The sequence below is a fragment of the Lycorma delicatula genome, chromosome 7, assembly GCF_047948215.1.
Source record: "Lycorma delicatula isolate Av1 chromosome 7, ASM4794821v1, whole genome shotgun sequence".
In the NCBI taxonomy this organism is placed as follows: domain Eukaryota; kingdom Metazoa; phylum Arthropoda; class Insecta; order Hemiptera; family Fulgoridae; genus Lycorma; species Lycorma delicatula.
Window position 1 is genome coordinate 144988596 of NC_134461.1, and position 246436 is coordinate 145235031.

The window sequence follows — 246436 nt, forward strand, 5'->3', positions numbered from 1 at the left end:
AAATAATTTCTAAATTAAAACTACATCAAAAATGAAAATTCAAATAAAACATAAAATAAAGTAGGTGAATGAATACTAATGAAACTGCTTATACACAGATACAAATTAAATAAATTTACCATGGTTTCTGAAAAGTCTAACACAATGGAATTTTTTAAATCAGCTTATAATCATCTGAGATGTTTTTAGAATAATTATGACATTTGGAAGCATGGTTGCCAATTCATGTACTTTGGAAGAGATGAACTACGATACATGAACCACTATACTGTACAAAACAGCAAGCAATAGTGTAGTGTAGTCATTGTTTACTGTAATAAAATTTGAGTCATGTCATACATTATTAATCATACACAGATTTATATTACAATATGTATATGATTATATATATACATCTGTAATATCATCACAGATTTATTTAGCAACACAAGAGACGATATAATATCTTTTTGTATTTCTTGCATCCTAAATAATCATACATCTCTGATCCCTTAGTAATATGATTAAAAGGACTCTATTTATGGTTTATTTATAATAAAGAAAAGATGTCAAGAAATTAAGAATACAGTACAACACAAATTATATATGCTGATTTATTCGTGTTATAGGTAACACTGCCAAGATTTTTATGAAAATGTCTACAAAATAATCATTGCTGATTGGCTGGTAGTTGATGTTTATTGATTTCTAAATGATTTGTTCAAAAAACAGGAAGGAGTTGTCCCAAAATGTTCTCAAATACAACTATAAAATTTAGCATCCACTTGGTAATTAGGGAAATTCTGTTATACCTCATAAAATGTATGTTATGACATCAGTTAACTGTAATTCTCTGTAGATTAGCATTTGCATAGAATTTTATTTATGGATACACAAAACTTAATTGAGACACAGATAAAGAAATAAGCGTGCATTGAAAATTTCCCTACATTAGATAAGACCTCAAGAATTATAGTGAAATTATTATATATGGATGGTTGGATAAACTGATAGATTCTATAGTGTACTCACTTTTTGGTTATATTATTATTTCTCTTTATTTGTGTGTTTATACTATTGAAATCAATTTTCATGATGTTTTTTATTATCCAGTCCTCTTGATTCTACTAAGAATATGAGATTATAAAGATAATCATCGAATCTGTATACGTTCATATAAAAAAACAGAGAAGTACATCTATGATCCTTCACATGGCATGTTGCAAAGTTAGACACATACGCTTAGTTGGTTGTTAGTTACAATCAAGAAAAACAAACAAGTTTTAACATTAGCTGAAAAATGGATAAAATTGAAGTTCGAACAGTTATAAAGTACTTTGTTTTGAAAGGTTTAACCCAGACAGACATACAAAAAGAGATAGATTCCACTCTAAAGGATTCTCCCCCTTGATTCTGATGGTAAAAATGATATCTGTAAATTTAAACATGGCTTTACATCCATTCAAGATGATGAAAGCTTGGGACACCCAAAAGCTGCTGACTGATGAAATCATCACATCCATATTACATGATCGTTGTCTGAAGGTATGCGATCTTGTTGACATTACAAGTATCTCAAGAGACCAGATCACATCCACTGTACTTTACACAACATTTTGGGTATGAAAAAGCTTTTCACTAGATGGGTGGATGTTTGTTTACAGTTGACAAAAAATGCATTTGACTTAATAATTCTCAATAGACTTATTTAAATGCAATTCCGCTGAATTTATTCAATGTTTTTTTAACATTAGATGAAACAGGAATTCATCATTATACCCCGAAGACCAAACAATGGGTGGGAGGAAGCAAGTAAAAGTGAACCAAAGAAGGCAAAATAGTTCTATCTGCAGGGAAAGTCATGGCTACAGTTTTTTTTTGAAATTCTTGTAGCGTAGTGTCCACAGATTACCACCTGGTACTTTTGCCAGGTAAAAAAAAGCAAACTTTAGTTATGATCCCACCTTTGCAGGACCATCACCAGATATTATTAAGCTTCACTACTGGACTAATTGAAGGGTTGTTCATGATAAACATTCACATCTGGTCAAAAATAAAGTGTTATTTACCACAATAATGCACATGCACACAGGTCTCGGAGTCATTGCTGCAAAACTTCATTACCTGCACTTTAAAGTGCTTTCACATGTGCCAGATTTGGCTCCCAATGATTACTTCCTCTTTCCAAACTCGAAGAAATGGCTTGCTGGATAAAGATTTACTTCAAATGATAAAGTCAAAGCTTAGACAGCCACTTTTTTCCTAGTGAACAAATTGCAAGGTGACTGCATTGAAAAATAAAAATTTTTGCAAATTCTTGTTTTCTTAATCAGGCCAAAAACTTTCCAAACTGCCCTCATCTCTTATAGTATATCTTAAAATAAAGAGCACTCTAGTAAATTAAAAATCACTCAATGTTTATAAACATGGAATGTGATGAATATCTAATTAAATTTTTTATAATGTGTATAAAATTTTACTTTACTTTTTGAGACATTCTTCTATTACCTCATAAGACCCAATAATTTATCTTCTATTCTTACAAGTACTATTCAGATATTTGATATAACAATGTTAGCCACAATAAGTCTAATATAGATGGTGCTTTAATGTAGAAAAGCCATAATTAATCACTCAATTTAGAGAAAATAAAATAAAATTAACAATATGAAAAAAAGCTTTTTCTTCAAATATACAAAATAGAAAAAAAATCATTCAAAATTGCTCTAAAAAGAAATACGTCTTTCATTTAATCTCAAATAAAAAATTATGTTACTCTACATCTACATAAAACACATTAACTATGCTATTATATGTTACACACAAATGCTTACGCATTTAATTAAAAGTAGATGGTTAAAATTGGGGTAAGTATTAAACATTCTGGTCCCCCGATAAATACCACCATAATTAGCTGTACTTTATTTCCATTCTAAAATAAATTATTACAATCTAAAAGTATCTCTCATACGTTTCTAATATATTAATTATTTGCAATACACATGGCTTTCAAGCACTAATAAATTCAGTTATGCAAATTATTTAAATAAAATGATTCAAATATATTATATATATATTTTAATATATATATATTTTCTTTTTAATTTTTAATTACAAAAACTTGATTACAAATAAAGCACAACAGACATTCTTTGAAAACATAGACTGATATAAAAGATGAACTAAGTACCCCAGTTGAGAGCTTAGGTACTTCCAATTTTATATCATAAAATAAATAGTGATATATTTTATTTTTATACAACATTTTTGTGTAATAGTTTTTTAAATTCTAGCCAACCTGTTAACAAATAACCTGGCAATCTCAACAAGAAATTCACCAAGAATTTCATCTCGGCAAGAAGCACTTCATAGAATAATTATGTTCAAGTCAAATAACAATCATAAATAATTTTCTATAAAAACAACTTTACCAATATAATATTTATTATTTTTTAATTAATTAAATTAAACAATTAAATCTGAAGGATCTGGACATGGTAACGGCAAAGGTGATCGTTGACGAACATCACATCCACCAGGCCAAGCACGAACAGGACTAGGTATATCCAAAACACTACGAGGTAATGCTTCAACAGAAAGACTTACTGGATCATTTAAACCATTGGCTTTTAATCTTCTTTGAGCTGCAATTGTTGCACGTAGTGTTTTGCGCTTCTGAAACAATTTGATAATACCAGTATATGTTTGTATAAAAAAAATTATCTAGTTGACAATCATTTTTCAAAACAATAGATTCATATATAATCTTTTATAATTTTTCCTTTTATTGCTACATAAAACAAAGAACAGTGAATTTTCATATAGAGTTTACCATTTCATTGAAATGATATTTATATTTATAAACATCTAGTGAAATTATTAAAAAATAATATTACTTGTACTTTTAAATAATGAACAGGTACATTTGAACAGATAACACTACTTGATTATGGATGGAATGTGATACAAGTTGCATAATTACTTTATATTTGAAATTTTCTTCATATTCTTTTGTATCTTTTAAGTACGCAGATCTACATTTATTAAAATATGTTGAATACACCCTGAAAATTGTATGCAATTAGAAAGTGATGTGATGATTATTAATAATTATTTTATAAACTACATAGTGCCTAGTACTGATGTTAAGCCAAGTAAATATTATATATGTAAATAATTTTAATACACGTAAATGTAAATGTAAATGCATTTATATAATTGTTATTTTATACATATGAGTAAGAATTTAATCTCAATATTAAACAATCTTTTCTTTTATTTATTAAAACAAACTATAAAACCTTTTAATTCAAATTTATACATTGCAGAAAACCAAGGATTAAGGCAACACCAATAAAGAAATTATTAATAATAAATTAATGCTCAAAAAATTACTACATATGTTGATGCCAATTACAATCATACAAAAAAGTTACTAATTAATAAAACATTTTTAATTTATTACTTTTTTTAGTTTTAGTAATTGATCAATATAAAACTAAATTCTCAGAATAAAAAATCAACATATTACACAAAAAAGAAACTACAAATGTTAAAAGTTAACCTCTACTTTAATTTTAATGACAGCAATAAATTTTGCAATGATCATAAATCTATTTTATAGACATACAATAAGCAGTGAATTCTCAAGAGATAATTTGAAACAAAGATCACTGAACTTTAAATGTAAGAAAAAATTTACATCAATATCTTTTTTTTCAATAATTATGCTAATATAACGAACAATAAATACATTTTTTTTAAACACAAGATTTAAAAAAATGACATTAAAATTTAATTATTAAGTTATCTCATTCACATAGTGCATTTCCTTTTAAATGCATTATGTAATGGTACTTTAACATATAACATACGTTTAAAATATTCACTAGATAACTTATATGGTTTTTATTTATTTATTATTCATATGTATGCACCAGCAATAAAACATAGCAAATATGCATAAGTATATAGATAGAAATATTATTAAATGAATTGCTTGGTGCTGTAATCAAACAGGTGTGTTTAGTTTCTAATTAAATTTGAACATCTCAAATTTGCGTTTAATATTAATATATGTTATTTACATAAATTTTCTCAACATTAAATTCTCTTTAAAGTTTACTAGAAATTTTTGTTTGTTTGTTGGTAAATTAACAAAGTTATTTTATTCCAAACTTAAACAAGTGTATTTCCTGACAAAATTTTTTCGTGTTTTACCCCGTTTCTCTTAAAACTTAAGTGAGATAGAAGTTTGGGACAACTTTTAATCAATTTCTTAGATCCAAAACCATAATGAAGCACCAGATTTACCCCTCGATTAGAACCCCAAGACTTTTAGTACATTCTAATTTCACAGAGGTACCTGAAAGCAGAGCTAAATGTTTTGCAAGCCAAAACTTGCTAATGAACCATTTTTTCTGACTTAGGTTTGTATGAATATTCTTTTCTTACTTTTGGCTATAGGATCATCTTCTGAGAGATTGTCGTGCAATTTGTAATCACTCTGTACACACGTGCGTGCGCGCATACACACACATATGAGTGGTATGATTACACATTGAGATTTTAAAACAGGATCTTTGAAACCCAAGCATCACTAATTTTAATAATACATACATAGAGTCATGTTCTTGGTTTAAATTTTGTGGTCTTAAAAAGCCACTTCTTTTAGGCAGTAAGCATCATATTCATATGAAACTTTCCACTGTATGTACAGTTATACTTTAAACATAATTAAACATTAGTAATTAGTAGAGCCTTAAAAGGAGAGAGATATTATTGCAGAACATGTTTAATAGAATTAATTAGTTCATGTGCTAATGCAAGGGCATTTACAATATTGTATTGTGATAGATCAGTTCACCTCACTTGAACTGATGTAAATTATTAAAATACACACACACACACACACACACACACACACACACACACACACACACACACACACACACACACACACACACACACACACACACACACAAACACAAACACAAACAAACAAACAAACAAACAAACCCCAAACACTTACTGGTTAATATGATCTTAATTAAAATTAATATATAATTATTATTAATAATGATAAATAAATACATTGTTTATACTGTTATTGTTAATAATAATCTAAAAGAAGAATAAAAAAAAAATTTAAATAAATTTTCTGTATACAAATAAAAAACAACAAATATAATAGCCAATAAAGATTACTTTCTCTATTAGCATAGTTGTTATCATTGTGGATTTAATTGCATAGATATAATAATTGCTATTTTTATCTAAACTTTTTTTACAATAAATTCAAACAAAACTATTTTAAAAGGAGACATTTAACTAAATGTATTAAACAATCAAAATACAAATGATAGTATTGAATATTTTTTCTCTAATTTTGTTTACCTGTTTTAAACTCTCTAGCATGAGTTTTTGTGATCTCACAGCACATAGAGTAACTCAGTGAATAAATACCTTTTTTTCCTACTCAAACTTACATTTTTCTTTTAGATAACATGAAAACTATCTGCATTCAAATACATTAATATAAAAAGTAGTAAAAATCCAATTATATAACAAAATCAAGAATTAAAACAAAAATAGTGGGATATTAAAAAGGTTTTTTTTTTGATAAAGCTTTTTTTATCTGAGTTGTATTATTGAAAATGAATACTATAACTATGAGTAAACAGATGAATGACAGACTTTTACTTACAATTATGACTATTTAAATTTTTATCATATTCTTCCAGATACTGGATAACAATTAATGACTGTAATATTATTTGTTATCATTAATTTTACAGTTCATTCTTATTTAACCTTTCAATAATCACAAAAACTCTTAGTCCAGACAAGCAGTAATGATTTGATAATTTTTTTTTATCCTTTAGGTAAGTTATTTACTGCCAATGCAGAAATTATATGCACTCAAGTTTGAAGCCTTATAAAACACAGATTATTCATTTAATTTCAAAATAATTGAAATTAAAACTCATCTTTCTAAAAAAAATGGTAATAACCATTTATTTTTAAGAAAGAACAATATCCACCACTGACAAACTAGTCAATAAATTGTTTTCTTGTATTTCAAGACAATACTTCAGTATATGAGAAAGGGTCTTATTATGCTACTGTTGCAGTTTTTAATCAATTACTAACTAATTTTTTTTTTACAGAAATAATATTTCACTGTTGGTGAGGTTTTAAATTATAGTAAACATAAATAAATAAAAGATTTTTTAAATATTTATATTTAAGATTCTTTAATATTCATAATTAATACATGTTCAAATAATTTTCATTAATGCCTTCTAAATTGTGAATTACATTATACTTATTATGTACAGGTGAGCTACTTAAAAGCTCACCAAACAAGCTCAAACTGCAATTTTTTTAGCATCAACTTTAACACTAATACCTTTGCTGCTATTACCACCACCACTATTTGTTGTGTATGTACTAATCTTGTTTGTTTTGCATTTGTATTTATTGAAATAACTTATTTAATCAAGGAAAGGATCCTAAAGTGGAAGTTTAATTGCATTCTGAAAACTTTCAAGAAAAGCGTTGAATAAAAGCAGAAAAATTCCATAGAACCACTAACCCAGCAAAGAATAGCATGCAAGATTTAGTTAAAAAAAAAATGGTGTACGATGGGGGATCAGTGTAAAATGAAAATAGGCAACCTTCCATTAAGACTCCAGAAATGATATCCATTCAAAGAAGAATTTTTCCCAGTCCAAAAAAAAATTTATATGTAAGTTATCACAACGAAGTAGTGTAAAAATGCACATTTTGCTGTAAGATTCTTCAATTTAAATTTTCTGATCGTATCATGTAAAAACTGAAATATCTTAATTATTGCAACTGGCTTTGTTGATGAGCAGATCTGCGTGTAGTTGCAATTCTTTCCTTTGGGGTTACTTGAAGCATAGTTTATGAATCAAATCCTCAAACTAATGATGAACTGAAGGTTATCGTTCAACAAAAAATCGACAACATTTTGCTTCAAATACTTCTAATACAAATAATTTCTAACAATTAATATTATTTCATGTTTATTAATTTTAAATATTAATGCGATCTACAATAACTTGTGTATTTTGAGAAGCTGCTTCTATTAAGGTTTTAATACAGTTTCCCTTGATTCATACAAGCAAGTGCTAGGATGTTCCTTTTTTCATCCTTAGACATGTCTATTTATTTCTGATATGATTTATATAATATATAGATCTAATTTCATATGATCTATATAATTATAAGCCAACCAGAATAAAATATCTGTTTATGAAATAAATAAAAAGTAAAATAAAACTGTTAAAATTACATCTTCATGTACTCCCATGAAAATTACATCCTAAGTAATATTAATGCATGTAAAAAAAAAATCTTTTTTAATTAAAAAGGCGTGTTACTGAACTGCAAGTGATGCATCTGGTATAACTACTGATGTACAAAACTTAACCAAGACTATTAAAGCCCTATACAAAAAAAGCTTATACAATACATCTTTCACAAATTACCCTACCTAAAGGTGAAATTAGCAGTATTCTACTATTTGGATTGTAACAACTAATACTTATAAAAGCTAAAATCATTATATAGAATGTTAATAAATTACCCTAATTTTGGTAAGGGTGTAAATCTCACATTTCACCAAAAAGAATACAGCGGTGAAAAATAGGAACAGCTGTGATTTAAATTAAAATAAATAATATTAATAAGAAAAGAGGTAATTAAAAACCATAAATTGATTAATACAAACCTCAACAGCACCTCTCCACTTATCAGCAGCATGGCGAGCTAATTCCATTCTTTTTTGTTTACGAACTTGATGCTTTTTATAAACCATTTCGATAACAATAAGACCAGCACCACCTACAATACCTGCAGCCACTAATATAAATACACCAGCCATATTTTTCAGTCCTAATGTGTTAGGTGTTTTTTCATATTGTTCACATTTTGATAATACATTTCCTAATAATATCCATCTATTATCTAACTCTTCCATAAATCCACCTAAAAGAAATTTAATACAAAATAATTACACAGAGAATTCATTTTTTAACAGTTATATATATATATATAACAGTTATAATAGTTTCAACAGTTTTGTTATTCTTGGGAGTTAATGGGAATAATTACAAAGTCAGTATTTTTTTAAGTTGAAAAATATAAATAACTGTTACACATATAAACAACTCAAAAATATATAAATCTTCATTAAAAATGTATAACTATTGTTAGTTTATGAATTTTTAACTTAAGCTTCTGGTTCAAATTCCAGTCAGGGTTCGTATTTTTCATATGCTAAAATATTAATTTCTTATCAGTAAAAAAACATCCAAAAAAGTTACAATTAAATTGTAAACCGTACAGCAAGAGTCTTGCAGACATCATTTCTTCCACTCAAAAAACAAAAATTTCTGTAATATAAATAAAACTGTTTTTAGCAAAATCAAATAAGGTTAAGACACTACATTTCTATTATTAAAATTTGTTATTAATTTAGAATTATGTATAAAAAAATACATGTTAAATATACATAGTAAACAATAAATATACAATAATAGATAATAAACATTGTTTACGCGTTCATGTGATAAGCAAAAATAGAAAAAGTTTTTACAAAACTCTTATCGGCTCAATTTCATTTATTTAACAACAAATAATTATAAGAATTATTTTATTTCTGTAAATAATGTGGTATGTATTACATATAAATGAAATTGGGCCAGTAAGAATTTTGTAACAAATTTTTCTAATTTTTACTTATTATGTGGAACACTTAAACACTGTTTATTTTCTATTACTGTAATCTATTGTCTATTACATATATTTAACATGCTTTTTTTTTTAAACAAAATTCTAAATTAATAACAGATTTTGATAATAAAAATGTAGTATCTTACCGTTTTTGATATCAGTATCATTTTGTTAAAAGCATTTTTATTTATATTACAGAAATTTTTGTTTTTTGAGCGGAAGAAATGATATCTGTGAGAATCTTACCGGATGGTTTACAATTTAATTGTAATTTTTTTGGATAACACTGCATTTTATTAAATTATTCTTTTAGTTTTTTTTATGAATTTAATATTCATAAGATTGTTATCTTATGGATTTATTATTAAAATTTATTCCCTTTCTAGAACAAACAAATATATATTTTTTGAATTTATCAGCCAATTTTTTTTGTTGATAGTCATATCACTTCATACCATATTTTTCCTTTTTTAATATAACTAGTATAAATGACCTTCACGAATCGAAGATCTGTGATGTAATATTGCACTTATTACTTTGTAAGTGTAACCCTCGATTTTTAACGTATCTGTGGACATGCTTTTTATATTATTATTAAATGAACTTTTTTTTTATTTCTCCTTCAATTAGTTCAAATAGCTCTAATTGTAGAATAAAAATTTCACCAATCGAATTTATTTGTGTTTTATGTAACAAATCTTTGTTGCCATATTTGCAACACTTTCTTACTGTTTGTGTTTTTTGTGTTCTATTACCAGCTATAATCTCTTGTAAACTAATACTTTTATTTTTTTTAATGAAATGATGGGATTAAAAAAATTGTTTCATCTTCAGTACTTTCATTTGCATAACCCTTTCACCCCCTGGTGTCATAATTGTAACAGTATTTTTATTCAGTGATAATTTGTCTAAACAACTTTCAAGTGGTTCCCTTCCTGCTCCTATGACTGTGATTGAATTGTATTTTTATGTTGGTACTTCAAAACAGTGATATTTTGTTTTCCCTTTTAGCAAATCAACTTCTGACTTGAACAAGTGTTGTGTTTCGTGTTTCATTCTTGCTTAATTAAAATGGTAACTAAAGGATTGTATTTCTTAGTGATATGTATAAAATGTCTTTACTTTTAAATTTGAGGGAAAAAACTTACTTAATATTTAAAGTATCACAATTGTGAGCTCTAGGAGTATGATGTATGTAACAATTTTGGCAGCATTCACTGAAATATCATCCTACTAAAAAAATACTCATTTAATTGTTTACAGAGTAATATGAAATGAAGGAAATAGATGTAATATTTTCTTAAGCAACTCTGCAACAGAAAAGATTTATATGCTAAATACAATTAAATTGGAAATGTGTTTGTTTGAAATTCAATTAAATATTTTGACACAATAGTGTTTGTTCATTATTTAGATTTATTTGAATTTTATAATGCCTGTTATTTCCAAATTATCTTGTACTACATAACTTTTTCGATGCAAATTAATATTTCCCATAGTACTTAACAGTTTATTTCTGTATATTTTCTTTTATTTTCCAGAATAGCAGCAAAATCTTTATAATGATGAAGATGCAATTATCTCCATTCTGGATGACCCTAATTCAGATTTGGAAGGCAGTGATTCCGATGATGAATATGTACCAGATCCAATCTTTCTCCAGGAAGCAGCAACAGCTGAGTTGGATTTAGAAGATGAGGAAGAGGAACAATATCAACTATATGGAACAGGCTATATGTTTACCAAAGATAATAAAATGAAGAGAGGGGAGTATGAAGAATTGTACGAGATTATGGAAAAATCTGTTTAAACAAGTGGAAAGATAGTCAAGCTGTACTAATGTCTTCAACTGCCTATGGTTCACAACCGCAGCAAGTCCAGAGGTGAAATAATATCACTAAAGAACACATACATTACTGTTCCATGCCTTAATATAATTAATAAGTGTAATGAAAATATGGGGGTTGTAAATGTGTTTGATCAGCTCATGGAATATTATCGATCGGTCTTTTATAAAAACTAGAAAATAGTTTTCTAAAAAAACTAGAAAACTTGGGCTTCACCTTTTTGATATAACTATTGTTAATAGTAAGTTAGTTTAGTAGTTAGTTTGTTGGATGGAGTACCACCTTTGAATGTAAAAAAAATTCACTTCCTAAAAAACAGGTTCTAGATCTCTTGCTTTTCTGTTCAGCAATATCTGAATACTTAATTCATGGGCTGAGGAAAAGGCAATTTCAAGAAACTTTAGACAATGATGATTTAAATAACATTCCCAGAACTGGGAGTAGCAGTAACGTTTACATACCTTCACCAATGCCATTTGCAGACAAACATTACGATGGGTTTGATCACCGGCCTGTGAACAACGATCTAAAGGCTCCACATACCTGTCAGCTAACAGTGTATGAGCCTAAGCCGCAACCATTGTGAAAAATGTGATTTATATTATATTTAAACAAAGAATCAAACTGTTTCAAAAAGTCTCATGTCAAAGTTTAACATAATAGTAAGTTACCTTGCATGTGAAAAATTAATATTTAAGCAGTAAGGTATCTCATATTAGTTTTAATTTTTTTTAAAACTTATCTAGACTACATTTTTACTAGCAAATTACATTATAGTGAAAAATGTGAGAATTCTCATTCAACAGAAACACATTTTTTAAAGCTTCATTCTATTAATGTTGTATTATTATTTTTAATTGTAATTTGATACTATGTACTTTACTATTATTTTATTTGTTTATTATTTTTTTATTGTGTAATATGTTGAATTAAACTAATATTACATTGTGAAATGGATTTCTAATTATAATAATTTAAAAACATAAAATATTTGTTATTATTTGTATTTACAAACAAATAATACCCAAGAGCTTTGATGTGTGATAGGTTGTAAGAAAACTCCCAAATGTCACAATGTGCTACACTCACAATTGTACCAGGTGTGTGTTTACTCCCACATGTCACAGTTGTGATAGGACCTAAATATTGATGTCTTAAAGAATCTTTTTAAAAACAACCATGCATACCATGTTACTGCATCGTACTTAAACAAACTGCAAAAGGAAACCAAAAACCAAATTCTATTTGATCAACAGGAGTGAAAGGGAGCAATTACTATTAAAATAAGCTGTAGTATATATTTTCTTTTAAATTTTATTATTTCAAGTACATTATCAAGTTTTTGTACACTACCTAGTACCATCAAATACCTAGTGGTGTGATTTGTAAACCCACCTTTTTTTGAGGAAAAAGTGATGTATTCAATTCCCGTGGTTCAACAAATGGATGAAAAAACACTGTCTAACAAAATTCGAGGAATATTTGAAACTATTCTATATTACAAATCTAACTGAACTGAAATACATTGTTTTCACGCTTATTTTTTAATTTTCTCCCCATTTTCATTTCACTTTTAGGTTAGGTCATATTTAGAACTGTAAACATAGTTCACAGACTTTGCCGTGCCGTCCAGTTCTGCAGACTCTTACCAGCGAAGTTCTAATGAATTTCTTGATAGTAGTTAGAGTAGCTGTAACTGGGTATATGCTTATAATTACCTAAGGGAGAATAAATAAACTTAATCATTACCCACAAAAATAAAACTGATTTCGTTTCATATCAGTCAATAAGAAAAAAACAATTTTAAAAACATCTATTTAGTCTATTTTTAGCTTATTAACTTTGGAAATAAATTTTATAAAGTATGTTACATTTCTGTCCATAATAATTGGCAATGAAAATTATTTTATACTATCTACTTTTTAAACCACAAACCACCTAGATTTAATAAATAAAACACATAACAAAACTTATACATAACGTATAAAAAATATATATATAAATCTGATTAAAGTTTCTATGCAGAATTTAAGAAGGGAGTGGTAAGAATTGGCAATGAACTAACCGAAGATTTTTCTGGGTGTAATAAATTCAGTTATAATCAACCCCTAATTTTGGTATGAGGGTAAATCACACATTTCACAATTTCACTGAAGTTGGCGATAATGAAGTTACTGAAGTATTACATATCCATGACATGACAGTGAATGGGGTTAAAATTAAAAAATATATACACCAAGAAGTATGATATTACTTGATGAAAATTATTCTTCCAAATTTTAGTACTTGAATTCACCATCAATTTTAAAATGATACATTTTGGTCATAAACCAAAAACAAAATATTTATATAATTTTATGTTATTAGAAATAACTAATTAAATAACTGCTATATTATAATTCTACTTACTTATGATGATCAAACTCATGAAAGAAGAATTTTGGCCTCTCACACTAATCTATTTTTTCTATTATTTTCAACCTCATCCGTTGGTCTTTCTCTCCAAACCCTTTTAAATCCCTCTTGAAGTTGTCCAGTAACAATTGTCATAGGCTTTTGGTTGTTCTCTTTCCAACTGGATGCGACTGAGTCACATTAATTTCATGACTTCCTCCATCTCTAACAATATAACCTATTCATGTCAATCAATGGATTCTTATAATACTCATAATTAATAGTTGGCATGTTAATGAGAAGAGTTCTTCAATGGATCTTTCACATCAATTCCTGTATAATGCTATAAAAGTGGACTGTTATAATACAATGGGAAGTATGATGTTATTGTACATATGCAGCATTTGACTCATTGACAAACACTTTGATCATTACAAGCTTTTCAGAACTCTGTACGCCTTAATCCAAAATTAATTTCTACTCCAATCTCAGGTCTCATACTACTTATATCTGTCAAAAAATGACATTTAATATTATTAACATTTCAAAAACCAATTGTGTGAAAGAAGCAGGGTTGAATTTCATGTACCACATTTCTTGGTGTCACTTCTACAAACATTCCCTTATCTAAATTTACTATTAATTCTCCAGACCTAGCTGCTTCCTTAATAACAGCATACAATTCCTTACTCACCCCTTTTAATAAACATGAGTTCACGTCACCCATGCAAAAATCTTAAAAGTGTTGCCTAATAAGACTCCTGAAAATGAAGTATTACTCATTACAAAATTAGATTAATAAAAAACAATCACAAGTCATTTTATCATAAATCATTGCTAAAAAAAATATTTTCTGTTAGTTCATTCCTAATTCTTTAAATCCCCCCTCACGTTAAATTCTCCTTTAATACTCCCTTTAAATTTTGCATAGAAACTTTAATCAGATCCTTAGGAAAACAGTACTGAAGCATTATTTTCCAAAAATAGATACTTACTATTATATGCTTGTTATCTACAGATAATTTGTGTTTATCTCTACTTTTAATCTAACACATTTTATAACAATATGTAAATATATATATAAAATACTTACTTTCATGAAAATCTAAGATAGCAAGAGTAACTTTATCAGCCCATGGTGATCCTTTTTTAAGTCCAATCCCATATCCAGACCTCCCAAACAATTCACCAGCTGTCACTAATTCACAATCTTGAGCCGCCTCAAAATCAAGTCGAGAGCTATCCCATATAAAGGCCATTAATTTTCTACAAAAATGAAATGTACAAAAATTAAACCAATACTAAAGTAAATTATGTAATATATTTTATTAACATGATGATTGTATCCTTAAATTTGTAAAAGTTTAAACATATATGCAGCCAAGATTTTAGTTGACTGTAGATTTTAGTTATAATCATTTTACAAGCCAATTTTTTCCATAATCATTGAATAACTTGATTTATTTCCTTTTTTTTTTTACAAAAACATAGAAAAGTACGGCAATCTTGAGCTAGATATAATTCCTATTCATCTCGGCCAAACTTTGTCTAACTAAATACATAAAATAAGGCACATACAAAATAATTAACAAACAGTAACGATAATTTTGTTTTAAGTATATAAGATAATAAATACTAAATTAATGGACTCCAGTTTAACAGTTAACTTAGTTGATAAATTAACTGAGTTAACCGTTTCCAGTAAAACTAGAAAAGGTATAAAAAAGTGAGTAGCTTTCTGCAGTACCCATTTATTGATAACAGACACAACTTGACTGATGATCAGTTTATTTATTTTTCTGTCATTATTGCCAATTCATTAAACTAAGTTCATTAAATTTATTTACTTACGTAAGTAAAAATGTTGATGGCTTACGCATTGTTACCCAAAGTAGTCAAGCCATTATCTATAATTAACTTAACTCAACCATTAATGACTGTTTGCTAATTATTACTACTGTAATTAATCTTTAATCATTAATTTAGAAGAAATTAAATCAAGATATCACATAACATTCCATCTCAAAGATAAAAATATAATCCTAATTAAATATATGTTTTAAAAATTACGTGATACTGTAAAATAAAACCAGGACCTTATCTTATTATACAGAATTCATTTAAACAGCTACATTCATAAGGTAAATTATTAAAATATTTTTGGCCTCAGTATTTTAAAGAAAGCTTGAAAGCTATCGTATTAACTTTAGGAGTTTTGAAAAAATTTGAGATGTGTACTTCAGGCGTTGTGATAAGGACTGCCTCTGGCTCTGTTAATACAAATGTTTCTCATTAAAACATTTGTATTACTTCATAAAAAAATAAATTCTGAGTAACTATATATGCCATTAAGTAAATAAAGATTTGAGCTTTCTCTCCTAATTTTTCTAAGAAATGATTTTGAGTAATAAATTAAAGCAAAAGATAGTGTGCAGCAGAGACGAGTCACAAAGTTTTTCAGGGAAGTAAAATTTTCAAATAGAAAATTAAATTTTTTTTGAGCTATTATGTTAGCTTTCCAGCTGTGTTTTTCTTCTACAACTTCTAAATATGTAAAATTGCTTCCCCTTTTTATAAATTCACACTTACATTTTTCTTCTCTAGAGTTAGTTTTAAGACATATTATTGAATTTTCCAAATTCAATAATAACCCTGTTTTCTCAATATTTACTTGTTACTTTCACACCAAATTCTTAGAGTATGTAGATCTTCAGAACATGGTTTTATTTCTCTTTATCTCCATCATATATATACATTTTTTTTTACTTTCCCATCTATTAAATAAATTCTAATATTGTGAAATTTTTTGAATAGAATAACACTGTATCATCTACAGTATTTGTATGTGCCTGTGTAATTTTCACTCTACTAAGTCTTGTCATTAATGATTAAAAATAAAGTTACTGATAGTATCAACCGCTGAGGTATCCCAACTGTGCATACAGTATGGGGAACTGTTCTCCAATGCAGCCTTGTTGATTTCAACCAATGATGAAAGTAAAAAAGCAATTAGTATTATTCCTCTAATGCCAGCAGCTGTCAGTTTTATGAAGACGACTAGGTGATTATCTGAATCGAAAATGCTTTTAAAGATAATTAGAAGTACCAGTTACTTTAATATTTTCTTTATAAATGTTTTCAGAAATATTAATGATTACATAATTAATTTTCATTTTGTAAAATTGAATTGCTTAGTACCATAAATGTTAGTATTATTAAAGTAAATTAGTGGTGAAAATTTTTCCAATGATTTAAAAAAAAAATTGGGCAGATAAGGGCAGATTGCTTATCAAAATAAGCAATCTGCACTTAGATAAACTTAATATGATTGTGTTTTTTTTTTAAACTGGTATGACAGTAGCTAATTTTAATTTATCTAAAAATAATCCATTACTAAGGATTAAATTTGCAATATGAAACAATACTGGTGCAATTAATTTAGCAATATCCTTTTTATTATGAAAACATTAAATTTATCATATCTTGAGCATTTTTTATTTTTTTAATCGTGACTCTAAGTACTTCATCATAGTAGCTGGAGTAATGAAAAAAGGATTTAAGTTAAATTACAAACTTAGCAAAAAAATTACAAAGTCAGCAAATTGGTTGGTGCCTATGGAGACAAAACCTAAACATTGACAAGGTAGTGTTAGTGATTTCAGTAGAGATAATTTTAAATAATGAATTTGTAAATTATTACAAATCCAGCTGATGTTATGCAATACTATTTTGTCAATGATTTTATTTAAGTTTGTCCCAGTTAATAATTAATAATTTACGACTATTACATATATTCATTATTTTTAATTATTAATATGGACTTAAACAAATTCTACTTTTATTTAAAATTAATTGTGTATTTTGTGGTACTGCTCTGATCAAAGTTTTACCACAGTTTCTCTCAATCCATCAAGGTAAATGCTGAGGCAGGTCTTTTTTATCAAAGGAGTAGCACACTAATCCTTTTCTTATGTGATTCACTTAAAGTATTATTACTAGAGACCGGATTATATGCATATTTACATATGCATTTGCATATTAAGGCCATTCTCACCGGTTATTGCATATTTTCCTTAAAATCTGGTGATGATGCAAATTTTTGCTATATTTACAATATTTTTCGATAGGGTACCTAGTTATGAAGGTAAGTCAATTATTATCCACAATTATTATTATTATCCGCAATGACGCATGCGTGGTTTAATTGTTGTTATGTCTGTGCAGATTTGATGCTGCTAGGTTAGTTCCATTATCGCTGCCCTGCCATTAACCATGGCTGCCCCACTTTCTGTTTGCACCAAAGAAGAGCAATGTTCAGTGATCCGTTTTTTGTGGTCGGAAGGTGTATCAGGGGCTGAAATTCATCGAAGACTTTCGGTACAGTACGGGAACAGTGTATTGCTGCAACAGAGTGTCTATGAAGGGATTGAAAAATTCAAAAATGGTCGCACAAATGTTACGCACGATGAAGGAGCCAGACGGCCATTTACCGCCACAAATGAGGAAAACATTGAGCGTGAACGGTTTCCTTAGGCAGACGAGTAACCATTGATGAAGTGGCACATCATCTGCAAATTAGTCACGGTTCTGCCTACGAAATCATCCACAACAGATTTGGGTTTCATAAAGTCTGTGCAGGATGGGTCCCAAAACAACTCACACAGTTGCATAAACAAACGTGCTTGGGCATCTGCCAGAAACATTTGGATCGCTATGGTAACAAACGGGACATCTTCTTAGACAGAATCATTACTGTTGACGAAACATGGATCCATCATTACAAGCCGGAGAGTAAACGGCAGAGTATGGAATGGAAACATCCAAATTTGCCCTGCAAAAAAAGTTCAAGACCCAACCATCCGCAAGAAAACTAATGTTTTTGATTTTGTGGGACTCACAAGGCCCAGTACTGGAACATTATGAGGAAAGGGGCATGACAATAAACAGTCCGCATTACAGTGAGATGCTTACTGCCAAGCTGAAGCCTGCAATTCGAAGCAAACGCGAGGACTGCTGTCGAAAGGCGTTGTGTTGTTGCACGACAATGCCTGTACACACATACTGCTGCCCACACTGCTGAAACGCTCCAGAAACTCAACTTTGAAGTACTGGTTCATCCTCTGTATAGTCCTGATCTTGCCTCTTCTGACTACCACTTGTTTGGTCCACTCAAAGAAGCATTAAGAGGTCGTCGATTTACCTTAGATGAAACAGTGAAAGAAGCGGTGCACCCCTGGCTCGCAGCTCAATTGAAAACCTTCTTTTATGAGGGCATCAGGAAGCTTGTACAATGATGGACCAAGTGCGTTGAAATGCAAGGGGACTATGTTGAAAAATGATGTACATATAAGTTTCCTATTTGTATTGCAATAAAATTTATAATTACATTGCGGGTAATAATTGTCTTACCCTCATAATAAATGAAATCTTACGTTGTAGCCAGCCAAACCTATTGGCCGCACAGTTCTTAGAGCACAATTAGCAGCCACGTGTCTATTGTTTAGGTAGGATAATATTATTATGAGGCCAAGTAAAACACAGACTCATGTGAGACATGAATGGACGATACCGTTCTCTGTTGTGCATGCCTACTGCAGCACTCCTCCCACTAGACAATTAAATTACATATGTTATTGTCGACGACCTCATTGCATCAGTTTAGTTTTTTATTTATTTGCGCAAAGTTTAATGTGTACCATCCCTCCTGAAAAAAAAAGTGTCTCTTTGTGTAGCTGACTAGCCTGGAACATTTACATACGACGGAAATGTTTTATATTGTTGAGTTTGCGAGAAAAATATCTCATACACAAAAAGCTTCATATAGATCAGCATGTCAAGACAAGTCTTCATATACCAGGATTGCAAAAGAAAGGCCCACAACAACTTATAACAAAGGCAAGTAGCAGTGATTTCACTTCCAAAGGTAATGAAAAAGGTAAAGGGAATGAGGGTATTAAAAAATATTTTCTGAATCTTCTGCCGATGAAAAAGTGTTTATATTTCTCTCAGATGCTGCTCCATATATGATCAAGGCAACCAAACCCCTCCAAGTATTTTATCCTAATTTGATTCATGTGATGTGCTTTACTCATAGAGTACATTGACTTGCTGAATAAGTACCTGCTCGCCATAAGGCCTATAAAGAAAAACTACCAAATGTGCCTTTACCTCCTGAACCAGTGGTAACTCAATGGGGAATGTGGATTGAAGCTGTGCTGTTTTACAATAAACACTTCGAGATCAGAGGTGTAGTAAATGACTTCGATAGTGCACAGCCTATACAGTTTGTCAGTCCAAGGAAGCAGTTAATGATTCTAGTATAAAAAAACAAGTATGAACGATTCTAGTATAAAAAAAAATATCTTGAAATTCAAGGTTTGGTGTTGACTGAATCTATTCAGTTAATGAATAAAATCCACCAAATGAATCCGCATTGCCACAGGTATTCCCATGCAAACTTAGAAAAATTTGGGGGCATTTTGAACAACAACCCAGGCTTTAAAAATTTGTGTCAAATTGATAGTTTTATTAATGGGATGGGTGAACCTTTGCCAGAAACAATAAGTGCTAACATAGCACCCAAATTCAAATACTGCCCAGTTACCTCGGGGGATATGGAACAATCCTTTTCCACGTATAAAAATATTTTGAGTGATTGAAGACACAATCTTACTACTGAAATTTGGAACAGTATCTGACTGTTTATGTTTACAAAAGTAACAAAATGTTAAATAATTGCTAATTATTGAATTTATCGATATGTTATTCAACTACTTACTAACTGTATGCTGATTTTGAAATAAAAAACTAAAGATTACTTTTTTTAAATTTAAAGTTGCATATTTTGACACTTTCATGCATATTTTAAGCATTTTCATGCATATTTCAAGCTTTTTATATTGCATATAATCCAGTCTCTAATTATTATATTTAATCTGAATAAAATACTTTTTTTTATTTATTAAATAACATTAGGATTTCAGTTGACTAGTTTTGGATTTAATTCCTGTTATACTGGCTCGCCATTACTTATTCTTCAGGCTCAAATCTCTCGAGAAGACTTTCTCAATAAGTAAAAAAATATGAAAGGACATTAGTAAAGTTTAAAGATTTTCTAAATCAAACTCAACATAAAACTCTTATTACAATCAAGTCAATATGTACCTGAGCTGTTGTCTGTATCTATATTCTATAGCAATTTTAGAAATAAGAAATAATTTTAATAAAATTCATTTGTATTAAATATTTCATTATTTATTATATGTAATAAACAATACCTCTATTTTCATATGTTTTTCTGTGCGTAAAGGGAATTTCTTTTAAAATTCAAATCACAAAAAAACAATAAAAGTTAATATACTATTAATTAAAAATCAACCTAATTAGACAAGCAAAAAAAAATTGGAATAGTTGAGAATAAATGATTTGATATTTAAAAATCATAAATTAAACTATAGAACTGGATAAAAAAAATAATAAATCTTCATATTTTACTGAAAGAGGAGTGATTAATCCATATTTCATCCAAATATACATGTTTTTAATTAACTACACAAAATACAGCATAAACACATGTAATTAAACTTAAATAAAATAAAAATATAATTAATTATTAGAAATGTGAATTAATAATATATGTGGTTTTTTACATATAATTAAACTACATTATCTTTTTAATAAACTTTAAATGCCTTTAACTACAGTACTGTCATTATGAATGCCCACTAGATGATCTACAGAAACCAATTTATTAAATATTCTTTCAGTTATTGAAATTTCTCCTTACCTTACACCCTTCAATGCTACTCTCTGAAATGTTTTAATTGTTTCAGAATGTTCAGATTGTATGTGGCCCAGTTTAAATTCTTCTTAGAAACTGCATTCCTTTTTGTTACCTTTGCTGTCATTCTCTTCTTTATCATCATTACCTGTATATCGATCGTAATTCTTTTCTTACATCATTAATAATCATTTTGATATCTGATTTACATTTCAAACTGCATTTTTTTTTATTGATAATGTAATTTAATTAACTACTGTCATAAATACCAAGCACTGAATAGTTTTTTTTTAGTTAATTGCATTACCACTTGAATTGAAATTTGTGTAAAAATTATAATACTTTAACATGTTGACCACAAAATGAACACACACCATGTGGATAATTACTTAGTTCTACAGTAAGGCAGATTTATGAAGATTTTGAGTAGTATGTTTCAATACCACTTGTAAAAACAATCACATATCCATTTGCACCCATTCTTCTTGTTAGTATACTTCAACATGTGCAAGAATATACAAAAATATATATATATATATATATATATATATATATATATATACATTTTTATACAAGTTATTCAATAATTAAACAGACATATTTAGTGAAGGAGACACTTAATGCAGGCAATTGAAATGTTTGTAAGTGTTAGTTGTCAACCTTATGAAGAGTATTAGTCAGTTGTTCAATTAATATTTAGTAAACATAACTTCTGAAGTCTTAGTTACAATGGCGTGTCTGCTCAAAGAAAGTACTTTTGAAGAACAGCGTTCTGTGATTCAATTTTCACTTTCAGAAAGTGTACAACCATCAGAAATATTCGCTTGGATAAATAAACAATAAGACAGTAGTTGCATGAATCATTCAAGCTTTTAAACGCGGGTATAAAAGTTTAAAAGTGGCTGCAAAAGCGTAATCGAAGAGCACCATTCCGGGCATCCGGTAATAGTGTCGACCTCAGCATTAGATTCTTGTACTGATCCATTTATCCATGAAGACCAATGACTTACAGTTGAACAAATTGCTGAAAAATGTCAAGTAAGTGTTGGCACAACTCATTCCATCATTCAAAAAAAAATTGAACTACCATAAGACTTGCGCATGGTGGGTTCCCAGAGAGCTTTCTGTTCATCAAAAAGCCAAGAGATTTCACATTTGCACCAAACTCAAAAATTGTTTCAATAACAAAGGTGATGTATTTTTGGGCAGGATTTTAACCTATGATGAAAATTGTATACATCATTTTGAGCCAGAGTCCAAACATCAAAGCATGCAGTGGAAATATCCTGAATCACCTGTCCATAAGAAATCCAAAACGCATACCATGGTTGGTAAGGTCATGTTAACCATCTTTTGGAGTGGCCATAGTCAAATTTTCTGCGATTATTTGGAGGATCAATGTATTATCAACAGCCTATATACTCAGTCATGACTGAGAACAAAGTCAAACTCATATTGAAGAAGATATGTCTGGGATGGCAGATGAAAGGCACGCTTCTTCTTCAAAACAAGACTCAACCTCATATGGTACAACTGACGCTGTAAACTATTGGCAAAAGGGTTGGAAGCTCCTACCTCATTCTCCTTACAGATCTGACCTTGCCCCTTCAGATTTTTATCTGTCCAATGAAAGAAGCTTTGCATGGCATCAAGTTCAATGACAATGAACAGGTAAAGAAAAAAGTACAAAACTGGCTTTGAGATCAGGGTAAAGAATTCTTTGCTGTGGGGATAAGAAGATTCAAAAAAAGATGGAACACGTCAGAGAAGTTGGTGGGAATTACATGGAAAAGTAGACAAAAAATTTTATTTACTTAAACCTTTTTGCTGTACAGCTATGTGTCTAATTATTGAATGACCCTCATACATACAGTATATATATTTTATTTATAACAAATTATATATCAACTTATACATAAACTATGCGTTATGAGATGCACTATTTCTTAATAAATTTTTATTAAATAATTATAAAAATGACTCAGCAACATCTGAAGATCAATTGTTAATTAAGCATTATTATAAAGTAAAATAAATTTAATTGCAAAATAATTCCAAATAAATAAATATTTATTAAATTAAAAATAGTATAGGATAATTTTTTATTTACCCTGTTTTAACATCTTGAATTGCAGCCTCCGCAGTATCATAATTATTAGCTTCCATTGTTCTATACATATTTGATAATTCTACTTGTCGCCGAAAATACATATCAACAGCTGATCCCTTTACAGTAGCACAAGTTAGATTTTCCATTGTATTTCTTAACTGAAAAAAAGTATATATATTTATATGTATTTTTAAATTAATAATACTCTTTTTTTTGTTATCTTTTTTGTTAATATTTTTAAATACTTATAATTAAAAAATAATTCAAACTAGACAATGTCTAAAATAAACAGTATGATATTTAAAAAATGAAATGTAACCCGTGTGGTAGTAAACAAATAGAAAAACTAATAAATCATTCACAAAGAATTACAGTGGACTTAGGAAGAATTCAAAGAAGATAACACTAAAATATCTAACAATGTGTAACATTCAATGTAAAATAAGCACACTGTTACTAACATGGGAATAACACAAATAAATAACAATAAAAATGAAATATAATAACTAAAGACTATGCTTATAAATGGAAAGAGAAACATAAAATGATGAATGGACAGGTGACATACTAAGAAGTTGCATTACAAAAATTATTAGAAAATAGATAAGTAAAATATTCTGTTGACAACGTATTATAATAATAGTATGGTGCAGTTCAAGTTAAAAATTTATTTTCTGAACAAAATACAAATGAGTGTAGTCTAATTCAATTTTTGTTACATTCAAATGGCTTTTATAAGAATGTAATGGCTATATATAATTTCATTTATGTACGGTACATATTTATTAAACAAAATTGATGGAGGTAAGAACTTTGCAACTGCATTACCTAATGTGTAAAAAGAAGGTAAACTTTATATATATATATATATAATGCATAGGTGTGCATCAGTTTATATGTAATATAGGTAAAAATAATACAAGAAATTTATTTTAAGCATGTGTCTGTAAACTGTATTTTAAAGCTAAAATTATGATTTTAGATAATTTAAAAAAAATAAATTTTTTTAAAAATCTGTCCAAATATCAAGCACTTAATAATATTTAAAAGTACCACTGAAATATTGTAGAATCAATACCCAAAATACTTCACATTTTTTTGTGAAAAAATAATTTTCTTTATTTCCATATTTTTTTCACAGAAAAAATATTTTATGTTACTCTTGTAAAATATTTAATTCTAAACAACTTATTTAAAAAAATTACACTGAAATAGTGTCTGCAATAATTAATTTTATTATTAAATTTGTAATCCATTATTTTCCTGTTATGGGAAATACAGTGCTAGATAGTGCATAGACAACTGTCTACATTCTTCAGTATCTTACTATGATATACTATTTTTACTCACTGTCAGGACAATGACTGATAAGGCCATGATACTGAATAATCTTCTGCATAAGAACACTTTCAATTAATAAGAAATAATTAAATAAATATATATTATAGTGATTTTGTTTAGGGTAATTCTTTGTTTTTTTAAAACTATTGACAATTACAGGTAAGATAAAGTTATAGAGCAATGCCATAGCAATTTACAATTAAAGGATATACAGATATTAATTTCATTTACTGTAATGGTTATGCTATTGAAGAATGTCATCAGCTGCTTTCTAATCAAAAGTTTCCTAATGGACAGATGTTTATAAATACTCATAGGCGACAACAGGAAAGATCATTTACAGTAATATCAAAATGGGATATAAACAGGTTTTGACTTTGATACAAAAAAATCCAACTACCAGAAATCAAAAATTATCCACATTTGCAAATTCCATAAATTAGTAAACGGTGAGCACTTGAAGATGAGTTCATGTTGGTGAGCATGTTGAAGATGATAGGAGTATAGACTTCTATCATCTTCAACATCTTGAAGAATGTGATTATAATCAGAAACCAAACTATTATCACATTTTTGTTTCCCTTCAACAATAGCAACAGTTGAATGTGCAATAAGAATTTGACAACACTGAAGTTTAAAATGCTGTTCATTGAATAGTATACAAATAACAAAATTAGTGTTTTGCTTAAAAAATTGAAATCAGTAACACCAGCATTGTTTGAAAAAGCATATGATGAAATGGCAATTGGAATGAAATGGCAACGTAGATTTAAGAGTAAAATACAAGCATTTCCATTTATTAATGTTAATAATGTACTTATTATAACTAATAATATACTTATTAGTGTTAACGAAGTACACATAATGATGGATGCTTATCAACCACAATAGGAACAAAAATATTGTTCATGTTAAAGAAATTCTATGAGGAAATAGCATCAGAAACTTGAATGGCAATGGGAAATTAGCAGAGAATTCTTTATAATTATTTGAAAATGGATCACTTTTGTCAACATACTGACCTAAAGATGTTACCAGTATATCAATCAATGCTTATTAAAAAGTACCTTGCACTAAATAAATGTAATCTTCCTGTAAAATTCACTCCACTCTCAAGACTTAGTACCAGTTCATATTTAATTGTTTCCTCACTTGAAAAATTAGCTCTTGAGATGTCTCAGTGATGTCATTACTATAGTAAAAGAACAATCTTGTTTTGCTGAAGAATGAAATATCCAAAAATTTTGTGATTATTAGTAAAGGTTTGTAGCTACCAAAGAAAAGAATTATGTAGGTTCTTTTTAAAGGACATAACATAAAACCTTTAAATAAACAAGATTATTGTAAAATAGTCATACATGTGTGTATATATATATATATATATATATATATATATTCACAGTATTAACAATAATTAAAAAATATATTTTTCAACAAAATATGTGGGAAGATAGCTGTGAAAGAATGCTGATAATTATAAAAAGTATATTCATTCATTAAAAGTATACCAACTGTCATGTATGTTAATTTAATAAAACAACAAATATAACAAAATAAACGTGCAGTACAGATGTTATAATATTATTATTGTCTTTCTTTTAAACATTTACTTACTCTTGCATCATTAATGCCAGTTAATTTAGTTTTTGGTCTTTCAAGCACAAGGAAAGCAGCTAGATTAGCTGTATATGATGCAACAATTATCATAGCAAAACCAGCCCATACCATTCCAAGGACTCGAGCAGAGAAACTACGTGGAGTACCTAAAAAATAAAAAATTAAACAACATGTAATTCATTATCATATAAAACTGTTATGTAATGGAGCAATTATTATTAACTTATAATACAGGTCATAATACTGGAACAGTAGTCCATTAAACAATACATGAGTGACATTAAACAAAAAAGTAAAGTTAATATGGACTTTCTAGAAGTTGAAACGATAAAGTCCATTATAATATTAGCCTTTAACACTTTAACTGTTCTTGTTCATATCATGAAAATAGTAATTAAGATGAGATTTAAAAAAGCATCCTAACATTTTCAATACATGCTGGGTTGGTTTAATTAACACCTGCCAACATCTTTGTTTTACAATTAAGTGCTTTTGAACACAAAATCTAAAAAAGAATAGATAAATTTTACAAAAGATTGATAACCTATAACCCCAATAAGTAATGTAGAAAATATTTTTGCTTTTTTATCTTAGTTATAACTTAACTATAAATTTTGCATAAAAAATGAGGTGAAACAAGATACTACATAATCAAAATTAATTATATCAGTTATGATACACAAATTCACCAAAATTTGTTTGTTAAGCATTATTACGTAATGGTATATGATATTTTTTTTAGCTTGATTTCATTAAAACTGGAACACTGAATCACATAGATTTATTTAAAATGTTGTTTTTAAAGTATAGATTACATAGCTATCACAGTAAAATTAGCATAAAATAGTGGAGTGATAAAGAACTAACTAGAACAAAATGAAACTATGAAAAAATTTTGTTTTGGCATGTAATTAAGAAACTGAAGAGTCTCAAATGGCAGGTGGGAGTAGTAATGTTTTTAAGGAAACTTTTTTATATAAAAAATGGATTTTTTGAATGTTTTTTTTTCTGAAAACCAGAAAAAATTCCTGACAAAACATTTTGATAGAGTTATAGCCCTTTGAAGTATCATCTTCTTTTTAAACCTTTGAAAAGGTCACATTTTGTACCCATTTTACACAAATAACTTTTTAACAAAGCCTCTGATCAAAAAATATTTCAAGTAAAAGTTGCATATATTTTATAACAAATTAATATTGAAAAAATACAATTTTTCAATAGTTATTTATACATGAATGAAGCTAACTATATATATCCTTTAAAAATCTACAAATAAGATCATATCCATTTTATATAAAACTTATTAAAAGTTATTTAAACCCAAAAAAGAACACTTTTTGGGGAGGGGATTTTTCATATTTTTGTTATTTCTTAGTGATACAGTGTAACAAAAAATCAAATTTTCAAGAAATAAAAGCCCTACAACTTTCATTTAAAATATCTTTTGATCATTTTTGGCCATTGAAAGTAACTCCAAAAAAGGTTTTGTTGGGAAATAGAGAAAAACGTACACGGCTCATTTGGGTTTTTATTCTTTGAATCTTAAAATTTTTATAACTCACAGCTATAATATATAGGTCTAGGAAATTGGCCTCTGCCATCAAAAACACTAGAAATAAAAAGTAAACTGTTAAAAGGGCGGCAATTTATAAATTAGGATTTGTGAGGCAAATGAAAAAACACAAGGCAAACATGAAAGAAAGATTAAAACTGGAATAAAGGAGAATTTGGCCCGTTATAAATAAAGAAGACCAGAGAAAACAGCTGTAACCAAAATTGCCTGGAAGGCTGGTCACAAAATTAGTTATTAGAAACAAAAGTATAAAACAATCAATATGTGATAGAACATGAATTAAAATAATTACAAAATTTACTTTATCAATAATGAGGCTGAAACTTCACTGCTGAATTATGATAGGAAACCAATAATTAATCAACTTTTTATAACTAATAAGACTTATTACATTATGTACATAAAATTTTGAAGTTGTAGCTGATGCTTTGTATGGGTATCCTGAGTTTATGAAGTGATTTGCAAAATTTCATCCTGTTTTAATGTGTATTGGTTGTATCTATGTGTGAATGTGTATCCAGTTTGTCTGATATAGCAGTTAGTGTAATTGTTGCAGTTTATAAAATCCTTGATTGTTGTTTTTGTTTGATTGTATTTTATTATTACTTTGAATGATCATAAGATCAAGTACTGTATCTGTTTTTTTTTTTTTAAGAAACACAGTACACTTACATTTAGAAAATGGTGGCAGTTCTATAACTCCTGGTTATTGTTGTATATTTTCTACTACAAGGAGTTTTTGATTTATTTTATGGATGTTTGTAAGTAAGGGTGTTATTTGGTAGGTGAGTTAATTACTATTCCAGTAATTAACCTGACCAGATGTTTAATTACTATAAAGAGTAGAATTACTCATCTATGAGTAGATCACCAGATGAGTTAATTACTATACCAGTAATTAATCTGACTAGATGTTTTACTACACTGAGTTCTCACAGTGTAGTTGTCAGCTGATAAATACATGTGTATTAGGTGATGCAAAGTGTATAAAAAGGCTGCATTTGTATAAAAAAACTGCGTTAGTGTATAAGCTGTAATACTACATAGTGCTAATGCTAAGTAGTCACATGCACTGATAAGTGTTTCAGATGTACTGTGTTTTCTATGTATTTTAAAGGTGTGTTTGTTATCCTTTTTTGGAAATAGTAAGATCAAGAAAGTTAAATGATTTGTTGCATTCATGTTCTAAAGTGAAATATGGTTCTTACTCATTAAAGGAACTAACGTTGGAGGTACTCTCAAGAGTATATTTCTCTTAAAAATAAGATGAGAATATCTGCTTTATATTTTACTGCTTAAGATGAATCTAATTAAATTAAACAAAAAAGCTGAAGTGTTCATAACAATTAACATGTGTAGTGTTATTACAGGTTTTAAAAAACTAATATGACAATTTCTAGATAAGAGTATTATGTGAACTATGAGGGCTATCCAAATGTAACTTATGTTTCATTATAGTTTGCAAAAGAGTATGAATAATGACACCATCTTGGTGGTTACTGCTAGCCTGATTCAGTAAGTATCGAGTTGTGCAATGTGAAAGACTGTGCTGTTGATTTTTTACAAGTGTTAAAATATGTAGCGCTACAGAAAATCCTACCATAAGTGAACTGAGATCGGTTATTAGATCTCTTATGGCAAAAAACTTTGCCAAAGATTTCACTTAGCCTTTGCATGAAGTTGTGATGAAAAAGTTGGGTTCCAAAACTTCTTTTAAAACATGAATTGCAGAGTACAGCATCTGCTCTGATTTTTCTTGAGGCCTGTGATATGGAAGGTGAGGCACTACTTCATCAGATAGCGGCAGTTGACGAAACTTGGGTTTTGTCAAAAGAACTATGTAAATATCAAGAAACACTGTCAGAAAGAAAGGTGATGGCTACAGTTTTCTAGGTTAGAAAAGGGATTACTTTTATAGAATTCATTAAGTGTGTCACTGCAATAAATGCAGAAGTGTATAGTTAGACTCTAAAAAATTATGTAAAACAATGTGGTATGTTGACTTCTGGGATTTTCTTCATCCATGACAATGCTCCTCCACACAAGGCTCATTGTTATCAAGAGCTTTTGATGAGAAATTTGGATGATCCTGTGTACAGGCCAGATCTGGCATCAATCATTTACCATTTCTTTCCTCACATGAAAAAATTGCTGGCAACTAAGCACTTTGATGATAATGATGTGGGGCTTCAAGAAGGTATCACTGAATGGCTAAAAAAACCAGGCAGCAGAATTTTTTCAAGGATACAGAAACTCATCCATAAATATGACAAGTGTTTCAATTTATTTGGCAAACTATGTAGTAAAGTAGTTTAAGGATTTATTTTCAAATTCTTTTAAAATGTTTTCATCAGCTGTTGATTTTTTTAATAATAAAATGCAGTTTACTTTCTGGACAGCCCTGATAGTTACAGAAAGATCTTTCTGTATTTTCCAGTCCTTTATAGTCATATTATAGATGGTAGTTGTGTTAAAGTAGTGAAATACTGCTAATGTTGTGGACAATAGTTCTAAAAGATCTTATTAGTTAATTATCAATTACAAAAAAAATCAGAATATAACATCATAATGCAACATATATTTTACCTTCTCCAATACCACTATTTAAAAGGACTCCCCAAGCAAACCAAATAGCGCTTGAAAGGTTAAGAGCATCTTCTTCTGTACCATCAGTATTAGCCAATTTAAATCTACCAAAAGGTGAAAATCTATCTAGTAAGTATAAAACTAATGCAACTACATGAACAGATACCATCACAAGTATCCATAATGTGTTACTGAATGGTTGCAAGAATGATACAAGAGTTGATGACCTGGATGGCTAAAAAAACAAAACAGAAATAGTATTATCATTAATATTATATTATTAGAATTTTAAATATTTAAAAACTTTTATTGTTGAAATAAAATTAACATTAGACCATACATGATGAATTTTTTTCAACTTATATAAATTACTTAAAAATAAATTATACTACATTATTTTTAAATGTTAGAAATTCCCTGTAAAAAAAGAAACAAAACCACTTGACACACACACATCATTCGCAAAGGAATTGAAAAGTCATGATTTCTTACATATGGTCATGCTTCACTCATTCCACTAATATGGAATATCATCCTTGCTCATTATTATTATTTTTTTTTTCTTCCTATGTAATAAAGTTATCTCTATGTCTATTAAAATAATATACATCAGGCCTACATATGCTTATAAATTTTCATTCATTGTGTTCTGCCAATGGGGCAGGTCTTGCCATGGCTGCTCTCCACTTGTTCCTGTCCTGTGCAAGTGTTTTTGTTTCCATATATTTTCTTCTTTCCACAACTCCATCAATCAACTGAAATCTTCTTATTCCCCTTCCTTTCTTTCTATTTACCAATCCTTCAACTGCTTCTATTAGTAAGCACTTTCTTCTCATACAGTGTCCTAGCAAACTCCTTTTCAGCTTAGAATGATGGTATTTAACATATTCCTTTCCTCTTCTACTCTTCTCAACACCTCCTCATTTGTTACTCTATCCTGCCAACAGACATTTAACATTTTACGCCTCACCCACATCTCAAACACCTCAATTCGTCGTTTGTCTTCCTTTCTTAAAGTCCACGTTCCTGCAACATAAAGCGTAACCTTACAAATAAAACACCTTGCCAATCTCATCCTTAAATCTAAATTTAATTTCCCACATAGTGAACTCCTTTTCCTACTAAATACCTCCTTACCCATTTTTATACTCCTTTTCATTCTGTGGTACTGTTAAGATCTTCCATTATGAGGCTACCCAAGTACTTAAATTTCTCCATCTGCTCTAGTACCTCATTCCAATTCTTACATTAATATTTTCATCTTTGCCAGCTAATAGCATACTTTTGTTTTCTTTTTATTAATTTTCATCCCTAGATTTACAAGCCTTATTTAGGTCAAGCATTTCATTTAACTTTGTTACACTTTCTGCCAGCACCATCATGTCATCAGCATATCATATACATTCTATTCTTCTACCATCTACTGCCACCCCCAAACCATTGTTGATGATTTCTTCTAGATAAATATGAAATAGTGCAGGTGACATGCAGCATCTTTGCTGCACTCCCCTTCCTATTTCTACCTCTTGCTTTGTCTCACTTCCTATTCTTACTTTTACTTTCTGGTTCATATACAACTCTTAAGTCTCCTACCTTTCCAATCAATTCCTTTCTTTTTCAAAATAATCATTAATTTATACCATCTTACTCCATCAAAAGTTTTCTCAATGTCTACAAATGCAACATATACTCTTCCTCTTTTCTATATATCTTTCACCAATAATTTGAAGCAGTCCTATGGCATCCCTAGCTCCAACTCCCCTTCTAAAGCCATATTGTTCTTCAGCAATATTTTCATCCAATTTATTGTACATCCTTCTGTTCAGAATTCTTAATAAGACTTTAACTGTATGCGAAATTAGACTAATAGTCCAGTATTCTTCACACTTTCTAGCATTAAATTTCTTTGGTAATGACACCATTATTGTATCCAGAAAGTCTTTAGGCTATCTACCCTCATATATTTTATTGCACAGATCCAATAGTAGAATTTCTCCATTTTCTCCAAGAGCTTTAAACAACTCAATCAGTTCTCTGTTCTTAATTCCTATAGTTCCTCAGCTGCTTCATTTATACTGTTTTTAATATTTAACCAATGATCATTCACAATATTTGGTTCACTCCTGTTCTTGTTTTTTCCAGTACGCTATTCTGCATATCTTTGACTCTCTTTGTTTTTTAATTTTTCCAAATAATAGGTACTTCATTTCTGACCAACTTTTAGTTTCTTGAGCTTTTAAGTTGATTTCTATTACTACTAAGTTGTGATCAGAGTTTACATCTGAACCTGGGTAAGCTTTTACATTTTTCAAACAGTTCTTAAATCTTTTTTGTATGAGCATGTAATCAATTTTTTACTTCTCTCCATCCAATTTCAATCTTGACACCCATGTATATCCCTGTTTTATCATTTTCCATGCAGAACTCAACTAATCTCTCTCCTCTTTTGTTTCTGTTACCAAAACCGTATTTCCCAATTATCTTGCCTTCCCTAACCAAACAGCAGTAAAAGTCATAAATTTATTTAAAAAATGAAATTTTGATTTTACATAAGCTTTCTAGAAAGAATCTAAAAAGGAGATTGAAATATAATTTATGTTAGGTGTTAAAAACATTTGTTACAAATGAATCAACATTTTTATACTTGAAAGTAGTTTACAATTATATATAAAATTTAATTATACGAATAAAAACTGAAGCTAAGAAAGACTGATTAATCAATAAAAAATATTTCTTACTCTTTGAAAACAAGAAAAATTATCATAGATTGATTGATAATTCCACAAAAATAACTGGTCCGATAATTGGAAATTATAATTTTATGAAGACATCATAAACTTGTGTAAAGACACATAATAGATAACAACAATGTGCTGACCCTCAACAAAAAAAAAAAAACAACAGGCAACCACATGTCTGAAAATGGTGAGCATTATGCATATCAATACTAACACATTCTACACATTTGTATATGGTTAGCAGTGAAAGTGTGAATTAAGTTTAGAGGAAATTTTATTAATGACTAACTTTATGGTTTTGCTGTAAAAAAATTCAGATTAACAGACTGTTGACAAACTGATCAGCATGGAAATGAATCATATATAAACCAAGCCATGAAAAGAGATATGGAACATTATGTTACATTAGTTGAGCTAATAATAATAATAATAGTAGTAACGATAGAACTGTATAAAATGCTATGCAGCTCCTAAGTGTGAATAAAACAAATTGGATGTACAATTAATATGATTTATAAAGAGATTAGTAACAATTACAATTTAAGAGGTTTCTTTTAGAAAAACAATCTAAAGAAAGGTTATTGTTGCACAAAAACAAAAATAAGGTAAAAAAATTATGTATTGCTGTAGTATAAATTACTAAATTAGGTATCTGTTCAAAAAAACCATATCAAAAAGTTAGCAACCAGAGAAAATATAAAATTTACAAAATATTATACATACTATAATATTCAATGGGTAATCAATGAAAAAAACATGACACAAAGGGACCCCAGTTAAAACAGAAAAATAAATGTAAAGATTTGTGTAAAGAATCCATCAAACTTTTTTTATAAGATGTTTGAGGTATTACAGATGCAAAATAGAGAAGCCTCCCAGTAAAAAAAGAAAAAAACTCTGACAAACAATAGTAAAAGTGACAGTGTATGACTGAAATTCTCTTTGGAAAATGGCTTACTCTCTAAAATACTTCATATATAACATCCTTCTTTCAAAATTTCTTGATAAAGAAACTAATTTGATTTTCATTAATAAAGATTAATAAGCTATAAATTTTTATTCTTATAAAATAAATACAGAACTTTCTGGAGTTCCTAGGACCCTGGGGTTTGCAGAAGTTCTGGTCTACTTTGAGGTCTCAGGACATAATGAAGTTGGCATTTAAGAAAAGAAGGGATAAATAGATGGATTATAAACTGCACATTATATGTCTTAAGTTACTTAATTTTTTGTTTTACGTACATAATGCCATTACTGGATTGATAAGTGAAATAATAATATTAAGAGGTTTGAAAGCTTGAAATATGATGTTTAAAAAGAAAAGAATAAATAACCACTTTCACATTTAATTTTCTTCACTAATATTTAAATATCTTTCTATCTCTTTTAGAATTACAACATAGATAAATGAACATTTTTATTAATGTCAAAAAGAAAATTATTTTGCCAGTATGGTTGGTTGTTTGACAAGGCAGATACATTCTTAAATTTAGTATAATGTACACATTTACATGATACCTTTTTTTCCAAGATAGTAATTCCTTGGTATTTAAATGGTTTACTAAATTCAATAAATTCAGCTCTTTCTGGATTAATTGTAAGTGGTGCTACAATCATATCAGCCCTATCACCTACAAGCTCACCAATTAAACCTGTCCACTCTTTTTTGCCACCGACTGTAAAATATAAAAAAGTAATTCAGTAAATATAAAACAATGAAATACTCATATATTTAAAATAATATTTAATTTTCATTTTTCAATTGATATGTACACATTAAAACTAATTGCATAGTGTCCAATAAAAGCCAATGTATCTATCAAATGAAAGTTGTTTAAAATCTCCAATCTCTAAACAAAGATAATGATTCTCAGAAAAGGTGCATTAAAAACAAAAATGTTAACAAGAGAACAGTTTTAAATCATTCTAAAGAAGAATTTCAGCAGATAATTTATATATAACTATCAAAAAAAGTACTTACTGTAATACTTATTTGAGAAAGATTTTATTTTTCAACATAATCTCCAAAAATCAAAGTTGATATACTTATCTCTTCATTTTATGTAACCAAAAACTAATGTATAAAAGTATTTAGGCTGTTGTTTCATGCCAACCACCTCCTCATGTTCAACATCCTCATCATTAATGAGTCATCATATTGAGACACTAACAAGTGTACTGATAGCGAAGTTCAGCCATAGATTCTTTTTGATTCATTCTGACTTCAGACATTTAATACTGACAGAACTTTCTGCTGAAGGCATGAAGTTTAAGCACTTTGCCTGCAGCTTGAACAATTTTTTTTTTTTTGTTATTGATAAATCAAAGGAATACCATTTACAGTTCTGCAAGTTGTGTATGTGCACCTGCACCCTACTGATTAAACCTTCTTTCTCACCAATCCTCCCCACCCAGGGCTGGTCCCCACAGTTAAGCATTGTGAGATCCTGAGAGGTGCCTTTGGGCAAGGAGGGATCCGGATTTTCCGTGCATAATCACCGCCACTCATCCGCGCAAGTGCGGACGAACTGAAATTTCAAATTGAAATTTGAAATTTCAGACTCCCCTACTGTGTATCCACCGTAACCCATCTAAATCTGAGATTCTCACACCGACTTTTGGAGATAACCACTAATGCCTTTTTGTCTGAGGCTGCCGTGATCATGTTCCAGGGCAAAGGCTTGAAGGCACTGCATACATCTAAGAGGATAAGTAGAGCCATGCCTCTAGTCCTCCAAGTCCACTCTTGACCCTTGAGGCTAATCACCTTCAACACTGCCTGAACTGTAGAATGGTCCCTCCAGAACCCAAACTGATCTTTGCTAATTTGAGCGCCCGCATTCAGCTCTTCCACTGTCCGGGATGCCAACATCCTTTCCATTGCCTTCCCCAGGTTGTTCAGTAGACTGAGTGGACAATACTCAACTGCCAAATCATCTCTTGCAGTTTTTGGAAGGAGGATCAGATGGGATTCCTTCCAAATGCCAGGGAACTCACCATTCTCCAGACATTGGTTTATCATCTCCCAAGGAATGTGTCACATTAGGCCTTTTAATATGAAGGCCAGTACCCCGTCTGGACTGGGGCTCCTAGTTCCCCAACATGAGAACAGCTGATGTCAGCTCAGCCAGGGTAAACCTTATTCTTTCAAATTTGATGATGTCTGTAATTCTCTGCTCAGGACATGGAAACAGCCTGGATGCCTCTCCAGCCACCTGCTCCTCACGAGAATGGGCAGGCATCTCCCAAATCATTTCACAACAATCTGGTACACCTGCCCTCATGGATCACTATCCAGGTAATTACAGAGTTCACCCCATTGCTGCCATTTTGTAATTTTAATCACATATTTAACAGCGTGCCTACAGTCACTGTATTGACGTGTAGCCACCTCATATACTTCACCACCTCTTCGCCTAAGCCTCTGCTTTATCCTTCTAGATCTCTGCAGGTCCCAATGCATCTGGGCAATGCGTCCGCCAATATACAGGCCTAAGCCTGCGGCTACAGTCGGGATAAGTGCGATTTCTTGTTTAATAATGTCTTGAAGGGTCTGCGGTGTGAGGTAAATCCCTTCTCTAATCCTATTTGTCATGTTTCTGACTACCTCATCAACCTGTTGATTTGTTAACCTCAGAGGAGGCCCCACGGTCTGCCAACCTGAAGACGGATCACAGATCTCTAGAAGTGTGGCATAGTGGTCACTGGCCACACCATCAGGTAACACCTGTAGTCGCAAAGGACGTGATCCCATCTCCCATGCAGGATCGCAAGATCCAAGAATGAGGTGTGCTCTCTGGCCTCAAAGGTCAGCATATTATCATTAAGACAATGGAGGCCTGCTGATTGCATCATCTTTGTCAGTACTTCCCCCTGCAATTGATATACAAACTGATTGCCTAGAAGAATCACTTTTTTAACTGAACTATCAATCACCTCCTTGAGGAAATTTATTAACCCAGTTTTGTGCTGCTTAATATGACAAACACTTATTGTAAGCAAGAAAAATTTCCTCATGAATAACTTTGCAGGAAGGCCTTTTTCGCAAAAAAATAAACAACACCTACTCAATGTATATTCCTGAAGCACAGCTGCCATTTTAAAATCAAACTGCAGATGCATGCATCTGCTACCAAACAACTTCAAACTGATTTTAATCAGTTTAAAGTTTGGATTGAGCTATCACGTAATGACACATTTATAACTATGACTTTCAATTACGCTACATCACTTGGTCTTCTACTTACAAAATTTCCCTCATATTAATTTCTGTTCAAAATCAGAATAAACTCTTGATTAAAACATTTGAAAACTGATTTCTAGATTAGAAAAAAAATTATCCATAACATTCTGAGTGTAAGTTAAAAATGAGCTAATATCAAGTAAATAAAACAATAAACTCACAACTGCTTCACACATTCTGTGAATGTATAACATACTTCATCTTATTTTTTAATAATTTCTGATATTTAGGTTTAAACTTATAAATAATTCCAATTAAAAAAAAAAGACCCGATGAAACAAAGGCATGAGCAACTATAAAAGATAATGAATCAACAAGTCCAGATTTATTAAATAATGTGTAAAATGTGGTTAATAATGAGTTAAAACTAGGTCTTTATAATAAATAAATATTAAATGTAATAAATATATATTATATAAATACAATTTTTTTATTAGCTGAACAGTTACGAATCAAAAAACTTACATTTGAAAAAATATGTTTAGTAATTGCTAAAATTTATGACAGTGAGAAAACAACATACCAGAAGCAGAATTATCTTTAATAACGTAACTGCCAAATTGTCCATCAGGCGATAAAGAAACATTGTAAGTAAAGTTAATTGTTCTAGCCAATTCTCTTAACAAATCCATACAATATCCTTTACAACAGAACAACCTTATATCTGAAAGAAAATAATTAATATTTTACACAGAAGGCTGAAAAATTATTTTAAAAGATACAAAAAATTTTTATAATTTATAATAAATGTATATTTAAAACCATAACCTAATTGTGGTAAATGACCTGATATAAAGCATATTGTTATAGTTTCTCATGAAACCAACAGCCAAATAATAACAAGCATCCTATGCTATTTCTACTACGATAGTGAGAAGTAAAATAATTTTCTTCACTATGCTGAACATGCATAAATATTTTGGTGTGCCAAGCTACCAAAATTCAGCCCAAGAAGTAAGAGGTATAATTTATCTGTTTACTGCAGGGATTATCTACTTAATAAGCATCACTACATTCAGAGAAAGCAATGATGACTAGTGCCAATTGTATCTCATATATGTAATTAGGCATAATAAAGACTGAAACTGAAATCATAGTGTAAAGCAACAAATTATTTATTTACAAGACAATTAGTTATTTATTTTGACAGTGTAAAGCAGCAACCCCTTTCAATGAGATATACTCTATATACTCTACTATCTCTTATATACTCTCTGCTCAATAGAGAGAAAATTTATTATAAAAAAAAAAAAAAATCTAATAAGTTGGAAGATTATGACAGAATTCATATGTCAATATAATGAAAAAAATCATAAATAAAATTAGTAATTTATGGATGAAAACACAATGAAAAATTAATTATCAAGTTAATCTCTCACCCAATTACCTATTTTACATATTTCTTATATTTATCATATTAACTTCCTTCCTATCTAATAAATTGAAATTTCAAATTCAAACTATTTAATATTTACTGATTAAATTTCTAAAACAAAATGCCATTACATTTCCAAAAAATAAAATAAAACAATTAAACAAGTTTAATAGTCTTTAAAATCTTATCTTTTAAAAATGTTAAAGTTGATTGTATTGAAAAAGAAAGGGAGAATTATTTGATTTAACAAAGACAATGTATTTTTACCTCTGGTAGCCTTTAAATGAAAATAACAATAAAAGAGTGGTACATTCATAATATGCATGCTACCAAAGCTGAAAAAATATTTTTTAATAAATAAATATAATACTTCCAAAAAGAAAGTTTTAAATTTTTTTAAATTGTTTATTTAAAGAAAATACTTTTTTAAACTGAATATTGTTTTGAATAAAAACTAAATAGTAACATTTGATTGCCCAATTTCAAGATTAAGCAATTCACCTAAATCTTAAGAATATAGACAGACAAACAAATTGAGTGTCACAATAAGGATTTTACAAATCATTATACATATAATAATAATATTTAAATTAGTTTCAAGAACAAAAAAAAAAAAAAAAATAGTGTAACAAGGAAATTTTATACAACCATGAAATAAATCATATATTAACTACATATATATATTTATATTTTTACCTTCTTTGGGTGTAGTATTAAAATGCGGACAAGGAATTTCATCTGGCATACATTCTTCATCTTCATCACGTAATTCTCTAACATAAACAAAAGGTTTCTCTTCAATTGTTAATACTTTTATATGTTTTGGAATTTCAATACCTGGTGGCATTTTTTCTGGCCTTCCAGGCCAAACAATATTCTCTTTTTCTAAATGTAGTTTCATTTTATTTAATTCCTATACATAAAAAAAAAAATTAATTTACATTCACAGAAATATAATACATATATTTTGGTTAAATATACAAGATAACTTCAACATTTTCCTGGAATTAGTTAATTCTATTTGAAATAAAAACTATGAGGAAATTATTTTTTCATAGGTTGTCACATTTTTGTTTCCTCTCCAACAACAGCAACAGCTGTAAAAATCCATTGAACAAAATATAAATGAAAAATTCTATGTTTTGCTTAAATAAATTACCCAAGAGATATTACTGTTACTTTGAAAAGTGCACGGTCAAATAGATATTAACAGTGGGCACCTGGTCTATGTAACAAAGTGACAAAAATATTGACCTGTTAAGAATTATTAAAAAAAAGTCTGTTAAAACAGCACAAAAAGTTGTAATATCAATAAGAATTTATAGCATTCTCCACAAATATCTGAAAATGCAATTTAATGCATTATTCCAAAATGTTAAGAATATCTTTTAAGGCAGATGCAATTTAACAACTCTGAAGCATTCCTTGTACTCTCCTAATTTGAGACCAGTTCATTTTTACTGACATCTTCACCTGAAATCAACTCTAAAAGGAAAGTGATAGAAGAACACTGATAATAGTTATCATCATTACAACGAAGCAACTGAAGAGCACTTCAAATTATGTGTTCTAAAAAATCTTCCAAAACCTTTATGAACACTGGAAAAAATGTGAAAATGCCAAAGAAAACAATATAAAACTTAATGTATACAGTTAATGCATGCAGATAAATTGTATGTAATAAATTAAGGACTAAAAATCTAATAAATAAGAAAAAACAAACGACATGAATACATGATAACAACCTAATTATGAATAAAATGTAACTCACAGAGTTGTAAAGATACTGTCCAACTACTGATAGTTTCCCTGGATCTTGCACATTAATAACATCATATTCAGCGTAAATTCTGTCACCGTTATCATCAAATGCAACTTTTCCAGTATCTCCTTTTATTAGTACTTGCTTCCGTATATATCTAAAATAGTAAATATAAAATTATTAGATTAATTAAGTTGCTGTCATCCAGAACTTACATTTTTTCTTAAAAGGATTTATTTAATTACATACAAAAATAGAGAAATAAATAAAACTTACAAACTAAAAGGCAATGTAAATTCATAATACTGCAAAATATCCAGCATTCTATTGTACAGAATTAGGATGGAAAACAGAATTAGATGGAAAGACTATCCAGACACCAGTATGAAGAGCTTAAGATAAATATAAAATTAAAAGAATTTACAAAGCCATATAACTACCACTTGGAAGGACAAAACACTTATAAATTCCACAAGCATTGTCATCTTCAGTTCAGAACTACTACATTTTTGATACCTAATTGGTATCTCAACCACTAATTTTTCTGTTTTAGGTGAGGAAATAAAGTCTCGGGTGACTTCCAAAAACAGGATCTTCCCCTACTTGTACTTGTACTGGTTCGATAATCAACCAGAGTGACTGCTAAGGATCAATTCAGCACTTTAATTTAATGATTAATTCATACTTAAACATTTATACAATTATTTAAAACAGAAGTTATTATGTACTTTATAGTCAATAAACTTTATAATGCACTTAATTGTTTAAATTATAGTATCATCATCAGTGTAATAAAACTGAAATTAAAATATACCAGATTGATATAACAATTGATATAATCTGTGTTAATTCTTATAAATGATGGTCAGCAATGAAAATTACTGTAAGACTACCAGATTTTAATTACAAACTGAAACTAACCTTATTAAATATAATGTTTTTAAAACTAACATCATAGCATTTTATCACTTTTGTAGGCATCCTAAGTGACTAGTGCTGAACAGCTGTTAATACTACATTAATTTTTGTTAATTTTTGAGTCAAAAAGTAATATATTTTTAGAATATGGTGAAAAAAGTGCATAAGATTTGAACAGTGATTTTTATACTACGTGGTATTATTAAAATGAGGACTATTTATAACAGCAGTATCAGTCATTGATGATTGAAAAACTGGTACAGAAAGTATTATGAGATGACTTTTTTGAAATATTATATTAAATAAATTTAGTTTAGACTGTTACAATAAAATTTCATAGTTTATAATTTTACTAATAATTCACATTACCAATACTTCACTCTAATTCCTTTGTAAAAATATTTATTTACTTCAATGTCACATCCAAGTAATTCAATTTGTTACTGCATAAACATCTACAAAACAAAAAATATCGTTAAGTGTGAAATAATAGTAGAAATAATACATAAGAACATTTTACATACTGAAAGAGTAGTTTGCCAGTATCCCAAACAGATCCAGAGTTATCACAATCTTTTGGAGCTTCAGTAATAGTTTCGGTTTGATTCATATCTCTCAAAGCTGATGCAAGAACATATCTGAAAACATACAACAAGAACATACCAGCATTTAGGTAATTAGAACAAAGATGATTAAATGGTGACTTTGCAAACAGTAAGTAAACTAAACTTAAATAGGTTATTACGTGTGAATGTTAAGAACGTATCATAAGTTGATCTAAAAAAAAAAAAAAAAAACAATAATATTTATAAGAAATAATTTTTTATCGATACAAATATACAAAAGTTTAAATATTGTTTCCCAAATTTACTTGAATACAAATAAACTGAATAGAGTGGAATATTTGTGCAATGTTACCAAAAATTTCCTTATCTAATTTTAAAATGACAGTTCATTAAAATTTATTTATCAAGTTCTATTGCAGTACTTAATCTGCATAACAACAAATTTCGCTTAAAAATATAATGTAGCAAATAATGAGTTTTGAAATTAGCACCAAACTTTATTAGTGTTAGCCTACACCTAATTGTGCTTTAATTTTGTTTTTAAATTGTATATTTTTCAAAGTTCTGTGTTAAATTTTAAATCTCCATAGGTATTATCTGTATCTCAACAATAAACCACAATTAATATTTGTCACACTTAGAAGTTTTTGTAAGTTTGCTACTTACTTGTTTGTAGTTTTTGTGCATGCTACTCTCAATGTGAGAGAATGAAAGAGTAAAAGAGATAATATGTATTTGTAGTCTGGTGACTATGTTTCAGGCAAACCCAACCCAACCCTAATTTCCAATTTTCAACTTTGAAAAATACAGTAGTAATATTACATCATACTCTTCTACAAAACATGTTCAAAATATCTTTAATATTTATGAAATGTGTCCAAGACCACAGCATTCACACATACTCATACATAATCTTTGAATTTTCATGAGGGATTAAAGAATAAACTTATTAAAAATAATTCCAACATACAATGAGCACAGCAATATATAATGAAGATATATTTTAGCATACTCACCTAACTTAAAAAAAAAAAACAGATTCTATGATTAATTTTTATGTTTGTATATAACAACTTCCAATAGATATATTAATAAATTATATAAAATGTAAAACAGCTACAGAAACATTTTGTAATTGTTTATTTACTACAGAAAGAGGAAGACTTAGTTATTACGATTTTTTTTTAATTTTACATTATTTGGTATGGATTACATTTTTGCTTGTTTAATCAGTAATTTAAGTAAGTTAATCAATTATTTAAGTAGAATGACTAAAATTGTGAAAAACTCAATTAACATAGCTAATAGAATACACTTTAAAGTAGGTTACAAAGTGAATTTATTATGTTAGGATATTATGTTTAGTTTATTTGGTGAAGCAACAACAATCCAAAAAAAAAAAATAGTAATCCATATAAAATAGCTTAACGACATAATGTTATTAAAAATTCCAAGTTGAATTTAAATAAAGTAATAGTAAAAAAAAAAAAAAAAACAACTAAAGATAAAAATTATAACAAACATAAAAAAAAATTGCATAATTCCCTTAAAAGAACAAGTTCCAAAACATTTTTTTAATATTCATTTGAGGATTTCACCCATTTCTGGTAAAGCATGTTTTTCTGATTTACTGGATAGTGAAAATGTGTTCTGTTGGTAAGTTAGCAGTAAACTGGACAAAATAAGAATACAGTAGCTAGAAGGTTATGTGATTATAAAACTGATATCTGATTAAAGAACATAATATAAAAGAACACCAAAATTAAATAATAAATTTAAAACAAAATACTATTAATTACTTTCTTTTTTTAAATTTACGTTATTATTACTACAGATCTGTAATCATTACAAATACAAATAAAACAGTTGATATGAAATACTAACATGCTGTCTTTGATATGTGCTTTTTCATTAGTGGCATGAACAAGTTTCAATCCTAGCACACCAACAGGAACATTTTCAGCTTCAAGAGCCTGTTCAGTAACAATCCATATATATCCTTCATCAGTCATATTTAATAAACTTGCATCGCGGAATATTACTTCTGCATCTGCCTTACTAAAATAATGTATAAAAATTATTATTTTCAATTAACTAATATAATATAATAAAACTAAGTAAAACATTCATTAATAAAAGTAATGAATTTAGTTATCTTGGCAGTCACACTGAATCTGAGTAGATATTTTTTATCGGGCAACTTCATTCTGTAATTTTGAACTACAAAATTTCAAAAAGATATATGTTTACAATTTTGATAGAGTACTATTACATATAGGGAAGAAATCTGGATACTCAATAAGAAACTGAAACAGAGAATTGTGGCAACAGACATAATGTTATGGAGAAAGTGCTGCCAGAGAACTCTAATGGCTGCATAAATAACAAAAATATTTAAAAAAATGAGAATACATGCATCATTAGAACAATAACCAGAGAATGGGCACATGTGCAAAATGGGGAAAGAAAGAAAGACTGCACAAGAAATGTTGAAAAATGGAAACCATTACAAAGAAGGAAAAGAGGAAGGTTGTGAAGAAGTGGAATGAGGGAGTAGAAAGTAAAATTCTGAGTTTGAGTATTATATTTTTCTGTAAAACTTCCAGTGAGAATTTTTATTTTGCTAATTAACCCACTATTCAGTTTAACAAAATTGTTAAAAGTGTTTTCAGTATTTATAATTGGACACTAAAAGTTGTTTTGAGAACCAAAAAAGTATAAAAAATTTCAGTTACACTTCTATTTGTAATAGAATCACACTTAGAACTAAACTGACTGCTTTCATGATTTTGTGTGCGTGTATCTGTGTGCGCAAGCATACATGTTAAAAAGAATGTATGTGTCTGTGGACTCATGCATGCATGCGCACATACACACATAAAATAAAGCAATAAGAGGTATTCATGTGCACATACACATTTATGATTGTAAATATAAAGGAGGAGAGATAATTCTTTTATTTCTATTTAATAATATTTTCATTCCAGGAAAATATTTATGAAGCAATAATGTACAGGATTTTGTGTGTGGACAAGTATTTATGTTATCTAATGTTATGAAAAAACTGTAAATTAAATCATTTATGTTATTAAAAAAAAGTTATTAATTACAGAAATTATTGTACACTAGCTTCATAAATGTTTACCATGTCATAATATAATGATTGCATAATTTTGCTGCCTAAAATGAAATTATGTTTAAAAAATAGACCAGCATAAAATTTAATAAATTACACAGGTCAAAAAAAAAATTGCAATTGAGATAAAAGTAGGTGAATTAGAACTTATTTTTTATATTGAATCCTCATTTTCTTAGTTATGATCCTTTAAAATATTGAGAGAATTCTTAAATAATAGAATACAAAAATAATAATTATAACCTTTATTATTACCTTTATTTTGTAGACATTTACGTTTATCTTAATTTCTTTTTTTTCTTATTTTGCTTTTGCATTCAAGTAAGGCTTCTTTTTTTGTCATCCAGCAATGGATACTCATCATAGATACATTCATCTCATCTGCCTCGATAACATTGTTCTGTCTACAAAATATCTTAGTGGAACCTTCTTCCTTGTTCGTAGCTGATGTCAGCCAAGTTTAAAGGGAAAAGTTTCAAATGAGAATGTAAAAAAATGAATTTTCAATAACAGCCTAAATTTTTGTGGTTCACTAAGAGTTCATTTATAAGCCGATCATGGTTTACACTTTTTTTTTTCCAAGAAAACCAGTAATGACATCTTTGAATGACTTCCATGCTGCTAGTTCTTTAGAATCTTTAGGATTAATTTTCTTATTTGCGGCTTGTTGAATATTCCCTCTTAATTTGGCTTCATTTAATTGTAAAAAACCTCACCTAAACATTTAAAGTTATCTCTATCTTTATCTAATGGTTTTACAAAATTCTTCATCAGGCCTAATTTTATGTGTGGAGGTGGTAAAATAATACGATCTGCTTTGACATGGAGAATATTGACAACATTTTCCTTTCCTGGGGTAAACTGATTTCTTTTTGGCCAGTCTTTAACTGCGCAGTGTTCATCTGGAGTCCAGCTATCCCACAAACACAAGAAACACATATATTTTGTAAAGTCACTCTGAAGACCGAGAAGAAGCCCTATCGCTTTCAGGTCAGCAATGATTTGTCATAAGTGGTCATCATACTGAATAGCTTTAAGATTTTTGACAAGCTTTCATATGTTTCTTTCATTCGTACAGCATGTGCTACCAGTATAGAAGAAAACTTATTCGAGTTATGCAACAACACTGCCTTTATTAAGCTTCTTTTTGATGAGTCTATAAATAAACGCCAACCGTAAATAACATATTCAATGTCCAGTTCAGACATTAGTCCCTTAACATCATGGCAGAAACAAATTAAACCAGTTCTTCTAAAGTATTTCAGTAAATTTTTGTTTTGATTTCTATATACTGAAATTTTAATATCCTTGTTTAATAAATTCCATTGTTTAAGACATGAACTAGGAGTTCTGCATGTTTCAACAAATATAAGCCATGAATTAGGTCACTCAGTTCTGCTTGTGTGATGAGGTGAGGTTCAGTGTTTGATTCTTCTGGAATAATATCAATTGAAGTTGAGGATTCATCGGTTGAATCAGTCTTTTGGAGAACCAAAAATTTCTTTTCCAGAAGTTGGAGTAATTGGAATAGGTAGTAGGCTCTTGCCAAATCACAAGTACGCCAAAAGGCAAATACTTTTTTCCTTTTAACTACTGAGTTAGTTTAATGTAGCACTTCATCATATTGAATTACTCATTATTTGACTCACTGACAAGTCTGGTTAGACATAAAATGACATCATTCGACTGTTATGTATCAAATATAGGCTTACAGGATGCACCACAATATAAATCATTTGTGAATAAGCAAACGTACAGATTTACTAACTTATTTGTATTGTTTGTTCCACGATTGATGGAACAAATAAATTTAAGGGGTTTTAGTAACTTAAGAACGTTACGTGATGGGTTGTTTTAGAATACATATTCAGATTCAGCATATAAAATACTATATAGAACACCTACTCACTTTTCAGTTCCAAATTTTATGTTGATCAGTGTCAATTAACAATCTAGTAGTGAATAGTAAATACTTACCTAGCATACATAAGATATACTCTAGCATGAGCACTTTTATATTCTGACAACTGTTCAGTGAAACTCACTAAACCAGGCTCAAATTCTATAACTGAATCAACCTAAAAAAATGTAATAATTTTATTATTCTTTTTTACAAACTAATAAATGTGACACTAAACAACATTGTGTACTAATGTGACAAATAAAAACAATAATTACCAATATAAACATTCAAAGATTTTAAAACTGAAAAAAAGTTAATAAACATTATATTTTAGTTGTATGTTTTAATTTACTGCTAAAGGAATTTAATTTATTAAAAACTATTTGTTAGGTTAAAATATTATATTATTATGAATAATTACATAAATATTTTTTTGATGTGTGTTTAGTATTTAAGTAAAAATTAATAAATAATTTGTTCATAGTAAAATAAAATTATTTATAATTAAATATAATTGCTATTTTCATCAAATATTTTCTTGTCTATCTGCACTGCTAATCAAATAAATAAGTTTACTGTGAAAAATAAACAATAAGTCAAAACGACAACAATACTGGTATCTAAAAGAAAAACTTGTTATATAAAATTGTAAAAACGTTTTTAAAATATGAATCATCACATCAGGGTAGTTTTAAAGTAGATAAAATCAATTTAACACAAACTCCACTGAAAAAATTAGATTATAACAGTTAAGTAATTTTGGCCAGCTTTGGGTGTAAATTACTCCTCTGTACACTGTCTGCAACAGCTTGCTGAGGCTGGAGATGCCAGAAGAGTCAGCCTTGGTTGGGTACACTGATGATGTTGCACAACTTGTTGCAGACCGTGACGTGGAGCATGCCCAACTAAGGCTTAGCTGAGCAATGCACATGTGATCAGCACTTGGCTGGACAAGCTTGGGCTGTCCCTAGCCCTCATCAGGACAGAAAGCAAAGATGGTTCTAATGAAGAAGTGCGTTGATACCTTTCTCTCCTTGCAGGTCGGAGATGAGGCTGTCGAGACCAAGTTCTTTGTGTCAGCCACAAAGAACCTCGGTATGATGACTGACCGGAAACTCAACTTTGCTGAGCAGCTACAGAGAGTGGCCGACAAAGCTACAAGAGCAGTAACTGCTCTCAGCTGGCTCATGGCGAATGTTGACGACCCAAAGCCAGCAGATGGCGACTGTTGATGTCCACAGTGCATTCTTCCTGTTATGTGGAGCAGAAGTGTGGGTCTAGGCATTAAGATTTGAGAGAAACTGGAAGCAGTTCATGCTGGTGCAACACACTGCTGCCTTGCAAGTCACTTCTGTGTATCGGACGATTTCCAAGCCAACCGTTCTGGTGCTTGCCAGCTTTATATGCATTGTGCTTTTGGCGAGTGGCGACAGAGCATCAGGTAGGCTACAGGAGGCAATGGGAAAGCAGAGACTGTCACCAGGGAGGAACAGAATTGCACATTCCTCGCCTGGCAAGACCTGGAACTGTGAGTCCAGAGAACGATGTACCGCAAGGCTTATCCCTCTGTTCAGACTGTGAACAGAGTGACAGCATGGAGAGGTGTACTACATGACCACATGGTCACAGGTACTTCTGTGCTTATCTTCATGCCATAGGGAAATCACTGTCCCCTAACTGCCTCTATTGCCCGGTACGGGACGATGCCGAGTACTCAGGACTTAGTGCTCCTGAGCATGATGCCAAGGACTCAGTACTCCAAGATCTGCTTCTAGTGTCCCTCAATCTGCTGCCCAGTAAGCGGCAGATTGAGGGACACTAGAAGCGGATTTCAGAGCAGTGAGTCCCAACAATGTGGTTGCGATTATGCTCCAGGATCTGAGCAGCTGGGAGAGTGTGGCCGATTGATCAGGGGCATTCCAGAGCCAAGAAGTGCAACCTGGATAGTCCTGAACTAGGGAAAACTAGGTAGTAGCCTTCTCAAGCTAGGATAGCAGGACTCAACTTGAAAGGAAAGGGAGTTGGTTTTAGCCAACAATCTGCTGGTGGTGGTTGTGGTGGACTACCAGTGGAAGCCTGGCACTCTGTGCACAAATGCATTTCCACCTCTTCCCCAAAAATAAAAAAAATTATTATTACTTCTATTGTACTTTAAGAAAATGGTTTTAATTATTTGAAAAGTTAAAAAAATACTTACAACAACTTTAATATCAACATCATCAGCAATATTTTGAGATGTAGTCTGAAAGCGACCTAATAATGCTCTTCCATCTGTATCAGAACTATGAATAAAAATTACTTTTTTATAACCAAAATGTTTTAAAAGATCCACCCAAACATCTGCTTGATGAGAATATGGAGGAACTGTTCGCAAAAATGATACATGAATATTCTGTAACAAAAATATTAACAAAATTAAACTGTACGCCTTCAAAAATAAAAGATAAATACTTATATATTACAAATATATTAAACTGTATCACCAACCAACCATTTTATTCTACTATACTTAAAGAACAATTATAGGTCCTCTGACAATAGGAATTATTAGATTACAGGTATAAAAAGATATTAGGGTAAAATTTTAATAGTAAAAGCAACATTTGATAATAATAAACTAGTTTCCTTAAAAAAGCCTTTTCTGTTTAGGTGATGACAGTAACATATTGAAATATTAAGTAAAAAAATCTTGATATTTTACCCTTAAAATGAAAAAACTATTGAATTTTTTGACAAATTTGGTAATTTAATTAGACCACATAAATTTACAATACAATTTTGTTTTTTCCAACCAGTTTTCCAGTTACTGCCAGGTCTGAGTGTGTGTATAGGCAAATGCAATTACTGCTACCAGCTTGTCAGACCTGACATAGCTGCAATGTAAGTGTAAATGAACCAGTAAACATTAAATCTGGAACAGACTCAGGTCAACCACTCCTGAGACAGATGATTAATTGAAATCCAACTATCAAATCTAAATAAAAGCAACGGCCTTTACAAGGACTTGGTACAAGCCTTGCTACTTCTGACTTCAAAAATCAGCTGATTACAATACTCTCTTCTAGTTAAAAGTTTTAAGAGGAACTTAAAACTCTACAAAAACTCTATAGCTTATACCACCACACATAAACTTACATCTTTAATTTTCAGATTTACTCTCTTATCATAGGTTATAAAATATGTAAATAAAAAAAAAATTTTTAATTCTTACCTTATCTGAAAATGCAGAATCTCTTGATGATATACCGATAACAGGAATGTGATAAAATCCGCTAGTGTATGAAACTGCTGCTGGCGACAGATCACCAGTTAATGGATGTGACACCACTACTGCATAAACCTGTTTTTAACAAATTTTCAGTAATTAGTATACATAAGTTGGTTCAATAAATTATTATCTTACTGCAGAATTATTTTAAAATAATCAGTTTAATATAAAATCGGGTCACTTTTTATAACAGTTTATTGCATGCATATAAATCACATTTGCACCATTGTTGGATATTCTAAAATCAAAATTTTAATAAAATTCTTTCAAAACACTTGAAAAGCATTTATTTTGAATATTTAAAAACACCTGGGTCACAATGGTTTATAAAATATGTTCAAAAAGAACACTGTTTTTTTTGCATCATAGTTTTTTTAAAGTAACAGACTTTTTTTATGTTAAAACATACACTATCTGTAATTTTAGAATTTGAAACAGAGACATAAAGAGAAAAGAGTCAAAATTCATGCTATATATTCAAACATGCTAAATACATGGAATAGACTGGTCATCTTTAAATTTATTTTTCATTATGCTCTTGGTTTTTTTTTTAGTCTCAGAACCACCGGTAGGTATTGTTTCAGAGAATGAAATGAAATGACAATTTCTGTACTATGTGAAAATGCTATGCTTGACTGGGATTCGAACCCGGGAGACCTCTGGATGAAAGACCCAGAAGCTACTACCCACACCACAGAGACCAGCAGTTAAAATTTCAATTTTTTTTTTTCTTAAGTCTAGAAAAGCATGTTCTACGTAGCTATTAAAATATGTTTTATCATGATGTTAACACAAAAATATAGGTAATACAATGTGATAAACAGCTTCCCACTAAATATGTGGTAAATTGTGAGAACTATATTATATTAATATAAAAATCTTAATACTTATAAGATTTTTTGAGTGTTCAATATGTCAGTTAGGCCTACTTGGTCAGATAGTTTAGTAGATTTATTTATATTTATGAATATGCAACTTTCGCTAAACATGATTACTTATTCTAAAAAAATAACAATATCCACCTCCATCAAATCAAACATTTTAACTATTTTTGTGTTATTCAACATAATACTTCAGCTTACATAAACAGCCTTATAATGCTTCTATTACATGTTTTAATAAATTAAAAAAACATTTAAAAAATCTTCCTACCAATTCATTTAAAATAAAATTAAATATTTTCTTTTACAAAAACAATATTACTGCTCAACATTTACATAAAATATACTAAGTAATTTTTATTAACTCCTTCTTAATGTGAATAATATTTTAATTATTTAATATCTTTGTCTTAAACATTATTTCATGTGTTTAAATTTTAAATCATTAAGTTTTTCTAAATAAATAAATACATAATTAAATAATAATAATTATTTATATAAAATTATTAAAGTTTAAATAATTATATAAATTTTAAACACATCTACTTTTTATTTTATGTTAGCGTATTTTTGATGCTACTCTGACCAAGATTTTGTCACAGTTTTTCTTGATCCATTCAGAGAAATTTAGGAGTAATTCCTTTTTTATCGATAGAGTCGTACATCTACCCATTCCTGATATGATCAAAGTATATTATTTATGTTCTAATATGAATAAAAAATTTATTTATATTAGAAATCTTCAAACATTTTTAATAAATTTCCTTGCAATAGTTTTAAAATTACAAAATGTTATATGTTACAGTAATGTGATTAGACAATTATTTAAATAACAAATTCAAACCACTTCCTTAATTATTTTTTTAAAATGAATTTTCTCATTTACTGCTTTTTTTTGTTTTCTTATTGAGTACTTTTACCGAGTTTTGTTATTTCTTCAGAATGTTTTTTATTTTTTTGAAAAACAAACACGAAAATTACAAATATTATGTTTACTGTATTAGTCATTGAAATGTAATAAACTACTATACTCAATTGCAGTCAGTTAAAAGATAATAAAACATTGTTTTAGTACATATTTAATTATATTTTTAAGTATACATTACAAATTTTGATAATTTTTTAATAAATTTTGTTTAATCATTGTGTTCAAATTTGACCTGTTCATTAACTATACTTTCATTGCTGTTTTTTATTACTCATATTTTTTCCAACTTAAGCGATTTAAACTTATTTATTAATACTCTTCTTTGGTTTATTAATATAAACAATTATTTTCATTGAATAGGAATGTAAATGCAGCATAAATGATAATCATGTCCTATCTGATCAACTTAAAAAAAATCTAAAATACTTACTCGATGAGCTATTAGGTATTTACAGACACTTAGTGCTGTACGTATGGGATTAGCATCCATTTGTATAGCTGTGGCATAATAAGTTACGCCTCTTGGTACAATAAGATGATCAAAATTGAGGTGCTGAAACAAATAATATTTAAATAAATACATAATAAACATAAATACACATTAACATAAATACATATTTATATAAACACATAAAATTTTAATTCATACATTTAGTGAAATTACAATTCAAGCAATAAAATAACTTCAATTAAATGGTCAATAAAAAGAATAATACAGCAATAGTGATTTAAAAGACTGGTTTATAGATTGCTTATCATATGTAAATATATGCATGTATATTCAATAACTGCCATTAATATAAATTCTAAGTTCTTTTTTTTAGATTCTCATTAGATTCCAAAGATATTTTATATAATAACAAAAAATAGATAACAAATTAGCAAGAAAACAACCACAACGAAATAAATTATTAAGATTCATAGGGTAACAAGTTTTAATAGAATGCATTTCATTAAGTAACAATCAATCAAAAGGGTTATTTTAATACGTTATTTAATATTTATATTTATAAAAATATGAGTTCTAAACAATGTCTGTATAAATCAGCAAAATGTACAGATTTTTTAGACATTAAAAGTTGTTTATGTGATTTTGGGTTTGAAGGTAATGTAAATTACCTTCATGATTTTAAATCACCTTGTATGATCTTAATATGTGAATCCCAATTCCTTCCTTGAACTGATCTCTGTCAACTTGTTTCGTAACAACAATAATTATAAAAGAAATGAACTGTCTAGTGGCACCTGCTGATTTGTTAATTAATTCAAATATCAAAAGAAAGTCCTCAACATCAACTTATCTTCATTTTCTACAAATAAACTTTTAACGAGTCTGAACTGATAAAAAAATTTATATCCTCATCTTTCTTTTCTTTGTCCTGTTTAGCCTCCGGTTAGAAAAGATTTTTGAAAGTGTATGTTTGGAGTGTCGCTTTATATGGAAGTGAAACTTGGACAATCGGAGTATCTGAGAAGAAAAGATTAGAAGCTTTTGAAATGTGGTGCTATAGGAGAATGTTAAAAATCAGATGGGTGGATAAAGTGACAAATGAAGAGGTATTGCGGCAAATAGATGAAGAAAGGAGCATTTGGAAAAATATAGTTAAGAGAAGAGACAGACTTATAGGCCACATACTAAGGCATCCTGGAATAGTCGCTTTAATATTGGAAGGACAGGTAGAAGGGAAAAATTGTGTAGGCAGGCCACGTTTGGAGTATGTAATACAAATTGTTGGCGATGTAGGATGTAGAGGGTATACTGAAATGAAACGACTAGCACTAGATAGGGAATCTTGGAGAGCTGCATCAAACCAGTCAAATGACTGAAGACAAAAAAAAAAAAAAAAAGCCTCCGGTAATTCCCTTTCAGATAATACTTCAGAGGATGAATGAGAATGATATGTATGAGTGTAAATGAAGTGTCTTGTAAAGTCTCAGTTCAACCATTCCTGAGATGTATGGTTAATTGAAACCCAACCACCAAACAACACCAGCATCCACGATCTAGTATTCAAATCCGTGTAAAAATAACTCACTTTACTAGGACTCTCGACTTCCAAATCAACTGATGGGAAGACGCATTCACCACTAGACCAACCTGGTGGTTTATATCCTAAACTTAATCTTAATTTTCTCACTTGATCTTAAATTTTTTCTCACCGATGTAATGTTTATTTCATGATGCATGAAATAGAAAATTAAATAAAGGGAATAAAACATGAGAACATATTATATAGAACACATGCGCGTGCGTACATACACACACACACACACACACACACATATATATATATATATATATATATATATACACAGACACACACACACACACACAGAGAGAGAGAGAGAGAGAGAGAGTGAGAGAAACTTAACTGCCTCAAATTCTTAGTTACATGTATGAATCTCTTGATTCAGTTTCAGCCCCTTAGAACTTCAACAGTTCCATAGACATAGAGGAATGCTATCCCAGTGAGCCTCAATAAAGTGATTACCAGAAGGCCCTGTCTACTGCTTGAAGTTCTCAGCATGACACCACAGATGGAACCATGACAATTAATGAACCAACTGATGACACAAATCCAAGGAAGAAGGAATAAAACATAGGGAAAACAGTGTTAAGAGATAGGGGATGTTCCATTCACACAGGAATTGCCCATTTTTTCCATGACCTTAAATTTAACTTAAAAGTAGATAAACACTAAATAAATTATTCTTACTGCAATAGTTTCCTGAAAATGGAATTCACTGTCATTATTGCTCAGAACTCCTCCTATGTTGTAATAAGTTGGATTTTTTGAATCTACAGAAAAAGACTGTGACAGTAACACACTCCACAGGCACAAACAAGCCAGTAGAGGAATCAATAAAGATTGCGTCATGATGGTATTTATTTTAAAAACTGAAAATAAAAACAAGCAATAAAAAATTAAAGATGCAGTGTTAAAAATTAAGGAACACAACTAAAAACAAAATATACATTTTACACATATGACATTAGTTAGATAGATATTTCTACATAAACACAAGTAAAATTCCAAAAAAAGTGCCACACTAAATGATTATAAACATAATAAATCACTCAAGAATTCTTTTACATAAACTGAAAATCTATAACTAAATGAGCTTTGCAATTGTTAAAAAGTAGCTTTATGGTAAGCATTAAAAATAATTATAATTATAAAACAATATATAAAATAATAAAACTGATTTAATAAAACTAAAATTTAATAACTTTTTAAATTTCAGTTTTTAGACCTCTAAAATAACTAACAACTTACTAACCTTTAATTTGATGCTAACTTTAGTAAGAACAAATTTAGATGAATTTAAAAATTTTTTTCTAGTTTTGAAGTTAGTTTATTTCTTTAAACTTTATTAACTTTTAAGTTTAATTTTTATTTCATATTTGTACAGACAACAAAAATGCTGGTAATCTTTAAAAAACATTGCAAAAATCAAGAAAACAAGAACCTGCTTCTTGAAAAAATAAGAATATGGAGAAACAACATAAAGAAATTACTAAAATACCTGAGCTAATGTCTTTTGAATCCTGTAAAATATGTATTTATTATTACATCTTGATAAAAATAAGAAATTATGTAAAGAGACTAGTGCAAAGTAAGGCTCTATGGACAGCAGGGATATGGTGATTTTTCTCAAACCTTTTATTTTAAGACGAAAAAACAGAGAGGCTATTATCAATTGAGAAACACAAGCAACAGAATGCTGTTTCAAACTATAAAAGCCTTTAATAAAATTTTACAAAAGTTTGTTACGTACATAAAAAATAAAACATTTTCAAATGCAGGAAATAAATGTAAATCACAGTTTGAAATATAAAAAGGGCATTACAAAAGTTTTGCAATACGATGTTTATTTTTTATAATTTAAAAAAATAATTTTCATTACACATAATACACTTTTCTATCCTTCAAAAAACCCTGTCATGTCATTGTCAGAGATCTAGGCACATTCATCATCCCAAGCCTTTAGGAGGTCATCATCACTCATAAAATGCCCATTTTAGTTTGTTCTTCATGTGGGGGAACAGTATGAAGTTGCACGGAGCAAGGATTATAGGAAGGGTCTCTAACAGTTTAATTCCAATATCAGCCAGATGCTTGGATCAAACTTTGGAGCGTTATAATCATGAAGAAACCATGTGTATATCCTTGTATAAATAAATATATATACATACATAACTAAAAAATGTTATGTTATAACATATGTTCTATAACTAAAAAATTATAATTCAATAAACTATATAAATTAATGTTTTTTTTTTTTTTTGTAAGTTTTGATGGTTGTTTTTGTTTTTAGAATAAAATGATATCACAATTGGGTAGTACTTAGTGGTTCCCTTGTTTTTATTCTTTTAACTGGATTTTTATTTCAGTGTTTTATATATGAATTAATAAAAACCTCTGATGTAAGAATCTATCTGATTTAGTTTGCAAAAAACTGATTAAGTTTATTAAAAATAAATTTTAATTAAAATGAATTCTGGAAATTCTTCAAACAGTAAAAATAATTTTCATAATAATCTTTTAGTAATTTCCAGGAAAGTGGTAAAATTTTTGTAAAAAAGGAAATGACATACTATTTCTGAAAAGAAAGTGATATGTAACTACACAAACAACTATTCTTTAAGAGTTAAAGTGAAAAGGAAAAGATAATCATTACTAATGTAGATTGATAATTATTTATCAATAATAATAAAATAATTTGTTGAAATATAAAATATTATTAAAAATCTTTTTTATTTGTTCAAACCATAAAAATTATTATAACACTTTAACTTTAACAATATTAATCCTCTGCGCTCGAAAGGCCACTGTCAGTGGCCAACCGCCATTCTCGAACAACTTGTAATATGTTCCACATGCATAATTCTTTCAGGTAATATCTTTCAGGTTATGTCTTTCAGGTTATGGCCACTGTCAGTAGCGCAGAATTATTTTCTCGACTATTACCTAAAATGGAGACATTAAAAGAGCATTTACAGAAGAAACACAATGTTTGTTTGAACAGGTTCTTTTTTATTTATAATCTTAAAATAAAAAAACATAGTATTGCATAATATTTTAGGCCTCTCAAAAGCATAATGTTAATATTATAAATAATGTTATGTTAATATTATATTAATGTTAATACAAAAAAATAACTGAAATAATAATAATAGTTTTGGTTTATTGACAAAGTAAAATACACTTAATGAGTTTAGAATTGCTTTCTGTTATGAGGCTTAAGAAAAAAAATGATATTACATGAATAACAATTTGAATAAAAAACAGAAAATTATAAAAATGAATAAAAAACAGAAAATTGATAAAACAAGTGTTCGTTTGGTGCTTTATTTTTTGAGTCTTTTGGCTGTATGGTACTGTTTGAAACATTGTCCAATACACAATCCAGGTTGTGCAGTGCATGTTTACATATATATTTGGTACATTTCCTTGCCCCACCAGCACTTCTGTCACTGCATACTAAAAAACCCTATATTTTTCCAGGTTCTAGTGACTAAGGGATGTGAATAACAATGTAAGACAATATTTACATTGAAGTAGCATACAGATGTCACGGCCACTCCCAGTAGCCATACAAGCTGGGAGGTACTGTGAAAAAAATCCAAGCCGGTAGAGAAAATTCCGGGACTACTCACACTGGCCATACAACTCCTAAGACACTTTGCTAAAGGGACTAAACGAGCGCAAAGGGTTAAAAGTGAAGATATGGTTAAGATTGACAAACACTTTAAATTTCTGAAATCTGTTAGATTTTTGACTGAAATTTAATACACTGTGAATAGTTTACTTTTAGGTAGGAACTGCATAGATATTACTTACAGTGCATGTGCATTATTGTTAATTTATTTAAATTTTTGCTTGTTTTTATTATTTTATGTGTTTTGTTAATTTTCCAAGTGATAAATTTTTACATCCAGTTTAGTTGACGATTCATACCATGTATCGATTCTTTTACAATCAATCGGTTCTTAATTTATTCATAACACTGCTTGTGAACATTTATGGACTTTTTTTTATAACTATTTGATAACTTTAAAGTTACATATAGGTAACAAAGTACTACATTTGTTGGTAGTGGTGTTTTTCATGTGATATCTGCCTTGGTTGTTTGCATATATTGATTAGAAGGTTACGGATAACCCTTAAAATACATGACTTTGTCTTTGTTCATTAATATAGTGTTTACCAGCAAACAACTTATTTCAACTTTGGAAGAATAGCTGCATTATTCTTTTTTTTTTTTTTTAACATTTATTGAAAAGAGTTAACGAACACTTATGATAAATAATGAAATCACTGAATCTTCTGAAAACAACAATGTTGATGCAGAAAGTAAAGCTTTAAAAACATTTTTGAGGTACTGAAGCAAATAATAGATTCATTTGACTAAGGTACCCCCTCAGTTTCACAGTCAGGAATATAATTAATCATGAAGATCCCTGGTTCAATACAAGCCAGCAAGGTATTGCACTTACTCAATGAAATAGAATTGCTAAAGACTTAATCATAAAAAACTAATGAGTTATTAAAAGAAAAAAGTAGTTGAAATTAAATTGCAAGATAGTAGTACAAGGTTAAAAAAGTAATACTTTAAAATACTTTTTTTTCTATTCCATTTATAATTTTCACATAAGTTTTTCCATAACATGGATTTTAAAATTTTAGGAAATGCCTAAATCAAAGTAAGACAAATTTTCTTATTTTTAAAGTAATTAATATAATAAATATCACAGTAATATATGACTACAAATATCACTTAAAAACAAACTGTTTTATCAGAAAAGATTTTAACTACATAAATTTTATTTTAAAGCAAGGCTAGATTGAGAAAAGTTGACTAATTGCATATGTTATAAAATAAAAATTGTAAAAATTCTACAAATTAAAATAATATTATAATTATACTGTTATGAATTCAACATATGAAAATTTATTTAAAAAAATATATATAATTGTCTTAAAATTATAATAAACACTTTTTGTCAATTATGTAGAGTAATAAATACAAAGTAGAAAATGATTACCATTATAATATACTAGTCACAATGATGCTCCATCTTGGTTGGGTAGGGCAGATTGTTACCATGGTAACAAAAGCTGGACCAATGTATTGATTTCTGTACAAACATCTTAAACACATCAAAAACACTGTCCATTTAAAAAAAATATATATATATAAAAGAACCACATACTTTCATACAACTAAATAACTTTTAAATAAAATGGCAAATAATAAATTTAACTGAATTAAATAAATTAAAAACCTTTCATAACCATAAATTTACTAGTTTAATAAATTTTCATATTCTTTCAAATAAAAAAATACAGATTAAAAAATAAATATATTAACGGAATAGCTGAGCATTTAAAATAAGAAGTTTATAAAAAAATATTACTTTACTGGAAAATTTGCCGATCTGTATAACAGGGTGGTAGTGTCTCGACCTTTCATTCAGGGGTCCCAGGTTTGAATCCTGTCAGGCATGGCATTTTTCATACACTACAAAATTCCATTTGTACAGCTTCAGAGCTTCTGTGGTTAATGAATTCAACAAAAGAAAATTGAAACAATTTTCACCTTTGAGTAATCTCAAGAACTATTGAAGCAATATGAAAGTCTCCTACTCTTTTAAAACTACTTTTTCCAAAGTGTTACCGGCTTCATAGTTACTACGTCACCCATATGTGCTCCCTTTATATTAATATGAACTGGTAAATAATAATACATCATATAGATCATGTCAGGTTTGAGTAGTTATGTTATTCCACAGATAAAAAAGAACCTGTACAAGCATTTATCTGGATAAATCGATGGAAACTATAGTGAAACATTACTCAGCCCATCATCACAAATACATAATAATACACAAAGTATGTTTCTGTCTGTTTCTTTTCCACCATTCCTCTCTATTGTAAGCTTATTTACTTCTTACTTTTTTCTGGTCCTTTGATCCTTATCTTTCCAACTTAATTTGGCTATTTTCTTAACCCCACCGCTTCCAATTTTCAAATTTTGTTTCTATCACACTCTTCTTTCTACATGTTCAAACTATCTCAGCTTAAATTCTTGTAACTTTCTGCCTTAATGATCCACCCTCACAGTTTCTTTAATATATTAATTTTTTATCAAATTACACCAGTCATCCATCTTAGCATTCTCATGTATATTTGCACTTGCATCTTAGTAATTTTTATATCTCTGAGGCATACACTAGTTTTTCCAATTTCCTTATTATCGCTGCTTATCTTTCTCAAATTAATCTATCCACATTGTACTGTATGCTTTATTTCAGCTTCTACCTTTCTCTATATTTGACCCTAGTAGCTACCTGGGTTTATTTGCGGCTGAAAACTTTAACTCATTATTCTATAATATTTTTTCTCTTTCTTTTAGTAATCTAAACTCTGTTTTTTCTTTGCTAATTTTTATACCAGTCTCTTCCAGCAATTTCTTCAAAATTCCATCGGCTGATATTTAACATAATACATATTTGCAATTAAGATTGATTAATCAAATGTGATAAAACAAATATAAATCTTATATATTATATATATATAAAAATGAATATTTGTTTATGCCGCATGCATTCCTATACCATTCATCCAATTGCGATGAAACTTTGGTGAGTTCTGTGCACACCCGTGAAGGATTCTTTATTAGTTTGGACCCACTAGGTGGCGCTGGGGTCGAGATATTTTTCAAAAAATTGTACGATCCGATTTGGCTCATATTAGTTACATAAAAATAAATATTTTTGCAAAAAATGGACCCACTAGGTGGCATTGGAGTTGAGATATTTCGAAAAATTGTATTTATTGTATTTATTTGGCTCATATTCAGAATATATATTAGTTACATGAAAAGAAATATTTCTGCAAAAAAATGGAACTGCTAGGTGGCACTGGGGTTGAAATATTTAAAAAAAATTGTATTTATGGACCGATTTTTCTCATATTTAGAATACATATTAGTTAGTTACGTGAAAAGAAATATTTCTGCAAAAAATGGAAATCAGAGAGAAAGGAAAAATGGAAGATGTGAAAAAGGGAAAGGTTAAATTTTGAGAACTTCTGCAATTTTCAGTTTTTTAATGTTTTATCATACTTTCATTTGTGTTCATATATATATATATATATATATATATATATAAACATACTCAAATCTAGCAATGGTGAAGCATTGCTGAGTCAGCTAGTGTACAATGAAATCTTTGTTTTCCTTCCTATTTTATGACTAACCATCAGGGTACTTTGGGCGTAACTTGAACAGTTTGCAGTCCATGTTAACCACTGTATAACTTTCATGTTTTTTTCTTTCCTCTGAGCTATTCCAGTCAAAAACTTATTCCGTCACTTGAGGTTGACCACCTTCTCTGCTTCCTTCTGCTCATGCCTCTAATGTCCCTTTAGGTATCCTATCCTCCCCCAACCTGAGGACATGGCTACATCATCCTAGTATTATTTTTGCTATCTTGGAAATTACTGGCCCTTGTTTTTATTGTCTTGCACTACATCAATTTATTTTCTTAGCAATTCTCCTTAATCTTATTTCTGCTATGATGTTTATCTAAAACTGTTCCATCTACTTTGCAGAAAGGCTTATTTAACTACTCTCATCTTTGCTTTTTCAGAAAGTTCTCTCTTTCCAATGATAGTGTTGTAGTTGACGATACATCCATATTTCCCTTATACAGACTGCCGTAAAGACATCAAAATGTGACTGCAAAATCCATTTATCATAAATTAACCAAATTTTGGAATCTGATTCTTTGGGCATACCACTGAGTTTCAAAAAAATGCAAACTCCCTAACTCCAACACCTAATTTACAAAGGAAAACTGATCATTGCTATATTGTTTTTATTTTCTAAGTTAAAGAATTTCATTATTATGATCGCTAAAAATTTTGGTTTTCAGATTTCATTGGAAATATCCATTTTGACCATCCCTGAATCCATTTTGAATAGTTTCAGCAAAACATCTGTACGTATGTATGTATGTGTTTCTCACATAATTCAAAAACGATTACCCATAGGATGTTGAAATTTTGGATTTAGAACTGCTGTAACATCTAGTTCTGTACTTCCCCTTTGGATAGCAATCGACTGTACCAAAAGTGTCCAAGAAAGCCCAAAATCCAAAAAATCTGGATTTTGGACTTTTTCTTAACTGCATAAGTCCTCATTGAGAGCTTTTCAACAATATATCACAAGTGATACTTATTTTCATTGGTTCCAGAGTTACAGCCAAATAAAATTTTAATTAATGAAATATTCGGATCATACAAGGGGAAGGCACATTGGTTCAATTCATACTACATCTCCTCTTTTTTTTAACTTTTTTTTTTTAATTTAAATATATTGATTTATTAATAATTAGTAACCTTTGATTGTAAAAATCTTTTTAAGATAAATAATAATTAATAATAACAGAAAAAATATCAGTTGTTAATGAAATAAAATTTTATGTACTTCTCATTTTAAAAAAAATGTGTATATGTAATTTAATAGGTGTACAAGGAAGTCATGTGGTGTCCACATCAGATTTTTAGGCAGATTTCATAAAAAAGCTACCTAATTTTAATGGGTACCATGATTCGACTTCCTGAAAATTTTGACATCTTCGCATTTCACATTCTCCAAACCCCAAAACCACCATAGTTCAAAAACTTATATATTTCACTTTCACATTGACACATAAAACATAATGACCCAAAATCTCAGTGAAGTTCATTAATAGGCAAAATTGGACCATCGGGGGCCTTTTTCGAGAAAACACAATATCACCATAACTAAGTAAAATATCAAATTCATTTAAAGTTCCTACTATTCTTTCAATAAGGGCCTAAAACTTATAAGTAAAGCTTTTTGATATCGCCAACCATAGGCTCAGGGAGTAGAAAAAATGGGGTTTCGAAGACAAAAAAAACATATCTCCCATAATAAGTACAGTATTGAATCGGTTTAAAGTGATCGTTAGTCCTCTAAATATTACTTAAACTATTACCTGAAACAATTTTTGACATTACCAACCCTTACATTGAGAAATTACCAAAATTTTGCCGGAATTATAAGAAGATGGGGCTTGTCATATGCTAAACATGTGAAACATTTTTCACATGCAACCATTGTTGTACTGAGTATATTCTTAACTTTAAGGTGGAAATCTTTTTTATCCAGCTTCTGGCATGCCAAAAGAGATTTTTTAATAAATTTTTTTTAATAAAATTTTTTATGAAAATATTATGGGAATTCTACGACCTAATAATTTTCAAATGTCTCTTCTGATAATAACGTTAATAAAAATCTCATTTTGTGCCAATTTAATTTTATAAATTTTTTCAATAATTTATAATTAGTTCTATATCATGGTTAAGCAAAGATTTAGAAATCAACTCGTGGACTGCAAAACTTACCCTGGAGCAGACATTGATAGCGACCATAATTTGGTGATAATGAAATGTAGATTGGGGTTTAAAAACCTGAAGAAAAGGTGTCAGATGAATCGGTGGAATTTAGAGAAGCTTGAGGAAGAGGAGGTAAAGAAGATTTTTGAGGAGGACATCGCAAGAGGTCTGAGTAAAAAAGATAAGGTAGAAAATGTAGAAGAAGAATGGGGGAATGTTAAACAGGAAATTCTTAAATCAGCAGAAGCAAACTTAGGCGGAATAAAGAAAACTGGTAGAAAACCTTGGGTTTCAGACGATATATTGCAGCTGATGGATGAACATAGAAAATATACGAATGCTAGTGATGAAGAAAGTAAAAGGAACTATCGGCAATTAAGAAATGCTATAAACAGGAAGTGTAAACTGGTGAAAGAAGAGTGGATTAAAGAAAAGTGTTCAGAAGTGGAAAGAGAAATGAACATTGGTAAAATAGACTGAGCATACAGGAAAGTTAAGGAAAATTTTGGGGTACATAAATTAAAATCTAATAGTGTGTTAAACAAAGATGATACACCAATATATAATACGAAAGGTAAAGTCAATGGATGGGTGGAATATATTGAAGAGTTATACGTAGAAAATGGTTTTATAGAGGAAGAAGAGGAGGATGAAATGGGAGAAACAATACTGAGATCTAAATTTAAGAGAGCATTAAAAGATTTAAATGGCAGAAAGGCTCCTGGAATAGACGGAATACCTGTAGAATTACTGCGCAGTGCAGGTGAGGAAGCGATTGATAGATTATACAAACTGGTGTGTAATATTTATGAAAAAGGGAAATTTCCGTCAGACTTCAAAAAAAGTGTTATAGTAATGATACCAAAGAAAGCAGGGGCAGATAAATGTGAAGAATACAGAACAATTAGTTTAACTAGTCATGCATCAAAAATCTTAACTAGAATTCTATACAGAAGAATTGAGAGGAGAGTGGAGGAAGTGTTAGGAGAAGACCAATTTGGTTTCAGGAAAAGTATAGGGACAAGGGAAGCAATTTTAGGCCTCAGATTAATAGTAGAAGGAAGATTAAAGAAAAACAAACCAACATACTTGGCGTTTATAGACCTAGAAAAGGCATTCGATAACGTAGACTGGAATAAAATGTTCAGCATTTTAAAAAACATAGGGTTCAAATACAGAGATAGAAGAACAATTGCTAACATGTACAGGAACCAAACAGCAACAGTAGCAATTGAAGAACATAAGAAAGAAGCCGTAATAAGAAAGGGAGTCCGACAAGGGTGTTCCCTGTCTCCGTTACTTTTTAATCTTTACATGGAACTAGCAGTTAATGATGTTAAAGAACAATTTAGATTCAGAGTAACAGCACAAGGTGAAAAGATAAAGATGCTACGATTTGCTGATGATATAGTAATTCTAGCCGAGAATAAAAAGGATTTAGAAGAAACAATGAACGGCATAGATGAAGTCCTACGCAGGAACTATCGCATGAAAATAAACAAGAACAAAACAAAAGTAATGAAATGTAGTAGAAATAACAAAGATGGACCACTGAATGTGAAAATAGGAGGAGAAAAGATTACGGAGGTAGAAGAATTTTGTTATTTGGGAAGTAGAATTACTAAAGATGGATGAAGCAGGAGCGATATAAAATGCCGAATAGCACAAGCTAAACGAGCCTTCAGTAAGAAATATAAGTTGTTTACATCAAAAATTAATTTAAATGTCGGGAAAAGATTTTTGAAAGTGTATGTTTGGAGTGTCGCTTTATATGGAAGTGAAACTTGGACAATCGGAGTAGCTGAGAAGAAAAGGTTAGAAGCTTTTGAAATGTGGTGCTATAGGAGAATGTTAAAAATCAGATGGGTGGATAAAGTGACAAATGAGGAGGTATTGCGGCAAATAGATGAAGAAAAAAGCATTTGGAAAAATATAGTTAAAAGAAGAGACAGACTTATAGGCCACATACTAAGGCATCCTGGAATAGTCGCTTTAATTTTGGAAGGACAGGTAGAAGGGAAAAATTGTGTAGGCAGGCCACGTTTGGAATATGTAAAACAAATTGTTAGGGATGTAGGATGTAGAGGGTATACTGAAATGAAACGACTAGCACTAGATAGGGAATCTTGGAGAGCTGCATCAAACCAGTCAAATGACTGAAGACAAAAAAAAATAATTAGTTCATTTCTACCTACTGTTTGTGTAAGTTAGAGACAAAAGTATATGACCCCTACCAGAGTGAAATCAAGCATTCCTGTTAAGGTCGTCAAAAAATTAAGATAATGGAACTTATGAAAAAAAATATTTTATCAGATATAATATAACTAGTCAAATATAACTAAATTCTTGTAAACTTATGTTAACTGTGAAAATGATAATGTTACTAACAGACCGCCATTTTGATAGGATTTATTTATAACATATTTCAATGTTAATGTTTTGTATTTAGAATGATAATTATTCACAGTTTTACACAAAACTTAAAAATTGCACAGATTGTGTAAGAGGTTGTACATGATGGAGTCTGTAAACAAATAAAACACAAGTTATCAAAAGGAAATATATACTTTATCTACATATTACATGTTAATAATACATGGCAAATTTTATAAATTTACTTTGTTAATTAAAAACAGAAAAACATGGAATCTATTCTAATCTGTTAATTGTTAACAACATAAAATGACAACAAACAAGTAATGCTTTTTATGTTAATAGCCTTTTTCAGGAGATATGATCAATTAACATAACAAAACGACCAACTGTATACTTAAAACTATACAAAAACAAAGCTATACTTTCTAATCCAATGAAACACATTTTTTGAAGATAACATAATTTATGAAATACATATTACAAATTACATAAATTAATACAAAATTAAAATTATGTATTTACATATTGTAAACACATATTTATCATTCAAAACTGTTAGATGTATACCCATAAAAAATTTATTATAAAAATTCAATGCATATTTTTACTTTGTATTTCAATAATTCTATAAAGAATCTACTGTTGATGCATTGAGAGAAGCAGACATTTCTTGTCTGTTAATTAACTGAAGAGTTATAAAATAAACAAACTTGAAATTTAATAGTTATAATTCATCTTGTTTTTAGATATATGGATTACAACTAATATGAAGAAAAGAAAAAGCAACACTACTGGTAACAAGATCTTTAACAAACAAGTGTTTTGTTCATGATAGATGTCTTAATTTATACTCAAGGCACGAACAGAGCATCAAAATTCTTACTATTATATGAATCTCCCCACATAGAATATTAGTAACCCAACATGCTTAATCATAATAGTAAGAAACAATGTACCACCCCATTGTGGTTGGATCTAAAGCTATATCATGATTAAACATGTTTATAATATTTTGACTTACAGTTTTTAAAAACTTATTTACTGAAACAAAACCTTAATATTAACAATTATTTTCTTTTATTTATTACTAAACAATATAAGGTCACAATATCTGAACCACTTATACTGTACTATAGATGTTTGTTTACAATGTTAACTGCTTATTTACTAAATATAGTGTAATAAAATGATGCACAGAAATTACTACAGACAGATTGAAATGAAGTTTACAAAAAGTAAATGCCTAGCCATAGTGATTTTTAATGTTAAAAAAGACATATTTTGTAATGAGAAATGGCTTATATCCCTTATTACATGATTTTATAGATTTTTTAAAAACAGTACAATATCAGCCATTCTAATCACTAAAAAACACAGCTGATCTATATACTGCATATTAATAGTATATACATCACAAACCTAGCTTGGTTCCATAAAAAAAATATGAACCCCTTGCATTTCCTTTATAAAAAAAATATACATACTTCCTTACCCAAAAAAAGTATTTTTTTTTGACAAATAAAATTTTTAAAAAGATTAAAATATATAATTAACATAATACCAAGAAACCTATGATTTGTGTTTTAAAATCCAATGATTATTTACACAAATGACTGAATGGTGTGTACTCTGTGAATTGAGTTCATAAACATATAAACTGTCAAAGTCAATAATTTCCAAACCACTTTATTCTTAAAAACATAAAAGCATTTCATTAAGTAGCCTTCTTTCCTTGGCGTTTCCAATCAGTTAACTAGTCTGATGGTATTCACCATTCCTTTCTGTTTTGTATTAATTTTCTTTTTGCTACAATATATTTAATACGTCCTTTATTCACAATTATATATTTTATATATTCAAACTTTCTCTTTTGTCTTCCTTTAGTTATCTTTTATCCCTCTATCAGAAAATTGAGTAGTCAAGATATCTCAATACATGGCAACTTATAAACCTTATTTCTTTACAAACTTTTCTCCTACTTGATCGAAGATCTCTTCAATTTCAATTTTATCAACCCATCTAATTTTCAATACCCTTTCTTATACCACACAAAAACCTTTTTTATTTTCCCACTGTCCATGTATCATTATTATTATTATTCAATAAATTGGACTCAAATATTTTCAAGAATTTCTTTCTAATTCTTATCTACATTTTTAAAATGAGTAGACTTTTTTAAATGAAAGCTCTCTTTGCTTGTGGCAAATTTTCTTTCGATGTCCGCATTACTTTGTATTTTATTATCAAAAATAATAAAATTTTCCCACTTCCAACACATTGCTTTCCCCTACCTCAAAATGAACATCCCACTTCTGGTATATTATGTTTACCTACTTTAAATATTCAATTCCTTATTATTTTTTCTGTTTTTATTACCTTTGATTTACTCTTGCTTGTATCAAACTGAATGTTTTTCCTAGCAATAAATCCATCTCATTGAGAAACTCATTTTTGAATTCTGCCAAAAGAACATTATTGGACAGTTTACCAATCTTTAAAATTTTACTCCTTGGTCACCTATGAAAATATTAAAACCATATTTATTTATGGCAAAAATATTAGCCAATATCCACTATTTTTATAATGTCAAAAACATATATTTAAGTTACACATGTTTTTGTTAACACTGATTAATTGCAGTAAATTAACATTAATTATAGCAGCTACTGTAGTTTTAATACAGGACTGTTCATTATTGTATATTTATGTAGACACTAGAACTAATTTATTTAATATAGAAATAAATATTAATTATAACATATTTGTTTATCACTAGATATTTGTTGTGCAGCATTGTCCTTTACATTAATTTTGTTTTGATTCTAATGAGCCTTTGATAAATAAGCAAGCAAAATGATATATGTTATTATAACAAATACCTTCTTTTGACAGCAAGTCTATAAGTACCAAACAGATTAAATTATTGACATTTTTCTGTAGATAAATAATTCATAAATTTCATTTCTAACTACTTTTATTAGTTATCTTTTTAAAATGAACAGTAGTAATCAATGAAGAATATTTACGTAATGCAACAGAGATAAAAGCAAAATTAAGGAAAGAAATAGCAAAGAAGATGGATTGATTAATAGCATACCTTCAACAGCAACAGGCTGAATTAGAAAAGCACATGACAAAAAAAATTAACATTTTTTTTGGAAAAGGTTATTAAATACACAATGTAAAACAATTATAAGAAAAAGTCTACTTGTCAAAACATCTAAAAAAATACATAGATACAACAAAAAATACTAACATTTTTGAAGCCAATGTGATATCATAATGATTTAAATTTATTTAATCAAGAGTAAGACTTCTTGATGCTTTAATAAAATTCTGATCCAAATCTAAAATATTTAAAGCAAGACAGTTTTACAATGACACATGCTGTCCACAAACAAAATATTAACATGAAGTACTCCTTCATGAGAAATACACAGTATAATAATGGATAAAAACAGAAAACACAAGGTGGCATGGACAAAAAGTTAGCATCATTAATATGACTTCTTCTTCTAAAGATCTTTTAAAGCTAACTAATACCAGGACCTTTGTCAGAGGAATATCTGGTAGAATACACCTAAAGAAGGTACTGACAATTATTTTTGGAAGAAAAAAATTACTATTAATTTACAAGCAAGTATTTAATATTTAATCATTTTAAAATAAATAATAAGATTAAAGTTTATACAATTATCATTTTCTAAAACATGAAATACAATTCATAGGCAAGTGTCAATCATCATTATTATTTCATGTATCATCATATAGATCTGTATTTCATCCATAGAACTTTTTGACAAAATACATACACTTTTCATTTAAAAAATACAATTAAACATAAAATGATATTCAAAGCTTAATTTACATAACGCTCAGGAGCAACTATTTTTCCTAATTCAGTTTCTAAAAAACAAACAGAAGTCTGGCCAATACATATGAACAGTAAACGACCACAGAATATAAGCACTGTTGTTATAGCAGAAACACAAACAGCAACTATTCTTGTAAATACAGCAACACTGAAAAATTTATTACAGCAATAAAAGTAGAGAATGGATAACAAAGATATTTTTAAATCTTAGGTAGACAAATTTTTATGTAGAATTTTTTCTTCAGATAATTAATTTTTTAAAGAAATTGGAAACAATGAAAATGTTAGCGTTTCATAATGTTTTCTTGTATAAGAGAAAGCCAATAAATAGGTTATCTACAACTATTAAGAAAATCCTTTAAGATACAAGAAAACAATTTTATTTTTTAATATAATTTCTACAAATACTGATTCACTTATCCCATCCATCACTTTATCAGTGCTCATAGTACTATATAATTATTTACAGGTTGCTGTCTTAACCACATTCAAAAATCATTTCAACATCATGTTAAATATTTTTTACCCAGTTGACTTTTTCAGGAGACCAAACAGAAAGTAGTTAACTCAGGAGAGTAAGATAGGTGTGAGAAAAGTGCCTTCCTTATTCATCAGTTCTCTCTTGGGTTAGTCAAGCTATATAAGCTTTAGCATTGTCATTACTGCTACCACAATTTGAACAAGATGACTTGCTCACCCGTCACCAAGAGTTTCCAAGCATTATTGAGAAAATTTATTAACATTTTTCAATACATAGTTATTAATATCTTTTGCAGTAAGTAATTTTGTCTACAAAAATCACATACCCCATGCTGTACTTTTAACATAAGCTCATTGTCACACTAGATTATTCTACCACCAAATGAATCCTTTAGAAAGTACTCATTATTTTAAGCTATCTTATACATATTACTATATTACTATTTTTCCAAATGTATCTTTTTTTACTGTTTAGCTTCCATAACCACTGAACAGTATTACTTCAGAGGATGATATGTATGAATGTAAATGAAGTGTAGTCTTGTGGTCTCAGGTCGACCATTCCTCAGATGTAAGTTAATTGAAACCCAACCACCAAAGAACATCGGAATCCACGATCTAGTATTCAAATCCGAATAAAAGTAACTGCCTTTTTTGAACTTTAGAACTCTCGAATTTGAAATCAGCTGATTTGCCATGACGAGTTCACCAGAAAAAACTAGTCAACTTTGCAACCAATTCTGACATCCAAATTATTCTTAAAACAACAAAAAGAACAATAACTGCTACACCACACTATCAGTAATAAGAAGTTTCATAATCTGATATCTAATTTCCTTTCTTAGGTAAATTTACTTCAAAAAATGTAATTTTGTACAAAAGTAGACAAATAAATATCGATTAAAGTAATAAGTGAACAAATAACTAATAATATGAACAAGTAAATTATAATTACTTAAATCACCATAACTGACTCCTAATGGGTACATTTAACAACAAATGGAATAATGATAATGGTACATAAATTGGAAAAAATGTTTCATATTAAGTAACAAAAAAAGAATCACAATATAGTTTAAAATTGCATATTATTTTTAATAAGCAAGGGAGACTTTGACTTTTATTATTAAACGTTAAGAGGAAAAATTAAATAAAATCTTTAACAGTTTTTATTTAAACCACGTTTTAACAAATCTAGAGAGTGAGCAAAAAATTATATCACCCTGAATTCATTGATCTACTAAAGTGGGAAATTCACTTTTAGGTTAGCATTAATGGGTGGATTGGTAATGTCTGACCTTACCAACATAACATATACATTATAATCAAGTAATCTCTCCCTGTTTTGTCTGTCAGTGGTAGCTTTTTATGTATAAAAAGACTATCATGTGTATTACACAGTCTCAAAGGGCATTTATTCTTAAGAGTTGTTTTTCAAGTTCAGGAAGATCTTGCTGTAGCTTTTCCTCAAAAAGTGTACCCAATAATCAATTTCATGCTTAGTTTTTTTAATTTTGTGAAACCAGTAATGTAGATGAATGAAAACAGTATAGCAGGCAAACAGTTTCAAGTGATGAATCGTTAGAATATCTCTGTGCATCCTTTGAATGATCACCATGAAAATCAATATAGAAAGGTATCCCAGCAGATGGAAGTGTCTGCAAAGATTCAAATAAATTAAAATTACATTGGTACCATATTCACATAATGTAGGAGTCAAGAGAATCTGATCACCGAAAAAGACTAAATTATGGCAAATGGTTTGTGCATTTTGTTCATGAAATATTTGAAACTTGGAAAATAATTTCTGTAAACAGTCATATCATTAAATTGAGTGCAGAGAACCCATTCTGCACAAGACTACATTACACTCAGAAAAGAAATTACACTATTTATTTCCACTATTACCTCTTATTTTCAAGAAATTGGTCTGGTGAGAAATTTCTTGGAAGAGAATAGCAGGTCCAATATTTCTCATGCGAACAGTAATAACTGAATACTACCAACAGATTATAACCGACTTCATAAATGCTGCTGACAGATGAGTTCTTTGGAAAGTCATTTCCTGTGGTCTATGGCCACTTAAGTCACCAGATTTATCTCCACAAATTTTTTCTAGGATTTATGTGAAAGAAAAAATGTTTAGAAATAATCCTCACATAACTGAAACAGATCACTGAAATTGAAATAATCTATATCAGCGCTAAACACATTAAAAAAGGATTTAGAAGAAATAATGAATAGCATAGATGAAGAACTATCGCAAGAAAATAAACAAGAACAAAACAAAAGTAATGAAATGTAGTAGAAATAACAAAGATGGACCACTGAATGTGAAAATAGGAGGAGAAAAGATTATGGAGGTAGAAGAATTTTGTTATTTGGGAAGTAGAATTACTAAAGATGGACGAAGCAGGAGCGATATAAAATGCTGAATAGCACAAGCTAGAGCCTTCAGTAAGAAATATAATTTGTTTACATCAAATATTAATTTAAATGTCAGGAAAAGATTTTTGAAAGTGTATGTTTGGAGTGTCGCTTTATATGGAAGTGAAACTTGGACAATCGGAGTATCTGAGAAGAAAAGATTAGAAGCTTTTGAAATGTGGTGCTATAGGAGAATGCTATAAATCAGATGGGTGGATAAAGTGACAAATGAAGAGGTATTGCGGCAAATAGATGAAGAAAGAAGCATTTGGAAAAATATAGTTAAAAGAAGAGACAGATTATAGGTCACATACTAAGGCATCCTGGAATAGTCGCTTTAATATTGGAAGGACAAGTAGAAGGGAAAAATTGTGTAGGCAGGCCAAGTTTGGAATATGTAAAACAAATTGTTAGGGATGTAGAATGTAGAAGGTATACTGAAATGAAACGACTAGCACTAGATAGGGAATCTTGGAGAGCTGCATCAAACCAGTCAAATGGATGACATTTCAAACAATTTTTATAACAAAATCACTGTTTATGATAAGATATATAATATTTATTTATAAAAATTTAGTAAAGTTTATTTTTTATATACGAGTATTAGTTTCCATAAGTTTTTTTCCATATGAGGTGTGTAACTTTTCATTTACCTTGCATAATAAAACTTAATGATGTAACAATAATTCACTCATGTTATTTTTAAAAATAATAACACATAATAATACTTAATAATAAAAAGTATAAAACAACAAGTTAAAATACTGATCAACAAACTTTTAATGTAATAACTTCTTGAGGAAATTTTTTTATTAAACTTCTGTCTGTAAAATAACTTATTTCAAATAAATATCCTCATAAAAAATGTGAATGATTTTTAAAAAAATAACAGATATTTCAGGAAGGTAAAATTGTTCAATTTCTCTTGTATGATGTCTTCTATTGGTTGTTTATTTAAAAATCTATGTCATCTAAAGACTTAATACAATCGTTTTCAGCGAAATATTCAGTAATAAACCGGTTAACTGCTCGTAAATCTGGAAAAAGAAAGTTAAGAATATTTATAAATAGAAAGAAAGTTAAGAACAGATTATAAATAGAAAGAGATGTACTAAATAATTAATGAAATAAATTTGCAGAGGCTTTTCAGTTACAAAAAATTAAAAAGGTTAAGTTGTATAGATTATATTGTTAAACTTTTTCTTTCAACTAAGTATAATAAAAAGTTACTGACATAAATCATAAAAAGTTGCTCAAGGTAACATTTGAAAATGTTCTTAAGATTTTCTCATAGCAATTTTAATTCAGTTTTGTTTTTTTGAATGAATAATCACATTGTCTACATATAACATACAATTTAAAGATTTTTTCATTTTATTTTTTATCAGTGATGCTTCCTATTGAATGTTATATATTAAGATGTACATAACCTATTATCATTCAGATAAAATTTAGAAAATAGAAATATATAAATTTAGAAAATTATTTTAAATTATTTAGAAAATAGAAATAGATAGAAAACTTAGGTTAAAAATATAATACAAAAGCTATATGTATTACAACAATAATTTGAGGTATTCCAGAAAATATCCCTAACTTATGGTCAATAGTAGTCTCTTGCAACCTTTTCTTATTTTTATTAAGAAATATGTTTCTTGTCTTAATGATTTACAAACAAATTCTTTGCAAATGGGATAACATTTTTTGTAGCGAAATCAATGTTTAGAACAAATAAGGTGTAAGAGAAAGTTTAAAAAAAGACTAAGACTAAAAAATCCGAAAAAGAAAATAACAATTTACTTTAAAAAAAAATCAGCACCAAAGTAAGAAATATGAAGTTGCCAGATTTTAATTTGTGGTCAAATTTTTAGTATAAATTTACTGAAAAATTGAAAAAGATTATTCTTATTTTATTTCTCTATTTATTTTCATGTTCTGCCTTTGTACTTTTATTTACTTTTAAATTAATCCTTTTAATACACAAATAATTGTTAATAGGCATGGTGTGTATCTACTGTAATTTTCATTTCTTTTTTTAACAGCTGTTGATCAATCTTCTTTGCTACTTTATAATTAAACAAAATGTATAACAACTTCTTATGATTATTATTTTTATTATTACATATTAATATGCTACACATATATAAATACAAATAAATAAATTGATCTACCAGAATAAAATAAAATTAGATAGAATGACACTTACCTTATATCATTGTATATAAAAAGAGAACTTCACGATTTTCTTGCATCTTCAGTTGAGCCAATCTTTTAATTGTTCATGTAAAATTACATACTGTAAATATACAACATTACCAAAATAAAATCTTGATATACAATGAAACAAAATTTGTTAAAACTTTGGATAATATAAACTTTAAAATTAATTCAAATGAAAATGTAATTAAAATTATTTTTTTTTCCTTTTAAATTTAATATTTAATATCAAATTCAGATTCAATTTAAGATTCAAAATCAAAGGACAGTAATATGATATTGGCTAGCCAAACCACACACACACACATATTCATTGTTATCATTCTAACTTTCAATTAATATTTTCATTATTTGACGACATATTTTTATATATGGAATGTTTAATTCTTAATTTGATTTGAAATCTTAAATTTAGAAGAAAAACACATTTTTAAAAAAATTTTAATTCAATTTTGATTTGAATTGACTTTAAAGATAATATCTAGAGTTTTAACATTTTGTTTTATTGTATTTATCAAGATTTTAATTTTTTAACAATTAAAAGATTGGATCAACTGAAGATGCGAGAAAATCGTGAAAGTACTCTACTACTCTACTAGTACTCTACTCTATATATATATATATATACAGATATAAGGTGTCATCCTACCTAATTTAATTTTACTCTGTACTTGATGGATCAAGTTATTTATTTATATTTGTATAATAGTACAGAGGAATATGAGTCTTAAAATTGACTTTAAAAAAATATATACATTCAGCCATATAATAGTACTTTTGAAATAGATTGGCATTTGAAGTTCATGCCTCTTCCTCATCTTGCCAATCAAACTTATAAGCTTGTCTTGCCATGTTTATCCCTACAAATTTTTACTTTTAATTAGTTATTATGTTGAGTTATACCATTAATGAATTATAATCAATTTAAGTAACTGAACTTATAATTAAGCTTTAAAATAATAAAACACTACACATTTTACAAAAATGGAAAGAAATAAAACCACTAAATAAATCTATGATTGCCAAATTTCATTATCCAAGTCGCTAAATTTTGTCCTCACTATTCCCATGTTGAAATCATATGGCAATGCAACAGATTTTTCACAATTTGTATACTTTCTGGGTGTATGAAAGACGAGGAAGCCTAGGATGGCCAGATTTCTGATGTAACCTCTTAAAAAAAAATTTTTTTGTTCCCTTTCTCTCTGAACTTGTGTAAGGATACTTTATATGCAACTGCTGTTCTATCTTCACATTTTTTAACTGAAATAATATGTAAATCATCTTTTCCTGATTTCCAAATTTATATTTTTTTGTGAAATCACACATATTACTCCTGTGAGCTTGCCCATCTAATTTTTTGTTTCAGGAAGAATTTACTTTCATTCATTTTGCATGAAACTAAAATAAAAAGAATACAGGAAAATAAATTCTTACAATAACTTATAGACACAATACACTTTCATAAATTGAAAAAAGCATAGAGAGACTCTAGTAGAATTTCATTCTATGCATAAGCAGTGACTGAATGTTACTTTATGCACTCTTCAACTTATATTTAGTTTAAGATGATTGCTATTTTGTACATGATGTTTGGTACTGATAGATGGCAACTATTATGTCATTTAAAGACAGGCGATTCATTTGTTATGACAAACTTTTCACTTGACAGGAAACATTCACAAATTATACATCATTACTTTTCTGTACGTTGGTTATGTCTTAAAATAAATTTTTTTGTAGCTTAATAGTGTTTGTTACTTTTAAATACTTAAATTTTAAATTTATAAATTTTCACAAAAAAAATTAACTGTAATAATATTATTTTCTAAAAATTAAAATTATTTGTACAAGTGTAATAGTTAGTACAACTGTAATGATAATAATATTACTACTATTTCTGCAAAGCAGAGATTGTTATTATCCATCATGGGATTTTTTTCTATAAATACTGGTAGGACATTTTTAAAATGATTGATATTCAGTGGAACACTTAGAGAACAACAAGCTTCAAATTTTGTGGCAACAACTACACTTTACATTTAAGTCCCGTTTTAAGCAGGCTTGTTTATATTTTCTTTTACGTACAAAAATGAACATTATTTTTTAAGGTAAATACAAACAAAAAATAAGTTTTATTTTGATTGATTTACTTTAAGTTTTATTTTGATTGATTGATTATTTTTATAATTCCACTGTATTAAATTTCACATTTCTGCTATTAAAATAAACACTTTGGCCAGCTGTTTTTAATACAAAATTTATTTTTAATAAAAAAAGGGAAAGATTACTGTGATTGGGTGTCACAGTATGCTGGAGTGAAAGATTAAGAATAAAAATTCATGAACATGTAACCAATGAATATTCTCATTGCAGTGCCAAAAACAATAATTGCAAAATCTACCAAAAAAATTGTATAGTGCAGAATAGTTGATTTTATATTATTTACAAAGTTGATAAACATACCTCTAACTAACTAAACAATGTTTTTAATTAAACCATTAAACAAATTTTGATTAAGTAGAGATTTCTGAAAAAGTACGTGACATAAAAATAAAAAAACAAAAACAGTACGTCAAAAATTTAATTTTATTATAATCATATTTTGCAACATGAATGCAATTTACTGAACTATATAAATAATTACATATACTATAATCACAGTTTCTAACATTTACAATAGGAAATTTAAAGCTTTCATTCATCAGAAAAATTAAATTAAATTTTATTTTAAAGCACGACAGATCTATTTTACAAATTATACACTCATGTATTTAAAAAAAAAAAAAAATATATATTTTTTTTTTTCTAAAATCGATCCTTTCAAGACCCACATCACCTCTGTAGTAATAATTCAAATATGTATGATTCAATGTGATCCACCCAAGAACAGAAAATAAATAAAATAAAATGACACTCATCTTATTTTTTCCTATGATTCCTACAAAAGTACTTTTTTGGTAGCCCACATCTTCAGTTGTAGATTTTTTTTTGTAAAATACTTTGTATAAATTTACATAAACATAAAAATTAAGATTACATATAAAATATGTCATCAATTAAAAATAAAATAAAGTAAAATAAAAAAATACTACATGTATAAGCCCAGCCAATACTATAATACTGTAATTAAATAAAATAAAATGTTATGTAATATCTGTAAAAGTGCTGCTATCTATCGCAACTTTTATGCGAGTACTTCTTAGTAAGTTCATCAAATTGAATCCATTCCTATATTTATATATATAATACATTTCTAAAATATCTAGTTTTTTTATTATTTTTTATATCTCCTTTCTTAATTTCCAATATTTCTAAATTAGTATTAATATCTGAAATAGAATGTTTATTATTAATGAGGTGATCAGCAAAATTATAAAAATCCAATTTTTTTATTTTTCTAATGCTTAAAATGTTTAAAAAAAATCTGCCTTTAAAAGTTCTATCGGTTTTGCCTATATAAATGTCCTCAAAATCATTACAATATAATTTTATTTTATAAAAATAAAAAACTAGATTTCTCTAATTTTGCTGATCACCTCATTAATAAACATTCTACTTCAGATATTAATTCTAATTTAGAAATAGTGGAACTTAAGAAAGGAGATTTATTAAAAAAAATATTAATAATAAAAATCTTGATATTTTGGAAAAGTATTATATGGTACTATAGTACTGGCTGCCCATATACATGTAGTATGTTTTTATTTTACTTTATTTTTAACTGACTTCATATATTTTATGTGTAATTTTAATTTTAATAATTTTTTAATACTTTTAAAGTTTCATTTTAATTTTTCTATTTAATATGTAAATTTATACAAAGTATTTAAAAAAAATTTCTACAACTGAAAATGCGAGTTACCGTAAAAGTACTTTTGTAGGAATCATAACAAAAAATAAGGTGTGTCATTTTTTTAAATTTAATTTCTTTAATTGGGTATATATATATATATATATAAAATGTGTATTTTTAAAAACACACTGTAATTAGTTATGTTAAAACTCACAGAAGTGAATGTCAATAAATAAAGAGTATCAGTTTATGACCTTCACTTGCCAATTGTTTTCAATATATAGTTATGGACTCTTCTTTGATTTTGATGAAATTTGTAATGCATCTTATTTTATTTAGGACCTAAGTTTTTTTTAATAGTGTTATTTTAATGTCTTCACAAACACAATTTCCAAAAAAATAAATGCATCATAATTGCTTAGAGTTATTTTCTAGCAATGTCACTCTAATTTTATAGTTGATGCATTTTGGAGTACCTCCATTCTCAAAACTACTTTTAGCACGAGAATCTTCCTGAGTTGTGATTGTCAAATAAATAATAATGTTAAGCTCCTCCCACTCCCTATCTCTACAGTCATGGCCTCTTTTGCTTTGTCTCTCCTGCTCTAATGATAACACAATTTCTTGAAATTAATCCTTCTGATTTTTTATTTCAACAATTTAAAATTTTCAATTATTACATCAAATTGGGTGTTTATTTGTTCATTAATTATCTCCTGTCCTTTTAATTTTAGCTTGAGTATTTCCATGTTTTGTGATTCCAAGGACAGGAAATAACCGGTGAAAAAATAAACACCAAATCCAAATATTTAAAATTGTAAAAATGAAAATTATTTTCAAAGAACTGTATAACCGTTAGCGCGGGATAGACAAAGTAGAAGAGACCATGACAGTAGGCATGAACCAGTCAAATATGATGAAGTTAAGGTGACAATGCTAAGAAGGGCAGAAAATAACACTCAGATCAAGTATGATAATTTCAGTGGAATATGAAATTTGTGAAAAAAAATGCATCATATTACTTACAAAATAATATAACTAAAAGAAAAGTTCTATCCTTTCCACAATAATAAATAAAACAAAACTTTATGTAAAAATGTTTTTACAAAAGTTATAAATTACTTTTGTTGAGAGAGTTGAGAGAGTCACAGCCAGCTGTTGTAATTTGATTTATGAATTTACTAGTTTCAATTTCATCTGCTCACACTTTTCCCTCAAAATATATTCTACCTTCTAGTTTTCTCAACCAATTAATCTTCCTCTTCTCTTCTTTGTTCACAATTTAGACTTGATTAGCCTGTCCTGGTGCCCATCGACGTCTTGGTCTGCCTACAACTCTTCTTCCATCCAGTTTATAATACCATGCATGGAATGGCAACCTATTTTGAGGTATTCATAACGGGTGACTTGCCCAATCTTTCTCGATATTGTCTGATCATTTCATCGATTGAATGCATCTTATTCTCTTCATGAATGAGTGAGTGAATTGTAAACTAAGGAGTTTATAATTTATTGACCTTGGAACAGAATAGGACTAATTAACCTTCCTCCTTCTGTAAAATCATCCGCTCATCTTTTACATTGTCTGCCCCTCTTGCGCTTGTCTCCTATAGGTGTCCATTCTCTAACGATTCTTGCACAACAGTTCGTATCCATTCTAGCCAAATGACTGGTCCATTTCCAATTTAATCTAAAACAAAAACCAGCAGCGTTCCGTAACTTGGTAAGTTGTCTAATAGTTTGACTATTTCAGGAACTCTGTATCTTTTCTTTATGTTCAACATACTTCTTTCCAAATTCCTTTGTCAAATTTGTATTTTCCTTGTTAATATTTTTGTTATAGACTATGTATGTCAGCCATATGTTAAACCCGGCAATATACTACTATTCCATTTAATGTCTACCTTTGCTTTCATAACCATCTTTAATGACCAGTATTTGCACCATGAAAGGACAATACACCTCTGAATTTATTTTTGCTACCTATCTTGTAAAAATAATGTTTGCCCTAGATAGATCAATTTCTCGACTACAATCAATGTTAGAATGATCCTTCTTGATCTGGTTTGTCATGCAATTTGTACAATCTCAGCCTTTTCATAATTTAACTTCAGACAAACCTCCTATTAACCTGTTCTGAATCATTTAACATCTGAATAAGGCGCTCTTCTGATGTTTCTAACAGAGCAACATCATTGCAAACTTCAGGTTATTTAAATATTTTCTATTAATATTTATGCCCATCCTATAAAAGTTTTAAAAGATCTTTTCAAGACTCATCTTAATTGTATTGTATTTATAGTGGAGTGAGTATATCTTATCTCAATATTGTATTGAAGGTTATTTGCCTGATTATTTTATTTTAAGATAATGCTGTATCTCAAATTAGATAAAATTAGATTACGTAAAGGTCTATATTTATGTAATAGATAGTATAAACTCTGTCAACAGACTTTCTTATAAAGTGGCTATCTATATACAATCGAAGTACATATTCTTCTTTCTAGTAACTGAATTTTATATTTTACAAAAACATAAACTAAAAGATTTCAGTTGACTTAACAAATATAAAAACTTCTATTCACTAAAAAATTAATTTTATTAGATAACAGAAATTTACTACAATTTTTATTAATTGCATATTTATTTATTTAAGTAGAGACTTTAGTATTTTTAGTAAAAAAATGTCTGTGGATGACAATCTGAACACACAATTCTGACAAAATTAGAATTATTAAACACTTTAGAGATAAAACTAAATGACAATGATTCAAAATTTGATAAGAATTGTTTTAAAGAATCAAGTGCCTAAATTGAAGGAAAAAATGACAAAAATAGTATGTGGGTTGATTGAATGAGAAGGAAGCGCAATGTTGTCATATTTGGGATTCAGCATGACTCGTATATGTTGGCCGTACCTAAACTGAATGATATTTTGGAATCTATAGGACTAATGATAAAATTACTACAATATGATGATGTAAGGAGATTAAGTGCAAAAAATGATCACAGTCCAATATTAGTAATGCTAAATTCAATGTATTTATGAGATGATATTTTTCAAAAGTAAACTATCAAAGAGTGAAAAATGGTCAAATGTTAAGAGTAAAAAAACATCTGCCACCTAGAATCAGGCAAATTGGAAACACTTTTTTTCCTTAGTTTACTTGTTACAAGAAAATAGAGAGATCATGATTAATTGCTAGTTAATAGACAGTTATACTCTATACAGGACTTATCATCACACGAGGGTAAAATTAAGTTGAAGAAACAGCAAAGAAGTGAAGAAAATTCCCCAATTAAATTTATGACTGAATGGAAAAATAATAGATAAGGAGCCAGGAGTAAAACAAGCAATTTGAAAAAGAGATCAATGAGTAATAGTTTGGATAAATATTTTCATAAAACCAAGTCAAATAAAACAGCTAAAGGAATCATTACCCAGTGCACTACATCAAAATCAATTAGGACAGAATAGCAGTAAGTGGAACTAGAAGGAAATATAGGGACATGGTGTTCAGGTAATAGATTAAATATGGATACAGAAGACTTATGTAATAAAAATCTAAAATATAGAGTAACTGAATACAGGTTAAGTAAAAATATTATGAATATATGCATGATAAATTTCAGTGCATTTTTAGGGAGGATAGGTAACTAGAATTGGATTTTAATATGGATCTTTAAGAGATATTAACTGGAATACAGTGGAACTTGCAGAAATTAGAAGAAAGTGTACAAAAATTACAGAAAATAAGGCTGGAATTATTTTTATGTATTCAGGATCAGAAAAAGGACAATATGGAGTAGGATTTATTGTGAATAATAAATGGAAAACATATTATTGAATTTTAAAATTTATTTCAAGAATAGTTAAACTAAAGATTCAATTAATGCAAAAAAAAGTTGCTGATAAATAGTTCAGATGCACATTCCTAGAGCATCTATGGATTACTTGGTTAGGGTAGCTTTTTATATTCATATACAGAAGATAATAGAGAAGTATAGGAACAAGAGAAAGTAGAAACTGATTGTGATGGAAGAATGAATAGGATGTGTGGATTAACGACTAAACAGTGAGGAAGTTAAAATGGGAGAGTCCAATTATGGAAGCAGAAGTGAAGGGGTGAAATATTAATAATCTCTATTACAGTAAACAGCAAAAATTGGAGATTCATTCTTTACAGCAAAAAATAAAAACAAAGAGACTTGAAAGGCCTCTGATAAAAGGATGTATGAAATCAACTATATTCTGGTAGATAGTCTCCAATCTGTTCAAAAATAAGGGTAATAACCAGGTTTAATTTTCAGTCAGATCACAGAATGATTCAAATTCCTTTAAATATAAAAAGTGTAAAAAGGGAAAGAATTATGGCTATACCTAGGCTAGGTTACAAACTGACTTGGGAAAGGGATGTAAATATTTTTTTAGGATACATTAAAAGCGCACTTTAGTCAAAGCACACTTCAGGTGTGCTATGACTAGATTGTGTTGACAGTTAAGGGTTGTTAACTAGATGAAGGTTGTAGCAAGAAGTTACATCAAAAAATTATTGGATAAAACCTTATTCTTGTTAAACAAGAGGAAAGGTAAAGGATGGAGAAAGTGATGGGTTGAACCTTTAATCATCATATAAGGAAGGTAATAAAAGAAGACTTAAAAGTATATGAAGAAAACAAGAGTTAAAGAAATGTTGGAGACTTGTGGGTCTATGAAATGATTGAGGAAAGACCTAGCAACGAGGAAAACTGGTTTTTATCTTTTGAAAATAAAAAAACATGCAGTTACAAAAAGGAAGGAAATATTAGAAGTCGCCAAAGATTTTATTTCAAAAATCTATATGATTATAAACAGGAAGAAGAGTGTAAGAAAGCTGAAATTTCTTAAACAGATGAAGTGGATGAAAATGAAGCAGTGTGTGAAAAGCACAATTGAGAATTTGAAAATAAAAAGGCTCCAGGTCAATGAGTTAATTAAGGCAGAAAGTGAAGAAATGGTAGCAGCTTTTGAGGATCTTTTTAACACCAGCTTGGTTAAGAAAGTGATTTCATCTCAATGGAGGCAGTCTAAAATTATATTGCATTTTAAAAGAGGAGGATAGAAATAAAATTGAAAATTACCAGTCTATATCACTTAGTCAAGCATTATGTAAACTATTTGCAAAATACCGAATAACAAAATAATGAGAAAGGTGGAAGAAACTTTAACAGTGGAATAAGCAGATCTTAGGAAAGAGTTTTGGACAGCAGACCGACCACCTGCATATGATAAATCAGTTGATTCAAAAGGTCAAGAAATATAGAATAAAACTTTACTTAGCATTTGTAAGTTTTTGCAAAGCTTTTGATTGACCTACACATAACAGTATCTTTGTCTACCTTTAGCCTCAATAGGTACGGAAAAGAAATGTGTTAATTTAATCGCAGAACTGTATAAGGGAAATACAGCTTTTATTGACGATACAACCGATCTTGGTCAATACATCCTTGATACAACCGATCCGTGTGATGGTATTTGGGGTCTAAGTTATTCGGTACTAAATAGGTACATCTGAAATTATTTGCTGGAAAAGCCTTTCACCAGCATTACATCCATCATAAGTTACAAAGTACCCACATCCAACATTTTATTATTTTGCACTATATACATGTAATATACATTATTTGCTGACTAAGTAATTCAGTTTCAGTTAAACTTAATTAAGAATAGGGTTAGATTTGTTTGAGGTTAAATTAAGCAGAAGTTTTAGATTGTAACTTCATCAGCTAAATGACTGTAAGTTTCTGTCAAATTTATAAATTACTTGTACACCAAGCTAACCTTAACCTAAACTCAATTTAATTTCAGTTAAACAAAGTTATTTACTTCGTAAATAATACATATCGTACATTTACTGAAATCCACACCTTAAGCTTAGCTTAAGTTAATTTAGTCTTAAATGAATCTAATCTCATACTTAACTTAATTTCATTGAAACCAAATTATTTAGTTTGAAAATATTATATATTACACTTGTACAATGCTGAATTATGAAGTTTTTGTGAGGGTACTTTGTAACTTACAAGGAATATAACTATGGCGTAAGGCGTTTCTGACAAATAATTTCAACTGTAAAGAAATAACTTATCCTAAATAAGATGTATTTCAAATTTCATAAAAATCAGAGTAGAAATAATGTAGTAGAAATAACAAAGATGGACCACTGAATGTGAAAATAGGAGGAGAAAAGATTATGGAGGTAGAAGAATTTTGTTATTTGGGAAGTAGAATTACTAAAGATGGACGAAGCAGGAGTGATATAAAATGCCGAACAGCACAAGCGAAACGAGCCTTCAGTAAGAAATATAATTTGTTTACTTTTTCAAAAATTTAAATGTCAGGAAAAGATTTTTGAAAGTATATGTTTGGAGTGTCGCTTTATATGGAAGTGAAACTTGGACAATCGGAGTACCTGAGAAGAAAAGATTAGAAGCTTTTGAAATGTGGTGCTATAGGAGAATGTTAAAAATCAGATGGGTGTCAATAATGACTATCAATAATTAATTTATCTTGTCAAAGACAGCAATTTGCTAAGGTAAACTACTGATGTCGGTTGAACAAAGCAACCGCATCAAGGAACTCTCACTCACTGCCATGCTTCCATCACGAGGCTGTAAAGCCTCCAACGCAGGCGGGAACAATAACATATGTCAAATGGCCTTGAAATTCCTTGGTGCTATAATAAAAAGGCTGACAAATACCCTGACAACATTGTAATATAAATTTAAATACGGGCAGGGTCATGAATGTATAAATCTAGGACAGTCCAAATAATGGATCCACATTTATTCACCCTGAGGAGTCAAAAACTTAAGCTATCACTATAAATAAAATAATGATTGCAGTGTTTTGGGACCACAAGTTATTTATAAGACAGAACTCATGGAATTTAAATCTACAATAATATCAAAAGATTAGTGTTAAATCTTAAAAAGTTTTAGAACTAAGATCAAAACAAACTGTGAAGGAAGCTCACTAGATGATTTTTTTTTTCATAATATTAGCCTCGATCAAGAGGTTGCATAGCTGTACTTATTTGAATTAAGCAGATTTTCAGTCAACCCTTTTACATCACAAACTTAAACACACAGAATAACACACTTGTTATAGTCCATTGTAAATAGTAAAAACATGAAATTAAATAAACTACTAAAACAATTCAATATCTCATGCCTAATATTTAAATTACAATTAATTAAAAGTAAAATTTTAATTAAGGTAGAAAATATAAATACCTGAAGCATAAGTTCTTGACAATATTGAATTTGTGACACGTTTAGCAAACTCTTTAAATAAATCTCTATTTGGAATTTTTTTTGCTTCAAAATACGGAGTCAATTCTGCCACAACCATATTTGCTGTTCTTTTTCTACATATCGATAAATTTCCTTCAGTCAATTCAATATTATCACTCACACTTGTTTCATCATCATCATTATTATCAGAACCAAAAAATTTATTTAATCTTCCTTTCACTTTTATTTTTTTATTATCATTAAGAGATAAAAAAACTTTGGCAAAATTACAATAATAAGCAGTCATTTCGATGAACCACGATCCACGATGACCTCGGATAGAAGAATTAGGCAGAGATGGTCCAGACTGTTTTGTTTTTGCACATGAAGTAGAAGAATTTGATTCTTCATTAATTAGATTGCCAAATTCAGCAATTCGATCATCAAGAGAAGCAAAATTTTCTTGAGCAACTTCATTATTACTTTTGTTAATATTATTTTCAAAAAAAGCACAATCGGTAGCAATATTTGGTGGTGCAAACAAATCTGAACTATCATCTATATTATTTTCATAACTATTAAAATTAATATTATTATTATTAATAGTAGTATTAGTAATAGTTGAAGTTGTGGTAGTAATAATGGTAGAAGTAGTGGTGGTATTAGTACTACAATCATCAGTCAACATGTTAATTAAATCATAATTATCAATCTTTTGTTTTAACTTATTATTTACAAATACATTATTATTATTACTTGTACAATTATTTACATTACTAACAGAACTAGAAACACTATTTATTTTTCTTCTTTTTGATTCAGGAGCAAAGTCTTGTTCATGACCTGATACGTTACTTAAAACTTTACAAAATGGTTTCCTTGGCTGCGGTTGTACTTTAGCAACAGTTTCTTTTGAATGATGAATATTATCATTAAATGATTTTAACGAATTTGTTTTCATGTTAACAGGATTATTTTTTTCTATAAAATCACTACCTAATGACTGAAGTACATCTTTAGGGTCAGGTAATGGTAAATCTAACAACGAAACCGTTTTAAATGGTTTTTTATTTCTATTTAAATTTATCAAATTTGTACTACCAATTGTTTGCGATTCTACATTACATCTTTCAATTATTACTTTATCAGTTTGTATACATTTATCAGATGTAAATATATTTAGTTCACTAATTCTACTTAAATAATCAAATAATTTTGTTTCTTTTGTCTTGAGCTTTACCTCAGATATCTGAAACAGAAATATAAAGTTAACAACTAAACATTATTATACAATAAATAAATATACAGTAATGTAAAAAAAATAAGCAAATCAGCAGGGAGAATAGAAAAAAAATCTCAAAAAATGTTTTACTTGGCATACATAATATTCATTCAAACATAGATATACATTACATTGAACTGTAATAAAAATAAATAATCTTTACTAATTCAGAGAAAACTAATTTTAACCTATCTGTATCTCAATCCTAGGTTTGGAAGTTTGTATCTCCACTTATAGGAACAGTCTCCAAATAGGGTCACCACCACTACAAAATCACACAAATACGAAAGAATTCAAAGAGCCTTCCTACAATCTTAACATGGATCATCTAGCAAAAAATCACCAGGTCATCTAACAAATATCCACCAGATGCAAAATATCAAGGATAATGGAGAAGACATATTTAGTTTGACAGGTAATGTGAATGCCTTTCCAAAGAGTTCTGTGAGTCCAACCTACCTATCCTACAAGAGATCAAAGTAACTTAAAGAAATAGATTGAGACGTTAAACAAGTAATGTTTTTAGAAATCAGTTTAAGTACAGCACAGATTTAATTACCTCAAATACAAAAAATAGAAATAATATTTTATGTAAATATTAGACACAAAGACAAGTACCTTTTATTTAACAAACATCAAAGAAGTTACTTTTCACAACTATTTATATAAATACGGATATAAAGAAAAGACTGCAACAAATGCAGCATACTTAGTCATACAAACTCCTTGTAATGAAATTCAAAAAAATTAATTTACTAATTTTATTTACAATTGTTTTTTGATTAAAAGAAATTTTTTTCTTTTTGCTAAGTTTTCTAGGAAGCAGCCCATCATAAATATAAAATAAATAATTAGATTCATTTTTCTTAAATTTGTGAATTCATTTTTTGTCAATTATTCCCTCAGACCTTTTTGTCAACAATACATCTAATTCAATAAATTATAAATAAAAAAGAAATAATTTATAACTAATGTTTCATTTAATAACTTTTACATTTAATTAACAATTCTTATGATTGGAAAATTTTGTAATGTTCTACTTTAGTAAAAATTAAAAAAAAAAAAAGTTAATAAATGTAATTAATAATCTCAGTTTGTTGATATTCATCTAATAAACTGATTTCTATTAATTTTTAACTAATTCCATCAAGCTTATGCTATAAATATTTTGTTCTTGACCAGTAGCAAAATTAAAGTGACCAAACAATTTAGCAAGTAACCTAGTGCAAAAATAAGTTAAATTCCATTAACTTTGGACAGTTTACTTCAAACAAATTTTTTTTTTTTTAATTTGTAATAATATTTTTATACTTCACACATCTACAAATCAAGACTGGGAAAATAGACAAAAAAAAAACAAACACTTGAATAATTAAGAAAATGAAAACATTAATTACAAGAATATAAAATAATTTACACATACTTTAATTTACTTTATGATAATATGATTGAAAGATTTTCTAAAAGCTTCTTAACTTTAATTAACAATGATTCACCACTCCTATTACAACTAGATATTATATATATACAACTGATATCAGGGTAGATGATCAACAGTTCAACATTAGTGGAAATATACTAAATAGTTTCAAAGACCTTTAACAAAAAAAAAAAAAAAGTAAAAAACTAGAGGTTATAATTTAAACTGCTTTCAAACACATTCCACGAATGTAACAACTTTTTTTGTCAGGAAAAAATACATTAGTGTAAAATATTTAAAAATTAAGCCAATTATTCTAATTTTGTAACTTTTATAATTAATTTTATTACACTCTTAACAGCTGTTATTTTATTTATTTATTTTTATGCTAATCTCAATTATTTTTACATCAATAAATAAAATATTTATATATTATTAAATAGAGTAACTTCTGTTCTGTTAATTTTTATGACAGACTTTTTTAAGTACTTCAATATAAGTAAAATAACAATGTTTCGGACAAACTAATTTGTAATAATTTTACAAAAAGAGTTTCATTAATTTAAAAAAGTTTTTGACCAGCTGAGTTCTTCAGATACAGTAAGTGTAAAAACCAGATATTTTGTCACTCACTCACTTTTACTGATTTTTTTGTTTTTTTTTTTTACCTCCGGGACTACTGTTAGGTATTGCTTCAGAGTTTGAGATGAATGACAATTTTTGTAGCGTGTGAAAATGACATTGCCTGACTGGAATTTGAACCCTTTTACTGATATTAGCCAATAAAAAAAAACTGTCCAAATAAATTATAAGCAAATTATTATTTTTTTAATTTAAATTATTTTCTAATGATTTTGATATTTTTCTGATCAAACAACATGAAAAAAAGCTGGCAAAGTTATTCAACTCTAGCTACCAAGGGCCTCACCCTCAGCAGACTACTACTACTAAAGTGGAAAATTATTAAGCTGTTTATCATTAATAACTTTGTAGATTTGCTACAGCAGAGATCTACTAATTTCATTACATATTCTTACTTAAGTTGATTTTCTTTCAAAGAAGATAACTGATGTTGCTGGATGCACACAAGCAACAACTTTTTTTTAATGGAATCACAAACTTTCTATGAGAATAAGATTAAGGCTTTGTGGATGTCATTCTTTTTATATTGGTAAACACATTAGTTATGAATTGGCTGGAAATGATCACGAATTTAATATTTTTATTCAATTTCTGATCACTGATCAGCCAATTCATGTCTGATATTGTATGCTTCGACAAGTTTCTTGACAAATCAGAGGCAATAAATGTTAGAAAGAGGGCAAAAAAGAGTATACAAAATTAACTTAAAACAGAAGCGTAATTTCTCTTTAACAATGTTTAATCAATATGATATTTTTAAATCACTCCTTTTGGAAATTTCAATAAGAAACCTTTTTCTTTTCAATCTTACTTTTTATTTATAAAAATTCAATCTAACAACAAAACAAAGCTTTTTTAAGATATAAAGTTAAAGAAAGTATTCAAGGGAGCTTAGTAAAACAAAAAAATGTTTTAAGTGGTTGTGAAAATATATGGAGAGTTGTTCTTGAATAAGATCAGGAAGAAACATGGAAAACATTAACTATAAAAACATCAAGAAGGAACTAAAAGAAAAACAAGCAATCAAACTTTACAGAACCACAGAGAACACCTGACAGAAATAAAACATAAAGAGGTATTTATAATTAAAGAAATGTTATAATATAAAGTGAAACAAAAGAAAAACAAAAATGGTACTACTAAACATTATGATTGGGGTGGATTTAAGAGAGGTTTCAATAAAGGGCACCCATCCCCAAAACGATATTTTTACTTTTGGATGTTTATTATTTAAAAATTTTTGTAAAAAGGAAAATAAAATTGAATATACATTTTTAATTTTATACAAAACAATTTGTACTAAAAAAAAATTATATATTTTTTAAAAAATATTCTTTAAAAATCATCGTCTTTTTTACTCATATATAATCTTTTAGTGAAATCCCAATCCTTAACAATATTAATCTATCATTTACATAACATACTTCCTGCACCCATTTTGCTACTTTATTCCTCTAATTATTGTCACTCCATTTTTTAATTTCATTCTTTCACAATAAATATGGTACCTTTGCCACTCTTCAATTCACTCTGTTGTTCCCACCTCACTTCACTCAATCCCAATATATACATTTTATTTAACTTTGTTTCCAAAAGTCATACTGTTTTACACAAAAATATTCTATTTTAACATAGAAATTCAAATTACAGTAAAAGTAATTATAAAAAATGATATTGAAAAAGCAACCAAAGAATTGCATAACTGTTCCACAGTGCCTGTGAAAGATTTTTACTTCAAATATACAATGAGGTTTTCAAATATTAATGTCTTTGTTATTTAATATTTTGAATAAAATTTAAAAAAAAATCAGGACTTTCAGAAAAAAATTTGGATATGATCTGACCTAATGAAATTGTTATCTTGAAATGTATAGAGTATTAAAAGTAAAATGAGAAAAAAAAGTCGAATAGCACAGGTAAAACGAGCCTTCAGTCAGAAATATAATTTGTTTACAACAACAATTAATTTAAACGTCAGGTAAAAATTTTTGAAAGTATATGTTTGAAGCGTAGCTTTATAGGGCAGTGAAACTTGGACGATCGGAGTACCTGAGAAGAAAAGATTAGAAACTTTTGAAATGTGGTGCAATTTTGCTACAGGAGAATGTTAAAAATCAGATGGGTGGATAAAGTGACAAATGAAGAGGTGTTACGGCAAATCGATGAAGAAAAAATCATTTTGAAAAATACAGTCAAAAGAAGAGACAGGCTTATAGGCCAAATATTAAGGCATCCTGGAATATTCGCTTTAATACTGGAGGGACAGGTGAAGGAAAACATTGTGCAGGCAGACAACATTTGGAATATGTTAAATAAATTGTTAGGGATGTAGGATGTAAGGGTATACCGAAATGAAACGACTAGCATTAGATAGGGAATCTTGGGGAGCTGCATCAAACCAGTCAAATGACTGAAGACCAAAAAAAAGAGAAAAAAATCAAAATTCTTTAATTTAAAAACTTTTAGTAAAAAAAATTTGGATCCCATTTATTCCTTGTTTGACAACTTATTTCATATAGAATTTTTAATAACAGCCACAACTTGAAAAACAGATAAAGGATCACAAAAAATTAAAAAAACTTCCTTAGAAGTCAGCTTCCACAAGATTCCCTTTTTTTAAAAAGTTTCCATGACATTTACATTAATAGTAGATGCTATTGATTTTCAATCTTAAACATTAAGGTTTAAAAAATTTGATATTTTAAGTAAGGGTCTCATTCAGCCCGCTTGTTTTTCTAAAGCTTAAAAGTTTATTACAGTTATTATTTACTTTAATACTTCAGCCAATTTGGTGCAATATAATTCAGCAAAGTTAAAAAATGCAAGGTTTAAAAAAAAAACGGTTACTATCGCCCTTTTCTCTGATGAGATTGAAAATCAAGCCAAAACTAGAATATAATAGTCCAATTAATTTTTATTTCAATGGGTTTTTGAGAGATGAGGCAAAAAACTGTTTAAAATAATGTTGGATAAGCCCCACCTCTAAATTCATTTGACTTTAAAATTTTTTTTCTTACTAAAGCTCAATTTTCAATGTCCAAATTACAAAAAATCAAAAATTATTAATGGTAAAAAATACCCCCTCCCTTTTTTCAATTCTGTCCAAAATTGAATGCAATCAATGCCCACACATAGAAATCTTTTAAGTCATTCTCAAAGAATTTATATTGATCCAGTCTAAAACATTAATAAAAATACAGATCAACAAACATACTTACATAAATACATCTGGAAATTTGTATAATTTTTATTTTTGTTTCTTGGTTTAAGGGAATTTTGAAACATCAACATTTGCAAAAACCCAGATACCCAAAATTTTAGCCGATTTCTACTTTCCCTTTATAACTATGCTGCTGTAGCAGCAAGAGATCTGTAGGAAAGTAAAAATTCTGAAATTTATTATAATTTTACACAAGATATCAAATTACTGTTTTTACACATTTTCTCCCACATAATATTATATTATATATGAGTTCTAATAATAAGCTTTCCTACTGTATCTTTTCAGATCTTATTACATTATTAATATTTAAAAAAATCTTATTTTTTATTTTTTTTAATGATATAAATGTAACACTTACATTGCCTATAAGAACATTTCAGTAGAAGTAAAAATGTGAAATATCAATCAATTGTTGGTTTTCCAAAAAAAAAAATATTAAAGATAATACAAGATAACATTTTTTTTCTGTTGTTACCACCATTACAGCTGGCAAGATATTCTTTTTAAGTAAACAATGGCAATATGTGAGTAAAGCATAGATCTCAGGGACATGTAATAAATTATCCTGTTTCCAGATTAATATGGAACACAAGAGACAAATGGCATAGATAGATGGGTACAAAGCCCAAGAGTTACCTTCTACACTACAAAGATCACAAACACAGAATGACAGGGTCTTATACTACACTGTGGTAAATTCAACCAAGATTGTTGCAGTCAACAGATTAAGTAAAATACTGGTTTAAAATTAAAATAAAGCAAAACTATTCTCCTCATATAATGTGAATGTAACTTTTATTAAATTGCTTCCTAATTATCAGTAACTGTCATAATCTGGTTAATAGTTTTCAATCTAAATCATTCGTAAATAAACTTAAAAATATTATTTTTTTAACATTTTAATTACTGTAATTCAAAATAATATAAACTGTAATTGAGTAAATAGTTATCCAACGGTACTGCATACATTTTTATTAATTAGAAGTTCAAGTACAGATAATTGTAATCCTGTGATTAGGCAGTTTTCAGATAATTGCTGATAAAGTGTTAATGTAATTTGAATCTAGTAAAACATTACTTACCAAATGAACCATTGCTTTCTGGTACAAACTTGCTATCATACATGATCGTAAAGCCTTCTGCTCAAGAAATTTTACACACTTCTCAGTATCAATATCAGAAAGATACTTTAATTCTTCCTTTTCAATTGAAACATTACAATTTATGTAGTTTTCATACCACACTTGGTAATTCTGTTTTAAGACTAGCCTTAAATGCTTTAAATAGGATTCTCTTACCTACAAACAAAAGGTTGATACAAAATACATTCATAAATCCATTAACTTAAAAATGTGCAAATTAAATCAAAAGACCATGTATATTAAAAGTTGTAAATAATATGAAGGTAAAGGTTTTTTCATTAATATGAATACCAGGTGTTAATGATCTAATGAACACACTGAACTAATTTTGGCAAACAATATGGTAAACAATCTAACAGTCCTTAAACAGACCATTTTGTTTAAACTTTACGAGCTATAAGGGACTGCTTTCACTAAACTGTAACATTTAAGGCTAAGATTCCAACAATAAAGTCTTATTGTTAAAAAATAACATTCACCTAACTGTCAATAAAATGAATTCATCTTATTGAATTGGTCCATGAATAAGATAAGTCAGCTTAGAGCTAACAATCAAACAGAGTGATGTGATGCAAAGCAGCATTGAAATATATAGATAATGAAATAACAAAACACACAAGTACAACATCTTATTCATGTTATCCATGGTCCAAAGTTGATCACAGTTTCTTTTAATACCAAAATATGTATTATTAAACAAAAGGACAAGATTAAGTGCTTGAAGTATGTGATCAGTGTGACACGACACATGTGGGGAGTACCATAATCTTTTCATGTATTGAATGGACACCATGACAGGCTCTTTAAAAATATAAGGATATCACTGACGATATTCAATTATAAATTAGAGAAAATTAAAGATGACATCAAGAATAAACACAAAAAAAATTGAGAAAGTTTTGTTGCATAACCTCTACAATAAGTTGTTCAATGTTTATATTTTGCTATCTTGATGCTCCTAAAAACCAAATCGGCATGCACTCTGCTCCGTGGCACACCATTTTGTGTACTTCAACCAAAGCTTAAATACATATTTGTTTCAAGCACTACTTCATTTGCTGTGTATTTTAGTATTTACTGTATCAGATCAAACATTATTAAATTTCAATTACTGAAAAGGAGTAAGATGAATAGCAAGATCAATTTCATTCACCCAATAAGATGTCAAGTCATTTACTATCAGTCCAAGGTTACTTCAGTAGAAATAAATACATTTTAAATTAACTCAAGTTTTATTGAATTTCAAGGTACAGATATTAAAAACTTAAAAAATCAAAATTATACATATTTTCATTAGATGGGTATTTTTTCAACATACTAAGTAAAAAAACATGGCTGAAAGGAAAGCAGCAATTCTCTGTAGAATATATCAAATTAACAAATTTAAAAAAAACATTTGTGGCTTACCAAAGAAGTTAACGTTTTTCCATCAGTTATATCTTCTTCAGAATCACTTTGAAATACAACTTCTTTAAACGATTTCAAATCATCATACAATGACATCTGATTATCATCACCCAGTATTGTTGAATCAATCAAATCAGACAACATCTTTTTTCCTTTATCATTAGAGTTAGAAGATGATATGAACATGTTACCTGTATTCATAATATAAATAAATTAATCATTAAAAACCCCTAAAACAAACAAACACACACGCGCGCGCACGCGCAGAGAGAGAGAGAATGAGGGGAGCACATGCCCATTGAAAATAACTCATAATTTTAAAACATCAGTGCTACACAAAATTTTCTGTCATTCACAAATATTAGTTTTTATACCAATATTTTTAAATAGAAGTAATAAAAATTCTTGTAGTCTAACAACTTATAATGAATAAAGCTTTTATTTTATTATCTGAAATAAAAATAATAATTTAATTAATGTAACATAAATACAATGAGGAGACAGAATGACACACTGTAGCACAAATGAATATTCTGATCAGTACATAATAATACATTATATCAATCGATAAAGGGTGTTGATATATCTCAATGATTTTTATTTAATCTTTACTTGGATGGATTAAGGGAAACTGGTAAAACCTTAATCAGAACAATAAAACCTTAAATACATAATTAATTATAAAATTAGTGTGATTAAGGTCTATATTATTTCAAAAATAAGCACATGAAATACCCTTAAAGTAAATACACGAAGGTATAAAATATGTAGTTAAATACAAAAAAATAAAATACAAGTCAATTCATAATTTAGAAGCTGCTAATAAAAATTACTTGATTAAAATCTACATACACGTTGAATGGGATGCAGAAAATAAATGTTTTTTTTTTTTTAATTTTTGAATAGTATTTTTTAAAAATTAATTATCAAAGTAACACTGTATTAAAAAAAATTGTTTTAATTAAATCAATTGATGGAGACATTTCTTAAAAATGGTTCAGTAATTAAAGATTTAAATTTTAGTATAAAAAGGCTCTAAGTCAAAGTATTTTGTTGAGTTACATAAAAAAACGTTCTGTACTCTGATTACACCGAGGTGGATATCTCATTTTTTTTTTTTTAAGTAAGTAACATTTCTTTTTAACATAGATTGCACATTTATAAATAAAAACATATATAATTTTCCTGCAGTTAAGAAATCCTGACTTCATAGGGTAGTAGATTTGGTTTGGCACCATTACACTGCATGACCAGAAGAAAAAACATGAACTTTGATAACACATTGAGACCTTGGATTTTATTAACCAAAGAGCACGGGCCCAAATCACATATTTATTTTGTGTAGAGAATTTATTCAAATTAAGTATTTAGAATTTTAGTTTAGTCAGCATTTAAGAACAAGTTTAGAAACAAACACAACTGTGGACTAGTTCCTATACTAGGTTAACTGATACAAGTGAAGTAATAGTGCTACTGAAAATTTTTAACATGAAAAAACATTCATGGATAAAGATAATAAATAAAATAAATCTTATTTGAGTACATTGAGCAGATATGCTTCATAACCCAAGGTGTTCAGCGCAGTGTCATGATAGAGCATTGCAATTAATTGAAGCTTGCAAATGATTTCAAATAAAGACACATCAACAATAAAGATGTAGATCACATTCATAAAAACAACATTACCAACCAATATACCAAATCAAAACTGAAAACACCATTAAGCAAATCTAAATGCACATGAATGCTTCTTAAAACAAAATATCCTGACTCTACTACTTTTTAATCAATCCAAATAATAAAGCTAATGTTCTCATAAGCCCAGTAATAAATTACCAAGATGTTCTAGCCTAATGATGTGCAGAACGTATGGAAGAGGACATTAGAAATTACATAAACATAAATAATAATAATATATATAATTTGAAGTTGGGGAAAAAGTTTCTTTTTATTCTCCTGGTAGATGGCTTTAGGATCGCATAACTCTGGTACTGGTAATCAAATCTGGCAACACTTGAGTGCTTTTCAAAGTAGACATCACTGAGTATTTTTTGAAAGGTAATAATATTTATTTAAAAGTTATTCCCCCACTAAAATGAGTAAAAATAAGGAAGAAATATGATACATTTTGAATTCTATTACAAAAAAGGAAAGAATGCAACTCAGGCTGCTAAAAAAATTATGATGTTTATGGACATAATTCAGCATCGATACATGTGGTACAAATGTTTTCAATCTGAAAATTTTGATGTCAATGATGCACCTTGCTCTGGTCAGTCATGAATGAAAAAGTCTATGAAATCATGGAAAAAATTGAGCAAGACTGGAAAATTAGAATATATAATACTAATAGCAAAGTAAATAATGACTACAGAACAGTTTTAAACAGTTTGAAGAAGACAAAATTCATTGTTTGGATGCCAAATGATTTAAAATTAAAAATTTAATGGATCAAATTTCCATGTGCGAATTGCTGCTAAAATGGAACAAAATCAAAACAATTTGAAACAGCTCATTACAATCAATGAAAAATGATCTGGACAGAAAATTTGTTCTATAAATTACTGTTGAACATGACAATGTACAGAAAAAAAATCATGATAAAAGTAAGATGAAGCTTTGCAAACAGTGGCAAATTAACACTAAGAAAATTGATTTTGTGTGTGTTTGTGATTGGAAAGGAATTGTTCACAATGAGCTGCCCTGTTAAACAATGATTCTAACCTGTCAACAACTGGAAAGATTATGTGAAGCAATCAAGATAATGTGATGAGTATTGATCAATATGAAAGATATCTTCTTTCACCATGACAATGCCAGACCCATATATTTTTGGTAACCTGTTGGAAATTGAAAGAGCTTGGCAGGGAAGTTTTAATGCATTTACTGTATAGTCCGGTCCTTGCAATATCAGACATCATTTGTTTTGGTCTCTACAGAACACTCTTGAAAGTATAAAGTTGGCTTTAAAAGAGGCCTGTGAAAATCACATCATTTTTTTTGTCCAGAAAACATAAATGCTACAGAAAAAACTTTCTGTAAGTTTCCAATGCCACCAAGTATGCATATAAAATAATGCATAGCCTCAGAAATGATGAAACCATCTTGTCATACCAAGGTAACACAATATAATGTGAATAACTATTACAAGGGTGAATATCAAATTTAAACGGTAATTTTGCTATTCTATGCAGCAAGCGGTTCCAAGCTGGATGACGGAGAGGGGCGTTAATGTTCAGTGTGTTAAAGAGGGGGAACCAGCTTGTTTAACTCCTCCGAACAGAGAAGTAGATCATGCAGAAGACAAGATAAAGATATGATAAAGGTATGAATTGTGTATATTATTAATCAATAAATTTATAAAAAGCATTATCGCATATTTGCGGTACAGGGCGAATCATTTGATTCACCCTCGTATTAATGAACATAAAAATACTCCACAAATTAAACATTTGAGCAAAACTTTATGAAAAATACAAATAAATTTTCTTGCCTTACCATTTCAAACACAACCCAAAATACACATTTTCAAAATACAGAAACCAAACCATGGCACACATTTTCATTTACTGTTAATAAAAATGAGTCATATCCGACTCATATAAATAATTTTACTTAAAAAGCATGATCCACAGAATATTGAACAGATCCTGTCATCTTAAGGCTATATAGAAGAACTGAACACTATAAACTATCCATTTTTCATAATTATTATTTTTTATGGTCAGTCAGATACAGCTTCAAAGAAATATGCAATCACACTTAAATGTCTTCCATACAAATATAGGACTTTCAAATGTCCAAATTGGCCAATATTTTAAAATCGACATTAGCCAACCGCTTCACAAATGCAAATAAAAAAAAATTCATTAAAATGAATAACAATGTTGATATTTTTCCTACAAACACATTAAAAAGGGACCATATCTTAACAGACTAGCATTACACAAATTTTTTTTTATGGTATTGCCACATAAGCTTGAAGCTTGTGCATGGGATATGGAAATGTGTATAAAAAATGCTGTGCCTGACTGGGATTCGAACCCAGGACCTCCAGATTAAAGGCCAAGATGTTACTACTTGTGCCATGGAGGCCAGTGCGAATGGTATTATCATCATAATGAGTGTTGTGTTTCAACAACAATGAAGTAAATAACAGACATAATTAAAATCCAACAAACTTTTCGACCATATTCCAAATACGTGACAGCTTAACTCGCAACAACTGCCAGTAATAACACCAGCTGATGCCAAGGTAAGAAAGAGATCACCAGTCATTGAAAATGCTCATAAAAGCAACTGAAAGTATTATGGTTACATCTAGATTAGCACTCACACTAACACCTTCATTATTCATAAAATAAGAAACAGTTAAATATTTTATTCATGAAGACACAAAGAAAAGTAGACAGGCATCCGTTAAAATAATACTGCTTCACCACCACCACATGGCAATTATCATATACTACTTGCATTAGTTAAGTTGAATTTAATGAATTAATTAATTACCTGCAGTTAGACACATAGAAGTTCAAGTTCCTGCAGATGGATTCAGATCAATCTAAAATGTATACTTAAGAATCTGAAAAATGTAATAAGTTACAATGTAAGAATCCAACTATTAGTTTACAGCCACTATCATGATGTATATTAATGATCCAATAATAATTTTATTATTACAGCAGAGTGTGGATGAAAAAATATTTCTTCCAATATGTTGTCAAAGTGCCACATTTTAATGCCATCAACCAAAATAGTGTCTGTACATAAACTTTTGGTTATGAATCAACAGGGGAACACTTCAGTGTATTTTTTTTATAAATTTTAAAAAAGAGCTCCTGGTTTGAACTCGCAATCTCTACAACTAGAAACCAAATATTTAACTGAGGCTTTTTCTGCATCAACATAAAATCGACTAGTATTTTAAATGATTAATTACAGGGATTGAAGTTTAATGCACATTAAACAATCAATTCATATAATAGGTTTACTTTCATAATTTATTTTTTGATATCAATTTTTCATTATGTACATTAACTGACACAGCTTTTAATTTACAATAAATCTAATACATTTAGCTCTATCTGGTATAAGCTAGCATTACAGCAACATTTAATGTAGTACTGATTAAATATCTTAAAGTGAACTTTTCTAAATTAAAATTTAGAATGTACCATCTACTGAGGATATAATGCCAAATAAACCTGATGAAATTGTTGTAGTGGTAGACAACAAAAATAAATTTACGAAATGGAAAAATAGTGACAGAAATGTGCTTTCACAGCAGTGGATATTTAATGGAACCTGACAACAGACAAAACAGTCCTTCTTGCAAATTATCCTCAACAGTTCTCTTATATAATAACAGTTACTTATATAATAGTTACAGTGAACTGTAACTGTGAATTTGATTCACAATGAACACATTGTATTACCACAATTAAATCAGATGGGTTTCAATATATCAAAGTCAACATGAACATAAACTAACTTTGTGAATAACCTAGTACAGTCAGACACGCAAAAAATTAAAAGGTTATGAGGAAAAATCACACTACTTCACATAAGAAAAAAATAAGCTATCTTAAAATAAAACATCAAAATGAGTTCAATACATAATAAATTCTGAAAGTGCTTCTTTCTGAATATGCATAATAAAATTTATTCTGGAATTTGTGTTTATGTTATGTGCCATAACCATAATGGATGTAGGTAGCATAGCATTTGGTCATTTACTGATATCTCAATATCAGTCACTTCTGAAATTGGCATAGCCTTTCTCAAGATTACTAAGGTAAGTGAGAAGTGAATGGTTTCCCACTAGCTTCTTAACTGACCTAAACATATTGCTACAGATTGGTAAACAAAGCCAATCAAATTCAGCTACACAAGTGATGTGTTTATTTCATTACCAAAGAAACTGACAGTTTAATGAATATCATTAGTCAAGAGAAAAACAAAATTTTAGCCCAGTAGTTCACGAGTTCTGGAGTTACAGAAATTTAAAAAGTAATAATTATTTCTATTCCTGAGAAGTGTCTCAGGATCTGTTTACCAAATTTAACATATTCAAACACTATGAATATAACTTTTTTTTTAAATCTGGAAGGAATTTTTGTAGTTGATTAAATAAACTAAAAAGTGAAGATTCAGTTTTGGTGTATTAGTTTGAGGGAATAACAGACAGCAGTCAAGCTCAAACATTTCATATTCAACAAATAATAGTGAGAATTCTGATTCTACATTTTTTTTTTAAATTTATTTATATATTATTAGCAACAGTAATTGTTTCCCTCATAAAATGAACTTTATAATAATAAGAATAGGAATAAATAACCAAAATAAATTAATACATAATTATAAAAAAAAACTATTTTTAAATAACTAACATTATAAAATAAATTTTATTAGATGACTATAATGAAACCTCATGTTTGCTGTGCAAATTGGTAATACTTCATCTGTCAACAGAAAATTCTAACCTGAATAATAACCACAATATACCTGAATAATTACCATGTTATCTATATTTCACACACGATCATGAGAAACCAGTTATTATAGGTATGTCCATAAAATAATGATGGTGTTTAAAAGAGTCATACTTTTGGAACACAGTAAGAAGTCACAAGAAGTACAAGTCAAAATAATGAGACCCTACAAGAATCTTACTTGTTCAGGAGATTTTGATGTACAAGTTACCCTACAGACAAGAGGATATTCATCCTCTTGCCCACACAACAGAGAACCTACTGGGTGTTAGATGAAACAGCTTCAGTTATCAGTTCTTTTAACAGTGCAACTCTCTTATTTGAACAGATAATACTTGTGTCTTTACACAACCCTGACATTTACAAATTCTAAGGGATAAGATCTGGAAACCATGAATGCCAGGTTCTATATATTTCTGTTCAATCTACTGCTGAAGAAATGTTTCATTTAGTTAACTCCACTGAATGTGATAAAACGTGGAAGAGCTATATCCAACTACAAATGGAGTACTCCAAATTTCAGGCATCACATTCCCTTCAACAAATTGCATAACATACATTAACTTTTGAGCAATCACACTAATGTTCCATAACATTGATGGTTCAGTATCCCACATTTAAACATTATGCCGATGTAATCATCCTGAGATGTGAAACACTGTTTCATCACTGAAAAAAACTAACTAAAAAACTTTCCATTATGCTCTAATCTATCCAGAATGCTGTAATGAATTCTAACCATTTAATTTTGTCCTGAATAAATTTTACATAACTTCTGAATTTTGTAACCAGTAAAGCACGGTTATTTATTTTAAACATGAATTGTTTCTGGAACACTCAAATCTACAGAAAACTTCTGGCACTGACTTTTTTCAGACTATGCAAAAAGCATGTTTTGACAGCTTGATACTGCATTGTCAGACACTAATAGTCATCCTGGATGTGACTGCTTTAATAAGCTGTTCATACTCAGTCATTTATTCCATCAATGAATGTTATTTTCACATGGTGGTTCTTCATTGAACACATTCATGCCTAACAAATGTAGCTTATTCAAACTTAACAAGCTACAAAACATACTGAACCTTCCTCTATATCATAATCATGATGACTAATGAGCTCAAAGTGGCTAATGATCTTAGTAGTTGAACTAGAACTTGTTTACAAATTTAAAAACTGAACAGTTTTTCATTCTGACATATACTTCATTTCTACATCAAGCTTTGTTCCAAAACTATGGCTATTTGAAACTTCAATGTTATTTTATAGAAGAAAGGATATTAATTATATTTCCTACAATGCAGGGCTCTGCTGACTGCAGTGGAATGGTATCATCTTTATCTTTCATCCACTACTAAGTTCTAAGTCAAGCTTGTAATTTATTATGTGCTAAAAAAATTCACCTCCAATCATATAAAAAAAAAGTAGCAGAGTGACTGTGTTTGGGTATTAGCCTCCTGAAACTGATATAATTGAAAAAACTACAATAATTGATGTAAAACAAATTATGAAACACTTTCTAACTGTACAATAATGCCTGTCAGCATCACTGTTTGCACCACAACAGAACATTGTTGATCTTCACATGGGTAGTTCTGAACATCTTTTGCACTGCCGAAACCTTAATAAGTTTTTGATGAAACATCTGGTAAGTAAAAACCTTTCACGATCTGATGGCAGTCCAAAGTGAAGCAATGTAGTTAACAGGGAAGTGGGAGACATTATACCTCAAGGAATAAAATACTTTATTCCAAGCTCCTCAAATATATTGAAGTTTATCATTGCTATGATTAAAATAAAGATATATTCTAAAGGAAATAAAATTAAAGACCAAAAGAAAATGCTTTTAAATACTTTGTAGACTTCATATCCCTATCTACATTCCAAAACCCTTAAAAGTTCAGATTTCTATTGCACGTTATCCATCCCACTTTTACTTATATTTTGTTGAAATAAACAATCTAAACTGATAATTTTCAGTGTTTAGTAAAAAGAGGTAACTTCTTATTCATTAGATGAAACACTCAAACTGCAACTAAAGTAATTTTTTTTAGTATCAAAGTTGCCATGTATTTCCCAGAAGCAAACTGCATCATGACCAAAAAATTGAACATCTGTCACTGACACAAAATATAAAACAGGCACAACTGATAAAGGAATATTATTTAACTTATTTCATTATAAAAATGTTAACTTATTCTTATTCATATTAAACCATTAATATAAACTTCGCAATCATTGAAAAAATATGTCTTGCTGATAGTTAAAACAGAAAACACTTGTTCTTACATAATATTAAATCAATGAATTTTAACCAACTGTAAACATCAAACATTGTGAATAATTATTACACCACCTAAATAAAACAGATATATATTTTAAAATACGTTACTAAAATTTGATTTTAAACACAATGATTATAACCGTAAGATTTATCATGAAATGCAATAAGAAGCGTTACTGTTTACTATGATTTGGTTAAAGAATACCTAACTTACATAGTAATATAAAATGTTACAATCAACAAGTTTATACAGTAAACATAATGCCAATCATTCAAACTGCAGATTAAATCTACAATTTTAAAACAAAAGACCCGCTACAAATTCAACATTAGATAAAACATAACCTTCACTTCCAAATAAAACACAAAACTAAGCGCCTAGATAGATCAAATTAAACAATGTTGCCATTATGACTAGTATTCAAGATAAAAACAAACTACGATTTCAAAAAGTAATTTCCGAAGTATAAACATTTATTTCTAATGAGAAACTGTTTGCGTTATAGATACTAAAAGAACAAATCTAAGTATTACTTTTTTTTGTAAACAGTATATTTTGTAGCTGATAACTACAAAAAATCTACTATTTTTTTAACTTTAAACTGTAACTTCATTTTCCAATAATTTTTGTGTATTATCTCTAGAAAATAAACCACTGTAGAACAAAAAACTCTCAGTTTTTGACTTTAAGTTATTACGCTATCAACTTATTAACTATAACTAAGTAACTCTTACGTGGTAGCCCTGTATGCAATTGTCTAGGCAGTTGCAGGCTTGTATTATTGGCGGTACTCATTTTTGTTTAAATGGGTTTATTTACAGCCTTTTACTTTCTAATTAAACATAAATATATAATTACATCTACAGTATATGACGATATAAAAAAATCATTCACTTAAAATATCATAGTACAAGGCTTTCTATAAACATATATTACAATAACAAAATTATTTTTGGAACAGGAGAGCAAACAAGGTTTAAACCCTTAAATAATAATCAGTTATTAATTTTAAACCTTAAAATACTTTAATGTGCTTCCAGAAAGAATTTCAATAATTAAAACCCAGTTTCAAGATGGTTCTCATTTTAAATGGTTAAGAAATCTCCTAAATAAATTATAAGTTTTATATTTGATCTGAATTGTGTTTATTTAATGTGTTATTGTCAGATTTAGTCTATTTATAAATTTCAAATTATTTAAGTGTGTGTTAGTTAATTACTTTTAAAGAAAATAATTTTAAAAGACACAAAATTTTGATCTGAAGGAATTACTTTTTTGGAGAAAATTCAAAGCAGAAAAGTACACAAGATTGCATTTCATTCTAATAAAACACATATCTATACTCACAACCCATGAGCAAATAAATTAAACTGCAGTTATTGCACTAACTTATATATTGGGAAAAGCAGAAATTTATCAAAATACAAAGAACACAAAACACCAGAATCAATCTGTATAAGTATAAATAAGTCATCTCATAGAATGAGACACATAAAATTAATGATTTAACCGTAACATGCAAAGTTTACACATCACCAAAAACTAATAACTGGACACTTTATTATTAAACAAAATTTACTAACTCATTAAATTCTATAAAAAATTACCTAGTTTATTCTGTGGTAGAAATAAAAGTAAAGTGGTGTAATAAAATTCTATAAATTTCACTTATTCTTCTCTGTGTTTTTAATCTCTTTCCTATATTCGGCCAACCATTTTCTCCACCTTGCCTCTTCAGCAATTATTTTGTCTCTGTCTTACTCTTAGACACAATTCACAAACAATATCAATCTAACACTTTACATATTCTTCTCACTTTGAGTTCACCTCTCTGTGTGCTATTATTATGTCTTACATTTATTTTCTCCAGTAAACATTCATTAATTTGTTTAGCATAATAACCAGCACTTTTTTTAATGACTTTTATATTTTGCTTTTTGCTTTCCTGTTTGTTCCTAACCTCAACACCTATAAGAGCTGTACAAATGGAACACAAGAAATATGAATTCATGATTCATTTTTCTGAAATTTTAAGGTCACCAGTAGTGGTACTTCAAACACTTTTTTTTTTCTTTGTATATTTACAGTGCTGTAATCATACTGTTTATCAGCTCAAAGGCTGGTTTGATCTGTCAGTAGTATCCCCTTAACTTTTAAATAAAGTCTAAGTAATACTGATTGTAGGCAGGTGACTTCGGCATTATTTACTTTTTCCTAATCCTTCAGTAATGATTTGGGAGATACAGTTTTTTAAATTTAATTGTATAAATCCACAATAAAAGCTAGTATTTAACTAATTAAATTTTAATTGTTCTTTATTTATAATTCACATTTTCAATATTGGACTCAAACGTTATATTGTAATATACGAGTAAATTACAAAAAAAATTGTTACAATTGTAAAGCATTTTTACTAACACAAACAAAAGATTTAAAAAAAACATTATCTTACTTTTGTAACATGGAGAAACTTACATGTACTCCAAAAAATTGATTTTGCTTGAAATATTTATATTTTACTTTATAGAAAATTTGAAGCACTGACAAGCAAAGTTGAAAAATCAGTGCTGGGAAGAACTTTTTATGAAACCATAAATCTCTTCCATAATTCCTAAACTTCCATGAGATTGCAGGTAAATTGTTAGTCACAAAAATATGTCTCGAAATTCAGTTCTTGCACTACCACCTGCATTTTTTCCCACATAATTTTGATGATGTCAATGACAAAGGCAGGGAATGTTCCCAATAAGATAGCATTGTCATGAAAAAGAAGTATCAGGAGAATGGTACAAGAATGCTTGTTGTTCTCTTTTAAATAATAAAGAAGGTTGTTTGTTACAGATACTGTATCAGAAGGAAAAAAATATTTTAAATAAGATGATTAGTTTTATATATATATATATATTAATAATTAACCTATATGTTAAAAAAAACAAACTATGGATGTTACAGAAAACTACTTTCATATTTGAATTCAGTACTACTGGGATTGATTAGATATGAGTATTTTTTCGCTTATTAAAAAAAATTTAATTTTGTTCCTCATTGTAATATTACTGAAGTACATACATTTAAAAAAAAAAAAAAAAAAAAAAAAAAAAAAAAATAGCTTTAATGAATCTAAAACTAGAAACTGAAAATTTATTTTTTTAAATATGTATATTTTTTATACTAATAAATATTGACTAATAATCATAAAACAAGTCACTTCAGATTCTTCTTTGAAATTGATTAAAAATACTTCAATTTCAAAACGTGCCATCTTCCATTCTTCTGGAACAAATAACACGAATTAAAATTATACTAACAGTAATTTTCAGAAAAAAATAAATGTGGATAAACTACCAAAAAATTAGTTTTAATTTTCTAAAGTGCAAAAATAAATTAGTAATTATTAATTTAATTAAATTATTAATCCATTAGTAACAAATATTGCCTATTTTAATATGCATAAATATTATATTTTGGAATCTATTTTCTGCAAATTTTATTTTTGGTTTTTGATTGGTATTGAATAAGTAAATTGAAAATCAATAATTTCTAGAACTGGTTTGTTGTATAAAAAAAGTAGTGTATATTTCAATTCCACATTCTAGAAATTTTCAATCTTTTCCTATATTATCAAATTTCAGTTCTGTAAATATCCTACACAAAAGATTGCAGCAGGTTTTCTGTAAATTGTTCATATGCTATCTACTATGGAAATTATGCATAAACTGTTTTGTTTCTTTTATAATTACTATATTTTCAATAGGAAGCTGAATAACCCATTATCACTAAAAAGTGTCATGTGGTTCAAGAAAAATTTTTAATTTATTATTCTTTAACTCTACTCTTGTGTCATCTTTGCTCTTTCAAAACATCTGGTTGCATAAATATGTATATGTGTATGAGAGAAAGAGATTTTGTAATTAGTTCATTTTAACACTTTACCTAGCTCCAATGCTTCACATTTTTTAATTGAATGTGTACATACAAATTAAAAACATATACTATGTTATTTTAGATTTACGAGGTCTCTCATTTCGTAAATTTGACGAAAACCATCTTATAATTTTCAATGTTGAGTCGGAACAATATAATGAAGCTACTCATATATCTTGTTACATTTTATATATAGAAATCCATTTCATCACACAAAATTTTTCAAAACCTTTAAAGTAATGTAAAACCTTTTTTCTTTTATTTATTTAAAAAAAAACTTAAATCTCCTGTTTAAAATAAACACTTTGAAAGTAATTTTAATAAATTTGCAACTTGTCAACCAAACCAGATAACAATGTAGTTTAATATTACTGGAATAAAAGGTCGCAAAAATATTTATACTGGATTTTTGGTAGAACATTATGTACACAAAGTAATGAAAAATGGTTTCTTGTATAATTAAAAAAAAAAAACTTTATTTTAATCTTCTTTATTTAAAAGGGAATAAAATACTTTGGAGAACAGTATGAAACAATTGCAAAAGAAGAGTATTTCATGCTCATTTTTTGGCAGCAACAGTATTGATTATTTAATAACAGTAATTTACTCATTATAATGGGTAAGTCTCTAATTTTAGTCAAGAAAGCTGACTGTAGTTATTTAGATGAAATTATTTTGTATTTTATGTATTTTGTAACTTGAAAGCAAAAGTCTAGATAGTAATCTTTTAGAAATGATGCCTTTAGTTACAACAATAGCCTTATAGTTTATTGCATCTTTATTTATTGTAGACAAATTTTAATTTTGCTGGCGTTTGTTTTATCCCCCTTAAAAATTATTTTTTTCACACTAAATTTAGGACAAATGTTAATTATTTACGGTAGTAATTAATTTAATTAGTCATAAACAGAAAAGCTCACCTTTTATTGATCCAGAATTCTTTAAAATAAATTATTTTTTTCTTTCTCTTCTTGCATTAAGTTTTACTTTAGTTTACTCTAACTTTAGTTTTACTTTTTTTTTCTTGAAAATCTTGACCATATGGGATTTGAATTTTATAACTAATTCATTTGAATTTTATTATCTAATTTTCATACATATTTCAATCAACCATTTACATTTTATAACTGTAATTCAATTAATTTAGTTATTGGCTTGGCATTTAATAGTAAGAGCACAGAAATCTGCTTGAATGCTAATGACATCATAAAATAAATCAAATAGCTTTGGTACTATTTGAAACTAAGCATTCCATTTCATTATTAACATGAGTACCATGGCTGCCAAATGGTGCTACTATGCAGTTATATCAGGGGTCATTGGCACCAAATGGTGCCGATGACCTCTGATTTCCATATGCCATTTCATTATGGCTGATATTGAAATCCCAGCTCCATCTTAGCTGAACAGACGATTTAATATTAAAAAGGAATTATCTGCAGAAGAATTAAAACATAATTTGGAAACTGAGTCAAAGAGTGAATTCTGTGTTGAAAGTGACTCTGCATATTTAGATGACAGCGATGTCGAATCTGGTAGTGTAAGTGATTTGAGTGAAGACAAAAATCTTACTGACATTCAACGGTACAAATTGTACACAGATAAACTAAAACCAATAACGATGATATAATTAGATAGCTGAAAATGTCAATTTTGTAGATAATTGATACAAATATACCAGTACTAAAAACTACTCGACATACAACAAACATGAAAGTGGTGAATAATGTCGTGTAGGTGACCGGGTCTACCAGAATTAAAAAAAATTGATTTTGTTGAAAATCCTGGTCTTCATATTCCGATTCCAATTGATGGTAAGTCAGTTAACTATTTGCTTTTCTTTTCTTTTTTCTGTTAAGCCTCTGGAACCACTGTAAGGTATTTCTTCAGAGGATGAATGAGAATTATATATATATATGAATGTAAATGAAATGCAGTATTGTACAGTCCTCAGGTTGACCATTCCTGAGATAACTTCTAGCTGATGATAAGTTTTTTAACTTGGCTGTGAATGAAACAAGTCTTAGAACAAAAATTAATCACCGTAAATCTCACTTATCATGGAAACCTGTAACAAAAGACAAATTTCCTGGGTTTCTGAGACTTATTTTACGCATAGCAACATTAAATTGAATAGAATAAAAGATTATTGATGTAGCCATCGTTTAATATACCAGCTTTCCATAATTATATGGGCCAGAATAGATTTACGGTAATTATGAGAGCTCTTCATTTTTGTAATAATTAACAAGCAGCAGGTAATCGTATTTAAAAGATACAACCTTTAATTGATTTTTTAAAAGAAAAAATGGCTAATTTGTACTATCCTAAAAAAGAATTATGTATAGATGAGTCTATGATTTTGTAGTGCAGGTGCCTAATTTTTTGACAATATGTTAAGAATAAAAAACACGAATAATAAATCTGGGATTAAAAATGTATTAAATAAGTAAAAATTATGTCAGATCGAGTGGCACTCAAGGTGTTCAACTAAGATTCCTTGTCATTCCACATAAATTTCACCTTAGTGTTACTCTACTTTATAAATTAAAAAAAAAGTTAATTACTTTTTAGACTACTTGCTCATTTAACTGCATAAATTAACGGTAATGAATTATGAATAATAAACCCAAGTGACATCCATTTTGGAAAATGATGTGATCATTTGCTTTTATGAAAACACGATAACACCACACCGCGCGCGCGCGGTGGGGTGCGCGCGCGCAAACACAAACACACACACACACACACAAATTGGGGTCCTCAAGAGTTATTGTCAATTAAAAAAATTATTATATTAAAAGTATTTCTGGACAATTAAGTAAATAAATACAAGCCTGTTACTGTCATTGGCATTCTACAAATCTAAAAAGTGTACATTAAGGTATTTATTTATAAAAATATAATAAGTTTTTAAGAAATTGATACAATTTGTAAATAAATTGATATAGTTTATTTTTTTAAAATTTAATATGTTCAGAAAAATAACTGAAAGCACTAAATGGTTTTTATAAATAAAAAATTGTACAGAAAAAATTACAGTACAATTTGTTTTATTGAAACAATTACTTTAATCAAAATATAATAATAATAATAATTACAATGCATGAATAAAAAGCCTAATATTAATACTACTTTTTTATAATTAAAATTAATTAATTTGTTAATTAATATTAATCACAATCAATTTTATTTTCAAGTCTTTAGAAAGTACAATTCAATTTTAGCATCATATTTAAAAGAAAGTCATACTGATATAAAATTAAAAATATTTTATGGAAAACTTTTATGCAAAATTCATTCCACTAAAAACCATATTAATTATATCAATCTCTGGTTCAATATAACTGATAATTAATAATTAAAAGATAATATACTTTGTTTTTATTAAATTATACTTTATCTGGGAAGTAAAACCTTTAATTTCTTTTTAATGAATCCCAGCCTGATCTTACAATAAGTAATATAGAAATAACTGTAATTTCAAACAAAGTATAAGCTTTTAATTAATATTTTAATTCTGACAATTTCCTCCTTATTAAAAGTGTTGATACAAAATTTATATATATAAAAAATTAATCTTTAATTTATAATTTGTTAAGGTAATGAAATAAAAATATTTTCATAGTAGCTGAATCTTCAACCCCACTGAAATTCTTGAAGAAGAGTAGTTGATCGGTTAACTGGTAATTATCATGATGATTTGTCTTACAGAGTTGAGACAACTCAGGTTCCACTCCCATGACGATCACACACAGTAACATCATCAAACATCACTGACAGTACACAACATTTAAGTACACAAAAGTAGGAAAGACTAAGTAATGATTTTATTGAAACAACGAACTGAGAATGGCTTTACAAGATAAATAATGAACCTATAAATAACTCTCTTCAGCTATTTTTTGGTTTTGTTTCCATTGTTGAATTGGGGAGATTTTTTGTATCATAATTCCCTGTTACTCTCAGTTTGAGTAGTAGAAAGAAATAAAAGATGATATTTTTAACTGTCAGAACAAAATGGAACATTTTATTCTACAAAAAAGGTTTTTGGGGATTGATCCTTGCTTGAGAGCACATTAAAAATTATTTCTGAAAAATTCTTTGTTTGCCCTTTGTGAATTATTCACTGCAATAATAAAAAAAAGTATTTGTGCGACAGAATGATGGTTCCAAAAGCTGAGGGTGAAGCTGTGAATATAAAATTATGTGATAAAAATTACACTAGAAACTGAGTTTAGTACCTCTTAAATTAGAGGTATAACAATTTATACCAATTGTTCAGCCTATTGTGTCTTTCATTCACAGTATGCAATACTATTTGTATATTAAATTACAATTTGAAATGTTTCTATATACTATGAAAAATGCTTAGATTACAGCTTTTTTCCAGCAAAAAATACAGAAAAAAAGAGATAGGCTTAACGATAATTGTTTATTAAAAATGGACACATTAACAAGAACATGCTAATTAAGAAATGATACATGGAAGATAATTAAAAATTTTTCTTAACATTTATTGCTGTTTGGTTGGAAAAAATACCTGTATGGCTTAAACTTATTAATTTATAAAGTGAAGAAGAAGAATCAGTGGCTGCTAAATATCCATTTACTGTAAAGAATGTTTGATGATAGGGGAAGAAGAAATAGCTGCTTTCATGTCAATAAAAAATCCATTAAGGTACTTGTTAAAGTACACTCTTGTTAAATATAAATAGAATCCAGATAGTTTTATCGATCGTTCAATTACTTTGAACAAGTATATAAAAGATTTTTATTTCAAAATTTAAATAACAAATATTTCACAAATGCACATTACACCACAGTCAAAGTGACACAATGATAATAATACTTAAAAATCATCAATAGGTAACATTTTACCTAATTTTAAAAATAAACTTTTGAAAAGTAAATATAGTTTTGTATTAATAATCCAAATTCTGAAATAAATTAGAAATAATTTATTATCAATCCATAAGTAACATGATCATGAAAAAATTAACACACATTAATTTGTATACAAATTATATACATAATTATCTCTCTGTAATGGCTATGAAAGATTAAATAATTAAATATACAAAAATGTCTAGTAATGAACTCCAGTACAATAATTTCTGAGCAATCTGAAATATAATTTTGGTTTTGTTACTGTATAACATAATTTGATATTATACTACATTATTAGTGCTTTATTTTGCTCTTAAACATTTTAAAAAACTAATAATTAAATCATTCCGATTCCTACTTAAATAAGTTCTTAATATTATAAATATTTACAATATTTTATTTGTATTTATAGAAAGATTACTTAACGAGTGCTTGTAGGAGCAGTGAAGGGGAAGTTTGTTTTATAAGAAAACCAAGTCTTTTCCAGGAATTGAACATCTATTTATTATCAGTAATACTATTTGTTTTTACTCAGTGGCTAATGATAAATACCCTCCCATTTCTCTATTCTTAAAGCATATTTTTCTATTACAAATTTGATTCCTTTCTGAACTACAAATACTACTGAATTTCTTAAATAATCTTCTTAAATACTTCTCACACTTTTTATGCAACACCAATCATAGTGATCATTTAGAAAAGAAAAAAGTTATTATAGCGAGACGTTTATCTACTTATAAACAAATGAAATTAAAATACAACATTTTATAATTTATATCGTTTCAAAAAAAAATTGCTAAGCACAAATATTTTAATAACTTTACAATAAAATGTGTATGGAAGAGTTAATAGAATAAGATTATTATATTTTCAGTCGATTCTAATATTAAAAAATTTTCTTTTAGAGTGTATAACAAAAACTTTTTAACAATATTTTATACATCTAAATTAAAAGTACTCATATATATATATATTTATTATTATTACAATTTTTTTTTGCACCATACAACATCACTGTCTTCTCTCTAAGTAAAAATTGTAAAAAAAAAAATACTATTTTACATCACTGTATATCACTGTAACTACTACTTAATTTAGAGTTTATATTTATTAAAGTTTATATTACAATAAATTATTTTCACTATTTTCCATAAATGGCAAGCGAGTGCTAATTATGAATTTGAATTCTATTTTTGCAAACTGGAATAAAAAAAATATATAAAAAATTTGTCTTTTAAAAATAATAATGAATTAATAAGAAAATAAAATAAAAAACTAATATTTATTTGTTATAGTAGACAATTACAATATATATAAATATGATTAAATAAGCATAATATAATTATAAAATACATACACTAGAACAATGACTGTTCTATAAAATTTAAAATTTATGAGTATAAGTAAATAAACAATGTGTTTTTGTAAATCTAACTATATTAATTAACAATAATTCTAGTATGTGTATATTATCTTAAATTGGCCATCTATTTTACATGATGTGTATTTAAATTTAAAAAAATACTGTTAGTAATATATAATTAGAAAAAACTTACGGATGGATGACATACACAGCTCCATTTTATATTCTTATTTTTGGTTATCTATATTTCAAAATAATAATCTGTTCTGTATCCATTAACTAAATTAATTTACATAAATAATTAGTAAAAATAATTAATAGTTTTATTAATTGAATAATTAATATTTGATAAAATTTTATATAATAATAACAACAATGAAAACATTAATTCATTTTCAGAATACAGGAAAATATTTTCAGACAGGAAAATATTTATTCACAACTGTAAAAAAAAACTGACTTTCAGCTACACCTGACGTGTCTGCATATCTGTACAAGGATCACATAACATGAATAATGTAAAATTCTTAGCAAAGATTGTTCAGCCTTTTAGAAGATATTGTGGTGGTGTATTGTTACCAGTCCATTTCATTTTAACCTAACACATTTCATAGTTTACCTACTGTACTGTTCTTAGAAGAATGTTCTAATTTACAAACGATAGATGTGCATTTTTCATCTCTTTATAAAATTTGTATGCTTTTATTCTTTACTGAACACATAATATTATTCAAAAAATACTTGAATAATAAATATCTTCACAAACTAATTTTTAAGAGGCATAGCTAACTGAACAATGTGCCTTGATGTGAAAGTTTAATGCTGTTGGCCACCATTTTATGTACAGATTTACAAACAAATTAAAAATTAAATGCACTGCAATCATACATTATGTTACACTTAATCGATAAAAAAATAATTAATTAATACCATGTCAATAAATAAAATTAACCAATTTTTAGAATGAAATATAAAAAAACATAACAATAATAATATTGGAAAGTCTATTAGTAGATTGAGATTAATACAAACTGAAACTAGCAATAACCCTAAACATTTTATTATGTGACAGCTCAGTTTTATAAACGGAAACCATACTTTTAGAGTGTACATAACATAAGTACTATGCTGTTGAGCATTTTTATGGGTAATTCTTGCAAAAGTTATTCAAAATGAAATGTTTTCTATTTATAGTTTTTTGAGCAAAGTAGTGCTTATAAATTCTCTCACGGATGCTCAAATCTGCTGGTTAAGATTTCCTCCGAATTTGTAATGATAAATAATTTTGCAACTTCAATAATATTCTCATGGTTTAGCAGACAGGATAATGCAACAAGATGTTGAATGTGACTGAGATAATGGTACTAAAGTTTTAGGTAGCATGAAGGGATACATGAATCCAACACTGGTTAAAAATATGAAGAAAAACAAATTATTTTTCAATTATTTCCAAGAGTTTTTTAAATGCATATGTTAATCTACTGAATTTTTCCTCAAAATTATCATTCCTACAATTAATAAAATAATAATTAAATTAGCTTTATTAAAAACACAAGAATAAACAAAGACACTTTTCTAACTACCTAAGGTACAATAACTGATCCTATCTAAAATACAATTTAGACAGAAATAATTAAAATTTGAAAATAACAGTCACATATTAATTTGTTACTAAGTTAATCAATCGATCCAATTTATAATTTTGATTATTAGTAGCTGATCTAAAACCAGTTTTTTTTTCTAGGTTCTTTAACATAAAGTTCAAAAATAAAAAATTACATACTAATATGTAAAAATAGTTTACACATAAAATTACACAACTGATTTTAAGTGTAAAGAATTTCGGTAAATAAATTCTACTACTAAGATGACAATTTATGTTATCTCAGGGACAAAACTTCAACGTAAATCATTTTTCATTGATTTAATGAACATTGATTTAATGAGCACATCAGTAGAAACAGATTACTATTTTTATCATCATAAATAGTATTATAACAGAACTCTTACAAGTTTCAGATTGTGATCTAATAATTTACGAGATCTTACCATTTTGGAATTATATGATCTGGCACACAAAACAAAACAAAATAAATTTTTTTTTCTAAAAAAATATTCAGACAACAGAAGCTAGTACTTCCAAATACTAATTATGAAATCATAAAGCTATAAAGAACTTCCAAGATGAAATAACTTAAATATCTACAAGAATACTGGAGCTCCCCAAAAAAAGTTTTTTATATTAGTTTTTTTTTTGTAAAAAGTGAGTTTGTTATTAAAAACTACTACGATTTCAGAAGACAATTTAAATTTAATCTTTCTAAGGTTATACATTGTAAAATACAGATAATCAGACGAAGAGGAATTGGTAGTATTCTAAATAAAAACAAATCCTTAATTTAATGCTCTGAAACTCTTTACTTAGAAGACTACAAAATTAAGCAGTGACTATTTGTCATACCAAAAGGGTATACTTCCCTCTTTATTTTATCTGTAAAATATAAGTACAGAATAAACTGGTAAAAAAACACACAACAAAATAATACATATGTGCTGTAAAAAAAAATGTTTTCAAAGAACCTTAAACCATGATATGATATACAGTAGACAGTAATTTTAAAAAAATTTCCTTGATTTTGATAATCTCTTTGTGGAATATTTGTCTAGTTACATGTTCTGTATATCACATCCTACATTGGGTAAGGGTTTTTTTTACAAAAAATACCATCTCTAAAAAAATCAAAAGGATCATTTTTGATTTGATGAAGTTCTGAAGCAATTAAATTATTTCTGAATCTGCCTTGATGACATGTTTATGCACAATTTATAACAGAAAAACTTTATAATTTTCTTGATTTATTCATACTTATTTACAATTTTCCTCATCAAGAAAAACTATTTTTCATTACTTATCTTTGACTGTATTGTTCAGCATTCGTTTTAAAACCAGTAAAACCTACAACATAATTATTAAATCAAAAGAGATGATCACGAGGTAATACTCAGTTCTGAATTATATACAGATTGCGAACACGAATAATGACTTTTGCTTTATATATATTTTGTAACCATAAATTTTTATTTATTCAATTTACAAATCACGACAAAATAAATGTTAATACAATATTCCAATCAAAAGTTACTAAAATATACAAACAAATTATTGTTAAGAGCATAAAAAATTCAGCTACATTATATTTTATTACTTTTTACTTATTTTTTTAAAAAATGATTTGATTATTTCTGTTTTGAATTTATGTATTTTTCCTCATATCATTATATGGTAAAAAGTTGTAGATACAAAACTGATCATATATATATACATCAAAGATCATCTTATACAGCAATTGATGCAATCTTATGTAACAGTAAACAGAAAGGTTCAACAATTAATATATAAAATTTATAACAATTTTATGGAATTAAAAGCAATAATAAAAATTCAGTTAATTATTTTATTTAAAGGCCATTTAATACTAATTTTTATACAGTATTACAAAAAAATTATTATTTTACTATAACAATTAAACTGCTGTAATTATTTTCTTTTAATATGAAAAGAACCTTTAAAAAGTATGGCTATATTTCAGCAATGAATAATAATAAAGGTTGTAATTATAATCAAATCATATCTATTTGCTAATAAAATACTCTGCTACTAAACAACAAATAAATCATGTCATAAAAAAATAACACAATTCAAATAAGATCTATAAGAAAAGTCATACATAATTTAGGTAATCTATTAAACATTTACGTCATTAATTCTTCTTAAAATATAATAAATTAAGATTAACACTTTGGAGTAATACAAAAAAAAAAATTCACCATTCTCTTGAAATTAAATAAAAATAAATATTTTGGTTTAAAACAGGTAACAAAAGAAAACACATTCTTTATACCTAACAACATGATGATTTCGCTGGTTCTGCTTCGACAAGATTAAAATCGATACCACTAGGCCTAGCAAAACCAGTTTTAATACCATCCCAACCGTCCTCAACTTTATATTCACCAGACTGTATTCTATTGTAGACTTCTTGTGTAACAGCAGCAAAAGCTTCTTCGACATTATGACCTGTTCTTGCGGATGTTTCAATATGATAGAGATCATGATGCGCAGCAAAAGTTTTTACTTCTTCTTCACTAATTTCCCGTCTCGCTGAGTTTGAAGCGATCAAATCTAATTTACAACCGACGAGGGCAAAAACTGGCCGATGTGGTTCTATATGACGTCTAGCTTCCATCATCCAAGCAGGTATATGTTCAAAGCTTGCTTTATTACAAACATCATAAACAAGTAATGCTCCCACAGAGTTGCGATAATATGACTTGGTGATCGAGCTAAAACAAATTAAAGAGGATAAAAGAACAATTAAAAACAAGAATCAAGATTTAGCATTAAATAATTTTCTATCATTTCTAGCATACTCATGTTATAAAGGGTGTGACTTTCTAATACGAGTAGTATTTTAGTAATTTAAAAATATTAAATTGTCATTGAACATCTAATGTTTATCAATGCAAATGCCTTTTCAAGGAAATTTTTATACTTTTGAAAAAAGCTAACAAATGCTCTTCGACAGTGAACACACTCATATCTGCCATCTTTCCACACTTGACTACAACTAAGGTCATTCCCCCCCTACAAATGAACACATCTCGATCCTCCCCCGAGGGGAGAAGATCCCACCTTGTAGCATGTCCGGTCGCTACACCACCCCCTCCGTTCCTAGCCAGTAGTGGCTTTAACGGAGGACATCTTCTCGCCCTCAAACTGATTGCGCACCACAGCTTTCAGTTCAGGCCCCGCAGAGATGCCACCGATGCAGATGACCCAAGGGACATCTGCATCGGTAAAGTTCACCCCGAGAGAGTTTTGTGTTTATGCCTTCAGAAAGAAGACAACGGACACCTGCAGCTACCACGTCGCCCTCAGGAACTAAGCTAGAAGCCTAACCGTGGAATGAAGACCCCTACAAATGAACACATCAGACGATCCTCATCATGGCTTATTTTCCCCACCTTTTTCAGCAGCAATTAAGAGATATCAGTGGTGAGAAATGGCAGCAGTAGAGGCTGATTAAGCTGAATTTATTACGGTGTAAAAGAACTTCCTACCCACATAGTAAACATACATGTTCTAACAACATACCACTTTTAAGAAAAGTCGAGTTTATTTACAGCTTAGTGGAGTTTATATTTATTTACACCTACCGATTTTCGTTTTTGATGTTCTAGTCCAGTGGTTCCCGACCTGTGTTCCCTGGAATACTAGTGTAAAATAAAAAAAAAATAAATGTACCTGAATATGAGAATTTATCAAAATTACTATGACCCTGGGGTAGTTTTAAATAGTGCAATAAGTTCAAACATATTGGAAAATCAGATGCCAAAGTTTATGAGAACTCTAAGTACAAGTGAAGTACAGAGGTACCCATTCTACAAATCAAGTGGTCAATGTCAATCTCAGTGCGATGCACTATGAGCTAACATGCCTGAGGTCATAGTGTTACTCATACAGATGAAAATTTCATACTTCAATGGATTAAACTATAATTTTGCATTTTATTCATTAAATTAAATTTCTAGAAATATTTCATCATCTTATTCTTTTATATGAGTATTTAATTTTATTATAGTTTATGAATGTTTTATAGATGCTAAAGAACTGTGTATACATAATACTTATTTTCATATGAGTTAATATCAAACCACTTGAACTTGTCATTATGTTGATCTTAAAATTCAAAACAAGATAACAAATTAACTTCGTTATGTAAAGATATAAGAAATTGGTTGTTTAAAAAACATTCATAGAATCTATTTATAAAAATATTTACATATAAAAAAAATAAAGTCTATATTTAAAGACATTTGTCTTCAAAAATATTTTGAATTTGGAAGGTTTGCAAGAATAAAATCAGAATAAGCCATAGATAGGGTAATTTTTCAGGTTATATTTTCTGATAATATAACAGCATCTTAGGAGTGGTCGACCTGAGTCTGTCAGATTACATGTTTACCGGTACATTTACACTTACACTGCAGCTATGTCAGGCCTGGCAAGCTGGTAGTGGTAACTGTATTTGCCTATATGCACACACACCCAGACCTGGTAGTAGCTGGAAAACTGATTAGAGAAAACAATGATTACCAAAATAAGATCTAAGCATTCAAATATACAAATTTCAAATAAAAATATAAAGGCTAAAACAAAATTCTAGAATTTATATAAAAATGTTCAAAGAAACTTTTCCGTGTTTATAAAATCCATGGTTTATAATTTTGGAAAATTTTACATATTTTTTGATATTCCTATATATGATATATAAAATAGCAAAATTTTTTTTTTAAATATTAAAACTTTAGACAGAACAAAAACATATTTCAATTTTAAGAAATGGAGGGTTGAATTTTTGAAAATTTTTTTGGGATTATTTATAAATGCAATATATGAGTAGATAACAAATATGATAGAGTAAAGCTTTATCTAATGTGCCTCTGAAGGAAATCAGTGATTTTGCGATACCCGCACTCCATGAACAAATTTTGAAAAAATTAATGATAATAGAAATATTTAAGCCAAATTTGAAGAAAATTGGTTCAATCAATCCTGAGATGATATAAGGTCACAGCAGTGCAATACACATACATATGTTTTTTTTCTTTGTCTAGAATAACTAGTTGGGCCTATAACATAAAGATCTGCAAAGAAACCAATACTCCATTTTTTAAATCATAGTTTTCCCTTTAATGTAGTTAAAGCTATAAATAATATACAATATATAAACCACCAAAATATAATAATTGGATAAGTTAAACTTACGATGTTAATTTCCAATAATCGATTTTTGGGACCCCTGCATCTTCAGGAACAGAATTTAATTCTACAACTACATTAAAACATATTAATTTTATAATTTGTTGAAATTATTTCCTGTTTTTAAATTAATATAAGTTTAACTTGCCTAATTACTGTATTCTGGTAGTTTATTTCATATAATATTAAATTTTATTAAAACAGTGGTCAATATGTTAATGAATAATTTGAATTTTCATAATGTATATATATATTGAATCATATTTAATACTGCTCTTTTAACTATATTGACAGGGAAAGTAAAATGAAAAATTTCTTCATATCATCAATTTAGGTAACAACATTTTTTATTTAAAAAATATTTATCTTAGGTTAACTGAAAAACTTACCATGTTGACCACAGAGGAGGATTTCCTCATACAAAATAAAAATACATATATAAATATAAATTGGCCATCTGATGAAGAGTAAGGCTTCTTACATATAAACTGAATTGAGAACCTCCTCTTTTTTTTGTCTCTTAAAAAAGATTATAAATACCATTCAAGTTAACTAATACATAGACATTTACTAAGTAATCAAGAGTGCAGGAAAATCATGAGTTTTCTAGCTCACCGAGTTAATTTATCCTTCAAACTACCATTAAAAGCAGTCTGAAAGTAAATAAACAATAATATTGTAATTAATGAGTTATTAAAAGTTTTGAAATATATTCTTCAGTACAAGCTACAATTTAATATTAAATATACAATATCTTCATAAGTTAACCAAGAACTCTAAGTATTTAATTATTTTTTATGTTGAAATTAAAAATTAATTTCAAAAACATAAATTTTTTCTGACAAAAAGTTAGAAAAAGGTCAATTCTTCAAATAATCAAAAGTTTTAAGAAATTACCTAGAGAAGATTAATTTTGTAAGAAAAACCAACTTTTAAAATTAAAAGTGATCGTAAAATTGTAAAATAAAAGAAGCAAGAGTTAAAATTAATGTAATATTATAAAAGATTATCATACTGATGCAAAAGAAATCAACCTGAATGTATTCAATGTAACACAGTATCGTCAATGTTAACATCAAAATTAAAAAAAGTAGTACAAATTCAATTTTTAGCTAAGGTATTTAATCTTAAGAAATCATAAAATTTCAAAAATATCTTGAATGACTGTGTGAGATCATTTGAAAAGATAATTTTTCATTAGAATATATCAACAGAGTACCTCTGTTTGTTATCAGCTATTTAACAAGTATTCATTTTATTTCATATTTTCACTTTCTCCTCATTCATTCCTTTTAATACTTCCTTGATTTAATTTACATTAATTACTTTTTGGCTGTCATCACCTATTTTTAATGTAATCTATGCTAACTCTTATGAAAATTCTCTTTTATCAATAAAAATATTTTTAACAAATGTCTGCTACAAAATTTAAAAAGAAATTATTATCTTTTATTAAGGAATTATGGACTTAACAGCCTATCTTGAATACAAGAATTATGGATAATTAAAATAATACACAAACAGGTAGTAATAATTGAAACCTTCTACTTTAAAAAAACCTTTTTAAACCTTTAAAGATACTGTTCGGAAGCACAGTTGGTATTTAAAATGAGAAAATTATAGTGGTTTTTTTTGGGGTAAAAAACACATGCAAATAATGGTGTTAAGATTTATTAAAGGTAGTGTTTTTTTTTTGCAAATATAAAAAATAAGTCAGAAGAAACACTTAATATCCTAAAAGCAGTCACAAAAACAGTTAATTTCACTTCATGGGTGTAAACTACCATAAACATATAATTTTAGTCACAAGTTGAAATACACTCACCGAAATCTCTCTTGTCCTGCTGTATCCCACAACTGAAGTTTAATTCTCGTTCCATCTTTTACTTCAATCAGTCTTGCAAAGAAATCTACACCAACAGTTGGATCAGAAATCTGAAAAAAAAAAATCCAAATACACATTAATTAATCGAATGAAAAAGACTGCTCAAATAAGATATTTTTAAACCTTTTATGTCTTGAATTTCTATAATGAATTATTGTCAAAAATCACAATGATACTGTAATCTTTGTTAATTAATTATTCAAGATCATTCCATCTCGTATCAGGCAATAATCTTAGTAAAAAGCTGAAATGTACATAAAAATGGGAGAAAAATTTCACACCTATTTTGTAATCTATTCTATTTCTTGGTATAAATTTATTTAAATTTAAGAAACAAGAGCGAGCGTAAAGTATATATAATCTTATTTTTACATTTTGAATCTCCACTATTAACTTGTACAACCCAGTAAACTGACAAAATAATTTCCCTGAACCGCTTCAAGATTATGTTGCATCAGAAATGTGGGTACTTACATATTAACGCCACCGCAGCTACAGCTATATTTAAAAACAAAGTAGTCAATCGGATTTCGGTGGAAAATGGGCTGATATAGAGTTTAACATAGATTCAAAACAGTTTCTTTATTAATTTTAATAAATGGTTATTTATAAATATATAACCAAACTTAACCTACGCTCGCTTACCTTGACTAATTAACAGGAGTGTTTTGATTATTTAAATAATAAATAATTGCAATAATTACTAAATTTATTAAATAAATACTCAAAAAATTACGGTGTTAATTAGTCAAGGTTAGCGAGCGTAGGTTAAGTTTCGTTAAATTATATTTATAAAATATAAATAACCATTTATTAAAATTAATAAAGAGACTGTTTTGAATCTATGTTAAACTCTATATCGGCCCATTATCCATCGAAATCAGATTGACTACTTTGTTTTTAAATAAAGCTGTAGCTGCGGTGGCGTTAATACGTAAGTACCGAAATGAGTAACCCTAGTACATGTTTAGGAAGAAACATTACTTTTTACATTTTTTTATATTCACATAATAAAAATAAAGTAAATATGTATTTAATCTGCACCATTTTAATTTTTATAACTTTTTTTTAAATAATTAATTACAAAAATAAAAAAATATATACAAATCTGTAATTTATTTACTTCCATTTTTTATTTTGGCATCAGTTATTTTTTTACAATTTTCATAATTTTGGTTTTTGAAAAATAAATAAATTTTCTACTGGATTTAAAAAATATACGCCTAGTGAGCAAATATGTTTTTTTTTAATGAAAGATGAATGGTAGAATATCTAGCAGGATTAGACGTTTTGAATGTTGATATTATTTAATGGTCATACAGCAATTTTTAAAATTTGTTCTTTTAATTATATTTTAAAAGAGATGATTAAGGTGATTAAGGTGATTAAGATGATTAAGGTGAGATGATTATCTCACAACATTCCTCTGTAATGAATTTTACCTATGTAACTGGATGCGATTCAAAACTGATATATCTGGATAGTATCAATATTTTATAAATTGTCATTGTTTAAAGATGCTTCCTATGGACCATTCAAGTAAAAAATCAAATTATTTCGCTTATTAGATTGTTTACTATAGACCTCAGTAAACAGACTATACTTTTTTTTTCACTGGTGTAACTCACAGAATCCCCAAATTTTCCCTTGCTCATTGCTGTAGAAATGCTTCTATAGAACCTTTTTTGAATGGACCAGAGATAAAAATCATATGATGACAAATCAAGACTAAGCCGGGTACAGAAACAATTCCATTAACGTTTGCCATTTAATTGAGCAGGGTATAAGTGAGCAATGGCATGCTACAGAATCATTATTTTCCTTTTAATTCCTTGATTTTTGAATCAACTTAGGTTGAATGTCAGGCAGCAAAGCTACATTGGCTTTTGTTATTTTTTACAGTACGTAACCTCACTGGATTGATATAGATCTTAATAGAGCATTCCGACAAATGTGACAGGAACCCAAGTTAGAGGTGATATCAGATATTTATTAATGCAAATTGTATTAAATTGATTTAAAATAAACAAATAATGCCATACAGAGAAAAGATTTAAACTTAAAAAAATGTTATTATATCTGAAATAGAGTCAATTAGCATTACAGTAGAATGGATATTAATGATGGCAACCAGAATCAAAATCATAACTAATATTTCTTTATTGAACGATTCAGCTTTCTTGGAGCCATTTTAGCAACTATCTCTTTTTTGGCTCACATGGCAGCATATCTTATATAATTACAATTATATTTCTGAGCTAGCTGTTAGTAATGACAACAGATAGTCTATATTTTTATACTCTAAGATTTAAAGGAGGCGTAGTAACAGTAAAATATTAATATTAAAATAATACTCCTTATAATCTAAATATAAACATAAATATATATTTATAATATCAAAGTTCTATTGACAAAAAATAATCCATAACAACATTAACAGCAGTACTGCATTATTAAAGTTGCAAGAACTTCATCAATATTTAGTAAATTATCTACACATAAAACTATAAACTGGTTTCACAGAAATAAGTAATGATTATAGTTTTATATATAAAAGATATAAAAAAATTACACAACATAATTTTACAAAAATTATTTTTTAATAATTATAACAAAACTACCATCTCTTTATTGAAAAATTATAGTAAAACCTTATTTAAAAAAATAAAATAAAATAATATATTAAAATATATGCAATTAACAATTGAAAATTGGGACATATTCAAAACCTAACATTTAAATAAAAATTAGTTTAAATAAAAATTAAATGATAGAAATTATTTTGAATATATATATTTTCTCTATACCTAGTTAAAAACTATGCATTACTAAAAGTATGTTTGAGAAAAAAAGTCATATTTCTTGGTAAAAAAATATTTTGGATCCTAGTTGAATCATTGGACCAAATTATGTTTTTATGATAAAATTATACTGTACTTCAGTATAATTAATAAAAAAAATCAAAAATTTTAGTAAACAACTTTTGTCCCATTTGATCCCCCCCCCCCCCCCGCTGTTACACAAGAGCTATCTCATATTACATCTTTAATAACAGCCACAACTTGAACGGATTAAGTATCAGAAATTATAAAAAAATTCTCAAGTCAGGTAGCACGGGAATTCCTTTTTCTTAAAAAAATTCACTTGTTCCCATTAATATTAGATACAGTTAGATATTCTATCTTGAAAACTTTAAGTTACAAAAAATTGTTTAGTAAGTAGAGGTTTTATTCATCCTCTTGTTTTTGTTTTTTGGGGCGGGCTTAAAAGTTCATATATTGGAGTTTTTCTTTACTTCAATAAATTGACCTGATTTGGTGTGAAGTTATTCAAGAAGGCAGAAAAAATAGAGTAAATAAAAATCATCTCTCTGAAGACTGTTACAATGAACAGATCAAGATTTTAAGCTAGGTCATTAATAGATAATAGAAAAGCAAGGAGCCAAAGGACACTAACCCTGAGATACTCCACGTTCTTCATCTTGAAGTGAAGACCTAAATTTTACTTTTATATTTTATCAAAAGGTGAACTTTTAATTATCTATTTACAGTTGGTAAGGTAAGACTTAAACCAGTTTTATGCCGCTCCTCTAGTACTATATATACAAAGTTCTTCTTCAGTAAAAAATGTGATACTAAATAAAATGCTTAATTGAGATTGCAAAAAATTAAATCTTAGTGTTACCTGTACCTACAAAATTTTAAATATTTTCCAAAAACTAGAAAATGGCTGTCAGTAAACATTTTTTTTCCCTAAAATCACGCTGAAATTTTGTAATATAATTTTCAATAGTTTATCTTTCATATTTTTTAAAAATACTTGAAGATATGTACAATAACAAAAATGGGGTGCCTATAAGTTTTTAAACAAAGTGTTGAACCTTTTATGAGGGGAATAACAACAGAAGCATTAAGGCAGCTGGGAGATTACTTTATTGTTGAAATATTTATAATTAATTTTTGTAATAGCATATACAAATTATTTTAAAATACTTACAGGAATATCATCAATAACAGTGACTGAAATGTATCAATCAATATTATTGTTGTTTGAAATATAGGTAAAGAAAATTATTAGGTACCTCTTCTACCTGAATAAGAGATGAGATAACAAAAGTTGGGTCCTTTTGTATTTTGTTATTTTCCCCATCAGTTTCTTGACACTAAGGCTCTTAATGGTCTAATTGAATTGTTTTTAATTGCGCTTTTTAAATAATAAAATTAATTATTACCTTATTGCATGCTTTAATTAATAAATGATGATATTGCAATTTGACAATTGTAATCTGAAGACCATATCTGCACAAAAGAATAAAAAATTATCTTTAGGAAAATTTGTTAAAATATTGTTTATACTGATGGCCAAGGTCCTTTTAATTCTAGATTGTGTGGAGATAAAATCTTGCTAATTCAAACTGTGTTAGTAGTTTATTTCTTACAAGATTAGAACAGTCTAGAGTGTTAAAATTAAAATCACCATACACCATGAGAGAATTTTTACAAATTTTAAAAAGCTTCTGTATATATATATATATATATATATATATATATATATAGTTTCAAAAATCATATTGAGATCTATAAATTACCATCAATATCTATTTTAGACAAGAGAAACAAATTACACAACGCTTGAAATTAATTTCTTCCATAAATACACACTAACTTTAAACTCTATTTAAAAAGAGATCTTTATGATCAATTCTACAAAAAGCTTTAGCAAGCTTGGAATTAACTAGCTCAGAAAACAGCTTCTGTGATGGTCAGCCAATGTTTTAAAAAACCTGGTAACTCATTGGAATGAAATATTTCAACTCCTTTGTTTTATTATTTCTTAAGCGTTGAGTGTTTATAAGAGAAATCTTCTTTTAGTAAAATAAATGTTTTTCAGGGAGGGGGAATTGAGAGTTTAATAATTTAAGAATTTCAAGAACAACTTGACTGCTGATGCTATATGTATTACTATTGTAAGAATTTATTTAGTGAAAGAATTGTTATTGTTAATTATTGTACTACAGGTGGATAGAATTCTGTCACAGAAGGTACATAAAGAGTTTACGAGGAGAATTATTTCAAATACAGAAAAAGATCATCCCCAGTCATTTATAAAAGTGTTGTCATTGAAAATCCTTCGTCAGAATTTCCAATGATAGGGCTTCACCCAAACTTTGCTACCAGAAGCAAAATAAATTTTTTTATTTCAGAGGATATTATGACATAATTAAGATGGTATTCAGTATGTAATCTTGCTTAAGGTTAATACCAATAAGGAAAATCATCAAATTTATTGAGACATTTTTTTTTAGACAACAGTTGTTAAAATTTTATTTAAACTATGCAGTTATTAATTTCTAAGTAAATGATATTCCATCATTTTTACCAAAAGGGAGACCTACAATATAATTATGAAATGTTTTACAAAGTAAATTTGAATTAGGGTCAAGTTTAAAGCACTAAGCAAGTTTTATAAAAAAAATATGAAAAGATGTTCATCCATTTTCAAACGTACAAATATTTTTCTTAATAAATCAGAAAAAGAAGATTTTCAGCAAATAAAAATTAATTATCTTTTAAAAAATCTTGTTATCTCTTTTGATTTTAGTATGTAAAACTATTTTTAATTTAGTTCAAAGTAATCTCAATGTGGCATAAATTGCTTTTTGCACAGATCAAGAAACTTATACTCTGCATGATGTTAGATGAACAATTACTTTACAATATAGAATGTATTATTTTATTTAGTGTAAGTAAATACAGGTTCATTACCAAATTACAGTTGTTATTTAATTTTTTTGATTAGATGAGAAATGAAATTTTTTTGTAGCATGTCAAAAAATGGCAAATCTGACTGAGATTAGAATCCAAAATCTTCTGAATGATAAGGGAAGATGCTACCACTATGTCACAGAGATTGGCAATACTGAAAATAAAGAAATTTAAACTAAAGGCAGATAAAAGAGCCCAGTTATATGTGATTACGTGCTTTTTAATAGGCTGATGACAGTTTCATCCAGAAAAGGGTATATTAATTAGTTGTATTATACTAACTGTTCATGCAAATTTGCTGTGACATGTTCAAGTGGCATTAGTCAGAGATGCCTTCTCTGAGAGTAATGATTTTTATTGTATATTCAATCCCTGTAAGGTACAGTGCAAAGGTGTTACTTGTTACTTGTACTGACATCTTTATAACTTAAATTTTCTACACCAATTTTCAAAAAAATATTTAAAAAACTTAGGTTTTCTTTCATACAAGTTTATTTTTTATAGTATTACATTTTAAACAAATAAAAAATAAAGAAATTTCACTAAAAAAATCAAAAACTTTTGTGATTTAATTAAATTTTAACTTTTTGAAGTTAATGATACCTACTTGAATTTGGTTAAGCTCTTAGGCAGCAGCTATCATAAATTTTGTCTTTACCTATAATGCCAAAATTTAAAGAATTGAAAAATTTTTTCTTTTTTTAATGTGGTTTTTTGAAGTCATTTCTAACAATTTTTTTTAGAATTATTTTTTAATATAAAAAATTATAATTGGAAAATTCTCTATAAAATAAACAATTTCTGAATTAGCTTGGTTTACTGCAGCAGTAAAGATATATTAACAGAAATGATCTTTTATAAATATTACTCTAACATGCGCATTGACCAAAGTCCTTTAATAAACATGAATGGCCTATCTGTATGGAAAGAATGTAAATAAACAGGATAAATTATACACAATCATTTGGCACAGTTAATTTTTAAAAATAATGGTGCAGTGACACACATAAGGAAAGTATTATCTTCTTTCTTTTTATTAGTTATAAATGTTGGTTTTTAATAGAATTAATAATGTGTATTAATAAACAAATCAATATCCCTCATTATATACTGATATAATAATATTAAAATAAAATGAAATCATTCAAAGTTCTATGCAAACTAAAAATGTTTTTAAATAGTTTCTTATATATATATTTAATTATACCTAAAAAGTAAATATCAAAGAAGTTATAGATAGTAAAATTGTAAAGAAGACAGCCTCTTCTTTATACAATCAATCTTCTTTCTTCAATCTTGCTTCAAGGTTAAAGGATAGACTCTGCTAAGTTTCACTAAAATCTGTTGATTTCATAATTTATTAATGGATGAACACAAAAATCCAAAATGATACATGACTTTTATAACTAGGCTTCTCTCAACTTTCTTTTTTTAATGTAAATTATGACTAAGTTGTATATGTATGTATACAAATGGTGTATGTATGTGTGTATGTATATATGTAAAACTACCAAGTATCAATCTGAATTGACAATTTTTATTATTTTTTTTACAACCGTATTGAAAATTTATCAACAGGAGCTACTAAGATAGTAAAATATGTATAATGAGCATACTTAAATGTTTACACTATACATACTCATCCTAATCACATTTCAACAATGCCACCCTGAATAAATATTACACCTCTCCACCTTCATGTATTACCAGATGTACAGATTCTCACCATGCTTTCCTTAATTTCTTCTATCCATCTTATCCTTAGATGTCTTATGGGTCTCTTCATTCATTTTTAATTTTCCCACAACACTTGCTCATCTTACCAAACTCATTCTTTTAACATGTCCAGACTCACTGCAGTTTCATTCCTCCAACTCTCTTCCTTGTTGTAAGATCATTTCTTACAATTGTATTTTTCCCCTGGTACCTTTCAGTTTTCTTTTTACAATAAAAGAAAAAAAAAATTTCATTTCTCCAATCTGAAACTTGCTTCATTCCCTTTTTATTATTTTCGATTTGATTGCCACACATGTATTATAGATGCATAGTCATGTTTTTTATATATTACAAAGTAATATGTATCTTATACATAATTATTATGGCCTTTGTGGCCATATGAATGCAATCCAGAACACCACATTACCATAAAGCCTTTCTTCTATTAAATGTTCATCAGGAAAGAAAATAAACTTAAAAAAAATAAAAGTAACTACAAAGTAAACAAAATTTCTAACTGTAACTTTATGAAGTTATGGTTACAAATTTTACTTCAATAATATAAACACCTAATCTGACACAAATTCTACTAAGGCAAGTTTTAAAGAGTTAACTAAAATTAATTTTTTAGCATAAAAATCAGTATTTTAATAAAAAAAATTCAGAAAAACGATCTTAAGTAAATATTACTGAGCATAAGGAATGCAGAATGTGTTCTATGTTTTTGCTTGGAATTTTCAATTTTTAAGGTTATCTGCAAAAATACTTAACATATCAAAATGAATTCAGAGTGTATATTACTAGACAATAAAGCTAATTTAATTAATTATAAAAAAACTTTAAATCATCAGTGTAACCAAATAAAGTTTTGTTTAAAAATAACTTTTACTGGGTAAGAGCAAAGAACCTGCATCAAATTTTGCTTCATGCTTAAAAAAACTGGTGCAGAAACCCATCACATGCTTATGGAAGCATTTGGTGACAATACAATGAGTAAAAGTAAAACTTTTTTGTGGTACAAACGATTCAAAGATGGACGAACGACAGTCGATGACGATGAGCGTTCAGGAAGACCATCAACAAGCGCAACACCGGAACCCATCGGGTTGGTCTAGTGGTTAACGCGTCTTCCCAAATCAGCTGATTTGGAAGTCGAGAGTTACAGCGTTCAAGTCCTAGTAAAGCCAGTTATTTTTACATGGATTTGAATACTAGATCGTGGATACCGGTGTTCTTTGGTGGTTGGGTTTTCAATTAACCACACATCTCAGGAATGGTCGAACTGAGAATGTACAAGACTACACTTCATTTACTCATACATATCATCCTCATTCATCCTCTGAAGAATTATCTAAACGGTAGTTACCGGAGGCTAAACAGGGAAAAGAAAAAAAAAAGAAAGCGCAACACCGGAAAACATCGCGAAAGTGCGAGAGGCTATTGTTGCAGATCGTAGACAAATCCATGATGTTTGTGCAATCGTACAAATGTCATATGGGTCCGTGCAACGCATCTTGTCGGACAATTTGAATATGAGACGCATTGCTGCAAAATTCGTACCGAGACTGTTGAACAGCGACCAGAAACAAAATCGTGTAGCTGTCTGTAGTGAATTGAAAAATTTAGCAAGAGATGACCCTAACTTCATCTCCAAAATCATAACCTGTGATGAGACATGGGTGTACGGGTATGACCCTGAAACTAAGCAGCAGTCGTCGCAGTGGAAGTCGCCAAGTTCACCGCGGCCAAAAAAAGCACGAAGTCCATGATGATTGTTTTTTCGACATCCATAAGGAATTTATTCCTCTTGGTCCAACTGTCAATGGGATGTTCTATTGTGAAGTTTTCAAGCAGTTACGTGAAAGCATTAGGCGCAAACTTTCAGATCTGTGAGGTAACAACAGCTGGGTTCTGCACCACGACAACGCGCCCGCGCACACACCGTTTGCGTTAGCCGTTTGGAATTTCTTGGCTTCCAAAAATACGGCAGTGATTCCCCATCCACTCTATTCGCCTGATCTTGCCCCGTGCGACTTTTTTCTCTTTCCGAAAATAAAATTTCAATTGCCGTGTTTTTACACAATTGAGGAGATTCAGGAAGAAACGCAGAACGTGCTTTGAACACTTACACCTGCAGACTTCCAGGGATGCATGGAATCATGGGGAAAACACTGGGATCACTGTATCAATGCCCAAGGGGATTACTTTGAAGGAGACAGTGGAAATTATAAGTTATGGTAAGCTATTTTATTTTTTATGGTAAAATTCCCCAAACTTTTGGGTAGTACCTCGTATTATAAAATCATATTATTTTATAAATCTGAGAAGCAGAAAAAACAGTCTACCATGAAAAAGCTAAAAGATGTCAGAACTTTCAGTATGAATTGGGTTTTTAAACTAATTTCAAATGTTAAATATTTAATTCAATTTCAATTCTATTTTAGTGATACAACTGGACATAATTTTACAATAAGCATATTTAAAAAATATATTATCTTTAAATCATTCTGTCCTTTATATCTTATTCCTAAGTGCTATCTTTTATATTTTATGAAATTTATATGAATCCACCAAGCTTAACGTTTTTAGCTGTTTGATATTAAGATGAGTCTTATGCAAGTATGGAGGTGTACAAATGATGTACAGCAATGCCCTGAAGCAAGTTTACCTAACACACTTAAATGAAAGTGGGTAGAAACAAGTTAATGAATTTAAAAGAAAATAATCAAGTACAGTAAAAGACTAGTTGGTTTTTGAATAAGTTAAAATTAAATGGCCTAATGAATATAAAGTTTGCAAGAAAAATAATTTGATTCATTTTATGGCAGAATCATTTTAGAAACTACATTTCAGTAATTACTACAACTAGAATTTTGCATACAAAAATTAAAGTGATGGTTAGTTACTTTCATAATAATAAAAAAAGTAATCAGAATAATCTGTTTTATTTTTATTAACATTAAAAATATAATTACAAAGGAAAATAAACAAGAGACATGAACAGAAAAAGTAGTGTATTAATAAAACATGGTGATAACTGTAGATTTCAAGAAAGTTATGACTCACCCACAGAGAATCCCTACTATAAATTCCATGACACCAAGGACTTCATAGAAAATTAATAAAAACGATAAAATTGACCCTCTCAAACACTAAGTTGAAAGTAAAATTCAGAGCCGAGCTCTTGGAACCATTTGAGATCAAAACAGGAATGCGCCAAAAACTGCTCTAGAAATGGTAATGAGTCAATGGCTCAAAAGATGCTCCCCAAAAATCAAAACAAACTGCCTTGGTTTTGTTGATGAATTGGCACTGCTAGCAAAAAACATCGACGAGGCTAAAGCACAAATATTAAAACTTCAAACACTGCAAATAAGATTGGCCTCAAAATATCATTTGAAAAGACAGAAATTATGTCCCAAAAACACAATTAAAAGAAGTAAACATAAACGATAAATAAAGTGAAAATAGTAATCCAATTTAAATATATCAGAGAAATAATAACAAACAACTTAAATGAAAAAATTCAATCCAAACTAGATAAAACAGAAAAATTAACCTGGTACACTTACAATAAAAAATGCCTAACAATAAACGCAAAAATAAGACACTACAACACAGTTATAAAATCGGAGGCCACTGATGCAAGCAGACACTTTTCCAACTGAGCAAACAATCAAAGACTGACAGACTCCAGAAAATCGAAAGAAGTATTGGGACCTGCATCAACAAAAAGTACCAGAAAAATAGGCAACGGTGGATTGTGGCAACAAAGTTGTGTGCAAAGATTTAGAACCCATCATTGATATCATGCATAACAGGAGATTAGGATTCTTTGGACATATCATAAGGATGTAAGATTCAAGACTTCTGAAACAGCTAGTACAGTACAATCTCGATTCAAAAACACCAAGGCAAGATACAGATGGATCAGAGAAATAAAAGAGGATCTGAAGGAAATTGGACTTATACCAGAAGATACCACAAATAAGATAAAATTAAACATGAAAATCAAGAACAAAAACACCTGATTCACACTCGAAAGAAAAAAAAATTCACACAACACAAATATTTTCAACACAAGGGCACAAAGATTGGAATGTATGAAAAGGTTCTGAGAGGAATGCAAGGCCAAACAGTCCTATCAAAAAGACTTGGATAACTAAAGTGATCCTATGAAGTCATAAAAGATAATAATAATTAAAAATATAAATACAACACTGTAGTAATAACAATCCATTGAATACTACTCGAAACTGAATAAATCAATAAATATTTCTGAATAAAGATAGGCAATTCAAATGCCAGTAACATAAATTTATATTTATTACTAATAAATTTTCTGACAAATTTTTTTGAGATTATTTCACAATGTGTCTTTAATGTTGTCTATTACTAAACTATATATTTTTTAAAATATCAAATTCATTAAACAGATACGAATACACACTTTATTCTGCTTTATTTCACACTTTATTCTAATTGAAATAAAGAGAATTTGTAAAACAGACCTTGAATTTATAAACAGATATCATAATATTATAAAACAGAGTTCTTTCAAGGTTATAAACTAAGTTGATTACCATTAAATGAAGTATTTAACAATGTATTATGCTTGTTTAACAACTGAATAATTAAATTCAACAGTCCACAATAATAAGAATTGCATTAACAGATGTTAATATCAAAATCAATGAAAAACAGTATTAAAAAGACATCACGCCAAATTTATTTACTTGATAAATAAAACTATACTTTCTCAGAGTAAAATAAAACTAAAAATTTGTGCAGAACTAAACATACATTTTGATTGTTAAATAATCATCTCAGTAGAGATAAATTATCGCAATAAATATAAAAACAAAACATGCAACAAATTTCAACTCCATAAGAAAAAACTGATATACTTAAAATAACAGAAACTGAAAAGTAAAAAAAAAAAAAACATTTTAGATCAGTGAAAAAGCCAAATGCTAGCTTCGGCTATGTTATTTAACATGGTCTATAGCATCACCCAACTATTTACCAGGACTAGCCATCATATTCTATCCCAGTCCCTTATATTAAGTAGGATAATATAAAAGATTTACTCCAAAAAAGTAAACAAAATCTTTCAACTATCACAGAAATACCTTTGGTCTACATAAAATTTAAATAAGCTATAACATGTTTGTAATAACAATATTAAAAGTTCATCAGCATTACTTTTTTCTAGAATTTGTTTCAAAATGAAAAATTGAATCAAACTGCTGTTTCTTCTGTAATTAATCTGGCTAAAAACAAACAGTACTGTATATCCTGATCCCATAGGAGAAGACACCCTCCATGTGGCAGATTCGATCACCGCGTCAGCCTCTCTGTACCTTGCCCTTATATGCTTTACCAGAGGCATCTTCATAACCTCGGCCAAAGCCATCTCACAGCCTTGTTCTTGTCTCAGTAACGTTGCCACTGACGCGAATACCACAAATGTGATATTTCCATTAGTATACTAGTAGGAAATGAACTCCTTAAAAAACAAAACACATTTATGTCAAGACTGAGTGACATGATGAAACTGAAATCAAAAATGCAACTACCTACCCGATAGGTTAGAAGTTGAGTTCAACGTGCAACCATAACGTAACACAAAACAAGAAATAAAAATGAGCTTAAAAATAAAACTAAATAAACAAAACACTACAAAAAAATCAATCCTTATAACACAAGAACAAAACCAAAACACAGGAAAGACCAGCCGGAACCCTAAATTCCCTCGGCAATATGTTCTCTTGACAGGTACTCGATGAAATTTTCAATGATTATCCATTCGGCCCGATTTTTCCAATTCTCACGGAGATCTAATCCCGACCCGATATATAGTTCCCGTGCGTATAGTTCGTATTCGGCGAACTAGTAAATTACATGGTATGTGTAATCTAGTTTTCGACAATCTGGACACACCTGAACCCACCAGGCCAAATCGCTGGAGTCAGTCTCGTCATGACCACAAAGAAATTGCGTCACATACTCGTTAGGGTGAACTCAAGGGGCGCCCTGCAAACCAACAACGCCTGGAAAGAAATCATGCGTATAATGCATGATTAATCCCATTTGGCCTGCCGTAAAGCATTGCCTTGCCGTTTTATCTCGCGAATTTTTTCTGAAGTCAATTCACCATTCTTAGCAACATAACGCTGCTGATTTTTTGACGCAATTAAATCTATCGGTTTCACGCCTGCAATCACCAGATTGCCTCCCGTTACCGTTAATAATATAAGGCGTTAAGCTCGTAGTAATATATCCCGATAGCTTATGGATTTTGGCCTAACAGTCGCCGCATATATCATAATTGCCTCGCACACGCCCTAAAGAGGATACTCATAGTCTTAAAATTAAGACCCCGATCAATATTGACCACTCGTCGAATAACAAAGTAGGAACGAAGGCCTTCTCCACGACGTAATTAAGATGCTTCTTGAACTCCAATTTCTAGTCAAGAAACTCCTCGAGGTAGGTGGTAACTTGAACATATTTAATACGAAGGCCTGATATCGAAACAAGAACCTACGTCTCGCTTTCAAACGGCATTTACATTTAAGAAGCATCATCGTGGTCTCCTCCGGGCTGAACGTTGTCTTATGTTGATGATCCCACAACTCAAGTAGTATCCTGCAGGGCTGGATGGTTCGGAGCTCAACGTCTCTCCACGAGCTTCCTTCGACCAGCATTAGCCCATCTTCGGCATAAGCAACGATGAAACACCCGCCGGGCAATCTCAGCCGCAGAAGGGAACCAAACTCCACCACCCAACCTTATTTCCTTAGGCTTTGTTTAAATAATATCATATTCACTTAAACGGGTTTTTTTCTGGGAGACTACAATAGAGGAATGAAATTGTTAGCTGTCATCAGTTAATTTGAAATGTAAGAGAAAACTATATAATAATTCTTCAAACCTCATTCAAGGGTAATGCCAAGTGTATGATATTATTTTACAAATTTTTTATAGAAAGTAAAATCTCTAAATGTATTCAGCGATACTGTTGATTATTTATTGTCAATCGCGCTTATTAGTTTAAATGCAAATTGATTAAAAATAAAGTTAAAAATTTTAGTGAGAAGAAGGAACATTTAGATGTTTTGACTAAAGTTAAATAATAAAGTTGTTTTGCAAATAATAAATTCCTATTGCATTTAAATAAAATTATGGAAGCGTTACATAAAATCACACCAAATGCAATATTTTACTGTTTTGATCCATTCTGCATTATTTTCTGTTTACTAATATTTTAACCTCTGCATGATTACATCCTATCTACGCAGCTGTTTTATAAATTATAATGTTTGTTTACTTTTACTCGACCCTCTATACCATCAAAGAGGCTAATTCTTAACACATTTTTACTGGTGTTAAATCATAGAGCTTTATATTATTAAATACCAGTAATCTATTTTGCTATTTTTCTACATTTTTAACCTGACAGTTCCTTTGTATCTACTTTCAAAAGTTTTTGACAACTTTTTTGATTACTCAAAAAATGTTTTAAATTTGAACATTCTAAAATATTGGAATTTTATTTTTTCCGTTTTCTAAATCTTCCATCTACTTTTGTAATGGGTTAACAATTGTATTTTTGACAGTTTTCATGGAAAAAATGATTATAATATTGTAGTAATTAATTATTACCGACCTCCATGACGGAACGATAGCATCTCTTCCTTTCATTTGGTGGTACTGGGCTTGAGTCACAATTATGATTGGAATTTTTCACATGCTACAAAAACTGATCTCCCATCAATCAACAGTAGTCGTGAGATTATCTGGCTGACATTAGTCTACAGTTGCTTAATATATATTAAATATATTATATATTAAAAGGATAAGTTAAACTTGGTGTATAATATAGTACTAGTCCAATCCTTATTGGTCCGGATGTGAACGGTTAGTCACTTTTGTGGCATAGCTGTTTCACAGATGATGGCGGTGAATTAAATTGCACGGTCTTCAGGTATTTAATGTACCTATTGAGTTGCTTACCTAAACAGGAAATGTAGATGGGCGACGGTTGTATGGAGGAGAGAACATCGACGTTATCGTTGGTAGGTATATCCCTGCTAATGTTTGTAACTGGAAGGTTGTTGATTGCTCAAGCGATCATCGATTGATTCTTTATGAGATTGCTGGTGGAACGCTACCAATGTAACGTTCCGGTTCAGCAGAGTTATTTTCTACACAGGCTTGCGGACTGGAAAAACTTTGTTGATTTTCTTTCGGCTAGGCTTCGTACTTCTGGATCGGAGTGTGGAGGTTCTGGATTTGTAGGACCTGGTAGTGAGTCTGTCGGCGGCCTTTATTGACGCCGCTGAAAATTCAATTCGCCGTAGTTCTGGTCGAGAAAGGCTTGCTCCATGGTAGAGCAGGGAATTGCGATCTTTCAAACAGCTGACAGTCTTTTGTGAAGAGCTTCTCAACGTAAGGGTGGGCAGTTCTTGTGTCTCAATACAGAGATCGTAGATCGCAATATTTTCAGAAAGTTCGGACGGCGAAGAGGGAAATGTGCATGATTTGAGGACGGCGTTCCTTTGTGCTTGAGCAAGGGAACAAGGATCTATAGGGTATTAGGATTCAGACGACGTAAGGGCTTTTTCCGTCTGCCCTGTGACCCGGTTTGGCGTAATTTCAGACATACCTGAGATCTCACACAAATTACTTGACGATTTACTGCCTGACGTTACTGAGTGAAGCTGTAAAAACCGCATTCCATCCGCGGGTGCGGCATGAGGTTGTTCAGTTTCGCGAGGGTGCAGTGTCCTTGCAGACTTCCAGTGCTGAAGTGTGTCAAGTTATCTGCCGTTTAGGTAGGGGCAAGACTTCAGACTTCGATAGAATAACGACAGAGCTCCTTGTTCACTCGGTTGGGGTTAGTGTCAAAACAATCGCACGCGTGTTTAACGAATAACTATTTCGAGGATACTTTCCGGTATGTCGAAAGAAGGGTATTGTTAAATTGTTGTTTAAACGAGGCGACAAGGATCCCGTTATTACTTCGTCGTATAAGCCCTTGACGTTGCTGCTGGTTATCGGTAAGGTCTTCGAAAAGGTTCTTCTGTACCTGCGTATGAATGAGAGACTGCACAAAGTTTATCGATGGAAAATCAGTGCGGGTTTCGTCCCGGAAAAGGTACCGAGGACGCCGCCATACTCTGCGCGATGAGTGTGGTAAGAGCTATCCGTCCCGGCAAAGGCACAGAGGGGACGCTATTCTTAGGGTGTTGGATTTGGCTTCGGCCAGCGAGTACAAGTATGTACTCGGCTTATTTCTGGATATATCTGGAGCCTTCAATAATTTGCGGTGGCCATCTGCCTTGTTCCAATTACAGAAGAATGGTTGTACGCAAAATAAGATTCAGACTCTGTCGAGCTATTTCAGCGACAGACTGTTGTCCTTCGTGATGGAGGTTCGGAAGTAGGAAAAACCATTATCAAAAGGTTGTCCACAGGGTAGTGTACTAGGTCCACTCATCTGGGTCGTCGAGTTCGACTCTAATGCGATTGCGAATGTCCCCAGCGGCTGCCGCATCGTGGCTTATGCCGACGATGGGTTGCTGTTGGTCGAGGATAACTCGCGTGCTGAGATAGAACTCGAGCGACACAGGCATCCATGGTACTAAGGTTGTGGAGTCTTCCCCAATCGGTACATAACTCAATTCCTTTCAGGACATGGTGCTTTTAGGAATAGTTTGGCTTGAATGATTCAAATAAAATAATTCGGGCTTGTGCCCGGACTACAGTCCGGGCACAAGCCCGAATTACAGCCCACTGATTGAATCAGTGTCATCAACTCTACAGGGTTGATGACACTGCGGACCTTGTCCTTTATGTTTGTCCCCCGGTACGAGTGTGAACGTACCAGAGTTGTTAGGAAGCACGAGAGAGTAAATTCCTTTCTTGATCTGCTAGTCATCTGGTAGACTCGTAGAGAATGGAATATCGTGGCTGGCTTCTTTCGGTTTCTCGCCCTGAGCAGAACGACTGAAGGGTATAAGTAGAGTAGCACCCCGGGTGGTTAGGGATCGCCTGGACAGTTGGTTGGCCGGAGGTAGGCGTGTTGGCATCAAGCCACGGTTATTCAGTAAAATTAATGGTGATTATTGCTAAATGTTGCTGTCGGCGGAACGACGATTAGACTGCCGAGGGTATGGGTAACCATGCAGCCGTGAGGTGTAGCGTCTTTATAACGAGGGCAATTTTAAATGAGCAAGCATCATTGTCGGTTGGATGGCGACTGTAATGCCGACGGTATGGATTTCCGTGTAGCCGTGAAGTGTAGCGGCATCACGATGATGGTAGTAAATGAAAATAAATGTCACGCGGGACTCTCCGATGGAGCTGAGTGGGAGTAGGAGGTCTGTCCGCTTCTCCCTGGTAGACCAGACCGGAATCCGTAAATGAAACTAAGTCATGGGTATGAACTGAAAGTAGAGTTCACTAAGGGAACTAGGAATAAATTTCGTTGTTGCATATAACATTTTTGGTGGTATTTAATTTGTTCAATTGTCTCGAATATTATGAGACAAATTGGCTTTGTAAAGTGTAGAACTAGACGCGGAGTTCGTGCTTCCGCGAACTCTGTTAGCTAGTTCAGAAGGAAAGGATGTAGGACATTCAAGATGTCCGGTTGAGGTTGAAACGCAAAAGCTGAATTACAAATCACTGATGTAAATGTCTGCTGAGGCACTTACATCGGTGGCATCCCAACGAGGCCTGGCTTATTATTGTGAGATGTAAAAAGTTAGAAGGAGAAAGACGACTCCCGTTAAAGCCCATCAGGGCTAGGAACGGGAAGGGGTGGTGTGGCGACCGAAAGCGTCGCAAGGCTGGTGTTTTCCCCTATGAGGTTGGGATGTGGTAAGAGCTAGCGAGGAGGAATATGTCCTGGGAATTTTTCTGAACATCTTCGATGCGTTTAATAACCTGTGGTGGCCGTCTATCCTTTATCAATTACAAAAGCGACAATGCAGTGATAATAACGCAATGTTACTTCAGGCAACGGAATGTGCTGCTCCGCGAGGGCAGGTATGAGGTAACGTGGGGGCGAGCCTTTCAAATAGAGAAGAGTGTACCTGTGCTGAGTAGAGAGGAAGCAACACATCAGATGTCTGTGCTCTTCCCGCGGGAGGAGGTGATGAGACAGCAGGTAGTACTGTGCGAACGTGGCAGGTTCGCACAGGACGAAGTGATGGCTGCTGTTGATAAACTTAATAACAAGAAGAGTCCGGGCCCAGATTCATCAAAGGCCTCGCAAGAAGGGTCCCATGGGAGATTACGGACGTTCTGAGTCACGAAATACAGCACCGCGCATTCCCCCAATGTTGGAAAGAGGCTAGAACAGTATTCCTGCCAAAACCTGGCACAAACCCTGGTACCTGCGAGTAACCGCCCTATTAGTCTTCTAAATAACATGGGCAAGGCTGCTGAAAGATTTATTGCGGTTAGGACTCAAGCTGAACTGGATCAAAGCGGAAGTCTGCATCCTGGGCAATACGGGTTTCGTAAGGGCTGTTCGACCTGCATCATGAACATCTGTACGACCTGCTTTAAAGTTCCTGCACCATTGTCGCACTTTGCTGTCACTCATTGAAGTTTCACCGTACACATTACTTATTCCTCGATGAATTTCAGCTGCATTACACCCCTCAACAAATTACCGCACACACTTCACACTTGGCGGGGATGCTATTGTTGTAGACATGTTTATGTGCTAGCTGCGTGTTCAGAACTAAAAGAAGTGACGCGGCGTGATTGAAGGCCATACTAGAGACGCTTCGCTACACATATGCGCAAAGGTTCACCCGATTTTTGCGCGGGTTTTTATTTCGCGACCGATCGGACCTTGAAAAAAAAATAACCCTCGTATAAAATTTTTTTCATATGGGGTTTAATTTTTTGCATGTTTTGTTTTTATATTTATTACAATAATTTATTTCTACAAGATGATTATTTAAAATAATATTACAAAAATTTTTAAAAACTTGCTTTACATTTTAATCATATTATTATCATACATTGTACGAGTCTAATATTAGTCGGTTAAGATTTCAAAAGATAACATCACATATTGAAATTTCTAATATATTTATAAAACATCAAACAAATTTTCAATCAAAAATTTACTATACAAAGCAATGAAATAGTGAAGTTTCTGATTATTGAAATAGAATTGTAAATTAACAAAACTTTTTTTGTCGCTTATATACATTTAAAAATTTTCCCTCATATGGGGAGATGTTTGCAAAAGAAATGGTAGAATATTGCATTGTCATCCGACCTTAGCAACTGGGCTATAAATCCTCTTGCCACATGCATCTCTTGGATCGGCTGCGCAAGAACTTGGCTACTTGGCTGAGTAAGCAATTGTGTAATACCACAGATTACTGCAAGCAGACCAACAGACATTGCCACTCCTTCACCATGCACCTTTCAGAACCTGAACAACAAATAGTTTTGAAGGGCCCTCGATGAGAGGTGGATGTTCTTTCAAACCTAACCCTAATAATATTTGGCAAATATGAACAAATGATGAGTCTTGTTCGATCAGTATAATATGGAAATCTATTAATGATGACTGTTTAACAATTAAAATTGCTATGTAGTTTTAAGATTATGTGATTTTTTTTTAGCACTTTATTTTTTTCAGTTATAAGCTAATATTCAAGAATTACATAATACAAATTCACAAGTTCATAGATATACCAGTAAACTACATTTCTAATATGCTAATGGTTCAACAAACAGGTGAAACATCTCAGGAAGTAGCAATTTAGAAAACTAAAGAGTGTAAAATAAAGATAAATATAGCAGACTAAAAGGCAGTTAACAAAACGTATTCTGTAAACTAATAAAGTTAAACAATGCTCTCTAAATGTTATTATCATTTATTAGTAGCCATAATTGATATCTTTTAAATAAAAACATGCCATAAAAAATAAACTTAGCCTCTTTATAATTGTTTTAAACGTTATAATCACAGCTTCAATAAATGTTCAAAATGGTGTTAATTTTTATTTATACTGAAAAAAAATCTGTTAAGAAAAAATTTCCTAAGATTTTTTGAATCAGTACTAAAGGGTAGAGAGGAATGTAGTGGATGTATACAAAAAATAAATAGCACAAGGAAAAGTAACTACTAATGGAAATCAAAAGTAAAACAGTAGATAAATGCATTGTAATTTCGCTCTGAATTGTAATATAGTTCACATCAAATACAGTTCATAAAAAAACATCAAATACAGCTAATGTGGATTTTTGGATAAATCATACTGTCCGGTCAAATAAACTTTCCAAGAATAATTTTGCAAATAATAAACAAAATACAAAAATACCCTTATAAATGCTATGCATTCGATTTCCTTATTAAAACTAGTGTTTTGATGTATTATAGGTTAATGGATATGACATTCTCCAAAAGTTGACTCATCTGGTAATACAGTAAATGTTCTGCTACAATATTTTACATGACTATTAATCTAGCCTCAAATGAGAATGAACACAAGTTTTACATTTAAATAATCAAATAAGTAAATCAATGAGCTTATAAGTTTGAATACTATAATGTAAATAAAAACTATAACATTAAAAGTGACTGGTAAAATCTGATTTATGATGATCTTAAGTATGAACAATTCTGTCATGGTGGATTATTTACTCTACTGCTGATTAAAAAATATTTTATATAAATCTAACATATGTAACATTATAGTATTGATATTTTAAATTAAATAAATTATTTTATATGTGTCTATATAAAAAAAGAGTAAATTTATTTTAATAAAAAATAGCAGTATCAGTATTAGTCAATGAGATTAAAATTTTTAAATACGGCTCATGCAAATATATTGGTAAATTAAAAAGACATTTCAAAAATTGATATGCACACATATTTCTTTCAAAACATGGATACAAAAAACATAACAAACAATAACATTAAAAAAATATACAAATAACCAAATAAATATGAGCAGACACCAGTATTTATATAGTTACTGCACTATGCGTGTACTACACATATTGTACACCCACTGAATACTAACAAAGAAAACAATTAAAGAATTTATAATAAGTCACATGATTCTAGATAATTGATTCTACATATTTGTTAATAATTTTTACTAACAATGCAACTTAATACTACTTTCTCTCAAAGTAATTGTGACTTATTAGTTACAATTTACTTGCGTACAACAAATATTAATGTTCTGAAAAATGTTGAGAAATAATGAATTACTTGTATAGTCTCTATTGAGTAAGGGGAAAATAGCGTAACAGTTACAAACAAATTTAATTTTTATAAATATTTTAAAAAATAGATGTATTAAATTTAATTAATAATAAGTAATTTATTAAAATTAGCAAATAACTGACATCACTCAAAAGTTAACTGAATGTATTAAAGGTCATGTGTTTTTCTCAACTCACCTACTTTACCAATCCTTATTCCTCTCCCTAAGCTGCTTACTCTTGATTATAAAACTAGTTCTGTAACATTATTTATTATTACTGTAAGCACCGAAAAATTTTAACCACCCATATAAATAAATGGTATTTAATTTTGAACAGCGATATTCTATGAGGAGATTTTTTCAAATCCTATTTTTTAAGTTCTGTAGTTTACGAGACAAGACTATTCCTAAATATCAAAGTATATTATTTATTTATACAATTACAATTTAAGTCGACCGGTTTGTTACAGTTGTTAAATATATAGATTAGAATATAATGAAATAATTTTTGTTTGGGTGATTTCATTTGACATGTACACACTTAACAGTAAATACCACCATTAAAGTGGCTTACAATATGTTTAAATAGCTTGTTTACCAGGTGATCAGGATTCACAGTTTGATAAATTTATTGATTACTTATTCATTGTTATAATATGAATCGATGCATGTAGATATCAATTTCAAAAATTATATTCAGTTGTGATAGCTTATTTATACTGATAATTTTTACGCTTCTGAATTTTAAGAAAAATAATTATCTTACTTGTTTGTTCAGCTCAGTTTCAAATAACCGTATATATTTTCAATACATCTACTTAAACTTTAAAAGGATAAGTTTAATAGCAATTTGTACTAATAAACCTAATGCTACCTTAAACAAATATTTGTACTGCAACAGAAGTGGCAGCACAAGATGCAGGCATGTGTGTGTGTGTGTGTGTATATATGTTAATGATGTAGAGGATATATCCTGCAGTGTCTAAAAGTGAAGTGGCAGGGTATGAATCACTGTGAAAGAAATGACTTGAAAAGTGTGTAGCTACAATCTGGAAAACGAAAGTTTTTTACGATATTATACAGAGAACCAATATTTGCAGCACACTGAAATCAACTTACATAAAAAATAGCGTATAAGTAAATGTAATGTATAATAAAATAACCATGTTCATTTATCAAATGTATCAAGTGAAGGTGAGCTATGAATTTTTGTGAATATATTTTCTAAAAACTTGTGATATTGACACTAACTAAAAAAAAAATAATCCCTTTCTTTTGCACACATTACAAAAAGAGAAATTTAAAGATGAACTGAATAATTTCCTTAATAGTGCGTTTTTAAACATGGCTTTGGATTATTTATTTTAATAAATTTATTAAATTATACTCCCTCTATGAATCATGAGACATTGCCAATGGTGAGGGGGCTTGAGTGCTCAGTGATACAGAGTAGCTGGACCAAAGATGCATATCTTTGTCTACAACAAATAAAAGTGAAAAAAAATTGAATTTTGCATGCAATATTACCAATGAGTTGGGTGAGAGTCAAATCTCAAACAAAATTTGTGTAAAGTATGATTTTAAATGATAAATAAATATCATGATTTAATGATTACCAGTGTGATCATGAAGTAAAGAATTGCCCTTCAAAGTGAAAGTCAATCAACCCATGCTATCACATCTCAAAAAAAAAAAACATTCAATACACACCAATGTCAAGATTATGTGTATTAGTTTATTATTTTTTTATCATCAAGTGAAATTGTATAAATGAATAGGTTGCATCAGACAAATCAGGCCAAAATAAGTATTACTACAAGTTATATGACATTTGAGAGATAAATTTTATTACAAATTACAAACATTTCACAGAGTGGTGAGTGTAACAATTCCACAATACATGACAATTTAAGATTCCACAGGGCCAACTTCACTTTTCACTCTTTCCATTGATTATAAATGGCATTAAAACTTGTAACTTCTATAAAATATACTTTTTTATAGAAATATCTGGATTTTTTTAGGTAATACCTCATAATTATGTACAGTGTGTCTATATTTGTTTCTTCTAAGTTTTAATCATCTTGTTATGACAATCAATAATATAATATAAAATAAATAAGGCTCTTAATCTAGAGAAGAATATAAACTTTGATAAAGATATTAAATAGTTATGGATAATTTGATTTTATATCATAATATCAGCTGTCATTAATATGTTAATTAACTAATGGTGGTACCTCCAGGATCACCATTCAGGTATTGCTTCAGAGGATGAGATGGATGATCATTTTTGTAGTGTGTGAAAACTTGAAAAGTTGATATTAAATATTCATTATCATCACTATCATCATAGTATGATGATAATGAACATTAATGAATCTAATTTTAATAACTGTCTAAGCATAATAATTCCAGTAAGTATTCTTAATAACTGTTGGTTATAACAGATTAAAATATGCTAAATAATAATATTACTGTTCTTTATTAACCTAATAAATTTATTATTCACTAACACAATAAATTTCTATGTAATATAACTGTCTATAATTTGTGAGGTAAAATAACACAAAATAGAAATCATAAATACTTAGATCTACTAAAGCTATAAAATGATAAGAATCATTTAGTTGTCTTATTTACATAAATATTATATTTCCCAAACTAGGCTTAAGACAGGATATATAATTAGTATTTCACAAGAAGGACATATCAATTTATTGTTTTACATAATTCAACCCAGTCAACTGCAACAAGTACAAAGCATTTGAAGTTCAAGAGATACCAGTTAAGTTGTTCTCTCTGAAAGTAATGTTTAATGTACGCCTGGTCTCTGTGGTGCATAGAGTGAATATGTCTCATGTAGGGTTGCAATCCTACATGCATTTTGCATTGATTTGACATTATAATAACCATGGAGTTAGTTTAATGAAAAAATTAACACGAAACTACTTCATTTTTTACTTTTATTTAAACGCTAGCATGGAAAACTTGCTATTATTGAAAATGGAAAATATGTGTTATTTTCAGGAGTTACTTTTGACTCGCATGATATGACCTACTGCTGTGTCACTCAACTTATAAATATTTTATTATAATTTAATATGACACCACTCATGACATCATAATATGCTTGGTTTGCTTTGCTTTGCTTCATGTTTTCTTTCCAAAAATAGCAACAATTATATCTGTAAAACACTTCACGCTAAAATTATACAATGTATGAAGCAGTACTATTGATGATTGATTAATGAATACAGAAGTACCCAAATTTTAGTTTTCTCATGGAAAATGCATGAAAATGCAACTCTTATTAACAAAAACTACAATTATTTTTTCAAAACTTTAACTTGAAAATATAGATACAAAACCTTATAATACACCTAAATAAAATGCATGCTTTTATACTGAATTACGATTTTTAATTAGAATTACATTATTATATTTTATATTAGGTAAAGAATTCCTCAAATAAGCAATTATGCTTTTTAGTATGTAGTCTATGTATTAAAAAATTAAATTTAAAATAAATAAGCTTCTTATTTTATTTCAATTATTCAATGATTAGTAAATTTTATTCCCTTCAATGAATAAAATACAATTCCATTAACAGTTACTGAAACAATTGTGAAACAAACCTTAAAAATATAAGTATATCGTAGCCTAAATTACATTTAAATAAATTAAAAAATAAACAAAAGATAAGTCATAACCCATAATTAGATAATAGAATATATAAACAAATAATGATTTAGTCATATATTTAAGTTTGCACTAAACAAAATTCAAAATATAAACAATATAAATTTTATCTAGGAAAAATAACATAAATGAATACTATCAATCTTATTAAATAAATATCACTCCTCTTTTATGGCCAATACCCTTTCAAAACAGATGTAATTTATTAATAAACTAATAGTGAGGTTCAACTTTCAGCATATCATACTAGCTGATATTTTCTACAGTGTAGATTAAAAATAACCTATAATAATCCATGACATTCTGATTATTTAATCACTATATAAATCATTTATAAAATGTACTCAAACATTATCACTGATTTATCAGTTTATTTATAGTGCAAAAACATTACCTAATCTTGCTAAGCCGTTTAGAATCCATAATTACTACAAAATTTGGCCTGGTAGAAATCATAAGTCACTCCTAAAATAAACATAACCATTCCCAAGAACAACATCTCATGCCAGGCAAACTAGGGGAAACAAGGAATGAAGTAGTAAATCAGGTGATACTGAAAATCAGGTCTACTGAAATTCAGGTGACTGTAGTGGTATCTTCATTCTCTATATCACCAATATATATATATATATATATATGATATTAGATGATGTAAAAGATAGTTTTCACAATACAAATATGGAATTTCAGATCCCTATTCAGGGTCTACTAATAAGAATCATGCACAATATTTAACAAAATAAAAATTCTTAACTAAACATGTACTTACATATGTTAAAATTGCAAAAAATAAATACTCCTAAAGAATAATAACCACACATCAAATAAAAAAAGGACTTATTTTTATATGAAAACACAAAATTCTTTTTAGCACGCAAGAGCGACCATCATTATTTATAATAAATTACCTATTCCTTTAAATGAGCTTCTCAAAGATTTATTTAAAATAAAATAAGGATTTTTTTATACAATCGGTAGTAATTTTTTATAATACTGCTTTTTTTTAATAATAGTAATTAAAATAGAATATTGAATTTTTCTGCATTTTCAGGTAATATTCAAATAATGTATGTTCAAATAGTTACTGTTAATGTTTTACAAATTTTTTTCTGTTACATCCTCACATATATTCTTTCATGTAATTCTTATTTTTCATTTTTAAAAATTAAAAATATAAATATACGTAATAATTATTAATATGGATTTAACTACTTCTTCGTTATACCAGTTTTTTTTTCTTTTATACAATTAGGCAACTTGCTAGGGCAATTCTTTCTTTATCTGTTGAGCAGAAAACTACTCATCCCTGATATGGTCTTTAAAACACATAATTATATACTGGTTCGAATAAAATGTTTATTTAAAACAAATTGTTTCTATCATGAAGCAATATATTTCATGTTCTATGTCCACTCAATAGTAAATAAAGTTAAATTCTAAAAGCCTAAAAATAATGTTGTGTTACTTTGCACATCAAAAACACAAATTTTTGTTCTCATTACCAACCACCTCCAAAAAAAATATATTAATGAAAAAGCTTTTCAAAATAAAAAAATGGATACTAGTTTTGTAATTCAACTTCTTTAATTACATATAATACAGTAACTAAAACAATAAAAACAAATACTTTAATCAAAACAAAAACTAAAAAGAATCTAATTAATTGGCATTCTTTTGATAAAGTTTCTTGTAAATAATTCCATTTATTCTTTCACTCATTGGAAAGTATTTATACTTTCACATAACATAAAGTAATGCCAACACAGTATAACCATATATATATACAACAGAATTGTTTGTAATAATTGTATAGGAGTAAAGTTAATGTAGATTAACACAACAGTTACTAAAATTTTTTTTTAAAGGTATGGATAATTAAGTAAAACAGCTATTTCATGTCAAAATCACATACTAACTAATAACATAATAACTAATCACATATTAGAGAAAGGCTTTATAGAATAGATGAGTAAAAACTCTACTGATGCTAGTTACAAAATTTAAAGAAATTGTAGCTCTTCACTTCTTTTTTTTTGTTTAACTTCCGGGACCACCCAATTAAGTATTGCTTCAGAGGATGAGATGAATGATTTGTAGCGTGTGTGAAAATGCCATATCTGACCGATATTTGAACCTGGGCCCTTCAGATGAAAGACCGAGACGCTACCATTCGCGCCACGGAGGCCAGCAAAGAAATTGTAACTAATGTCTGTTTAACATATAGACACGTTTATTGGAGAATCTATAGTAAAGAAATATGAGATTTGTCAAGGAAATGATATAATCAACATTTCCTGATCAAAACTCACATATAGATAAGTAACAAAATGTATAAAATTATACAAAACATACTAAAAGAAATTAAATTGATAAGGTACTCCAAATCTTGCGATGAAAAACGAAAAGAACTCTCCGGTGTAAAGAAGAAAAATAGTGGATCTCTTTTAAAAATTTAATTTTACTGATAAATTACAAAAAAAAAAAGAATGAAGAGCAAACAATGAAAAATGAAATGAATATTTTTTTATAGGTTTACAGCATGATTTCAATTTTTTTATATTTTATGCTTTTTTATCAATTAAATCGATAAAAAAGACTAAATATTACAGTGAATTCTTTCTGTCTAAAAACTGGTTCGTTGTTTTATCACATTTGCAGACTCAAAGATAAAGATTCTTGGAAGTACTACTATGCATAAAACAGTTGGCATTCCATTAAAAAAAATTAAAAATCCATAAGATATTAATGACGACCTCAGAATAAATAAAATAAAAATAAGGAGTTACATCATCAACAAACAAAATTACAATGGCTGATGGACAACTTTTAAAAATGTATTGATTCATTTTTTTAATTCTGAGATCAATTGCTGATATCAACAGTTCATCTTTTACAGACGAACTGGTATACAAGTCACAAATTCTACACCAATGTTATTAATTAAATGCAAATTAATAAATTTATTACGATAACATAGTATACAGGGCATGTTTAAATAAAAATTCTATGTATTAAATCACAGTTCTGTAGTACCAAAAAACTTGATTTAATAACAGTTTATCATCTAATTTTTATAACTTTGGTGTACCATACACCTTTTTTGGAAAATGTTTATAAAGATTCCATGCACATAAATAAAAGGGAGTGCTATTAGGTACATTGAACTGTAACTGCAACACAAACAACTGAAATAAATCTTAAGTGATTCCCTACTAAGACATTACATTTCCAGTTTGTCTCTTTTTCTTTATTCTAAATTAAACGCTTCGTTTGAAAAGAACCAACTTTCATTACACAGAAATCACATGAGGATAGATTTAATACTATTGGCTTCAGAAAATTTAACAGAGTATTTATTGATAAGTATTTTTACAATAAGGGTTTTATAAATATTGAAGAAAAATATAATGTTTAACTAGCTGTGACAAATAACAAATTTTTTGTACAAAGGTTTGTAATAAATAAGAAAGTTTAAGAATTTATACATTCCAATTCTCGTTTAGTGCTTGTATAAAATTTAACTTTACCCATTAAAAAAAAAGAAAAAAATTAATCTATTGATTGTGAGATTGCACAAGTTGGATAAATACTTGCCAAAGAATAATTAATATAGAAAAATGCATTTATCATTTACATTCTCAGTGCATGCAACTCACAATTATGAAAATCATAACAGTATAATTAAAATTAACAAAAATTATAACTCTTAAAGGTTATGTAGTTACTAGCAAAATGATGCAACAACATATATAAAAATGTTTAATTTACATATTTTTTTTATAATTATTTTTACTTCCTTGTAAAAGTAAAGGAAATATGTGATGGCAAAAAATCCCGGTTTTCAGATTTCAATGGAAATATCCACTTTTCACTAGTTTCAGTATGACGTCTGTAATATGTAAGAATCTCGCAAAACTCAAAAACGATTGACTGTAGAATGTTGAAAATTTGGATTTAGAACTGTTCTAACATCTAGTTGTGCACTACTCCTTTTCATTGCAACTGACTGGACCAAAAGTGTCCAAAAAAGCCAATTCCAAAATCCAAAATTTTGGACATTTTCTTAACTGCAGTAATAAGCCCTCATTGAAAGCTTATCAACAATATCATACGTGGTACTTATTTTCATTGGTTCCAGAATTATAGCGAAATAAAATTTTAATTAATGAAATATTTGGATGTTACAAGAGGAGGGCACATTGGTTAAAATCCAACTTCATCTTCTTTTTTTTTAACTTAAATATATTGATTTATTAATAATTATTAACCTCTGTTTGTAAAAAAAATTTACAATAAATTATAAAAAAGTTATTAATGAAATAAAATTTATGTACTTTTCATTTAAAAAAAAAAGTGTATATGTAATTTAATAAGTCAAGGAAAATCACAAGGAAGTCATGCGCTGGCCATATCAGATTTTTTTTTTTTTTAGTTTTATCACATAGCTCAATCTAAAACTGTTACTACAGTAAACTATTAAGGGAGAAATTTGACATTTTTTTCAGTAAGTTAAGGAAATCTGCCAACATCTAGTACTTTAATTAATCTACTTTATTATTTCATTCTTCATTATGCTCCTTTGTCATATTTCATTACCTTTTTTTAAGTTTTATTTGTTATTGTATTGTATGAATATTATAAACAACATATATATCAATCACACTGGATTAAGCACCAATTAACACAGTCATTCAAAAGTATATAAAAATCAAACTATAGTGATTGTACTAAGGACTATGTCAGGTCTCGAGTAAGTAGTATTAAAAAAAAGCCCTATATGAGGTCAAGAAAACCTTAAATATAAAAAAACAAAAGTATGCACAAAAAAATCATCCTTTTGAAATTATCTGACAGAAAAGAATGATTGCGCTAAAAGAACGACAAAAAAAAAATCATTGCCACACTACTTTAAATTAAATTGTATAAATAGTTAACATATAAATTATCGAGACGTACAATTATACAGAAATAATAAATGTTTCCCTATTAATTAAAAATTATCTTAATAGCGACAATAATAAAAAAAACACATGATATTGAAATCAAATATCAATGCTTACATTTACCTCAGCAAACTTTCCATCCGTAAAATACTTCAACAAGGAACTTTTACCTACAGTACTATCACCAATAAGAATTAAACGAAACTGGTAATCGAAAATCGGTTCAACCATTATGAACTTAATCAGAATATAGTCCTTTTTATTTTGATACAACTACGTTACCATCTTACGTAAACAATACGGTTAAAAGTTATTTTGAGTTACAAACTGAGACGCAATACCTTTAACAACATTTTAAGCCCAAACAAATAACCAAAAACAAGTTCTTTAATAACCTACTTATCAGCTGAGCATGACACAACAAACTATTACCAACATATATTAGGATGAGACAGATTTATTTTTCTATTTAAAAAACAGTACTTCATGTTTGTTTAATCATTTATTCAAAATTAATTAAGTATTTTATTATGTGAATTAAATTAAATTTGGTTAAAATAATTACACTTATAATTTAAATGTATAATAGTTTCTATAATGCATGAAATTGTTCTGTATGAAGTTTCGTTATTATTATAATCTCTCTAATATCTAAATTCTATGTCATGGAAATCTTATAAATACTTTAAATTTTGGAAAATATACAGACTAATTTTCAATATACAATATTTTCTCTTTTGCTGCCAGACTGATCATATCATACAATTTAAATTGCGCAAGTGAAAGACAATTCAGAAGAGTTAGTTGACGTTGATGTGTATGTTTGTAGGTTAGGAATTTTTCCTGTGTTTGATTTTAAACACTGATGGTTTTATGTTTGTGAATTAAACATAATCTTGCTTGATAGTAATTTATTACTGCAACTGTAGACATGGGAGGGAAGTTTAAATTTGCTATTGATCGGGGAGGAACCTTCACTGATGTGTATGCCAAGTGTCCTGATGGAAAAGCTAGGCAAATTAAACTTTTATCTGTTGATCCAAGTAATTATCCAGATGCTCCAAGAGAAGGCATCCGTAGAATACTAGAAGAGGTAATTTTCAGTTTGACATTTTTATTTATATTACAGATTTTAATTTGAACAAAAATTTTAATTTGCATTTTATTTGTTTGGATTTTCTATTTCAACATTAAAACATTCATAATCAATTATATTTATTTGTATAAACAAATAAGTACAGTATTTTCAAAATGTAGTGAAATGTATGCTACTACAAAATGCTAAAATGTGAGTTCACTATGATCACTTCTTTTAAAACTAAATTTGAAGACAAATTTCTGTTTTAAAAAAGCATGGTTGTATACATGAACAGTGTTCAATATAAATATTTAATAAATCATGAAAAGTACTTGACGGGATGTGCTTTATATATATATATATATATATATATATGTGTGTGTGTGTGTGTGTGTAAAATTTTTAGGCTCAAAACTTTCCAAATTACTACATTGGTTTCATTGAAATGTAGATAAGCATGATAAAATTTGATGTAAATTGGTTGTTGTTCTGTACTGCCCAGTATCAGCTGATATCGGTCAGACCTAAAAAATTACAGCAGAAACTAATTATTTTTAAATTTTAGAAACAAATAAATTTATTTTAATTTAAGAGGGTGAATGCTATTCATTTTACAAGAAATATTAGCATTTCCAAGGTTACTGTCATCGTATTTTCTCAGTTTTCAAACTTGTCACAGGTAGAATGCCTTGATGAGGATATTCAGACATACGTTCAACATTTAATTGCCCTGCATGATGACTTCAAAATCAGATTTGAAGATTTTCTGAAGATGGATATACCACCATGGATCATAAATCCGTTTGATGAAACGGAAGTGGAGAATGTGATATTACAAGAGGAACTACTCGAGCTTAGCACTAATGAGGAGCTGAAGATGAAATTTGAAAGAGGGTATCAAACATTTTGGCTGCAGGCAGAAATACCAGAAAAATATCCTGGACTGTGGGGAATTGCGAGAAAGCTTTTGATAGAGTTTCCCTCGTCATATCTTGTCGAAAAAAGTTTTATTGTCATTACAAACCTTTTATAAAAAAAAAGGAGCAGATTCAATATCACAGAACGGGGAGATTTGCGCTTATTCCTAACAAAACTGAAGCCAGATATTGATAATTTTCTGTCAATCCATCAAGTACATCCCTCCCATTAAAATTGTAACTATTTTGTGATTGTCATTGTAGAAGTTACATTACGTTATTAATGTTTAATTTTAATTATATTACGACAATTTTATTATATTACATTGCAATACGATAACAATAATAATTAAAAGTGTAATGATTACATATTTGAATAAATGCAACACAAAAAAATATACTATTTTTCTTTTGCTTTTTACCACTCTGAATGGGAAGTTTTCTAAATAAAATAAGTGAGAATTGATTGCTTTCTTGTGCTGTGAGTAGATGTCAAAAATGTAAAGTTGGATGGAAGTATTTTTTTTGATTGGCCAACTTTACTTTTTTGACATCCACTCACTGCACAGTCAATCAAAAATTAACCAATCAATTCTCACTTTTTTTTCGGAAGCTGTTAGTTCGTGGACCTCAGCTGTAACGCAAATTTTCATAGTTAGATCTAATCTTCACATTTTCCGTCGACTGGAAATATGGTAGAAATGTAGCTGCAGGGGGTCCACCGGAACCAGCAAAATTTTGAAAGTGGTCTATGAGAAAAATAAGTTTGGTAACCTCTGGTTTATATTATCTGTCTCAAATCGAGAAACATGAAGCGGTGAAGCGGCTTGTTTTAACAGACATTTCTGGAATTACAGGCTGATCACGTTCTGTAGTTTTGTCTGGAGTGTAAAAAATGCTTGAATGAAATTGCAGATTCCATATCTTTATAAATCGACTTATAGAATTACACAATATGGTGCTTTAAACAAAAAATTTAAAACATATTTTAGAGTGATGCTCAGAACAAGAAGATGTCTACAGTCGACCTTTTTTTAGTTAAAAGCCGGTAGCATTGTACAATACTGACGATTTTAATTTTGATACATTACGTTTTTGTAGACATTCACTACAATTTTTTTTTTTATTAATTTTAATAATTAGGTATCCGAGTATCACTAAAGATTAACACGATAATAAGTATACTAATTAATTTCTTTCAAATTGTAATAAATGCATGTAAACATTTTTTTTGTTCTTAGCTCAATATAAAAAAAATGCCGCTTACTTTCAATTGTTTTTGAGTGTTCATTTAAAACAATACTTAAGATCTTTTGTCCAACGAAATTCTTAAATTGCAATTCCTTTCGATCGATACATTTTTTCGACGATCCCAGAACTATTTTGCAATTACGAAAACACTGTATTAAGCAGTTGATTACAGAAATAATTTTTTTCAACAACACAACTGTTTAACAATAATTACAAAAAGCACTTAGACACACTACAAAACAGCTTCTGTTAAGCTAATATCGTTAAGAAGTCCACTCGAATTGTGTACAGAAACAGTAGTCTAAATGACTTTAATAAAAACAGGCTTCAATATATGGGCATGTCCATGAAACGGCTGTGAGGAGTAACTAACAATTATTCCATAACTATATAGAAGATAAAGTACTATCTGCATATGGTGCTGTTAAGATTAAATTAGCATCGAGGTAAACCGCTGCATGTCCAGATAGTGCTTTATTTTTTTAGACAGATACGGCTGTTAGTACCTTTTACCAGTCACTAAATCTGTTATTTATATTTGGAGAACATAGTGCTGTATAGCACTGAAAAGAACGCAAAACGTTCAGTAACGCTGGAACTCTCGGCTTCCAAATCAGCTGATTTGGGAAGACGCGTTCACCAGTAGGCCAACCCGGTGGGTTTTACCTCCCACCTACAGAAGATGTATTTGACTCTCTGTCAGGCCTAAATATGATAGAAACAGGTGCAATTTAACAGTGAGATGCTTTTTATTTTTGCCATCATAAAAATCTTTTTCCATTGCTTTAATCTTACTAATAACTTAATTCTAAAATTTTGAAGAAGAATGCAGCATAAATTGTTATCGTAAAAAGTTGTTTTGAATGTAATATACTCGTATAATATTTTAATATAAATACAGTTAGATCGCTAGTTTTGTAAACAAAAAATAATATCTTTTAAGCCCAGTTTTATAAACTGAAGGAAGTTATCAGTTTGTCATTAAATTATCGTTTTATGTTACTTCAGAAGTCTATTTCTCTAACTGGATATACAAAGATTTCTTAATTTCTCTTACTCCTTATTTCTTTGTGATATCTTTTGTAGATATCCTAAGAGGTGCCATCTGTATGAAAAAAAAAAATACTTTGCTGGAACTTTAAAAGACAAAAAATACCCTCTTGGTAAAAATAAGAAAAGGAATTTGTATGAAGACATAAAACAAAAACCAAAGGCCAAAATAAACTTCATTTTTTTACTTCAGCAAAATTTCAATTATGGCTGTTTCAATTACCGCCATAATTGAAACCTGGAATATGCGCCTCAAATGGTAATAAATCTACAGTTTTATTTACTATAAAGCCCATAATACCACGACCTTTTTCGTATTCTTTTTTTTTTCATATCTATATATAAAAAAAAAAATATTTTCATTCAAATACATTACTGGCTACAGTTTCAAGCCGACCCTCAGATTCGAGGATCGGCTTTAAACTAGGAAAAACCGATTCTCGATTCTGAGGGTCGGCTTTATATGAGATTAATGGCAAAATATTTCATATAAAATAATTTATTCACCACATTTTTACTATAAATAACAATCTTTAACGAAACTTTTTCAGGTTAATGATTATTTAATGTATCTAAAAGTTAGCTCGAATTAGGTCCCCTAACTATTTCATATAAAGAAATTTTTTCACTACATTTTTACAATAAACAGCAATCTTACTACGTTTTCAGGGTTAATGTATGTCAGTTTTGATGCCGCAGATTTGCGGGACCAAAATTACGTTCAGCTTTATCGAGTTTTTCACTTTCAATCCACGATATGCGTTCGTATTTTGATATTACCATTTGCGCGATTCTCATGCCCCTTTGAACCGTAAAATCTTTATCGCCCAAATTAATAAGGATGACTTTAATTTCACCGTGGTAATCGGCATCAATTGTACCCGGCGAATCGGTAACTGTAACGCCGTCTTAAGCCACCAAACCTGATCTGAGTCTTATTTGCGCTTCGAAATTTTTCGGTAACGATATAGCGATACCGGTTGGGATGACTTGTAGTTCGCCGACTGTTAAAACCGTATTGCTTTCTGAAAATAAATCTAACCCGCACCTTTTTCGGTAGCATATTAGGGAAAATCAACAAAATTAATCGGTTTCGAAACTTAACAATTTCAGACATATTTAAATATCTACATTAAAAAGGTTAATAATGCAAAACTAAGACATTACAAACATTATTCTATCGGTTGAAATCCCAGTCGATGAAATTTATGTTATATTACTTTTGATGAATTTTTAGTTTTATTTCGTTTTCTGGATCATTTCTATGATAATCGATTTAATCTCTTGAATTTTATTTTGTACATATGTCGTGATGGCAGCTCTTTCATTGACACGGCTATTTAACTCATCATCTACATATTTATCAACTTTTGTTTTAAGCTACGCGATTGCATCTTTCGTAAACTTTCTAGTTTCTTCGACCAACATCAGTTTTTTAGTCTGTGTGTGCTTTTTAATGTATTCATAGTACTTATTCAACCTCGCCAAACCGACAAACTGTTCGCTGAGATCGGTTGTGTATTCGTTAAATATACTTTTGGCTCGTTTAACAGTTACCTCATCACGCGGATCAGATACATTACGCAATCTATGATCTTTCATGTCATAATTTACTTCATCGGTCATTGAAAAACCGATCCTCGGAAGACGTCTTGCCCCCTTTCCCCATTTTTTAGCGCCGCCTAATCGAAAACGTGATATTGTGTCTATTATGAAAAATTAAAAAACAAAAACAAATACTTTATTTAAATTCAACTTTTTCAATTCGTTAATTACGGATATGATTTAATTTGAAACATCCTTGTTTCCAGCATCGTATTCACCCACAAGCGTATGCAATCTATCGACCTATTCGTTTGGATCGTCCCAATACTGATAGATCGGGTTGTGTTAATTGCGCGTGCAGTACTCCGCTACTGCTAAACAATGTCGACGACGTTTTATACGGCGAAACAGACCTATCGGTTCTTTTCGGAGGAAAAATCTTTCTAATCGTTTCGTTATATTTGAATGATTTATTTGTTTTTACTGCACCTGCATTTGTCAAGTGTGCACAGGTACGGCGTAACATTTCACCGTAAGTTTGCATATCTTCTGTGTGAACTTTTTTTAGGTCTGAATTTTTAAAAATTAACAACTCTAAAATACCGGGCGTTGCATTATATCAAGCGTCACCCAAATGGATTCTGTCGCCTACAAATTCAATTTTAGCGCCACCCGATGTGCTTGTATTTGTGTCTTTATCGTACTTTATTCGGTACACGTGGTCCAACGATACTTTTGGTGCTGTTTTTAACACTTCGAAATACGGTTTCAGTTAATTGTGTCTCAGTATATGGATCGTCTACTAAAATATTTGTATATTTTGTAAATTTGTGGGCTTATTCACTCTCATACGGTAAAGTTTTTTTGAGATAACGTTGTCGAATGTCCTATTTCATCACCTTCTTCATTTGAATAATCGTATGTCTGTCTAAACAATCTTGTTCGTGCCTTTCTGAACGAGCCGAAAATCTATCGACCAATTTCCGACCTACTTTAGCGTTATCAATTTCAGCGGTAGCGGTGGTGGTGACATTAGTTTTGGTTTATCGAGTTTTTTCCTTAATTTCTTGGACGGGTTCGATTATCGGCTTAAAGCGTTTAGCAACTATAGCATCTTCTTCGTTCAAACCCGTAACTTAAAAACATTTAAAACCCGTAACGTTTAAAAACTTTATTCGATGTTTTCGATTTCGACCGACTGTTTTTCCTTTTCAAATATAATGATTCTATAAAAAAACGTTTAAAATTCAAACGAATAGTATATTTGCGTTCGGTGTAGCATTGCAGCGGTCGATGCTGCGTTCAATCTACGATTAAAAATTTACGGACACAGTTTCTTTAACGACGCTTATTTTTATCGGAATCTTTATCGATAACCAGAAAACCTTACTGATTCTTGTTCCAAACTCGGTCGCATAAAGATTTAAAATCATCAATCAAACACAATACGTAATACATTTCATTTACAAATGTATTGTAAATTTAATTCGTCTTGTCAGAATAAAATTAGAAAATTACAATTGTCTCGTATCAGTATATGTTTGCGCTAAATAAAAACATTCTATTTTTTTATGGCGACCCCCGCGAAATATTCACCGATACTGCCTTGTTTTTCTTTGATCGAATGCGGTTGGGTCTCTTCCGGCGGTGGAACTTGAGTTTCGATGATCTTCTATACGACGGTTGAAAAAATGTTCAAATTTTTAAAGCGTTATTCGTTTTGATGAATTAAAAGATTGAAACTACGTTTCTCTTACCGTAGTTTGAGGGGCCGCATACGATGCATCTTGTAGTGTTTGGTAACAAAAGACCGTGTTTATTCCGTTTACAATTGCTGCACCCGAATGTTGCATTTGCGTTTATTATTGGGGAACGTTGTTTTCTGTTGTACTTCCTTCATTATATCTCTAATTGTGAAATTTTTATCTTTAAACTGTTAAGTAATAAGTGGTTAACACAAAAAACAACAAGTCGATAAACTTAAATTAACTTTACCGATCGGAAGTAACTTATAACGGCTTTTTGACATATCATCGTAAAATTGTTTTCCAAATATAGATTGGAATACATCATACTCATAACATTTATGTATTACATCGAAACATCCTAAATTATTATCGTGAATCTTTATTTTTATACGCATTCCATCCGCATAAGCAACTAAATCATCAACAAATTATGTAAACGAGTCGAGTAATTTTTTTAATTTCAGGCTGTACATATCTGTGAAAATTAAATGGATCTTCATCCGGAAAGAATGAATATTCAAAGTTAAATTGTAAAGGAAAATAATACAAACCGTCTTCACCGTCCGCTAATTCTTCACCGCCAATTTTATTATTACGAAGCTTCATATTATCTATCTATCTATCTATATATAAAAGCTACAAGTGGCGTTTCAATGAACTATTGATATTTACGACGATATAAAATACATGTAATTTTGTTTATTAATTTTTTCTACTCTTTCCCGCTAATATTAAATTTTGAAGTAAAAATAGCACGCCGATCGATTGTAACATTGTGGGGGGATCTATATATAAAAAATGAAAACGAAAATCAGTAAAATATTAATTCGACGACGTTACTTAAATTTATCCACGAATTGTAACTTTTAACGAAAATGAACCGTTTTACGTAGGCCTTGTCGCCTTTTCTTTTGATTATTTTCTCGATTCGGTGTACACCTATCCGTTTCGTTTTTTTGTGTTGATAAAAGCGACCTACTATCGATAAATTCATATGTAACGGAGCGTTACATATGAATTGATCGGTGTGTACCTTATGAATTTATATATTTCATCGGTCCGATTCGGCAAATAACCCTTTTCAAATGTCTATTTGCTTATGCGAACCGCATCGCCGACGTTGAATTTAATTTTAATCGGTTTCCTATTGTATTTTCCAGTACTTGCGATTTGTTTCTTTTGTTTACATCGGTTTAAATTTTGTTGCCGATTGCCGGTATTTTTGTACTCGTCTACTAATGCTTGCAGCATATCGACCCGCTTGTAGCTTTCCAGTTCTGTAAACTTTGTCTTCAACTACTGTTGACTATGGCCGCTTTTTTATCTGAAAATTTCGAATGACGGGTTATGTTGTACTGTTTCAACAACGCTTTAACATGTGGATTGTAAAATTCATTCCTCGATCCGTTTGGAAAAATTTCATTTTTCACTTTTCAAATATCGGTCGGAATGCGACTTCTACGTCCGTTTTTTTCTGTAACGGTGCAGCGTACGCGAATTTAGTAAAATAATCTATAACGGTCAACAAGTGTTTGTAACCCTTATTGAGACTGGAATAGGGAAGAATTACTACTAAATCCGCCTGGTACAGGTTGCCCAAACCTTTGATCTCGGTTTTTCTAGTTTGATAATTGCGCCTGGCCGACTTATGTAATTATTTCGCTAATCGGCTTTAATCGGCATCGTATTAGTAGAAGAAAAAAATTATCATATTCAAAGAATGTTATTCCTGAATTCAATCCAATTATAACTTATTAAACTCCTTTTCGTGTAAACTATCCAGTTTCTGTTTTAAACTATCAATATCCATCAATGTATCAAAATGATAGTATCTTCTTTTAAATTCAGTCTCGGTAAATAAGATAGTAAAACTTTACATAAACGATTTCATAATTGGGATGTCTTTTTTAAATTTAATAAATGCATCTGCTAAAATTTCTATACTGGACCCGGATAGCGTAATATTTATAATAATCGTCCGGTTGTTTAAGAAAGACAGTTGTCTCTTTCATCATGTGTATATGGTGTGGCCGTAGTTTTAAGCCTCTACTTTATTGTTTAACTGACCGTTTTCAAATATATGATTTGAATTTTCACGTTCAAGTTTGTTATTTTCTTGTTGCAATTCTTCTAGTTTACATTTACGAATCGCAATTTCAATTGCAACAAAATTGTTTATTCTCATCATTTTGTTACGAAAATTTTCAAATACATCAACAGCAACATGATATCCAATTTCATATAGAAATCATGATAATCACCGAACATGCCAATTTTAAAATGATTCCAACCGTTTTATAATCTGATTCGGAGATGTTTTTTCTGTTTAAATCATCATAAAACTTTTGCGTTCTTGAGTGTTATTGATATGTTTTTAACTATTATTTGATATGCAAGAAAATTTTGTTTTCAACACTTCCATCGCCTATGTAATGTGATATGATTCGTATCCCCGCAGGTTGCGGAATACTACTGGTACATACGCTTCGTGTTTACAGTTTAAGTTGCAATTTTCATGTGCCGCGCCGATAAATTTACCGCTAGTATGAGATTGGTGTCACGCGATTCTCGCGGCCGAACTCGCCGCCACATATAACGCGTTCAGTGTCCTGTTGAAATTTTTTATCATCTTCTGCCGTCATAGTTAAGACTTTTTCAGTTAACAATTCCTATTCAAAAAATTCATATTTTTTCACATAAATCATGGAGGACGTTTTCAATTTCTTTAACGTCGCCCGCATGAGCTCTGTATAGATAGTTTCGTTTTTACTTCCTAATCGTTTTCATCGATTATAAAACACCAATGGTTTATGAATGTCTGTTTTAGTTGTGTAGTGCCAATTTTAGGATTCGCGATATGATTCGGTAAAAATAATAAATAAATAAATAAATATGATTCGGTAATAATAAATGACTCAAAATCAGCTTATTAACACAAGGTACGCCTAGCGTCGATTGATTTGTATACGATAATATTACCGCGTTTCTGTTGCTCTTCCATTCTAATACTCTGAACCTTTCCCTGTTTACAATTTTCAATATGTATTTCGAGTCTTTTTTTCTCTTCTGTTTCACGAGTCCGAGATTTAAAACAGTACAAGCATAGGGGCAGTGTTCAGATTTTCTACTGTTCTACTTTTTTCGCTTGAAATCTTAATTTATTTTATCACTAATACGCTCTGTACATGCGCAAAAGATCACTTTGATTGTCCTACAAAAATGAACTGTTTAATCCATAAATTTACTTTATTTTGTTGCGTTATATGAAATATTTTGCCTCGGATGTGAGCTTAAAAATTGATACATAAAGAATGAGACTGACAGCTGGAGAATCCCTGACTAATGATGATGTCATCAACAGTCAGTCAATCATAGATGTTATAAATAAAATACATTAAATAACGAACCACAGAAATTGGTGCAGAACCTAAACGTATATTTTCGATGAAGAATATGCGTTTAATGAGTAATTTATTAGTAAAAGAGTGGATTTCGCAGAAAAAATATGGTGAAAGAGGGGGGTTAAGTTCCAGCTTTCTCTAAAGTAAGGATGACTGTTTTTCATGCAGTACATGGACGTATGTTTCCGATGATGAATATGCGTTTAATGAGAAATTTATTAGCAAAAAAGTGGATTTACTGAAAAAATGTATGGTGAAAGAGGGGGGTTAAAAATTGGACGTTCCAGTTTTCTTTAAAGTAAGGATGACTGTTTTTGGTGCAGAACCTAGACTTATGTTTCCGATGATGAATATGCGTTTGTTGTTAAACTCATACAGTAAAAGAATGGAATTTGCTGAAAAATATGTTGATAGGAGAAGATTAAAGTTGATTTCTCTGAACGTAAGGATGACTGGGTTTTTTTTCAGAACCTTGATATAGTGTAATGATAAAATAAAACTACAAAGAACATGTCATAATCTGGTAGTCGATAATTCTAAAAAAAAATGCTAAAATTGTGTACAATCATTTCAACAGTAGATTAGGTGAGTATGGGGACGTCTGGTATGGGGCTGTCATTTTTGACAATTTCAATTCACTGTGTTCTTGTTGCAGCACATTACGAATCAGCTTCTTCGTTGTATTGCACTGCTGTACCATGCTCATTACATATGACTGAATTGTAGCAGTCACAATTTCCTACTTACATGGTTCCAATTTTTAAATAATATGTAAAAAAAGAATTTTATTGTACTTTTTTTACAATGAATTTTTTTTTTAGTTAATTGCTTTACAATAATCTTGGATAATTTTGTTTTCCTCTGAATTTTCTGTGCTTTTTTTAGTCACATTCTTAATGAAGTATTGCATTAAGAATGTAAAGGAGACAAGCCCCGGAGTGAAGAAGTAAAACATACTTCTTCACAACTACTGTTGTGAAGAAGTGAATGTTTTCCAACTCCATATGAATTAGACTGAAAATAACAAAAAATAGTTATTTTATTAACATTAATTTACTATTGGACTGAATGAAATACACATTGGCCATATTCAGATTAAAGAAATGAGGATAAATTTTGTTTGTAGGTTATTTTTTTTTCTAATTTAAGAAATGTTTATAACGGACTAATGGTTGATAGAATTTTATTTTCATAATTAAAATTAGGGACATAATTATAGGTGTGTTTTGGATTCTTTAATGTGAGTGAAAATATATTCAATCACAAGCTTACCAGAAATAGTGAATTGGTTTCCTGGATTTTTTTCAGAGAACCGAATTTATTATTATTCATAACCAGAATAATAATCAAACAGAAATATATGTAATTTCCAGTACAGGAAGAGATAGGTTTCACTCTATATCATGGTACAGATAAACGGTGAACATCAATCATTACCCTTATTAAAAGCAACTTGATGTCTGTTGTACGTAAGGATGTTATACGTACCAGAGATATAAAAAGATCAAGACAGATTGTATTAAGTAATAAATTAACGAAACTTTTTCTGTTATGAATCAATACATTGTTTACTAATTTGTAGAGAAATGGGTAAAATAAATCTTATGTCATCATTTAAATACTTAAGGGTTAGAGAACATAGTATAAGAATTTTATATATAAATATATATTGTTATTATGTTAAAGCCTTTGTTTTTAATGTAATTTTTAAAACTTACTACATTAGAAGGAACATCTAATCCAAACATGGCATTTTAAACACTTATATAGTTATCAAAATGTGAGGTTGAAATAACGATGGCACTCCAATTATTTGTGATTACGTAGGTGAAATTTTAAGAAAGTCGGCTTTCAAGCTTTAACACCTGTATATTTCATCAACAAAAATTTCTTAATTTATCACAAACTCTTTCCATAACTAATTGCTAACAATTATAACAACAATAAACAGTGATCATTTTTTAATAGTATATGATAAATGATTTTAAACAAGTTTTATCATTTTAATTATTAATAATTTACAAACGTTTCTGAGCTTCATACAATGAACAGAGTAAAATTAAAGAAAAAAAATTAATAAATGATTGTAAGATTCATATTTAGAGTCCAGTCTAATATTTTTTTAAAATTAAATTTACAACAATGAAAAATCATTACCAGTGTTTTCAATGAGCTTGAGCATGGGAGCATGGTTATAAGTGAAAAATAATTCAGGTAATTCCATTATTGGGTGAGAAATAAAAGTAAAGTTTTAACAGCAGAGAGTGCAACTTATTTCACAACGTCACTTTCAGCTTAGTATGCTTAGCAAATGGATTTTTTTCAATAATTTCATTAGTATTTTAATGCAACAACCGATTTGAGGTTTACTTATGTTAACACTTATTTTCAATTAACCATAAACTTTTTTTTTTTTTTTTGATAATCAGTGAAACAAATTGCCTTTATTTTCATTCTTTTCATTTTTTTTTTCTATTTTTTTTATTGTATTCAGTAAATTATTAATTTATTGCAATACTGAGTGATATACAAAGACAGACAAAACAAAGGTTTGGTACACTAAGGGTATAGGTTACTTCATCTTAAATCAAGCAGTGGAAAGAAATAATATTACTAAACAAAACTACAAAATATTGGCTTTAAAATTTAGCTTTCTACACTAAATTCATAATAAGTTTCTGTTAAATATATCAATATCTGGCCATTCTCTCTCCATTTATTAATTTTTTTTTTTAATAAATAAAATCATTGTACAGCAGGCTAACCAGTTCAATCATTTTTTGACGTCATTTAGGAACCAAAAAGAATAACTAGTATGCGTTTTAGCAAAAATGTTTCAAGCAATAAATATTGAAAAAAATAGTAATGTACACTCTTTTGTTTGAAATTTAAAGGGGTTCTTCTCTTTTCTCAATTAAGATTTTTACAAGATAACATTTTTTAATAAATAATTAATAAAACGTTTTTGGAACTTCAACTTAGGGGTTAGTTTTGGATAATAAATGCATTATGGTACTCTGATAGTTTCACCTGTACATACAATCACCCAAATGATATTTGTTAATCCTAGTTCAGTCATTTCCTAGGTAAAAAATTTAAATGCCATTTCATTAACTGTTTTTCTTATATTATTTACTTTTTGATCAATAAATTTACTAATTTTTTAATATCACAATATTTAGTTTTTTGACCATAAAATACCTTTTAAAAATATTCTCTTAACTTAGTTAGGCATTGTTAGTATGTTGAGGGCATGTTTATAGTATGGGAGACTTTACTATAGATTTACTTCATAATTTAATTTGATGTTAAAGTTAAAATTTGTAATGAGTTTTATAACTGACAAAATAATATATATGAGAATAACTTATCTTATCACATGTTCTCATGTGAGGATTAGCTTGAAAAATCTTGTCTTTTTGGACAATGAACAATAACAATTTTTCTTTGTAGATAATGCTACAATGACTGGTATAAAAAGACACAGAGCAAACAACTTGTACACCAAGGCTATAACTTCACCTAAAAAGAAGAAATTATAAGAAATTAGATACTTGTATTATATAATGAAAGCTTAAAAAATATTTGCTCAAATATTATATTTCTGTTATTTATTTCAATTTTTCTCCATTATCTCAATTATAATTATTATATTATTTGTTCAAGATTAATTACTAACAGGATATTTAGTGATGCGTGGTTAACAACGTTGTGTTCCGTATAGCCTCCTCTTTAAGAACATCTTCTTGGATTATTGACATCTCGTTCAGTTATCGTGTTATTGCAATTTGGGTGCAACCTGTTTATGTGTTAGTACCGATTTTTGTAATGTGGGATTTTCAGGAGCAATGATACAACTTGAATTTTGTGTGAAACTGGGGAAAACTTTCTCAGAAACGTTTCAACTTTTGAAACAAGGTTACGGAAATGATGCTCTGGGTTGTACGCAGTGTTGCGAATGGTTTTTACGATTTAAAACTGGTCGTATGTCATTTGAATATGACCCTCAACCAGGAAGGCCATTGACTTTATCTGATGGCATGCATGTTCAGAAAATCAACGATCTGGTGCATGCAGCATCTTGATTGGATCATGCCATGACATTATGACTGAAAACCTGAACATTCATGAAGTTGCAGCAATGTTTGTTTCTTGTTTGATGACTGAGCAGTAGAAAGAACATCGGACAGACATTTGTCTACAACATCTTGTACAAGCAGTTGGTGATGAAACATTCATGCAAAGGATTATAAAAGGAGATGAAATCTTGATTTATAACTACGACATTGAGACAGAGATTCAATTATTCCAATGGACTGGCAAAGCATCTCCACGCCCCAAGAAAGCACATCAGTTTCGATCCAGTATCTAAGTAATGCTTTCTGTTTTTTCTCGATTTTAATGGAATTTTCACTTTCAATTCTAACCTCAAGGTGAAACAGTGAATAACGCGTACTATCAAGCCATTTCACAACAGTTACGTGAAAAATTTGCACAAAGTGCCCAGAATTGTAGCAAGACAACTCATGGCTGCTTCACTTTGACAATGCATTTGCACACATAGGTTTTTCAGTTCATCATTTTTGTGCCAAAAATCGGATGACTGTCCTTCCTCAGCCTTCCTACTCGTCAAACCTGACTCCTTGCAATTTTTTCTTATTTCAAAAATTAATGTCAGTAATGAAATGATGCTGTTTTAAGACTACTGATGACATTAAAGCAAATTCTTCATGGACCTTATAGACCATCTCAAATGAAGCTATCTTGGACTTTATCACAAAGTGGAAACATCACTGGAAAAAATGTGTTTGTAGGGTAGGGGAGTACTTTGAGCAGGACAAAGACCAGTAGTCCATAAAATTAATAAAATAAAAATTAAAAAAAAAATTTCTTTTGCTTTCTGAAAGACCTCGTTCAATTTGAATATAAATAACTTGCTTTTAAAATTGTCTGTAAAGAAACTTTAATAAATAGATTAATTTGAAAAAAAAGATGTTGCTTCAACTGATAATCTACATGAATTTAAGCAGTTAAGAAGGTAGTAATTACAGAATCTTTGGTCAGAAATTAAATGCACATAAATAATTAAAATATAATGACAAATGTTGTACCATTACAATATAAATGTAGGTAATAAGATACGGGCAGGGTTATGTTTAATTGTAGTAAAAATTGCACTGAATTTACACATTATTAATTGCACATAATTTATCATCATTTTAATCAATAATTAAGCAATATCTCTCAGCTTCATAGGAGTAACAGACTAAAATTAAAGAAAAAGATTTTAACAAATGATTTTTATACTCATATTTAGAGATGAATGTAATATTTTTAAGTAAATTATATTTCACCAGTATTTTCAATGAGCTTGAGGATGGTTATAAGTGAAATATAATTCAGGTAATTCCTTTATTTGGTGAGTAATGAAAATAGAGTTTTAACAGCGGAGAATGCGACCTATTTCACAGCGTCACTTTCAGTGTAGTATGCTTAGCAATTGGATTTTTTGCAATTATTTAATTAGTATTTTAATGTAATTGATTTGAGGTTTACTTACGTTAACATTTATTCCCATTTAAGCATCATCTTGAAACATCATCATCATTTTTGTTGATCATCAGTGAAACAAATTGCCTTTGTATATTGCCTTTTGTAAATTGCCTTTTGTGTAATTGCCTTTGAATATTTTCATTTTTTTTATATTCAGTAAATACACAAAGGCTGTAGGTAGCTTCATCTGAAATAAGCAAGGGCATGAAATTAGATTGTTGTATTACAAAATATTGGCTTTAAAATTTACCTTTCTTCAGTAAATTCATAATAAGTTTCTGTTAAATATTTCAATAGCTGGCTATTCTCTCTCCATTTATTAAATTTTTTTCAATAACTAAAATCGTTTTCCAGCAGGATAACCAATTTAATAATTTTTTTTGACATTTATTCATTCAGGAACCAAAAAAAATTACATAGTGTGCATTTTAGTAAAAGTGTTTCAAACAATAAATATTGAAGGAAATAGTTATGTACACAATTTTGTTTGACATTTAAAGGGGTTCTTCTCTTCTACCAATTACGATTTTTACATGAGAACCTAATCATCTATTTTTCATTTTTTAATAAAGTATTTAATAAAGCTTTTTTTGGAACTTCAATTTTTGGTTTGCTCTGGATAATAAATACATTCTGGTACTTTGATTGTTTCACCTGTAAATTTACTCACCCTAATGATATTTGTTGATTGTATTTCAGTCATTTCACAGATAGGGAGTCTGATCGCCAGTTCTTTTAACTCTTTCTTAAATTTACTCAAATTATTTACTTTTTGATCAATAAATCTATTAATATTAAAATATTTAGTTTTCTTACCATAAAAAACTTTATAAAAATTATCTCAAGTTAGTTAGGCATCGTTAATAGGTTGAAAACATATTTATGGTATGGGAGCCTATGATACTTATTTTACAAAATGTATGTTTAGATATTTTCTTTTAGATGAATAAATTTCTTCAGTTTTCAGTATCACACTATCTAGTTTTCTAAATGTATAAACCTTTTTAAAAATAATCTCCTAAGGCTTGTTTACAGTATGGGAATCTTTATTGTGATTTACATTATGATCTAATTTGCTAGTACGGTTAAAATTTTGAATTAGTATTATGACTGAAAATCTATCTTCTCTACTAAAGGACATTTGTATGCGTTCCTGTTCATGTTGTCTGTCAGTGTTCCCATCCCCCATAGCTTAGCAGCAGAAAGCACTGTTTACTAGTGGAATATTCTGATGCGTTAGTACATGTCTAGTGGTGGTCAGGTGTATAGTTTTTTTATATCGAAAAATTCTGATATATTTTTCTGTTTAAGATTAGGTGAAGTATTTGCTCGCCCTTACAAAGAAAGATAAAGTGTAATTTATGTCATGAAGTTAATCTAATGATAAGGTTATACAATTCAATTATTAAATTATATAATTAAACTATATGTCATTGTTAAATTATTCTTTCAGTAATTAAAAGAAATCGATGATCATACTATTATTTCGGTAGTATTTGATTCTAAGATTGTCACGTTAAATATATATAAAATGCTGTGAAAAAGTTAAATTACATCTTGAATTTTCATATTTCTGTCTTTCCTGGCAGGAAGGATAGAAATGAAGATTGTTGACCACACTTGGATTTTGCAATTTGGATTGTGTAACCGGTAAACTAATAAAGATTTTGAAAAGTTTGTTAAGTGGAGTTGTGTTGGTGTAATTTGTAAAAGTAAATTTATAAATGAAAGAGCCAAAAAGAGAATTAAGTTTAATTATATTTCTAATCAACAGTATATTTTTTTAGCTTTGTTTGGTTTTGCAAACGATCTATCAATATTATGGATTGCGAAAAGTTAAAATTTACGGAGGTTTCAGTCGGTTTTCTCTCCAATACAGATGTTAAAAAATACTGCATTTCTTAAGTAATATTTAAAGAAATAAAGTAATGATAAAACGGTGTTTCTAATTTTAAATAATGAGTTTATTAAATGCCATTTGTAATATATACTATGCAAATAATTAATATTTAAGTTTGAAAACAGCTAACATTGTAAGCGCAACAGAGATAGAATATAACATTACATGATATCTTTTATCGAAAACTTTCTTTCTTTTCTGTCTACCCGTACAATTTTTATTGACATTTTTAAACTATTTACTTTAAAGATAACAGAACACTAACCGCACAAAGTTCTCCAACTTTTACAATTAGACCAAATACATTCTAAACTTAATCTTTCCTTACTTTCAGTAGAATTATATAACCTCATATTTTAATGGATTGTATACATCCTAAAAACTAAAAATCTCTTTTTTTCCGTATAGAAGTCAGATGTTTATCTCGGGGGAAAGAGTTAACCCGGTCATTGCAATTAAGAAATGAATTAATAATATTTTTCCAGGATAAACAAACGCCATTCTCAATGTTTTTACAGAAGAATATATGTTGCTGTTCGCTTACTTAGTTGATGTATTTTCGCATTTAAACGACTTGAATGATATAAATTTACAAGGAAGTAATAAAAACATTTTATTAATGTCAGACAAAGTTCATGCTTTCATTAAGAAGCACGATATCTAGATTTTTCGCCTTCAAAGTAAACATTTTCATGCTTCCATTCGTTATTATATTGGGAAACGTTTTGATGAAAAAGACTCTCTTATTCACCACACTTTGGTTAGCATGAAAATACATTTGCGCGAGCTAAAAATTCAGTCGGCCGAGTATTTTCCGGAAGATAAAAATGATTTCTCGAAAGACGGGTACTAACTCCATTTAGTGAAAACATTCTAGCAGCTGCTAAGTTACCAGTTGTAAGTCACGACCAGCTCATCGAAATGTCTGCCGATAAAACGTAACAACTACAATTCTCATCTGTAGATTTAGATTTTCATCCAGTTTTAGGTCGATCTTCCTGAGATAGTTGTGTTGATAATTATTCCAACGATTAAATTATATATGTAACATGAGCATTTAAACTCGGTTCAAAGTAATTTTACTAAAATATGATTACAAAAAAAATTGTTGTAACAGCTGTGTTTGGTACAGATGCTAGAACCTATCGTATCCAGATCGACGGATTGTACCATAACAGCAATGATTAACTTGAAATCGCGTACTGTTTATAACTTCTTATTCGTAACTCTATCCTCATTATACTTTCCCGTCTAGATAAGCTTATAAAAAAGCTACAGCTCTAGAAGGGAAAGTATTGTAATCGGTCCAATTTGGACATATGCGGTTTTCACAGAATCTTGACGCGTTGTCGTCTATGAAACCCAAAAAACCGGTTGGAAATTTTCCGGATGTTAATGTGCGTGTATAAGTGTGTGTGTTCGATGTTGGCCTTTAAACCACCTTATATCTCTAGAACTACTGGACCGATTTTGGCCAAACTTTGTCATATTACTTCTATATATGGGGCATTGGTGCTATTAAATTCTCAACTTTGGTAAAGAGGGGGGGGGGGCTGTAGAGCAGTCACCCTCAGTATCTCGAGATTTCGTCTAATTAAGGTCATATTATTCTTAGGCACATTTGTTAACAATAAAAAAAACCTTATTTTGCAAAATCGCACCTTCAACCCAAAAAAAATTGTTGTAGTCGACGGCTATGTTTTGACACAACATAACAGACGAACAGTATCACATAGCAGGGAAAGTTAGAACATAACGGGTGAACGGTAGAATTATATAAATTAATAGTATAAATAGTGTAAAAAATTAACTCGGTCTGGCTGGGTCTCGAACTCGCGGGTAGCCGCGAGGTTTAACACCTCGGTAGCTGGTATGGTCTATGGTCGGTAGCTGGTGGTAGACCAGCTACCGATCATAGAGGCAGAATTTTTTCTATGTAAGCAGTGAAATTACATTAGTTTAGTTAGAGCCGACAGTTGCCGCTAGTACTGCCACACTCACGCGAATTAAATACGTGTGCGCGCGCTATAGTTAGAATCGTTGAATTAAATAAACGAAAAAATATTTTATTTAAATGAAATGGTAAATATTTTTAATTAAGTTGTGTGTGTAAACTGTGAATCAGAAACAACTGTGTTGTCAGATTTTTTTTAAACTGAATTCTTAATTATTGTAACCAAACCAATAAGTTATTTATTCATATCTGAAAAAGAAAATGCTCCTTATATAAACATAGAAAGAAGAATAAAGTATAACTATTTTTTTATTAAGAAAATACAATTAAAAATTAATAATGTACAGTGTAAGCATATTTACGTATAGAGAAAATTAAGTTATCCTAGCTATACCGGGTGATATAAATATGGAAACAGTTTTGTTCTGCGTATCTGAGAGGTATTTGGCGGCAGAAAGAAATGGGGTTCTACATAGCAAAAAATATGCATTATGGTGGGTTTTTAATTTTTTTCCACCATCTTGGATCCGCCTGATTGAATCAAACTGAATTTTCTTAAAAAGGAAGGTGGACATATGAGACATGATTTCAATTTAAAATTTTACAAGAAAAACAAAGGTGAAACCCCTTTTACTGTAAATTCCATCGTTATCAAGTTATAAAGATTCAAATTTGCAATTACGGCAATGTTTTATTGTATTAACAATAAAACGAGATAAAATGCGCTGCATGAACAATTTTATTGCATTTTACATATATATTGCATACAGTAAAGGATTTTAAACAGGCTATAATATTGATAATAATAAACAATAACAAATAATTAACAATACAATAACAAACAACTATATCAACTAATATTATTTTCTAAATAAAAATTAACTTCCAGTGTTAATATCGGCTGATATTTGTTATTTATCGTAAATGAAAAAACTTAGCAGGAAATACTTTCTTAAAAAAATGTATTACAGATTTACTTGTGTAAATCAGATGTTAATTTACAACAATGCAGTTTGTATTATGTTGAAACAATGAAACTATTAGTTAATAAGTTCCAATTATTAGTTAATAAGTTAATTAGTTATATGAGGAGTTCCTCATTTCACCTTTTTACTTCAACATACTTGTAATGGTATTTTTTTCTGACAATCAGAGGTTAATAATTATTAATAAATCTATATATTTAAATTAAAAGAAAGTAAAAAAAAAATATATATATATATACATATATGAGGCCTAATTTGAACTGATGTGTGTATGGTTACGAATCCGACACGTTCTCATTTACACCATATAACTACTTGAGCGACGTGAAACAAAATTAATATATCAACTAATATAAAATGTTACGGTTATTTTTAGGGCCATTTTTCTTGAGTATAATTGAATTATACCATACTATACTTATAATATTACGTATAATATTTCCATACTATACTTATACCTATAGCCTATTCCATACTATACCCATATACTGATGGTGGAACAAACATTGCTCATTATTCTGAAATTTTACCTAAAGGTTTGAATGTCATTCTTTTGAAACCAAAGTACAGACGAGATGGGAGACCTACTGAAAATTTACAAACTGTAGTAACAAGTGTTGTAAATTCAGAATAAATATACAAAGACAAAAACCCTACAACATCATACTCATTTTAAACACATAAAAACATGTTAAAAATGTAAACTAAAAATTTAGTAATTTTTTCCAATTTTGTTTTTATTTTCATTGAATTTAATGAAAGAAAAAATATATATATTTATTTATATATATTTGATAATGAAATATGATAAGTGTGAATAGGTAACACTTACTTGGGAGTCCGAAATTACCGGGTATCAATGGGCTGAGGCCCAAACAAAACAGGAAGGTGTAAAAACCAATACAGGTAACACTTACTTGGTTCTCCATTTCTCCTGTATAAATACTGTACATAATTTTTTTTTATTTATCATTTGTTTTAGTCTACTTGATAATAAATATTACTATAAAATTTAGTTACCTTCTCCTGTTTTGTTTTTGTTCCTCTAGCACTGAGACGCAAAGTATACGTCCATCATGATGGTGCCCCTCCTCATTTCCCTTGTTGCTTTCCAGTTGCTTAAATTATTTCTCCGAGAAATGGATAGGTTGTGGAGGTTCACACTTCTTGCCACTAATATCTGTTCTAACACCTTTGTGTCTGTTCTAACACCTTTAGATTTTTGCATCTGGGGTAGATGAAAAATATTGTATACAAAACAAAAATAATTCTCCTGAGGAATTAATTTTCCACATTATGTATGCAGCTGAGCAAGTTAAGGACAGCCTGAAGAACTAAAAAAGCAACAAAAGCATGTGTTGAAAATGGCATGCTCGTTTTTTAACATTTATTGTAAACTGTTACTTATAATGCACTTTGGTCCAGGGTACTATTTCTAAATAACTTTTCTAACTTTTATTTGTTTTATTCAACTTATCTGGCTTCATTTTGTTCAGAATTAAATTCTCTACAAGTATTTTTTTAATATTTTATGTGTTTTTTACCCTTTTACAAAGTTATTGTACATCAAACATAAAAAAACAGATGTTTTAACTACAATTTATTGGTTTTGATCCCATATCTCTCAAAGACTATTGTAGATATGGTTCTGGGATCTATTTTATTCAATTTTTCAGATCAAAAACCATAAATCACTACTTCAGTCCCTTAATTAACAACCTAAAAATTTCAGTAGGACCTCATTTCACCAGGGTAGCTGAAATCTGAGCAAAATCTTTCACTAGCTTCTCAAACAAAGCATTTTAGGACATATGTTTATACATACTTTTTCAATTATTTTCATGAGTAGAATAGGTTATGAAAGTCTCAGGAGAACTTTGTGATACATTCTGTATACAGATTTTTCAGATAAATAGTACTAATTTTATTAACAATAATAAAAATTCATTATAAAGAAATTTTTTTTTTAATTTAGTAAAGTATTTATTAAAATTAGTATCAACAGCTAAGGTTAATCTAAATTAAGGTTAAGGATATAAAATAGTACAATGAACTATATTCACAATGAAATATATTGTAAAATGGATTTGTCACATTTATTGTGATTAATGTATAAATACAGTACGTTGTTGAATTTTATGGTACCTTTATGTAGGAAATAGTATTTATGAACTCACAATAAACCATATCTCATTTGACAGAACTAAAGTTATCAAGTTTAGAATCTCCTTTTCGATAATATAAAAGATTTGGCAATGTGGTTTGTTACAGTTACCTGAATAAATTTAACCTCATCATGTTAGAATTGGTACCCATGCATATGATACACTGGTGCCAGGGATTCTGATCTAATTCCACCAATGGTTAAAGGGAAACTACCCCACCCTATGCCCAATTTTCATAAAAAATTATTTGGCATTATTGCCACACATGCAGATTCACAAATTCAAATTTCATGAAGCAAAAATGGATGCCAAACGCACATTCACCTTCATACATATATGCACATAGACTTGCATAATTTTTTGAGTTAATTTTTTTTTTTTATATATATTTTGACCACAGAGACATCGAACATTGAAAAATGAAGAAATCCAGGTTTCCAAAATGTTAATAACTTATAATAATTTTCCAGTTTAGAATATACAGTTTAGCTGTTGGGAGGTAAAAATCTTTATGTTTAAACAAAGGGATACAGTTCCCATTCAAATTTAAAAATAAAGACTCCATTAAACGTTTGTAGATCATTTTATAAACATTCACTTCTATCCACATTATTTTTTTATGTATAACTTTTTTTTTGTAAATGCATCTTGATTAAATAAAAGCTTAAACAGATTTGGATTTTTTTTTGCAAACAGATTTGGATATTAAGTTGAGATATAAATAACACATATGATCTTAATTATATGTAAATAAGTTTATACCAAATTTCACAATTATATGTTAACCCATTCCAGAGATGTTTGTTAAAATGATTCAGTAATTCGTAAGTATTTTCATAATAATTAAATAACATTAATGTTTTTTATATACATGGTTCATTACACCAAATTTTATATGTGTTCTGCTCTTACATGTTTGCGTAATAATAGATATTTACCAATCAGATGCACGATGCACATACAAACACATCTATTCACACAGAATTGTGGCATTGTTGTTTATTTTGCATTTGTGGACTCTTCAGACTCTTTTTTTTCTTTTTTTTTTTGTTTAACCTCCAGAACCACCAAAAGTTATTACTTCAGATGAAACGTAGTCCTGTACAGTTTCAGGTCGCCATTCCTGAGAGTGAGGTTAATTGAAACCCAACCGCCAAAGAACGCTGGCATCCACAATCTAGTATTCAAATCGAACTGCAAAATGTGAAAAATTTCAAAAACCAGATATTCAAAATGTTGGCCCATTACAACCCTTTATTATACTATTTTACAGAATAACAAAGAATATACAAATTAAACACCTTTCTACAATAAGCAGAAAATAATATCTTATTAATAAAAATTAATTATGTACTTGTTAAATTAAAAAGCTTATAAATAATGTAGTGTGTAAACATCTTAATTTCCATGTGATAACCTTTATTACTGTCTATTTTTAACTGTCTGTATTTCATTTAACATCATTAAGATAAATGTTTTTTCTTATAGAAAAAAACTTAAAAGCATGATTAAATGACTAAGCAAAAATATTTTAAAACATAGTTTCATAAGTATTTTCAATACTTGTGTAAATAAATGTCTATATAATTATAAAACCAATGTTTTTGTTTAAAACAACATATCTTTAAAAAAAAAATAGTATAATAAATATTCATATACAAATAAATTTTGGTTTACTGCGTTAAATATGTTTCAGCCTTTTTTTATTGAGTAAAAAAATAGCGATTTTATTATAGCTTAATTTTGTTTTTAAAAAATTTATGTCATAACAAAATAGAATTTGAATTCTATTTTGGTTTTATTTTACCAAAAGAAAGACTTGTGTCATAAAAGGAAATATTATATTTGTATATATATATATATATATATGCATAAATCATCAGCTCAGTTGTTAGTTTCATCTGCACCAGTACTGCCTTTAGCTGTTACTCAAACCTTTGTCACCACTTCTTCTTTTTTGCATCATCCTCAAACAAAGGTTGGTGATCATCATGACTATTTTTACCTTATTCACAGCTGCTCTAAATAATTGATTTAATGTACAATTAAACCATTCTCTGAGGTTATGCAGTCATGATATTCTTCATCCCCCTACACTTCACTTTCCATCAATGTTTCCTTGCACGGTCACTCACAGAAGCCTATACCATTGTCCTCTCCGCACACGAGTAAAGTATTCCAGTTTGTGTGTATCTACAGTTGTTATTAAGTCTTTTTGATGTTGACATTTTACCAATGACCTCTTCATTTGGATCCTCTCTGTTCGGGACATTTATAACACTCTTTTGAATAATTACATCTCAAAGGCTTTGAATTATGATTTTATTAAAGGTAGACGCTTTTATTTCATAGATGAGAATTGAATATATATAAAACATTGTGTCATTCCAATCTTTAATTCATTGTTTAGGTGCTTTCAGCCGAAGTTTTTTATCTTATGAATGTATTGCGAGATGTTTCTATCCATGTCTTTATTTCTTTGGAGAGCACTTAATACCAAACCTAGAATTATGAATTATGTGGCTAACTCTTTTCCCCATTATAATCATATACTGTATCATGTACTGATAAGTGAGTTAGCTAGAATGAACATATATAGAATAGAAATAATTCAACCATACACTAATTACACTGATACACAAAAAAAAATGTTTAATGTTTATCTAAATGTGATACCAGTTTTTGAATTGCTTTTTTGTATATATTTCAGATCTGTAAATACAGTTTTTCTATCACCCTTAGTTTTAAATAAATTACACTTCAAATAAAATCAAGGGAAAATATAATTAAATTTTGTAAAATTTATAATTTTGCATGGCTATAGCTGTGTTAAGAGTGTTTTCGCTGATGTTTTTCTTTTATAAATAGCCTTGGGCACATCCTGAATTAATATCCAACAATAATTGGCTAGCATGTTAAGAATTACATTTCCCTTTATAACGGCTTTCCATCACTGAAATGTGTTGGTGGAAACGTTCACCGTGTTCGTCACTTATGTTTTCGAGGTTGTCCGGGAAAAAATCTGGATGTGAGTGGAGGAAATGTATCTTCAAAGACATGTTACATCCCATAGCTCTGTATGAAGTAAGAAGATGATTAACAATTTCATGGTAATTGTCAGATTTTTGTTTGCCAAGAATCTTTTGTAATCGTCTTTAAATGAAGCCCAAGCTGCACTTTCTACATTATTTAACATTGAATTAAATACATCATGTTTGACCAACTCTCTTATTTGAGGACCAACAAATATTCCTTCTTTAATTTTTCCTTCACTTGCATTCAGAAATTTCTGCCTGATTTACAAAAGTCCAGGACTATCCTTCTTCATTGCTTTTACAAAATTTTTCATTAGTCCTAGCTTGATATGGAGAGGGAGTAAAAGTATTCTTTTGGGTTCAACTAAGGGCTCATGAATAATATTTTTCCTGTTTGAAGTTAAGTTGTCTCGTTTCTTCCACTCTTTGGTAACAAAATGTTTATCGCTAGCTCGGCTGTCCCATTCGAAAAAAAAAAACACATGTACTTAGTATAGCCTAAGTGCAAGTCTAACAAAATAGTATAACTTTGAAATCACCACATATGTTCCAGCTATGTTCTTATAATTTATTTTTTTCAAGAGCGTCTTTCATCACATCATATGTCTCTTTCAAATTAATACCGTAAGTGATTGGTATTGAAGGATATTTGTTACCATTGTGTAGTAGAATCACTTTTAAACTATACTTGGACAAATCTATGAAAAGGTGCCAGTCCTCCGGTTTATGAGTTTGTCCTAAGTGCAACATAAGCTCATCAATATTTGTGCAATAAACCAAATTAAATTATTTTCATCAATAAAGTACTGAGAAAGTTCTTTTAGATGGTTTCAAAAGCCCAAAATTTTGGTATTTTTTGTAGTAAATTCCAACCTTGCAGTCTTGATCCTAACAGTTCAGCTTGATTTTTTGTTAAATTTAAATCCCTAACCAAGTCATTTAATTCACCTTGTGATGTTAATAATATCACAAGCTTATTGGAAGATAATTCAAAATAAAAATCATTGTTGTCTTCTTCAGTACTGCCTGATTCTTCATTGCTGCTTTCAAAACATACATATCATGATGTCTCAGGAACTGGAATAATATCACTGTGAGGTACAGGCCTGATTGCAGATTGCAATGAAGGATATTTTACAGTATGTTTAGATTTTTTAGAAACTCCAGACACACTTGTTAAACAAAAGTAACAGTTGGTTACATGATCCTTTGGATCACACCAAACCATAGGTACACCAAATGACAAAGCCTTCTGTGTACCTTTCAGCCATTCTCTTAAATATACAGAACAATTAGTGCATACTATATGAGGAGCCCACATCTTATCCTGATCACCAATTTTATACTGAAAGTATAAACGATATGCTTTTTTAATTAAAGGTGTAATGTTTTTTTCTATTTGATTTTATGGTAAATTTACCACATACATAACAAAAGGCATCCACATCATATACACAATTTCAAGGCATTATGACATTTCACTGATAACAAATTTAAGACAGCGATAAGACTGAACAAAATTAATTCATTTCTAAATCCAGTGCTTAATACATACAACACAGTTGTGTTTTCAGCTACATCACTCATCAGAATTAGAAATGATGTCATAATATTTGACTATGATATGATTTAATTATTTGTCTAGTATTGTTTATTTATAGCTTACAAATTATGTTAACAAAGTTAAAAAATAAAAAATGAGCTGACAAAATACAATATAGAAACTTAAAATTCTAACTATACGTTGAAAAACAAAAAAAATTGTTTAATAAAAATTTTTGAAAAATTTTTAAATGTGATAGAAAGAGAGTGGGTGATAGAAAGATTGTGAGTTCATATTAGTTTTCAGCATCAAAAAACAGATTAAAATCATGTATCGCATATTAGGAAACAAATGTTTATCAGTATTACCAATTGATTGCTTTCACATAAGAAAATTGTACACTGAAAAAAATGAATAAAGAACTTGTTAATATATATAAGAAAATATATATATATATATATATATATATATATATTTCTTTTTTTTTTAATTTAGGAAACTGGTATTCCAATGCCACAGTCACAGAAAATCGATGGAGACCTTATTGAATGGATCCGCATGGGAACTACTGTAGCCACAAATGCACTTCTTGAACGTAAAGGAGAAAGTATGGCTTTAGCTATTACAAAAGGATTCAAGGATCTTTTATACATCGGAAATCAGGCTCGACCAAAAATTTTTGATTTAGTAAGTAAATATTGTTGAATATGTGTTTATTTAATTCATATTCTTATAGTAATAACATTTTATAATAATTCTTGAATCTTAAATTTGTTGGGTGTAATGTGGACAGATATATTGGTTCTCACTGCAAATATAAGTATAATGATCCGCTGATTTGTTTTGCTTTGACTTAATAGATTTTACTGATTTTTTAAAAGGCTTCTAGTAGTTCAGTAGTTGGTTTCCTCCAGTTACATACCAATCTTTCTTAGACAATGCTGTTAATTGAATTCTAACAACCAAAATATTTTGTTTACATGGTAATTTGAATATTTGGTTGATGGGTTAGCTGTGTTAACATTTTGAACTTAGATTAGTGTAATAGTTTGCTATTATGAAATAGTAGCTAGTTTAATTAAATTATACAAAAAAAAATGTATTAGAACAAAGTATTTTAATGCAGAAACTTTCACTTTATCTAAAATGTCATACAGGTTTATTTAATCTGTTTGACTTTAGAGATGTCTAAAATCATCAAAACAGGGAAACATTCTAAAGAATTATAGTGATTTAAACAAAATTCTTCTAGCATGCAATAAAATTGGAATAAAGAGCTACCAAACAAAGACATATTAGATTCCCAGTTTATGATTGCTCAACCTATGACAAATTACTTTATGGTAACTTATAATCATTCCCTTAATTTATTAAATGTGATTGGTGGATCACACATTGAATATTTATGGTTGGCCATTTGTTTGCCTTTTCCAAAGTTTTATAATGTATTTTTATTACAATAAATTATTTTATTTATTAATAATTTAACTTGCTCTTTTTTATTCAAATAACTATCTTTTTGTTTGTAACAAATTGTCCTGTCATGTCTTGTAACCTCATCAGCAACAAACAACTTTGTGGGACTAAAACAGTGCTTTCAAATGTTAACATTTGTTTCTAGAAATACAATTCAATTTAAACACCAGTAACTGTACAAATATTATACACTACTTTTATAAGAAAGTTTAAGAGTAGCAACTTATAAATTCTTCAAGAATCAGGTATATCTTCTGCTGTAATAATTACAGTGGTCTTTTTGAGAAACTCACATTAATGTAAGAAAATAGAAGAAAAATAATAATAATTTGTTTGTCATGTAATATAAAATAGGAAAATAATAGGATATAATATTTTTATATAAAATTATTATTAATTCTGTATATGAATCACATGATTACATAACATTCTATTTTCATTCCTTGATCATTCCTAGAAAGATTTTATTAATCTTCTGTTTTTTATTAAAAAAAAGTAATTACAGCCATAAAACATTATTTGTTTGAATTAAAAGACAGACAAATCTGTTGGATGTTAAATACTTGTAGTGCGAATTTAAATAAGCTTAAAATTACAGTAATCCAAACTGTCAATAAACAAACATATGTAGTAGATAAATATTGGAACATTTTGGGGATAGAATCTAAAAATATTATCATTAATTATATTTTGTAATGGTTCAACTGATGTAAGCCAAGTCTTATTAAAATCTTTTGGTCGTTGTAAAATTGTAAAAATTAAATTTTGTATTATTATTATTATTATTATTATTATTATTATTAGACATAAAATTTCATTTATAATTATCTCTTCAAATCCATGGAGGGTGATTAATTTATATGAAATACACACAATTTTGAAACTAAGCGAATAATTTAATATGAGAAAGTTGCAAAAGATAAACATATTTTCCCACATTCTAGACAGTTCACATTTGGTAGCAGTTACTTAAGCTTGTTTTTTGCATTCTTCCTCTCATTTTTAACAAAATTCTGGTTTTTGTTAGTTTTTATCGATTTAATGGTTGTTTATTTATGGTTTTTATTAATATATGTGTTTTTTGTTTTCCGTTCTTTAGATCTATTTACCTAGAAAAAAGATAATGAAACCAATTAAAAAAAGCACTGAAAAACAAAGGTTATAAATGAATACTAGTTTAAAACATTGATAATTTTGTTTTAAGGTACTATATTCCTCTTTATGTTTTGACTATTTGAGGTTGTCACCAAATTAATGGTTTGTTATTTAGAGGGTAGATTCAGTTACTTGAAAGTTAAAGAGTAGTGTAATTTTTTTACCGTTTTGCTCAGTTTTGAAGTTAGTTTAATTTATTTTTTAAGATATATTTTGTAAAAAAATATGCTCTATATATACTAGTCATAAATAATATATTTTTTAAAGTAACTCAGATTGATAGTAGCTTACAATGTAAATTTCGTGAAAATACTGTAAATTTGTATGTTGTAAACTATTTAATTGAATTTTTTATTTTATACATATATGCTTTCATTAAATATGAATATTAATCAATCTTAATTCATTTAGTGTACAAAATGATATTTATTTAAAATATATATATATATATATATATATATATAAATTTAATTAAAGTAATTTATATTTAAAAAGTATTATTAAAAAAAAAATAAAAAAAATATCAGTAATAGAAAATATTTTATTTTACAATGACAAAAAAATTAATTTTACTACGCTAGTGTAAATTGTCAAGGCCAAGTTTTCATAATACCAAAATTTGGTGTCTAAAGATGCATGCTTATCAGGTATTTTGTAAAAAGGTAGATAAAGTAATAAATACTGTAATTTATTGTAATAATTATCATGTTATGTAATAATTTTTAATTATGTATAATTTATATAGTGTAATTTATAAGTTAGTATGAAATAGCAAAATTCATATTTACATTTGCTTTTTTCTATTAAAAATTAAGTGGTTTGAAGTAATTTTTCTTTAGTTACAGTAGTAGATCCACGTATATCAAAATTGTATTGTTTCTCTCCATATACCATGTTCATGGGGCATGAAAAGATCTGCATGGTACACGAAGATCTTGTTTAGAGATCTCCAGTTTTTTCCAGTTAACAGTCTTAACTACACTTGTGCTAGTTTCCAGCATTTTTTGTATATCACATTGCGAACCTTATCTCTCCAGCAAATTTTAAGTAATCATCAATAGACCACATCTCAGAGGCCTCAATTTTCTTTAGCATTGGTTTTGATAAGCAGTATGTTATATTCTTGTCTTACTATCTTCTAGAATTGATGAGATCGTAATCATGACTCTGTTACTTGTGAGTACTGTTCTCTCAATTTACGAGTACATCATAAAGAAAAAACTATTTACTTCACCTATTTCACATTTTTACTGGATCAGTTGAATACCAGCATGCCTGTTGCCTGTGTAATAAAATACTGCTTAGGTGTTATTATAAGCATGGAACAGTTATTATAAGTAAGTTAACAACATGCTTTTGCTAACTGTCCATATTTACAACATATGTTACTTATTCTAGTTATAGTTTTTATACGTTATAGGAATTGGTGACTCCTGATGTACTTTATAAAGATGTTATAGAAGTTGACTGTCGTGTAGTACCTTCTATGGATGGAAAATGTAAAATGAAACATAATTGGCCAAGAGTCACAGGAAAAACTGGTGAAGATCTATTTATTACAAAAGCATTAGATAAGGAAACGCTTCGCATAAATTTTATTAAATTAAAAGAAAAAGGAATTAAAAGTATAGCTGTTGTATTAATGCATTCCTATACGTATGTATGATTGCTTTATTATTTTAAAAATTATTTGTAATTTGCTGTGTTGTATATTTTTTATTTAAATTAGCGTACCACATTTGAAGAAAGATTAATGCAGATTTGGCTATAAAAACTTTCCAGTGATCTCAGGTTTTTGACCATTCCCCTTATACATTTCCAAATTCCATGTTAAATAAAGTGCATATAGTACAATACATAACAGCATTTTTGTGAAAATTTTGGTTTTCTATATTATTAATATAGATAATCATAAAATAACTATTTCATCCTCACTGGATGACTGATCAGCAATTCCGTAAAAACCTAAATTCTGTATAATTGAGAACAGTTCCAGCCCCCATAAAACCTTTAGATCAAGTCCTGTTGTAGATCAGGTCCTTGCTGACATCACTTTGGGATAGGTTTTAGCATCTTATTTGACCTGTCTTAAAAGAAAGCCAAATCGCCCAGCCTTTGACCTAGTCCTTGGAAATCCTTATTTACGAAGGTATGAGGACCATCCATGTTATACTGCACCTTTTGGTATTCATACTCGACATTTACTGCTCCTTATAAATGTTGACACACCTTCTATTTTTCCAGTATATCTGTGTTCATATCCTCCGTGGAGAATCAACCCTATAAATTTTATGTTTGATCACATGATATACAATAAGGAATTAACACCACCTACTTTCTTTCAGCAAATGTTTCAGCATATTCTCTCCAAGATAAAACCAAATGCACTAGTATATACAGATGGATCGAAACAAAACGATACCGTTGGATGCGTATTTATTGTTAATGACTGAACCTATATGTTTGGTTTACCTGGTATTACAAGTGTATTTACTGCTAAACTATATGCTATAAATAAGGCTCTGAATATCAGTATCATCATATCCTTATTTGTAGCAACTCATATAGTGCTGTCCAAGCCTTAGAGAAATTTTATTCCAGACATCCCATCATCACTGAAATCTACAATGCAATCTCTGGGTTGAACCATCACAACACACAAGTGAGTTTCTGCTGGATCCCTAGCCCCGTGGGGATTCTGGGTACTCGAGTTACTACATCCGACTTTATTAACTGTATTAAACTCACACTTCGCACAAGGTAGCAAGATGACTGGATTGGTACAGTAGACAACAATCTTCGACATGTCAAAGATACTGTGTTGCCATGAAATTCCTCCCTCAGGAAAATTCACCAAGAAGAAACGGTCCTCTGCCGATTGTGGATAGGGCATATGTGACAGGTATCTGATGTTAGCAGAAAATGCACCACTATGCGCATGATATGACTGCCGTTTAACTGTTCACCATATCTTTGTGAATTGTGTATGTTATGCGGCCTTATGTCGCAAATTTAAACAATCCAGAAAGATTCGTCGTATCCTAGACAATGAAAAGAATGTGTTAGATCAGATACTGTTATTCCTACGGAGTATAAATATGTTTCACAAAATCTAATATTTACCTAGTTTTGGTATTTGTGTAGTAATTCTTGAGCAAAAGTTTTTTATTTTGGTTACTATTTTATTTTAATGATCACAGTCTTAAACTTAGAACTTTAATCTTTGTTATCCATGTAGGGGCCCTTTATACCCATTATGGATAAATTCTATATTTTTTGTTTCTTATTCTTGTATTCGTCTTAAATAAATTTATTTTTTGTTAAGACTCTGTCATGTTAGTTGTAAGATTTTCGTGTTATTAGTTTTAAGTTTTTAGTGATATCTCATCTGTGGTATTAGCTTTAAGTTTTAGTTGTTTTTTTTCCTTTTTTTAATATTTTAATTTTAATCTAGCTTTAGTTTTTAACTTTTTATTTTTTTCTTGTATGTTTTTTTAGTTGTAAGTTAGTAATATTAGTTTTTAACTTTTCAGTCATATTTTATATATATTATTACATTTAAGTTTTAATTATTTTTTTTAATAATTTTAATGTAGTTTTAATTTTTAGTTTTGTTTAAAATATGCATTATAATATGTTTGATCCAGATGATGATAATACAAAAGTGTTTTTCATCCTCAAAAAAAAAAAAATTGTCTATATAGTAAGAGCCTGTGTAAAGCTGTTATAAAAATATCAGCCTAGTTAACAAAAACCATTCTTCAAATATACTATTTGTTTCCCTGACTGATTCTTTATATAAAGTTTTAAGAAAAAACCCAGATACTAGAGCTCATTACCATTACAATTCAGCCATCATTGCTGTTGTCAATTCTTTTACTATTTTCTGTAGCAAAAGCTCTCATCTATTCATAATTACTCACCACTTATACCAGTCCTCCTCAACACAGCCTATCAGTTGGAAATACTGATGGCTGTTCTACAGAAAAACTTCCTTTTTATTTATCACATAAAAATTTTAGTAGGTACATTTGTAAAGTAGTCAACTAAAGAAAGTAGCAAATTACCTTTAAATGTCATATGTCTATTTACTTTGGTACATATAATGTTCTCTATCTTAAACAATGGATAAGTTGTTTGTTGAATTTCTATTGATTCAATTGTAAAAATATCAGAGAAATGTTCTTAAATTATAAAATTTAACTGATTTTAAAATAAATTTGTTGATTTTAGAGCTACATATTTTTGTCTTTTTATTGTTCTTTTGTCAGATATGTAGAAGACGAACTATTAGTCGGTGAAGTGGCACGTTCCGTTGGTTTTGATCATGTTTCATTATCACATGAAGTTATGCCAATGACTAGAATTGTTGCTAGAGGATTTACAGCTTGTGCTGATGCTTATTTAACTCCTCACATTAAAAAATATGTTCAGGTAATTTATTTATTGTTGGATAGTGAAATTTTTCAATGAATAACTTCACATTAGTTTGTTAATGAAAAAAAAAAAAGGACTAAAAGAATCTTGATGTAGAGTGTGGCCGGAGTGTGTCTGGTCGGATGTAGAGTGTGTACCCCTAAAGTTAACAAAAAATATGAGGTGGAATATGTGTTTCAAACATACTGTATTTTGATTGGGGTCGGGGTTCGGTTGGCAAAACAGTTTTTTATAATGTCACAGACTCTGAGTAAAAGACAGTTTTGCTGAAATGGCAGACATGAGTAGTTACAGCGTTGAGGAGCAGTTAGTGACAACAATATGGGTTCATGAACGACAACATACAAATCAAACGATGATGCTAATTAGTGATATGTTTCAGCAGTGCTTTAATAAGCCGCCACCATGCAAAGCAATAAAGTGGCTTGGGAAACATGTGCGTTTTAATTTTTTTTTTTTTTTTTAACTTCTGGGTTCGTAGTCAAGCAATTCTTTCTGCAGAGAATCAGATGAGTGTTTTGTAGTGTGTGTGAAAAATGCCATGCCACAGCGGGATTCGAACCCAGGACCTCCAGGTAAAAGGCCAAGATGCTTCCACTCGCGCCACGGAGGCTGGCATGTGGGTTTGAATTAGGCAGTGTTAAAGATACACCGTGGAGTGGATGAAAAATAACGGGGTTAGAAATATGTGCTGCTGTTGGAGTTTCCATTGAATAGTCCTCAATGAAATCAACTTTTAAACAGTCAGCTGAACTTTGTATACTACAGTTGACAATGCAAGACCACATGAAATAGGACCTGAAAGTTAGGCCATTTCGTCCAATGTTCATCAATAAATTGTCAGATGCAGACATGGAACATCCCGCTGCATCCTGCCGGGCTTTATTAGAAAAATTTGTCGCTGCAGCACACTGTGTAAAGGTGCTTTTTACTGATGAATGTGCAATATATCGCAGTTTGTGTGCAGAAAATGTGTTATTTTGGACAAAAGAAAATCCTTATCATGCGACAAAGTTGGAAAGAAATCCACCACACATCATGATAAGGATTGGAATGACAGCTCATCATTTGTTTGGTCCTCATTTTTTTAATGGGCCAGTGAATGTTATTTAGAAGTGTTGGAGACATGGTTAATACCACAGCTTCAAGAGAAGAATCTCATGTAATGACTATGGTTACAGCAGGATGGAGCACCTACACATTTTGCTCTATCAGTCCACGTGTTTCTGAATGAAAAATTTCCAGAACGTTGGATTGGCCACAGTACTCCAGCATCACCAGCTTTGTTATCATGGCCACCATGAAGTCCTGATCTCACCACACTACACAATTCATTATGGAAAATTATCAAGGCACATGTATGTGCGCGTTGCTACACTACAAGTGCATGATGCTATGAGGGATGCCTTTCATAATGTAACTACAAATTTTCTGTTGCATGTCACAGATGACATGGCGATGTATAGATTTGTGCGTGCAACATGAAAGCGAACACACAGACCCACTGGAGCATTAAAATTAATACTATGTAACAATTGAGTAAATAAAATAATTCATTATTTCATTTAAATAAAATAATTTATCATATTTTTAATTGATAACTCATTACAAATTTTTAGTTCTAACTTTAGAAGATATGGTGACTTCCCGACCACTCTGTATGTCTGCTGTAAAGCAATTTGTAATCATTCTTACTTACATTTAATAAATAATATTTTGAGGGGTTCTATACATATAGAAGGATTTTAGTTGTTAGATGATATTAAATGCAATAGCAATTTGAATAGTCGATCTTTCTAACCATGGAATTCCGTGAACTAGATATTAAGGTTTTACTAACAGACATTAAGGAGGTTTCTCTTTCCTAAAAGGTCAAAATTTTCATTTTTATTACAAAAATGATAAGGAATATTTTTTATATAGAATCTGTTATTTTTTTCTAAAGATGTATTATGAATGCTAAAGAAGATATTTATTAAAGTATAAATTACTAAACAAATTTGATCATTTTCATGTATGTTGACCGAACTTTCACACAGAATATGAAATTATTTCCTTCTAAGGTTTGAAAAATATTCATACATATTGCTAGAAATTTGTTCATCTGTGAATAGATAAGGACATTATTGGATGATTTAATTTTTGACAAAAACATCAGCATCACATATTTGAAATATATTTTCAAATATGTGAAATTCTGAAATAGCTTAATTATATATAAGGAATTAATGGTCGAGTTAAAATAAAACAATATGAAAATAGTAATAGACAATTTAAAAACTACGATTTCTTTATAATAGTGTAATTAATTAATCTTTTATTTATTTCTCAGGGTTTTGCATCTGGTTTTAAAGATAATCTTAAAGGTGTAAATGTACTTTTTATGCAAAGTGACGGTGGCCTTACTCCAATGGATGTGTATGTATTTTTACTTCATGCTTTATATTACATTAAATTGCTCTAATTTTTATTTTATTTCACCAAAAACATGGTGGTAAAAGTTATAATTAAAATAAACTATTTTCATGAAATTCAAGTAATGTTTCTTAATAAAAATTAGTATTCATATAAAATTAAAAAAAAGTAATATAACACAAAAATTTGGAAGCGTGAGTTCCATCAGTAGTGTGAGTTATACATGAGTTGAGCAATCGCTCGGAAAAAACTTTTAGTAGTATATTTTTATATTTTGGAAATGAGTCATTTAATTTAAAAAAAATGATAATCACATTTTGTCATACCGTTCAAGAAATCTTAATAAAAATATTTGTCGCTATTCACTTGATTCCTTACATCATTTTATCAGCCTTATATCATTTTATTTGAAGTGCCATAAGTATAACGCTGTAAACTAACTTGCATGAGACACTTGTCACCCCAGAAATGGCCTGGTCATTCTTTAGAATAACAAGCCATACCAGACTTGTAAAAGAAGTGAATAGTGAATGATTTCATGTTATCTTCTTTACTAAACATATATATTATTGAATATCAACCAGTAAATCCCATAGAAATACCCATGATATTCAATCATATATAAATGAAAAATAATTCTGTTTGCTGGCTTTATAGCGATCATCATTTCTCTTAAAAAAAGGAAGCTTCACTAGTGTTGCTAGTTGAAAATAAAACACCTTAGCTGTTTAAATGTATTGTACTTTTTATACATGTAATATAAGAAGAAACATATTATTTATTTTATTTTTATTCTTTTTTTAGATTTAATGGTTCAAGAGCAGTTTTATCTGGTCCAGCTGGAGGTGTGGTTGGATATGCTGCAACAACTCCTGGAGATCAACCAGTTATTGGTTTTGATATGGGTGGTACATCTACAGATGTCAGCCGATTTGCTGGTTCTTATGAACATGTATTTGAATCAACTACTGCTGGTGTCACCATTCAAGCTCCTCAAGTAATTATTAAATTAGACTTGCAGAAAATATATATTAACAGTTGACTATCATTTTAAATCTTATGATACTAATGATGATCTTATGAATCTAAAGATGGTAAAAATAATAGAAATTAACAGAAGATTTATTACAAATAAAATTTTAAAAATTTAGTTGTTTTAAATCTTAAGTTGTCAGTATTTGATCTTAGACAATAAAAGCAAATATACATTTGTTTATTAAATAATTATGTTTATATGGTATATGTAAGATAATTTACACGCTACTGACACATATGGCAGGCAATTAAGTAAATTCTTGTCAAATGTTAAAAAAATTAAAAAAGTATATAATAAATAAATTTTAGAAAAGCCAACCGACTACTGCTTACAAGGAGACTTAAGTAGAACGTTGAACTATATGAATATACAAATAAAGAATTACATAAAAAATGTTCTATTCTGAGTAAAATTATGAATTACAGGATCCATGGTGACCATATCTCACCTTTTTGACCAATTGTAGCCAAAATTAAATGTTATCATTGATATATATTTACAAGCTATTGTAAAAGATTTCATAAAAATCGTTCGGTCCAGTCTGAAGATATCAAATAAAATGATAACTGACAAAAAAAAAATTATGCTTATGTTCCCCATCCCTGAATGAAATTGCTCGAATACATAACCGTAGTGACATACTAATGGAATGGAATCATCTAATTAGTTCAAGAAAGTGACTTTGAGTACAGAAAAAAGAAAGAAATGACTTTTACCTTTACCCCTTTGTAAGGGTATGAATATGATTAAACCCTATCAGAAAGTATCTTAATACCTAAGATGGTATTAAGTATCAGAAAAAAAATTCACCTATATCTTTTGACTAAAATGTTGATACATCCTGACCCCGTAGGGGAAGACACCCACCATAGACAGTTGCGGTTGTCACGCCACCCCCTCTGTATCTAGCCCTTATGGGCTTTACCAGAGGTTATCTTCAAAACCTTATCAAAAGGCATCTCTCAGGCTTGTTCTTGCCTCAGTCAAGATGCCACCGATGCGAATGCCACATATGACATTCCCATCGGTGAACTATTATCCCTAAAAAAAAAAAACACATCTTATGTTAGTCTCAAACAAGACTGAATAAACAAAATATGGAAAAGAATTGAAATCCACTACCTACCTGAAGGTAAAAACCGCTGAGTTCAACCCGCAATTACAACAAAACAAACCGACAACAAAATCTTACCGATTACAAAATAAACAAAAGAAGTACGCAGGAAGGCCCAGGCAGCACCCTAAATGCCCTTGACAATCCTTTCTTTTGCCAAATAGTGTATAAAATTATCAACTATTATTCATTTGGCCTGGTTTTGCCAATTGACACAGAGATCCAGCGCCGACCCGATAATATTCATCTGACAGATAGTCTCTGTGTGTATCAAATCATACTTTGAACAAATATACAAAACATGATGTATATCGTCCAGTTGTCCGCATTGTTGATACAGAAACTTTAAAGTTTATCCCTATCCCTTTGATCAATTTTTTACCAGAATTAAATAGCATCAATACCTCATGTACAGAAATCATAGTGCCAAATTAGTCGGGCTAATATATCAATGTATGTATATATTGTTATCACATATATGCCTAATTTAACATCGGCAGGCGATAACGGTAGCAACGATATGAGCAAGTGCACAGTATACGGACGCAGACATACAAGCATCACTCCCACCGTGCACTTCTCCCACCATAGTGGCACTGCAGCTCCACCACTCTCGGGCCCCTATAAAAGAGCATGCAGGAGAGTGAATTGGCAATTCAACTTCAACCATCACTAGAAGAAGACCAAGAAGAAGAAGAAGAAGATGGAAGAAGACAGAAGAAGTTCCCTGGCCAGCTCAACATCTCAACATGAGACCTCCCAGTGGATGCCAACATCTCCACCGGAGCAGCAGGCCTGGCCGGCCTGCCAAGGGAGTCGCTGGATGTGAACGCTACCTTCCTGCTCCAGCTCCAGCTTACCAGGCTTCAATCACCTTCGCCGGCGGACTCAGCCACAGGAGCCAGCCCAGCGTGGGATTGCTTGGCGGTTCTCTCCTTGGCCAGTGTCGGTTCACTGTGGGTCGCTGTGGGGCCGACACTGTGGGGCTCTGGGGGCCATCACTGCCACGCTTTAGTGGGAACCAACTGCCGCTGAGGGAAAGCTCAGTCGGACTGCAATGGACGAGCTGTAACTCCCCAGCCTTGCCGTAGACCAGCTTCCGGACCCAACAGCTCTTCTCAGAGCTAATGCAAAAACGGCCCTTTTCAGGGCCACCATGAGGTTAGTAAGTGCCACATGCCGTCGAATGGCTTCGACGGCACGTGGCACGTTTAGTTTTATATGTATTAGTAACATAGTTAAGAATGCAAATTTGATTTCTTCAGTTTGATTTGATCTTTCAGTGATGAAACTAATCATCTTTCAAAATATTTTAATAAAACTCTCAGTTAAATTTATTTTGGGAATATTTTTTTTTAATTCAGTAATTGTTAGTGTAATGTAATTAACATCAGTTAAATTTTTAAGAAAATAGATTGTTGGGATTATTTTCAAGTTCAAATCTTTTGAATTTAATTTGTTTTTTAGCTTGCAATCTTATGGCTATGATTTAAATAAATTTTGTCATTCTCTTCATCAACTAGTGTCTAAAGGTTTGATATTATATATAAAATAGTAAACTGTATATCCTATAAAAAATAATTACAAAACACTAGGAAAGTCTTCGTGAGTATAATTGAGTCCAAAATGCATGTAATAGCTAAGTAATAATCAGTGCCTTATGAAATTGAATGAAAAACATTTTTATAGATAAATTGTCTTTATTAAATACAGACATAAATTATAATACTTCAGTCTTAATAATGTAGATATGTCTTTACCAGGTTATCTGCCATGCCAGTTATTAAACTGATAGGTTACAAAAAAAAGGAAAAGAAATTAAATTTACTGATAAAAATAAATTAACAGATTAAGTAAATTAAAAAATCAGCTAGTGTACATTATTAAAATGAAATTTCCCTCTTAAAAAAAGGCAAAACAATTACAAAATAGATTAATTATGTTAAATTAACTAGACTTATAATAATATAAGAAGTATTGGAAAGCACCCCTTAAACTCACCTGGGCGAACCCTCCTCCATCTAATTCATTTGCTCCATATAACTCTTCAATATATTCCACTCACTTATCGACCTTTCGTATTATAAATTGATGTACCATCTTTATTTAACATTAATTAATTATTATTAAATTTTAATTTATGAACCACAAAATTCTCCTTAACTTTTCCGTACGCTCCGTCTATTTTACCAATGATCATTTCTCTTTCCACTTCTGAACACTTTTCTTTAATCCATCAGCTGCAATATATCCTCTGATATCCAAGATTTTCTACCAGTTCTCTTTGTTCCACCTAAGTTTGCTTCTACTGATTTAAGAATTTTCTTTTTAACATACTCCCATTCTCCTTCTATACTTTCTACTTTATCGTTTTTACTCAGACCTCTTGCAATGTCCTCCTCAAAAATCTTTATTTACCTCCTCTTCCTCAAGCTTATCTAAATTCCACCTTTTTTTGACACCTTTTCTTCAGGTTTTTAAATCCTAATCTACATTTCATTATCACTAAATTATGGTCACTATCAATGTCTGCTCCAGGATATGCTTGCAATTGACAAGTTGATTTCTAAATATCTGTTTAATAATGATATAATGTATCTGACACCTTACAGTATCTCCAGACTTTTTCCATGTGTATATTCTTCTATTATGATTTTTAAACTGTGTGTTGGCAATTACTAAATTATAATTTGTACAAAACTCAATATGTTGGTCCCCTCTTTCATTCCTTTTTTCCAGCCCGTATACTCCCACAATATTTCCTTCCTTGTCTTTTCTGATGCTTGCATTCCAGTCTCCAACTATTATTAAATTTTCATCCCCTTTTATGGGTTTAATTGCTTCGTCAATTTCTTCGTATACATAGTACCTCATCATCATCATCATGAGCACTTGTAGGCATGTAGATGTTAATAATTGTTGTCAACTTAGGTTTTGATTTTATTCTTATTACAATGATTCTATCGCTAAGTTTTTTGAAATACTCTTTTCTCTTCCCTATCTTCTTGTTCATTACGAAACCTACTCCTCCTGCCCTGCCCTTTACTTGAAGCTGAGTTAATTCTAAAATCACCTAACCAAAAGTTGTTTCTTCTTCCCACTGAAGGTCACTAATTTCTACTACATCTACATTTAACCAATCCATTTCCCTCTTTAAATTTTCTAACCTACTAACCTGTTTTAGACTTCTAACATTCCACGCTCCGACTCATAGAATCTTATCTTTCAATTTTCTGGTGATCCTTTCCTTAGTAGGCCCCACTCAGAGATCCAAATGGAGGACTAGTTTACCACTAGGATATTTTACCAAGAAAGGTGCCACCATCTTTGTTACATGAAAATTCAGAGAGTTACATTTTCTTGAAAAAAAAAACACAGTCGTAGTTTTACATTGCTTTCAGCTGCGCAGTATTCAGAAGATTGACTGATGTTGATATGTCCTCCTGACCTAAGCCCTTAACAACTACTGAAAGAGCTGCTGATCTCTTTCAACAATAATTCCTTAGTCTGGCTCTCAACAGATAACTCTCCGATATGGTTGCACCTTCAGTCCAGTTACTGTGTATCACTGAGCACCCTTTCACCATCGGCAAAATCTCATGATTCATAGAGGGAGCCTTAAAATATAAGAAAGGGATATCTGGCTTTTACTCATTTCATAGTAATGATTAATTTTTGTGGAAATTATAACTAATGTTTTGGTGATTTATTTGAATGTGATTTAGACATTTTTTTGTAATAAATTTTAATATTTAAATTTATTTTAAGTGTTTTTTTTATTTATTAATATACTCGTTCTTTTCCTTATCATTAAATTATTATTTATATAATTATTGTACTAAAAAGAAATTGGACAGATCTACTTCCTCCAGAACAGTCATAGATCCTTATCTATAAAGGAAAGGAGAAAAGGAAGATGGTAATCTTTTGTCACAACTGTTACTATTTATACTGAATATTTCATTAATATAATTAATCACCTACAATGTAAAGAATACAATTTCTTACACTTTTTTTAAATATTCTTTTCTTGTATTTAGAATAATTTAATTAAAAAATATATTATTTTTTTAGTTGGATGTTAATACAGTGGCTGCTGGTGGAGGTTCTTGCCTTTTCTTCAGATCAGGATTATTTGTAGTCGGTCCAGAAAGTGCTGGTGCTCATCCTGGTCCAACATGTTATCGTAAAGGAGGACCCCTTACAGTAACTGATGCTAATCTTTGTCTGGGTCGATTACTTCCTGAATATTTTCCAAAAATCTTTGGTCCTGATGAAAAACAGCCTCTTGATAAACAAGCTACTCTTGATGCATTTCATGAAATTACTAAGGAGGTTTGTATTTTAATATGTTCTTTCATTATAAATATGTTGTATAAAATCATAGTATTCATACAAATCTTCTACACAGTTTTAAACAAAAATACAGTGATACATTAATGAAGTCCTCCATAGGAATAGAGTCAATATCTTGCTAACCACCTAATAGACACAACCTTGACCAGACCTTGACTTTCTACACTTACACAAGGGACCACACCTTAATGTATTAGAATTTTATGAACTATATAAACCTAACAAAAACACTCAGTTATGATATAATAAATAAATGGACATAATTCAAATTGTTTATGTTATTCTTCCCACTTAAAAAAAAGCAACTGCCAGTATTAACATCAATAGAGATCAGTGTGAATACAGCAGAACTACTTCACTGAAGTTGATTGCAAACAAAAGAAAAAATGTTATTCGAAGTTGAGTGGCTGTTATATTGACCTCCAGCTTGATGGACCAGGGTATTCTGATTTTATAATTCTGTTCCTAGGGCAGAGTAAACAACTGATTCTGAATCCTTGTCTCTTAGGGTATGTTCCTATGATTATTTTAATGAAGTATCACTATTTTACACAAAAGTATAATGTTTATTGTGTTGTGCATTATCTATATATTATTTTTCTAATCCTGCTCAACTAACTGGAAATTGCTATAAAGAGATTTCTTTTTAATATTATATTTAACGTTACTATTTTTTTTAACTCTATAATAAAGTTACTGGTACAACCTCTATATGATTGGTTCTAGATTTGAATCTTATTCAGACTTGGCATTTTTCATATGGTGTAGAATTCATATCATATATATATATATATGATATATATTCATATCACTAACTAATATGCCTGATATTATTTGCATAATAAAATAAATGATTCAAATTTATTAAAAATTTTGTTACAGATAAATGAATTTCTTACAACAGATGGGTCTGGAAATCATAAAAAGGAGTTGACCGTAGAAGAAGTAGCGGTTGGATTTATTCGTGTTGCAAATGAGACTATGTGTCGTCCAATCCGTGCTCTTACTCAGGTTATTATGTTTGCTGTGCTTATTTATTCTCATATTTATGATAGTTTTAAAAAAGAAAGTATAATAACTTACTTCTACCATTGTCACACTTGTTGAAGCGATTTACTCTGGTCACTGGGGGTTCATAAGTAAATTGTGAAATTTCCTAATATTTTTTTTTTTTTGAAGTGACTGATAATTGATTAGTCAATATATAAATATGCATTTTGGTTTACTTACTAATAGATGTGGTTAATTCTTTTTAAAAATAGATACTGGTAGTAGTTAGTGGTAAATTTCTACATTTTGTACTTTATTTTTACTAAGGAAACATGTGTATGTGCTTGCTACTTGTAGACGTGAATCCCAATAACATTTAAAATATTTTATTTATATTTTTAGGCAAAGGGTTATGATACACGTAATCATGTTCTGGCATGTTTTGGTGGTGCAGGAGCTCAGCATGCTTGTGCTGTAGCACGTTCATTAGGAATGTCTAGAGTATATATCCATAAGTATGCTGGTATACTGTCTGCTTATGGTATGGCATTAGCTGATGTTGTACAAGAATCACAAGAACCTTGTGCTAAAATCTATTGTGAAGGTAAGGATTAAGTTTTTTATTTTGTGTTTATATTAACATGTATAAAAATTAATAAACTTTCATTTGTTACTGGAATATGTAGTAATTCATGAATGTTTTCATTAGTTAATAATCTTCCTGTTTTTCTGTTTCTTTTCTGTAATCTTTTCTGTTTTTTGGATCTAAATACAATAAAATGCTTTTAATTTCTAAAAATAATAAAAAAAAGCAACAGTTTCATTAAACATTGTGTAATTAATTACATTTATATGTTACTTGTTAATAATGGAATAAAGTATTTTTTTTTTTTTTTTACCTTCTAAACTCTTTACTAATATATTCTAAGCCTTGTTATTTAAATTAGTAGATATTTTAATGAATGAAACGGTCAGAGGTTAAAAAAAATTGAGAAGGTGTTTTATAAAATTTTTATTTCATAATTAACTGTAAACCCTAAAATAAATGTTAATCACACCTGGTACAATCGTTACTTTACTTCATTGTACTTAGTACTTAACGTAACTCATTGTTACGTTACTTCATTGTACAGAGTTCTAATGTAGAATTTGTATTTAATGCAGATTTATGAAAGCATAGTTGCAACTATTTTTCTTTTTTGCCTTCTCTTATTATTGTATTCCAGTCTTCCATTGCTATCAAATTTTCATATCTTTTCATTCATTTGATTATTAACTTATTTTTTCACACATCTTTTCTGGCTCTTCATTTTCTGCAGAACTGTGGTGTATAAATCTGCATTAACCTTTAAGATTGGAATTGAAATCTATTTTGAAGAAAATAACTCTCTCTCTTTATTGCCTAAAATAACATCCTTATCCTGAATTCTTATTCACTATTATTTTTTTTTGTGTTCATCGAAATAATTAACACAAAAATACACAATATGTGCTCTAGTTAACTATCTAAAAGCTATTTATCTTCTAACCTCTCACATGTGATTAATCACACTTCCCATGTGATTAATTCATAGGCAACCCCAACCAGATGACAGCTAAAAAATACTGGCTTTGTCATCTAGATACATCATCTCAAGGTAAATTTAGCAGGTTCAGACCTACACTGATAGAACTAATGATGAGAAAGATGGGATCAACAAGTAGGAAAATGGATAACTGGCGAGAAAAAATTGTTGATTGGAGTAGTAGTTTCAATTTCTTGCACAGAATCATCTACATATCTTATCTCAAAATTATCCCACCTCTAGTCATATCCTTGTTTTAAATTATTTAGCTCATTGTATCTAATCTTTTAACTCTCTACCTCAACAAATTTCATTTTTTACTTTGTTTAGCTTTACTTTTTGTTGACGCCCTCCTTTTGTGTAATTCCCATCCATAAACCCAACTGGAAGAATATTTTATTCAAGAAGACATCATCAGATTGTATTATAAAAGTGCAAAGGAATGAGAAAAACATTTTCTTGTAAAATACTGCTGCATTCTCCACTGGTTTCAACTTTATAAAACTCAATGCCTAAAATAAGTAAGTTAGTTTCTGTTTTCTGGGTCACATAGGTTGTCAATTTGTTGGCTACCTTCAATAATTACTGATAGAGCTACTGCTGCATTTAAGGAATTATTCCTTGGTTTGGCCTCTTTAGAAATAATCATCTTTTGTGGTATTGACTTTGCTATATTGTCTTTCTGATATTTTTTATACATCTATTTTTATAACCTTATCTATCCTACTTTGGTTTTTCAGTTTTTCTCTTAAAAACTTACATTGACTTGATTAATAACTACTTATATGGATTTAACCCTTTCTTTTCTTTTCTTGGAGACTTATCTGTGACAGCTTTATAAATTAAAATAAACATGGAGTGTATCTTACATATTACATTAGCGTACATGTTTAATTCTACCTTTACTTTAAAAAATTCCTGTTATCAGCTTGTTGGTTCTTCATCAGAAACTTTTCATAAGCATCTAATTTCTTTTTGGTCAGATCAATGATAAAAAACATTTAAATCTTCTTGTTAGGAATCAAAATTAGAAATTTGGCAACTCAGTAGTTTATTTTGCATGGAATATGGCAAGTTAATAAAAATGGCTATAGTACTGTCAATTTTAATTTTTGAAACTATATGGTGTTTTTTTTTTTTTAGAAAATTTTAAATTCATTGATGGGAAATTGACTGCATTATCAGAAAAAAGCATTGGAAATCTAGTTGCTCAAGGTTTTAAACGAGAACAAATTGAGTGTAAACCATTCTTACATCTGCGCTATCAAGGTACTGACTGTGCTTTAATGGTATCACCTGATGATAAAGATGTTGCTCATAGTGTAGTTAATAGTTCTTCCCCTGTTCATGGGGACTTCCAAGCTGCTTTTCTTAAAAAGTATGTAAACTTTAATCAGTTGTAGTTTATTAAAATATTTCATCATACTCTATTGTAGTTTTTATTCCTGTAGTATGCATTTTATATTAAAATTTTAGGCAGTGTTAATAAGTTTCACTTTCATATAAAAATTTGTTACATTTATAGTTAAGTGAAACAGTATCATAGTTTTTGCATAGATATAATAGTTTGTTTTAGTATTTGTGCGTATATTGGTAAGATCATTTGTAAGTACCTATCTTTTAAAAGAGCTAATCTTTTAAAAAAATAATTAGTTGTTACATTTATTTACTGAGAATTGTAAACAGAAAGCAGAAGTGGGTTCAGTAGAAAAGTGTGAAAGCAAGTGCTGCTGTTATACCTGGAAAATTTTAATTCAGCTTACTAAAAAGAAAAATAGTAAGGTATTTAAATACAACAGCAGCAATTTAAAATCTTTATTGATAATTTTCAAAATTAATAGTTGCCTTAGCTATTGGTTTATTTATTGGAAATAAATGTTGTTATATTATGTATGTACCAAACTTTATACCAATAAAAATTGTTTTATTGTAACTGTGAAATAGTGAGGAATAAGTTATTAACATAAACAGGTAACAATATATTACAAAGTTTAAAGGTAATTTATACAATTTTTACAACGCTTTCTAATTTACTTGTTTCATAAAATTCAAAACCTTGATATGTTTTAAGATAAAACAACTTGCCATATCATCATGATGAAATTTTAGGAGAGCAGCACAGCCTTCTAATAATTCTTATTAACCTGTACTTCTCATGATTCTATGCAATATATTACTACTTATTCTAAATAAAAATCTGCATTCATAAGGTATTTTTTTTAAATATAGGAATCGTGTAGGCTTATGGTTACTTATTAATAAGCAATTTCAAAAATGTAATAGCTTGATAAAAACATATCAAAAATTAATGATTCAAAAAATAAAATAAATGATTCAAACCTCTTTTACTGTAGATGATAAGTGTTGATTTAATCTTAGGTTTTTTAATGTTTTTAATTAATGACTTTCTGATAACTCATTTTGTTTACTGTTTTTCAGTATGTGATTGAGAAATGTTTAAATTTATTTTAAAAAATTTTATCATTTATAAATAGTTCCATTCATTTTGTAATTTATGTTAGAAAAAAGATACATGAAATCTTAATTGCACTACTTTTATTAATTAAGCTATTGATGTGTTTTATATATATATTGTCGCCAAATGGCTTCGACGGCACATGGCACTTACTAACCTTATGGTAGCCCTGAGAAGGGCTGTTGTTGAGTAGCTTCAACGGCTCATAATTCATAACCTTGTGATGGCCCTGAAAAGGGTCGTTTATGCATTAGCTCTGAGAAGAGATGTGGTGTTTGGAAGCTGGTCTCCAGCAAAGTCGGGGAGTTGCGGCTCATCCATTGAACTCAAATGGTGCTTTCCCTCAGCAACAATTGGGTCCCCACTACAGTATGGCAGTGGTAGCTCCCAAAGCCCTGCAGTGTCGGTCGTCCTTTGCCAGTGTGGCCAAGGTGGTTCTCCCCGAGCGCGATCCCACACTGAGCCAGCTGCTGCTGCTGAGTTCACCGGCCAGGGTGATTGAAGCCCAGCGAGCTGGAGCAGGAATGTGGCGTCCGTATCCAGCAGCTGCCTCAACGGGCCAGCCAGGTCTGCTGCTCTAGCAGGGTGTTGGCATCCACCAGGAGGTCCCACGTTGAGGCAGCCAGGGAACTTCTTCCATCTTCTTCTTCTTCTTGGTCTTCTCCAGGTGGTGGTCGACCATGAATTGAAAATTCACTCTCGTGCACGCTCTTTTATTGGAGCTGGAGAGTAGTGGGGCTACAGTGCCGCTATGGTGGGAGTGATGCTTGTGTCAGCATATATGTACTGTACACCAGCTCACATCGTTGCTACCATGTTCACCTGCCGATATTAAATTAGGCATATATGTGGTAACAATATATATATATATATATATATATATATATGCTATAATACAAAAAAAAACTTACTAGAGGCAAATTTGATACAATACTGAAATAATAAGTACTGAATCACTTATATTAAGTAAAATTAAGTAACACGTTTTTATGAACTATTAGTTGGATTTAACTTACATGAAATTTAAGTTAAACAAAAACTTCTAGATATCATCCTTATAAAAATTTGAGACCAATTGTAGATGTTATTGTTGGGGTTTTTTGATACTTTATGATGAAAGTTTTTTTTTGGATTTGAAAAGTTTGAGTCATCTAAAATCACAGAAATATGGCAAATATGCAATAGCATGCAAATTACACAGGGACTATTTTGTTTATTTCTATGTTGTGGCTGCACTGCTTGACCACATCTATTCTTTAAGTTGTCTGTGTAATGTGAAGTTATTGTTCTTTAGTTATTTAGCAATTTTCATGACCTAAAAAGTGTTTCGTGGAAGTTTGTTTCATTTTTTATTGCAAAATCTTATTTAATTTTTTTTTTTCTGTACCTTGAATAGATAATGGATACAACTCCAAGAAAGCATTCAAAAATTATTTCTCTTTTTGAGCATACCAGTACTACACAAAGACAAATAGCTTCTGATTGTGGTGTTGAACAAGAGACACTGAATGTTATTTTAAAACAGTTTAAAGAAATTGATTCTTTTCACCTCAAATGGAAGGCAAGTGTGGCCATAAAAGAAAGTGTGTTCTGATCAGAATGAAGATACTGTTTATTTATTATATGTATATAAAAGATCTTAAATACAGTTAAAATGATGCCGTGTTTAATTGAATTTTCTACTGCCACATCTTACAGCTTAGACCTTTTTATTATTAAATATTTCTTACTGCCATAAACCTTAACATGTCTTGAGCATTTGTTTGTTAATAATTAATTGCAGTTACGTATCGTTTTTATTGCAGATATCAGTGTGAATTTGGTTTTACCTTACCTGATAGAGATATTTTAATAGATGATATAAGAATACGTGGTGTAGGTAAATCGCTGGTGGAAATTGAAACGGCTATTGAAGATGCTTGTGGACTTCCAGTTGTTGATAAAGTAAGACATTTATTTAAATATAAAAAGTATGTTTTTATTTACTTAAGTTTATTTAATAAATTAAATAAAGAAATGTAATAAGTTCACTAACAATTAAATAAACTGTAATTAAATTCACAGAACATTTTTTAAATGGTTTTGTTAAATATCATTTTATTTTTTACTGTTCAGAGAATATATGAATCTAATAGAGTAAAATAGTGTCTGGGGAGCCTAAAATAATTAGGGATAGAAAGAGCATATACTGACTTGATTAAGTATAAATATGAAGTTAGAGTAAGTGTAGAACAATGAAAAGGTTTAATACAGATATAAGTTGTATGTTGTTACCTATCTTATTTAATGCATTTGTAGGAATTATAAAAAGGGGTAATTGATTCAATGTATTTTGCTTTTGAGATATGATTAAGGTGAGAATACAGAAAGTGTGTACTTGATCAATTAGAAGTTGGATTGAGTAAATGAGATTACTGTTTGAAAATAAGTAAGAAGAAAATGAAATCACAAAAACCATTTGAAGATTATTATAAAGATTTGATAAATTATGAAAACTTTGGAAGGTTCAAATTCTTTTAAAATAAGGAATAGAACTTATTTAATTTAGTATGGTTAGTGGAATAGAAAGAAAAATGGGTCATGAGTTCACTAGTAGGTTGGGTAAAGAAACCAAAGTGTAACTCATTTATTGTGTGATAGATCAATTCCATTGAAGGAAAAAATTCTGATTTACACAAAGTATATGACAAAGGTACAGATAATATCTGCTTGGGTTTGGAGTGAGATTCAAACAGGATAGATGAAATTTATGAGATAAAAAATGGGTAAAACAAAAAGGGATGAGATAAGGAATTGTGAAATTAATGTCGCAATTTCTAATTAGGCATTTATAAAAATCTAATGTCTTCTGTACTCTGGTATCCTTCTTCATTGAATCTAGCATTTACTTATTGTGTACAATTTCCAGCTGCATAGGTAAATTAAATGACAAGCTGTGCTTGGAATCAGGGTCTTATTCAAAACTTTTTGAAGAATCTTATTTAATTCAGATGCTGTTGGAATTTGTTTAATTTTTATTATTAATTTTCATGTCAGCAGTCGATTCTGTTTTGATTGCAATGTCTATTAGTTCTTCTTAGCAACTTTTCCATTTTGCAGTTTGCAATAAAGTTTTTATTGAAAAGTTACCTAAACTTGAAAAATTTCTTAGATTAAGTTGATTTGCTGTTTCTGCAACAGCTTCTGTTGCACCTGTAATTTTATTTTTGTTGGTTTGTAAATCATTAAAGCACTGATTCTGTCTCATCTTAATTCATCTGATTTTTGTGCGATTGTAGCATTTTTAAGGCTTCAAATTTACTTAATAAGGTTGGTAAAGTACATATGTATGTATATTATATAGTGAATTTATTTTGTAATTGCATCATGTCAATAACTCAAAATTAAAATGATAGATTCTACTGAAAATCAAAATATTAATATGCATCTATTTATATATAACATGTACACTGTAGGTCTGAAAAGTTCCCGAACTAAATTTCTGTGGCCGATACAAGTAGCGCCATCTCTTGGACAACCAAGGAACTATGAAGTATGATGTTTGACAAGTGTGTGTACAAAATTCCATCATGTTTCGTCCCTCCAGTCTTGAGTTATATTCAGCCATGTACGTTGTGTTCATGTGACCTTGTGCAAGCTCACGACCTGTAACAGGGAAGCGCAATAAAATTTTGTGTTCGCAATTTAAAGATGGTAGAGAGTCATTGGATGACAACAAACGAAGCAGGAGGCCGTCAACAGCTGTTCACGACAAAAAAGTTGTGAAAGTGCACATGCTTCTGCTCGAACAACCTCATCTTACCCTTCAGGCCATATCATATCAGAAGAACTAAACATTGCTAAAGAAACAGTACGTACAATTCTAATAGAAAAAATGAAGCACTGAAAGGTATGCTCTCATTTAGTTCCACAATTCTTGACCGAAGAACAGAAACAGATATGTCTTTCTTGCACTCAAGACTTTGTTGAAACTGCCGATAGTGACCAAACTTTTTGCAAACAATTGTAACTGGGGAAGAAAACTGGTTTCATGTATGATCCGCAAAGCATCAATTCGCTGCTTGGTTGAGTCCTGGAGCACAAAGACTGACAAAAGTCAGGCAAGAGAAATCAAGAGTGAAAATGATGTTGATTGCATTCTCCGACTCAAAGGGTCTGATTCATCATGAATTTGTCCCAACTGGTCAAGCCATGAATTCTAAATTTTATTTGGAATGAAATGCCTGGTGCGTTGCATTCTTGAATCCAACCTGACTACTGGGATCTGGGCAGTTTGATTGTCTTGCACAACAATGCCCTGGCACATAACAGTTTTAACATGTTATTATGCCACAAATCAAATTACCGTCCAACCTATTCACCCGACTTGGCTCCAGCAGACTATTTTCTGTTCCCAAAACTCAAGTTGAAGATGAAAGGCCACTTTTTTGATGACATTCCAGCATTCCAAAGGGCTTGCACCAAGCAGTTGAAGGCGATCCCACAAAGTGATTTCTCCACAGTGTTTTATGGGCTCTACTCCACTACAATGAGTGTATAACTAGAGAAGGGTTCTATGTAGAGGGCTGATGTGAGTAAATTTGTTTATCTTTAAATCTATATTTTTATTTAACTTAGTTTGGAACTTTTTAGACAAACTGTGAATATATGTGCTGCTGTATGATTTTAATAAGTCTGTAATGATGATTTTAGGTCACTGAAGTTTACTTTGAAGGTGATGGATATTGCCCTACAAATGTATATTTATTTGAAGCTTTACAAGCTGGCCATTCTATTAGTGGACCTGCTATTATTATTGACAAATTATGTACTATTGTCATTGAACCAGATTGTACAGCTGTTGTTACAAAAACTGGTGATATTCATATTGAAATAGGTTCTGGAATAGTTAAAAAAATTGGAACTGAACTTGATGCTGTACAATTAAGTATATTTTCTCATCGATTTATGAGCATTGCAGAACAGATGGGCAGGTATACCTTTTTAATTAATTATAAGGTTTACTTAGTTTTATAAATTATATTTTCTGTTGATTATCTATATTTTAAGATCATAAGATGATTAAAATTCAGTTTTGTCAATAATTTTAAAAATATTACATGCATCCACAACATTCAATCATGCCTATTCAAAAATTCCAGTTAATTTAGGGAATCTACAACAAAACCCTTGAATAAAACTACATATTATACATACAAAATAAATAGAAGCTTTTCTTGATCACATGTTGCAGACTTTTTCTAATTGCTTGTGAACTATAGTTTTTGTCATGAAAGAAAGAAGTTTATTTTTTCAGCCTGTTTACTTCTTATGGAAAAAATTGAGTAGTAAACATTATTTTTAAGAATTTCAATTTATGTGAAGAAAATATGTGGAACTAGTTCCTACACATTAAACAAAGGTAATATATATGAGCCAGTGATAGCAAGAGTGGAGTATGTAAAAAAAACCATCCTCCAAACAGCCCTGATTTGGCTTCTTTTTCCAAAAATAAAGAAATGGTTAGCGACACAGTGTTTCGAAAATGACGAATTGAAAAACAGTGTTACTACCTTGCTTAATTCACAGGCGGTAGAGTTTTTTAACTCTTGAGTTTTTATTCAAAACTTGTTTACAGTTATGACAGGTGCCTTAATTTATGGCCATTATGTAGAAAAGTAGCTATAAGATGTATATAATAAATTATTTTTTAACCAATTTGTGTTTTTTTTAAAAAAAACGAATCTGAAGTTACTTTCTGAATAGCCCTTGTGTATTAAATAATATATATTATTTGATTGTGTTTAATTAAATTCTAATTAATTACAGAATTCTTCAAAGGACTTCAATATCAACTAATATAAAAGAAAGATTGGATTTTTCATGTGCATTATTCGGACCAGATGGAGGACTAGTTTCAAATGCGCCTCACATACCTGTCCATCTTGGTGCAATGCAAGAGACTGTACAGTACCAGGTAATGAAATAGATTTATGCATTACCCTATCCTTAATACTTTGTACATTTTTTATTAATTATTTTGATACTTTTTTAGACAATTTTTTTTTTTTAGCCATATTATTTAACACAAACCTAATATTTTTTTAATAAAACCAAATTTCTTTAAACTAACGTTTTTTAATGTTATATCAGATTAAAAAACAATATCAGAGATATCCAAGTGAATAGTTTCAGTTACTGAAGATGGCCACAAGTCAAAATATTTTAATTAAGAAGATATATTTAGTATGCAGTAAAAAAGTGATTGTCGTCTATTCACTTAGTGTTCTGTTACTGTGTGTTCATATATTACGTACTGTTAAAAATGTATTAAAGTACAATCCATTTTTGTGTATGTGGAATATAATGCTTTGATTTGAGATGCGGCTCTATGAGAACATTGATGAATGTTTTTACCAAGTTCTAAGGATTTTTTTTTTAATTGTTCATAAAATTACTTTTTATAGGCATGTGTTCTACGCGACCTTTAATTGCCATAGATAAGTTGAGTAGTTTAGAATTCATGGTAGTAAAGTTGGGACTTTATCGAGTTTCAGTTGACTATTGTTATAAGCAAGTATGTTTGTCAACAGATATTTTTTATATATTTTGAAAATCGTTCTCTTGCTTGCTTTTTGTGATTGTTTTATTTTGCTTTTACTTTATGTTGTTTTTGAACATTTATCTACTTAATGTATTCATATTTATATATAGGTAATTTGTGGTGAAATAATAATTAAACTGTCTATACTGAATACAAATCATCTAAAATACAATAAAAGAGCTTTGATCATTGGACGCAATACTCATTATCATTCTGAGGAATAGCAACACTATTATAAATATTAAAATTCGAAAAATAAGTATATGCAGTACCAAATTAGTTTACAGTATACTTCATTGATACTTATTAATAATTGTTTACATTGTCTTGTGTTGTCTTGATATCAACATTTTTTTTATTTTGTTGTTTGTGGATATACGTGTTTGTTCTAAGCTGTTTATAATATAGCTATTTTCATTATTACTAACCATTTATTCTCATTAATCATGTACTATGTGTTTGTACAGTTCTCAGTGCAAAAGCTTACCTTGACTTCAATAACTGTGCCTGGGCAGTACAAACCTGGCCAGTATGTAAAGGTGCACTACAAATTTAGCTGGGGGTAAGTGCTACATTTCTTACCCACATTCCCGTACCTTATCTTCATTCGTAGGACTTCCAGAATAATTTTATTAAATTTGGGGAAAAGTATGCATTTATTAAAGAAACTGACAAGCTTTTAAATTATATCCAGATTAATGGTGTTAGAATACAATACTTAAACAAACCAGTCGCTTAATATTTTTAACCTCTTCACACACAACAGTTATTCTTATTCCAACTGATTCTTACAGTTGAATTAACATTTTTATTCATTTTCATACATTTTTTTTTGACTGAATTAATTCATTACAAAGCTTTCAAAGAAGTGTGTAGGAATGTGAAAATGTAAATTTGTAATGTATGAAAAATGTAATGCCTGACAAGATTCAAACCTGAGACCGCTGAATGAAAGGCAGAGGAGCTATCATTCTGCCTTGGAGATCAGCAAACTGGTAAATTTGTATATAAACATTTTAAATTTGTCACACTTAAAATTGTTCATTATTTTAGTCAGTTAGTGATTATTACAGTAATTTTATTCTAGTTCATTGCATTATACATATGCATTATCACATTTGGTTAGCTTGGCATTTTTCCACCATCACCCCCTTTCGGTCACCACAAAAGCATATGACCAAATGTCTGTGCCACAAATGGCTATTGATACTCGAAACAGTTTAGCGACCAGTGTCCTAATAGCTCCTAGAGCTTTCCTAACAGCATGACTGGACTAAGCGGGACACCATACACCACCGGATTACGTGTCCCAACCGCTCACTTGTCATATATAACTAAAATGGGTAGGTGCACCTGTTAACTACTTAAAATATATATGACTTCAATAAATAAATTTATATTGTCAAAACAGCAATTCGCTGCCATGCCTAGATCACTGAATGGCAGCAAGTACCAGTCCGCCATTATTTAAAGCTCTTGGAGCTTTAGTTGGCTGGTGGCAAGCCGTAATTCTCGGGTAGCTTCCCACAGCAGGGAAATAGGAGTTTTTCCCTTATATAAACTACTGATGCCAGTTGAACAAAGCAACGGCATCGAGGAACGCCCACACAGTCCGACAGTGCGGCTCTTACCACATTGACTTGCCACTTGTGAATAGCCAATTTTCCCCTTTACCTCTTAGTTCCAGGGTGGCGTGAGCTCTAGCTCTCCCAAGAGCTGGGCAGTCGAACATCGTGTGTTTGTTCGACTGGACCTCCCCACAGACGCACAGCTCATCAGCTGCCAGGCAGAACCGAAAGAAATATTAGTTTAAATTTAATGGTTGGAGAGCACTTGTGCTCCCATTGCCCTTAAAAACAAACTAGAGGTGTACCATTCCCCTAGTCCTGTATAAATCTATACAAGGGCCTACCCTTAGTTGTGGCATGCCATTCATGCTCCCATGCATCTATCATGAGCCAATAAAGCCTCCTCTGCAGGTGGGAGATGAGCAACTGTTCGAAATTTAGAACTGGTGCTTTGCAATCATTCTGCTCTGTTACTGGCCCAGATCAAAACCGCATCCAAAAAGCCTCAGCCTCCCTACCTCTTTGCAACTTCAACACGACTGCCCGAACTTTAACCACTAAATCGATTGAGACAGCCTTTCCCAATATGGTGGTAGCCTCACAGGAGGTTGTTTTAAAAACACCAGTGCATATAATTAAGACTGCACTGGGCACTCCTTAAATTTTGAATGTGCTCGATTTCTGCCCAAACTATGCGCCCAAATGTTGACAGAATAAGAGGTCATATTTTCAGACACCTTGGTTCACCATGTACAAATGACAGCCTGACAGCCCGTAATCCTTCCGTGCAAACCTCCTAAGCTTGTGCATCACAAACATGGTGTTCGCCACTATTTGCCTAATGTGCTAAACAGCAACTTTTCATCAAACAAAACAACTAGTTACTTATAAATTCAAACTCAGCTGATTACACAGCCTTTATATTTAATATGGGAGTTACTGTACAATAATTTGTCTGCACCCTTGAAAAGCATAAACTTTGTCTTGGGCACAAAAATCTTTAAATTTTGCATCCAGCCCTCTGCGGTTGATAAGTCCACCTGCGCCCAGTCTTCTAGCTGTGGTCGTGAATTACCACGGACTAAAAGGAGACAGTCATCGATGAAAACCTGGCCCATGACCCCTTCTAGAAATGTCAATTCCAGAAATCCATCAAATATCAGGTTCCACAGCAAGGGACCAAGAATGGAACCCTGTGGGCTTCTCCTGGTGACAGACTTTTCCACGGCCAGGTGCGCATCTCTAAATTGTAAATTGAGCCGTACGATTAAACAAATAGTCTCGCACTATGGCCTGCAGGGTTACGGAAACATTGCGGCGTTCCACTCATAGAGGACAGAACTCCAACACAAGGAAGGAAATACTGCCTCTGTGTCTATAAAAATTTCCAGAATATATTTACAGTTGGCGCTTTCCACTTCGGCAAGTGCATTTAAGATGCAATCCTCAGTGCCAACCCCTTTCATAAAGCCATACTGGCCTCGACTTAGAAAACAGTTCATATCGATGCTTTCCCAGAACCGTTCCATAACCAGCCTTTCAAGCAACTTGCTGATTACCAGCAAGAGGCTGATGGGTCGATAACTGCCAACATCACTTGGTTCCTTTCCTGATTTTAAGAGCATCCTCACCAAAGCCACCTTCCAACAAGTCGGAAAGCAACCCCAGTTAAGGCACCCTGAGAACAGTCTGCCAAGCGGCTGTCTTATGACAGACAAAAGATGGTAAAAAAAGTCTGAGTCAAGTTTTTTAATACCTTTCTCAGTGCCATTTGAGAAACCACTTGGTCTACATCTACGAGATCCACAGCCCGTACGCCAGGGAAGGACATAACTCCCACCCTAACGCCGACTTCTGCTTCACTCTCTGGAGCATCTGGAAGCAGAGTATCCAGGAGCACCTGGTATGTCGCCACAGATGTTAAAGTGTGGTCACGATCACCAAACCTACACCAAACACTGGACAGCACGTGCAGTGGCTGTCCAGTGTTTGGTGTAATACGACTTTGTGTGCTGCCAGGGTTTGCACTGCAACTCACGCATGGAGTCTTTCCAAAACTTGAGTTTGGCTTCCTTGATGGCATGAACGTATTTGCTACGGACATGCCAGTAGACATGCAGGCCTTCAGCAAACGCATCATCCACAATAATCTCTGTCAAGCATCTCTTCTACATGCGGAATCTCACTCTTGTATGCAGCACACTCAGGTCAGAGGACCACCATTTTTTCCCGAACCACCGCCTGCAACTAACAGACAGTCTGCCAAAATAGAGGTCATGATGGCTCCAGACTCGCTTTGATCATTGGACGGGCCACTACCCAAGGGTCCACCCTTTGGCCGTAGCCATTGTAGGACCCTATCCTAGTCAGTCTCTATGGCCCGATCAAATTGCTCAGCCATCAATTCCACCTCCTCCTTGTGCTCCATGTGCCATTCCAACCCCTGTAAGGCAGCTGCACACTCGCACTGCAACCTGTCCTGATCCAGGTTCCTTAGGTTGAAGCGACCTGAATCTGGAGCTCTTATACTGCCTCCATAAGTAATCTCATAGGTTATAAGCCTTTGATCGCTCACACTGGCTTAGGGCGAGACAGTCCAACTATTGTACACCTAAGCAGATTGCCCATCACCAATGTAACTTTCCCCCAGTTTGGAAGAGAAAGTCGGCAGTTGCTCTGCCTCGTTAAGCAAGTAGAGGTTCCTGGCTTCTACGAACTGTGCAAGACCAGCGCCTCTGGGGTCAGTGAGTAGTGAACCCCAGGCAGAAGACTTGGCGTTAGTGTCCAGAGCAACCAGCACTCTGGTGTCCAGGAGACCATCCAGAATCCGTCCCAACTTTGCCAGCAATTCGTCGATACGAATCCATCCAAGCTGGAAGTATCTTGACACTAGTATGACATCAAGTGTACCCCTCGTGATTCGCATGACACAGAAGACACCCGACGAGACTGAGCCGACCACAATCGCAGAGAGCGGCCGTTCTCCATGAGAGTGAATAACATCAATCCTGTGGAAGCTGACCACCCTATCCCCGCCCGCACACGGCTCCTGGGTCAAGGTTGTACTCCTCAAGGATCCTCATGGCTTCATTGGTGGCCACCCGGGCAAAATACAAGTTTAACTTTCCCAGGTGCAAGCGTTCGATATGGTGACCACTGTCCTCGAAAGCTTCTCTCAATTCAGGCATTGCCATATGCCGTATTATGCATGATCTTTGCCTGGGTTATGTCATGTGACCTGTATTATTTGCCCCTGACCCAGTGTCTGGCATCAAAGCTTTTCATCTTGGCACAAGGAGTCCATTTTGCAGGCGTGGTCTTATTAGTGCAGTTAGCTGCCCTGTTCCAGCAAGGATGCAATGACCCCACATCTCTGACTGTGCTCTACACTAGAGAGAGAGGTGTGACCAAAGCACCTTTAAAGAGAGGTGTGACCTTTAAAGCACCAGGGTACTTTTGTATTGTCGACGACCCTGTATTATCACATGACTAATTGATTTCTCTTCTGTCGTCCATTGATTCAGCTTGGCAAACCTTTGTTAGAACACATCCTAACGAACTTGAGGAGTTAGCAGATGTGGAAAGATCACTTTAATGACAAATTATCATTCTGAGTTATCAGTCAACAGAAAAAAAAACACTTCTTGCTTCACTCTAATTAAAATTCTGAACATTAGTGTATTACTATTCTTGATTTATTATTCTTAGTGTAGCTTGTAAAGAGCTTATCTTATTTAAATAATTATTCTTTGGTTAACAAGGAATGGGGTAACATCAAAAAAAGTGGAAAACTTTTCAGTCATTTTACCTCTTGAAACTAATATAACCAAGTTGTCATGTTCTTGATCATATTACTGATACTACATCTGTACTCTTATCCATATTACATGTTCGTAGTACACATGCGTTATGAAATTATTTTTTTAACAAATTAGTGCTAGTTTAGATATGCATTTTTTTAGTAATCTTTCAAGATGTTTCTTGATAAATTTTATTATGATGAGTAAATTGATTTTAGTTCCTTATTTACATGAATAATATGAATATTTATTGATCATTATTACAGATGAAGGCCCTAAAAGATAATTTTAAAGAGGGAGATGTCATACTGTCCAATCATCCAAAAGCTGGAGGTTCTCATTTACCAGATTTAACTGTCATTACACCAGTCTTCTATGGGTAATTTTATTTTTATGAATCATGTATATAAAACATAACTTTAATATTTTTTTTATAATTTTAAAATGACTAAACTGTTACATCAGCTATTAAAAATCATGTTTTTATTTTAATATTTATCTCTTAATATCTTGAGACAAGAAAAAACAGTAGATTAGAAAGACTGCAAGTAGAAAAAAAATTGTTTACATTTTATCTTACTTTCAATCAGTTTATGAGATTTACTGTAAAATGAAAGACTACTTATTTAGGCAACAAGTGTGGCAGTTAAATTGCCACCCATCCAAGTACCAAGAGTGCAGGGTAGGAACACATGCGAACTACAACCTAATTTTGGAAACTATAGATGCTACGGTAATATAGGGGTGAGAACAGGTTAAAAGTTATTCCACTATATATATTCCATTCAGTACCCATTGAGACAGTAATTGCATGCCATACTGCATAAAAAATTAATGTTCATTATTAAACATTATATTTCTTCACCCCCATATGTGGTCATTCAAGTATTATTTACAGCTGTTTCTTGCTCTTTTTACTATGTAGAGCATCATTAAATGTATCATTGGTAGGTTTGAGATTGTTATACCTTTAGAGTGAGAATGTTCCCCATTATACTGCAAAAGTACTCCTAAAAAGATAGCCTTTTGGCAGTATTTTTTTTAAACTGTACCAAACGACATAAGAGCTGTAGACCTATTTGGAACCGTAAAAATGTGTGAATCTGTAAAAGGACAAGGGAGTACAGGTTTACCATTTACTGCAAATATTTATAAATAAAAATACATGCACTAAATACTTACCAATAAAAAATTACTTAAATGCATTTTTGTAGATTTTATTTTTTCAGATTTCATTTTTCTAGTACATTTGTTTTGATATGAGTGTGAGTTTTTAGACACTTCATATGACGTTTCATTGCAAGTTTGAAAATTGGTTATATTTTACTTCACAGACTGTAAAATCCAAATCAAACCTTTTTTTAATGGAAAAAATTAGAAAATAGTGAGGAAACTAGAAGGAATTCTTTGCAAGTAGACGACTGGATTCATAATTTTCATTGAGTTGAGTCAAGTTACTGAACCGTGTGCCAAATCTAAATGAGACATAACTCATATGACAATATTGACAGGGTTGAAATGCTAGAAAAATCAAATAATTAATGAGTAATAAAAAACAACAGGCTAAAGATGGCAGGTTACAAATAATAGCCATCAACATTGATCGTGTTTGAGGCATTCAAACATGATCAGTATTTCTGTAAGCAAATGCCAAAGATACTTTATTTAAATCATCTGTTCTATGATAGAATAATTTGTACATAAGCCAAAACTAATCAATGTTTTCCACTGGCTTCAAATCTACAAATCAAATTGGTCTTATATAAAGAAATTTCTCTTTTTTACTGAATGAAAGTTAATTCTAACAAAGCTAAAAAATCCTCTAGTACAAATCAGATTTAAAAAAAAAAAATTGATATACATACAGTTGTGTTTATTATGTTGAAACCAACACAATTCCTCATTTGATATTACTAGTAACTAGTAAAGGTAAAGTGTACCTTTCACTTTATTAATTTAATTAATTTTGTTTAGGGGAGTAGAAAAACCAGTATTTTTTGTAGCAAGTAGAGGACATCATGCAGATATCGGTGGAATAACACCTGGATCAATGCCACCTCATTCTAAATCTCTTACTGAAGAAGGTGCAACATTTAAAAGTTTTTATCTTGTTTCCCAAGGAAAATTTTGTGAAAAGGAATTGACTGAAGCACTTATGGCTCCAGGAAAAATTCCTGGGTCATCGGGTACAAGAAATCTTAAAGATAATATATCTGATCTTAAAGCACAAATTGCAGCCAATCAAAAGGTGAATTAAGTGTTTTTACAGATTTTTCTCTTTTACAGTATTATTATTATTATTTTGTTTTGTTACTTAGTTCTCACGCCTTTTACTCCATAAATTAAATTTAATCTATAACGAAAGAATTAATATCATCTACTTTCTTACATTATTAATTATATTCTGCTGAATATTTATGTTTGTCATGTGGTTTGGTCTTCTGCATATTTTTAGAACTTTCTAACTAAGAAATATTATTAAAACCTGCTAACATGATGTATTTGAGAAAAAAAACAACTTTGAACTTGTTTATTTTGTTGTTTACATTTATTGCTTAATCTTACATTACAGTATTATTTACCATTGTTTGTTGCAAATATATGCTAAGGTTTTTATAAAACTTTTAATATTAATAAAGTATCTTTTGTCTTTAATTTTTATCATCAATGTATGATATGCATTTTAATTTTTTGTAGTTAAATAATTTCTGGTCGCTTTACAGATTTTATATTTCTAAGTATTTTCTTTATTAATTAAAATTTCCTTTTAAAAACATTTTGGAATATCCATTAGTTCACAACCCAAGAAATAATACAGGTTATGATAGTAGATGATAAATTATGAAGTTGCAGTTATTTCAATAGTGATGTTTTGTAATAAAATATACTTCCATTTTATAAGATATCAGTAATACTAATTACTGCGCAGTGCAGGTGAGAAAGCGATTGACAGATTACACAAACTGGTGTGTAATATTTATGAAAAAGGAGAATTTCCATCAGACTTCAAAAAAAGTGTTATAGTCATGATACCAAAGAAAGCAGGGGCAGATAAATGTGAAGAATACAGAACAATTAGTTTAACTAGTCATGCATCAAAAATCTTAACTAGAATTAAGTGTTAGGAGAAGACCAATTTGGTTTCAGGAAAAGTATAGGGACAAGGGAAGCAATTTTAGGCCTCAGATTAATAGTAGAAGGAAGATTAAAGAAAAACAAACCAACATACTTGGCGTTTATAGACCTAGAAAAGGCATTCGATAACGTAGACTGGAATAAAATGTTCAGCATTTTAACAAAATTAGGGTTCAAATACAGAGATAGAAGAACAATTGCTAACATGTACAGGAACCAAACAGCAACAGTAACAACATAAGAAAGGGAGTCCGACAAGGATGTTCCCTGTCTCCCTTACTTTTTAATCTTTACATGGAACTAGCAGTTAATGATGTTAAATAATAATTTAGATTCGGAGTAACAGTACAAGGTGAAAAGATAAAGATGCTACGATTTGCTGATGATACTGTAATTCTAGCCGAGAGTAAAAAGGATTTAGAAGAAACAATGAACGGCATAGATGAAGTCCTACGCAAGAACTATCGCATGAAAATAAACAAGAACAAAACAAAAGTAATGAAATGTAGTAAAAATAACAAAGATGGACCACTGAATGTGAAAATAGGAGGAGAAAAGATTATGGAGGTAGAAGAATTTTGTTATTTGGGAAGTAGAATTACTAAAGATGGACGAAGCAGGAGCAATATAAAATGCCGAATAGCACAAGCTAATCGAACCTTCAGCAAGAAATATAATTTGTTTACATCAAAAATTAATTTAAATGTCAGGAAAAGATTTTTGAAAGTGTATGTTTGGAGTTTCGCTTTATATGGAAGTGAAACTTGGACAATCGGAGTATCTGAGAAGAAAAGATTAGAAGGTTTTAAAATGCGGTGCTATAGGAGAATGTTAAAATTCAGATGGGTGGATAAAGTGAGAAATGAAGAGGTATTGCGGCAAATAGATGAAGAAAGAAGCATTTGGAAAAATATAGTTAAAAGAAGAGACAGACTTATAGGCCACATACTAAGGCATCCTGGAATAGTCCCTTTAATATTGGAAGGACAGGTAGAAGGGAAAAATTGTGTAGGCAGGCCACGTTTGGAATTTGTAAAACAAATTGTTAGGGATGTAGGATGTAGAGGGTATACTGAAATGAAACGTCTAGCACTAGATAGGGAATCTTGGAGAGCTGCATCAAACCAGTCAAATGACAAGACAAAAAAAAAAACTATTGATCTGAATAGGGTTGTATACTTTATGGTAAGCCTCATATTTTCAAGCAGTTGCTGTGCAATCATTATAGAAAATAATTGGTAATGATTGTCTGAAAATTCTGAATGAATTTAACACTTGGTGTTACAGCCTCTGATCAGTATAGAGCATTTTAATGGCAACTGCAATTTTTTCCGACATACCTCACAATTTTTATAGTATACTCCACAGTTCTTTTTTATAATTAGGAGTAGGAAGTAGATCTTTTTATAACTTATTATATTTCTATCCTAAAGATTGCATACTGTTCAGGAAAAACAATCTTCGGCACACTCATATTAACAAAAACATAAGTAAAACTTTTTTTTAAATTTAAACATACGACGTCTGTAAATAAAGTAATGAGACTGGTTCAAAAAACTTTATTTACAAACCAATCATACATGGACTCTATCACCTTTGAAATAGTTCCCTTGGGAAGCCACAAAATCCTTCAAACGGTTTTGCCACTGTTCTGTGTTGGAACTCAGAAACCGGAATATCCTTCAGATGGTCGGTTACATTTTTAAAAATGTTTTCAACTGTTCCAAAATGGTGTCCTTTGAGGTGTTTTTTTTTTTAAGTTGGGAACAGGAAAAAGTCGCAGGGACTCAAGTCAGGTGAATGAGGTGGTTGAGGAACTACAGGAATTTATTTTTTTGCCAAAATTGAGAATGCAGTGTGCAAGATGCATTGTCATTATGCTGCAGCCAATTGTCTTTGATGGCTGGTCTTACACGGGTAATTCTTTTCCACAGCCTTTCAAGTTTTTCTCGGTAAACGTATTGATTTACAGTCTGTTCTGTAGGCTAAAACTCCTTATGGACAATGCTATTACTATTGAAGAAACAAATTAGCATGGTTTTGATTTTTGTATTGCTCATTTTAGCTTTTTTGGGATGTGGTTAGTTTGAAGTGTGCCACTCCTTGCTCTGGCGTTTTGTTTCTGGGTTGTACTCAAATATCCAAGATTTGTCACCAGTAATAACAGTTTTTAGAAAATCAGGTTCAGTTTCAATTCGCCCTAGAAGATCGTGGCACACTTCCACCCTGTTGTTTTCCTGTTCAACAGTGATGGTTTTTGGGACCAATTTTGCATTAACTTTTTTCACATCCAATTTGTTTGTCAAAATTTGATGGACTGTGATACCGTTAAAACTCAATTTTTTCTGCAGTCATTCTGACAGTTAATCGCCAGTCATACTGTATCAAATCTCTGATTCACTCAACATTGTTGTCATTTTTTGACGTTAACGATCTTCCAGAGCATGGATCGTCCGCAACTGATTTCTGGCCATCTAAAAATGCTTTATACCACCTAAAAACTTGGGCTCAGGACAGAGCGTCATCTCCATATGCCCTTTTCAATTTTTAAAAACAGAGCAATTTTTTTGCTCATAGTTTAACACAAAACTTGATTGCACAATGTTGCTCATAATTAGGATCACTCATTTTTGTAATGCACAACAAAAACTCGTTTCACAAAAAGTTTGTTTACGTCTTACATGGCAACAGTAGACTAAAAATATTAATACCTAATATAAATCAGGTGTTCAAATAACCATATGTTTACTAGTAACTTTACAGTGTTGCCACTTTGGCTCCCAAAAATAAAAAACTAGTTTCATTACTTTATTTACAGTCCTTGAGAAAAGGTAATGGAGAATCCCTAATAAAACAGTTTTTTCAATAACTTTTAGTCACATGGTTTTTCAGGGTTAATTATTTTTAATTTAGCAATTGAAAATCATTTAGTGTCAAGGTTATAAGAATTCTCATTTGATTTCATGATGATTTTACTTTTATCCTAATTGAAATGTTTCATGTATTATAAAATTTATCTGGTAATATTACCTCAGATTAATAATCCCTTTGGTAAATTAATTCTAATTTTTAATTATTAAGCATTGCATTGTGTCATGTATTATTCACTGCATTATTACAGTGATATAGTTTTTTACCTATTTATATTATTTTTAGTAGTTTTAACTAATGATCTGTACCTAAAAAGCAACTTGTTCTGACTGACATTCATCAATACCCAACAAAAAATATGGAAGATATATTAATGAAAATTTGTTTACATCTTCTTACAGTGTAAGTTCACACTAAGAAAGGATTTTTTGAAATTCTGAGTTTAAAAGGTTAAAATGGATTTTGAATTCTTTTTGGAAACTGCGTATTTTTTTTATTTCTCTGTAACAAGGTATCAACGTGATTTTTGGTGTGTATAACCTTCATGTGAATATCTAAAAACTAATTTCTAGATTTTTTAAATTCTGAGTCTAAAGGCTTAAATTGCATTTTGAAATTCGGCTATGTTTGGGAATTTCACTATAACAAATGAAGATATCAGTTTGATTTTTGTTGTTTGTAATTTTCATGTAAATATCTAAAAATCAATTTCTAGATTTCTTGAAATTTGACTGCAATTTGAAAGTTTGAAAAATGACTGCAAATTTTCCCCATTTCAACCTTTCTAAATGAGACAGATATTCACTAGATTTTAACTTGGAAGTACTTTTCAGATAAATATATAAAAACAAATTTCAGTTTTTTTTAAATTTTGATTTTTTAAGGGATGCGATGGTATATGACATGGTGGCTGAACCAACACAGCCACTGCTACTGTTATTGTATATGCGACGTGATTGGCTGCACCTGCCTCTGGCTATTTGACTAAATAACAAAATAAAAAATTAAGATAATGTGAAATGAAGTACAGACACCTCCTACTGTTATTTGCCAGGTAATGCTAAGAATTGGGCAAAATACATTTTTACTCATACAAAGGACAGGTAACCAGCTAAAACTGACATTTTTAAGATGGAGGCTGACTATTTTGAAACCCTCATAAAAGCTGGCTGTAGTTCTGTATTGACCAAACTGTTGTTCTGAAGAAATTACAACACACTGATTTTTTTATAAATTGAACAGGTTTTAATTTTTATTTATCATTATTCTCACAAGCATGAGAAACAGGAGGCTCAGAAGACAGATCCCCTTACCTGCTAAATATCCTCTCACCACAACAGGAAACACAAGAAACCAATGTGGGTGAAGCCACAATAGGGATTCTAATATATATACTGAAACACAACTGGTATAACGAACCTGAGTAACGGATTCCTGCCAATTAAAAAGAAAGTGATAGAAAATATAATAATGGGAGAATCCAGAAAGGGACTAAAAGAAACCCTTTTAATAAAGGTAACAGGTCTGTTACCTTTATAATCCTTTAACAGTCATCCTTTGTAATACTGCCCACTGTCACACCTAAGCAGATGTTCTGTGAGAAGAGTTACCAGACCAGGATAGGTATTTTCATGGGAGTATGAAAGGGCAAATGATCATTCTCACACTTGAGTTGGGTGCATTCCGGGAGGAAAGAAGACAGGAATATAAATACTCCAGGGAAGACCAATTGACAGTCAGTCTGCAGAAACAGCTACAATATAGCTCTGAAAGAGAGTTCTAAGCAAGGACTTATTATGTGAGTATTTCATGAGGAGGTCAGTAAAGGAGCAAATTTCTAGTGTGTACAAAGTTCGACACGATTAAGGTGATGTCATAAGTTATCCCAGTACATGAAAACAAGTGGTTGTTTGGTAAGTTACTGTTAGACTAAGTGAAAAAGATAATGTACTAAATTTCATTCATAAACTGTTAGGGTAGTTTTATTTGTGAACAGCAAAGGCATTTGCAGTGAGAGAACTTTATACTTGTCTTATCTGTTGTACTATCATTATCAATACAAGACTAGTGGTTAAAAGTGTTAAGACTAGCAGTCATCCTAATGTCTTTTGTCAATGAGACTGAATTCTGGTTTTTAATATTTAACTACCTGTGAATAAATCCTGACGATTACTTTAAATTCTGTTTTGTATGTAATCACTGTTTATTACTATTATTTTTGTGGTTGTGATTACTATGATTATTGTTTGTTTATTACTGACATTTATTATTATTGTTTGCTGTTATTATTATTATTATTTTGATTATTATTGCGAGATTTTTTATTGTTGATCATTCTTATTGTCATTATTATTATCAATTTGTCCTATTTTACTTATGTTATTAAAGTAATAAATTGTAATTATATAAACATTTTCAACTGTCAATCTCTCAGTATCCTGATTAAGCCGCAAACACGCAACAATATATATAAATATATACATATAGATTTATAAGTTATAAAAATAATAATAAAATAAAAATATTGTAAAGATATATAATATAGCTGTACAATATAATATAAATTTATTTATGTACTAATTAATTTTGTTTAATAAATGTTCAAATTTACTGTACTGAAGTTGAAAAAATTAGGAAAGTAGTAAAATGTGCATAATATTTCTAATATCTGAGAGTGCTTGAGAAAAAAAAGTTTTAAAATATTTTTAAACAATAATATATAAAAAAATCTTAATCAAAAAAAAATGGTCGTTTTAAATAAATCTTGGAATAAAATAGGGTAGACAAAAAAATAATCTGTGTGGTAAGCAACCTGATATTTTCATCTAGATGATAAATATATTGCTGCTTTAATTACCTCTGTAGATCAGGTTTCTTTAGTTTTCTATTAACAACTCATGCTAAAACAATAAATTTTGGAATTCTGCTAAATATTTTTTATTATTAAACTCAGCTTAGATTATTCAATAATATAATTTTTCAAAACTAGTTATTATTTGTAGTAACAGATTTTTTTTTTTGAGTAGGGGATAAATCTAGTGAAGGAATTAATTGATTCTTATGGACTTGATGTTGTACAATCATATATGGGACATATACAATCAAATGCTGAAGTGGCTGTGAGAGATATGTTACGTGATATTGGTAAACACACATTGGAGGTAACAGGAAAAAGTATATTGACTGCTACTGATTATTTAGATGATGGTTCTCCAATCTGTTTAAATGTTACAATAAATGTTAAAGAAGGAAGCGCTATTTGTGATTTTACGTGAGTTCTTTTTATTTATATTTTCTAGATGTATGTTTTAATCATAACACAGTTTCTGATTAAATAAATTAAAGCCTACTCTTTACACTTTCAAAAGGGAGAAATTTCTACTAAACAATTGTAGAGTTAAGTTTTTGTAAATTTTCAAAAGTTTTTTATTTTAAACATTACCTGCATTGTGAGGTTTATCTATACTCATGTTGGTTTTTTTATTTTTTACTTGTATTTATTATATAGCATATTTATAAAAATTAAAATGTTTATTTCTAATTATGTGTAAAGTTCAGCTATTTTTCTTGTTGCTAATTTTTGTGAGCGGTAAAGTAAACTTTGTTTCTGATTGAAAAGTATTATTTCTCTTTTATTAATTTATTCCCTTTTCAAAAATGTTCATATAGATAGATTATGGCATTGACACTAATCTGAAAATGATTATATTAAAAAAGATCTAACTAAAAAATAAAAACATACTTTAAACAGCACATAATACTTGTATGTGCTAATTATCCATTAGTTTTTATCAGCCAATTATTAACTAGTTGTTACATAATTTTTGTAAAAAATTCAAACATTTATACATTATTCCACATTCTGTGTGATTAACCAATTTTCTGAACAAAAACAAAAAGTGCTTTATTGTTAAGGCAGAACTAGATGTTAAAAAGTAGATTGGAAATTTATTTCATTTCTTTTTCCATTTGTAGAATAAGATATGACGCGTGCTATGATTGTAATAAAAATTAATTTATTTTAAACATCCTTACTTAATAAATTATATTATTTAATTTCTCTCTTTATTTTCAGCGGAACTGGTTATGAATTATGGGGTAACTGTAATGCTCCAAGAGCAATTACATTGTCTGCGCTTATATATTGTCTTAGGTGTATGGTGGGCCATGATGTACCTCTAAATCAGGTATGAACCTCTTATAACACATTACAGTAATCTGGGGGAATAATACAGCTTGCTCAACTGAAATCTGAAGAAAAAAATATAATTATTAAAAAAATACTTTAGTGATAATAATAAATTTAATTTTGAAGATTGCAAGAAAATTTCTTCCTGTACCCAGAAAACTTTATAAATGATAGTTTATAATGATGGTCATTGAGTGAAATAGTATTTATTGGATATTAAATCTATTTTAATACAGTAGACCAGTTAATTTTGACGCCATTACTATAACTGATCCCACAGTATTTTTATGGGAATGCTCAATGTGTTGTTTTTGCCTAATATTCTTTGTAGTAATTTTTCCCTCATTACCCTTTAGTTCACTAATAAAAGCCTGATAAATCCAAAATTTTTGTTTATTAATTTTGTTTTCATTATTTGTAATTACATTCAGGCTATCTGAGAGTATTGAAAATATTGATTTAGTGCTAGTGCTTTACTAAAAAGTGTTGTTAACTGTTGCTTTATGAGGAGTTCTAGTTATTAATATTAATTATGAAGAAAGCCCATAATCTTCCATGAGCTCTTGATCCTATTAGTTCACTTATTACAAATCTTTCATACTACTTACAAAGCAGAAGTAAAAACGTTCGTACTACTTAAAAAGTAGCAGGTTGTTTCTAAAACTTGAGACACTGATTGAAAGATATTAATCTTTGTGTAAAAACTCTATTAACTGGCTCTGTCAGATTTTTTTAGTAAATTTGGTAATTATATAAACAAACTACCTAACAATGTTCCTAAATTTTGATTGTAATAAATTTAATTAGTGGCTCTGCAGCGTTATTATTACAAAGCAATGTTATATAATTTTTAAAAAATCAGCTAAAAATTTATTACATTTACAACATGTCTCATCCCCAACCCTCTTGTTTTACTCTTGCCTTTCAAAATGCATGCTCAAAATCAATTTCCAGTCTATTAAGATGTTCTACTGGACGGATCAGGCTGATTTATTTTTATTCTGCTCAGAATGGCTCGTAGATATATCATCAAGCATCAATAGACCTTCAAAGTGATTTTCTTATAAGTAATAACTTCTGAAAGTTTCTCAGTTAAGTTATAAATGAGAATTTTTTAAGAAATTCTTAGAAGAGACTCAAGTTTGGGGCTTGATGACATATCTGTGGGTCATTCCAAACAGAACAAAGATAAAATCAGCCCGTCCCACCAGTAGAACATCGAGACAAATAGGAATAAGTTTTTAACACAACATTTTCAATGTATAAGATTATTTAGAATAAATAAGAGTGACTAAAGACATTTGTTGGATTTAATATATGAGACTTACTTTTTCCAAATTAAATTTGAACCAATACTTTGTACATAAATCATTAATTAGAAATTATACTGCTTAAATTTTTCCTGCTGCGTTGAAGCAATGTATATAATATATCACTAATCACAACAAAAAGTGTTAAATTAATTTGCTGTTTTATGTGTTTGTAATGCAAATATAGCACCTAAGGTAAGACATACCACAAAGGATCACGTTCTCTGAGAGTAATGATGATCACTAAACAGCCATCTGCTGTGGTGAAAGAAAATTTCATTTATAGAAGTAAATATCTCCTGCAATGATAAATTGTTGCCTAAATTAGTATAATGTCACAATGTGACATTGGTAAACCAATGTCATTTAGTATAATTTGGTGTGGGATGATTGATCAAATATGTTTGCTTAATGACAATGTCACACAATATGGCAGCGCAAGTATTTAATTACTTTTTTGGTGCTCATATGATCATACTCCTTACATTTTGAATTTTCCTGTGATTATACTAAATAATTAATAATAGGTTGGTTTTATTATGGCATAAAAGTTTTTTTAAAATTGACATGGATGTATAATTTGGCTGTAATGACAAGTTGTCATTGTCATATTTCACCAGCTTGCATACCAAATCAGTGTACTGCTATAAAGGGCTAAGCACTCTGTACAGACTCAGTATATGGTACTGGCCTACTGTTATTCAGAACATTCATTGTACTACAGTGCTCATTTACTTTTTACAAATATTTTTGTAGGAACAGCTTGTACACTTATTGGTTCCAAGCAACTGTTAAACAAACTGTGTATTTACAATTCTTACACTTGCAGATTATATGTTTGTTATCTTTTCTTTTATATAGTAATATTAAATATGTTCAGTAAAATTAAATTACGTTTTTCTTTTAACTATTTTACAGGGATGCTTAGCTCCAGTTAAAGTAATTATTCCCACTGGTTCATTGTTAGATCCATCTGATAATGCTGGAGTAGTTGGAGGTAATGTCCAAACATCACAAAGGATTGTTGATGTTGTATTTAAAGCATTTCAGGCTTGTTCTGCATCACAAGGATGTATGAATAATATTACCTTTGGTCAAGAAGGTTGGGGTTATTATGAGACTGTTGCTGGTGGTGCTGGAGCTGTAAGTAAATGTATTTTTATTATAATATTCATTTTATATAAAAACTAGAATCTCACAGATCAAAGATAAAATATAGACTGTTAGATGAAAAATCCAGTGTCTAATAACAATGTAACGTATGTTAAAGAAATAGTTGATAACTCTTGATTTAATTGTGTATTTAATTTTATTCTTATTTCTTGATATGCTTTTATTTTATAAGCAAGTCTTGGATAACAAAAAAAGACTAGATAAATTGATGAAAAGGTTGATGCAGATTTTTTGGTGTAGATCATAACTCTGAAATTTCTAAATTCCTTTTAAACTATTGTGCTCTATCTAAAAATTGATAAGAAAATTTTCTAAGTTATGCAAACATTTAACTTCATTGTAGATTCATATAAAGCACTTAGAAACCAAGATTCAACATATTTGAACAATGTGAAATTAAAAACTTAAAGTTGACAATAGAATTAGGCAAACACATCATAGACTGAATATATTATTCAATTATATTCTTAACCTAATCTTTTCTAAAAAGGATGCCATTAATGTTTTTCCTCCAAGAAACTACTGAGGAAGCTGATAATAGTGAGCTCCAATAGGTCTTTGGAAGAATAATTCCATTAATTTTGAAGCAATGCGAGCTTTAACAAGCTCGCATTTATAAATGTAAAACATGTTTTATTTTGTTAATGTTTATATTGTTTTAGACAGAAGAAACTGACAAATTTTTTTTTAAATTTAGAATGGTTCATTCTGAAAAATTTTACATTTTTTCATTAAAATAATCTTACATTATTTCATTTTTCTTGTAAGAAAAGACAAAGGTAAAAACATACATGTTTTTCTAAGATTAAAATCTATTCCGGTCAGTGATGACAATATATCACATTGTGAAATTATAGCAGTAATTGATAAAGATCAGAATGTATTTTCTTTTTTGTATCAAGATGCAAAATAGTTTTTATGGTAATTGAAAAATAAACTCCTTTTTATCCAAAAGTTTATTCATACAGCAGGACAATTAAAAAAAAAAAAAAAAGTCTAATATTCACAGAAAATTAATTACAGTAATATAATCACAATTAATAAAAAAATACATTAACATAAGTAAATTTGTCTGATTTAAGGGGCCAACATGGAACGGTCGAAGTGGAATTCATACACATATGACTAATACCAGAATCACTGATCCTGAAATTTTAGAGATACGTTATCCAGTTATATTAAAAGCATTTAGTCTCAGAGAAGGATCAGGAGGCCGTGGTAAATATCATGGAGGAAATGGTGTAATTAGGGAATTGTTATTCAGAGGATCAATAATGTTATCTGTATTAACAGAACGGCGAGTATTTGCACCATATGGTTTAGCAGGTAAGAATCCAACTGATTTTTTTAATTGCTTTAAACATTTTTATTGTATTAATAGATGATTAACAAAACTTTGTTCTTAAGTTATACCGGTGTTCAAGAATTATCTGAACAACTTTGATGTCGTATTAAACAAAAAGAAATAGTCCTATTAATGAAGAATGGTAGGGCTCTCTTTAACAGGTCATTCATAACATTTCCTTTGCCAAATACTAGATAGCGCTATGATTGCATATGTAACTGCATTCATCAGTCGCCATGAATCCTCAGATGAAAGCACAATGTGTAGAATGGTTTATTGAAACAAAATCTGACACACAAATTCAATGTAAGTTCAGACTCTGTATAATGTAGAACCACCCTCTAGAACAAGTATTCATGATGTTTTGAAGAAATTATTAGAATTGCATCCTTATAAATTACAAATATTGCAGCACATTACATGATAAGATCACACTGCTAGAAAGGAATTTGCTGTGGAAATGATTTCAGAATTGAAAATGATGATTGTTACTTTAAAAAAAGTTGTGTTCTCAGATAAGGCTATATTTCACGTGTCTTGTTAAGTGAACACTCAGAACTTTCGAATATAGGGATCAGAGAACCCACATGTTACACTTGATTGTATTAGAGATAGCCCAAAAATTAATGTTTGGTGCAGACTGCTTCATGATCATGTGATCGGACTTTTTTTCTTTGTGGAAACGGCAGTTAATGCGAATGTCTGTCTGAATTTGTTAAAGGGTTTGTTTACCCTCAGGATGAAGAGTAACAACCCAAAATCATATTCCAAAAAGATGGAACCACATTGGGGTTTATTACTATGTGAATCCCTCAACAACATATTCCCCAGTCAGCTGATTGGACATGATGGACTAATCACTTGGCATCTTGATCACCAGATACAACTCAATGTGATTTTTTCTTATGGATATTCATGAAGCATAATGTATACAAAACTCGTGTAGTGAATGTTGTTGACCTTAAGGAAAGTATTGTTAACGCATTCAAAGTCATAGATGCGGATGTTACAATGAACATGGCGTGAAATTAATTACTGGTTGGATATTTTGTGAATTACAAATTATACATACATTGAATTTCTTTGATTGTAGGTAAAAAAAACTTTCAGTTTTAATGTTTGTAAATTCATACAAAATTCATTTTTGTCTCTTAATAAATAAATCATTTACCGAATATCAAAGTTCAGATAATTCTCCCAGAATATTATATAACTATTCATATATATTGTGGTTATATTATTATAGCATTATTGTGATAACAATAAACCTTCACACATTTCAAGCATTGTAAACGTAAATAAAATTGTTAATTGACTATTTCACTGTCTTCTTAATGACTTGAGATACAAGTATGTGCATTACGTATGTGGCCTTAGCTTATTATATGTATATCTATTCACTATAGATCTCTTGAAGATCATTACAGGAGATTACTCTAACTGAAATTGAGCATATTATATGATTTGACAATTACTGGGAGGTAGCAGTGTTTGTCAAAAGTAGGTTTGCTCCTTTGCTCCTCATTCTTATTTTTATTAGGGTCCTAGAACTCAGTTTTGTAATGAATTTAGCTGATCCACGGCAACCTGCAATGGCTCAGTTGATTATATACAGTGAAATTTTATTTAGGCTTTTTCCCCACTTTTAGGTATCTAGTTATCAGAAACACTGTAGAGTGAATTACTGTTGTCACAGTTTACTACTTCTTCAGTCACATCTTCATACAAATCTGATATTAACTTCTTGGTATTAAATAATGGTTTTATGTGAACCAGTTGATAATGATAATTTTGAATTAATGGTTACTGAATTATATTTAAGAATTGAATTTTTTTCAATAGAACCAGTGAAATGAGGATCGCTCCAAGAAAGCAATTCAGGTACTGAGCTAGTGCTAGCTCTTAATGACTCTAATGATGTGGCTAGCATCCTAGCTTTATACTGGTTTCCAGAGAACATCACTCAAGGCTAACTACTAAGGCTATCCACCTCTAATCAAGATATGTCACACCTTGGTTTACACTTACAGGTTCAAAATATGAATGAACTTTGTGAAAAATGAAAAAAATACTATACATTTGTTACAAATATTTTTTATTGTAGAGTGTGAATTACTCTGTATACAAAGTGGATTTTTATGTATGATATTGAAGTCTTTGTATAATCAAAAGGAATATGAAGTTAAGAGCCCCCAAGGTTCTTGTTCACTCAAAGTTGAGAGGCTGAGAGGAAATAACTTACTATTGATGAAACCAATTATTGAAGGTTGGTTACACTTTTTTAAACTGACATATACCAAATTTAGTTAATCATTAACTCAAACTATTATATTATTATTGATTCGCTGCTATTATGTACAATTATTATTTTCATAAAATGTAAATTATGTGATGAGTGAATGATAATAAATGTTTATTACTACAGTGTTACTAATGGGAACTGGTGGAGTATTACTGAATAAATTAGTAGTATTTTTACAGGAAAGGTGACCCTGAAAAAGGTTAGGTTTTGAAGGTGATAGTGCTTATATCAAATTAAAAGGGTAGTGTAATGTCTTGAACATAAACCACTTTCCAATTAAGTTAAAAAATCAACCAAAAATTAACAAACATACAATATAGATATACTACTTGGGCTATTAAAATAAATGTATACTGTAATATTTTTAAGAATGAACAAATATTGTTATTCTTTTAGGTGGTACTTCTGGTGCAAAAGGCTTGAATTTATTAATTAAAGAAGATGGAAGAATAATTAATCTAGGATCAAAAACTGCTATCAGTGTAGAAGCTGGGGTAAGATTTAAGATTAATTATTGTTTAATGAGTAAATCTAATGTTGATAATTTATGGGCTGTGTAGATAAAATAAAACAGGTACTGAGTTCAATCCCTGGGTCGGTATTATGACAAATAAAACAGCAAGTAAAAACAAAACGCTCTAATTCATTGAAGATTAACATATATAACTATAATAACAAGATACGGAAAACAATCAATAATTAACGTATAATATAATATACACTCATGTGAGTAGACAGGAGTTAATATTTCATTCACACGTCCATTCAATTCGAACATAACTTTGTGACTGACTAATACATTAAAAAACTATTACACAACAAAGAGACCAGTGGTGGGAAAATGCCCACCAGTAACTGGCCGAAGTGTGACAAAAGTCAACAGTGAAATCATTCTAATACTGTTTAGCTAAGTTAGTTCCACAAACTACACAATCTCAGCCATTAAAAAAATCTGATCATGTTTTAATGTAGCCTTTTAAAAGAAGAAAAACAATAATATTTGATTTGATTAATAGAAAAAGATTGAGAAATTGCACTCATCTTAATTTAGAGATCATCTCTGGATCTCTGGAGAAATTGTGAGCAGGTTGGTCACTGTTTCAAGGCATTTTTGAATAAATCACCTGATAAATTAAAAACATAAATTTGTGTAAAACTGAATGGAAGAGTAATGTTTTGTGCTGGAATTGAAAATGCTAAAGGATTCATGTAAAACAAAAAAAAGGTGTTATAAAGACATTCTAAATTTCTTTTTCAAAGAAAACGTATTTAAAAAATTCCCAGAAGGTGATTTCTTTTTTGATGTGTTAATGTTATAAATTTAACCTTTACATACCTTTTTAAAACATTTCTTAAATTTTTTGCAGATATCATCATAATTTTTACTTTTATGCACAATAGATTTAATTTAAATATTGATTGATATAACAGAATAAAACAGAAACTATTTATTGAATTTAAAAAAATGAAAGTTTATTTATACAATTTTAATCACTGCGTAGTCTGTTTATTTTTTGCTTTATAAAATTTCTTGTTTGTAAATTCAGATTGTCTTATATCTGAACTATCCTTATTTCCATTTTAAATAATTCTGCTTCACTATACTTGTGAACAAAATGAATTTAACTTATCAGAATGAAACAATTTTCTAAAATGAGCAAATCACAAAGTTACATATTATTTTCTAGCTTCCTATTTCTGTATCGGACCACTAACTCTATCCCCTTCAAATCTCATGTTCAGTTTTTTCCAATCTCACACACATGTTAAACCAAAATGCAGCTATTTCTTACTTTAACACTATACTTATCACACATTCCTACATTTCCTATCTATTTTTTTTTTTAAAGAACTGTCTTTTTAATACATGTTTTACAGTAGTTAAATGTACATTTGCAAAGGATTAACATTTTCGTGCATACTTAATCATTTCAAAATTTGCTAGTACTGATTATTTTTACTTACTAGAAAGGAGTACAATTAATTATAAAAGGATTGTTCAATAATTAAAAAGGAAAATGACAACAATGAAAAAATTGTTTAATAGAATAAACTGAAACTGTTTGACGTTCAAACAGTTTTATTTTCTGAAAAATAAAACTAAAATATCAGCTGTTCAAATATAATTAAAATTATAATCTCTTTTGTTTATTTCAAAATGTTGGTTCTGCGTGAAACATGTACCATGGAAAAACAGCATACTACCATAAGATTATTATTTTCTAAAGGTGTAAAACTGACTGAAATTCACTAATGTAAACGGTATTGTAAAAAATATATTAATCATGCAAATGCTTATAAGTACATTGGAACAGTTAAATTAGGATGAACATGTGTCACTGATTTTCAACATAGCACAAGACTGGCAGAAGTTTTGACTAACACTTTGTTCGTATTAATGATCTTATTTACAAGGATAAATGCATAAAAATATGAGAAATTGCTGAAATTTGTGGTGCAAGAATTGGTACTGTCAATTTCATTATTCACAATAGGATAAATTACTATAAAAAATGTTCAAGGTGGGTTCTGACAACTTAAAAATCACAAAGATATCCGTACAGCACTTAAAAAGCGTTTTTTGGTTAGATTCATCATCTTTAGTAAGAATCCAAACATCAGAGTATGAAATGGACACATCTGAGTTCACTTTTTTCTTTTGTTTTAACACCCACAAGGCAACTGATCTTTGCCACCAAGCAAAACACAATCACCTCAGAGTGTTGTGGTAGCAGTCTCTGCCCTCCCTGTTTATTACACAATAGTGAGGGAAAGTGTTAAGGAAAATATCAAATTGATAAATTCATTTTTTAGTTTCAGTTACTTTTTATGTAGAACTTATATCTTTCAATAATATAATATTACATTAAACATATATGTTACATTAAACAATTTCTAATATTTATTTTTTTGAAGGACATCTTCAGACTTTTAACTCCAGGTGGTGGTGGTTGGGGATTTGAAAATTCTGCAAATAGATTAGAAGAAATGAAAAAGGAAGATAAGTTTTCTGTATTTATAGAACGAGGAAGTGTTTTTGATTATAGACAAGCTCAAGAATCTGTCTAAAAAAAAGTATTAATTTCCAATGGATTAATAATTTTAAATGATATTTTAATAAAAAGAAAACTTACTACTTAAATCTTAATTTATATACATAATAGTAAATACATTTCAAATTAGGTTTACTATTTATTTTTATTGATATAAACATATTATATCACATTTATATATGAGCATGTATATTTGACATCACACAAATACATGGATTATTTAAATATTTAAAAATACAATTAGCAAATAGCTTGAGAAAACATGTAGAGTATACAATTTATAACAAATAAAATACTGCTATGTAATATATTTTAAAGTAATTTTATTTTTATTGTTTCCTAATCCAGCAAAAGTTTTATTTCATTTTTTATGATATTCATAATTAATTACATGCGTGAGCTGTAATGAAAATGACTTCTTAAAATGCTCATCTTCGTTAATGGTTAACTGGATTCCAAGATATCTTGAATTTAGAAGTGCCTTTTTTTGGCTTTTAAAAAAATGTGCATATTAAATAAATAAACTACCTAGTTCAGACTATTGAGATAAGACTTATCTCACCTTAATTTTTCATCAAAGTACTTTCGCAGGATCCCACATCCTCGATCATCTTATTGAGATATGTCTTATGTCAATATTCTGTCTTTCATACATGCTATATGAACTTCATATATCAACTTGTCAATTAGAAAAATCATTTTAAGAAACCTTTTTCAAACTAAAAATACAGTTCAGTAAAAAGTAAGTTTCAAAATGTATTAAATATAAAATTTAATTATAAAAAAAAAACCAGAATTATCATTATTTCTTAATGAATTTTCCATGGTCTCCATACTTAAGTTATTATGAACATTTTTTTAAAAAATTGTTTCAGTCAACCTGACATTCAGAACCTTCTATTTATTCTTAACCTCAATAATTTTTAGTACCTGTTAATAGGGAGCATTTTTTTACCATTGAATGCATATATCTTTTAAATTTATAGAACTTTTTGTGTAGTATACAAAGTTTAAATGTGCAATCATATAACTACAGTTAGTATTTATTTTAAATATTAACTTTTTAAGTATAGAAATTTTATGAACATTAACTTTGTAATTTATACAGAATTTTATTTAAAAAGTTTCATTAAATTTTATAGTATAATTTTGATATATTACACTTATGCAGACACAATACCACGTAAAAAAATATATATTAAAATTCTGGTATTCTACTCTGGAGTTGAATTACATCATACATAAAAAAATTGTGATTGAGAGTAAAAATAAATTTACAGGAACGTGGGAGCAGAAAGTGTGCAGGAATGAAAAAAAACATCAAGCATCATTATATTCTTATGTTCTAGAAATAAAACCTTTTGATAGAAAAAAATCAAAATTTCAATCACTTTTTGAATACGATTTAATCTTTTCCAAAACGTTTTGGGTGGGTTCCTACAAGTAGGAATTATTGTATAAATTTTTATATATTTTACATATAACTGTATTATTGGATGTAACAAAACAAAAGGTTTTAAGGCATTAACAAATATTCATTTATACAGGCCTTCACTATTTTTTCTGTTGTTTAATAACCAGAATTTATATTACCAAATAAGCTTTTTTTTATATAAAATGGATAAAATTTTATCTGAAATTTTGGCCAGAGTTAGAGATAAAGAAACACAGTAAAAAGTACACAAGTAAGTGAGATAATCAGAACTGTAAACGGGTATTGTTCCTGGCAACATTCCAAATTACTAGTTCTGAATAGTACACCTCGCTTCTGAAAGTGCTTTATAGAATCTCTCTAATGTGATGATCGTTCCAGACTTCTCCTTGCCTTCTTCTTCTCTTCTTGTTATTAACATCTGTATAGCTTTTCATTTAACTCATAGCACTACTGCTGTACCTTCCTTCTCTTATTACTATGGACCTATAAATTTCACATAACACAGGATTTGACATCATTTAAACCTTTTAAATTGAAAAACTGAATTACCTATCAAACTCGCACCAATCACTCCCTGTCATAGAAAAGACAAACAGATTGGTGACCAAGTGGCAAATAGCGCCAATAAAGAACCAGTTGAAATTATATATGCAATATATGATTTACTCTGGCCAATCTCTTCTTTTTTCTAGAAATTGCCCACTTCTTTTAACATATGCCATGTACTTCAAGCGACAGTTTTACCAGAGAAAAAGGTTTCCATACTTTGTTAAGAAAAAAAGATAAATATTTATTTATTCTTCGAAGTATTTTTTTGTTAATTGTAAAAAAACCAATTGGAAATAACTAAACCAAGAAAAAAAATAAACACAATGTCAAGAGGACTAGAAATAAAATTAATGATAAAAACTGTATCTTATTTGGATCCTTCATGATTAAATATTTTCCATCCTTTAGTTTTAAATATATATTAATGATTTACAAAGTATGTCCCAAGCATACTTCAGTTTAATCTGTGTAGCAAACTCGTTCGGTTTGTATTGTTATGTACCAAGGATGACATGAAAAAATTTAAAAAAAATTATAACTTTATTATCAGATCTTTTTCAGTGGCTCATGAAGATTAAGTTTAATAAACTGTGTATAGAAATATATTTCTTTTTCAAAAGTGAGGTTAGATTGAATGATTTTATTTTGGAAGTGTCTATGTTAAATTATAACTATAGCAACATAAATACTCTGTTGTGCAGCAGTGTAATACCAAGAAGTAAATATAAAAATACTTGTCCCTCTTATTTGAGGATGCAGGGGGGGAATATTCAGGAGGTGGGGCCTTCTGGCTATTCTATAATTCTCGAAAACATATCACCACAGCAAGACATATGTATGATGGAAATTCTCATCCATACATCTGTAATTAATGTGAAAATAATAGAGTAAAAAATTAATATAATATGTTATAAATTCAGAAAAATAATTATAGTTTTTTTAATATTAAACTCAACAATGAGTTTTTCTTAATAATCCTTTGTTTTAAATTATTTAAATAACTGCAAATTATTAATTTTATTACTTTACAATGATTACTGTACCAAAGAGGATATTCGAATGTCTATAATAAATACTTTTTAGGTTAGATCAGTTTAATTACCAGAAAATTATTTTCTCAGTGATTGCTAGTTTTATTAAAATAACATCTGAGACAGGAAAACATAATAAGGAAGTTATTTCCCTACTAACAACTAAATTATAGTTTTATAGCGGTACAGTTTGACAAGATTCTTTAGAAATAAAACTGTGGGAAGTTTAATGTACAGAATACAATATGTATAATTAGCCTGCAATGGATAATATATTCAGCTGAATTTTCAATTTTTTTTTTTTGGTACTTACGTATTAACGCCACCGCAGCTACAGCTTTATTTAAAAACAAAGTCGTCAATCGAATTTCGGTGGAAAATGAACAGTCTCTTTATTAATTTTAATAAATGGTTATTTATATTTATTTATTTTATAAATATAATTTAACCAAATTTAACCTACGCTCGCTTCTCTCGCTAACCTTGACTAATTAACACCGTCATTTTTTTGAGTATTTATTTAATAAATTCAGTAATTATGCAATTATTTATTATTTAAATCAACAAAACACTCCTGTTAATTAGTCAAGGTTAGCGAGCGAAGCGAGCATAGGTTAAGTTTGGTTAAATTATATTTATAAAATAAATATTTATAAATAACCATTTATTAAAATTAATAAAAAGACTGTTTTATATCTATGTTAAACTCTATATCGGCCCATTTTCCGCTGAAATCCAATTGACTACTTTGTTTTTAAATAAAGCTGTAGCTGCGGTGGCGTTAATACGTTAGTACCTTTTTTTTTTTAATTTATATTAAATAAATCCTAAATACCTTAATTCATAGGATAATTTATAATATGTGTCATTAGTTTTTTTTTGTCTGGAAGAATGGACGGAACTCTTTTAAATAATGAAGCACTCAAAACATTACATTCCCCATTACATAGCTCGTTAGCAATGTAATACGATACTACTATGAGCAATTAGTGAAAAATTAAAGAATTCTATTAAAAAAGACAGAATTGATATAAGCATATAGCTCACACATAATATGCCAATATTTAATTTGTAACCTTCGTTAGGATACGTGCAATAGAATTATTTAAAGTTTACGATGGCATAGTACCTATGAAGATGTATTGCATCTGAAAATGTCTTCAGTAAAAGAACAATTTAAAGGAAATACCGAGTCTTTTTTGTTTCAAAAGAATGAAAAATTATAAGGCGTCGAATCACACAAATACGGTAGCTATTCATTTGTTCCTTAGATGACTTAAACATTCATAAAAAGTTTGATCGAAGTAATGTCTAATTTGACCCTTATCTTACTCAAAACACAGGGATGGCCTCAAAACCCAGGATTGTTTAATAGCTCAGAAATAAAAATAACAGTATGTGTACGATTTCATAATGTTTATTAAAGGGAAATTCCAATATGGTAGAGGGTTCGGTTGGGTTTCTGGAATTATGGGTCCAGAGGGGATTTGGGGAAGTGGACTTCTATCTCACCCAACTCCTCTCCGGGCATGGAGACTTTGGAACATATCTGGTTCGGTTTGGTATCAGGGATGAAGCGACCTGCTTTTATTGCTTAGAGGATGACTCGCCAGAGCACACTTTCTTTCAGTGTCAACGATGGGAGGGGATCAGAAGACTAATGGGATTGAGTCACCTTACTCCGGATACTCTGGTGGGCCATTTGCTAAGAGAAAAGCAACACTGGGAAGTGGTGGCAACCACAGTGAGGAGGATTTTGGTCACAAAGAAGAGAGAGGCACATACTTGTGGGGACTGGCGATGTAGTTGGGAGACACTGGGACAAGTGCAAGTTGTGTAATAATGTCTAGTATTGTATTTTTGTTGTAACTGTGTTTTCATACTCTTTGTCGTGATTCTGATAATCATTATACCAATGCTGGGTGGGGACAGTAGCAGAAACTCCCAGAGCCCACTTGCGGAGGAGTACTGCGGCATCCAGAAGCGAAGGTCGTATAATGCCTCAATGAGCTAAGAGGGGCACCGATGCGAAGGTGTCTGATGGTCGGACAATGGTGACGGGTGGTGATTAGACGTCGCCGTGTCACATTAGGTCAACCGAGGCAACGTCTTTCAGGCGGTTACCGGTTGACTTAGTGTGATTTAAAAAAGGTTGGGTAATCACTTTTAAGTGGATTTAAATGCTAGATCGTAGAGAGCGATGTTCTTTGGTGGTTGGGTTTCAATCAAGCACACATCTCAGGAATGGTCGAACTGAGACTGTACAAGACTACACTTGATTTACACTCGTACATACCATCCTCATTCATTCTCTGAAGTAATACCTGGACGGTAATTAGCGGAGGCTAAATAAGAAAGAAAGAAAAAGGTTGGGTTATAAGATGGCGTGGACGGAAGAAGGGAGTCAATCTATGATGGCGGACTGCGACTCTAGTGCTCTTTGCGGAGAAAAGGGGAACTAATGGATATAATAATAGAAGGAAGAGTAAAGGAAAACAAACCAACATACTTGGCATTTATAGACCTAGAAAAGGCATTCGATAACATAGACTGGAATAAAATTTTCAGCATTTTAAACAAATTAGGGTTCAAATACAGAGATAGAAGAACAATTGCTAACATTTACAGGAACCAAAAAGCAACAGTAATAATTGAAGAACATAAGAAATGGAGTCCGACAAGGATGTTCCGTATTCCTGTTACTTTTTAATCTTTACATAGAACTAGCAGTCAATGATGTTAAAGAACAATTTAGATCCAGAGTAACAGTACAAGGTGAAAAGATAAAGATGCTACGATTTGCTGATGATATAGTTATTCTATATAGCAAGAACTATCGCATGAAAATAAACAAGAAGAAAACAAAAGTAATGAAATGTAGTAGAAATAACAAAGATGGACCACTGAATGTGAAAATAGGAGGAGAAAAGATTATGGAGGTAGAAGAATTTTGTTATTTGGGAAGTAGAATTACTAAAGATGGACGAAGCACGAGCGATATAAAATGCCGAATAGCACAAGCGAAACGAGCCTTCAGTAAGAAATATAATTTGTTTACATCAAAAATTAATTTAAATGTCAGGAAAAGATTTTTGAAAGTATATGTTTGGAGTGTCGCTTTATATGGAAGTGAACCTTGGACAATCGGAGTATTTGAGAAGAAAAGATTAGAAGCTTTTGAAATGTGGTGCTATAGGAGAATGTTAAAAATCAGATGGGTGGATAAAGTGACAAATGAAGAGGTATTGTGACAAATAGATGAAGAAAGAAGCATTTGGAAAAATATAGTTAAAAGAAGAGGCAGACTTATAGGCCACATATTAAGGCATATAGAAGGAAAAAAATTGTGTAGGCAGGCAACGTTGTTCCTAACAAAACAAATCGTTAGGAATGTAAGATGTAGAGGGTATACCGAAATGAAACGACTAGCACTAGATATGGAATCTTGGTGAGCTGCATCAAACCAGTCAAATGACTGAAGACAAAAAAAATAAACAAATACCTGCCCGATATCAAGAAAGTCTTAGCAACAAGGAACTATTGTCAATTTTTTGCTATTAGTAGCAGGATATACATATCCTTGCGTTCCAGGAAGACTCTGTGCTAACTAGCGGAAATATAGAATATTGTGCAAATATAGATAGAAGACAATAGAATTTTATCGCCGAGCGAATCAAAGGTTTAAGTGACTTTAGATATTCTAAAACCACATTTAGTTATTGTTTATGATGAACTGATCGGGCCTTTTCTGTTTTCCCCCGCAATGGTTTTTTTTTACGTTACATTACGTATTAATGATTTTTTATTATGTATTAGTAATCGGTCATGCTTAACTAAACATGTCTGGTTACTTGGTGCAACATTACTAGACATTGGTGTCGCTGCCTAATCAGTCTGTGGCGATTTTATTCAAACGTGGATCTTCCAATGTACCTGAGAGAGGTCCATTATAACCACTACCGCTTAAACATTAAGGTTAACGTACGCTCACTAACCTTGACTAGCGAGCGTAGGTTAAGTTTGGTTAGATTATATTTATAATTTCTCTTGTTTGAGTGATACTAATACGTAATTCGGAAGGTAAAAAAAAAAAAAAAAAAACATTGGGTTAAACAGAAAAGGTCCGATTAATTCACCGCAGAAGCTTTTGCAATTTGTAAGAGAGCGTATGGGAATAGAAATTTGTAGCGCACGAAAATTTTCATGACTGACCGGGATTTGAACACGATAGCACCGCATAAAACGCTGAGATACTACGGAAATATTTCTATTAGAATATCCTCGAACGACAAAAGTTGTTTGATTTCTTTTATTCTAAAATTCAGCCTAGAAATACTTTTTTTTTATTTGAGTAAATTTTGTTTTGGAAACTATTTCTGGTATCTTGTTACTTCCTTGTACAAAATAAAGGAAGTATTGTCATCGTGAAAAATTTCGGTTTCCAGATTTCAACAGAAATATCCATTTTGTTTGACTATCCCTGAATTCATTTGGACTAGTTTCAGCGTGTCATCTGAATGAAATGTTATTCTAATACGGATAATATTAAAGAGAGTGTTATTTATTAAATAATAATTTTTCTGTTTTTTTTATAAATTACAATAATTTTTTAATTTTGGATTAAAATTTTGGCTCGTCCTAGTACAGTTAACTGACGGGTACTTATGTATTAACGTCACCGCAGCTACAGCTTTATTTAAAAAAAAAAACAAAGTAGTCCATCGGATTTTGGTGGAAAATGAACAGTCTCTTTACTAATTTTAATAAATGGTTATTTATATTTATTTATTTTATAAATATAATTTAACCAAACTTAACCTACGCTCGCTAACCTTGACTAATTAACACCGTCATTTTTTTGAGTATTTATTTAATAAATTCAGTGATTATGCAATAATTATTATGCAATTATTTATTATTTAAATCAACAAAACACTCCTGTTAATTAGTCAAGGCTAGCGAGCGAAGCGAGCATAGGTTAAGTTTGGTTAAATTATATTTATAAAATAAATAAATATAAATTACCATTTATTAAAATTAATAGAGACTGTTTTGAATCTATGTTAAACTCTATATCGGCCCATTTTCCACCGAAATCCGATTGACTACTTTGTTTTTAAATAAAGCTGTAGCTGCGGTGGCGTTAATACGTAAGTACCAACTGACGTTATAAAAGAATAAAAATTAAGAAGAAAAATTCTACACGGTCCCCGCATTAAAGTTAAGGTGTATTTATATTAGCGAAGAAAACTTAAAATCTTACTATGTTTTTTAAAACGCGCTTTTAACTACCATTTCCAGTAATTGAAGACGAGATACAGGAATGGTATCTACATCCCACTTCACTTAATCCCATTATCTCGTGACGGTACGTCTGAGTACGGCAAGTACTTTGGTGCTTATAAAAGATTTAATGTGTTTGCAGATGGACTACTTATCTACTGACAGGACCCCTACGTCCTTTATATGTTAACAATGTAAAGCGAGTTCCACTTCGTAATAATAGGTAGTACCACTTAATTGACAGTGTGCCAGCATTTTACTGTAGCAAAAGTTTCCCGATTTTATATATTTTATTTTACGTCTTGTTCAAACATTATACATAAGCTCTGTGGAACGACGTGTGGAGCATCGGCTTCCACTTTGCGCACATCGGCTGTGAACCTGGTCTTCTCGGCTGCTGAATATTGTGCGCCAGTGTGGCTTAACAGCCCTATGTTCGTAGAATTGATGCGCAACTTAACACTATGAGAATGATTGCTAGGGTCATCAGGTCTACTCCCGTGGAATGGCTCCCGGTATTGAGCTACATACCACCTCCGAACCGGCGCCGTGTGAACGCTCTTGTAAGAGAGTACAAGATTATAGACAATCGAAACCTGCCGATACATGAGGACATTGAGAATGCCAATCGTGGTCGCCTTCGATCTAGAAAGCCACCTATCAAAACAGCAATTGCTGCCACAGAGGACGGATTTAACTGACGCCTGGCGTCGAGAATGGATCACAAAGCAGAATAACCAAATCCCATGTATTACTAAAAGGCCGCCGGGTTTTGACTTGCCACGTAGGACATGGTCAACGCTAAATAGAATACGGACTCAGCATGGTAGGTGCGCCTATTTCCTGTATAAATGAGGTAAAACACCGACGCCCCTTTGTGAGTGTGGTGAAAATCAAACTCAGACACATCACAGGGTAGCGTAAGAAGGGAATCCTGAAGATTTCCTGATGGCGACTCAGAATCAGTAGCATATATTAGTTTGTTAATCTTTGTAATTTTGACTGTAATTGGTGTTGTTTTGGTGCCATACGCTAAATAAATACGTCTTGTTCATATTTTATAGTTATGATATCTTTGTAAGTTGTTAAAAAATAATGTCAACTACTGGAAAAAATATTGAAAACGTTAAAAGGTACTTTACATTTTTTTCTTGAGACATAAAAAATCCGGCCGGACTCACAAGCCCCGTCAGGAGTCAAAATATTTTAATTAATTAAATATTTGTATCTTAGAAAGGGAAGGGCACATCGATTTGAATCAGACTTCAAATCCTTTTTTTAACTTTTTTTTCATTTAAATATATTGATTTATTAATAATTATTAACCTCTGATTGCAAAAAAATACGATAAATAATTCTGTAATAACAATAAAAAAAAAGTGTAAAAATATCAGAAGTTTAATGAAATAAAATGTTATGTACTTTTCAGTTAAAAAAAAAGTGTATATCTAATTTAATAGGCGTACAAGGAAGTCATATGCTGCCCACATCAGATTTTTATAATACTTTCATATTATTTACAGTACTTTAAATATTTTTACCGAATTAATTTTATTTAAATAACTAATTAAAATATTTAATTTTTACTATTTGTAAAATGAAAAAATCAAACGTAAACGAATAGAAAATAGAACAATTACGGACGACAGCGAAGTGAATTTTAATGAATATGTTTATAAACTACGTATCAGATGTTAAATATAACTAAATCCAATTATATAAATAAAATAGCATTAATTCATTTTACCTAATTATGAGATATCTAATTTATTGCACGAATACATAAACTGGAACACACATATTAACTATAAATAAGCACAAAATTTACTACATTCGTTTAGTTCTTAACGCACGTTAAACAGTGACAAAAATAGTCAAACATAACATATTGAATGTAGCTGAATGTAGCCTGCTCATACAGGTCCGCGTAAACAGCCGCTGCGCTAGCTAGAAGTATACTTAATTCAAACTGCGCACATCTTTAAAAGCACAACTAACCATATAATGTTTTGACTGTTAAATGTTGATCCAAGAAAGATTGTACATACTTTCTAGCGAATATGAAATTAATTATATATACTACACATTAAACAAAATATATTAAATAAAAAAGACAATTATTCTTCGTATTAATCTTTATGTATATATGCAAGACCTATTGCAGCTTTTTTACAAAACTTATATTTCCCAATTCTTTGTCTACCCAATGTGATTTCAATTTTAAAATTTATCTTAAAGCAGTGATATTATTTTATTTTATTTTTCAATTATTTATTAATATTTCTTATTTATTAAATATAATAAAAAGATCAATTAATTTTTGGAAATAATACGATTTATCTGTTTTTCTAATTCCCATGCCTTTTTTAAACTCTCTTACTAAAACTTTAATTTTTATCTAAATAATAACTCGAAACATTTTTAAAATTATTATTTATAATTTATCGGCGAATAGCTGTATTAAAGGGGAAAATATGAAGATCGTGTCAAAAATGGGATATCAGCTTTTTTTACAAATCTTTACGTTTTAGGATCCAACTACAGTAGTACATCTTTAAAAAAATATATATATGTACGTAAGTGTGGTCGTATTGCTTCGAGATTGACCGAACCGATTTTGTACAAATTTGACTCAAATATTTCTATACATGGAAGCATTGATCGTATTGTATTTTTTCAAAATTCGTTGAAGCGGTGGGTGAATTAACGCGAGAAAATCAATTTCGATTTTCTTCAGAGGAATTTTAGAGAAACCTTTATTAAACAAATTTTTTACCCACAATGCATACATAAATAATAAAATCTTTTTACAAAAACCCAACCCCCTCTTCTTAAAATTTAATCATGTACTTTTTGTTCTATCCTCCTTCCATTTAAATATTTTTCAAAAAGTTCTTGAAAGTTTATACTTCATACTCGTGTATATGTATACAGACACCAAAAAATGTTTACGTTTTTTTTTAATTATAGTCCTCCGTAATTAAAATCCAGAAAATCTTTTTTAAAATTTACTTTTCATTATTTTAGCCTCTTTTTAAGGTGCTGTTAGATTTAGAGAAAACTTTAAAAAAGCAAATTTGTTAAACTTAATCTACTAACGAATTTTTTAAAAATTTTTTTAATTTATTCCCAGACTATAAAAAATTCATTTTTTCTCTAACTCTTTCAATTTTTATATAAGTTTTTTTGTATTTTTCTTTATCCCTTAAAGTACTATTAAAATTAAAGTACCCTTGGCACCTGCATTATATTCCAGACCCAAAATGAGAAGCATTTTTTCCGTTACAGTACAGTTGAACCATCTTATCTTGTAGCATTAAGAATAGCTAAGATGTTAAAATCGCAGAAAACCTCATATTGCTTGCTGCAACTGATATGGCCAGTGTTTTAATGGGCAAAAAAGAAGCAAAAAAATTGAAAAAACTTGGCTTTTAATGACAAAGTATCAGGTGAATTGATAAGTCAATTCAGTGAGTCCAAATGAATTTTTAGTATTCAATTTGATATATCAACAGATGTGGTACACATTTCTCAGTTTTTATGTTTTTATGTTTCATTGCAAAGGAAAGTGTTATCCAGTTATTGGAATTACAAGATGAATTAATAGTATTTTTTCACAATAAGCAAATGCTATTCTCACTGGTTTTACAGAATAATGAGTATATGTTGCTGTCAGCTCACTTAGCTGATGAATTTTAGCATTTAAACAACTTGAATGTGAATTTACAAGGACATGATAAAACATATATTATTAATAACAGATAAAGTTCATGCTTTCATTAAGAAGCTTGATATCTCGATTATTTGCCTTCAAAGCAAATATCTTGATAAGTTTCCACTCACTTTGATTATACTGAGAAAAATCTGGATGAAGAAGACACTATTATTCACCACAGTTTGGAATGAAGATGCATT

General features: G+C 29.6%; 4 protein-coding genes across 6 annotated transcripts; 1 reads left to right on the plus strand and 3 right to left on the minus strand.

Moving 5' to 3' along the window:
* Positions 1-3394: 3394 nt before the first annotated feature.
* Positions 3395-55573, minus strand: Nmdar1 (glutamate ionotropic receptor NMDA type subunit 1). The gene is made up of 17 exons (XM_075370628.1): positions 55425-55573; positions 53138-53260; positions 50842-50970; positions 49828-50022; positions 47705-47805; positions 44476-44649; positions 42550-42663; positions 41117-41264; positions 40042-40258; positions 38494-38634; positions 35246-35403; positions 30990-31224; positions 26828-26976; positions 23873-24030; positions 15076-15248; positions 8738-8994; positions 3395-3654 (listed from the first exon to the last, which is right to left on the minus strand). The coding sequence occupies exons 2-17, from the start codon at positions 53195-53197 to the stop codon at positions 3445-3447; spliced, it is 2619 nt and encodes an 872-aa protein (XP_075226743.1). The 5' UTR covers positions 53198-53260; positions 55425-55573; the 3' UTR covers positions 3395-3444.
* Positions 55574-71981: 16408 nt separating this feature from the next.
* LOC142328157 (uncharacterized) lies at positions 71982-104820 on the minus strand. The gene is made up of 6 exons (XM_075371700.1): positions 104690-104820; positions 100210-100282; positions 95701-95891; positions 94234-94449; positions 86585-87833; positions 71982-74333 (listed from the first exon to the last, which is right to left on the minus strand). The coding sequence occupies exons 2-6, from the start codon at positions 100223-100225 to the stop codon at positions 74251-74253; spliced, it is 1755 nt and encodes a 584-aa protein (XP_075227815.1). The 5' UTR covers positions 100226-100282; positions 104690-104820; the 3' UTR covers positions 71982-74250.
* Positions 104821-111350: 6530 nt separating this feature from the next.
* Rab39 (RAS oncogene family member Rab39) lies at positions 111351-154153 on the minus strand. 3 transcript variants are annotated; one of them, XM_075371876.1, is made up of 3 exons: positions 153872-154153; positions 123302-123411; positions 111351-118997 (listed from the first exon to the last, which is right to left on the minus strand). In XM_075371876.1, exons 1-3 carry the CDS (start codon positions 153977-153979, stop codon positions 118556-118558), a joined length of 660 nt encoding a protein of 219 aa, XP_075227991.1. In that variant the 5' UTR covers positions 153980-154153; the 3' UTR covers positions 111351-118555. The 3 variants fall into 3 exon arrangements, with proteins under 3 accessions (XP_075227991.1, XP_075227989.1, XP_075227992.1); XM_075371874.1 differs by having other exon boundaries at positions 153866-154153; XM_075371877.1 differs by lacking the exon at positions 153872-154153 and adding an exon at positions 127443-127461.
* A 509-nt stretch (positions 154154-154662) lies between these two features.
* Positions 154663-234481, plus strand: LOC142327282 (5-oxoprolinase). Its single transcript, XM_075370180.1, has 21 exons — positions 154663-154841; positions 182370-182561; positions 185926-186161; positions 188777-188939; positions 191275-191360; positions 192162-192354; positions 197582-197842; positions 198746-198874; positions 199256-199457; positions 201562-201796; positions 204700-204838; positions 207587-207867; positions 208703-208850; positions 215112-215224; positions 216820-217093; positions 223878-224122; positions 224927-225038; positions 227269-227493; positions 228606-228849; positions 231567-231664; positions 234087-234481. The coding sequence occupies exons 1-21, from the start codon at positions 154680-154682 to the stop codon at positions 234237-234239; spliced, it is 3891 nt and encodes a 1296-aa protein (XP_075226295.1). The 5' UTR covers positions 154663-154679; the 3' UTR covers positions 234240-234481.
* The last annotated feature ends 11955 nt before the right edge of the window (positions 234482-246436 follow it).

Excerpts from the sequence above, each read along its gene's own strand:
- Nmdar1 (XM_075370628.1), bottom strand. The coding sequence starts at position 53,197 with ATGGATGCTAATCCCATACGTACAGCACTAAGTGTCTGTAAATACCTA. Across the intron at positions 40,259-41,116 it reads GACAGTATCTTTACAACTCT|GAATTAAATAAAATGAAACT; the intron begins GTGAGTTACATT and ends TTTTATGTATAG. Across the intron at positions 15,249-23,872 it reads ATTCAAGATGTTAAAACAGG|AAAATTAATGGCCTTTATAT; the intron begins GTAAATAAAAAA and ends TCATTTTTGTAG.
- LOC142328157 (XM_075371700.1), bottom strand. Across the intron at positions 94,450-95,700 it reads GAAAAACGTTAACTTCTTTG|GTAAGAGAATCCTATTTAAA; the intron begins GTAAGCCACAAA and ends TTTTGTTTGTAG. Across the intron at positions 74,334-86,584 it reads GTCAAGAACTTATGCTTCAG|ATTTACGAGCAGTTAACCGG; the intron begins GTATTTATATTT and ends TTCTTTTTCCAG.
- Rab39 (XM_075371874.1), bottom strand. The coding sequence starts at position 153,979 with ATGGTTGAACCGATTTTCGATTACCAGTTTCGTTTAATTCTTATTGGT. Across the intron at positions 123,412-153,865 it reads GAAAGTTTGCTGAGGTAAAT|ATTTCTGATCCAACTGTTGG; the intron begins GTAAGCATTGAT and ends TTTTTTTTTCAG. Across the intron at positions 118,998-123,301 it reads GCAGGACAAGAGAGATTTCG|CTCGATCACCAAGTCATATT; the intron begins GTGAGTGTATTT and ends AATTTGTTTTAG.
- LOC142327282 (XM_075370180.1), top strand. The coding sequence starts at position 154,680 with ATGGGAGGGAAGTTTAAATTTGCTATTGATCGGGGAGGAACCTTCACT. Across the intron at positions 186,162-188,776 it reads GTATTAATGCATTCCTATAC|ATATGTAGAAGACGAACTAT; the intron begins GTATGTATGATT and ends TTCTTTTGTCAG. Across the intron at positions 197,843-198,745 it reads TTCATGAAATTACTAAGGAG|ATAAATGAATTTCTTACAAC; the intron begins GTTTGTATTTTA and ends ATTTTGTTACAG.